The sequence below is a fragment of the Rousettus aegyptiacus genome, unplaced genomic scaffold (assembly GCF_014176215.1).
Source record: "Rousettus aegyptiacus isolate mRouAeg1 unplaced genomic scaffold, mRouAeg1.p scaffold_m13_p_1, whole genome shotgun sequence".
Taxonomy (NCBI): domain Eukaryota; kingdom Metazoa; phylum Chordata; class Mammalia; order Chiroptera; family Pteropodidae; genus Rousettus; species Rousettus aegyptiacus.
In genome coordinates, this window is record NW_023416284.1 from 146,943,862 (window position 1) to 147,232,219 (window position 288,358).

Genomic DNA, 288,358 nt, shown 5'->3' on the forward strand with positions numbered 1-288,358 from the left:
TGAGGAGCCAGGATTTGCTGTCAGGCACTCAGGTTTCATGGCCCATTCTCTTCTTTGCCACTGCACCTGACTGTTTCTTGGGGGATGAAAACTTGTCAGGACTTCACTTCCTTGTGTTTCTCCTCCTTTAGGAAAAAAATATTTTCTTGTTTGCAATATCTGGAAACCTCAGTCCCAATGAATACACTGTGTGTCTCCTCTACATGGTATAATTTCCCATACCCTGAGAGCTGGTTTCTGTAAAGTCAGTTCTGGCTTCCTTTCCTAGAGTGCTAGAGTGATTCCATACACAGAATCATGAGCTGGAGGGCCAGGCCTTCTAGGCAAAGGTGTGTGGGTCTGCTATTCTCAGCAGTATGTATTGATTAAGGAAGAAAGGAAAGGAAGGAAACTGAGTGAAAGCAGAGGAGCAGAAGAAAAGTATGAAAGCTAAAAACATTCTTTAGATGACTTAGAATAATTAAATATAAAAAGGTCATCTTGGAGAGGATCAAAGAGGGTTGCTAGATGGAGTTAGCACTGTGGATGTCTGGGAGTAGGGGACGGCGGGGAGAAAGGAAATCAAGAGCCTTGCCACATTAGGGGGGTTCCTTCCTCTGTTGCTGAGAATGAAGATGGATAGAAGATGAGAGCTTTCTCTAGGTTCAGGGAGGGACATAGTTTGAAGTTCTCAGAGTAAGGATTGTCCCCAGGAGAGGGTGAGCTGGGGTAGAGATGTTTCCAGAAGGATGATACAGGATTGAGGTAATGACATAAGAATTGGGGCTCTAGGGAGGCATGGACTAAGTGTGCTCTGAGAATAGCAAGAGACACTTGGAAGGCTCAGGGAGCAAGAGGGAGCTTCGTGGTTTCACATTCATGGGAGAAAACTTCCAGATCAGGCCTAAATTCTTGACCAGAACTGAGGTCCTCAGATGCTCTCTGATGTGTGTTCAACCATTTTTCTCTCCTGTTTTCTGCCTCTTCTGGGTGGAGACATCCTTGTTGGCTATGGAATGAGAATGAGACCTCAGAGGAGGTGTCTGGCTGGCTCTGGGGTGAGGCAGCTTCAGATAAGAAATGGGTGTGAGGCCAGGCCAGTGGCGCAGGCAGTTGGTAGTCAGTAATTTGGATTGTATCTCTCCTCCTGACTTAGTCTGTGGCTTGTGGGTCATAGCCTGTGGGTGACTAAGTTTCTCAAAACTTGACACAGGGATAATGATGCTTGCTATTTTGTGAGGGGGTATTAATTAGAGTTTGCAAGCCACATGACAATGCAGGGATAAAAGGGGTTAAATATGAAATGTAATCGTGATGTGTAGTAGGCTGTGCCGCTTGCAGGAAAACGTGCCATCTGTGTTGTGATTAGAACTGAAGTAGACAAAATTCATCTTAGAGCATAGACTCTGTGGAGAATATGGATCGCTTTAGAAGCCACGGTGTATTAGAAGCCATAGTGGTCCCAAACTAAAGTCAAGAAGAAAATGTGGATTTACATGTGGGACGTGTGTTCATAGGCTGACTCTTTTCCCTATGGTTTTGTAAACAGTAAAGAAAGCTGATTCTCAAATGTCAAATACTTCAAGTTTTCCTTCAGAGACTTTGCTCCTTTACCAATCAAAGCCCACAGAGATCTTAGCGACAGAAAACGTGGCCCAGGCAAGCACAGCTGGGCAGTGGGTAGGGGATAAGGGATGCCCAGTGAAAGAAACCTCGCACTTTCCCACTCTCCAGAACAGCCATTCTTCAAAAAAAAAAAAAGAATGTGGACTCACTTACTCTGGTTCTCAGAGGCTAGCCGGCAGTGCCACTTCCTGGTCCCTGACCCCATTCCACTGTCCTGGAGCACCCTGGAACAAGAAACCACAGTGTTATGTGCTATGACAGAGCTACGATTGGAGAGCGCTCTCACCTCTCTTCTGCTTTATCTATGCTGGCTGAGATCCTGAGCAGCTTCTGCTGAATTGGTCAAAATGATGTCATATGTGAGGCTAATTTTCTGGAAATGAAAATCAAAGTCTCTTAGAAAAACAAGAATGCCATGTAAAGCACAGAGGAATGCTGCAAACATCATATTGCTGTACATGCGGAGACTTCAGCTGTAGCATGCATGATGGATATCCTGGTTTCTATGTCTTGATGTCAAAAGAGAATGAATAATTAAGAAAAGAATGTCAAAACTGTGAAGTTCTGAAAAGCTTTAGCTTTTCCTAGGATTGTTAAATTAGGCAACAACTGGGCCATCAGGTCAGGGAATTCATGCCTTTATTCAAGAGCTGTTTCGATTTACTGAGTACTTTCTGTGTGCCAAACACTGTTCTGGGTGCTGGAATATAGCAGTGTGCAAACCAGACAGAAATGACTATGCTTATGGATATCATTGGATATCATTCTGGTGGAGAGAAGTCCACAGTGGAAGAAAATGCTTATAGCATCACTGCTTGAATAATTAATTCTGTTTCTGGCTGTCCTATCTCTGTGTGGGATTAGGACTTTCTTCCAATCCCAATCCCACTGCCTCCATCTCTATAAATTAGCAAGGATGAAAATGTCTAAAAAGAGGGGGAATGAGGGTCATTTTTTTAACTTAGAAGCAAGAAGTGGGGGATATTCAAAATATTTAACAATTGATACAGCACAGGGATTGTCCCATTGCAATGGATCCCTGGTCCCTGCCACTCCAGTTTTATTCCTTTAGTTTCTGGATCATGACAAGGTCCAGAGGTTTCAGAGGAGGGACCGAAGTAACTGCACTAGTGGAGGGCTTCGGTGTGGGAGTGCTTGGGCCATTAGCTATTCATCAAGTGGTAAGGAAATATTTTATTACTTTAGCTGCTGGGTGGCTGAATCACACAGATGAATATCAATCCTACTCTAGAAAGAAAATAGGAAAAGGATGTGCCATGTAAGATCTTAGTCAATACTCATTGCGAAAATGTCCAATAGCCAACAGAGCACCTACTGCTAATTTAAATATTTGAATTTAAATGACGACTCACAGCTATTGAGTCTCCATAACCTTATGAGATGATTTTGAAAACAAGGTGGAAGTACAGAATGTCATAAGTGGTAGCTGAGTAGAGCGGGGATGCCAGGGGTAACCAGCCTCTGTGTGAAAAAATGAGCTTTGCTGAAAAGAATCCAACAACCCTGGAATATACTTTGATGTGATGTTTTCTTCTGAATCTCATCTTGCTTGGACAGTACTTGGTTTACACAAGAGTTGGCCAAGGAGGAGGCCACATCCCTTTGGCAGGTAGACTAAGAATACTGTTGGCAAAGAGCCTTTGCCAAGCAAGACTAGTCATGGTTGCCAGGGTGCTAGCAGGTTCCTAACTTGTCGTCATGCTTGGCAACATGCCCTAGCTTTTATTGAAGGCTTATTTGGAGAGCGTGTGATGCCTGAAGGGTTTTGCTGGTTGACGACCTCGAAAACGGTGGAAGAAAGAAAATGAACCAAGATAAACTATTCTCTGTGCATTCTCTCCTTCCTCACAAGTGGAGCTGGCCAAAAAAAAAAAAAAGAAAGAAATTTCTGCAGGAAGCACAATAGCTCCAAAGATGGCTGGATGACTAGAGGCTGCTAACGATAGTTACCCACCCACTTATAAAGAAACATGACCTAATCTTATCGAGTTTGCTAACAAATTGTTTGTATGGTGAAAGAGGGATATAAATCACGCATGCCTTTTGCTAAGAGAAATGCCCCATCTACCGCCCCTGCTGGGTGCCCGCTTTTGTACCACATGAACTGTGGTGACCATAGGGCCCCAGGGAAGCAAATTCACAGGCTGGCCATAATACCATGACATGGCATGCAAACAGAGAGTTGGGCCAATCTAGTTTTGCCTCGTGGGAATGTGACTCATTAATTATTGAGAATCTGGGATGGGGATAGGTGGGTACTGTGGCTGACAATCACTGGGTGGGGTCAGGGTAGGGGTGCTTGGGGCATTCATGGCCATGCAGGTCAGTTGATGGGGGAGGTTGTAAGGAAGCAAACAGGCAACATTGTGTAACTGCTCATTGCTTCGTTCAGTAGTTATGAATGAGCATCTATGCATGCAGCATTCTTGTAGTATTAGGAACATAGCAATGAACAAAGCAGTCACAAATCCTAGCCCTCACAGAGCTGACATTCTGGTGGGAGACACATAAAATAACCAATAGGAATGAGAAATATATGTTAGATAGTGATAAGTGTTGGGGAAGTTCAGAAATAGTGCAAGGAAAAAGTGGAGGGGAAATAGATGAAACGAGACTGGTAAAATTTAGACATCTGATTAACGATGGATGAAAAGGAGTTAATTACACTATTTTTTGAGTATGTTTAAATTTTTTCACAACAAAAATTTAAAAAATTAAAAATAATGCAAGTAAGTTGAATAGGAAGTGTTGGCATGGGGTGGGTGGTGGAAGGCTTCACGGAGAGTAAGATAATTGGGCAAAGACCTAAAAGAAGTGTGTTAAACAGATATATGGGGATGAGCATTCCAGGCTGAGGGAATGGCAAGTGCAAAATCCCTGCAGAAAGAGGGTTCCTGGAGTGTTAAAGTTATCATGGCCAAAGCAGAATGACTGAAAGGGAGGCATTAGGTTGGGGGAGGAAATCATATAGGGTCGGTGGGTAATGGGAAAGATTTTCTCTTTTGCTCTGAGATGGGGAGTCACTGCAGCATTCTGGGCAGAGGAATGACATGATCTGGTATGAGCGTTAGCACATATTGGAACTTTTGGATTAAAGATCCATTAATTAACCCTTGAAGCTAGGACCACCTCTCAGTACTTTCCAGACCTAACTCTATTATAGCTCCTGTTCTTGGATGTCCTTGGAAGTGTATTTCTTTTTCATTCTTCATTTATTCTCACAATGCATCTCCTTCTTTTGATCTAGCTTCAGTGGGATTCTATTCCTGAAACTGAAACAAACCACAGGTATAACCACTTTTTTTCATTATATGGCTGTCACTCTTAGAGAACAAGCGAGGTGTGTAGTTGGAGAATCTGGGGTGTTCTACACCTCAGTTCAGGAGTTGAGAGGACAATATCACAGCTGAGGAGGTGAATAGAGAATACCACAGCTCAGGAGGTGAGGGGAGAATGCCACAACTTGGAAGACAAGAGAGAATGTCGCAGGTCAGGAGATGAGGGGCCAATATGACAGTTTAGAAGGTGAGAGGAGACTACTACAGCTCCAGAGGTGAGGAGACAAGACCACAGTCTATTCAATGTGACACCTCTGATTTCGTAAGCTCTCAGGTGGTCTAAATTTCCATGGTATTTTTATCTGGAAACTTTAAAACAAAGAGTATACTTGAACCAAAAACAAATTTAGATATAGCTATTTATTTTAAAATCTCACGTTATGAGAACTAATAAAATCCAAAGACATTCCCTATGTTCCTCAGGTATCGAAATGTGAACCATGACCTTGAAGCTAAGAGGTCTAACTAACTGAGTAAAGGTGGCCATTAAGAAGAAGAGCTTTTAATTATTATTCTCTGCTGCATTTGATGGATAAATTAGGTGCCTTCCTTTAGGGTCTTATTTTACTTGGCATTTATCATGTCAATAGGTTGAAGAACTACTATCTAAAAATAGCACCTACTGCTGAGTTGGTCAGGTCTCCAGTCCCCAAAGCCAGCTTCCCTCCTCACTCCCACTAAATCTCAAAAAAGCCATTGCTTTCATGTGGATCTTGCCCACAAATAACTCCACCAAAGCCAGGATTCACACATGTAAATATGCTGAAGGTGCCCATGTGACTTCCTCAGATGAGAATGTCACCAAACCAGTTTGCCAGAGAGCTCTCACGCTCTGACTGATGAATGAACAAGTATGAGCTGGACAGCTTCCTCTAATAACATTATTTGCCTGTGGAATCCTTTTGTACTCAGGATGGATGAGCCAAATGCTACATTCTTTTTCTATTATAAAAGTTTTACTAAGATAGGAAAACAAAAAATAGATTTTAAAAAGTCCACTGCACTCTTTTTACCTTGTAATGGGAAATGTGCCAGCTTTGAGGCTAATTAGCATGTAGGTGGCGCTTATTTAAATTGCTCTGTATTTTCCATACATTTATAGTCTGTAATCATTTAATATTTATAAACTACCCCTCTCTCTATAAATTGGCCAATTTTATCAATCTTATTTTACAGAAAATGGTGGGGCAGGCGGAAGAGATGGTCAAATGCTTTCTCACGAATCACATGGTTGCAGGGGTAGAGCCAGAATTAGAATGCACACTGCTCAGTGTTGGCACACGCAGAGCAGCAGCATTCTTGGTGTGGAGCCCACCCTGAAACAACATGGTTAAGCTCTCTTAGAATGTTATCCTAGACAACCCAGCGTGGATTTTGTGCCTTGATCGACATCAAGTCCTTCTCCATAATATGATAGGAGCATGAGGAGAAGAGAACATATCCTTATGGACCTGTTCTAGCTTTTTTTTTTCTTTGACTCAGCCTAAACATCTACACTTAGGAAGGCAAAATTACAAAACAGTCCCCAAAAGTGAGGGCTTCTTTGTCTCAAGGGCATTAGTTCCTACAGGCTATGTGAGTATTGAGAAGGGCACTGGGAGAGGTTATTCTCCTGGTTCTGCAGCAAACTAGCCTGAGGAAGAATGACCTAGAGATTTGGCTCAGATGGACTTTGCCCTTACCCTTCTTTCCATCTGAGAAACATAAATCAGAATAATCTCAGTATGTTACTATGAGCAGAGAAATAATGAGAACTATCAGCCTAGTCATAGTTGCCAAAGCCTTTCCCAAGAAGCAAACTCGTTCTCCAAGGATGATCAGCTGATGACACCATCTATAAATACCTGCTACTCTAATAATGTGTCCCAAACCAAATTAATTTGTTCTGATTTTCCATAAAGGTCACCCCAAGCTTGAACCTTGTGTTCTTCACTGGGGTGTGGTTTGTCAACTCAGAACAGTGACAGAGATCATTTTCTTCTGATTGCCTGTGGGACTATTATAATCATTTCATTTCATTATCAGCTGCTGTACCAAGTAGTCCAAACACTTTTTCGTGGTTAACATAACAGGAGTTTATTTCTTCCTCAGTTCTTGCATGGAAAGTGGCTTTCTCCCATTTGATGATCCTGAGATCCTGATAGGTTTCTCTTATCTTGCTTGATATCCCCTGGGCTTTAGCATTATCTGCATCAAGATCGCAGAAGGGTAAGGAGAATATGAAGACAGTACACCCACTTCTTAAAAGTCTTACCTTAGAAGGACAGATGTCACTTCTGCTTACATCCCCTTGGTGAGAACCAGTCACATGGCTACACTGAGAGGCAAGCAAAGCTGGAAGTGTGGTCCCTGGCCAATTTTCAGCAATAATGTAGTACTATGAAAAGGGGAGTAAACATGTTAATGAACATCTAGCCATCTATGCCCCATTTCTTTCAGTAATGAAATTAATTAATGTAGATTATTTTCTGTGGTACTTTTTAACTTGGTGCCACTTTAGAGCATGTCCCTATTTCCTCTCACACAAAATCTTCAAGTGTCTGTGAAAATGATGCAGCAGGGGCCAATGCCACACACCTATTGTGTGTGAGTCCAGGCCTGCCAGGGCCTTTCCAGAAAGTTGGAAGAAATTCTGTTTGCATGCGACCTAGGTGAGTTTCAGAGAGAGGCAGTGTGTGGCTGAGCTGGGCATAAACATAGGAATCCTTTACCTTGCAACAGTAAACTGGATGAGGAAGGAGCCGCTATGAAGAAGATGGGCTGAAACTTGTAGGTCTGCAGATACTGCACAGGAAGGGTGGGGCTGTTTATATGAGATTGGAGTAGTGGGAGGTACTTAGGGATAGCACTATTGGCATGATTGGGTCTTATTATTATTGAGAATCAAACCTCTTACACAGCTTACTGTTTACACATGACTTTATTATTCTGTCTTCATTATATAATTTAGTTATTCTAGGAAACTCTTGCTCAGGCAATACAACTTAAGATAACTTTATTGATCATTGTAGGAACTTCCTGAAATACCTATTAATTTTTTAAATAAAAAAAAATGATTAAGTGACGTTTTTTACCCTAAGAAGTTTGCCTCAAACTTCTTGCCTTATTTGTCCACCAATCCTAAATTATAATAGCATGATTTTAACTCAGTCCTGATTATGCCCCCATGTTGAAACACCTGCCTTAAACCTTCAAAATTTCAGTAACTGTATCTCCTTAGCCCCTCTCACTCTGAGATGCTTCTAAGACTCAGAGGATCAGTGTTTTCCATTACTGCTATAAACAATAAATTCAGCTTTGACTTATCGATAAGTTGTCTGGCTGATATTTTGCACAGCCAGCATCCCGCAATATCTCCTGGTCTAAAGCATTTGCATTAATTTACAAAGGAGGGGAGAAAGTTGAATTCAATGAAAAAGTGGTTCCATTGGCACCTCTGAGCCACTGAGAAGGCCCAACGGTCTGGTACTTTGGTACTAAAGGTCATTTAAGAGTGGTGGCAGAAAGACCCCAAAGCTGGAATGTGATTGAGAGAAACACTGTGACTCAGAGAAACACTGTGACTCAGAGAAACACAACAAAGTAACTAGAGTTGTTGCAGGATGGCCGGGAGGCAGAAGTCCCTGCAGGGGGCATCTTAAGTGTAAAGAATGGCAGAAAGTAGGAGGAAAGTAAATCCTGTTCGAGAGCACACTCAGGACACCTCAGGGGCCCTTGAATAGGCAGCAATCATGATGTCATGGATAGGGCTCTTAGCCCACATCTTAGTTACTTTTCGCTGTGCTCCCCAAGTATGGGGATGCATAGCTATGCGTGGAAGATTGGCATCTGGAAGACTGCAGTCACAAGACTAGAATTCCTCTGTGAGCTGTCCCCAGATATCTGAACATCCACTACAAAGAGAAAATATGGGTACTGAGTAATACTGAGCAGAAGAATGCCTGTGAGCTGCCCCAAAAATGAACAGAGAGAGGAAGAGTATAGGCCTATGGGCCCTGGACTAGAAGGGAAGAAAAGGAGGCAGGCAAAGGAAGAATATGTTATACCCAAAGCAGGAAGGAGCTGGGATCATAAGAAACAGTCTACCTTTAAAGAAGCTGCCTTCTTCTTGATGAACTGAGATTGTAACTCCGACTATCCTTCCCCACAATTGGACTGTGGACTAACATCTAATTCTAGGCTGAATTAGGGATGGAGAAAAAAAAATGTGGAGTATTTATAATATCAGCAGGGTAAAGATTTGCATTAAATGCCTCTGATAAAAACTTCACTTTCCCTGAGAAAATTATCAGGCTATCAGTCATTCACACTATAAATTAAATTAATAAATCAGCTTATTTTTTCCTGATATTTACTCAAGGAGGGAGAAAATTTGAGTTTGTATGAGGGCTGGAGAGTGCGAGGGGTATAAGGGTGTTGAGGGAAAGAGAGGGAAAGGTTGTACAGAGCTTGGCACACTTCAGAATTAATCAGGTGTGACAGGATGTCATAATGGGGCCCTGAAACCAGAGGAAGTAGTAATGACATTCAGCCTGTGTGTGAGTGGGACAGTCACAGAAGAGAAGGGGACCAAATGATCCTACTTATCAATTTATTTCCCAGTCCAGAAATCCTGCATCTTTAGAGCAGTATTGGCTAGAGTTTATAATCTATATGGTGGAGATATTTGACTAGCACTGACCTGCATGCCTGAAAAATGAATATTTTATTTTAAAGGTAGTTAAAAAAAAAGAAATATTAAGAATAAAACAGAAACCACAAAGTTCTGAGCTTTATATATAAGGACAGCGGCTGCTATTTCCGTAAGTGAAACAGGTTGCTTGCTTGGGGAGTAGAGGCTATTCACTCTCAAATCCAGCTGCTGAGAAGCCTGTTTTGAAGACCAAGAAGTTGGGATTATGTCCTTAGAGGACACTGGGGACATTCAGCCAAGCATTCGGTTAAACAGCTTGAGACCTGGTGAGAACTGTAAACTCTTCTTTTTCCTAGCTTCTCCGCTATAGAACAGAGAAAAATAAAAACAAGGGTCAGAGGGTTATTTCACTTGGAGAAAATCCCAGAGAGGACCAAGTAATTCTTCAAGTGGAGCAGATGTGGCCAGAAAAATGATTGGCTGGAAGAAGTCTGTCTGAGGAGTCTGATGCTTCTTGACAGCTGTCCCGAAAGGCATCCTGGGATTCCTACGCCTTCTGAAAATGACCCATCATCACCTGTGTCATCAGTCTCACTATAGTAAAAATTTATGTATTTAACAGATATAGAATATAGAACATTTGCATTAAGATAACATTTTATCGAACTTGCCTTTTCTATAGAGAAGTATGAGGAGGTACACAAAAGGACAGGCTATAATCTCTCTTTTGATAAAATAAATCAATAAGCCTGTTCATGGTCACAAAATGCAAATATACAGAGAGACATAATCTATGATTTATTTAATCAGTCCTGAGTGATGGACATGTTCTATTATTCCTCTCCCCCTCTTCCTTTTTGTTATTACAAATTTTGCAGCTCATGAATATCCTTGTATCTTGGTGAGCTTTTACTCAAATACCCATGGGTTAAATTCCGAGTTAAAAGTACATGCATAAAAATCATGGTCATAGTTTTCCTGACAACTACTTTGGGTTGAGAAAAACCTAAATATTAATTTTAATTCTCACAACAACCCTGCAAGGTCATTAATGTTATTACAGGGGAGGGTGAACTGAAATTCAGGCAGGAGGAGGCTCCCAACTAGGTAAAAGAACTCAGGTGCAGGAGCTGGAATTCAGTCCCCAGTCCTTCTGACTTAGAACCGACATAGTTATCTAAAGGTTATACACAACATTTAATAGGAGATCATTAAACGAAAAGGATCGTGACCATCTCCTAATCCAAGTCTTTCAATTTCGGGTATGGTAGGGAGAACTTGAGAAGTTCAGTGTCTTACTGAAGGCCATGGATCTAGGATGCGACCCAAGGTCTGTCTCCCAGGAAAGTGACCTTTCAAGTACACTAGAGAGTTTGTATTTCATAGCTACAAAAACCCTTTTCCCAAAGAAGAGCTGTATAAAGTATATAACCTCAGAGTTGCTCTGCTTAATTCAAGGGAAGAGGCCCAGAGCCTGGTTCTTCTTTGTTTTCTACCTTTCTTCTCTCTCTCTCTCTCTCTCTCTCTCTCTCTCTCTCTCTCTCTCTCTCTCTGTCCCTCTCCCTCTCCCTCTCCCTCTCCCTCTCCCTCTCCCTCTCTTTACCTCTACCTCTACCTCTACCCTTACCTCTACCCCTACCTCTACCTCTACCCCCCTCCCTTCTTCCTTTCCTCCATAATTCCCTCCCTCACTCTCCCACTTTGTACTACTGGAAAGTTTAGTTTGAAAACCACCAGGCTACAACACAGCTGCCTTCTCTGTGTTGTTAATCATCTTAACTGTACTGGAAAAACCCAAAAGCTTTGAGCTCTTACTTCAAATGTCCTCCTAGGGCCTTCAGGGACACCCTTAATGCTGCAGGTTGCCTTGGCCTCACCTTCCTGCCAAAAGTCTTGGGGGTGGGCTTCTTAGGGCTTCTTGCTCATTAGACAAACTATTGCAGAACATGTATCTGGGACCCTGGGGTTATAAAAGCCCATTATCATTGGAACTGGAAGTAAAGGGGAAAAGAAGAAGGAAGAAGAAATAATCAAAACATTTTTAAAATATGGGGCAGCACTGGTGGAGAAGTACAGCTTCTAAAAGGACAAGAGTGATAAGCGTCCTTGGGCCGGATGCACCATGAGAAGATGGGTACAAACAGCAGGAGCTATGCATCTATACAGGAAACCAAACAGGAAGTGTGATGTGAATCATCAGAAGTCAGATCATACAGAGAGAAACCATGTGGTTTAGTCAGAGGTGAAGTGCATGTTGCATTGTTTAGGGGCGATGGACGTGAGAAATCATATTGGCTGCATCTAAGATAAAGACGCAGAGCATCTGCCTTTAGGTAAAACTGATATTAATGGATTCTGCTACTGGAGGCAGAACAGTTTAGGAACTGGAAATGAACTTCAGCTTTTGGCAATAAGAGAAGAGTCCATATTAATTCACCAATGATGCAGGGTGTTCTGATTCTGAGGTGCCGTAAAACCCTTCGGCAGGCCATGTAACTTCAGCTCATTTTCTGTCCATTTATCCATCTATTCTGTGTCACTTGCCTCTGTGGGGCCTGGGAAGCAGCTAGCATTTTTATATGTGCTTATAGGTACAGAATCATGGAAGTTACACAAAGAGAAGCAGAGTTGTGTTCAGTGAGATTCGGCTGAAGTGAATGAGGCTGTTTGAACTCTTGGGTCCTTTTGTGGAAGTCCTGAGAGTTGTCTCTCTAAGAGAAGGGGCCTCATAGTTCCACGTCTTCTGTTCTAATTGGTTTCTCCCACATATGTAGGAGGTAAGAGGGAAATGCGGGAGCTTGTTGTTAAGAACTACAATACTGACTGAGAGCTGGAGCACCCAGAACACTGAGGAGAGCCTGGGGCTCCTTTTCACCAAATGGGAATTTTGGAGGCAACAGTGCTTCTTGCTCATGTCAGCTCCCCCTCGATTCTCAGAACTGGCAACTTTTGCAGGCCCATTAATACCAGCTTGTGATGCCAATAAGAGGACATCAAGGTGGCTTTGAAGATGTTCAAATCTTATCCTATGAGGATATTCACAAAGTGCTGCAGGCTGAAATGGAAGAGAGAAAGTGTGGTAGAAGGAGCCCTAGTCTCTAAATATCTGGCTCAAGGGACTCTCTTTCCACTGGCCCTTGGGTTTAACTTTTTGTCTCTTTCCCTTTCTGTTAAACAAAGGGAATAGACTAGAGGATCTCTGAGGCCATTCCCATCAACACTGGCAGCAGGATCCTGTCTCCCAACTGCCTGCCCACATGCAGTATCTCCCCTCCAAGCCACCTCATGTAGTAATTAATACAACAGTAACTGAGTATCTGTTATAGCACTATTCAAGGTGCTTTGCAGATACAAACACGCTCAATCCTCATACAATTCTATGAGGTAGACCCTATTATTTGTACCTTATAGATTTAAGAACTGAGGCACTCAGAAATTATGTAACTAGCTCAGGGTCACACAGCTAGGAAGTGGCCAAGCCAATACAGAAACATCATACTGCCTCAAAAGTGTATGGTCACTCAAAAGTAGGCAAAGGACTTGAATAGATATTTTCCCAAATAAGATCTACATATGGCCAATAAGCACATGAAAAGATGTTCAGTATCACTAATAATTAGGGAAATGCAAATCAAAACCATGAGATATCACTTTATACCTATTAGAATGGCTGTTATATCTATAAAACCAGCAAATAACAAGTGTTGGTGAGGATGTGGAGAAATTGGAATCCTTGTGCTTTGCCAGTAGGAATGTAAAGTGGTGTAGCCCTATGGAAAACAGTTTGGTAGTTTCTCAAAAACTTAAATGTAGAATTACCATGTTGATCCAGCAATTCTACACCTAGGTATATACCCAAGGGACCTGAAAGCAGAGACTCAAAACATATCCTTGTACAGCAATGTTCATAGCAACGTTATTCACAATAGTCAAAAAGTAGAAACAACCCAATTGCCCATTGACAGGAAAATGGGTAAGCAAAATGTGATATATATAGGCAATGGTATATTATTTAGCCTTAAAAAGCTCAGACAGGTGCTACAATATAGAAGAAACTTAAAGACATTATTCTAAGTGAAATAAGTCAGACACAAAAGGACAAATACTGAATCATTCCACTTAAATGCAGTATGTAGAACAGACAAATTCATAGAGACAGAAAGTAGACTAGAAGTTACCAGGGGCTGAGAGAGAAGGAATTGGGGATTTATTGTTTAATGGTCACAGAGTTTCTGTTTGAAATAATGAAAAAATTCTAGAGATGGCTATGTTAATGCTTTTGAATTGTACACTTAAAAATGATTGAAATGGTAAGTTTTATGGTATGTATGTTTACAATCAATTTTAAAAAGTATACAACCAGACTCTTCCCCCAAAGAACACTCATCATGTCACTTCTGCTCTAGCACCATTAGGGGTTCTCCTGTTCCTCTCCAATTCAGTGACAGCACCTCAGCCTGGGACAAGAGTACCTCTGTGGCTCCAGGTGGGCCAGTCTCTTCACAAAAGCCATGCTCACGACTGCTCCCTAGCCCCACGTGCTCCCAGCCTCTGCATGCTGCCCATGTGCAGAAGGGTCTAAGCCCCACTCTTCACCAGGGCTTTGGGCTCTATCTTTTAGGATTTTCCCTAAGGCTTGGAGTCTGTGCCATGACCTTAATGCTGAATTATACATTGTCTTGTGCCAGTGTCTGCATCTGTAACTAGTGTGAATCTAGATTCCACTTTGGATTTGGAGTATAGGACTAAATGCAAAGAAGCGAAAATGCGGCAAACAATAAATAAGTGGTTCATGACTTGCCTTGAAACGATAATACTGCTGACTTTTCTGTCAACTCTGGCCCCTATATCACCTTTGGGATTGGTCTGTGTTGAAAGAATTGCAATTTCCAGTTAGAACTACAGAAAGAACAGATGGACATAATTAGGAGAATTAGGAAAGAAATAATAGGAGTCAGCCAGCGTGAGCTCTGGTTGATTAATAATGGCTTTGATTAGAATATTGCTCTTAGAGCAGCATCTGTAGAAATCTCAGCATCAAGAGAGACCATAATTGCTTACAGTGTTATCAGCTCTATTGTCTCGTCATTTTATTTCTTAGCTGTTTTATATTCTCAGCACAGAACCAGCTGGGAAGGATAACAACCCCGGGGCGTCAGTGGTAGTGGCTAGTTGCAAGTATGGTCTGTATTTAAACCTGGGCTTTTACACAAGTCTTTCTCATTGTACACTTCTCAAATTGATTGATGAGTCACTTGGAAAGAAGCGATTAGTTAAGTAGTCGGGGAGGGGAAGGCATAGCAGCAATAGGGGGAGTGTTCAAAGGTCACAAATTATGCAATATTAAAAAAAAAAAATCTAATTTGAAGCACCTTTAAGGATTTGTTTTCTCCCCCTTTTATACTTCTGTCAACATAGCTGCAGGCCAATGCATACTGACGGTACCTGGCCTGGATGTGACCAGTTTCCTACACCAAAGCCTGCAAGTTGCACCAAGAGAGGCAGTCAGGCCTTTCTGTGCAGCTGAAGTTGGATTGTAATAAACAGCGACCTCTAGTGTGTTCCTTAGGATTTGCATTTGGCTAACAGTACAGAAAGAAAACAGTGGAGAAGGGAGTTCTTATCAAATTCCCAACAAACAAAGGCGAGATAGACCTCTCCTCATGGTTTTCCCTGGTGGAGAAGCTCAAGATTGGTGGCTGAAGATTCATTTGCACGGCTAACCACCATCAGTGCTGGAGATGCTATTCAAAATATTGCTTTTATTTTTTCCTCCAGCAAATTTCCTCTGAAAAGATCACAGGTGTTTGTTTTTAAAAGCCTTCTCATTGCCTTTGGGGCTTAAACCAGAGAGTTCGCTCAGGATAACATCAATTTCTCTGACTGTGCAGTGTGTGAGCACTGGAGAAAGGGTTGAGGACATGAGGATGGGAGAGGGAGCCCAGGCAGTGCCTTCTGGGAGCTGTGGGGAAGGTCAGGAGTTCCCACTCACCCTTCCTCAGTGACAGCAACTCTCAGAGGGTGGCTGGCTCTTTCTTTCTACTTGAGGCTTTTGGTGTTGAATAATTCCTTCCCCTGACCTGGTATTTTCACGAGAGGGAGAAGGTTCTCACCCTGTCTCTGTTCCCACTTGTCTCCTGCCCTTCCCACTCTTCTGAAGCCAGGTTCTGAGTCTCAGCGGTGATGTTTAGGCCAAGTGAGTTCACAGGCTGATGGTGTTCATTCCCTCTGAAGAACAGGGCTAGCTGATAACCTCCAAGCTCTGTCAGAAAGCAGGAGGGGATTTTTCGGTGAAAGGCTAAAATCGCAGTTCCTGACCTATGATTTTGCTGTTTTGTGATGGGAATAGGAGTTTTAGGGTTGGGAATGGAATACATTTTCCTGTAACTTCAACCCATTGAAGGCTGATAGAATCACAGTACGCATTTTCTGTAATAACTGGATTTGCCCTGCTGCCGTCTTTTAACAAAGTTTCAAAGTAGAAATACTGCATAATTTTGCTGCCATTTTTTAAGCTATGAGCTCATCATTGTGCTTGGGCTCTCCAGGTATTGTTAATGCTTTCTCCTTCTTACATTATTAGATCAAGGGCCTAAGCAGGAGCCATCCTTAGTGTTGACAAACCAAAGCCATAGACTCACATCACATGTAGCTATGTGTTTCCCTAACACAGTTACATGCCAGGAGCGGGGAGTGGCTGGTAAGGATGAGCACACAAATGTGGTGACAAGAAGTTGAAGGGAGTGGCGGGAATTACATGACCAGATAGAGCTGGGGAGGTCTCTGGCCTGTATTGGATTGATGCAACAAGTTTTCCCAGATGGTACGGCTGGCCGAACATGTGGTACGGCTTGGGAAGAGGTTTGGAACAAGGGGACAAACAAGTTTGGAAGGCCAAGGGGAGGGACACAATGAAAAGGCTGAGACAGGCAGAGCTCCCTCGTCTTGATTGCAAAGTCTCGACACCTGGTCTCTATCTTTGATGATGGAAAGCTGTTAGAATCCCAGCCCAAGAAAAGTAAAATTAAAATGATAGTTCAATAAAACAATACCGACAGGGGAAGATAATTCTGGCCGAGATGGTGAGGGTGGGCGGAGGAGGATCATAGATTTAGAGAAAAGAAGTCTGAGGAGGAAGTTTTCCACACTGCAAATGACCAGCGTCTGCTCTCAGGCTGTGACAGTACAAAGAGGAAGACAAGTGGAGGAGGCTAAATATCAAGGGAGGAAAGTGGCAGCAGGATTTGCTAATGAACTGGATAAATAAAGTAAAGGCTAACAATAAACCAAAGATTCCTCAGTTCTCTGTCATGAAGTTAATGGTGGCATTGATGAACTGGGTACTCAGGAAGGGCTAGCTTCTTCTGGAAGTCGATGATAAACCAGGTAAGGATTATGTCCCAGAAGCAGAGTCCCTACTGCAGAAAGACTTCTAATTTTCACTGCCCACCTTCTGTAGCACCTCTGCCTCCACCTGGCATGGTTTCAATTCATCCATCACGCTCTTTTACTCAGCAGGTACAGTGTCTATTTCAGGCCTTCTCTCCTCCCTCAAATCTCCAAACTGCCTCTCCTTGTTCATCTCATGCTCTCACCACTTACCTCCCTGAACAGGTTAAGGCTCCCAGAGGAAAGCTACCACGCTATCCCCTGTAGGGATGATTGCAGACACTTTCTCAGATGTTTACATGACCTGCTTCTCATTTTACCTTGCATTTTGCTCAAATATCACCTCCATGGCAAAGCCTTTGCTAGCCACCCTAAGATAACACTCCTGTCTTCATCGATTCCCTTACCCCACTTTATCTTTCCTAATAGCACCTCATTTGCCACCTGATAAATATTTACCTATGCATTCTCTTCTTCTTCCCCACTGGACTGTAAATCTTTAAGGACCCTGTTATGTTTAATACTGAATTACCAGTCCATGCAACAGTGTCAGGCATATAGTAGGTGTTCAGTAAACATTCACTCAGATGTCTCTATATTTAACATTATTGCCGGCTCCTTCCTTCTGAAAATGCTGTCCTTTTGCCAATATTATTTCTTGCCTCTTATCTTTGATCGCAGTTTCTTTCATTTCTCAGTCTCAGGTTCCTAACCTGTATTTTTAATCTTTCTCCACTTTATTATTCACCATGGATGGTATGTATTCTCAGTGTCTTATATCTCACATCTGTGCTCCTGATTTGGCATCTCGGCTGAGTTACGGTCCCATATTTCCAGTTAGCTGGTGGTCATTTTCATTTAGAAGTCTTATTGTCACCTAAAACCCCCAAATCAAGGCTCACTGTCAGAGTCACTATCCCTTCCAATGTCACTATTTTTCATCCACTCAGTTAAGCCTGAAATCTTTCAAGTTCTTTTTACTCCTCTCTTTTTAAAATACTTTCCCAATTTGCACCAAGTCCTGCAGTTTCTTCCTTCAGAATTCATTAATTAAAGAAATATTTATAGCTAAATATATGCAAAACACTGCACTAAACGCTTTGCAGTTGGTTCTATAAAGATTCATATTCTACCCTCAAAGAGTTTTTGCTCTAGACTGGGAGGTAAAACATGTTCAGGAATAATAATTTAGGTATAAAATAATGAGTTACAAATTAGGGTCAAGAGAATGCAAAAGAGGGGAAAATGACTTCCACTTGGATTAGGGAAGACTTCAAGGAAGAAGGACATTTGAGATAGGCCCCAAAAATTAAGTTGTATTTGAACATGCCAACTCAAGGGAGGCCTTTCAGATGGAGAAAAAAGCATAAATAAGATACCAGAAGCAAGATAACTGTGAATGAGGAGGAGGGAAGTGAGAGCTGAGTTGGGATGGAGCCTACAGTATGTGAGGGGAAATACTGGGAAGGAAGGAGGAGAAGTTAGGATGGAGACTTTTTATTTCATTTTGAAGGCATTGGAAAAAGATTTAGGAATACCAAGAGGATAACTAATGCATTAGAGCTGCGTTTAAGGAATTTTAATCTAGTTATAGCCTCAAAAATGAGTTGGAGATAAAAAATGCAAGGCAGGGCATAAGCATTTAGGTTAGAGATCATAGCAGACAAATGTGGGCAGTAGGAGTAGATGTGGAGTTACAGGCACAGGGAGATGGAAGAGATATTGGTGGGTAGAATGAAGAGAATCCACATCTAATTGAACATGAAGAGTAAAGAGGGAATAACAGCAAAATGATACTGAGAATATGAGCCCAAGTGTCTGATCTCCAAGTCAGATATAGGGAAGACCAAGGGGCTCAGATGTGAGAAGGAAAATCATGAGTTTAATTGCAGTCACAGTGAGTTGGACATGCCATTGGAACATCCAGGTGGAGCTTCCCAGGAGGGAATATAACATATGAGTCTGAAACTCATGACAATGATCAGACCTAAAAATAGCAATTTGGAGGCCATTACCAAAGTGAGAGTTAAGGTCAAGAGATTGATCACAATCACTAAGGTATTGTTAAAAAGAGAAGACAAGAAAGTCAAGGATGGTTGATTTGTGAAACACATACATTTATGAGGCAGAAGGAGACAGGCTTCAGAGAAGGAGCATAACAGGAGAGGAAAGTGTTGGAGAAGACACGGAAGGCAGTTTCAGGAAAGAGTTACTAACAGTGTAAAATGCTGCTAAGGTGTGGGAAATGGAGGTTGGGAAGGAGCTGTTGTGTTTATGTGATCTCATGTTCTCCCTTCATTCTAACCTCACTTGTACCCCTGGGTTCATCCTCTTCTAACTTCTGCTCCCTACTCCTAGTTCACCAACAAGGTAATCTCACTTTCATGATGACTTTATTCTATACAGAGGCAGAACAGTGTCGTGGAAACAAAGATAGATCAAAGGGTCAAAAAGCCTAGTTCTCTGGCTCTGCCATTAATTAATCATGGGTGTTTGGGTTAGACACTTAAATTCAAGTCAATCTAAAAGCTCTCTTCCTCTTTAAATTCTCAGATCTCTTTGCAACACATCAAGACCAAAACAATCTTCCCATGGATTTTTGGGGGTCTCTCCAAAACCTGTCTCAGCCTACCTCTCCTACCTTGCCTTCCAGTTCTCTAAAGGAAGCCTGCTCCAGTCAGACTGGTCTCTTCCTGGCCCTGTAACCAGACTGCACTGCCTCCATGCCTTTGTCTGCTTGGCTTTTCTTGCCTGCGTGCCTCCTGATCTCTCCCGAGCTTGTGAAAATCCTCAAATTTCTCCCAGGCCAGCTCAACACTCAGTTTTTCCATGAAATGTTCCCTGACTCCTCAAACTATCACTGATCTTTCTTTCTGCTGAGCTTCTGAGCATCTGCGTGAAACATCTAAATGCCATTTTTATTATTTATAACGATCTGCTGTTGTTTCAAGCACAGTTAGTCTTATTTCTCTTGTAAACTCTTTGGGGAAAATGAACCACATTTTATGTGTCCTTTGTATTTCTCACAATATATTGCTAAGCATGTCACTGAACACCTAATGTGTTCTTTATGTGCATGTGTCAGGGTTCTTCCAAGAAATGGAGCGCGCGCACACACACACACACGAAGAGATTTTAAGAATTGGCTAAGATGATATTGGGGTTCTGGAAAGTCTTAAATCAGTAGAGCAGGAAGGAGCAGAAAGTCCATGTTACAGTCTTGAGGTAGATTTTCTTCTTAGAGTAATCTCAGTTTTTGCTCTTATGCCCTTCAACTGATTGGATGAGACCCACCTGCATTACTGAGGGTCATCTATTTAAAGTCAACTATTGTAGATGTTAATCACATCTGCAAAATGCCTTCACAGAAACACATAGATTAGTGTTCGTTAAATAACTGGGTACTATAGACTACTCAAATTGACACATGAAATGGACCACCATAGAGCACTTGCTAATGGAGTTATGTTGAGGAGTAATTCATTGTACAGGATTCAACAATGTGAAATCTTCAGAATAAGAATAGAGAAGAACAATCGTGAGACCTAGATAAGAAGCAGTGAATCTCCAGGATGTGCAGAGAGTGGAGGCCATGTTGTACTCCTAGGTGAGCTGGTTGGCAAGAAATATATGAATCAGCAGAAACCTGCAGATTCTGGGTATTTAAAGGTTAAGAAAAAGAGAGAAGGAGATTATTGTTAAAAGAAACTGGAAATATCTCTTTGCAAAGAAAGAAGGTGGGGTTAAGCAAGAGATGGGGATTGAGAGAGAAAGAAAAGAGAAAGGGGAGAGAGAAAAAGAGGGAGGGAAAAAAGGAGGGAGTGAGAGAGAGAGAGGAGAGAGATACAGAGTTTTAAAATCTCAAATCACTGTTTGTTGTACCTGGTTAAATGAAACTGAGGTGAATTTAAGTGCTTCAAAATTAGAACTTTGCTTTCTTCTCAAGAAATAGACAGAAACTAATGATAGACTCCGGAAATATGAGAATAAAGTCAATAGCAACCTAAGAAAGGCAAAGCAGATGTCTTTAATGAGGAAAGAGAGTTTTTGATAGATTTTCAGATGACAAAAAAACAAATTTTTATCTAGGAATTGGTTTATTTCAAATAAATCAGTGTAGATAAAACCTTGAAGGAGAGTAAAAAAAACAAACAAAAACCAAAAAATCACACACCCAAACAAATAGAAAAGCCAAATGAAACCACTTACAGCAGAAATCCAGATATTTGCTACAAAACAATTAGTATGAGCATTGCCGAGGCATTTCCGAAATAGATGAACTTCACCATTAGCCTTCTGTGAATTCAAGCAAAGAGGCATCATTATACAAATTACATGCCTGGAGAAGGGGCTTCTGCACTGGGATGAACTTATAAAAAGAACCTTTAAACCAAAGGCAATTTCGCCCATGCGTAATTTGGTCTATTCCCCTTGCTATCATTGAACATATTTATGCTTGAGCAAATTTCTCACCCTTAATGTGATTTCTCCTTTTTCTTAATCCAGTCATGAAGTAATAAAATCCTGTGTTTGAGACAATATGATTTGTTGCCATGGAAACAATTATGATATCATAAATTTATCTTTTCCCATGAAATCAAAGAGAAAAGCAATAATACTAATACTTTGCAGTTTGGTAGTACCATTCATCCAGCAATCACTGATGAGTAAATATCATCAGTCTGCAGATGGGGAAACTGAAGCAGCAAACTCTCATGACTTGGTCTAAAGCTCTTGAATTTTAGACTGTGGCAAGAATGTCCAGATATTTCTAATTCCCACCCAAAGCAGCAGCTAAGGAGCCAAATTCTTTGTCTCCATTACTCTCTTTTTGGATGAAGATGGAGAGTCGGCTCCTCTCCCAGAGCCTGTACTTCACCAACTGTTCCTAATTATAAAGGGTATTTGATGGAACCTAGTTAGATAGAATAAACAAACAAAAAGCCCTTGGCAATTGTTACAGTGGTGAAAACATTTATATACCTGGGAACAGAAAATAGGTTCTGGAAAGTGCATTAAAACTTAAGCACTCATATCCAGCTTCAGCCCTGGCTTGACACCCTCTTCTCCAGGCCCACCTAGCTGCTCTTTCTCTTGGATCTCGGCCACTGGTTAAATTACCTAGAAGCTAATGGTGCTTAAAATCCAGGACCTTTTATATGTACACATCCCTTCCAAGGCTCTGAGAGGGACCCTTGCAATGTGTTCACTTGGACAGACTTTTTAAAAAAATCATCACTCTCACCTCCTCCTGTGTTGTGTGGTGGTGGAATAACCTTTTGGGATCCTGGTAAGGGGAAGTGAGTTAGGGATACATTTGGATTAAGTGGTCTACAGTCAGTTCTGTTTATAGTTAAATTATTGCTAGTCAGTTCTAAGTAGCAGTGACTTCCAGGAATTCTCTTATTGCCCCATGAATGGTAAGAGGCAGGAATGAGCCTCAGGTGCTCGTTGCTGGAATCAGGCATTTGTGGCCCCTTTTCTTCATGGAGACATGTGCAAAATGCAATAATTTATTTTTTATTTTGTGGGGGATGCCCTGGCATTCCTCAGATCACTGGAGACCTAAAATATTTATTGATGTGATGGGTTCCTGAATCTTCACAGGGTTTATCTCCCACCTTCCAGAGTACATGTGGCTTAGTTAGGCCGACAACGTACCAGGTACTTCTTGCTCATTCAATCCAATTAACATCATGTCATTAGTATCCTGGACCAGTGTGATATTCTGTGAGATGTCTAACTAGTCCAGTATTGGTTTTTGACGGAAGGTGGGAGACTTAATATAGTCCTCAGACCAGGTATAAATATACACCGTTATCTATTTCCCAACCTCTTTTGTGATAGGGATGGAAAATCATGCGTTTGCCAGATCGGTGGCTGCATTCCATGTACCCAAGGCCATGTGCATCTGTGTTAGCAAAGATGCCACATCTGGTACAGCAGCTGAAACTGGGCTTGGCTGAGTGGCAGTCATCTACTGCCATCCTTTATGATCTGACTGTTTTCTGCAGGGTCCAGATTAGTGAATGAAATGGAGGTAAGATAGGCTCACCAACCCTGCATCCTTTAGAGTTTTTCCTGCCATTCTCCTGGGAAGCTATTTTGCTTTTGATTTACTATTTTTAACTGAATTTGGGAGGAGTGAAGTTTCAGCTGTTTCCACTTGGCTTTCCCCACAGACCAAGGAATTAATGTGGGTGTATGTGTATCTAATTATATTTGGGGGGACTGCAGAAATAACCACGGATATGTCCAGTGGGCCCACTGTGAGCCAGACCTGAGACAGGCTTCCTCCATTTATTACCTGGGATTCGCGTATCCTCACTCTAACAGGAGGGTCACGTTAACACTTTGAGTCTGCAGTTATCAATGCGAAGTCAGACCTTGTGTTCCACAGACCTCAAAAGTTTTGGGTATTCCCATTTCCTTGGTGTACCCATAGCAAATGGCCACACATGTCTTTGGGGAAGGACTGGAAGAATCATTACTGGATACATTTGCCATGATATTGCAGGGTCCTTGCTCTCAGAGATCCAACCTCTCATTTGATTATTAGGTTCCAGGTTCACAAAACTTGTTCATATTGGGAAACTAGGTAAGTGATCGTGGGTTTTTATTAGGGTAACAGCTATCAGCCTCCTGATCATTCATACTTGATTTCTTTTGATTTCAGATTGAGTGACATCCTTGCTGAGTGCTCATTAATTTTGTTTTAGGAATGTTAACTGTTAATAGAGAAGAATGGGATGCTTCTATAGTCTTAGAGGGTCACAAATCTTTCCTAAAATGTACTAATTTTTTTACTGTGCTTGTTTATAGGATATCTTTGGGACAAAGCCAGATCACATTGATTCTAAGAGTTTTCCTAGGGATCACTTTGACTTAGGCTTCCTGACTAGACTCTATGGAGAGCCAAACCCCCCTGTACATTTCTGTGTCCCCTCCTCCAAAGAAAGCCCTTACTTCATCCTTCTATCCCTGAAGATATCCCTGCTAATGGAGGTCAATGACATAATTTAGTCCTGGTTCTGGAGGTGAAGCTTATGGTGTGAAAGGTAAAAAGTTCAAATACTCTGCCATCTACATAGTAGTTTGTTCACGATCCCATTTTCTCTTTGGGCTTCTTGTCACCTGGTACTATTTCCTGCCCTACAAAACCTAAGCAGAATCAGGTTGGGAGCCTTGGGCAGGTTGCTAAACTCCAGAGCCTGGACTTTATGGAGAAATGCACTCCTTCCCTTTCCACTCTTTCCTGAGGTTTGTCTTTCCTTGGTCCTTCTCACCATTGCAGAACCACAATCACCGTGTCGCTGGGAGAAAGGGTCCAGGAGGCTGGACAATCTGTCTTTGGTCTCAGCTGCTTAGACCGCCTAATATCAAGAATATGAAGTAGTCAGCATCAGCTGTGGGATTCCAAGGGAAGCCATATGTCTAAATTGAATGGGACACAAACTGGTTGCCTGGGGGCACCCACAGCTTACACAATATTTTTAAGAAATAAAAATTAGTTGTCTACCTTTAAAAATTGAGGATTTCATGTGAAATTCTAGATTTTTACTTTCTCCTGAGAAATAAAATGTTCTGTCAGTGTTGCACTCATATTTTTATGGCATACATTGGCAGAAATCAAGTTAACAGTGTCATAGGCTAATTGTATCCCCTACTCCCCTCCAAAACTTCATGTGTTGCGGTGACTGTATTTGGAGATAAGGTTGCTCGAGAAGTAATTAAGTTAAAATGAGGTCATAAGGGTGGGCATTAATCCAATATGACTGGGCTGTTTATAAGAAGAGGAGATTAGGACATGGACAGACACAGAAGAAAGACTGTGTGAGGACACAGCAAAAAGACAGCAAAAAGAGAGGTGTCAGGAGAAACCAAACATGTTAGCTCCTTGATCTTCAACATCTAGCCTCCAGAACTATGAGAAAATACATTTCTGTTGTTTAAGCCACCCAGTCTGTGGTACTTTGTTATGGCAGCCTTAGCAAATGCATACAGAAGGACATGCTCCCATGGTTCCCATCACTCATCTTTCTGGCTCATTTTGGCCATTTCTACCACCTGTCTGATCCTTGTGGAAATTGTTTGTGACTCATGTTTCATTGGAGCAGAGAGAGTGCTTTTTCCTGGTTGAGGAGAAGGGGTCTCCATCTACTTCCTTCACAGTCTTACAGAGTAGAAGTTTGAGAGATTCTGAATTTTAGCCAAATATCTATATATTGCATCCCAAATAACTCTTATAGATATTTAGGATTCATTTATATTCAGAGCGAACTTGGGTAGTATGGTCAAGTTTTATACTTCCTGGACTGCGGGTTTTGGGTCTTCTGACCACATCTGGGATTTAGGAGCCTTAACTGGTAACTCTTAGGAAGCAGAGCATGGAATCAAGGGAGATCCAAAAAGAAGCACTGAGGCAAAATCTGAAATGAGGGCTAAGCAGAGACTCCACATGAAGCATCAATATGAAGAGGCAGGAAAGAGTGCTCCAAAACTCGGTATGAGGCAACGGAATAGAGAATGGAGACACAGGACAGAACAGATACCCTCAGGGTGAAGGAGGAGGGCAGAGTCTGGCCTGCTGCTAAGAGGGAGAAAAGCCTTTAGGTCTTTTGTAGATTTCCTATGGCTTCATCCATGGGATAGATGGGAGCTGTTAGATGTACAGAAGAGAGCCATATTGTCTTGGATTCTGTAAAAGACCCTCTTCTTTGCTTCTTAGTATAACTTGTGAAGTTTCCGAACCTATATTTGGGATGCATAAACCAATTAAAGTGTGTAAAGTTCACAGAGGACAGACATCCTCACTTACCCCCAGCACCCTAAGACCTCACCAGTTCACATGTGCAGGAATAATAGGGAACCAGCACTGTTGATAATAACACATTCCCTCCCATCTCAACCATATTGTTTTTTCCTAGAATACAATATTTTTATTTTAATACCTTCTATGTGAAAAAATAGGGAATTATTTCCTCCTCCTGAGATTTCTGAGGGGAAGTTTTGTTTATATTAGTGGAGGAAAAGCAGGACTTTTGAGCAATATATTGAATAAAAGTGCCTTTGCCCAAGATGGAGCAGACCATGCCAATGGTTTGCCTCATCGCCTATTTCATAAATTTATCAGTGCTCCTGAAGCACAGTTGGCACCATGCTTTTTTTATTTTGACTTTCCACTGTGTATGGAGAGAATAAATCATTTTTGTCCTCTCTGCAACATAACTTTACACACTTAAACACTCCCGGCTCCCCTTAATCTCTTTTCTTATAAATCGAACATAGCTCATCGTATTTGTATTTTCTCATAAGACTTAAGTTTCAAAAATGTTATTGTTCTCATTTTCCTCTGAAACTTCTCTGATTATTCTATACTGATTATGAAATTTGGAACTTGAAGAAGAATATACTTAATATCCCCACTGGGTTCATACTTAGCGAAGGCCAAATCAAGAGTGATAAACGCGTGCCTATTTGACCTTGGAGTAAAGTCCCTGAGCCCCAGCCTAATGCGCCATGGCCTGTTGTTGCAGTGGAAACCTTTGTGGACTTCCAAACCACTTATTACTCATGCGCAGCCAGACTAGCGGTCCCAGCTCTCAGCCTGCCCCATATTTGTTCATAGGGGAAATGCTTTGTTTTTCTTTATTGAGTCTCATTTTATTGATCTGAACCCAATCTCTAGTTTTGACAATGTACATGTTTTATTTACTTCTCTTACACAATAAGCCATTATTTTCAGTGCTCTGATACTTTATCATAAATGTTTTGGTTTGACAAGAATCACATTTTTTGAAAATTCACAAAATAGACTTTCAAACTACAGAGTGAATGTACCAATTATTTTATAATCAATCCCCTGGCCATGTTTATTGTATGAAATGAAGCATTTATTTCATTAAATAAATATTAAGATGTAATCTAAAACTCCTTCCAAAATCACATCTTTCAAGTACATATTAAATGCGCTAAAGAAAAAATTTACTAATTTATTCATACTTTCAATAATTTTGAGATTCTGTTATCTGCAAGAATATAATGGAGGAGACACACCAGCCCGAGTCTTAATGAGCAGGTTCTCCCTCTTAATTGGCAATGAATGACAATAGGGATGGAATCTATATTTTCTCCTCTTTTTAGACACAATTTAAATTTCAAGTACTCAACAAAGATTTATTCTGTAACTGAGCACAGTGGCTTGACTTCTTCTATTAGACAACCTCTATTTCCTCCTCTCTCACATATACTCACCACCAGGATGTTTGCCTCTAATCTTACGTATGAACAGTTTTATTTTGTAACTGGGAGCAGGAAAAGATGAGAGAAATGGAGGAGATAATGCAAATTCTATCCCTCAGCCCCTCCCCCAGCACAAGGAGCAGTTGAGTGCTGAGGTTGGGGGTGAGGAATACATGTCAGGACCTGGTGGAACCATGTACGATGTGGACATAGGCTCAGTTACAAAGCGTGGCCCAGAGGTGGGGGGAGAGCCATTCTCCCAGCCACATTCAGGGTCTCGAGTTGTGCTTCAAAGACTGGACGTGTTGGAACCATTAGAAGATAACACCCTTGACGTGGGGCTTTAGGTTCCTGTGGTAAGTGTGGCCATTTGGGATGCATGGAAGAGGCTAATTATTGCTCATGAAAATTCCTAATAAATGTAGGAAATGAGGGTGTGGCAATTAGCTTGGAGACTTACTGGGTAGTATTTGAGATAAAAATGGAAGATTCCTAGCTACAGCGGTCTGATTCTCAGGGGGATATAACTTTTAGTAAAAGGGCCCAGCTGTTTGACCAGCCTATAAATTTGGAGGTTATAATGATGTCCTTCTGGTATATTTTGTATTACGTTTTTGCAGAGGTGGGGGCGGGGTTAGTGATAGATAAGACAATTAGAAGATAATAGTCATATTGCTCTTTAGAGCACTACCTACTCTTGTATCTAATTTAACAATCTTATTCAACATTCTTTTCTTAGACTGACTATATAAATCTCTTTATTTGGGTGCTCTTTGAATCTGCTCTTGTCTTTCTTCTAGTTTCCTCATTAATAAACTGACTAAAACATTGCCACATACTTAAAAAAAAAAAAAACTTTAAGAATTAAGCTTTTCCATATATCTGATAATGGTAAGTGCTATAGAGAGAAATGAAACCAGGAAGGGAGACAGGGAATGGTGATGGGTGAGAGGAGTTTGTAATACTAAATAGTGTGGTTAGAGAAGGCTTCATGGATAAGGTGTCATTTGAGCAAAACCCTGCAGGAAGTGATGGATCCAGAGGAAGAATGTTTCAAGAAAGGAAAAGGCAAGTGAAGAGGTCCTGTGCCTGGCATTTTCAAAGTATAGCAAGAAGGTCAAGGAAATGTGGGAAGGCCTGTATGGCTGGCAGCGTGAGAGGAGGACGGGAGCAGAGGAGATCAGACAGGTGCTGGGTGGAACGGGTCATGGGGCAGATAGCAGAGGACCTTGTAGACTATCGTAAGCCTTCGGCTTTTACTGAGGGAGGTGGGGAGATTTCCAGCTGAGGAGTGACATGATCTGACTTGTATTTTTAAATGCTCATTCCACGGTCCATAGAAGAGACTATAGGAGGGTGAGAGTGGAAGCAGGGCAGCCAATCAGGAGACACTCAAAATAATCTACTTAAGGCTGGTGGTGTCCAGGACCAAAAAATGAAAATGAGCTAGTCTATATATATTTTGGAGGTAAAGTCAAAAAGATTAAGAGGATGGGCTGTAGGGTAAGGAGTCAAAGATGGCCTGACCGAAGGCTGTGTCTGTGGGGAGAAAGCAGCAGATGGCTTATCCTCTGAGCATGGCTTCTGAACCATTCACTGAGGACAGGCACAATCTACGCCAGCTCTTCCCCATGGACTGAAATTTCGCCTCACACTCTGTGGGAATTTTCCTGAACCCTGAGACAAAGTTAGCAGGTTTATCATGGTTCAAGTTACTCATGGTTCCCTCTTCTTTTATAGACAGTCATCTCTCCTGCTTAGAACAGTTTATAAGAATACCTTTCTCATTCACCTATTTTCAGCATTGTATATTCTTGTAATGTCATGGTGTAGATTTTATTACTATTTTTGTTTTAATTTGTCCTTTTTAAATTGCATTTTCCATATTGTATCACGTGATCTATTCCACATTGTGTATGTTATTGGATATCTTCGAGGTGTCTTCCTGGGCCATGATCCCCTCCTTCTGAGAATTGTTTCCCACAGTCTCAGGGGAAGACCTTGTTTGCTTTGTAATTCTTTGTAGACATCTTGTGTAATCCTTAAGAAAGAAATAACTACTCCCTAATTTTATCAATTGATAAACCTGCATTTTCTTATGTAAATTTTTCCCTGTCGGTGGGATAAAACTTCTTACTAATACCCACAAGAAGATTGTTTCATATCAGTAATTATATATATGTATAAATTACATATCACATGTATAACATACATATGCTTAGTGCTATATTTATGCACATTTACTTGTTTATGTTGTCAAAATTTAAGATAGGGGTACCATGAGTAATTCTCAGTTAGGGTCCCAAAACCTCTCAGTTTTAATTCAAGTTCCCACTCAAGTTCTCTTGAGTTTTTTACTATCACAGGGGAGGTGAGACTCATACCAGAGACCTGAGTTACCTAACCTGGGCTCTGTGATTACTCAATCACAGGGTGATAATATCTCTATCACCTTGCCTCTTAAATTCAAACTCAGGTTTGTTTCTATTATACAGTGATATCTCCTAGGCTATTTGAGCAGGAACCACCAGTCCACCTTGCTGAGTGCTCAGCTGAAAGTGACAGAAACCCAGTTGAAACTGGCTTGAGCACCGAAGTGAATTCATTGGCTCATGTAACTGAAGCGTCGAACAAGCTTCAGGAACGGCTGCACTCAGGCACTTGCCACACTGCATGAGAAGGAATCTGTAATTCTCCATTCGTGGCCTCGGTTTTTCTGTGTGTTCTCAGGCAGGCTCTCCTGACCTCATGAGTCCCAGCAGCTCCAGGCTTACATGCTACCTGCTGGAAACTTCAGAGAAAGGAGAGCCAAGTCTAGTCCCTAAGTCTCACGGGGTTAATTTGCTTCATATTCCCAAACGTGCTCCAACGCCATGGAAAATAGGACACGATACCCTTTGGCTCTATAGAATAGAGTGAAAAAGGGATAGTTCTCCAATAGAAAATTACTTGAAAAGGGTAACTGGATTCCAGACCACCCCACCAGTAGGTGCTCTATTTGAGACTGAAGTTTCCTTTCTGCTCCCTTAAGCTCCATTCTTAGTGGACAAGCATCTCGTATCAGGCCTGAATTACCGGTGCCCACTGAATTCCCAACTCAAGACAGAAGGCGCCTTTTTGAAAGTAAAACAATGAGGTCGTTTCTTAAGAAACTTTAAAAGGAATACTTTCTCCCCCACTCCCTGCTTGAATTTAATCTTTTATATTTCCATCAGAAATAATTTCTAGTGTTCTTTCATCTGCAAATAAGCACTGGTGTTGTCTTTGTCTCCATGTATTATTTATCATTCGATTCATGGCATGTCTCTGTCGATCAGCCTATGCGTGTATGTGCCTGAATTTAAATGAGAACTTATCTATGTGGTCAAAGAACCCTTTTAGGAAATCAACTCCCAGCAAGAAGCCAGGAAGGCAGCAGCCTGGCCTTGTGCTGGGCTGAGAGCAGGAAGCCTGCTTTGAAGCAGTTGAGTCTCTGTGGGGCATGGAGATACTCTCAGCCCTAATATCACCAGGCAAGTGGACATAGAAACATTGAGGACATTTCACAGATCTAATGCAACCTTAAGTCAGCCCAATGAAAAGTTTCTAGATAACATGATGGCAATGATACAGAGTAGATGATTAGCTTGCATCTCATAACTGATGAGAATTCACTGCCCATGCTCCTGCTTTATAATTTATAACTTCCTTCCAAAGGGATGCCTGCAAAAAAAAAAAAAAAAAAAAAAAAAGGTTAAATGCAATTAAATCTCTCCTTTCGATTCTTAAGTGGTTATAGGTTTTCAGTTTATTGGCAGAAATTATAGATGTTGTTTGCAAAAAATAAAAATTCTTCCCTAATTGTATCCAGCCACTGAAAATAACAGTTCTTTCCCCACTGAAGAGCTTCTGTCCCCATGGCAACAGGTGAACTCACAGATATAAGCCAGAGTCACAAATGCCTTAGAGACTTTTTGCTCACTTTGTGGACCCTGGGTTTGGTTTCGTAGGTTCTGGCAGGGAGCCTGCCTCCCTGCACTCCAGCCAGGTCAGCAGCTAAGGCCCTTAGAGCTGCAGACGAAATGCGGAGCAGCCCACACTTTATCATGCTAGATCCCTGAGTGCAGATCTCTTTTAATGACCTTTTAACAAGATTTTATTTAAAGACTTGATGCTTTTCAAAAGAATCACAGGTTGGAAATATTCCTTTAGAATTATAAAAAAGAAATTTTCAGGCAAATCTCCACAAAGGATTTTTTCTTTCTTTCCCCTCCTTTACTTCCCCAAGTATATGAAACAGGTGATTAAAATATGAGGCACAGCAGCGGCCAGACTGAGAAACTAGACTTGAACGTGAATAAATACAGCGTGCGTCATATACACTAAACGCTGCTGCCCCGTGGCACACACGGCGATTCACGCGGGTCATCATGGCCTAATAAACTTGAAGGAATGTCAAAAAAAGATAATTCCCTTTGTAAATCTCATTCAAGGAAACATTTCCACATCAAACAAGTCCTTCAAGTATCGTGTATTGTGTACGTTATTGGACTGGCTGTTCCTATAAACTCTGCCCGAGGCTGTGCTGCATGTGAATCACCACTCCGAAGCTATTCCCTTCCCTTCTTCTTTTTGTTTTCTCTTTTTTCTCCTGTCTCTCTCCTCTTTCATTAGCACTTATTAGAGAATATCTCTTTAGTCTCTAACGTCATGGTGACTTGTGTTCATTCCTAATGCGGAATACCCTCCCCTTTAATTTCACAACATTATGGGATTAACTTGGAGATTTCTGAACCATTCACTTCCAGCTGGGTGTGGAGTTTGTGTTCTCCTCATGGCAACTGAGTTACTTACTAGCTTTTTTTTCTTTTGGGGACCGAATTCACACACAACCTTCACTTTGCCCCACAAACACAACTTTTCTTTGATATAAGATAGGGTCCAACTGGTGTGCTTTCTAGAGCCCCCCTCAGATGTGATAGGGCTTGGTGGTTGGGGTGAAGAGTGCAGACCCCGAAGCCAGACTACTAGGGTTCATGTGGCTCTGCCACTTACAAGCTGTGCTACTTTGCCAAATTATTTAATCTTTCTGTGCCTTTATTTGCAATTCTTTCAAATGGGGACAACATTACTGGCATCATAGAGTTGCTGTGAAAGTTAAATGAGTTAATTGTATGCCTGACACTAACATAATATTGTTTGTCAACTAAATAAATAAATAAATAAATAAATAAATAAATAGATCTTCTAAAAAAATTAATTGAGTTAACCTAGGTAAGGCACTTAAAATAGTGCTTGGCTTTGGGTAAACTGCACATTGTCATTATTCCTCAAGGAGTGATATTTCTGTGGCTTGCATCTTTTGAATATTTTCTAGGAACAAAGTATTGTATTGAGGGTTTCACATACGTTATCATATCTAATGTGCACAAATCCCTGTGGGGTACATACTATTATTACCTTGGTCTTGTCAATGAAGAAACTTGCTATCCTGTGTCACTCAGTTAACCAGTAGCAGAAACCGTTACTACCAGGTTCTTTGTGTTGCACAAGCACCTAAACTAAATTACTGTGCTAGGCTGTACGTATACATTTTTGGTTTTGTTTTGTTCTGCTTTGTTTGGTGTGGGGGAAGATTTGCGTAGGAAAAAGCAACCTTTTCAGTTAGAATTTTTGTCTTGTTAGTACTTCATTTGGATTTGAGAAACTAATTCCTATTCAATAATTATTAGTTCTGTGAAGATCACTTTAAACTAATAAGGATCTAACTGGATCCCCCTCTTGAACATCTTGGTTAGCACACACCTCTCAGATTCTTAGGAGATTATTCATGGCTTGGGAAAAGCTTGGCCAATTCCAGGGATGGATCCGAAGCTCGATAAGGGAAGAGGATTGGCCATGGCTTAACTGAAGCTTAAGAGTCGTTTTCCTCCCTGGAAACACCAGCTCTAATAAATAAATAATAAACTAATAAAACTATTACTTATTAAAACAATAAATAAATATATTTATTAACCTAAGAAAATTTGGAGCTGAAAAAAATTGAGTCCAGGATGCAAATTCTGATGAGAGCAAGAAGGGGCAGAAATCAGAGCCCTCCATGAGGCGAGGCCTGTGCAGCTGAGATTACCTGAGGTTGGCAGACACCTGAGGTTGTCTAGGAGCTTCCTAATAAAGAAGGTGTCAATCAAAAGAGCTATTGAGGATAACTTTAAAATATATATTTATTTTAGTTTAGTTTTTATTATTTTATTATTATTTTATTTTGGTATGTGGAGGATAATGTTAATTTTACAACTTTGTCTAGATCTAGTCTTGGGTAGTCCATTAATATTCTGGAAACCAACAGCTGTTGTCCTCATAAGTCAAATCTCAGCCTCACATGCACCATTTTTTCTTTGGGTGTTGTGTTAAATTTCACCTTGTAAAAATAACTGCCATAATAAAATAAATCATTCTGGGCATATAAACTGTAGGGAAACTGAAGCTGCCTTTTGTTTTTTTCCCTCTTTAACATGCATATTCCAGCTGAGCTGATAACCAAACCCCAGCCTCCTTTGGTAAACTCAGTGGACTGCTCTGTCCAGACACAAATTTATTTACAAGGTTTCTTGTATATAAGGAGCAACCCCTGATCCCACATTTTCTATGACATTTGTGGCTCTGTCTCGATTCACAAAGGAAGCATTCGTTTTCTTTTTCTGATGGAGAATTTTAAAGGATGTCGGCTATTGCCAAAGCACTTCCAGGTGCAGAGCAATGAAGCAGGTTGTTTTCTGGGCACCAAGCATCTTCCCAAGGCTCCATCTTTCTTGGTGAACCATAGGCATCTCCATAGAAGAGGCTCATGCTTCTGCATCCACCTGTGATTCCTGTGAGAATTACATAAAACTGTGTGACTTCACTGGGCCTCACTTTTCTCAATAGTGAAAAGAATCCAACAGAACTCACCACTTCATAGAGCTCTATGAAGATTAAATAATAACACACACAAAGCATCTGGTTCAGAGCTTGTCACAGAGTAAGTAATAAATGATGGTATTTTCTCTCCAGTCTTGTTGGAGCCTGGTCTTGTGTCCTCTTAAGTATCACAGTTATGAAAAGGTAAGAGTATACCCTGGTATCTTCTAGAAACTCATGAGAGAATTTTATGATTTTCCTTAACTAACTCCTTGCAAGCTGGCGTTAATTCACTTGTGCTTCTCTTCATTAAGTAGTACCTCGCATTTTCTCGAACTTAGAATTAAAATCAGAGATTGCAGTCATTTGCACGTGGTTATACAAGGCATAAATAAACTTCCCTGAAAGACTTGGAAACTTGCTGAGTTCAAAGTTAATTAGCTCTCTATCTCCTGAGCGTATGCATAATGGTGCATTGATCCCACCAACTTAGCAACCTTGCTATTTAAAGATCTTTCAGCGTTCAGAGAGGGCCATATAGCAGCACATCTCAAAGGGTCAAGGCACCTCTGTTTTTGCTTGGGGCTTAGTCGAGGGTGTGGTCCACCTGGCCACAGTGATCAAGAGTTCAAATTTCAGGGACAAGCCTTCTATGGGAAGTTTTCAGAACAAAGTGGACCTTAGCAATAGTAAGAAGGACTCAAAAGGTAGACTTTAGATGAAAGAGTCAAGTAAAGTCTTTGGCATCCATCCTACCTTTATTGGACCCTAAAATTCCAATTAGAACAGTTCCAATGGCCATTCTCTCTACTGCTCTGAAGGTTTGGTAGCAAAGGATTCTTTTCAGTAGTGCCGCCAGGGCAAAGCACCTCAAAGAGTTGTCGGTGCATGCTGTCTTCAGGTCCTTCCTCTCATTCTCTGCCAGGGCCTCTCCCATTAGACTTTTGTCCTCATCTCTGCATTTAAACTGCTCTTGTCAAGATTGATGGTGACCTCCATGTTGCTGAAACCAGTGCTCTAACATCTCATTTTACTAAACTCCTCAGTGCATTTGACAGAGTGAATCACTCTCTGCTGTTTCAGAAACCTTCTTTGCTTATGTTTCAGAAGTCTCCTAGTTTTCTTCTGGCCTCTCCAGCTGCTTCTTCTCAGTTTCCTTCACTTACTTCTCTTGATATTGCAGAAGGTTCTAGGCTCAAATTTCGGACATCTTTTTCCCTGAGTTGTCCAGTCTCATGACAGTAAGTACCACCATATGCTATGTACCTCTTCTCTGAAACCCAGACTTGTAGAGAATTGCTAATGTAACATCTCTACTCGACATCTGTGGTGGGCTGAATAGTGGTCCTCAGAACATATTCATGTCCTACTTCCTGTCACTTGTGTATGTTACCCTAAAAGGCAAAGGGAACTTTGCAGACATGATTGTGTTAAGGATCTTGAGATGGGGAGATGATCCGGGTTTATCTGGGTGGGTTCTAAATGCAATCAATGTAACCTTACAAGAGAGGGGCACAGGGAGATTTGACATACAGAAGAGGAAAAGGTGAGGTGACCACAAGGCAGAGGTTGAAATGATGCAACCATAAGCCAAGGAGTGCCAGCAGCCTCCCAACTGGAAGCTTCGATATTTTGATTGCAGCCCAGTGAAACTGATTGTGGATGTCCAGTCTCTAGAACTGTGAGAAAATGAATTTTTGTTGTGTTAAGCCACTAAGTTGGTGATAAGTTGTTATGGCAGCCATAGAAAACAAACCATATCTAATAGGCGCCCCAAACCCTATGCATCCAGAACTGCGTTCTTGAGATTCCTCATAACCTACTCCTCTCATAGCCCTCCCTGTCTCAGAAAAATGAGAATTCGATTCTTCCGGTTCCTCAGGCCAGAAACTCTAGATTATCCCCACATTATTTTATATTTCACATCCCATGTAGTGAATCCTGCTCGCTCTACCTTTAAAATATGTCCAGAATTGCTATCATTGTCACTACCATCCTGGCCAAACCACTGTCACTTCTTGTTTGAATCATGGCAAAAGCTTCTGTTATGTCTCCCTTTGTTCTCTCTTACTACTGACACAGTCTAGAAGAGACCACGCAGCAGCCAGAGAGCCTCCCCATGGCACTGAAAGCAGAAGCCAAAGTTCTGATTATAACTTCAAAGCTGCCTGTGACTTGGTCCCTGTTAACTCCCTCACTTTACCTCCATCTCATACTCCTCACTCTCTCTCATTGCACACCAGCCACACTCGTCTTATTCCTGTTCTTTCAACACTCCTACCTCAGGGCCTTTGCACTTACCGTTTCTTTCCCCTGGAATGCTCTTCTCCCAGGAATGCTCCCAGATATCAAAGACTCACTCCCTCATCTCTTTTAGGTCTTTCAAATGTCACTTTCTCAATGAGATCTTCCTGGTTATGCTATGTAGAATTGTGCCCCCAATATAAATCCTCGCACACATATCCCTGTTTTCATTTTCTCTTTAGTTTTTATAACTATCTGACATAGTATATGTTTTACTTATTAATTATGTTGTATTTTTCCTTTACCAGAATATGAATTTCGTGAAGACATAGACTTTTAAATTTTATCAACCGTCATATCCCCAATGCCTGAAACAGAACCTAACACATAGAAAGTGCTCAATAAATACTGATTGAATGGATTTTCTGATGGTCATTTTGGCCAGGAGAATAGAGCTATTCAGACTCCTTTCCCAAAGAACCTATGCAGCCCATACACATTTTAAATTAAAGTTCACCAAAGACCCTACAGCTTGCAGGAAATTTGTTAAGAAAGAATCCTTTGTTTAAAATGAAAAGAGAATGATAATTCCTGAATTTTCTTTGGCTTCAGCCACTTCCTTATTAGCCGTTTCAATCTTTCATTCATACATATTTTATTTCATTTCAAGTTCTCTTCTGAGTAGTGTAAATTATGAGAAAGCTAGAAATCTTCAGTAGAAACCGATGAAAATCTAGGATCGTTTTGCTTTTAAAGATTCAGTATTAAAAACAATAAAATATTATAAAACAGTTTTCTCTGTAAGGTCACATCTGACCATGTGAGATCCTTACCTCTGCACCTTGCATGGGGAAGGTCAATTAGGGTCAAGTGAATAAAAATAATTGTGAAATGCCCTAGCTCTCATCATCCTCTTGATGAATTCCTGAGTTTTTTTTATGTGTCCATGCTCTACACTGAAGCTAAATCATGAAATGTCCCAGCATAGCAACAAGTTGTAAATTGAACTTAACTATGTCAGAATTTGTGACATTTACTTCCATTACTGCTGCATGGAACACGAACAAACTTTGGCCATTATCAGACCTCATTGGTTTTCTGTGCCAGGTACTGTTTCAAGCACAATAAATTTTAATCAACTCAATCCTCAAAACAACTCCATGAGATAGAGAATGTTACTAACCTCATTTAAAAGAAAATAAAACTGAGGCACAAAGAGATTAATTTGCCAGAGACCACTGTATTAATTTCCCTAGGACCAGTGTAACAAAGTGCTACCAACTGCATGGCTTAGACAATTTATTATCTCATAGTTGTGGCCAGAAAACTGAATCGAGTTGTCAGCAGGCCATGCTCCCTCTGAAGATGCTATGGAAGGGCCTGCTTCAGGCCTCTCTCCTAGCTTTTGGTGGTTCCTTGGCTTGTGGCAGCATAACTCCAGTCTTCACATGGAATTCTCCTTGTGTGTGTCTGTGTCTAAATTTCCTTTTTTAAATAAGGACAGCAGACATATTGGATTAGGGGCCCACCCTACTCTAGTATGACCTCATTTTAACTTAACTAATTGTATCTGCCAACAGCCCTGTTTCTAAATAAGGTCACATTCTCAGGTACTAGGGAGCTAGGACTTCAAAATATAAACTTTAGGAGGACATAAAAACAATTACCCACCAGTTAGTAAGTGGCAGAGCCAGGACTCGAACCCAGTTCTTGCTGTCGACACCACAATGTGCTATGTCCTATGTATGGGCGAGTACAGCAGAAAAGGTGGTGGTGAGAGGAGGGTGGGGTACTGAATACTTGACTATGGTGGTTGCAGTTATTGACACTATATGGTGCTCAGTATTTTTTATTTGTTCTCGTTTTTATGAAAAAAAATTCTAGAATAATAGAACTGTGGCAGATGTTTCACAAGCTGTATGATGGCGTTTCGGTACTACTGACTGTTCTATTATGTTTCTGACAGTCCTGATGGTTCTCGTCTGGGATTTTAGAATGTTACATTGGGACATCATGGAGTAAAGGATGGAGGTGAGTGGGTGTGAGTCCCTCAACCCAAGGACTGGCCTGAAAGCTAATGAATTATTTTTGCATTAATTAATTAGTAAATAATTATCGAGCCCTCCTTTTGTGCTTGGCAGTGTGCTGGGCACAAGAATAGCCTGTGACCATGTCAGACATAAAACCTGCCCTCCTAGAGCTCACAGTCTTGTAGTAGATGAGCAACTATGACGGATGCCGTGGTGTGAGGAGTACAGCCGCAGAGATCCAAGATCAAAAACCATGCAAGAAAGATAGTGGCGAAGAACCAGCTTTTAATATCAGTGAACACCAAGTACAATTTACGAAAAGTCCTGAATATGACAGAAATGAACAAGAACTCATATAAAACAGAATACAGCAGAAAGCAACAAACAAGCAAAAACTCATTGGCACTAACAACAGTATGGTGGTTACCAGAGGGGACAGGGGTGGGATTCAAATCCATGGTGATCGAAGGAGGCTGAGCTTTGGGTAGTAAGCACCACAATGCAACATACAGATGATGTATTATAAAATTGTTCACTTGAAATTTATATAATTTTGTTAATCAATGTCACCCCAATAAAATTTAATTTTTTAAAAAAGTCGTGAATATATTTTCATACCGTAAAAAAACACAATACCATAGATACATGTGTATAGCATTTAGATTGTTTTCCTATTACTATTACTGAGCAATGAAGATAACCAAAAGGGAGTAGAGTGAGAGAAAATCAGAATTAACGAAGTCCCCTTTTGGAAACAAGGCTTTTGGAAGATGTTGCCTTTCTGTGCCCCTTTGATTATGCTTTTCTATGTAAAATCTTTGCGATCTCCACCCCTATCTGACCTATATGACAACTAGTGTCAAAGATGAAGCTGGGAAACAAGCCACTGGACAATTAACAGTTACATAGTCAGCATCAAGAGTCTTGTTTTTTGCTCAAGGCAGGATTCATATTTACTTCAGTTTCAAACTGGAAATTGCACTTTCCATCACAGTCTTCCCTTCCACCATTTTACTACAGGGCACTCTGGCACAGGGCACAGGCGGGTCTAGAAAACATACCTAGGACAGCTGTTACAGCAGAGAGAAGTTGTGAGAGAAGTTAGTACCCAAGTGACAGGGGAAGACCCAGCTGGCAGTCAGTGTGGTGCAGAGCATAAAAGAGGCAAGAAGCAATGACTCGACCTGGCAACAGGTCCAAACAGGTGCCAACCTACAAAGGAGGGGCAGCCAAAACAGGACACCAACAGGAAATGAGAAACCTGAGCACATCAGAACTTAAACACATTGGCAACAAAGTGGTTTCCTGAATAATAGAGATGGAGTCGTGTCTCAGATCCCAATGCATACCATTACCGAAATGGTGTTCAGAGATTTCTGAGTGAGCTGTATGATACGTGCACCTTGCTCTCATTCCAGTGTATTGGTCCAGTCTTTTCCTTGAAAAACGTTCATTCTGGTCTTAAAGTCATCGATTAAAGAACACTTCCAGGTTTCACTGGTTTTGATGGTTGATGGAAGGAATTGACTTACCTAATAATTCAAACCTATTCAGTACCCAGGGCGGGAAAACTCAGAAGGCCACGATCCATCAAGAATAGAATTTAAACAAGTTTATTTCAGTCTGAGTCTGTTACACATTACACCTTCATGACCCTCAGGGAATGTCTGGATTTTTACTTCTCATAGGACCAAGCATTGTACATGACAGTCATTAAATAAATACATTTAAAACATGTTAAATTGAACAACTGTGTTCTGACATTATTAGTAAAACCTGCACTTTTTGACCAGGGTTCACAGGCCCCTGTCTCATCTAGGCCTATAAAGTTACCAAAACCTAAGAATTTGACTATCTAACCACATCCTGTTGTGCTTGGGTACTTACAGCCTTGAACTTGCAAAAGCAGTTAATTCTACTAAAGTCTAAAGTGATAAAAGATTACCCATGATAATGTTGGAAAATTGCCGCCAGAGTAGCGGACCTACTGCTGTTACTGCAGATTAATCAGGGATGAGCTGAAATTACCCTTCCTGAATGTGCAAGAGAGCAGATTCCAAAAGCAGCATTAAGAGAGTCTCAGCATTCCAATTGGAGTTACACCCGATCACTCATCTTGTGAAGCAAGATACTTTGATATGCAAAGTAAATATCCCCGGTTAAAGGACACAGCTATAGATCTAGGTGTAGACTTTGTTTGTAAAAGGGTCAGAGGACTGCACCCTCATAGTGGGAGCTTTTAGCATCATGTGTCTGGGTTGTGAATTTTCAAGTGGTAGGGTGATTATTGTCCTCCAAAAGGCAAAACCAAGAGAACTTGGCTTCACTCTGACTCTGCTACTCCCTCCTTCTTCTTCCTCATTCCCTCCTCTGTTCCATCTAGACCTCAGAACGCACTGTAAGAAAGTGTAGCTTGTGAGGTCAATGACTTCTGGGATATATACATAGGTACTAAAGTCAATACAATCGGACAGAGTGATGGGTTTTGGACTCAATGTATATATCTAAAGGTCTCTACTAGAAATTCTTTCCTTAATACCGACCAAGTGAAGTGCAAACCAACTGATGCAGCTAAGAAGAGTGGGCTCCAAGTAGATCTACCATGACCCAAGTAAATTCTCTCTTGTTATTATGGTTGAATTATTACGGTTTGGCTAGCATACAAAATGGCAGTTACCCCAGGACTGGTCTGAGGGTCAGATAAACATGCCACGGTTTGTGTCAAGAAAGAAGGCAGGAGAAGTGATAGGAGAGAACTCTAAGATGCCCACAGTTCTATCCCAGGGGAATTTGGAGGAGAACGCTGTCTGGAAGCATCCTCCATGGACTAGTACACTCTTCATCTGGAAGACTAAGATTCAAAAACTATCTCATTTTCTACTCACTATACAGGTTTCTACACATTCTATGTCTTGGAAACAGTCAAGATAAGGAAGATATACTAGAAAGAATTTTAGGGTTAGGGAAGCACAAGGAATCATGGCATCTAAGACTTAGTGGTCAGTATGGACTGTCCTCTAGAGAACAGGGATCCAGCAGATGTGTTGGTGAATCTGCTTCCCAAGTCTTTACGTTCTCTGAGGCTGCTGTCCCTGGAGCCATTCTTGGACGGGAGGAGAATTTGGCGATAGCAGTGGCTATTTTCCTCTTTCCTGCATCATTTCTCTGTTACTCTACAATTAGTGTGGAGTGTGCCTATTATCTACCAAGCACTGTTCTTTTTCAGCTCTCCTCCTCTGTTTCCAAGTGATCACAGAGATTCGGGGAGTCAAAAGTCACTGTCTTTAGGAAAGTGTTAGACCTCTTGTCATCCCTAATCTCAGAACAATTTTACAAAGATCTGAATATCGTAGTTGCATTTTGACACAATTTGATACCCAGGCTCCATTGATTTGGAGATAAATATGTCCTGGGTCTGAGATAATATGCTCATTTAAAAATCATTCATTCATGCATGCATTCAACCGATTTGGACACCTACTATGCCACCAGACTTTACAGCTTCTGACCTAACTTCCTCCCTCTTTAGGTTTTTTGTGATATGGCCCCACCCTACCAATCTGATCTTACTTTCTACTCAGATATAACCTGTTTCACTGTGTACACACAAGGGTATCTCACAGTGCACTACAGCGAATCAGCATACATTGTTGATTGTCAGCTAAGTCCGTGTCTGTGATATTTACTGTTGATTCTCATCATACAACACCTTACCAAGGTGAACACCAAGGAGGTAGCCAATAAATATTGGGCTCATTGATTCACCCGTGAAGCCACAATCTTTGAGCATCCACAAGATCATCCATAAGGAGTCTCTTGAGCTGCCTGGTACAACAGAAAAGAAACATTTTGAGGGGCAGAGGAATCTAGGGCAGTTTCTGCTTTGAATTTGGGACTGGAGCTAATTTAAAAGGCTGCCAGAAATCTGGAACCACTTTGTTGGCTGGAAGTTTTTGGTGTAAGCACAAAGAAGAGTGTTTCCTTTTTCTTGAGGCCAGTTTATAACATTCTGGAAATAGTCCTTGGATCCTAAGTGTCTGCTCTCTGTGCTCTAACGCCTTCATTGGTCCCCACATCCTTTTAGTCGGGCTGTCCTCTCCCCCAAACTGAAATCAACCTCAGTACTTTCCTTTAAGTCTTTCCCACCCTCCCACACCCATATGTAGACCAGCATCTTTAATCTCCTTTCTTCTATGTCCTGGAATTCATTACCATCCTTTTCCCTTTCTCCAGAGATGACCTGAAATCTCACCAACATCGAAATTATCCTCCTCCAAAGTATTTAATAAGTGACTCTCTGCATGCAGTGTTGAGCTGGGCAAAGCACCAAGTAAGTGCATGGGAGAAGGTCTGTGCCCCACGGATGTGTAGTCCTTCCATAAACACCAGTGTGGGTGGGATGGTCAGCACTTTTGCTAAGTTAATAAATACTTCTTTCTTTTCCCTTTACTCTTTCTTGTGCATTATTATTTTTTCCTTGTAAAATGGGAATAAAATGACTTGTTTCACAGAGCTGTTTAGAGGAATAAATGAGATAATTTATCCAAAAGTGCTTTGACAACTATAAAGTCTCTTGTGACCTAATAACTCCACCCATGTTGCTTGCTCATATTTCCAGAGGTAGGGGCCATACCTGACTGACCTGCTTGGGAAGCATCCGGAGTGTGGTTATGTTCACAAGGGGCTTTTATTGGAGGCTGTTTCCTTAGGTCAATCATAAAGTGTCAAAAAGACCACTCAGGCAATAAACAAACAAGGGCTATGTGGAGGGTCCTGTGTTGGGCTACCTGGGTTCTGGAATTTTGGGTTTAACAAATATATGTTTGACATAAATTTTAAAAATGGTAGAGAAAAAAATTTGTTTTGAAATGGGAGAAAGAAAACAAAGTCCTTTCCCTTACATATCTGTCGCTGGACAAGCCTCAGTTGAAAGGTTGGCTTTAACTCTGTTTTCATTTCCAGTGGGTATGCTTTGAGTTGGCACACAAATTCAATGTGTGAATGGTGTGGGAGTAGAGAAAGTTGCCTTGCTATTTCTCTTCTTAAAATTAACAGTGGAATCCTTATGAGAGCAGTGTAGGCTCCAGAATGTGCCACACATGGTTCTCTAACTGTATAATTAGGGAGTCCTCCATAATAAAATAGTCCTCATTCTTGCCAAAATTAATACCCCTTCCCTACAACCTTCTCTGGGAGGCAGCTGACTGACACTTGCTTTGAAGGTTTCTTCAAGTCCTAGAATTTCACTGTCAATATAGTATCCATACCCTGGCCAGTTAGGGCTACTCAGGTCAGGTTTACAGATGTGTCTACCTGCTCTGCAGTCCTGTTGCCTTTAGCTTCCTGGCTTTTCTGAATCCACCATAGATTCCTTGCTGATTTGCAATATGTACACACATACTCCCAGGTGAAGCCAGTCCCCGGTAGCTTGCTATTGCCTTCATAGGGAAGAGCCTTTTACACCAACGTGGTTATCGTAGAATCTCAGGCCCTGTACCAGTCCTACTGGATCAGAATTTTCAGTTTAAGAAGATCCTGCAGGTGATTAGTATGCATGTTGAAGTTCGAGAAGCACTGCGTAGACGAGTGAGAGTGTCTCAGAAGGCAGTCTGGATTTCTGTATTGTCATGGCCAACCAACCAACAAGCCAATCAATATCTACATTTCTCTGGAACATCTACCATATTTACTATGATAATCAATACATATAACTACCTGTGGGAGAATCAGATTAATTAAAAAGTGCGGCCCTAGGCTTTCCCAAGTAAAAACTTTCCTCATCATGGTTGCAGGATCGAAGACAATAAATTAGCCCAGAAAGATAATGAAGTGAGAGGTGTGTGATAATTCTCTGGTTCCTGCAAATGCAGAGGTCAAAATCAGCTTAGACTCCTATAGTTACTGATTAAAACTTTGCTTAATATGATATTGGGTGGTCAGTGCTGACAGAAAAGAAAAAAATCTAATTTTGGGATTTAACGATAAACAATTTTGGGTGAAGGTGAGCAGGCATGAAGGTAGGCACTGTATCCTTTTCTGGCTTAAAATCTCTTCGAGAAATCCATCAACTAGAAGCCTATAGTTTTAAAAGGTTATAAACCCATTCCTCAGGGATGTACCAATTACATATGCAAAGTGTTCTTTTCAAGTTCTTAAAGCCATGTTTGACCCTTCATTTTTTCACTATCCCAATGTCCACTATATCTTCAAGGTTATTAATTCTTCCAAAAATGCTTTACCATTCATTTCTTCCCTTTAGCTTCCTGTCCCATCCATGTAATCCAAGCTATTATAGTTTTCGGTTATAACAGTTATTAGACGACTTTCTTATTTCTAAAATATTTCCCTAAGCACATCTTGAAAATTTCTTTAGCTGCACAGAGTTTCCTAAGATGATGTTTATCAAGCCACTTCCCTGCTCCATAACTATGATGCTATTCCGGTTAATGTGCTCTCCTTGGACTTCGAAGCATCTGTGACCCATCCTCATATCATCTGGACAAACTTACCATTTATGTCCCAAATGTTAATCAAGATTTCTTCCTCAATATCCTCTCTCTGAAAAGAGAAAAGTCACTTTATATTTAAGACTTTACAAAGTTTGGGGCCTTTTGTAAAGAGAACCTGTAATATGGCTATTTTCTCAACTATTTTATTTGGAACAAAAATCACTGTTTGGAGAACACATATTAGACTAAAGTCAGTGCTAGTCTGGGATGCTTATTGAGGTTTCCTGTTAGAATTATATTTAAAAAAAAAAACAAGTAAGCAAAGAAATTTAACATGGTTTAGTAATTACTTCTGGGGGTATGATCTCACTTCTCAGATTTTTAAAGTGATTATTTTTTAAAGATTATTTAGAAAAATACAGTAAGAGATTACTTTATGGAGATAGTGAGTATGTAACTACAGGAAGAAGGTTAAAAAAACCCAAAACTGACCTAATGGGACGGAACTGGTAAATGGAGCTTGAATAAAATGTTTAGTAACAACTTTGCACATGGATTTAAGTCATGCTGGATGTCCAGCACCTTAGGTGCCGATAAAGACAGTGTGCTCTGTAAAACTGTGATGGATGACTTAAAATACAACCACAATGGTGACAATGCATATGAAATACATAAGAGATGTTTCAAAAACTGGGTTATAAGAAATGGAAATGGAGAAAAGCAGTGCTTGTATGTTGTGTGAGATATGATTCTAAAAAGGCACGTGTGTTGGATACAGAGATGCGCCGCCCAGATCATCTTTAAGGAAAGACTTGCTGCCTAGAATGTCAGGACCACCGGGGTCTCCCTTGGCTGCAGATAGCTCCCCAGCCCAAGGTCTCACTCTTGGGGCAGCTCTATCTGGTGACCAAGTGAGGAACAGATACAAAGGCCTGGCCACTTGGGCTTCACTTGAGATCACTCTGAGAAGCAACATTGGGTCCTTAGGATTAGCAGAAGCCTTGTCAGGCCTGAATCACAATTTAATGTCTTCCTCTGCCCGGTCCTGCTCCTTCCCCTTCCCTTTCACAAGTCTTAATCTCTAATAAGCATTGTATACTCCAGGCTCCCTCTCAGCACCTGCTTCCTGAGGACCCGCTCTGAGCCAGTGAGGGTACTACATTAATAAATATTACAAACAAACAAACAAACAAAAAACACTGATCGGTTCACATACATTCTTAACACGTTATGTATTCAGGTTGTCTGTGGAAAAAACTTTTCAAAAAATATCTCATTGGGAATATTGAATATCACCTTATGAGCAGATTTTTTAATTTGTATGCACTCAGTATTTCTATCACTATGGTATTCGGGCCGGTCCTCTCACTGTCCCTCATACCCCATCCCCTGCCCCCATATCACATCCCACCCTCCTCTTTTCCACTGTTAGGTTCTGCCCCATGTTGTTTCTTCTGCTTTCCTGCGTATCTATCTAAATCTTACTCATTCTTCAAGGTCTTCAGGGAAGGTATCACTGCCTCCATGAAGACCTCCTTGCCTTAAGTAGTTCTCATTATTTCTTTATTGTTAAGATAAAATTAAATGTTGTTTCAACAATGCAACTCCATTAAGCACAACTATTGTCTAATTGTCAGACACCAAATTCCTGCTTCCTACATGATACAGCACACAGTATAAGGTAGTTACCCATAAAACACTAGTTGGCTGTGTAAAATAAATGCATGATAACATCAATATTGGAAACCTTAGAAAAGTTATCCAGGAAAGTTTAAAATTTAAATTATACCCTGCAGCAGGATGTTCCAAAGCCTATTTCCTGGATCTGTTCTTTAAAGAAAAAAAAAAGCTTTTGTGGTCAAATTTATATGGAAAATTTTGCCTGCAATATCTTCCTATTGGGGATGAGCACGTTGGCCTATTAAATATTAAAAGATCTGAGAAGTCCTGTAATGAATAAATCTAGGTGACTTTATTTAACCTAAACTACTTCAATGAAAACATATTTCTTTTTCATTTAAAATGGTATCGTTTAGCATCCCTGTGAATTTCTGCTGTGTAGGACAGGCTCTGAGAGCCATGCCCTGGCTGATAGCAAGGTCTGTGTCAGCTCTGAGAGCACAGGTAAGCCTAGATGCCAGAGAGATGAGCTCTCCACAGCACATGGGCTGATTGATGGCTGCTCTTCCCAAATCTAATGTGGGGAACATAGCTACACAAGTAGACAGAGTATAACACCACCCCAAGCACAGGAGGCCAGTAGAAGGAGCAATGAGAGGCGGAGCTGGCAGCTAATACCAATGACTCAGTAAAGGCTTTGGGCAGCCAGTCTCAGCTTTGGCTGCACAGTGGAATCACCCGGGGGAGCTTTAAAATGTCCTGACGCCTGGGTCTCACCCCTGGAGATGCTAAAGTCATTGGTCTGAGGTGGATCCTAGGCACTGGAATATTTAAAGCTCCCCTACTGATTCTCATTGCAGCCAAAGTTGAGAGAGAGCCACTGCTTCAGGGAAATGAGAATAGGAATATTTAGAAGAATTTTTTCTTGTATATTCTAGGATTTCTTTACTGAGTATATCTGCTGTACCAGAAATTGCTCTGGGAAACTGTCAGTCACTGCTGTGTAAATAACTGTCTGTATTGCTCGCCTCAGAGCCTAAGCCTCCTACTCCCAATGCGGTCTGAGGACCACCAACATGGATACTTCCCCAGAGCTGGTTAGAAATGCAGAATTTCAGGCCTCATCCAGATCTTGAGCCATGATCCTGTGCAATTTTTATTTATTCGAGAAGCTTTGAGCTAGATATCGTTGCACTGTGAAAAGCAGCTCCACTCAACCTAAAACCTGTGATCTGAAGTAGCTGCATCTTAATTCATCTTAATGTCAAAGGCATAGCTCTCGGGTCAGCAGCCACCCTGGCATCCCACACCTTAGTTCTGCTACCTGGAGGATGACTGCCTATTTCTTGAAGAAGCCTAATTCTATTAGGGTTCCCAAATAGAATTTTTCAAAGACCAATTTGTCAGTATTTTAAGTTAGGCAATCTCAAACTTGTGAAATTCTATCTAGCTGTGTTCTCTCAATGTGGTCAAAGCAGAAAAAAAGCAGAAGTGTATTTTTATTTGTATAGATGACAAATGATGTCAGAAATGTTTCTTTTCCTTCTTTGTTTCGGATTAAATAAAAAATAGGGAGAAATAAGGAAGGTAGGCCCTAAGAGATTAGCCAAGGCATCCAAATGAGTATGAGCCAGCTATAGAATAGTCTGCTATTCTAAGTATTCCTGGAGAGCTAAACTGGATGAATGAAGAGAGAGGCGTTATAAAGAGCTCCTCAAATGCCAGAGGTTAACTCTTAATTGTACAGGGTTGTTTTAGCCCATCTAACTCCACCATCATACATGATCACAACTTGCCCCATCAATGACTATCTTACAGCTTGAGTCTAAGTCTGTAGCTGTGTGCTTGTTACCTTCACAGAAGGATTTACTTGTGAATTTTCCTCACAGTGAAAAACTGATCAAAACAACTTCATATTTTTGTAATGAGCACATGTTCTGGATCATGAGCCCTGCTCTTTCTTTCTCTATTACCAAGCCCACGGAAGGTCTGTCATTCCAGGGTGAACAAGAGTGGCTGGCTCCTTATTCTGCTCTGGTAGACTGCTTGTGCATTGATTCATCAATGAGCTTCCTTATTCATTTGTTCGACAAACACCATCTACTCTTCTCTGGGAATAGTACTAGGCACTGCGTATACATGCTTTTGTCTGTAATTCAGAGAAGAACCCATAGTGGATAAACTGTTGAACTAAAAGTTTCCAGGAAGAACTTTATATTGGAAGGTAAAACTAATTTATTAATCTAAATGATAAGATTGTTATAAGATGTCTGACATCCATTTTACATAGAAGATGAAAATTTGACTTGTGTATAAATTTAGTCATTCTGAAGACAACCTCCTTTTTTCACCCCAGAATACTCGTCAACTCTAAATCTGATACTGGTAACTTTGAAAGCAATGCAGCATTGTCTGGTACCTGCATGCTCCTTCTGAACTCTTCCTTTGCAGGCTGTATCATGGTATAATAATCAGGCCAAACGTGGCCAAGTGGCAGTGCAAGCACCACAGGATTGTGCAAGAATTGATAGAAACCCACCTTAGGGACTGGAGCAGTAGCATTAGTTGATGGTGATACAACAAGAGCCCAGGGAGTAGTTGTGTCACTTAATTATTCAAAGGGATGAAAGGGGAAAGCAAGGTTCTTGGTTACAAACCAAGACCCTCTCCTGGCTAGCTTATGCAGATTCGCTGACGATCTATTGGATAGCTCACAGACTCGACAGGAAGGTTGCGGAGCTAGGCTTGGAAAATGGGAGGCTGGGCAGGGGGAACCTGTGAGGGTCATGTCTTAGGAGCCATTTGTCAGTACATTGCCACTGGTGCTGCCCCCTCCAGAGCCAGTCTTTGGACATCAGTACCACCATCACTGTGACAACCACAGGTCATGTCAGTGGTCTCCTTCCAAAGCTCCAATCAGGTGCATTCGATTAGCTCAGCCCAGGCAACATATCAATACAATAGCTGCCAAGAGACAGAGAAGAGTATCATTTTGGAACCTCCAGATCCTATAGCAGAAGGTAGGTCCTTTCTCTCACCAAGAGACATATTCTAGAAGGTTTATTCCCAAATAAGAGAGGGAGTGGGTGCCGGGCAGCCAAAAAAATGGCAAATGTCCACTAAAGACAGTCACGTCCATCTGAGTTCCACTATCCCATGCCCTTTGCCTGTGGTCAGAGTCTGCAGAAGGTTATGTATTCCTGGCCTTCTGCACAGGAGAGAGGACAATTTAGACCTCCCAACAAAATGATATATGAATTAGAACTCTGCTGGAAACAAGAAACCCAACCCAAATTAGCTTCTGTGAAATGTGAATGTTATTTTCAGAAAATGGGGAGGAGTATGTCTAGTGGAGCCCAAGGACTGATAATTGTCACAACTTTGGCAATGACACAAATCCAGTTACCTGAATGCTGTTCGGATTCTGCCCCTTGATATTGTTATAATTAATAGCAATATCTGTGGTGTACTTACTATGTCCTTGCATTTATTTTTTTACAACAAGTCTATGAAATCTGAAATCACTCCCATTCTACAGAGGAGGAGGCCTGGAGAACCTAGGGCTGTGGCCCATGTCACATAGCTAGTAAGTAAGAGCAGGTATAGACTGGTAGCCTGTACCCATAACTCTCGCCACACTGTTCCCCTGTATCTGTGCAGTTATAAAAAGAGGAGGGATGGAAGCATCCCCACCATTGTCCTCTGTCCTTCAGTTTCACAGACCCTGTTTCACACCTGCTTTCCATCAGCCCAGGGAGAGATCACACTTTCCTGAGTGCCGAGCCCAGTCTCTCAAGGAAACAACTGTGACTGGCCAGGTTGGGTTAAGTGCCAGAGATAGGGTCACTCTGGGTGGCTCCGTCATAACTAAGTAGATAAGATGAGTGAGAGCTGGGGCTTTAGGAGCAGGGCAACTGTTTCCAGAAAATAAGGGTTCCTGGCATTCAAACAATTGTTCACTACAGATTTCAACCTTGCCTCCTGTGTGACTTTTCATTTTTGCCTTACTCTCCGGCAATTTAGAAATAAATTTAATTTTCAGAGGCAGTGACTAACTCACTCCATGTGTCTGGGAACATCTTCTCTGGTCTTTTTTACAGAACAGTTTTCTTCTTTTTATTTTTTTAATCCTTAAATTCTTTTTAACTTTCCTATTTCATGCCGAGCGTGACTTTTTGGTAAGCCATCTTAGAGCCTTCGTGGAAGGGGGCGAGGTATAAATCATAGATTAAAAGAGAAAATGACTACATAGTCATGCTGTCTGACATGGCAGCCCCTAGTCACATACAACTATGTAAATTTAAATTAAATTAATTAAAATTAAAATTCAAAATTCACTTCTTAGCTGCACTAGCCATATTTGAAGCACTTAATAGCAAGCATAACATAGCTCTCAGTTTTGGATTTTTTCCATCATTGCAGAACATTCTACTGGACAATGCTGTTGCAGAGGTTTCCAGCAACGGCAGGGACTGTCTTCTGAAGTAATGAGCTCCCCAAGGGAAGTGGCTTGCAGACCTGGAGTGCCCTCAGACCCCCAAGAGCTGTGAGTTCCAGTTTTCTTTCCCCACCGCTGTGCTTCCGTTGATTACTTTCTGACTTGATTCCATATTCGTTTTCTCAAAGCGAAAATTTACATCACATAAACCTGAGTTATTTCTTTTCTATAGTAGAAGAAGTATACAACTATAATAGAAATTTCTTGGGCTGGAGGGTCATTTGTTGTTCTTGCTTAATTAGAGGTGGGGCTAAAAGAATGTACAAAGTGGAAATGTTGATTAACAAAATGAAATATTTAGATGTGGAAATGCTTCAGGAGCTCAACAGCAGAGACCCCATGATCTCCATGGTGGGGATGCTTCCATCCCTCCTCTTTTTATAACTGTCCAGAAAAGACAGAACATTCTTGACCAAAGCTGCTTTGAATCTTTAGTATGACCTTGTCTCCATTAGAACAGCATTTATTTCCATGCAGTGCCAATCCCAAACCATTTCTGCCACCCCTTGGTTCTGAGGGGGTGGTGAACCTGTCTGAAAGGGTTTCCCTCTGTCACTGTTCACAGTGAATTCTCTCCTGGAGTGGGAGGGGAAATAAGTGCCTCTTGTAGAGGCAGGTAGGTGGTGAGGGAGAGTTTCCCTCCATGGCTGGGCAAATCTTGTGAGAGTGCATGCTGCTCACCATTCCCTGGCTGTGTGCTGAGGAGACAGCAGGGCATTGTGACCCTAGCAGAGAGATGAACTCCAGGTGCAGAATCCTCCAGCTCTCCAACGATTCTCATGCCCCAAGAGTGGTACAGAAATACCAGAGTCTCCAGACCTGAAGGGACCGTGAAGTCTGGGACAATGTGGCCTGTGGGCTGTAGGAACCCAGGTTCCTGACACAAACCAGGATTGAGCAAGTACTCAATAAGGATTATGATTCAATTGCCAGTGAACTCAGTGGAAGGGGGACTTGGAGTCACATTTAACTTGATTTAAAGAATTCCAAAAGTATATGCTATTTCTCTTGTATCCAAGTTTCAAAATGAAAATTATTACTTGCTGCATTTGGATGTACCAAGTTCGGAAATCAAATCCGAGGAGCTGGTGAAGGCAGTGTCTGTATGACTGGGACAGGGCACAAAGGGCCTGCCAGCAGCTGGGACTGAAGAGTTGCTTTCCACTCTCTGAAGTTTTGATATGCGACTCACTGTGGGGAGTACTTTGTGGATGAGCCTCATCAACTGACAGCTCCACTGGGCATGAGAGGGAGCTCCATTTTCTTCAGCCAGGTCAAAGTTAGAATGGCGTGTGATCCTGCAATTGATTCCATTCCATCGCCTGTGGATTTGGCTAAGTGGTAGATTAGTATATATATATTTATTTGAGCTTTTTAAAAATGATTCTTACTTTTCTGAATCCAAGTAGAAACTCTCTTAATTAGACCTCCAGGTAACTGATTGGCCGGTTTAACTAATTCCTCATTTACTTTGTGAAATATATTGGCTGTAATTGACTGAATGTTTATATTCCCTCGAAATTCATATGTTGAAATCCTAGCCCCCAATGTGATGGTAGTAGGGACTCCAGAGAGTGTTCTCACACGTTTTACCACTTGAGAGTACAGCCGAAAGACTGTCTTTGAACGAGGAAGTGGGCCCTCGTTAGAACCTGACCATGACCTCGATCTCACACTTTCATTCTACAGAACCGTGAGAAATAATTTTTTGCTGTTTATAAGCCACTCAGGTTATGGTATTTCTGTTATAGCCACCCAAGCCTGGACACTGATGTCCGTAGCCAACTGAGGGCTGGTGGCTGGAATGACAGGTCCAACTGTTAAGTAGGACCACAGTGTATTGTTTGCTCCTTTCCTAACTATCCATTTCATTTGATTATATTCTTGGAATTACATGATTTGACCACATGTTATTAAAACCAGTGATACGTGAGTACACAAAGAAAACGGAATGTGTCACCAATGAAAATAAAGCTTCATGCTTGAGAAAGGCTCAGTGAAAGAAAGTGGCTTTAAAAAGTGTTAAATTATATTCGATGGTTATCAATCAGTACAGTATCTAGAAGAATTCTCAAATCTAGATGCTTTGCACTGTCTTTAAAGTCTTCTTTCACTAAGGAAACTCAATGAGACAACATAGAGGATGTATTATTACATGTGTGGTTTGCAAAGAAAGGGGACAAAACGGCACGCTAGTTCAAAGAAAAGATATTGGCCACATAAAAGGATTGGGGAGCGAATATACATTTTAAGTTCCCGGTCACAATAAAATGCTTGCTGTATATCTGTATCTTTTGTGTGATTTCCCTTTTTGTCTGAATGGATTATCGCCCTCTACTGGCCATAAAGGAGGAATGCCACCCATGAATCACATGGAGGCCCCACCCACGGTTCTGTTCCAGGGCATCTATTTTCAGTTAGAATGTGCAGATTTCTGGTTTCAGTGCTGACTGGAAATGTAGCCGTGGTTAAATCAGTATAATGAAATTATTTTACGTTCAAAGTATTTTCATCTATTTATATAAGATTGTTTTATAATTGGGCAATGAACATTCTCACACTCCCCCCCCACACACGATTTTATTGCCTTTTAATTACACTCAGTAATATTTCTAAATAGATGTTGATTGAAAAAGCAGGTGGCCTTAAGAACTACAGCAGCGATTTTATGACGCTGCTGTTCACAATGACAATGCGAAATAAAAATGATTCTGACTGTTGAAAGGTCCGGGCTTCCTGTGAATGAAATGATGCGTGCAACAGAGAGCTTTCTTCGTACATCGAGGGACTTCAGAGAAAGGGTAAGCATCTTGAAGGGACCTTCGGGACGCTGCAGGAGACTTGGCGAGATGGCGGCGGGCTCCTCCTACCTCTGCGGCAGCGACACAATCGATAACGCAGGGTCCTGCCGCAGAACTGCGTCTTCTTGCTTCTGCGAGGGCTCGCACCCCGGGAACCGGAAAGCTGGTGCGTGAGCCCATTGCTCCATCTAGAGTCTGTCAGTGTTAATTGCGGGTTAACTCTGGAAAATCAGAAATTGCAATCTAGATTGTACGTGGACAACACCTAGGTCTCCCAGAGTAGATCTAATGTTGAAAGGCAAAGAAAAAGTGAGTGAAACGTTTATTCATTTGTCTGTACAATGAATAATTTTAAGGCTAGAAACTCCGAGCGCCAATCACGCAAAGTAAATAAAAATTATCAAGGACCTGCCAGTCATTTCGTGGATAGTAAAGACTCATCAGTCTCCACTTTCACCAGATTCAGTTCAGTAGCGAAAATCCAGATAAACATATGCCCAGCTAAATCTGAGTTTCAGGTTAACAATGCATAATTGTTTAATCCGAGTATGTCTCATATACACTAAAAAATTTAACTGGGCATCCTATCATTATTATTATCATTATTTTTATTAGCTAAATTTGGCAGTCCTCCATAGAAACACATGATCACAGTACATGTTTTTTGTTTTTGTTTTTTTTTTTTTTGCAAGGCCCAGTGGTGGTGCACAAAGGGCTAGAGGAACTTTGCTGCGGTGCTGGTTAGGAAGGCTTCCCAGGGGAAAGTCACCCATGTGGAGGGTTCTGCCAGGGTTCTCCTGGTAGGACAGCATAAGCTAAGGCAAGAGGCTGGAAGAGCTCACAGCACAGCAGTTCCGTGCTGCTGGAGCAGAGGCATGAGGAGGGAAGGGGTTCCAGGGGAGGCCGCTGCAACACAGAGGGCCTTCCGCCATGCTGCCCAGGAGCTGGATTTTATTCCGTATGCAAGGGGGCGTGAAATAGGGATTTCGAGTAGGAGACTGACATGGTCAGATCTGTGTTTAAGGAAGGTAAATGTGGCAGCAGTGTCAAAGGTGGACTGGAGGGTTAAGAAGCCTGGAGGTGGGAAGACCCGGAGGAGACTGTCCAAGGTCAGCGAGCTTGGATGTGAACTGGTTTCCTCTGGCTCCAAGTCCAGCATACTTGTCATCCTGCCAAGGGGCCTGCCTGTCCATCTCAGTGGTTTATGATTCAAGAATGACATACCACATTATGCATGCTTTTCCTTCCCTGAAAAACGAGCTCCACTCACATTTGGAAATAAGGAAAATACTTCATCCTCCTCTTCTCTCTTTTCTTACTTCTTATGTGGCTGTTCTAAATGCCTGCATCTGATTAACTTGGCCTTCTTTCCCACGCAGGGCTCCCCCTGCAAACCAGACTAACAAGGTCAAGTGACAAAGTGAATTAGATCCCTCCGAGGTATTTGGCCTTGCTTACCTTGGGCCACAGCCTGAATTTTTGATGCCCTGGGAATGAGGGCACCTGTTTCTTTTCAAGGAGACTCTGCCATGAGGCCCATGCAGATGGCAGGGCCGGGTGTTTGAGGTTGTCAGGAGTTGCTCGTACTTGGACCTGGTTCACTAAAAGCTGAACGCGAGACCAAGCAGAACCTGGCAAGTCTTATGACCCTCTTTCTGAAGTGGAGGCATCAATGCCGTCTTAGCTTGCACAGTGCACCATCTCAGAGAATGCACAAGTGTGAGTAAACTAGATTTATGTAGGTTAGTGGAGGAAGAAGAGAAGATACACCTATTCTCTCATGCCTGTATCATGAAAATCGTGTCGAGATCTTGAGGCTAGAGGTTTGTAAAAAAATTGGAGATGCATTTAACGAATACACACACACACACACACACACACATATACAACACTCATTTAACAGAAGATATATATATGTGTATATATATATATATGAAAAAGGTAAGTGAGAATTACAATAATTAATAAAAGAAAATAGGCACAAAAGGATGCAATGGATAAATGTATGCAAAATTATCTTCCCTAAAAGGCAAGATAAAGCGTTCGAACAGCTTCCTTTTTCTGCTTGGAAGATGGAAATGTAGTTATAGGGTGATTTTAAAGGAGTCTTTTGAAATAACCAACAAGTTTTTATTGAACACCTGCCCTGTGAATATCCTTCAGCACTGTTGGGCCTGCGGTAGCCACCAGGCTGGAAGAACCCCTGAATTATCAGAGATCTGTTGTAGGCCCTGCTGGGAGCGGACAGAGAGGCAGAGTTGATGAGACAGAGGTCCCTACCACTGGTTTTGGTTCTGAGGCCTGTGAATTTTCAAGAGAGAGTATACACTAAAGGAGAATGGCAATTCAGTGAGACTTATGGTCTTCTGTAGCAAATATGAATATGACCACAAATTCAGGAGCATAGGAAATATCCATTCCTTCTAATTAAAATAAAAAATTTAATTAATTTTTAAAGTTACAATTAAAATGAGACCTGGCTCTGAATCACCCTTCCCCATCTCTATCTAGAGATAAGTTTATTCTAAGCTATCATTGGTGCATTCCTCACAATACTGCCACCACCACCAAATGAGATGGAACAGCAACCCAGGAGGCCTTGCTGGTGCCTAGAAAAAGGCCCATCCTCTGGTATTCACTCTCCGAGCTTTCTGCCCCTCTCCCTGCATGGTCTGCTTCTGCGCAGGCGCGAAAGGCTTTGCACCTGCAGAGTACCTCGGAAACTTGCCTCTGTGGAACCTTAACACTGGGTCAGTCTCCCGGGAGCCCCATGGCACACTGAGTCCCTCTGGGCTTCGCCGCTGCCATGGGGATGACCCAAGTGTTCGGTCTTCACCCAGTCCAAGGCTTCACTCGCTTCCTCCTCTTCTCGGCTGCCTCAAATTCACTCCCCTCACTCCTCTCCCAGTATCACCTCTTCAGTGAGATCAATCTTCCCTGAAAGACAAGATAAAGCATTCGAGCAGCTTCCTTTTTCTGCTTGGAGGATGGAAATGTAAAAGGCCTCACTAACTTCTTAAAAATGGAGAGGGGAGCAGGAGGAAGAGAAATGTTAAAAATGCAGTGCAAATTAGTATCTCACTAAACCATCCTATGCCGTTTATAGAGAGGCAGCACAGAAAGGGAACTAAATGCTTGAAATCTTGGTTCTCCTTCTTGCTAGCTATGTGGTCTTGCGTCAGTTCCCTCATTAGTAAGACAAAGATGGTAATAACAGTACCTATCTGGGAGTGTTGCTATGAGATTTCAATGAGTCAATACACGTACAGCACTCAGCGCCATATGATGAGGCACCATAGCAGTTATTAACTGCTAACTGCTGTTATTACTATAGCTCTAGTCTCAGTGATGCACATACCGACCCTCCCCATAGCACACCTCGGTGCATCACTGCACCAACGATGTCTGCCTCTTTTCGGGGCTAACAATAGCTCCATCTAATCAGTCAACTAGCGAGGGAAAGAGGAGGGGATGAGGAAGGGAAAACTCATCCTGTGCTAAGTGCATTGACAGAAGGTGTGGGTTCTAATCTCTGTCTGCCCCAAATGCCCAACCCACCCAGAAGAAGGGAACATTCCAGCTGTGATGATGTTCCCGATAGAATGATTTCAGGAATCTTACGAGAAGGGCAGTGGAATGCGCTTTCTGCAGATGGAGCTTGTCGCCATCAGAGGTGCGCATTTTGTCAGGGGAAAGAGCACTGGACCAGCAGTCTTCCCTAGCTCATCAGCTGGCATCATCTCTCAACTCTTAAGTGTCACTTCCTCTCACAGATGTCCTCTCTGCTCCCTAATCTAAATTGGCTCTTACCTGTTATTCTCACAGTTCCTTGTCTTTATTATTAGCCTTTATTCAATTTTTAATTATAGATACTTGGTGTCTTTGTTTAATGTTTTCTTTCCCAGCAGATTACATAGCTCTAGAGGACAGGGATTAAGTGTGTTTTATTGACCGAGCTCAATCACTTAACTCTAATTTTTCAATCTATGAAATGAGGATGGTGATACTACTTTTGCCTATCTCACTGAGCTGTGAAATTAAAAAAAGATAACATATGTGAAACTCCCTTGTAAACCATAAAACATGACGCAAATATTAGTCATGCTCAGTGCCATGTCTATTTGAATGTACATCATAAGCTGAACACTTGGGAAATGAGCTCCTAGAGAGATTAGTGTTCTGTTAAATGAGGCAACAGAGGGAAGCGCTTAGGACAGGATGCACCCTGGTGGCTCTTCCTGTCTAAAGTCGAAGATGGCAGCCCTAACCTCTAAAAATATCATGTTCACTTTGTCCATCCATAGTAGGCTTGTAATGGTCAAACAGGAGCACACCCGTGGCTGGAGATGTCTAAACGTGCAGGACAGTGAGTTACTCGGAGCCCAACAATTCTGTACACTAGAAGAGGCTTTCGGATTAGTTCCCAACTAAGATGTTCCTTTCCTACCACAAGGCAAGGATGGTGAGTATGACTCCTTCCCCTGCCACGTGGCAGAGAGATTGCAGAGGGAGAGAAGCCATTTCTGAAAAATGGCTGTTGTTGCCAGCATCTCACAGAGAGCAATTGGGAGGAGCATGAATCCCCTAAGTTCAAACACTGCACAGATGTGTGCAGTGTCGCATTCAGGACAGGGAGAGGTGGGGCAAGAGGGATGTAGTTAACAGGTACACTAGTCTTGGGGTGAGACTCTTTTGCTTTTGATGGACTAACTAGATAACATGAAACGATTCATCCTCATGGTCAGTACCGTGCCTGAATCACCCAAGCTGGGAACATAAAGATTGAATGGTGTTAAACCACTTGGTTAGATTGGACCAAAACAAACACATTTTCTTCCACTAGACTGTTCTTGAGTTTGTCTATATTTTAGGGAGGCGGGACAAGGAGTTGACACCATAACGTTAATTGACTACTTAGTAAGTTGCATAGAGTTTGTTTGCACATTTTGTGGATTCCCTGGCTCTCCAGGCCGCCAGATGCCCTGTCACTGGCAGAGAGCCCAGTTTCCCCCAGACCCTCAGCACAGGCCAAGCGAGCTTTACTCGCTGTCTCATTATACAGCTGTGATGGCCTTGAATGGAAACAAAGTTGTGCAGTGAGTCCAGGAGAGGTGAGGTAACAGGAAAAGGTAGGATAGGGAACAGGTCAAAGGGAATAGAAATAGGCCCTCAGAGCAGGGTGGGCAGGTGGACCAGACACTGGATCCACAAGAAGACAAAGTTCCATCACAGGTGCATGTCAAGATACATGAACAAAGACCAAGGCTGAGAAGGTAGAATAAGCAAAGGTCACACACGGTGGGGCACAGGAGGAGGTGGGGGCCCACACATGCCAGGGAGGTGAGAATTAGAAGGAGAAGGGGAACAAATCCATAATGAGTTTTTTTTAAAAAAATCTTGATTTGTTAAATGAATGATTGCCAGCAGCATAATTCTTTTATCTTAACCCTCTAAAGACTGGGGTTAACTTTACTCTTAGCTGTCATGCATGAGACCGTGGCCACTTTCTGTCAGTCCAGGTACTGTAGGTGTGTCTGTCCCCTTCTTCCCACCTTCCCCTCTCCCCCATGTTTCCTGTTCCATCTAAATTTTACCAACCATAAACCACTTGGTGTGAAAAAATGTGCTGTAACAGAGGTAAGCACAGAGCATGGGGGTGTCAGAGAGTATCAGAAGCTGGGAAGTCAGGGCAGGCCTTTGGAAACCTGTTGCTTCTGTGAAGGGACAATTTGGAGCAGGATGTGGCTGGGGTGCAGTGGGCAGAGACCAGGCCAGTACTTTGTGCTTGAGGGCTAAGCGAGAGAATAAAGCAGCACAGGCGGGGCCTGGGGTAGGGCAAACACAGAACCACAGGCTGAGGGAGGGGCAGGCATCTAACCTCACCATTTTGCCAAGGGCAGGCTCCATCCGATCTTTAGGAACAGGTTGGAACAGCTCCTTAAAGAGAAGTTGGGCTTGATCTACCCTTCTCAGTCCCGGGAGGAAAGTGTTCACACCCTCACCCCACACTCCACACCGCAAAGGTAAATATGAGGAGTCCATGAAAGGAAGCAGGGGATTGAAACAGATGTGTGAAAGGGAAAGCAGAGTCCGAGACGGTGAGCACCAAGTCAGTGGCGTGGGAGGTGGAGGTGTGAGTTCTTCTGCTGAGGAGACAGAGGGGAGCTTTGTGTGGCGGGCGCTGAGCACACTGGCCTCCCATCTCTGGGTGTGCTGCGGGGCCCTGGGAACATGCAGGCACTCCTCCTTGCCGCTCTTCTCCTTGCTGCTCTGCCACGGGTAAGTTCTCTCTCCTTACTCCTTCCCTTCAGGAGACTGCAGCAGCTCCTATTTCTGTAGGACAAAAATAGAGAAGACGGTGGGGGAAGAGGAGACTGAATTCCTGTGACATTCCTTCATGAGAAATAGGGAGCCATTTTCCTCTCCAAATAAAGTTCTGTTTCAGTTTATTTAGCTTCAGGAAAGAACTGGAAAACATTTCTGCCATTCAGGTAATAGTGCGGAATCTGACTTTTGAACAGCTCCCAAACTTTAATTATATAGATATAAATTGGGGTATGACACGCAGCACGTACTTGGAAAGCGGCAGCCCTGCAGGGCGTGAAGTAAACAGTGCCTGTTCACGTAGGCTCCAGGCCGGGACTCAACTTTCCACAGTCGTGTGCAAAATGTGCAAAGAGCCATTGGAAAAAATGATTGTGGTAACTTCTTTCGGTTAAGCCTGTTCTTTTTTAAAAGAAGCACTTTGGAACAAACATTTATATTTCAAAAACATCCTATGATTTTGTCTTTTCTCGGCCCATGTGTTTCTCTGTTTTCATGAAAATCAGTTTATGGAGACTGAAATATTTCTGCAATGGACCGAAAGGAAGTTTAATTTAATATGAATAATTCATTGCCTTAGTATTTTTAAATAAGATTAAAACAGGGCGATTTATTTGTGGATTTATTTACATGGTGGAGGTAATTGCTTGCACAGAAGACAGAGTTTTTGAAATCTTCCTGTGATGTAGAAAACACAGAGGTGCCAGTAAGTTAACTGTTTAATGGGGTGGTTGGTAAAAGACGTATCTTAGAAAATACAGGATAGAAAATTGTTATACAGACAGAAATTTAAGATTTTAAAATTTAAGATTTTAAAATATAAATTCTTTATATTTAGTCACATATTTGCCCTTTATAGAACTCCTTATTTTTTCTATATTTCTAAATTATTGTCTATTGTAATTTCCCTTCAGACTAAATTTTTTTTTTTTTTTTTTTTTAGAATTTCTTGTGAGACAGGTATGCTAGCGACACTTTCAGTTTTTATTTATCTGGAAATGTCTATAATTTTACCTTCATTTTTGAAAGATAGTTTCACTGGACATAGTATTGTTGTTGTTGTTGTTTTCCCTTTCAGCATTGTCTCGAGCATCTTGTTTTACTTTTCCTCCTCTTCGTCTTCTTCTTTTTTTAAAAATGTTAAATTACAGCAAATTTGAAAGGAAGGTGCAGAGAGTTCCCATGTACCCCTTTCCTCTACACATGCATAGCTTCCTCCATCATCAACATTCCCCACCAGAGTGGTACATTTGTGACAGTTGATGAACCTACATTATTACCCAGAGTTCATAGTTTATATTAGGGTTCGCTTGTGATGTTACCTTTCCAGAATGTCATATGCTTGGAATCCTACAATCTGTAGAAATTTCAGATTGGCTTCTTTTGCTTAGTAATGTGCATTATTTTTTTTTATGGCTTAATAGCTCATTTCTTTTTAGCACCGAATAATGTTCCACTGTCTGGCTGTACCACAGTTTATTTATCCTAAAGAAGGACCTCTTGGTCTCTTTCTTTGGTGAGAAATCAGATCTCATTCTTATTGTTATTCTTTTGTATATAACACTTTCCTTTTCTCAGGTCTCTTTATCATTGGTTTTCAATACTGTTACCTTGTCAACTCGGAGATTATATAGAAATGCTTTAAGATAGGAAAGATAAACAGGTGTCCTCAGGTGGGCAGTTTTGGGAGTGGGCATTTCAGTAAAGAGGGAGCAATATAAAGAAAAGCATGCAGGAGAAAATCGATCTGGTGAGTCTAGTAAACTGCAAAACATCAGAGAAGAGTGCTTGAGAGCTAAGGCAAGAGAAGAAGGCATGAACCAGCACAGCCAGTGCTTTAGATACCATGTACAGAAGTTTGGACTGTATACCACAGATAGTATGTAATAACCAATAGACTTTAAGGAGAGTAGTAAAGGCAGAGATGTTTTTTAAAGAGCTCCCTGCAGCAGTGATGTGGTAGACTTATCTGAGAAGTCATTCTTGAGAGAGGAAGACCAGTTCAAAACCTATTGCAATAGTACTTAGTAGCAATGAAAATGGGGGAAGAGCAACTAGTTCTAGGGATATGAGGACAATATGCAGGATTAGTCAATATGCAGGATTAGGTGAGGGAGAGGATGATGACGTGGATGAATCCTAGCTTCCTTACTCTAAAATTGGGAGAAGTTGTCTGGGGGTGGGGGAGGGGATGGTGAGTTTTGGATGTGAGCTTTTCCTATAGGATATTCTAGTGAAGACATCCAGTAGGCAGTCAACTGTTTGGGTCTAGAGCTCAGTGGAGAAGTCCTAAATGGAGATTTAGTTTTGAAGCTTGTGTAGGATGGAAATTGAAGGCAAGGGGTGGATAAGATATCAAAAGACAATGTGCAGAGTGAGAAAAGCAATACGTTAAGGCCATGAAATTCCAATAAGCTTAAATCTAAGTCAAATTCAGGGTAGCAGGAGCCTGAAAAGGAGATTGAGAAAGTATATTGAAAGACAGAGGTAGAACTGGGAGGGTCTGGTGTAAGGAGAGCCAAGAACAGGGAAATAGAAAACACAGAAGCGGAGAAGGGAGTAGAAATAGTGAGGCTGGAAATAGTGAGTGCCTACTTCTCAGTTTTGCACAGCGGTGGTTACCAGGGACTCCTTGCCAGGGTAGGTGGCCTCTCAGCTAGGCTCATGTTTGTGGAGTCTCTAGGTCTTTCCCTGGCCCCCACCCTCAAGGCAGTTGATTCTTATTTAATCCTTTCTTCTTGGATTAGGACATCTTTGAGGGGACTATTATTGTACTTATCACATGGGATAATAACTACTCCATACTGTTGTTGTGAAGATTAAACGATGAAAACATAAGGTTCTTGGCATATAAACAGTACCATTTTCTTTCATTCAGTAAACATTTATTATAGAAAATAAGACAGACATTAGACAAAGGCATCCAGTAGGCAGTCTTGATGAAGCTCACATTCTTGATGAATGACTCACAAAATAAACAAGTAAAATATATTGGTAATAAAGTAGGCAATAAGAAGGTCTATGCGGAAAGAACCACGGTGCTATTTCATAAAGGGTGGTCAAGAAGGGCCTCACTGATAAATTTGAATACAGACCTAAACAAAGTGAAAGAGTGAGCCATGAAGATATCTGGGAAAGAGCATACAAAGAACAAGGAGGCCAGTGTGGCTGGAGTGAAGCAAGTCTTGGGGTGAGTGGTAGTGAGCAAAGGAAGATAGGGACATGGGGACCTGATGCCGCAGTGGCTTGGAGGATAGTTTGGGTTTTCCATTGAAATGGGAAGCCACCCCTTATGAGCAAGAAGTGGCTCCTGCTCTCTTACAAAATGTTGAGTTTACAATACTGTATTGTTAGCTACAGGCACTATGCTGTGTAGCAGATCTCCAGAACTTATTTATCTTGCATAACTGAAACTTTGCACCCTTTGACCATCATCTCCCCATTTCCTCTATATACTCAGGAGCTGACAACTGCCATTTTACTCCCTGCTTGAGTTTGACTACTTTAAATTCCACATATGATTGAGATTGTACAGTATTTGTCTTTCTATGTGTGCCTTATTTCGCTTAGATAATATCCTCCTAGTCCATAGATAATGATGCAAATGGTAGGATTTCCTTCTCTTTTAAGGCTGAATAAGTACTGCCTTGTATGTATACATCACATTATTTTTTATCTGTTCATCCATGGATGGACACTTAAGTTGTTTACATATCTTGGCTAATGCTGCAACAAACATGGGAATACAGGTACCTCTTCGAGATTCTGACTTCAATTCCTTTGAATAAATATCTAGAAGTAGAATCACTGGATCATGTGGTAGTTCTATTTTTAGTTTATTGAGGAATGTCCATATTGTTTTCCATAACTGCAACAATTTACATTCTCATCAACAATGTACCAGGGTTGTCTTTTCTCTGATATTTATTTATTTATTATTATTTTTTTTTTAGTAAAAGTCATCCTAACAGGTATGAGACGATATCTTGTGGTTTTGATTTGCAATTCCCTGATGATTAGTGATGTTGATCACCTTTTCTCACCCCTGTTGGTCTTTGGTATGTCCTCTTTGTAGAAACATCTTTCAGAGTCTTTTGCCCATTTTTGAATTGGTTTATTATATATTTTTTTGCAATTGACTTGTATGAATTCCAGATATATTTTGGATACTAACCCCTTATTATATAATTGGCAAATATTTTCTCCCATTATGTTAGCTACTCTTACTTTTTTTTTTTTTTTTGCTGTGTAGAAGCTTTTTGAGGAGAATCTTTAAGACATTCAAGTGAAAAAATAATGGTGGCTTGGATAGCTATGGTAGCAGTGGGGGTAAGAAATAATTAGAATAGGTATATTTTGAAGATATAACCAAGAGGATTTACTGATAGTATTGGATATAAAATATGAGAGAAGAGCGAAGAATGACTTGACTCCAAGGTATTTTGAAAAAATTAAAATTGGCATTCGTTCAAATGAGGATGTGTATGGAAGTGTAGATTGAAGGGTAAAATTGGCTGTTTATTTTTGGTCGTGTTAAAGTTGCTACGCCTGTCAAATATGTAAGTGGAGATCCGTTAAGTAGGCAGTGTGCGTCTGAGATCAGAAGAGAGGTCTGGGTGGTAGATACGCGAAACAGTGAGGGAAGATACTTCAGAGGTCTTAACCACAGGGGCACCGATGTTTAGAAGTAAAGAGTATGAGAAGAAACCAGCAAAGGAGATTGAGAAGGAGTCATCAGTGAGAAAGGAATGAGAAAGAGTGACATGTTAGGAGCTGAGTGAAGAAAAGTTTAAGGAGAGAATGACTGTCTCCAATACCGATAGATATTATTATTTAACTCACCACACTGTGTTCTACCAATTTGGGGGAAATCTTCTATTTCTATCAAACCTCTGAAATTAGTTTGAGAAATCATTTCTAACATCACCTTTATTATCAAATGAAGTTCTGCTGCAGGGCACAGGGCACTGAAGGAAGGCCTGGAGAAGTATCAGAAGTGCCTCATCGTAAGCAGTTTTGTCATTGGCCCTGTAAATGCCCTCAGAAGCCCAGCTGCCCTCCTGGAGTGAGCTTGGTGAGGGATGGCTGTGGATGCTGTAAAATCTGTGCCAAGCAACCAGGGGACATCTGCAATGAAGCCGACCTCTGCGACCCACACAAAGGGCTGTATTGTGACTACTCAGCAGACAAGCCTAGGTACGAGACGGGAGTATGTGCATGTAAGTGTCTTTTTCTAGACCTGCTAGAAAAGGTCGAGTCTAGACATGACTTTTTTTTTTTCTGCCACTGTTAACTTGGAATAATCAGCTTATTTTGGCTAAATATGAGGTGAGTTCAGTTTTCATATTAGATTGAAATGGCACTGGCTTTGTCATATTACGAACCATGGGAAATTAGCAGATATTTATATAAGTTCAGAAACCTGTTATTTTTATTGCATAGACACGATCTTGCAGTTCTTAGGTAGCTGCTTTTAATAAAAATAGGAAAATTACCTGTAACTAGTAAATAGTCTGACTTCTTAAAGTGCCATAAAGTAAGAGCTTTTGTTAATATTGTCAAAATCAATCTGAATTCAGCCTTTTCTGTAACTAAAAAATAATCTTGCTTTAATGTAAAGATGTATATCTAGTATTCAGATATATGGCCTTAACCTCAGCCTTCCCAACTAGCCATCAAGAAACTGTACTTTATACTGAAGCAGATTTATAAAAAGAAGGGTAGGAGCACCCCAGATTACAACCAGACCCTCAGCTTTACGGATCTTAGCTATAGAGTCTGATGGAGACCATTTAAACCTAAAACACTTTGATAAAAATTGAGGATACTGATCTACTTAGGATTAAAAAACAAAATTTATAAAGGAAGAGAAATACCCATGTTAGCTGGGCAGTTTAGTCACTCTGTAGAAAAGTCAATGTGGGAAGGCAAATTACTTCTAGAAGTTTGGTTGTGAGTATGGAATGAGAGCACATCTTTGCAGTTGGGCTGCATGGATAGAGCCTTTCAAGTTTGGTAGCCTGATGATCCTGTCAGCACTGTTTTATTATATTGGTTAAGAATGTAGGCTCTTGGTTCAAATTCTGGGCTCTATCTGCTGAGTGACTTTAATCATGTTTTTTAACCTCTCTGTGCCTCATTTACATCGTATGTACTTCCTATCTCATAGAGTTGCTACGGGGATCAAATGAAAATAATGACACAAAACCCAAAACACGTACTATAATATCTGACATACTGTAGACTCTCGAAGATATTAATAACTATTTATGGAAACTCAGGGGAAACAGGACCTATCAAACTCCGGCATTCAGGACACCCCTTTTTCCCGAACAGTGCTAGTCAAGTTATTTTATTAACCTAACAAACACTTAGTGACCAGTGGCTCGGGACATAATGGGGTGGGAAGAAATAGAGGCTCTGTCCTCAGAGTGAAAGTTTGTTGTGTCAGACAGACCTTTGCACAAATAATTTCACATACTATGAGGAGTATTTTAACAGAGCATAGCCATGAGGACGGGGGTGGGGATGATCTATAATGAGTCACAAACTGTGGCTCAGGGGTCAATCATGGCTTGCATCCTGATTTTATAAATAACGTTTTATTGGAACACAGCCAGACCCACATTGTTACATAGAGTTTACCACTGTTTTTACGATTGCAGAATCCAGTGGTGGTGACAGGGACCGAATGATCTGTAAAGGCTAAAATGTTTACTCTTTGGCCCTTTACAGAAAATTTGCTAATCAATGACATAGATATATGGTTTTTAAATTTTTTGGTCTGAAGACATGAGTCTTAGAAATAAATGTTTATGTGACTGTACATATTTAATGAACTAGAAATTTGAAAATATTTGCTAATTCATTAAAAAATGACAAACCCATTGCAAATTAATAAATATATCTATGAAAAATTATTTTCCAAAACAAAGGAAAATTTAGTGAGAAGCGTGGAATGGTTTTACAGTTTTGCAAATATAATGTCTAGCTTACCAAAAGATAGCTATATTCTCACATCTGTTTCTGCTTTTGATCTGCTGCTATATGTTGTTTTGGTTGAAATATACAAAGAGAATCCAGACTCATAGATACATTGTTGGAAAATAAAGGAATAATTTAACAGACTTTTCAGATAATTGTGGATATTCTTTTTTGATATTAAATTAAAATTTGAGAAATGGTTAGTTTCTTAAAAATTATTTGCACCGTGGAATCTAAAACCATATTAATGAACCACATCAGTGTTAAACTCTGTGATATTAAAATACATTGGTCTATTCAAGACCCACTTGTAATGGGTCTTTACTCATGCCTAATTTTGTAATACTATGCTTTGGTCATTCAGAAAATATCAGTTTATAAAAATGGGTTATGTGGATGTTTCAAATGTTGATACACTTAAAATATTTTTTAAAAATTACATTAATGCCAATCTCATCAGAAAAGTCTACATACTGGGTAGCTCTATAGATCTCGGAGGTGAATACAAGTTTCTCAAAATTCTAATTTTTTCTTGAAAGCTTGAATTCTATCATGGCAACAAATATTGCCAGTTGTTTTTCTTGAGGTGACAGGTTCACTTAGTTGACTTTCAAGAAAATGTACACTAAATACCCAAGTCTGTCAGTCATTTCTGTCAGTCATTTCTTCAGGTGAAATTCTCATTAAAAGAGGGGTTAGCTCGGCCCACAATTCAAACAATAGAATAAGTGCTTTTCTTTTCCTCAAGATAACTCTTATACAATAACTACAGTGATGTTCTATGTACACTTCCTATTGGTCACAAAGAATATTTTTAAAAAACCCATGTATTTGATGGCTAAAATGTAATAAAATTAGTAATTTTTACTGTCATCAAGGATTTTTTGTTTTGTTTTGCTTTAAAAAGTACACTTGTGTACAAGTGCACAGCAAGGACAAATATAGTGATTAACTTGTACAGTTTGATTCATATTAAGGTGCCAACGGCAGTTTTAGCCAACCTTGCTTTTCCACCATCAGTGCAAATATCAATACAGTGAAAAAAAGTGTCACATCTTAGTCTTGACTTTGCAGAGTCTCTGAAAGGACCTCAGGCACTGCCAAGGGGTCCACGGGCCACATTTTGAGAACTGCTGATCCATGTTAAGAATGTCCCTCAGAAGTGAAAATTTCCTCCAGTTCTCAACAAAAAATCAGTTACCGTACAGCACTGCAGTTAAACATTATAATTTTTTCTGCCATTCACATATCATAAATTCCTAAGAAAATATCCTAGCCTATTGTTGGACATCTAGGGAAATCTCACCAGCCACCAGCCACCTTTCAGATTTACAATCATTATCTATTTCACTACTGTACTCATAGTGCTTTATTAATTTTACTCTGGAACTGGACCTGTCCTTGGGTTTTAATACTGGAAGTGATGATTTGGGGATGACAGCCTACAATACAATGAAAATGTCTCATTTTCACCTTTTACAGATGGACATTTCAGGTGGGGACTAAGAAATTGAGAACTTTGTAAAGGAGATGGCAATTTCTTCTATGGTTTATAACTGGAGGTCTAGACTATTGGTTATGGCTTTTTTTTTTTTTTTTTTTGGCAATTTTGCTCCTTTTTCCTTTCAGATCTTGTAGCTGTGGGATGTGAGTTGAACAGGGTACATTATCATAATGGCCAAGTGTTTCAGCCCCATCCCCTGTTTAGCTGCCTCTGTGTGAGTGGGGCCATTGGATGCACACCTCTGTTCATACCGAAGCTGGCTGACAGTCACTGCTCTGGAGCTAAAGGTGGAAAGAAGTCTGATCAAGCCAACTGTGGCCTGGGACTGTTAGAGCAACAACTCTCAACAACCTACAAAACAATGCCAGGTGCTTTTAAGCAGAACTATTTTTCATGTGTGACTTTTTTGTGGTTTTACTTCATGTTGCATTTATGTACCACAGGTACTCAGTAAGTACTTTCTGATTGGTGGTCAGTGTGAAATTTAGTTTGAGTGTGCTGTTTTACTAGGTCTTTGCCTCAGGCAGGTCTATTCTAAGTATCTGAAAAGGAAACTATAACGTTTTAGATTTTTCCAGTAAAATATTTTGGTTTTAAAAAGCTCTACTAGGTCAGGAAAACTCTTTTAAAGTCTTACTACCTCTTCTTATTCCCACTCAACCTCTTCTCAGGAAAATCAACCAAATATTGTTCATCTGTATTCTGGAATAACTTTTATTTGTATTGTTACATTATGGGAAGAAGTGTGAACCATCCAGTTCCAAAAGTTTTCAAAGGCAACTTTTCTATATGATAAAAGTAGAAATGGAACCTTACTGATTAAAAATATTTGAAGACATGTTTTGAATTTGTAAATATTATTTCTAAAAATAGAAAACTACCGATATAAAATTATCCTTTAATTATCAACCTCTCTCTAATACACACACACACAGAGGCATTCTTAAATAGGTTACCCAGGTACGTATAGAGTTGGGAACAAGTAGTGAGATTCTTTTTCATCTTGAGCACCTGGCCATTTAGGGTCAGAATATTCATAAACCTTTTATTATGGTCTAAACATCTTATTTCAGTACCAGGATATTTTGAGGACAGAAGTTTCAAAACATGCCAGCAAATAAAGCACAAATGAGGAAGGACTCAAAAGGGGCAAAACTGACATCTGGTTATTATTCACATTTGTGTTTCCATCCAGAAATCAAGAATGCCTTTTTTTTTCTTTAAATTTAGAGCTTAGTGAATGAAAAGTGCCATGGAAATTCAGAATATTTATATATGCTAAAAACTCTTAAGTTCACCTATATTCTGTGAATATTTAATATAAGCAACTATAGTCAGAGAAATGAGTTTTAGATATTTAAAAACTAACTCTATGAAAGAAAGGAACGTCTGTATGGATTCCAATTATGCCAGTTTTTTTGAAAAAAATTAACAAGTCGTAATGAATTTGCATTTACCATATGCAGTTTTTCAGTTAACAGCATGACACTAATACCTTAAACATCCAAAATTATAAGCCAAATTGTTCTTTCTTCAGCATGTACAGAAGAGTCAATTTTCTGCATTAGATCTGAGACACTCAATATTAAGTTGTTATAACCCATGTGTGCACCTCCCTGGTGAAAGAGAGACTAACTTAGAGCAGAAGTTTGCCACAAGCAAAGTCCTTTGGATCAAGTTCAAGTTGGTCTCGTTTGTGGAGTTAGAGGAGTTTCAGTGGATTCACTTGGAACCTGGTTAGATGTATCTGATTGTCATTCTTAGTGGTTAGTGCTTTGCTACAAAAAACAAGAAAATCTCTCAGTGCTCTCTGGTACTTGAGAGTTAGGCCTGGATGTTTCAAAGAAGTATATGTTAAGTCTAACGTCTCTCCTCTGCTTAACTGTGAAACCATATTTATGGGCCCAAACAGGAATTCAGCTTTTAAAATTAAGCACAATGACAAACACACACTTCTTTATGTCTATAGTAATTTACATAGTTAATTCCAGAAGATTTATGGTTGGAATCTAGCTTTTGCTTGGTCAGTATGAAGCATGCAATGATATAATGCCCCCATGATTTTCTCACTGCTCACCAACCACTAAACTTTTACTTTAAAAATCTCTTCTAATTCTCTTGCTTTTTAATGAATGTTAAGCGAATTCCTGAACTGCAGCTCTTGGCTTAACTTTAAGTTGGGTTATTGGTAATACGATAATCTAACCTACTTTTATTTATTGCAGATGTGTGCCAGGCTTTTAATCTGCTTCCTGCATTGAGATCTTTAAACTGTTGTCTACCTTCCAGGTATCTTCATGTTTCTGCTTTCTCTCCTTCAGTTCTACGTGCAATTGCAAGATCCTACTGTAATAATGCTGAAAGCAGTATCAAAATATAATTTTACTCAAGATAGCACATCAAAGACTGATATTTCTTATCAAGAAGGCATTTTGGGGGGTCTTTTTAAAGTTTTAAAATGACATTTTGAAGTTACGTAGCCAGAATTTTGCAATGTTCAACTGCAAACTCACATCACAACCTTATTCCAAAAGCATCCTTTTTAGCATTAAACTTAAGGAAACACTTTGAGACAATAAACCAATATGTAGTTTGTTTAAAATGAGCCAAGGGCCTCCTGCTTCATTCCTAAGCAGAACAAGCTCCCAAGGAGATAGAAGAATTATACCCTCTTTGTATTTTCTTTGTATTCTCATTATTCAGTCCCTTCTCCTCCCTCGTTTTTCCTAAGCAGCAGGCAGTGGAGAGGGCCCCATCCACCCACCCACTTACCCACCCATCCATAGATCTACTTATCCATTCATTCCCTATGTCTTTCTATAAATGATTTGAAATGGCTAGCCAATGGAGGAAATATGGGCCTGCTACCATAGAGAATGTAACAATTAAGCTGAATGAATAAAATAGATTACACATTTGCCATGATTTAGTAAATGATTATTTAGTTTATTGTAACATAATTTTCTAAAAGACTAGATTAAAACAACTGAAGGAAAATAACTGGCCTCATTGATTACCTAATCCTCAAGTATAAATTTTGTATTTTAGATTTTAATATATCAAGAAATTTAACATTACAACCACATCATTCTGATTGATATCCTGAATTCCCTAATCCTACTGATGTTTATTTTAATGTCTGTGGGAAATAATACCAAGCATGAGGCAAGAACCAGAGAAAAGGCAAGTATCCATCAGAACATAAGCTTAAGTTTAGTACTCAGAGGATGGGCTAAGCAGAAAGGACCAAATGGGTACATCTATTCAGTTTTTTAAAGATAATATATTTTTATTCCTCCTAAGAAATTGAACTCTAACACTTGACTGAAAGGTAATTTGCGGAGTAGGAAAAAGAGAGAATGATGAATTAGATATTTTTTTTCCCCCTGAATTACATAAAGGTTCAGTTCTATTAATTATTAGCTTTAAAATAATCTATCTACATGAGTACATCTATATATATACACCTGTACTTTCCCCCTTTATTTTAGCTTATAGGAATCTTCCACTTATTTGGAAAAGAAAATGTCTTGTGCAAGCAACAAAGTGGACTCCCTGCTCCAGAACATGTGGGATGGGAATATCTAATAGGGTAACCAATGAAAATAGCAACTGTCAAATGAGAAAAGAGAAAAGACTGTGTTATATTCAGCCTTGTGACAGTAACATATCAAAGACGGTAAAGGTAAAGTTTAATTAAACTTCATTATAATTCAAGAGACTCCTGAAAAGTTTGCATGTTTTGGAATGATGAATAGTGTTCGGTTCTTATGAAAATAAAATCACCTCATGATAACAATTAAAGTCAAACTATCTCAGAGGAAAGCAGATATTACTCTAACTGCACTTTGTGGGGAAAATTTACCAAGCACAAAGGTAATGTTAACCTGTTGATTCTAGATACTCTATCAGCTTAGTAGTATGGGTCTTGATCAGTCTGAATTGTTGTGGTACTCCACCATCTATACTGTGTTTTAAGAGTAGATCCTTTTCAGATTCTAATTTCTTTTTTCTATACTAATTTTATGTAGTAGAATCAAAGCAATGGACAAAAATTGTTGGTATTAACATAATTATGAGAACAGACATGGACATCAGAGAAGTCCTGATCTTAGTTATATATCATCATCTTGGAGGGGAACCACACCACTTCCAAAATGCTTAGGTAGTAAACTTGCCAAAGGATGATGATAAAATACTTACTCTTAAGACTGTTTGGTGTAACTAGAGCTGGTCCTATTTCTAGAATTACACAGGGTGACTGTCTCAGAGTAATTTTTAGAAATGCTGCAAAACCCTTCTCATCTCCAAGTTATTCTCTATCATATTAGAAGTTAACTCAATTTTTAAGAGATTGATATACTTATTCATTTATCCATCTTCTCAAAACCGTCTGAGCTGTACAAGAAAATTTGCTATTTCATATGTAAATAAACATTTAATAAGACATGACCTTTGAAATTAAAAATAATTCATTTTTTTGCGGAACAAAGTAAAGGACAACACAAATCAGTGGGGAGTGGGCCCTAGAAATGATGGAGCAAGAATAGACCTTGGTGAGGGGATTTTCAAGGTGGAAAAGAAGAGTGCTTGAAGTTACTAAATAACAATTATTAATGTTCTGGAAATGACTTATTTCTGTGTGTTTAAGATTTTCTACTTAGTATCATTTTTCTAAACTATTATAATCAAATTTAAAGAATGACTTCTTGATGATATGTATCTTTTTAGATCCCCAAAGGAAAAACATGCCAACCTACTTTCCAACTCTTCAAAGCTGAAAAATTCATCTTTTCTGGATGTTCAAGCACTCAGAGTTATAAACCGACTTTTTGTGGAATATGCTTGGATAAGAGATGCTGTGTTCCTAATAAGTCTAAAATAATTACCATTCAATTTGATTGCCCAAATGAAGGGTCATTTAAATGGAAGATGCTGTGGATCACATCTTGTGTATGTCAGAAAAACTGCAGAGACCCAGGAGATGTATTCTCTGAGCTGGAGATCCTATAAACCAAGGACATGGGGAAAAGTTAAGGTCAGTCATGTCATTACATAAAAAAGTCAGAATGGTTTTAAAAGGGTGTCAAATCTACTTTACTGCTTAAAACAGTAAGAATGCCCAGCTATTCTCAGATGACTATGTTTAAGGCATTAGGAGCTTTTCAAAAGGTTCTCCTACAAACATATGTAAAATTTGAAAACCTTAAAATTGAACTTACTTTAATAAAATGTAACTTATATAATACACACTTTGTTTCATTTATGTTTTCCATATATAATGGAAAAACTATACAATTCATAAGAAAATATTTTATTCTATAAAATAATTTGGAATACTTTGAAGATATGCAAAAAGCATATTAAAATTTTAAACCTTTATCTGTACTTTGACAATGTAGCCTAGGTTCCATTCAGATGATAATCATTACAGGGTGAGCAAGATTCTACACTAATTCTTAAATAGCAATAAGGTTAAACTGTAAATATATTTATAATTTTCATTGTCCTGTCCTCAATATCAGTTTATTAAGATTTATTTGGGAAGAAGAAAACGGAATTTCATTGGCCACCATTGACATCCTTAATCTAAAAGTTTTTATACCAAGTATTGTAAAAATCTAAATGTCCCAGATAAAGACCAAGAGCAGTATCCTTACTTTGAAAAGTAACAAAAAACATAACACTAAAGAAAGCACACAATAGATTATTTTGGCTTGAAAAGAATTTGTTTCTAAAAATTTCTTCCTGAAATGATAAATCAATATGGATTTGAGATGTAAACTGTGATTAAAGATGAATAATTGTTAAAAATTAAAACTGGAGATTATGGTAACTGAAACACTTTCATTAGACTATTATAGCCATTTACTGCAAAGTTTGGAAAACAATATCAAGCTTTGTAATGTTCTGTTCGCTTGTATAAATGGTGACAAGCAAAATAATAACAAGTAGCATTGTTTAAAAATATGGACATTTATTATTAAAAAATCAACTGGTTTGATAATAAAGCATTATACTTAAAAATAATTTATCACAAATATGTTAAAATAAATGTAAATTGTGATTCTTTTGAGTGCAAACAAGTGGTTATCCAATGAAGAAACAAAACCTCCTTAATAGTTGTAATAAAATCTATCCTTGAAGTTAGTGGATATTACACAGAAATATTTATATTGTGTTCTTCTACGCTATGAACTTATTTTTAAAGAATCAGGTGAATTTAAACAGAATATGAAAACATAAATTATAAATAAATATAAAAATATATCTGTACAAGATTTTTATTGACGATATGATTAGCATTGTATAAATGTCTAAATATGAGATTATAAATAAAGTAAAATGTTGAAGAACTCTGTTCTTGCAACTTTATTTATTTAGGCGAGGCAACCTTTAGTTGACCTCACAGATTGCAAGGACCTTGTCAGCTTACAATCCTTATTTTCTTATTTTTTACACTTACAGCACTTGGTCTTCCTAGGTGGTCTCCCATCCAAGTACAAACGAGGCCCAACCCTGCTTAGCTTCTGAGATCAGAGGGGATCGAGCTTGTTCAGGGCAACAGGGCCATAGACTGTTCTTTCAATTTTAGAAAATGGAGAATTTTCTGAAGACAAATGTCTGAAGTTTAAGTACCAGGACTTTACAATTTCACATAACAAATTATGATTAAATAGAACTACTTTTTCAGACAAAAATACTCCTAATATGAAAAAGACAACGTTGGCTTTCTGAATCACAAAAACTATGAAACAGAAAGGTAAGATGACAAAAAGCAATGTGAAATTAAGAAAAAGTACGAGTATTCTGGGGGATTTTTACATAGCTACGCTTAGTCTAGGTAAATCTTCTACAGGCATGCTTTTCGTGGCATCCAGTCGGTTATATTCCTGTATGAGTGCTGATAAAGATGACAGAGCTTCTGTAAAAGAGCTTTCCTCCATCCCTTCAATTTGTAGATAGTGATGAAGATGAGCCTATTAAAAAAAAAAACAAAACTGAATAATATTGTCTATTTTCTGAAAATTTAATATATACAACTATTCTATAATGTAAATAGTTCACTCGGCTTTACATGGGAAATGAGAACTCGAATCCTATAAACTATTGAGATTTCTCATTTAGATACTCTGAGTAAGCCTCTCCTCTTCAGTTATAATCAGTACAATGAATACAGCAGACAGGATCACCCAGATTTGTAATAGTGTAATTCTTAAGACTACATCTTAAATAGCCAAAGTTAACACACATAGTTACAAAATTGTACTGATAATTACCTTTTTCTTGTAGAGCCTCATGAATCTCTCTCTCAGTTCCATGAAGGTAGGCTTCACACATGTGTTATTTGCTAAAGCTAACAATGAATGGGAATGGCCCACAGGAGGTACTGAGCACAGGCTGGTCTTCCAGCCTTCTTGATTCCATGAGACAAATTGTAGAGAAGGTTTTAATCTGAGATACAAAAACTCAAGGTTAAGAATTAACGTACTAAAAATGTGTGCCATATTATGACAGCCCATTAATTAAACTAGGATGTTACTGATGGCACCATTCTACTTGCTTAGTTTATAATGTAAGTTATCTATTTTTTACTATTAGCAGTGCTGTGGTACAGTCCAACAGTGAACTAAGGGACATTTTGTAGGACATTAGATTGATTATGATGGTGACTCTAAGAACTAGAAACACATTCCTTAACATCAGAAATCTGGGGATAAAAAGAAATAAAGGTATCATAATTTTCCTTACTTTATAATTCAACAGAGTAATTTTCCTAAAAATAGACTGTCAATAAATAGTAAAATATAAACTTAGAAGAAGTGTAATGGTGGTAATAAAACCAATAATTAAATTTTCTGAACATTTTCAGGAAATAAGACATCTCATATATCATTTAGTACTTGTAAATAACAATTCTGTACTATTATTATTTTTATTTTACATGTGAGGAGAATAAGGCTCAGAAAGGCTAAGTAACTTGCTCAAGGCCACACTTTAGTTAAGTAGCAATGCTAGAATTAGAAGAAGGCCATCTTAACTACTATGTTACACTGTCACAAGCAGTACACATAACAAATTATCTTGAAAAATTAAATCAAACCTTTCAATATTTCTGCGAAGATCTGAAATCTGGACATTTCCTCTAACCATGAGGGCACACGCAAGGTACAGACTATGTTTGGGGTCAGCCCGAATTAGCTGGTGATCTTTGCTAAAGGCATCTGAAAACATCTGATCCAACCTAGAACAATGAAAGGCATTGTTTATACAAAATATTACTTCTTTCTTCTATGTAGAACTATAAAATGAAAAGATAGACATCTATAGGTAAACAAACTTCACATACAAATATATTCTAAATCTCGGCTATCATTTTCTCAAAGCAATCTTTTATAGAATATGAGAAATAGGAAATAATATAATTGGTTTTTTTTTTTGTTTTGTTTTTTTTTTTTTGGAAAAGCTTTTGCAATATAGTGATTTCAGGTAGCTATAGCACTGATTTCTGAAACTTGGGTCATTATTTTACTATGTTTATCTACTTCAAATCAAATTAAAAGCCTACACTTAAGATTACCTAATCTCTATAAAATACATCATAAATTAGTTATAATTAAGAGGAAATTATCAAAAGACAATGTTAGGCACTTCTATAAAAAAATAAACTCTGTAGTAGTGTTCCTGAAAAGAAAGACTTTCAAGTGAATGGTCTTTTAACTCTATTCTTTAATCCTTCAGTTAAATAAAAGTAGTGTGACTGACAAAGTTTATATCTAATGATATACAGGCTTGCAGGTCCCTAATAGGGCCCCGGTCTGGGTCTTAAATATCAATTCAATACAAATATGACTAGGTTCCTTCGATAACTCTAGCCAAAACCAAAACCATTCTCATTTGTTTAGAAACTACTAAGAGATTAAAGAGTTTAAAACTATGCTTTTTAATAGCACAGTTTTAAAACAATACATTATTTACTCAAGGATAAATGTGTGCACATGCTGACATGGCAGACTTTGAAATATCAACAATACAGAGAAGCAAAAAGAAAAAAAAAGAAAAACAAAGAATATAAATATAGAAAGAATGTTGTGCCAAGTTCCTTAACAGTTCCTTACAGATTTTCACTAACACAATTAAAAACAAATGATATAAAATATGCCCAGCAGGATTTTTAAAAAGTTTAATTGGCTTTAAAATACGCAGGGTGAAGAACCAAGACCAACATTTTTTCCTCTATGTTGGACTTTAATTAGAATTTCTATCTTTCATTTTTTAAGAATTAACATTAAATACAAAAATGTCTGGATTATCACTATTGTACAATAAATAGTTCTATGTGTCTATGTTAAAGGTGTACACTATACTTCCATACACTAATTTTTAATATGCTGGGCTGATGACAGTGAACTTTAGTGAATAATTATGTTTCATACACTGACCAGGTTGCTTAACTTGTTAAGGTCATCAATATCCCACGCTGAAAAAGAGTCCTGTTAGCATAACTCGTTATTTGCTACTGACTCAAAAAAAGTTAATATCACTGTGACGTTCCTGCAGTGCAGAATTGTTATCTTGCTAAAACTTAAAGCTATTAAAAAAAAAAGTTTTAATCTAGTGTTTATCATTTACATACTTTCCTTTTACAGAGCTTGAATAGAACCCATTCCCTGTGAATGCCAGTGTGACCTTTTCAAGCTCATCATCACTTGAGTATCTTCCAACAACTTTTTTTGTTAAGTAAACTCACGTAAGTTTTATGCTTAAAAATGACACACAGTCTGTTACAAAACAAGGTGTTTTGGATATAATCTATAATAATCTATAATGATCTATAACTGCTACCATACAGAGTGAGATCAAAGAGCCTTCTATGGTGCTAGACTGTGTGATAAGAGCTTTAAAAGATACTCTTATTTAATATGTCTAACAAGCATATGAGGTACGCACTCCAACTTTCATTTGTACAGATGAGAAAAACTAAAAGTACTGACAAATTTGCTATGAGTAAGTGAGACGATCAGGATCCAGACTTAAATATGTCAGACTTCAAAGCCCTTAAATCTTTTCTATTTGCATAAGCTTAAAAACTTAGTTATTAGATTTAATTTCAAATAGTTTAATACTGACTTTTCAAATAATGACTTCTAAATAAAGAAGCCTTCCTATAATGAAAAAACAGCTGTCATCGACTGTATTTTAGCTACTTCTCATATAGAAAATGACATGAAGAAATAACTAGGGTTTAACTTTTCTCTTAAATTTTTTTTTTAAGTAATTCAAGTTCTCAAGTAATTAGAATAAAGTTACTCTTACCTTCGAGGAGGAATATTGACATCGGCCAGTGTATAGAGAGGTGTTAAGCTTGACACAAGATAATGCAGTTGAGGAAAAGGAACTAAGTTCATGCTGATTTCATTAAGGTCCATATTAAGGGATCCTTCAAACCTCGCAGAGCTAAAAAAATCAATACTAAAGCATGAAACACAATTTAATTTTAAAATTATACACTTTAGATATAGCTTGATTCATTTTGCAGGCTTTTTCTTAAATGCTTTCATACCCTGTACTTCAGTATGCTCTTTTTCCTAAATTAGTGAAATTTAGTATCACGAAAACGCTGTGTAAACATAATTAAAATATAACACAACATCTGTAGCAATTCTTATTTCTGGGTTATTTGAAGTGTAACTAACACACTATCACAGTTGTTCACTATATATATAAAGAAATTTTAAAACTCACTTTAGATTGAGTTAAACACATATAGGTCAATAATTATTTCATTATTGTAAACTTAATAAATTCCCCAAGGGTCTGCTTAATACACTCTATCATCTGGAATACAATAATGCCAAAGTAATCTTTTAGATAAAAGTTAAGGAAATATTTTGGACCAGCTAATGAGGAGGTACTGATTAGCTGGTTTAAAAGATTAAGACATTCTACAGCAAAAAAAAAAAAAAAAGTTTATTTTTGTCTAACTGAGTGCTTCTCAACTGTATATTATGGGGAAATATTCTGCTGCTTTGGACTCATAGCAATTAAAATTCTAGTCTATTACTCCAAGGTCTGACAACGCTAGACAAAATAAAAGAAGTTCCTACAACTTAAGAATAACTAAAAAAATGCTACTACGAACATCATCAAAAGCACAGTGTATGAAGTATTTAAAGTATCTTGATGTATACCATCCATAGAATTACCTTGTTAGGTTGAGCAGCAAATTTGCTACAATGTTGTTCATCGCATCAAAGGGCTTCTGCTGCTTTTTAGAAGCCCCAGCACTGGAAGTAATCAGACTCTTTGGCTTTATAGTTGTACCCAACCTTCCAGAATTCACCATGAGGTCAATTTTGCTAATGATGTCAAATAAGGACTTTTAAGGAAAAAATATTGGGAGAGAAGCTATTAAGAGCAGACATAGATGGTATTCTATCAGGAAGGAGAGAAGAGAAAGAAAAACAATTTAAACTTATTTTTTTCTCTTACATGGGAAGACTGAAAAGAATGTTTCAAAAAAAACATGTAAGTATAACACAGGAATAAATATATATGCGATATGTCCATAAACTACAAAGTCATTTCTTACTTGGTTGTCAATGGGCAACACACAGTCTGCATGTTCATTAAGTTCCTTCATTGCCAAGATGCTATTATAAGGTGAAGTTATGACATCATCCTCATCAGAAGGATAAACTGAAGTCACGAATCTGTATACTTCTGGGAACTCATCCTCAAGTACTTTTAAAAGAAATGTGCCAAGTCCAGATCCTGTTCCTAAGGATTAAAATTTTAAAAAAGGAAAACAGCATAAAAGGTTCAGAATATAATTGTGAGAAACTTGGATTTTAAGTTTTTCTAAAAATATATATTAAGAACTTTTAATTTTCAATTGATTCCTGTGATTATATATTAACTAATTTCAGATAAGGAAATGAAAGCAACATGGGTAGTGAGGCTTACGTCCTGAATTCAATTTCTGGCTCTTACTGTGAAGTTGGGAGGGCTTTCTTTTTTTTACTCTTTTGCAAATTTAAGTTATATCTATATCATGCCTAAAGAACTGACTGAAGAGTAAAAATTCAACTAAGACAGTATTCAGGCTACATATGATATAAGGCTACTTAACAAAACCAAAGGTTCTTTACATCTTTTGTGTAGTACTACATGACCTTAATGCTGAAGAACACTATTATGATACAGGGAATTTAAACACTGAGTTAAATTTATTTAAATTTATTTAAAATTAGGCATGACCACCTTGAATTTATGAAACTCTCAAATAGGAAATTTTTTTTTACTATCTATGTAAAAGTAGAAACTCTAGGAATCCCATCAGGTAATTTTCTGACACAGAGTCATATTTACATAAATTCAGAAAATTTTAAGAACTTTAAAGAGATAAAACTAGAATCCTGTAACTTGGTATTTTTCAAACTACAGGTTATTAACCATTAGTGAGCTATGAAACTAATTTATTAGGTTAGAATCAGAATTTTCTTTTCTTAAATGAAACAGCAGAAATACCAATGTGTCACATGTAGCATGGGTAAGGTTTTCTGAATCTTCTATTTCAGTTTATATGTGTTTTGTGCGTGTGTGTGTTGCACAGTGTTAAATTTATTGCTGTTCTGATTTTAAAAATTTTAAAGCCAATGCCCTAATCCATGCAGATAAATATTAAAAGGCTATGTTAAAAATACTAGATGAAAGCGAGGGAGTTTTTTTTTTTGTTTTGTTAATCTTTAATGAGAAGGATTTTGTAAGCATTATACAAAACCAGAGCCATTATGGAAAAGACAGCTTTGATTACCTTAAAAATAAAGCGTATATGTGTATATATACACACACACATATATATACACACACACACACACACATACTATATATATATCCCATAAGCAAACTAAGAAAAAAATCTTCTATACTTATGATGGAGAACTAAATCTCTTTAATGAAGAGGTGTCACAAATCAACAGCCGAAAAAATATGAATGCAATAGAAAAATGGGCAAAGGATATAAATAACCCAAAATAAATCAAATTAAAAATAGATGTGAAGATGCTCAACCTTTCTTCTAATTAAGGAAATGCAATTTAAAACAATATAATTTTGAACATTTTAGATTATGTCTCATAATACTCAGTTGTTGGTATGTGTGAGGGCATAAACCCTTGTAAATTGTAGCTAATAATAAGGATTAGTACAAAATTGTAGGCAGGTATTCAGTAATCAATGAAAATTTAAAATGTATTTTTTAATCTCACTTTCCTTTCTAGGAATATTGCCTACAATCATATTGGCACAATGAACACAGATGTATGTACTAGATATTCAGTGAGGACTCTTTATAATAACTAAACACCATAAACTTAACCTCCATCAATGAGGACTGACTTTAAAAATTATTATCTATTCATACAATCAAATTGCATGAGTCAGGGCTGATATTAAAAGACATTTGGGAAAGATATAAAGTGAAGAAATTACTGAATAATATGTATTGCATGATATCAATTATGTAAAAATATGCATACACACTTTTAATAGGCATAAAAAATATCTGGAAGGATGAAACTGGTAAACTTGATTACCTGTGAGGAGACACTAAGGATTAGATGTGGGAAAGGAGACCTTCATTTTTAACTGTCAGTATTATCTGTTTTTTGCTATTTTCAGTGAATTATTAATAAAAGTATAATCTGAGATTTTGAGTAACAGCGGGATTAAAAAATGTACCATAATGAAGTACAAATTACACTGTTTTTTTTTGGAGACTTACTCAAACATGCAAGTTAATTATACTAATATAAAGAAAATTTGTTTCTTAATTTAATGATTATGATGGTCTTCTAAAGGCATGGTTACACAGTATTATGGTTTTAACTTTAAAACGCTATCGCACTGAATAACAGATATGTATAAAAAATCAATTGTACATGACCTGCTGAAAATAGAATCTTAACCTTAGTTTGGAGAAAAAAATGTGGCAAAGTTTTATTTTAAAATTAGCTAATCCTATTATGAAATTAGCAGATTGTGATCTGTTTCTATTTCATGGAACAGGGAAGCAAAATACTTCACTTGCAAGGTAAAGGCTTCCCTGGGTAAAGAGAGCAATACTGATCACTCAGTCTAGGTCAAGGTGATTATTTACCAAGTGAAGAATGATTTAAAGGAGTTGACTAAAAGAATTTCTTTCACTTATTTCTTTCATTGGACACAAGAAAAGTTAGAAGCTGGTCAGAGAAAGGGTTTTTATATTCTTTTGCAAGCATATCCATAAATATGCCAGAAATATTTACCTCTAGTTAGGATGAGCTTGTGGGACTACACAAGCAAATTCTTAGGAGAAAGTCAGCATTCCCAAAAAGCTCACATATATTAAAATGTAGCTAGAAGCTTTGTAAGAGAAACTAAAGGTAGGAAAACAATTTTCAGATTCTGTTCTATTGACTCTTAAAGTATTTAAAAAAAAAAATGGTAATAGAGAACACACTTTGACATTTAAGATAAAAAGCTGTTAGGTATATATATTTATAAACACACTCTTAATAGTCCTATCTTTATCAAGCATAGGATTGAAAACAAGACTTATGTTTGTAAAATAAATTCCCAGTTGCACTTTCATATTATTATAGGCAAATGAGTAACTTTACCTCCTCCCATGGAATGTATTATAAAAAAGCACTGCAAACAATCACAGTGCTCTGCTGACTTTCTGAGTTTCTCTAAAATTTGTTCTTGATAAAGATTGCCAAAAACTTTGTGACCCACAGCCCTGAAAAAAAGAATACAAAGTAATTAAAACATTACTTTTTAAACTTCATTTCAGTATTTTATTTCTAATCTAAATGAAAAGATTATAGAAAAACTTGAAAAAGATTTTTACTGTATTAAGTAAATTCTACTCTTATTTTGTATCAATAAATCATATTATTGATATCTCAAAGATACTAAGTAGAAAATTTAACAAATAAACAATATCTATAATCCTCAAATATCCTGATAATATAGTTCAGTATCAATGGATATTCAACTATGGTTTTCTAAATTTATCTTCTCTTTTTTTTCTCTTAAGGTGTAATTACAACAAAACAAAATTTTAGTTATGCTTTTTTCTCATCTCCATTTAAAGTAAACTCTGCAGTGAATTTTATATATTAAAAAGCAGAATGTAGTCAACTAGAAAAACATAAAAATTTAAACTAACCTATTTTGGTTTAAAATATGAGTAAAATATTGATCACATCATGTTATTACTAGATGACATGGCACACAGTAGAAAACTGATATTCATAAAACTCTCCAAGCCTCTTTGGCTGCTCAAATTTTCAAGTATTACTATGATATATTAAAAAATAAGCATAATTTCTCCACAATATGCAGAGGTAACTCAAAAGTTACAGAATAAGTTGATAACAATTAGAGAAAAGCCAGCTGGGCAGTCAGGTAGCCTCACTTATTTAGTGACTGGTTCTCCCCAAATAACTCCCCCAGAACACAAGATTCAAATTCATGCTTTAGTAAAATTATACATCACTACACATTATTAACCTGAGGGACTAATTGCAAATAGTTAAAATAAATATTAGATTTCCAAATAATATAGAGCTACTTAGTTTTTAAAGTCTCAATGTAACAAGTTTTAATGATCTGTGCTAGAACTTTTTTCTCATAAAGGAAAAGAGACCATTAAAATTTAAGGGCCAAACACAGCCTGAGCTTGAATGCCAGTGGCATTGGTCTGGCTTGTATCTCTGTATCAATTCTATTAAATCTGACCAATTGGAAAACTTGATAGAGTCAAATAATATAGGTAATAGAACAGTTTATGAAAATACTTAAAATTTTTGTCACTACTATTATGCAAGAATCAATTTACAATGAGGAATACAGTAAGTCAATTTTTCACAATTTATTGTTTTCTTAAAAAAAAAAGAGAGATGCAGAGAAAAGAGAACTCTTCTACACTGTTGGTGGGAATGTGAATTGGTACAGCTTCTATGGAAAACAGTCTGGAGGTTTCTCAAAAAATTAAAAATGGATATATTTTTTGACCCAGCAATTGCACTTCTGGGTATTTATCCAGAGAAAATCAAAACAATAATTCATAAAGATTTATGTATCCCTATGTTCATAACAGCACAATTTACAACAGCCAAGATATGGAAGCAACCTAAATGTCTATCAACAGATTATTAGATAAAGAAGTTATGGTTCATATACACAATGGAATATTACTCAGCAATTAAAAAAAATGAAATCCTACCATTTGCAATGACATGGATGTACCTAGGGGTTATTATGCTGTGTGAAATAAGACAGAGAAAGATAAATAAATGATTACACTTACATGTGGAATCTAAGGAACAAAAAGAACAAACTAATCAAAAACAGACTCATAAATATAGAGGGCAATCCGGTGACAGAGGGGAGGGGATTTGTGGGGCGGGAGAATGGGAAAAAGGGTTAAAGAAGTACAAATCAGTAGTTAACAGATGGTCATAGGGATGGGGAGCATGACATAGGGAATGCAGTTAGCATTAATGTAAATGACTAAGTGGAGAGCCAAAGGAGAGAAAGAGCAATTAGGGGTATTTTTTTTTTTTTTAATTAACTATATAAAGGTATAACCAATGTACTTGAAACTAATAATAAAATAATTTATTTTTTTTTTAAATGAGAAAGAACTAGGTTACAGGTAGTTTTCAAGCATCGTGAAACACCATCATTAATCAAAGGAAAGATGATGGGTTAAAAGGCCTAGAGTTGGATATGGCAAGTTATACAACAGGACCTATTAGAATGAAGAAAAGATTGCTCATTTTTTTCAGATGACATTCCATTTTTATGTCAGCATAGTCTCACCAATTATTCCCTGAGCCAGAAATATCAGTGATGAGCTGCTTGCTATCAAAAACATCTCTCAGAGGTCCCTGCAGAATTTCATTTACTACCCCTTCCTCCATGTCAATCAAGACAGCCTGGAATATAGAAATAAAATTTAATTAGCATATTTTTCTTTAGTCACTCTATAAATGAAAATAACTTGAGCTAAAAGTTGCATTTTTCTTTTTATAATTTAAGCTTAACCAAATCTTTATTTGAATCTTTATTTAGAATCTGGAATAAGAATTAAAAAAAAAAAAAAAAAACTTCACTCTGCTCAAAAGGTAGAATCCAATTAAAAGATGGATTCTAAATGCTTATCCTCTCCAAATTACCAAGTGGGAAAAAAAGTAAATGAATAATACCCACAAATTATTTTCTAACAATTCTTTTATTCATGTGCCTACGTAACTATAAATTTCTTGAGAATAAGGTCTCAGAAATCCAGAAGGTAACCTTAATCAGAAAAAAGTCTCAGTAAATGTAGGGTATATTAATGTATTTGCCTACTAGGAGCAACCATGCTGTTCTTTTTGAATCACAGCTCCAATCTGTCCAAGTCAGTATTCTTACTATTATGTGCAAAGCCAAGGTACTAGGTAGATGTCAAAAATGACAACAGGATCCTTTGTCCCAAGTAACTCACAATCTAATTCATTACCACAACCTTTATTACCATACGAGATAACCTCTATTACTGAGAATAACACCAGAGTATGAAACATAAAACTAACTATGGAAAGAAAAATGGAGAAGACTGGAGAGAAATATAGCAAAATGTAAGCAGGGAGAGCTTGGCAGGAGGATTATATAACTCTCCTACCCGCCCTCCCCCCCCGCCCCCCCCACACACACTCACTGTTTTGTGCTTTATTTTCCATATTTTCTACAGTGAGGAAGAAGAGTGAAAAAGTAAAATAAATCAATAAAGCAAAGTTGAAAAAAAATATCTGAAATAACCTTAGGGTACATATAAAACTATTAACTCTGTGATTCACTGTCACAGAGAAAGTGCTTGGTTTATGGGTTTTAGCTCTTGTGATCACGTAACGCTAAGCACTTACTACACGTGCCACTGTTCTTAGTCCTTATACGTATCACCTCCATTTAATCTGAACAATCATGTGCATAAGTACTATAACTATCCCCACTTTACACAGAGGAAACTGAGGCCTAGAAAAGTTAAATAACTTAGCTATGATCACTCAGCTAGTAAGTAGTAGAGCTGAGATTCGAACCTGGCTAGCCTGGCTATAGAATATCAACTCTTAACTACATGCTCTACTATCTTATTGAAGGAAGATGGTCAAGTTTGATATTTACAGAGTACTGACTCCAGTAGAGCTACAATTTATGTGCATATGAACTTTAAATTCAACTATATAGTCAATTATGATACTGTAAGCTGGCAATTAAAATACTATTATTACACAGCATATTAGGAATATATTTAAAGTATATAGTAGTATATGACACAGTATCAGTATATTATAGAATGATTATAAAATTGTTTTACAAATGCGCTCCTTTATATACAGCAATAAATATACATACACTTTAAACAGACAAGACTATATAGGATTATTTACTGGTAATTTTAGAGATTTTTAAGAATGTTTCCAATAATATGCAATTTTTACCATGTTCCAAAACAGATTTATTGAGATGATTTGTGGAAGAGTAAACTTTTTTTTTTTTCAGTCTGAAGGAAAACCATTTAGTTACTGTCTCCTAAATTGTCAGATTGAACACATTAAGCCATGCCCTCCATTACCTTGCTATCTGGCAAAAGCAGCAGTATGGAGAATATAAACTAATATTCAAGCCCCTCCTGAAGTCAATTCTAATAGTATCATCACTGTCATAGTAACAGCATTAAAACTCTGACATAGTAAATAACTCCTCCAATCTTTCCTTAGTCATATCAGGTCTTTGATTTGTTTTTCCCTTGGAAATTAATTAAAATTAGGAGAAATTATCCTGGGTTCCACACTTAGCCATCCGAGGTCTGGAGTCACAACTGTTCTAAGATTTCATGTTTATTATTTTCTGGTGATAGCCTTCTGGCCTTTGAGCTTTCCCTTAAATATAGGATTTACAAAATTCTGAGTATTTGCTTGTTAACTTCAGATACTGGACATAGTAGAAGGATCCAACCGCCAAGTTATCTTGTGAAGCCTAGACTTTTCAGTGGTGATAGCTAAATAATAAAAAGGCTCCTAAGGAGAAATGGAAGAGTACCTTCTAGGACAAGTCAAAGGCTAGAGAAACACACTGACTCTTTTTCAATAGTGTTTCTTCTACCTTCCACCTTACTCACTGAAACAGTGGTGGGAAAGAGCTCAAATTAAGAGTGGTCTAGAAAACATCAACATTTCTTTTCTCTGAGCAAGATAGGGATGTTAGTGCTCTCTATGGAATGGAGGATGCCAAGTGTTAATTATCCCGACAGCCTACAAGCACATGATCTCTGTCATAAATTTTGTTTTCCAAGGACATCAGAGATCATGAACACAAGGAGATGGTTCCCAAGTACCATAACACTATTGCTCTCCACTCTTTCAGCCACTGCTACAGGTCTGATCCTTACTGTCTCAACTACTTCCATAGCATCTAAGCTGCCTTTCTTTATATCAAAGATTACTGATCAGCAATTAGAAAAAGCAGGTTATTGTAATATCACAGAAGTGCTGTTAGAACAGGATTAAGACTAAATATAGGCTACTGACTTGAAATATTTTTTTTCAGGTCTTCTATGGTTGTGGTATTTATTCACTATAATGTTGCTAAATCCATGCTTTGTATTGGGAGCAAATAAATCTTCCATTATCTTCAAATGAAAAATTAACCCACATTAGTATGTATTTCAGGTTTAGAGTTAAGATTCTTTTGTTATCATTTATCTAGATGTATATATCCCTTAAAACATTTAGAAAAAATGCTAAATTTTTTACTTTAAGCACAAAATATTCCCCCTAAAGTTTCAGGTATGCACAATGTGTGTTGTATTCTCATAACAGTCACAAAAGTATAACTATTTTAAAAACACATACAATCTAAGAATCCAAATGTATATATCTTACTCGTGCTTTTAAAGAACAAATTTTCCCCTTGGAAATACTGCCACCATCACCGACCACTCTGAAAGATAAAAGATAAGAAAAAGTCTTAAACTCTCTCCTGCCTAACAGTGCTATCAGGTAATAAAATTCCATTTATATAACAAAGCTACATAGAGGTCAGTGAGACAGATATAAGGTAACAAAGAAGCTGCCATTCCTAATGGCTTCCCTTGCCTACCTCCCATTAGGCTAAACAAGTGAGGGACTTATCTCCCTGGCTTTCTTGGTAGTGAGCACTGGCCATGGAATCCAGTTCCGGCTAATGAGATGAGAGGATATTTTGGGAAGCTTTTCTGGTAAAAATGACCAGATGTAGTTCATGCCCTTCTTCTGTTTTCCTACCTTGAACATGAATACAGATGATTCCTGGAGGAGGCTGCCATTTTATATTTAAGAAGTAATAAACATGAGGACAAAAAAAGCCTACACATTAAGAATGAAACGATAGACAGTATCTTGATCTTTACTGCACTTCTCCAAACCCATAATATTCAATTTCCTGATTTCTTTGTATGTGAGATAACTAGGTATCTCTATTGCTTAAACCACCATTAATGAGGTTTCCTATTGTATCCAAATTCATATCAACTAATGTACCAGTTTTGTATCATTGAGTATCTAAGGCTGTTCCTAGAATTTCATGTTGAGCCTAGTTACCAAAGTAAATAATCTATGACAAAACTGTATGAGTCAACACAGTTTGCAAGAAAACAGAACACACAAAGGGAAGCTGACCTGAGCAGAATGTTGTAGATCAGGGGTTGGGAAAATCTGACCAGCTACTTGTTCTCTTAAAGTTTTGGAACACGACCATACCCATTTATGTACATACTAGCTATACTCTTCATGCTACAATGGCACAGATGTGACACAGATCTTATGGTTCACAAAACCTAAAATATTTACCACCTGATCCTTTAAGAAAGGTTTGCCAACCCCTGGTATAAGTAAGTTCCTATCATACTCTTAAAAAATGATCATTTCCTCAGATACAGAAATGTATACAAAAATGAGAGACGTAGTCTTATTTCTGAAAGAGTGCTTTGTACTAACTTATGGAACAGATACTACATGTATTGATAGTACATGGAAAGAAGAGCAAGATGCCAAGTCCTTTCTCCCCTTCTTCCCAAACTTGATATTGGGGAAATAAGAATGTCCTCAGGTTAAATTATAAAACAGAGTAGATGAGAGTATAGCTATGTGAAGTCACCTTACTAAGAAAGAATAGCTCCCAGGGTGTCTCAATTATGTAACATTCAATGAAAGAATTGGTCATCCAGAATAGAGGGGATGGGAGTAGGAATTTAGTTAGAAGGGAAGCACCTAAAAGGATTACAAAGGCAAATTTGAGTCTCTTAATACTATTTAGGATAAAGGTTGTTCTAGGTCACAAACAAAAGGGAATCTAGTCTATACGACAGATATCTCCATGTAATGAAGATAAATGATGCCAACCTTAGTCTGATCCCATAGTCATCACACAATCTCTATCACTTAGCTTTTCAGGTAGAATTCCTATAGAAGAGAATGTGCTTTTGAAGAAAAATGAGTATCTAGCCTTCTTGAGTTATAGTTCCTATTGTCAATTACTGACTTTCTGCTTTTTAATTTCCCATTCTCTTTGAGTTTGGTCAATCTGCCTGGATTGGATCCTTTCTCAAGGTGCCAATAGATATCTGAGTTTGCAAGCCTGAAGGTCATACTCTGCAATTCTCCAAGAAGTGGGGACTAATTATTCTTCCCCGGGAGATAACTGCCTCAAATACCCAACCAATTAATTCACACTAGAACTGGAATTTTTATGGAATTACACTAAAAATGTATATACTTTTCAGTTCCCACCCACCACAGTTTAGATTTAAGTATTTTAAAAACATATAAACTTAATGATGTACTATTAAAAGCTTATGAATAGCCCTGAAGGTCAAATTACTTTCAGATATATATAATTACATACGTCCTTTACTAAATAAACAGAAGTAATGTGACAATCGTTCTCCTTTTTAACACATTCTATTTGTAGAGCAAATATGCCTGACCACAAATAACATCAAAGAGATGTAAACAATATATTTTTCTTTTAAAAGTTAGCCATTATTGAATGCATTAACAAGATATCCTCAGAGAAATTTTCAGCATCCCTTTATTGGAACATGATTTCAATGTCAAGTTAAAAGAAGACACACTAAAGGTTCTTTTGGTTCCTTAATATAGTCTTAAAAGAAAACCTGTTGTCTTGCTCTGCAGAATATGAGAATATTAATGATATGAGAACGAGAATATTCAATGATAAAAACAAAAAAGCATGACAACTTCTTTACAGCTCTCAACTGTTTTTACTGCCTTTTGAAGATTCTTTATCTGTTGACATGTAATCATTATGCTATTTGATAGACTTTAATCCCATCTTACCTGGTATCCACATTTCTAAAAAAGCTGCTTATTGCCTCATCATAAATTCCTTTCTAAAAAGAAAAAAAAATTATAGCATTAGATTAAGTTTTGCCTCTTTTCCAAATGAAGTCCTTTCAATTTAATAATCCCACAATACTGCAGTGACTGGTATATGGTTATGATAATCAAGAGCAAGTTATAAAATGCTTAGTCTGACTCTTCCAAACTAGAGAAGGGTAAATGCCCTAAGATCTGATTAGTTCAGAGAAGGATGCTTAAGTCCTCAGTCCGCATAGGCCGGTAGAACAGATGAATCAAAATGAGAGCTTTTTCTGGGTTCTTGGTGATTTTAAAAGCTGACTGGTTAAATTAAAAAGTATAATACCATACATGACACCAATTTTATAGAGTATTTTCACATATACTATCTCATTGCTCTTCGCGAAAACCCTGATAAAGGTGAGACCCTGGAAATTAAGAGAAACTTAAGAGCAAGGTCACCGTCCAATTGTGTATGTAGTCTATTGTGTACCTAACGCCAAAAACGTTTAAAAACCTGTTTGATCTTTACTGAGAAGATCCCATACAACGTATATCGGTCGGATAAAAACTCAATAAAGTAATTCCTGCTTATCTATTGGAAGAGCCTCAGTGACAGGAGAGGGGCTCCTGGAGGGCGGGACCTGCACCTGGTTGACCGCGGCGTGCTCCCTCAACGCCAGGTCCCAAAAGCAGCAGCCAATCTGGTTTCCGCACTGGCCGACTGTGATGAAAGGAAAATAGTATAGACATTAGGCTGAAAACAAGTCCCCTTGGCTCCGAGCCCACCAAGCCCTCACCCTTCTGGCGCAGCTTACCCTGCACGACCACCGACTGAGTCATGCTGCGGTGGGGTCTGCCCTGGACACCGGGAGCCCTGGCAGTCCCTGGTATCCCGCCGGGGCGGCCGTAAGTCACGCCGCTGCCGTAAGTCGCTGCCGTCGTTACTCTCTTCTCTAGGTTCAGGCAAAGATTTTCCATCAGAAGGCCGCACCAGTGTACTTGCGTCTCATCGTTACCATAGCGACTGGGCCTCCGGACCGCAGATCCTCGCTGCCTTGTCAACATCTTTTAGAATCGGCAGCTCCGGAGGCCGGGACAACTGGCGGGTAACTAACTAGGCGTTGGCGTGGGATTTTAAAATATTTTAATGGGCCCTCAGAGGTTTAGTTTTTGCTCACAGTCTCAACTCCCTGGGCGGTGGGTCAAATTCCGTTTATTAAGATTCGTTGGGCCGCTGTGCTAGTACCTTTATCTACCTAGTCCTTTGTTCTAATAGAAAAGGAAGAATGTCAATGAGCACAAAGAAACCTCAGACTAATAGGCGTGGCAGGGTTATAAACTAGGTGGTTATACACTTTGACAAAAATGGCACTTTAGAGACCCAGCCAGTGTTTGTGGAAGCTGTATGCTGCCAACATTAACTTGGATGCTCGCTAGAGCCACGGTCCCCAACCTTTTAGGCATCAGAGACCGGTGCTCCTATGAGAACCTAATGCCTGATGATCTGAAGTGGAGCTGAGGCGGTGAAGATAGCGCTGGGGAATGGCTGCAAAGATGATGACGCTCACCAGTTGCTCACCTCCTGCTGTGAGGCCTGGTTCCTAACAGGCCACCGACCTGTACCCAACTGATGCCCAGGTTGGGGACCCCTGCTCTAGAGGATTCAAAAGAAATTAAGGTGCAAATCCCCAGCTCCAAAAAATTTAGACTCTAATCAAAGATACAGAGACACAAAATACTTATTGTTACTTAAAGTATTGTGCGGTGCTGACTATAAGTGCATTAGGACTCTGTGGATGAGGATGTAAATAAGTAAATAGAGTTCTGATGGAAGAGATGAAATTGAAACTAGGCATTTAATTTATATACAATGTTTAGATGTGAGAAAGGAGGAAAAGATTTAAAAATCAGGCGGTCCTGAAAATTACTTTCTTCTTAAAATTGTCAGACATTAGAAAATACTGTAAACTCTTATTGACCAATTTATACCAGATTTTAATTAGGAACTCAAGAACTTTTGAATTGAAATTAGTATTTTCCACAAAAATTCTGAGGAGCTGCAAGATTCTAGGAGGTCTTTATTAAAAAAGTTAAATCGTATGTGCAAGTAATGTGTGGTAACAGAAACTGCAATGGTTGATCGATTAGAGCACTCAATTGTCCCACCAAAACAAATAAATAGTTCTTACTACATTTTTCTGTTAGCTGGTAAGTTTGTAGCTACAATGGTGGTTCATGGTTCCGAGGCTCTCCTACATTCTATATAGATGTTTTTCACCTTAGTACTTATATCTTTTGTGATTTAATCAATTTTTAAAAAATTTTTATTTTTTAATTTTTTTAATTTTTTTTTTTTTTTTTGCAATTGCTGGATTTTAAGTGCTTATTAGTGAGCATGGAGTCAGTGGTGGAAGTACAGTCAGTTACCTCCAACAGTTTACTTCAAGGCCTGATAATGAAATCCCAGAGTCTGGGGCTTCCAAAATTTTAAAACTTTCGTCCAGTTTGTATGTTTGCATTGGTAAACTATGTGGTTCCAGCTCCTCTGATGTTCTGGCCTCTGCAGGGCTCCACCCCTCATGTAGTGTGGTTCAATCCCAGTCATTATTCTTCAGAGGTCATATATGAGGACAAAGCCAAATTAAGAAAGCCCTAACAAGTCTCATGAGTAACTTCATTCTGAGGGAATAAGACTGAGGCAATTCTGCTTAAGAGTCAAGGTGGAAGCTTACATACCTCCACTTTAGGACCTCAGCAGAAGCAGAAAAACTTTTTAGAGTTTAAAATTTCCAGGAGTCATAAATCTGAACATATCCTGGTGTTGAATACATTCCTAATTAGATGGAATGAGACCTCATTTAAAGATATTCAACAAACTCTCAGAAGAGCCAGCAGAACACAAGCCATCCTGAAAAGTTACACACAGCTCTAGTGGAATCCTCTCTACCTCTTCTGATACAATCAAAATGAAAAAGAAAATATGACTGACTTTTCACACTCTAGCTGTAAGTAGAAGAACGGATTTCAGATAAGTAAAAGTCAAGGAGAATTTCACTATACAATAGCAGAGCAAAGGAAATTAATGGAAGACCAAAACACCTTAAAGGTCTAATGAATAATTAGAAGCATGAAGAAGCAGACTAGGGAGCTGAAATTCAAATTACTGATATAGAGTAGAAGCTTGAAAAAAATCAGAATACTGAAGCAAAGGACAAAGGTATTAAACCTCTTAGAAGACATTACATATGAAAGAGACCAGCATAGTTCAATGTAAGATCAATAAGTACCCCTGAAATAGAGAATACAGCAAATGAAACAAAAAGTCTCCTTACTTATATAAATAAATAAGGAAGAAAAATCTGTAGGTTAAAAAGATATACTCTGTTCCACAGGGAAAATTCTATAGAACAGTCAACATTAAGGTATATATTCTGGTTAAGTTACTCAATTTTCAGAATAAAGAAAGGGTTCTTTGAGTACCCATGCAAGAAACAAAAGTGGGGAATGGAGAAAAAAAAAACAATTAGGCTCCTTTAGACTCATCTATAGCAATTTAGTACTGGAAGATACTGAGAAAATGTTACAGAGTTCTGAGGGGGAATAAAATGTGTTCCAAGAAAATTGTATTCCTATAGCTTTTCAAAGTCGTCATTAAAATATAATTTGAATTTGTAGGTACTTTATCCATTTTTATTCCCACTTGCATAGTGCGTTTCTGAGCCCATCTTTTTTATGTATAACTTGACAAACACAGCCAACCATAACCAACACGGTACTAATGATCTGTCTTCCAATCTCTTTACCTAGCACTCAAGTTCATTAGTAAATCATCTGCCTTCTAGGTTATCACAGCGTTTTCCAAAGGTTTTTCTGATAGATTTGCCACTAAATAATAGATAACTATCCTTTCAGCTTCTGAGAATAATTTCCTTGTCACTTGATGCTTGACTTCTTGCTAGTGACTTATATTTTAGGTTTTTGTTATGGTAGTGCCTCAGTCTGGACCTAAGTCTGTATAAGGATAAACTTTGTTATGCTGTGGTGACAATTAACCTCCAAATCTCAGTGGTGTAAAACAACAACAATTTTTTTTTTTTTTTTTGCACATGATACATCTCCATTGTATGGGGCGTATGGTGGCTATGCTTTATGCCATCCTTGTTCTCACACCTATGTAGCCGAGCTACCACTATTTGGTACATTCCTGGGTTTTGTGGCAGAAAGACAACTCGAGAGGGTCCTGTACTGCATTTAATGGCTGCTGTGTTAGCTCACTAGCCCAAACTAGGTCAGGTAGACTCCAAATAATCATAAGGGGGCTAAGAATTGCAATTTATGAAATACAGAAAGCCAGAAATATTTGATGAACATTTGTAAGTAAATCACGAACATCAGAATGCAGCATCTGTGGTAGGCAGCCTCTAAGATGGCATCAGTGGTCTCTGCCTCCTATTTTGGTGTAATCCTCTCTCCTTGAGTCTGGGCTGGACTTAGTGACCGCTTTCTAATGACCCAAATACAGCCCAGTGGCTACCCTGAGTTGGGGAGACAATGTTGAGAATTCTCGAGGAACAAGGCAGCTAGAATGTGCAGGGCAGAATGCCAGAGAGGAGTGTGTATACAGAGAAAGTTCTGGAGATCTTCACGAGATCCCCATGAGCCTTAAACTGAGTGCTGATCAGTATAAGCATGTATGGAAACTACCCAAGGCTGAGGAAAGAATGACTGGAAAGAAGTGGGCAGACAATTCCTGGAGTTCACAGAGGGCTGGAACTAGTTCACATTCCTAGTATCTAATTTCAAAATTTATAGATATAAGCTAAATTAGTGCTTTGATGAAAATTTATAGACTTAAATGGTTAAGAAGCTAGGTCTACCCTTTCCTTTTAAGAAACTAGAGAAAGAATAGCAAATTAAGCCAAAAGTAAACAGAAAAAAAAAGGAAATATTAAAGATTGAAGTGCAAATAAAATAAATAGAAAACAGAAAATTAATAGAGAAAATCAATGAAACCTAATTATGTCTCCTGAGAGATTAAAATTCTTTTGTGGGCTCCATTGCTCATAAGAAAAAGCCTAAAATCTTTAACTTGGATTTATGTTCTGTCATGGTTTAGCTTCTCCTTATCTGTCTGGCCTGATGTCCTTTTTTATTTTTTTCTTCTGTGGTCGTACTGGTTTTTCAGATCTTCTGCTGTCCTCTCTGCTGGCTGTATGTTTTGCTCAATATTTTATCTTCAGCACTTAACACATGCTTGCCTTATGGTGGATTCTCAGTGATTATTCGTTGTATGAATAATTATAATAATGGATCTGTTTTCTTAGGATATGACCAGTTCAGACATCACTCCTTTTCTGCAGCTCATGAATCAATATCCTGAGGACTGAAAGATCATTATTCTTGGGCTTCTGAGAATTAAGAGAGAGTATTTAGAGATTCTACCATCTTTTCTTTTTTTTCTCACCGTTTATACTTCACTTATTTCTGTGAAGATCTGCTAAAGAGTCAAGTTCATTTTTTTTCTGATATATTACTCTAGTGCTAGAAAGTTTCACCATTAAGACCACTGTCTGGTTTGTTTCATTGTAGCACCTGTACCAAACAAACAAACAAACAAAAAACTTGGCACAACTTGTACCAAATAAACTAGTAAAAAAATGGCAAATTAGAGGAATTTAAAAATAGTTTACATGCAGATACTTTGTTAAAAAGTGAAATCATATCTCAATACTTTGATTTCAAGAATTATGCAAAAAAATGAGAAAACTTGTACTGATTTAATTTTTGTGTACCAGATATTGGCTTTATTACATGTTAGATTTTTTAATTTCTCAAAACAGCTCTATGATGTTGGAATTAGTAGCATTTTATAGACAAACTTTTAGTGATTCGCTCAAAGTCTCAGAGTTAACAATAGTGTTAAAATTCAAATCTAATTCTGATGCCAAAATCCATAATTTTCCCACTGCTGCCTCCACTAAAAAATGTAAACTAGCATTAAACTAGTATTAAAAATTTTTGCCATCCTAAGTATTAAATGCTTGGGTCCTAATGATACATTAGCTAACAATGGGCAGCAATTATTTCAATTTGATGATGTCACAGTCAGTTAAATGATTTCTCTAAATTAAAATTGTGATCAACTATTCACAGATAGCACCTTAGTAAGAAAAAGGTGGCAGAGGTAAGATTTTTGTATAACATTAATTTACTTATGTAAATTGCCAGTTTTCTATAACATAAATCATGTGAAAATGGAGCAGTGGGAACTTAACATAAAATGTAAGTATTAAAAGAGATTTTCATTAAATGTAAAAAATTTTCACTAACATTTAACAGTTCAGCTATGAAAACTGAAAAAAAAATGTTTAGCTGAAGAGTAAAGTTTTGGCTCAAGGGTTAAACTTAAGTATTATATTCAGTGAGGTAACCTGTTGATATAGAAATTGAGAGAAGGAGGGAAGTTCAGAAGATAAACTTCAGCTTGTTGCTGGAGCTATGAATTCTATTCTGTAGCAGGTAGAAAACTGTGTGAAAGAATCTCTGATGTCATAATTTCTGGATGTAACTGGGACATTTGATCATCATTCCTTTGGCAAAGATGTTATGAACAGAGGACACCCTTAGTGTCCAGGGAACAGAATAGAGAGGACAGTACAAGATGTTTTCTTCCTTTCTCAATTGTCATTATTCCTGTCATTTAGGAATTTCAAGGCTCTTTTGAGGAAACAGGAAAGAAGAGGTAATCTAGGCATTAGAGTTTTAAAGAATCCTACACAAGAAAAGCTATAGAGAGATTTGTGAAGGTGTAGTTTGAGGCTGTTAGGGTGGGGTGAGGATATATGTAGATTGGATTTACAATTTGGGTTATTAAAAGAAAGTTTGGAAGATAATGACAGGAAAATGGAATAGAAAGTGAGAAGAATCTCACATAATTTTGTGCAGGTTGATTAGATTATAGGTCTAGAATAAGTATATATTCATTCACAGATTAAAATATTTTATATTGTTGGGGAACAAGGCAGTGAAAAGAAGAATAAAACCTTTAAATAAACTTCAGAAGCTTAAGTTTTAGCTTGTTGTAGAGCTATAAATTGTGACATTTTATTCTTAGCAGATAGGAAACTATGTGAAAGAATCTTCTGATGTCATAATTTCTGGGTGTCACTGGAACATTTGATCATCATTCCTTTGTCAGTTCCAGCCTTCTATGGAAGGTCAGTAGAAGCAATTGATTTATTCACCTCTACAGGAATCAGACGCAGCCTATTTTGGTAAGTCTGTGTCTCTGATCAAGTTAGCTAAAGCTTAATATCTACATAAGACAGATAGTTATACTAAACCATAGATTTGACTATGATTTTATAATTGTCATTGAGCCTGACACGTTTTTTCCTTGATAGTTGACACGGTCTATAAAAACCATTGTATAATAATGATATCCCTAAACTTCAATAATTTAGTTTTGTTATTACTATAATACACATTTAGTTATATGGCCCAGAATATTGAACTAGGCATTCAAAATAGATATAACAATTTTTCACTGTTCCTGTCCATTGTCAAAGACATGCAGATTAACACAAGATAGAGTAATTACTGACCTACTGTGTGCCAGGTGCTGTTCTGGGTGTTAAGGAGTCAGTCAGTGATGACAAAGATAGATGTGGAATCGGTTGGGGGCACAACGATTAAACAACAAAAAAAATTAGTGTACTGGTTCTCAACAAGAGAGAATCCCTTTTATTCCTCTTCTGCACCAGAGAACTGTCAAAACTTTTGGGGAGGGATGCTGTTGGCGTGTGGTGGGTGGAGGCCTTGGATGCTGCAGAATATCCTATTATTTATAGAACAGTCTCCCCTCTTCCCAACAGAAAATTACCTGGCCCCAAAGTCAATAGGGTCATAATTGAGAAATCCTGAATTATAGTGATGATAACTGTTACAAAGCAGAAATAAAGAGTGCTATGAAAACTTATATAATGGGGAATGTTTATGGATGGCTCCTCTGATAAAGTGAAATATACATTCATACATAATGAATGAATTAGCTTTAATAAGCAAAGGGTGGAAGCAGTGGGGTGCAGAAGAGTTCCAAGCAGAAGCACCAGTAGGCAGTAGGAGATTATTTTACATAGCTCTGTGTGTGTGTTTGTATGTATATCATATATATTTCATACATACATTATATTATATATGTGCATATATATTAATGCTTAGTAGCATCTGCTGTTAATATTAGGTAGCCTTTATTGAGCACTACGTGTTAGATACTGCACTTTATATGTATTATCTATTTAATTCTCACTATTACCCTGGAGGTAGATACTATTATTATTCCCAGTTTACCCTTGAGAAACATACTTGTTTAAGTACATTGCCTAAGATCACATAGTCAATCCAACCCTCCCAAGACACTTTCTTAACTAATGCACTGTAGATGGAGAGAGGCAGAGGGGAATGAATGATAACTAGGAATAGAAGGCTGATGTAAAAATCTGCTGTTATTTCAAAGGAAGAAAAGAGCTTAAATAGGCAGAGAAGCAGTGGGAAGTGGGCACAGGCTCAAGCTTGCTGATTGCCACAACCATTTAAAGGCAAACTGAATTTTTTTTTTCACACAGCAGAAATGGACTTTAGTTGTGTTAACCATAAGACATAGCTTACTTTTATTATCTAGTGGCTATTTTGTGTTTGTTCCAAGACAACATTTTATGTAAAGAGGTGTACAATGTAGTATCTATATACTTTTATAGATATTTTAAAATGTAATTTTCAGACTATTTGTATATGCCTATAACAAAATAGTAACATTAAAAATTTCAAACAACTATTTGAAGACAACTCATCTCCTCCTCCATTATTATAACTTTCTAATCTAGGTTTTCAGTGAATTATGCCTTTTCGGTTTGGGACCCAGCCACTGAGGTTTCCAGTGGAAGGAGGAGATTCTTCAGTTGGGCTGGAACCTGGGCTGAGCTCCAGGGCTGCCTGTAATGGGAAAGAGATGTCACCGACCAGGTTAAGTCTCCTTATACTGAAAACTGAGGAAATGTGTAATGGCTGTCATTAATACAAACTTTAGCTGATGTTCAATATTAGCAAGATAAAAGCCCAGAAACATCGCTATCGTTAATTAGCATTAACAAATATTGGTGTTAGTAAATTAATATGAACAGATCCTAGGTTTTCTTAGCATAGTCTGCATTTTGTACCTGTATGTATTAATGATAGACCAAGTCTTTCCTTTTTTTTTTTTTTTTGGTAGATTTTAGTTTTCTTGTCGATACTCTCAAGATTAGATAATATTTGAATAAACAACCAAACATTTAGTACTATTATGTGCTGGGCATAAGGCTACAAATATGATGAGGACTCAGGCTTCAGGTTTAGTGTGACTTTGGCTTTGATTCAAACTTTGGCAGAAAATTCAATTATAAAATCGAAGAAAACTATAGTAGAGTTTGTTTCACTTTTCTGCTATTTACCATAGCAAAACATCAAATACTGCATTGCTAGGTTTCTTATGGCTTGGAAATTTTTAGAACAGTGATTTAAGATTAATAAGTTAGGTACTTTAAAAATCAGTTATTTAAGGATGGAATAGGCTACTTCGGGAAGTACCAAGCACTTATCTTTAGACACATTTAAGGTTGGGTAATGGTTAGATAGTTATTTGATGGGAATGTTGGAAAGAAAATTCAAGCACTAGGTGTATTTTTGAACTAGATACCATTTCAGGGCTCTTTTAAACCTGAGATTTTTATCAACGCTTGAACAGCATGTGGCATAGTATGTTCGGTTTTATATTATTACACAAATATTTTAGTTTTTAAATCAACTGAAGTGATTTTAAGTTGCACGTATGTACGAATTGCCATAGCATTATCACACATTTACAACTATGCACCACTCCACCATCTTTGCCATTTAACATTACTGCATACCTTTTAAAATGAATATCTGGGAGGTTTATCTTTGTATTTATGAATTTCCTGTGACCACAATTTTTTTGCAATGTAAGTCTAAAATGTCTGTCTCATCAATGCTACTGTGTTAAAATTACTTTGCGACATTCAAAGATTTTCAAATGATTTAAAACAGTTGAATATGCACTCACACTTTGGTGCTCTGAAAAAATTTCCTTTTTAGTCTCTAACTACATGTTGTGTGCTCTTTTATTCAGGCAACTCCGAAGATGCCCTGGAAGTCATTGCCTGACAATAACTGATGTTCCCATCACTGTCTATGCAACAATGCGAAAACCACCTGCACAAAGCAGCAAGGAAATGCATCCTAAATAGGATCATTAAGTCTTTTGTAGAGGTTTGACTAGGTCAAGGGTAATGGGGCAGTATCATCTTATGATCTGGTAAACAAATAAAAGTGGTGGCACCTTTGGATGATGACAACAGTTGAAATATTTACTTTGAGTAGGAAAAAAGAAATGTAGTCTATAGAATGTACAGTGATAAGCCATCATTTATTTTTGATAGATAAGATAGAATGGTATTTCACAATTAGACATTACCTTAGAGATCATCTTGCTCACAGTGGATCATTAATATCAATTATTCGAGATGCTTAATCCACCTTGATTATCAATCAGGAAGGGCCCATTCTAAATGCTTAATGTGTTTTAGATCAGTTTCCTTTGTTTATATTTGGGTTGCTGCTTAGCTGAACCCTTTCCCTTGAATCCTGAGCCAGTTTCTGGCCTGATATCTTTCGATAATGTTCTGCCCAAGAATAATTAGATGGAGTAAGAAATGGAGCGCAGTTCAAGACTAAAAAAGTTTTTAGTCCATGGTTAATCTGCAAAGCATATAAAGTGCTTGCATATGGGAGTTCAGGTTATTGGTTAACTTTATTTTAAAAAGGTCAAGACTATGATTCTAACCCTGTTTTCCAGGAAAAATGATGGCCAGTCATTACATTGTACCTCAAGTTCCAGCCAGTCATCGTGAATTTGTCTATACTTGGTATTGAGAAACTTCAGATGCATCTTTTTGTTTGATTAGATTTAAGGATCAGTTTTGAAGTCTAGGCCAGCTATGTTTTCTTTTTCTTCTTGTGATAGGTCCTTCAAAAAAGCCTGCTTTCTTTTCCTTTTGATGGTTGCCACCATCCAGCCCATGAAATTATATTCTTTAAAAGACTGACTCTAATGTCAGATACAGTTCCTCCAGTTTCTTGTCTACCTTGCTGCTCCTAAAGGTATACATATAAACCTTTTTAAATGAAAGGCTTATTAGTTTATAATTACATGGATATAGATGCATGTGTGCTACATGAGGTGAAAAAGAAAAACTGCCAGGGATTTATAAATGGAAAAATTCTGAGAGTTTTATATATATATATATATATCATATATAATATATGCTATATATAATATATATAGTATATGTAATATATATCATATGTATAAACTGGAAAATCCTCACAGTGCTAGGAAGTATTGAAATTCCAATAAGCCAGAGTGGAAAGACCTTGTTAAACATGTGGGGCAATGAATAGAAAGACCTCAGGAAAGTCATGCCTTAGCAGGAGGTCCAAACTAGCACTAGACTAAAAGCTAATGAAGCTTAAAAATCATAGAATCAGGGTGGTCCCTAAGTAACTTAATTATCTGCCAACTACAAATACTCCTTAAAGGAAGAGAACAGGAAATTGCCCAAAGCTGAGAAAAGAATAACAGGACAGGAGAAAAGAGTGATGAAAAATTTCTCAGAGCTCATACAAGGCTGGGAGTAATTTGCATTTTAACCATAGTGGAAAGATCTTTTAATACATGGAAGACTGAGTAGAGTCCTTAGCAAGATACTATTTCAATGGGAGTGGCTGTGGGGTGCAGGGATAGGAATCGCTTTAGACTGAAAGTGGCACTGGACCTGCACTAACAGAGCTTAAGGGCAGAGCGTGAAAGGATCAAACTGATTCCAAGTAACTGAACTGCATCCAAGGAGGGGAAAAAAAACCCCTCGAAATATAAAGAACTACAATAAAGTTCAGCACCAAAAATGTAAAATTCACAATGATCAGTATCCAATCAAAAAATTACCATGCATGCAAAATTAGAAGGAATATACAATCATAGTCAAAAGAATTAGTCAATAGACACAGACTCAGAAAGACAGATAATAGCATTAGCAGACAAGCTATCACAAATATTTCAGTAGTCCATGAAAGCGTAATTATTATGAAGAGAGAAATGGAAGGTATAAAAAGAACCCAAGTTGAACTTCTAGAGATAAAAAGTAACAATATCTGAAATGAAAATATGAACTGGGATTAAGAACAGATTAGATAGGGAAGAAAAGAATAATGAACTTGAAGATATATAAATTATCCAAAATGAAATATAAATTTAAAGAGCTAGAAAAACATAAATTTTATATTTCAACATACATGTAAGTGGCTTTCCAGAAGGACGCGGGAGGAAGATAGAAAAATATTTGAAGAAATCATGGCCAAATTTTTCCATATTTAATGAAAACTATATACTCACAGATCCAAGAAGCTTAACTAACTCCAAGGAGAAGAAATATGGAGAAAACAAAATAAAAAAGCTATATACTTAAATTGTCTGAAAACCATGGCCAACTTGACAGACTTGACAGAGAAAAATGACACATTCAGATGAATAAAAATAAGAACGAGAGCACCTTTTAATAAAAAATGTTCAAACAAGAGGGCAATGATCTCTTTAAAGTATCATTCAAAAATCATGAAAGAAAAGACTTTTCAGCCAAAATAAAATGTTGAGAGACTTCATCACTAGCAGATCTACAGTATCAGAGATGTTAAAAGAAGTTTTTCCAGCAAAAGCAGTTGATGCCAGATGAAAATTTGGATCTGCACAAAGAAATATCACACAAAAATGGAAAATACGTGGATAAATATAAAAGCTTTTTTCTCATTTTTAAATATTTATTTAACAGGTAACTAAAACAAAAATAATTTATTTAGAAGTATAATATATGATAACAATAAAAAGACAAGAGTAGGAAAACGGAAGTTTCTAAATGTCTTGGACTATTCATTAACTGACATGATAGTATTTGAACATAGATTGTGACAAGGTAAATAGGTAAAATGTAAACTTTATATTATCTCTGAAAACAAACATAATAACAACTAATACACTAATATTGGTGTTTTATATATTATACAATGGAGTTATATATTTTTAAATGTATAATAAATAATATTTATGGAATAATAGGTATGGAGTAAATGGCACTCAATCCAGAAGAAATCATAAAAAGAGGAAAAAAGGAACAAATAGATTTAAGCCAAATCATCAATTTTTTCATGAATTGCGAAAGGTATGAACACTTCAGTTAAAAGGCAGAGATTGTCAAATTGCCTAGAAAAGAAGATGCTATCCATATGAACCTACTTTAAATATTAAGACAGAAAAAAGTATAAAAGGATCAAAGTTGATATACCATGTAAACATTAATCAAAAGAAAGTTGGAGTAGCTATAATAGTAATAGACAAAATTTTGGAGCAAGGAATGCTACTAGGATGAGGAGAGACATTTCATAAAAATAAAGTGGTTATAACAATCTTAAATAATCATGCAGAGCTTCAATGTACATGAATCAAAACCAATGAAGTTGAAAAGAGAAATAACTCCACATTTACAGTTGGAGATTTCAACATCTTTCAACAACTGGTAGAAAACAACGGTACAGCAGAATACCGTATATATTCTTTTCAAGGATACTTTTCAAGTACACATGGAAAATTCTCCAAGAATAGATCATGCATAGGGGAACAACCCAAGTCTCAATAAATTGAAAAGCAGGCTAAGTATGCAGAGTGTGCAAAGTATATTCCACAACAGAATTAAATTGTAAAACAATAACAAAAAAATAGCTGGAGACTACAATATCAGGACACCAAATAATGCACTTCCAAATAACCCATGAATAACAGAAGAAATTAGAAAATATCTTGAGCTGATTGAAAATGAGAACACAACATATCGAAATGCATGGGGTGCAGTTTAATAGTGCTTAGAAGAAAACATTAATTTTTTTTATTAGAAAAAAGAATCCTAAGCTTTCAATTTAAGAAAGCAGGAATGATGAACAACCCAAAATAAGCAGAAAGAGTGAAAATAAGACCAGAAATTAATAAAATAAAAGATAGATAAATAGAGAAAAATCAATGAAAGTAAAAGCTGGTTCTTCCAAAAGCTCAATAAAATTAATAAACCTTTAGACAGAACTATCAGGAAAAGCAAAAACAAAAACACAAATTACTGATATCAGGAATGAGAGGGACATTACTACAGATTGTAAAGACAAAAGGATAAACGAGTTTTTTTAACAGTATAAATTATTTAGTCTTCTAAAGCCACTGCCTTAGATAAATGCCTTCCCACATTCCTTACATTCCTAGATAGGAGCTTTCTGTAAGGGAGGACTATAAACAAGTCTTAGGGCAACCCTAAAGCATCCGGCATCGGCATCCGTGTTTTTATAATCTTCCTCCAGGTTGACATCAGCTCATTAATCAGCTGCCTTTAGACATGATTATTTGAAAACCTGTTGAGGTGGTCGATTTAGCTCATTGCTTGTAAACTCACTATGATCTGGCTAGGCTAGTGGGGGACATAATGCCAACTATCATTACACTTTAGAAATTCCTCGAGGGACTCAATGTTGCTTCTGGCTGGTAGTGTCATGCTACATTCCTCATACGTGTGCTTCTCTGGCATATCATGTCAGCTTTCGTCTCAGTTTCACCTAGCCTCTGCCTGTATCATCCCGCCCCCAGCAGAGTCCTTTGGGAATGATGTCCTCTGGTATTGTGAAGTTTGTAAACTGAGTGGCTTTATCCATGGTAGCCAATCTTTCCTACCTTTCGGGACTTTTCAGGACTTGGGAGGTTACCAAAGACTTGAGAGAGTGCTTCTTGTTTCACTGACGGCCGGTGCCATTTCTTCTCCTCTCCGTCTCCCCACATCCTCAGGCAAATCAGAGATCCCTGGGGCTTAGGGGAACCCAAGTGGAGAAGTCAATATCAGTTTTTCTTTCTTCAGACTACGAGGCCTTACAATTGATTGCCTTGGGAGGTGAGGTGAGGGGTAACTTTTATGAACTCTGTGCTTTCTTGAAATTCACTCAACAAATATCTGTTGAGCATCTTACAACAACACATCATAGAATAACACAGACAGAAATTTGTGGAGCTTACATTCTAGATGGTGCCTCCTGGTGCCTTTCTAGTCTCTTTATATAGATTGTGTGTGCATATGAGGGAGCATACATGTGTGACGTGTTGGGGGCATTACATGATATATTTATTACTGGTTGTGCTGAAATGGTTTCTCTGAGTCAATCCGAAAGGAGGATTAGCTCCATACCTCAAAGTTTGGTGAACTTAAAATGCGGTGCATTTACTGTTTTATGGTACCAGCTATAGGCTTTAGTTGCCAATTTATGGAAACAGAGAAGGCTACTTGACACCCTGTTACATACAAGGATATCGGGGAGCAGAGGATAAATATATCCCAGTAACTTCTGAAATACCTCCACCCCAACCCTACCAACTCTGGGCTGAGAAATGAGGTGGTTTGTACTAGGCAAGGGGAAGATGGATATATTCTCCTAGGTCTACAGAAAGGGAAATGCTAAGTTTTGTTATTTTTATTTATTTTTTTTTATTGTATGTCTATGTACATGGTAAGCACTTAAAACCATACTTTCAGATAGTTTCATTTTGACTTCAGCTTCACTTCTAAGTGCTTAATTCTTTCCATGTTTCCTCAATTCAAAATTTCAAGAGAAAATATCCAGTTGTTTGGTTTCATTTTTTCATACCACCGGATAGTGGAATGTTGCTTCACTGGGATGCTACAGGATGGTGCTTTCGTCCAATCAGGTGTGGCCACGAGAGGTGGGACGCAGGTCCAAATATGGCTGCTCCTTCCAACTGGAGTTATGAGAGGACTCTTCCATTTTGAAAGGGCTTTGAACTGGCAGGGACCATGAGAACAACTGGTCAAAATTACTGTGAGCACCCACCCATATTTTCCTATATGAAATCCTGATATCCTATGTTTAACTAAAAGAGAAAAAATTCTACTTTTTTCTTCCTAGACAGAAGTTGATAGAAGATGAGGTCCTATCTAAGAACTGAATTAAGTTCTTAAAAATGGTAAATTCAAAGTTTCGGGTCATTATGTGGTTGTTAAGAGACACATGTTTCAGTAGATTCTCATTTGCCAAGCATAAGAATGTGAAATACCAACTCTGCCAAGTGACTTCATAAATCATGGCAAAGGTAGAAGAATTTTTGTGGTCTTACTCTTTGTGTATGTGAGTCTGTGTGCATGCCTGTTGGAGCTATTGGAGGTCCAGACAAGGTCTGCAGCTTGGCTGATTTAGTTTACTTTGTGCTACTGCTGAGAATGAGGCCCTCCAGGGTGCCTCAGGAAGCTCTTCTGGAAAAGAAAATGGTAGACTATTTCAGAACCACTTCTTTCTTCTTGGGTCTGATGAAGGGAATATTGTGATGGTTTATATTTTAAGCACTTGTTCAATCTGTGCCAGTTAAAGCTCTTGGATTCAGAATTTTTAGCCCAGAAGTAAAATATGGCTCTCAGGTTTTTGTTCAGTCAGTTTGGTACTTTTCTTTGTAGTTGCTATTGCTTTAATTAGTTACCAACTGGAAAATCAGGCAATTTTGAAGAATCTCACCCCACCAAATTTCACATTTCCAGCTTCTTTTGGAAATTCTGGCCTTTCAAGAATATTGTTCTTTCATAGTGACAATCTGCTGAGTGGAACACCTGCTACACTTCTGAATGAGTCACGGCAAGTGCCCTCTTGATTTTCTCTGACTCCACCAGCTTTGCTCCTTGATGCTACCTCTCTGACTCTGTAGGCATTTGGGTTTGTGATCCCAGCTTTTGAGACCAGCTGAGAGTTGGTGTGAAGGCAGACAGTCCTCTGGAGTCAGAAAGCGAAGGAATAATCATGCTGCTCCTCCTTCGAATCCTGGCTCTTCAGTCTAGCTGAATGACAGCAGACAAGTTGCTGCAAATGCTATCTCGTAGAATTAGTGTAATGATCAAATATAATTAACTATAGTTTATCGTGGAGGCTAGTACTTAGTAAGTCCTCTATGAATTGATATTAGCTATTTCATTGATATCACCAACATTATTATTAATCTACCTGAAATAGGAGGGTAGCAGGGGAATATATGGTTACATATATAATATTTTCAAGGTAAGAGATTATTTTATTCCCTAGTAATTCCTCAAAATATTTTCATCCCTCCCCTTGCCCCCAAAGTTATTCTGTTTACATATCTTTAATCCTATTGATAAGAGGGCCTATTTTCTCTCATTTTGCCTTTAAGTTTGATTATCATATATAATTCTTTTATTTTAGTTTCTGTATTTTAATATTCCACTAGTTATTCAAGCCTATTTTTCTTTTTCTAGACTTTATTAATATAGATACCTAAAAAAAGATTATAAATTTTTAGAAATAAGACATTGTGTTGCAGATATGTGAAGAAAAAACTTTTAATAAAAGGACTTTTATACTTTTAAATTGAATTTATTATTTTGTTCTACTCTCTCTGCTGTAATATCCTCCATAATTACAGTGACAATATCCCCCAGGAGTCTCCCCTCATGTACAATTTTATTTTTATTTTAAAAAAATAAGGAAAAAAGTAGTTTGTTTAATTCCTCTTTTCTTATATAAAAAAATTGAATTATACTTTAATTTTTCTAATAATTTGTTAGAAATTCACTTTATTAAACCTTGATAATGCTATAAACCAAAAATATTCTTGTTATACCGAAACAAATCAGTTATCTAATTTTAGGTTTTATGGAAATTGGTAATCTTTTTCAGGATAAGAAAAAGTATACCAAAGATATTTTGGTACAGATTGAAGGTTATCTTCCATAAAAAAACAAAAGATGAATCTGAGACTCTAGCTACACTTTAAAAATGTGTGCCAGTGTTTATTTAGAATCCCTTCCATTTTATTAGAAACAGGAACAGTAATTTCACCAGCAGGAAGCAATACAATACAAGTAAGTTTAACGTTCCTTCGATTGTTGTACATTGCCGACATTTTGGATCCAAAGTAAGAATCCAAATGAGAAGTAATAAACATCCAGTCCCTGATGATTCATTTAAATCCTGCTCAACTAGCTAAAAGCTTCCATGGGGAGGAGGCGTTGCTGTTTCTCCTGGTTGGCTTTGTTTCTTTCAGTGCTCTAAAGAACATTTGTACTGAGGCAGCTTTGCTGTTGTGTCAGGCGGCTGGACAGGAGTTGATGCTCACAGCGCCACTGACCAGGGCTGCTTTATTGAAGCTCACTGGGCGTCCATCAATCACAAAGTGTCTGATGCAGCCTGTGAAGGGTCTGCTGGGAGCCAAGCGTGGTGTCAGGAGGGACTCTGAATAAAGAAAGGAATCAAAGATTGCAACTGAGGCATTCTAATCCCGGATATTATTTCATGGTAAAAATGTACACACAGTAAGTGCTGACATCATCAAGAATTTACATGTCAAAAATGAAATATAGTAATTTTCACACATAATCAAGAACATAATCTGCTTTTGAAGTAATATGAACATCTGGTAATTTTAAAGTTTTGCCGTATTTTCCATGATCAAATTTCTAAGTATATTTTAGCTCTTTTCTAAGGCTGAAATTTGCCCCTTGCATGTAAAGCCTCAGCAGGGAATTGTTTTTTGGAATTAATTTAACTTGGGCTTCACTTATTTTGTGTGTTTTGCTGAGAAGTGGGGAAGAGATTTTAGCTTCTACACTATATTTGGACTTGGTTAATGTTTCTGTTCAATTAAAATCATTATTGTTCACCCTTAAGCCTCCATATTTTTGCCAAGCTCATAAAATATAATGAGAAAATAATGAATTCAAATAAACCAAATTTAAATTTTTCTGAGCTCAGGGTTTAAGAACTATAAATAGGATAATGATAACGAGCCTAGTCTTCGTGTGGGCAAAGGTGCCCTAAGGTATGCCAGGAGAACTTTCTTCCCTTATCTTAATTAGAGATCTAGAAGAAGCCTTATGCTTATTAATTTTACAGACACAATTAAATGTGTTGGGGCGAAAGAAGCAATATTATTTAAAGTAATTTAGAGAGCTTAGAAATATCATGAAATTAAAATCCATTTAGTCAAAGATTATTATTATATACAAATAGCTATGTGAGCAGTAGCAGATAAAAGATGGAAAACACTTAGTAACTCAGGAAGGAACATAAAACTGCACAGTAAATTAAACATCATCAAGCTGCTGTAATAAGTTTTCTAAGCAATGTAGATTAAGAATATGCAGAAGCTTTGTACTAAAAATAAGTCATGGAAATAGCATTTCATATTTACAATGATAATTACAAAGTTTTAGATTTGGAAGGGGCCTGAAAGATTAATTCCCTTTGTCTCTAGATTAGTATGGCTGTATATATATTCTTCAAGGCTGCTTGGTGTACTTCGTGATCAGAATAAAAATGAGTGAACAGGAAAGACTATCAGGATAGACCCATCTATTTCTCCTGCCTATTTTGGAGACTAGTTTTAGAATGGATTTTGAGTCTGCCCAGGCTTACCACCTTTTAGTTCATGGGGGTTTTCATCTAGAAGAAATAATTCATATAGAAATTATGATCTACATAATTCACCACACAATTTATTGTAGGTAATAAGAATAAAAGTACCCTAGAACTCTAAGGTAATTAATTAATAAAATCAACACATGATTTTAATAGTGAACATTCCTCAGGTTGAAAGCTTGATTGTATATAGAATAACGTAGGATTTTCATTAGAGAAATAAACATTCAGCTCTCTCTCTCTGTGGATTATACTAGCTTAAAAAAACTCTTTGACTTCTAATTTTGATTTTTAAATTATACAGTAAAGTTGACTTTTTTTGGTGTATAATTCATTGAATTTTAATGCATTAACTTTTCATTGATAGAAATAATGTCACCAGGGTTCCACGTGGTGTAAGAGAACTGGTTGGGATTCCAAGAGAATTTAGTGAATACAGAGGTTTTATTTGTGCCTAATTTCCTTTAGTTATTCTTTTCATGCCCCGGTTTCTGATGTGATTTTGGTGAAATTAATCTTAACAGCTCAAAATGATGTAATTAATGAAATTCAACTTATATTATAATTGCTTTTGTTCTAGGTATGTTGGCATGATTCCTAGATGGAATTAAAAGTTGCATTGGTGCAGTGGGGTGGTGGTTAGGCCCACCCTGGCCTGTTAGTTCCTGTGTGCTGGCTCATTAGCTAAAATTTGCTGTTAATTATATGTCTCAGGCAGGCTGAATTTGGCTTCAGGTGCATCTTGCCCACCCCATCTGTGAAGATTAACAACTCTTGTAGTGAAAGATGATGGCAATATGTAAGCTGAGATCAGACTCTAAAAACAAACAAAAATCAGAGAGACAAATATTTGTTTGCATGATAATGTAAGCACTTTGGGTACAAAGTAAAGAGCAAATATAACTTCTATGAGGGAGGGCCATGCTTGTTTCATCTGTCTCATGGAGGCTTAATAGACACTCAATAAATGTTTGCTGTGTGTTGAATGAAGTCATGTTTACCGGCAGCAAGGAGTGTACTATTTATTTTCAACAACATTCTGTGGTAAGTGCTACAACTGGCATGCATAGCACATTCTAGGGAGAGAGGGGAATGTGTGTACACGTAGAAGTCTGAGCTAAAGGTCAATAGGGAGTTAAGTTGGGGGAGGAGTGAGAAAAGTTCCTTGCAAAGGTTCTGGTAGGGGAAAGGAAGAACATTTTCCAGAAATTGAGGCCCTATGAGCTTATGCAAAGGCTTGGAGCAAAGAGAGCATCACTGAACATTCAGGAAACTGCAGCTCTCAGAGGTGTGGAGAGACCCCAGCGGCAGGGGCAAGGAGGAGGCAGATGATCAAGGACCTTGCATGCTATACTGAATTCGATCCTATAGACCTTTGGGAAATTTGAAATATTTTAAACTATGTTGTGATTTCTAGGAAGAAAACAATGCAGAAATGTAAGAAATGATGTGATACATCTTCTACACAATACCTTCATGAAGTGCAGTGGTGGCCTTTGACAGAATCCCTGTCATAACAGAAGCCAGGAGCAGGAGGAGAGGACCCGAAGATGGAGATGGGAATAGATATGGGAAATAAAGGAGAGGAAGGGTTGTTTTGGGGGTGTCTCAAATGTTTCTTTGATCAGGGAGTTACTGTCATTGTCAATACTAGTGTTTGAAAAATTCACATTTTACAAAACAGAGGAGAGTTTAATTACTTCTATATTGGGAGTACTGGCAGTCTGATGCATAGTTTTACCTATGTTTTCGTGTTCTCGTAAAGCATTATTTACCTTTACATGGGTCAGTCTAAAATAAACTAATTAGAAGGCAAGGAAAAATCATGTTATTTTCTTCTTAAAATCCCCACAAAATTCCAGATGTAAACGCTTGGTTATATCCTCCTTAAATTCTTCTCTCCAGCTATAACATTCAATTATTCCAAGTTAGTGAAATGTGAGAAAACAAACATCCAACATAAGGTCATGGTCCCTGCTTCTGAGGTTTAAAATAACTGTGTGCGGGGGAGGCCCACATGTGTCCCCTCTCACCATCCTGAATTATACACCATTCTTGGCAGATGGCAGCAGAGATGTTAGTGATGATGTGTACAGAATTGCAGGTGGGAACTTCTCTGAGGGAATGTCACTATGTAGGAACAACAGAACTTATGGTCTGCAGCTGTTGTCACAATTCAGAGTAATCCTAGACAGAACTATGTATTCTTTTCTACTAAAGAAGGGCAGCAATTATCAGCAAACATTTGGTCTTCTAAAGTTCTCAGATCTTTGGGCAATATTAGTAAATGAGTTTTCTTGGTGTTAGAGATAATACAGAACGTGCATTTCACTGTGTGTATGTCAGGAGACTATATAAAAGGAAGAGAGAAAAATAAGCAAATATAGCAGAGGAAGAGCGATATCTATTGTTTAGAATGTTGGGGTCTAGTTCTGAGGTGTTACTTTGTCATGATCTCTGTATGAGGAGTCGATATTGTTAGCATACTTATTCCTGTGAAAGAACATTGTATATAAGATCATTAGAGTTATTAGGTGAATTGTGAAAACACATGGCTCAATTCTTAATACTATAATAACGGTGATGAGAAATCACTTTTTTTTTTTTTTAAATTTGGAAACATCCTTTTAAAACAACTCTTACCCGGAACGCCTCCGACAAACACAGGCTCCCTGTGATCAACTGGTTTTGGATTCAAGGGTCCAACCACATGGTTCACTTCAGAGTCTACGTCCAACTGAACCACATTTGAATCTCTAATAACTAAAATACAAGGAAAAGACTGGTCATAAATGACACTGGAGTGATTAATTTTCACATAAAAAGGACTAATTTATCACAGCAATAGCTTCTATTTATTCCAGAATAAACCCCACACTTTCTTCTATATCATTGAAAACATTAATGTCCAACTAAGCAATCACTGTGACATTTTCCTTTGAAAGGAAGAATATTTAAGATACTCTTTTCATATAAATATTTAAGAATATTTAAGATACTGTCACATTTTTTGCTCCAAAAGTTATGCATTATTTAAATAGCTCTCCAAGACTATTTTGGCAGCATTCAAATATATGTGGATTCAATAGACACATTTTAGTACAGTAATATTAGATTGTCTCCTCTTGGCTACTTTTAGACTCATCCATTACCTACTCCATCATATACTTTACAGCCTATGTTCTGCCAAGCCATCATCCCCTAGGTGGGTGTGGAGATTTATTTTATAAAGCAAGCCAGGACTCTGAGCTCTTCTCACCTGTAATTCTGTGCCATCTACCATCACAGAGACCCTGCTTGGGTGTGACTGAGGTGGAAAAGTCTCTAATGCCATTGTTGACTTTCACTACGACCTGCAAAAGATGGGGTTATATTATATAATTTAATTTCAAGCCTCACCATCGTGCTAAAACTGAATTTCTTAAATAATTCACTACAGAGAAGCAATACTTTTAACAAACATCCACACATAATTAGTTTAGCAATTTGAACACAAGGGGTCACTCTTCAGTTGCCTATAAAAATAGTTTAACATGAATGCTCCTGAGAGAGACAACAAAGTAAGACAGAGGAGAGATGAGGGAGAGAAACAGTAAGATAACAGAATGAGTTCCTCTAATGTTTAAAGACTTTATACAAAGCAGTTAAGATAGTGGTGACGAGTATGGGCTTTGGAGCCAAATTGCCTGTGTTCATATGCCAGCAGCCAGACTTACTCCTTGCCTCTGTTTGTTTTCTAATTTGTAAAACAAGGGTGACAATAATATTACCTACCTGGCAGAGCCATTGGGGGATAAATAAGTTAATCCATATGAAACATTTAGAATAATATCTTACCTTATATAGTAAGCACCATACAAGGCTTGTTCAATTATTTTATGGTTTAATAGAATACCGGAACTCAAAAATCAGTTAAGTTAGAAATAACAATGCAAATATGCTGCTTTTTTCCTCAATATTTATTTGAATATTCTCATGAATGTTTTTTAGTAATATTATTTTAGGATAAAATTGGTGTTTAATTATAAGATTTTAAAAAGTTTGTACCAGTTGAAAAAATGTGTGTGTGTGTGTGTGTATAAATACACTCATATACACATCTAGTATACATATATTATAGATAGAATGATACATATTTTAGTGTTTGTTGGTTTTGATAGTTGGATATGTTCATTGCCTCCATTTGTTGTAAAGTTCTATTTTTGTTGTTAAAACCCTTTAGTGATATTGTTATTGTTGATTATTTACTTACTTTAGCAATGCCACATTTTTTTTTGTGGCTCTTTGCTATAATCAAATCAATTTCCAATATATAACTCCAAATCTAAATATTACCTGCATTTAAATTTTATAGCTTCCCTGTCTCCCTGTCCTCCAGTCAGGAAAGATTGATGAAATAATTCTATAAAATAAACCTGCTTCAAATCTAGAATCCAAGGTCAGAGGAGACAGACTGTTAAAACAATTTCAAACACAGTACCTGCCCATTTTTCATGTGAACATTTAGGTACTCCCCATTGACACTGTGGCCATGAACAAGGATTCCGGAACTGCTCCTGGGACGGACTTCAAATGCAATCTCAAACTTCAGTCCAATATTGAAAGACTCATCTGGGGAGAGAAATACTACTAGCTCTCAAGAACAACAACCTAAATTTTGTAACAATGGTGCGATTTTTTAATTATATATTTTTGTACTGTTTTTGAAAGTTTGACACATTTCTAACAGATAAGTAGAAAGTGGCATTTTCCATGTCAAACACACTGTGGAAAGCTCTGTGGGGGACTGAGATAACCGGCACTCGGGCCTGCGGTGGGGACGGCATGCTGAAAATATGCTACGGCTGTGTGAACTCAGGGGAGAAGAAATTGATTTCAACCAGCAGGACCACTTAACATTTCCAAAGTGAGAAGGAGGAAAAAGCACAGGTACAGAGAGAGGCCAGGCCGTTGGGGGCCAGTGTGGCCGGATGGTCCCTCGCGAAGGGAGAAGGCGGCACGGTGAGTAGGGAAGGCTCTAGTGAGCAAGTACGGAAGTCAGACTTTATTCTGAGTTTATTCTGAATTTACTGAACAATGGAGTTGACTTGATGAGATCTGTGTTGTAAAATAATTCTTAAACAACATCAACAAAAAAGATAACTGATGCCAGTGCTGCAGAGCACTTCAGAAGAAAGAGAAAGAACAGCAGAAGCAGTTAGGAGCCGCTATTGCAGTGACGTACAAATTGTGTGTGTTGCTATATCTTTTTTTGAGTTCTTATCACTGAAATTCCATGTTTTTGAGTTCTTATCACTGAAATTCAATGAAGGTCTGAAAAATGTGAGTGTAGGTGTTTTAGTAGGAAAAAAGAAAAGGAAAGCAAAATCAGGAGCTAGACAAAGGGAGGAAATATTATCTCTGGTTATTCTATTGGACATGGTGGTGGTTTAAGAAGGTTTACTTGGCTGCACTGAAATGTCTTTATTTAGGGGATTACAAAGTACTTAAGTGCCTTGAGGGCAGCAGACAGTGGAATATTTTATACCTTTTCCTTATCTTTCCCAGCACCTACCCTGGTGCTTTCCTCACACCTAATGTTTGCTCTAATGTTTGTTGGAATGTGCCAGATGGTGATTGTGTGTAGTCTGTTAGGATTTTATTTATCTTTAGAGCTATTATGTTCCATCACTTGGCATAGGGACTGCCACACTGGATGCATACAATAAAAACTTACTGAATGAGTGAGAGAGTAATCGTTAAGGAGAATCAAAATCCAGAAATAAAATTTCTGAAGGTTAGTGTTGTCTGCTGGTGTTGCAGGGCGAGTGAAGGAAATGGAACTTCCTTTAGAAGGGATAATGAATGCTATGAGGAGCAGAGAGAGACGTAGAGCGCAAGGCGGCCAAGAGCCAACATGGACCAGACTATGGAGCAGCACAGGAACTTCTGAAAGAGCCAAGATGGTCCACAGTCAGAGGTTTGGCAGCTGTAGAGAAGCTCTGGCAGGGGAAAGAAAACAGGGATGGACACGTGTGTCTGGTTTGGAGTAGTTAGAAGGGTGAAAGGTGGTCCTTGTGGGAAAAGGCTGTTTTTTAAGGCTGAGTGAGTTTGGCATTTTGAAGTTTTAACTCTGGGTCCAATTTCCCCTTTAGCCACCTCTAGGAAAGAAGTATTTCATGAATCAGTTTTCAACATAAGTCATTGTTACCTAGAACCACATATCCCCCTTCTGTTGAAAAATATGTTCCTGTTTCCATTGGACCTTCAAAACAAGGAGTCACACTGAATGTCTGAGAGGCAGAGGTGATGGAGGCCCCGTTGAGCTGGAGATTGCTGAGACAGCCACTGAAACTGTAGACTGAGTTTATCTGTGAGAAGAAGACATTTCTTAAAATCCATTTTCTCAACACTCACAGATGCAGATGCATCAAAGGGAAACAAAATGAAGAGATTTGAGTCTTGAGAGAAACCAAGTAATTCCTTATTTATCTTAGCTATCTGAATGATCACTAGTTTTCCAGGTAGTTGCTTTTTAATTAGTTCTTTGAAGCTAGAATTTTGTATTTGATAATGTCAGCCTATAGTCATTAAGCTATGAAAATTTTCACATCTACCATGACAAAATAAACTGCAACTGTGGTTTTCAAATTGAATATTAGCAGTATCCTAGTTTATTTTCATCAAGAATGACAGCTCTGCCCAAGATCACCTAATGCTAATGAGAGCTAGCGAAGTTCTTAACTGTTAAATCTACCACGGTCAAACAGCAGAAAGCTCGCATTTCTGGCTCCATTAGCTATTTTTGTGGCTGAACATTTATCATACCACAGGATGTATAACTTGGGCCACTTCACACTGCTTTAGAAATCTTTAAGAGGTTGTAATGGAATTGGGACTACTTACTAAAATCTAATTAAAAATGAACCCTTCTTTCCCCTTTTTGTTTTATCCACATATATGTTTGGGGCTCAGAAACGTATTGACTCTTTGCATTAAAGTCAGATCTATATATTAAAAATAATTTAGTCAATAATACATTCTCTTATCACTAAATATTTTTTAAATGTGCAATGTTTTAAATTTTTAAATTATAAAAATAACATGTTTCTTACCATACCCTCGCTTCTCCTCAGAGATAACTACATTTCCTTAACATGTACAAATTGTGTCTGTATGTGTAAGAAACAAAAATGAGATCATAGTTTATAATAGCCTGAAAGTTTTTTTCACTTAATAATATAGAATGAAATGACATGCTTTTATGGGGGAGTATTTTGTATACCAAAAGTTTGGATACTCACTGAACAAATAAGCATTTCCTTGAGACATAACTTTCATGACAATGTCTACTTCAGAAACTTTTTTCATCTTACCTCTACTTTCGAATCAAAAGATTACTCCTGACTTTGTAATGCCACTGGGTGGCCAGATATCCCGTAGGACAATACTCACTTTCATATCTCATCTCCAGCCAAACTACAGTTTCATTCTTGCCACTTTCCTAATCATCAAATGAAGGCTGGATTAAATAATCTTCTAGCTCTAAAGGTCAATGGCTCTACTTGGTCATGCCTGGCTTACCTGGACATTTTTCACAGCTCTTCCAGGAGCCACACCTCCCAAATAAATAGGACCCTTGATTTTCCAGGTAGCTCTAGTAGGAGGAAGACTTTCTTCTAGGACTCGAAGACCATCAATTACCAGTCGGCCGCTGCTCTTTTCCCGAACGAATATCACCTGGACAAAGAGAAGGCAAATAGCCCATCTCAAGTATATCCCACGATTAGGAGAGAGGCTGTGTTGCCACTCCTCTCAACTTTCCTATTGCAGTACTGTGGGAGACCTGCAGAAGTTCTTTAGAAAAAGTGGTCCCTTCTCTGAAGGTCAGGAGTTTGTCTCTCCCTTTAAAGCCTGATTTAAAGCTATAGGCTTAATTTCTCAATACAGCTTGTATTTAGCGGAGTTCTCTACGAAGTTCTTCCCCGTTGGCCAGCCCACACGCTCTCTCCTAAATTTATTGTAATCTATTTTAAGGCAGCTTAGATTGCTTACTCTTTCCATTACCTACATCCTGATTTGCTTCAGTATTTAGGTAATTCTCTCTGTTGTAGCCTGTCTTCCTAACAGGTATACTCTTCACTTTGTATCCTCTAGAGCCTAGCCTAAAAAAACACTCAGCGATTGTTGAAAATTTGCAACATTATAGGCAGTAGGAAAAAATAGTCATGTGAAAAATCTTTAGAAACCAAAGTTCGGTTATGTTGCCTATTGATTCTTTGGTTAAAATAATTACACTAAAATAAAGTTGATCTGTCAAAAAAATTACACTCAGCTTATATCTCTTTTAATAAAGTGTGCTTCAAGATTTTTATAAGAAATTAATAAAAGTTTTTGAAATTGAACTCAGCATATAGGGACAGAATTTTAAGATAGATGTTTCTAAAGAAAACAATAGTGGGACATTAGTGTCAGTCCATTTGCCAGTGGTGGATATTCGCATATAATAATATTCTTTGCCTTCAACTTACATCATGCCACAATCCATCATTGTATTTCTCTTGGCTTCTAATCTTCAATTTCTTGTGGCCAACATTAAACATGAAAACCAAGCGGCCGTGGGCTAAGAACAGAGTCATGAAGTCATTCTCTTCTTGATCCGAGACATAGAAAATCATCCCATGGGAGGAACGAGTTTTCAGACGAATAGAAAATTGTGATCTGGTAAATGAAAAGAGAAAGCTTACTACCTGTAAAATGAGACTGAAGGTGATCTCCGAGTTCCCAAATACAAGGTAAAGAAGAATAAATAAGTAGCCATTCTATCTCATCCCGAGTAGTATTACTTCTAATGATCCCTAAGTATTATTAATAAATATTGGGTAAGCACTGCTAGTTTTAAAATGTAAATCTCTCTCCACATTTTTATACAACAGGGATATAGTCCACAATTAAAGAAGTGTTGTTTCAGTTAAGAATCATATCATGTCTTGCCTGGAAAATATGGTTGTTTTTAGTTTAGTAAAAATCTATATGTTAAAGGAACTTATTTATGTGAACAAAATACTAGTGTGTAATTATGGAAATGAGTAGAAATGATATGATATGTGTACTATGTAAAATACAAATTCATTTTTTTCCCCAGTAAAAATTAATAGATGGATATCACATGTTAAAAAAAAAATGTTACCAGTATGTGTAGAAATTAAAACGTCCTAGAAATTTAGATCCAGGCCATAGATAATATGCATTTATTAGACTAACTTCTAATTTGATTAACTCTAAATTCTTCCTGAAAAATACAAAATACTGATCTTGGCTATTAGGCAAATAGCAACTTAAAAGGCATTAGGGGTTCTTACTAAATACACTGCCTATATGAGTGCTTGAAAGAACTATGTAAGACCTATGTAAGAATATTTGGGTGCTAACACTTTAAAAGAAATCTTCAATAATACTAAATTTATGAAATACTGGGAAGAGGTGAGCGGCTTTAGACATAAAGATATACGTGTATTTGTATTTTCAGACTCTCATTAATCTTCTAGCATTTCCATTTATAATATGAAAGGGAGAGAAAGGGTGATATAAAGTTTGGATAAGTCATTTGAAATTTGCCCCTCTTCCTCTTTTTTGATTGTCTTTTTTTTTTTTTTTTTAAATAAAACAGCAAAGTCCTAAGAGAATGCTCTCTACTTTTGGGAAGAATGTCATAGAGAATGTAATTTATATGAATCTCATACTATTTAGTATTTGTTTTGATAATAAAAGAATATAATTAAGGTGGCACAGAGGGAAAAAATCATGGGAAAAAAGCTGATATATGGCAAATAAGGATGAAGCCCAGCCACAGTGTTAAGTTTCTAGAAGGATGATGTGATACTTTACTTTTCACCAAAATCTCCATTTAAGTGTTCAAATTCTTGGCGGCTGTTGGCTGTTCCTCCGTACTGATAGGCGTGCTCTATTGCCCTAGGGCTGTTGGAAAGGCGACAGTGAGAGTCTCTTGGAGCATTCCTCTCTAGGAATTTCAGGCCAACAGGATCCCATGAAGGTGCATCTTTACTTTTCTCTCCCTATATGCATGGAAAGTAAGTCATATTAAGGAATAAGAGTGACATACTAGTATCAAAAATTCATTTGTTACTTCCTTATAAAAAATTATAATATTAAAATAATTTAGCGTGTGTTCTTTGTGCATTGCCCATTAATGAAATAGTTGCTTATACTTACCACCACGGGCAAATGACAGCAGCATAGTATGTTAACAGATTCGAAATTCTAGTCTATGACAGTAAAGCATAAACTGAAGCTATAGAGATAACTACCCTATTATTTAAATTAAATGTACATCTTAACCAATGGTGAAAAGTTGGCAATAAAATAACCCTGAGAGACCCAATCAGTAAAATCTACATATTATAGGTGACAATATCATTTTAACACACATATTATTATTTACACATGCTGTGTAAAAAGTTAACATACTTAGCAACATCTTCAAAATATTTAAAAATGTGTTTAGTGATAATATGTATAGCAAACTTCTATGTGAAAGGATACAGAGTAATTTTTAAAGATTATCTTGTGCTATTAAAATTGTACTGCTGATTTTAAAATTTAGAGTCGTAAAACTATAGGATACTATTTAATAGTTATTTAGTCTCAATTTCTGAAGCAAAAGTAAATGCAAATAAACCTGATCATTCAGTCATTTATTCATTTATTCAAGGAAATGTTTATTGTATACTTCATTGGTGGAAGTGAAGTTGGGAAAGAAATCAATGTTTCTGTAAGTCTTCCATGGGCAGTATGTGGTGGGGAACAGAAAGGTGAGAGAAAAATGGTTTTTGTATTTTAAGAAACTGAAAATCTGTTTGAAGGACTAGGCATATAAACAGCAAATTGGAGGACAGGTTGGTATCAGGTAAAAGGGACCTTAGATGACTTGCTAGAGAATGGGGTTTTGTTTTTTAGGTGATGAAGAGCCACACAGGTTTTAAAAGCAGGAAGTGGCATGATATGACCCACTTAGAAAGAAAGCTTGCAATAAAGGAAGGACAGATAGGGGAGGAAATGTTTGGTAGTAGGGAGAAGTGGAGAACACAGCAAGAGTCTGGACGAAATACAGAATTAAATAGGAGAAAAAATCCTGGTTCAGGATTATTGAATGAACACATATCTTTAGTTTTCACTCCTCCCTAATTCCCACTGAAAGATTAGAACTAAACACATAAAAATATATCTACAGTAAAATAAATCCTCCTGGAAATCTCAGAGGGTTCCTACTAGTAGATCGAAGCAGTATGGGATTTCCAGAAGTTATAATACAGATTGGAACAGATTGTCACTAAAACTCAATCTCATATGGGCAAAAGACAAGACATCAAAATAAAAAATAAAAAAAATCCACGATTCAAGCTCGCAGGCAACAGCTCTTACATCGTGTTCTGGAAGTGGAGACTCTCACAGTAGTAGTTGGATTAAAGAGCGTGAGGTGATGCTCAGAGAATCATCCATTCTAAAGGAAAGCGTACCTGGTTCTACTGTCCCCTCTTCTTTTCCTCACATAGTCGTCAGGACTTAGAACCTGATTCACTGCTACAGAAGCAAGGTTTCTTTCTTGGATGGAGGAAATACACCTAGTTACCAGTTTTTTGTTTTTGTTTTGTTTTTGTTTTTGTTTTGGCCCAGGCCCTCATCTATAAATAATGCCCATAGTTTCAAGCCATGGGTGGGCAGAATGGGCTGGAGTGGTGCTTCAGGAAGACTCTTTTCCTCTCACATGTCTTAGGAAACTTTACCACATTCCATGCTGTACTCCAGCCTTAGTGGAGTACCATGCCTTATAATGACAGCCATGGAACCTTTCTTTCATTGAAGAACACAGGAAATGCTTTGCATGGGGCCCAGAGGGTGTGGGATAAGAGACTGGTGAAGGCTTGGGGGCTCTCTCCAATTCTAGCTATTCCTCATTCTCTCCATTCCTATGGAAAAGATTTCACTCTTTCTCACTCAGTGCATCCACTTAGCTATGGGAAGAGCGCAACAGTGCAATAGGCTACAGGGGCTCAGCGAAGCACAGGATCATTGGACTATGGTGGTCTCAATTTATCAGCGCTGCCTTTCTCTGCTTCAATGCAGTAACACATGGACAAGGATTTGTTTCTCATCTGCTGCAAAAATAAACACTGATATCTTTATATATGGCAACTAAATACTCAAAATCCTCTGTGGGTATATGCTCCAAATAATAATAAGAGATTATAACTTAATCAATTACTTCACTATCAGATAACATAGAAACTCAGTTTACTATGCTAAATTGGGTATGTGTGTGGGGATTCTCTCTGAACTCCATTAGATTTTGCTTTTACCAGTGTAAATTTTTTTCTCCTGAGGGTCTTTTAGCTGCAACCCAGGTGGTAATACAATTTTAATTTAGCTAGATTCTTTTGTTTCAGATAACAGCCAAACTGGTTAAGCCACTTAAGAAAAAGAGGTCAATGTGTTATACATATATAGGACTATCTTAAGAACACAATCCAAGAGAAGACAATATAATGGGGTCCTACCAAGGGCAAGACTCGGGAATTGGAACGCTAGGAAGAATCAAGGCACTCCTTTTCTGGACATTCTGGTATTAGCTTTGTTTTCTTCTCAGAATATCTATTTTCATTCTTCTTCTCTACAGGACAGCTTTCTGCCTTTTTCTCTCTCTGCAAAGCAGCTTTCTTTCTCTGTGCATAATTAATGTAGCGCTCTTAGGTTTACATGTTTTACCAGCCCAGAGTAGTGTCTCTGGGTTCCCAGGAGATAATCTGATGGGCCACTTAATTGACATGATCTACCCAAGTCCAGTCATCTACATCCAGGTAGATGAGGTCACATATCTAAAATATTGGCTTTGCTCAGAGAAGGGAGGGTTGGCCAGATACCACAGAATCGTGTTCATTATAATATATAAAATGTTCATTATCACATTAAACACAAAATGAGAAACTACTCTTCTCAATTAAAATATAAAAATTTTGGAAAAATTTCAGGCTGGAACATTGGTGGTAAGACAGGTATTCTTATATACTCATGAGGGAATATAAATCAGTGTTACCTTTTTGGAAAGTAATTTGCTTCGACCCAGTAATTCTACCTCTAGAAATACATTCTAAAGATTTATTCAGCAATATGATCAAAGATTAATATGCTATGATCTTAATCTGTAAAAGGAGAAAATTGGAAACAACTGAAAGCTTATTAATGGTTAAGTAAATGATAATAAATGAATAAAAAGGGATATTAAGAAGTATTGTGAAAACGAATTACATAAGCTCAAATTGCTATGATTCATCCTTGATAAAAATTTAAACCAGAGGCCACAAGTTTTTCTTGATAGCTTTTTAAGAAGCTATAGACACAAGGGTAAATGTAAGAGATTAGCAAACACTGACATTTTAATTACCCAGAAAATATAAGTGACATCTATAGTGACTCTATATCTTATTATAAAGTTGGGTTTCTAAAACTTTTTACCAGAAAGGCTAAGAGGTCTCCTATATAATATTGAAAAGTTTGTGTTAATAGTTCCAAGGGCTGTTAATTATAACCTTGAGACTGAGCATCTAGGAAACTGCATTTGACAGACAGCTTCATACAGAAAACTGTATTCATTTAAAAGAGTAAGCTGTGTTTGCTTTAGGAAATTGATCTTTCTTATCAGCCTATGATATTAATCTGCTTGCTGTCTATGAGCCACTGACCAGTGCCCGAGTACCAGCCAAAAAATTCTCAGGACAAATCTTTTAGTATCATTATATGAAAATGACAGTAAGAGACCATCAGAATTTCAATGTCCTCTGAAAACTCCTTCATAAAAATCAATAAAGTTATGTCTCTGCATGAATCACTTTTAAAAGTCTTCTATGTGAAATTCAGGAAGAGATCCTAGAAAACATCTAAGATTTGATTATACACGAACAAAATTATTTTATTAAAATTGATAAAGGTTAAGTTTCATGAAGATTCTAAAAAGTGGTCCACATAAGCTGACATATATAGTGAAGTGCTCAAGATAAAAACCATCAGAAGGGAGAAGCTGGTGAAGATGCTTCTTTCTGCTGATGGTTCGGAAGCCAGCCATGGAGGGAAATCAGTTCTTCTCCTGAAAAAGATGCTCGACTTCATTAGCGTTCAAGAACATGCAAACTAAAACCACAATGGATGCCATATTTGTCCATTAAATTGGCTACATTATAAAGATTTGACCATATCCAGTGTTAGCAATTGTGGGGGACAATAGGTTCTTTCGAATGTTATTTGTGAAAGTGTAAATTAGTATTGCCTCAAAATTGAAAAAGCACATTCCCTTAATTTAAGCAATTCCACTTTTAGGAATCAATCCTTCAAAAACACTCGCGAGGCTTTATACAGATATAACAGCTGAATGTTTACTGAACGTTTACTCTATGCAAGGTACTGTGCTAAGAACATTTCATACATTAACTCGTTTAGTCTTTATAACAATCCTATGATGCAGATAGCTAAGTATTTATTGAACACAAATTGTGTGCATTATTCTAGGCTCTTAGGATACTTCAGTGAACAAAACAAAGAAGCTTGCATTCTTTCAGAGGAGACAATGAATAATAAACATGACACATAAAATAAATGATAAATTAAAATGTGATAAGTGCTATGGTAAAAAGAACGACCAGAAAGAGACAAAGATCAGTAGTACTTAGAAGGCAGGAGGCAGGCCATGGTGTAAAATAAAGGGTTAAGGGAGGTTTCATTGAGTAGATGAGAGGCAGGCAATCCTGGAAGGAGGAGTTGTCTGTGCAGATATTTGGGGAAAGAGTTGTCCAGGCAGAAGGAGAGCTGAAGTAAGCATCTTAAGGCTGGAGTCACAAGGCCTGTCCTAAGAAGAGCCAGGAGATCAGCATGGGGAGAAGAGCGAGTGAGGGAAAGGGGCCTGGATAATACAGGGCCTCTTATGACATTGTAGGGACTTGGGCTTTTATTCAGAGTGTAGTGGAGGGCCACTTTGAGCAAAGAAGTGACCTGATCTGGAGCTCGTGCTGTGAAGAGACTCTTGGGGAACCAGGTAGAAGCAGGAAGGCCTGTTAGGAGTCTATTGTAATTCAGACGGGCGATGATAGTAGCTTAGATCAGGGAAGGAGCACCTGAGTACATGGTTAAAATTGAACCCAAAAAGGTAGGAGGTGAGGGGTGGGGAAGATTAGACAGAAAGAATAAGAGAGAATTTGATGATGGAGCAGCTCTGGTTGATGCCACAGATCAACTGTACATGTGAGTGGTTGAAGTGAAGGTCAAGGAAAGAGGGGAAAACAAGGAAAGGATCAGGAACTTTAATAATTTCCATGATTATGACAAAAGTCTGAGGTTGTCATACAAAAGCAAATGATCCTAGAGAATAATAATAGTACTAAATAATATGGCATATGCAAACTGTTACTTATGGAGCGGTTTTAACCATTCTGTTGAAAAGTAGTTGGATGTATAAATAAAATCTGACTCAAACTATTTCGTGAGAAACAAGAATTGATGCAACGAAGCTGATAAGCTGGAATATCTGATACTCTAAGTATCCTACTTTTCATATGTACACAGTTGTAAACAAAATTCTGTAAAGCATCAGTGTCAAGAGTTGTGTGCATGGAAAATAAGGCAATTGAGAAGCTAGTACAGCATTATATTTTACCTTTTTATTCTGACTCGTTTTAGGCTTTGAGGAATTTTTTCCTTTTTTGTGAAGGAGAAACAATGGCGAAGACTCAATGGGACACTCATAAAGAGAAGTGTGGACCTTTTCGGAATACCGCTGAAAATCTTCGACCTCCACATCTCTATCCACCCTATGTTTGCAACAAATGAAAAAAAGCTTTAAAAATATTGCTCATGATGAAAACTTTGAAGTTAAAGAACTTTGGCAATTAACATTTTGTGTGTGTGCATGCTATGGATCTTTATCCATCAACCACTGTCTTAATCAGAATCCTTTAAATGATCATTTAATCAAATAATTAATAACTTTGTGGCTGGTACCAGCACATTCTGACAGATGAACATTTCCCTTGCCACACTTCAGGCGATTGGGATCCCCTCTGTATTACTTAATCTTTATTAAATTTCTCCCTTTCCTGTTCTTGTACTCAGGGAGCCCTCATTGTCTCTGTTAAGAATGTAGATTAATGGTTTTGTTTAAAGTCGTGCATTAAATTAAGAGCACTTTCTTAAACCTCTTAACAAGGATTTGGTTATTTTACTCTGTACTATGTCATTAATAAGAATACAGAAATAAGAGCATCTAATAGTTGTAGCTTGCTGTATGCCAGGTGCTTGATGCGCATTATCTCACCTAATCCTTATAACAAGACTAACAGGCAGGCACTATTATTTTCTGCATTTTGCAAGTGGAGAAATGAAGGCTTACTTAGCCAAGGTTATACAGAAATTAAAGGGCAAAAAATACAAACCCAAGTTTGTTAGTTGCTCAAGAACATGAAAGCTTTTAATTATCACACCTAATGCCTCTGATACTTTCATAGTTTTCAGTTTTAATAATGTAAATATTTTCATTGTTGATCTTATCTTCTTTATCAGTCATGTAGATTTATAAAAAATGAAAATATTATACCTGGTAAAGTAGGCATTACTTATACAGCCGGTAAAATTAGCATACTGGGGACTGATGGGTGAGCCACCAAAGTAAAACTTCTTTTCATCTGCCTGTGCCTGTTCCGATTTCCCTTTGGTAGGATTCTTACTCCCGAGTCTGCTTTTATCTACTATCAGTTCATATCTGCAAAGGAAAAAGCTTCTTTACACACTACATGGTTAACATTTTACCTAGAGTTCCATTCTAGGTTGCAGGTTTCCTCATTTAATTGAAATGAGTCATCTGGTAAATGAAAAGACAATGAGTTGCCAGACTCTTTATGAAGCCTAGAATAAAATGGTTGGATATTTCTGTATACAGAAAAGACTCTTCCAACCATAATTGTAATTTCAACCCATAAAAGCAAGAAGATGACTAGTCATCAGTATTTGTTTTGTTGCTGTCATTTGGTTTTAGGGGTTTTTAAAAAAAACAGAATAGACTTTATGGTGATCATTTAAGCACATCTATGGGAGTCCGTTTTCATTGCAAAGGACGATAAATGGTTTTAATCATGATTAGAAACAGAGTCTAGAAAAAGCCCTGTTCATGTTTTCTTTTGATGAGAGGGCTCCACAAAAGTGGACATAGAAGAGCAGCAGTCTACAACAGAGGTTCATTTCTTATCCCAGAAAGCTTTCTTATTTTGGAAAAGAAAATCAGTATTATGTATTTTAAAGATAAAGTTAGAGATTTTAAAATGTGGCATAAATATAGTGTTCTCAATTGTCTAATTTAAAATCTAAACAAACCAGTATTTGCTGAGTTCCTTCTATGTGCAAAACAGAAGGAACTCCACTGCACTCCACTGAGTTAGTACTATGTATAAGCACTCCCTCAAGGAGATTGTAGCTTATGATTTTACTTTATATTCTTGTTAAGTAATTTTATAGTTAACTTATTTTGCATGTCTTGAGAATTAATAGCAATTTAAAAAAAATAAGGTAGATAATTCCTTCCACCATTTTTTTAAACACTGAAAAAGTAATAGGCTATCCTATTCTTCATAGTGGTCATTTGACAGAATTGTACCCTACAAATAAAGCCATCTGATGGAAAGACTATATAGTGAGGAGCTGTACCTCGCGGGTGAGACAGAGGTAATGATGAAGTGGGACAGCCCGTCATTATACTGCTTATCTGCCGACTGCACCTTGATTCCCTTTACATCCATGACCACAGTGCCATTATCCAGCGAAATGGAGAACACGTCTGACTAAAATGCAAGCACAGTTTTGAAGTAGGAAGTCCAGGTAAAAGGATACGAGACAGACACATTTTTAACATTTGCTTAATGATATTGCTTAGAGAAACACCCCGTATTCAGGGAGTTTGCTTGCAACAAAATTTCTATGAATGACAACAAAAACAAAATATTTGATTGCTTGTATTTGTGTTGCCTATAAAACTGTACACATTTCAATAAAAATGGAATCCCTTATATTTAGAACTGAAAATTTCAGTTGATTTTGTCATGTTGAGAGTTGTCCTAGTGTCAGTCACTTTCCTACCTCAGGCATTTCTACTCCACCACATCCTACTTTTAATCCCTTTTAAAAGTACATGTTTGAATCTTTTGGGGGATGTAGCTGGATGACTAGAAAAAAGTCAATTTGCTACTTTGGTTTTTTTAAAATGTATCACTTTTCATTTATAGAGGCAGAAAAGAAATAAAAGAAAGCAGAAGTTAATGTCTTTTTTTGAATTTGCTCATTGTTTGTCTCAAAACATTGGCAAAATGATAATATTCCTTCTCCTCCTTTATATGGGCATCAAACTCTACTATTACCTCAGCACAAAACTACTTTTTGTGGACCAAAAGTGTTATTTAATTAACCATGGTAATCTGAAGCAGGTTAGGTGACAGAGGTCCTATGAAGTGCAGAGGTCCTATAAAGTGGGTAAATTCTCACAGATACTACTGATTTAAATTAAACTCATTATTAATGTGACAGATAGAAGGTAATAAGTATGAAAAGTGAAAACTGCTCTCATAAATTATATTACGACCTGGTCTATCAGTTGTATGTATTGGTGATGACCTTTTCAGAGATAAATCGGTTGAATTTTAAGGTCACTGAATCTCTATAGACTCTTTTTATTCTTGAAATAAGATATCTTTATAAGCCGAGCTCAAGTGTTCTGCAGCAAATGCAAGAACAGAGATGTTCTTTTTTACTATTTTATAAATTAAATCACACAAATATTTCTTCTTAATATACACACAGCGGTTCTTAATTTTTTTGTGCCATTAACTCCTTTGGCAGTTTGGTGACACATATGGACTCCTTCATAAAATGATATTTTAGTATGTATAAAACAAAATGCTAGAAACACAAAAGAAAGCAATTACATTGAAATACAGTTTCAAAATATTAAAATAATAAACCTGTAATATAGTAATACATGTACTTTTCTATTAAGGCATTATATAACAAAGTCTAGTAGCAGATCTAAAACCTGTTATTTAGAAGTAGCAATGAGCAAAAATGTTATTTTGAGATATCTGTGACAGCTGTAATGTAAAATGAAAAATACTTGTGATTTATGTTAATCACAAAGTTATAGGTACTGCTAATATTATTGTGATTTGTTGTAGGCATTCACAACTGAAGAAAATACTAAATTTTAGTTAGAGAAAATAAAGATGTAATTTTTCTCCACTCAAGTCTACAGACCTCTTGAATTCTTTTCATGAACCTGAGGGGGGAGGTATAAATCCCAGGTTAAGAACCCCTGATATACGATATACATAATGTTTTATAAAGTGCATGAAATGAGGCATTCTGTGTATGTATATATGAGTCAAAATTAATGTGAATAAAAAATAAAAATCACTTTTTATGTGCTTAAAAGTATTTTTAATAGACAAAACACCAAGAAGTTTCCTCAGGGAAAAACAATACTTACCCCTGAAGCATAATAAAATAGTAACCCATTTGGTTGAAATGTTTGGAAATTAAAACCTCCTTCAAAGCCATCAAAGAAAGATATTTTCTGAGTCGAAGCAATGAAACTCTGTCCATTGAAATACGCTCTGCGAGATATCTATGTGCCAAAAAAAGAGTGAATTTAGCATTTGTGATAATTAACAGATGCTTAAATGTGAATTTCTCAAATACTGAAGGCCTTAATTGCTAGTTCTATATTAATAGTTTTTAAAAAACTTTTGGTTTATATAGGAATTCAGCCATGTTAGCCTTCCTTCTGTGTGCCTAAGAACAGCTGGGGTTTCCGCTTTCCCAGTTCCTCCACCCTGAGTGAGTGACAATGCTCTCATAGCCTCTCCAGGCTCTGGAAGACCCACCTGAGAAAAACTGAGGCAACTGGACAAGTCGCTTTCTAGCTTAATGACTCTTCTTTCTGCTGTACCTCAGATTATAGAGAAGCCGAAAAGAGCTTTTCTAGCTTTTGAGAAGGGTAAGTTTTGTGTCTATTTATTAAAATGCATTCGATTGACTACTACTTACAAGATAGTCTTCTGGGCATCCATAACCAACTCCCAGGGTTTCTGTCTGCTCTAACAAATTGAAATCTTTCTTTTGGAACTGGAAGCCCTTCATGCATCCTCTGAAGTTGATATCTAGGGGAAGGTGTGCTCTTAGTGTCCTGTAAAAGAAAAGTAGTCACTGATTCAGCCATGATGATGACGTGACCTGGCATATGTCGGCTATTCAGTTTAATTTTATTTATAATCATTTATAATGGACACACTTTAAGGTAAAAAATAGTCAACTTTTGGCAATTTCACATGGTTTAAGCAATAAAATTAAACTGAGAAGAGTCAAGTTATTTCCTTATGTCACAACTGGTAAATTAGAAGGTGAACCCAGTTTTCATTCTACCACTAGTCCACATGGGTCATAAACTTATCTTCTTGTTTTTATTTGTAATGCACTGTAATCAACTAAGGCTAAAGTGAATGTTGGGCCTTTAGATCAATAGGAAAGTAAGAAATCCTTTAAGATCTGGAATGGCATTTTGCTTAGTATTATAACCCTAGTACTTATTATCATGCCTAATTTTTAGGAAGTGCCCAATAAAATGTTATTGGATATATCGAATGAATATAAAGTTAGTTACAATCAAATCACAACAGCTTCAATGTATTTTAGATGAATACTAGCCAAAGTAAGGGTAAGAGTTCCCCCATATTCTGTTCCAAGAAGATCATACCCAAAGGGCTGTGCAGATTGACAGATTGGGGTGCATATAATGGCACCCATAGTGGATAAGGGTCCAATGTGGCATCGTTGAAAGACCTGAAAAGGCTATTTACTTTGGAAAGGAAGCTTGGAGAGCCATTTTAAAATATGAAGCATTGTAACATTGAAGGGGGATGGCAGTAGTTGTGATTCAATATAAGAAAAAATTTTATAAAAATTGAAGTAATTAAAAATTGATTTTTTTTTTTTTGTCTGTAGAGGTAACCATAGACACATCGCTATATTTATTCAAAAAGAGGTGTGAAGGCTAATGGAGAGCAAGGATTCTGTAGTGGATGCGAGGTTGAACTCTATCAGCAATTCTCAACCCTGGTTATACAGTAAAATTGCTTGATTGGGGAAGGTTTCTTTCTTTCTTTTTTTCCCCCCATTTCTTTCTCCTTCTTTTTCTTCTCCTCCTTCTGCTTTTTAATATTATGGTGTGGCCTTATCCCAGAGCATTGAGAATTTAAGGTACATGGGCATGCGCGATGGTGTTTATAAAACTCTCCAGGTTATTTTAATGAGACCCAGGATTGAGAACCACTGGATCGGAATATGCTAAAGTTGTCTCAGTCTTAAAGGTCTCTGATGCTAAGACTTGATTGTAATAAGAGACAGCCAAATTTTTATGTATCAGAATAATGTTTCTCTATATTTAATTCACAACCTCTTGTATAAACTTAAAATTTCTACCCTCAGATGCTATTTGAGAATTCGAATAAGTTTAAATTAAGATTAAAACAAAAATGAAGGGACATAATTAAAGAAACCTGTGGATCACATCTGGTAGACGTTAATTTAAGGGAGTCAAGAGCACTAGTTGCAGAGGGCCCCAAGGTACATGACTGTGTTCGTGCGTCTGTGCACATGGGCCTAAGCAGCAAGTGGGGGTGTCTAAACCTTTTACTAGACGTCTCCTGGGTGAATACTTAGTCCAGTATTTAGTTAGTAATAAACAATCACTTAACAAAGAAAACTTACCTGGAATGTAAGATTTCTGAGGGAGCTCCTCCAATGTATATGTCTGTGAAAGGTATTTTCATCTTTTCATTATCCATGCTCTTGACATGTCGTCGGTCGACTACCAAAATCATTTTCTTATCATTGTGGTAAATAATTGAGATCTGGGAGAAATAATATAAAGTAAGTCTTCACTGTTTAACGATCAACTTTCTGAAGACTACTGTATATTTTAATTATTCTGGTTAAAATACCTCTTCTTGTGTTTGTACACAAAATAGGAAATAAATATTCCTTTCTTACTCACAGCCATGAAAACCTTTACTGATATAAGCAGAAGTCCACATTTCCTGGAGAAGGATTTCCGTGTGGAGAAGGGGTGAGCCCAAGAACAATTTTGTCACGAGACCAATTGCTTTCTTTGGCTACTTTGTGGGGATTCGGAAAAGACCTAAAAACAGGTACCTTCTGGACCTCAGACTGCATATTACCAAGTATTATTTTTTTGGTGACATAGTAAGAAACTTTAATAAATCTGTGAACATGATAGTCAGAGAAATGGTTAAACTAATCTCTTATTGTAAATCATTCTCATGAAGGCTATGGACTTTTAACTGAAAAAAGAACTGTAGCCTCTTATTCTCTACCTTTTGGTTCAGCTTCAAAGATATTATGCCTTTTATACATTTTATTAAATTGTAGATTTAAAGTATTTGTTAATAAAAATAGAAGTATATTATCAGTATGCTTCACATCTATTTCAAGACCAAAGAGCATTCTTTATGAGTTCTTGTTATAAGGAATCTGTTAGTATTTTCTAAGTTCTGGATAAATGGCTTAAAAGAAAATCCTCTCTTTATTCTACTCTTTTTACATTTAGTAGGGCTCAAAGGATGAGCAAATAAATGACTGTGTATCTATACTGGCATTTTCAACAAATATATATAGAAGGATTCTATAGGAGTCCCATTGTAGTGAAAGTTTGGAGCATAGCAGGCGCCTCTTGGTTATTAAAGCAACTGAAATGAATCTTTCAGTGACTCTTTTTTCAGAAAGGTCAGTATGACTAAAGCATCCATTCTTTTAAAGCAAATGTTATCCTGGAGTTAAGTAGATGAGTGCCCTTCAGTTGGTCTTCAGATGTGAAGTGTTCAATTTAATTACTTTCTCATCTGTCTCGTTTGAATATCTGATTAGATCAATAGATCTAAGTACAAACAAAACAAAAATACCCAAACTGCAATGATTTGTACCTCGTGGTATTTTGCATCATTAATTTGAGCTTTCTTCAATGTGTCTTCGAGATGCACAGGGCCATTGCTAAATCCAAAGTCGTAAAACACGTGTAGGTAACCACTGCGCATTTCCAGACTGAAAAACATACTCTGCAGAGAGAAGAAGGTTGTAAGATGTGAGTGTTCGCTATTATGGAAGTGCAGATTTAGCTGAATTTGAGAAATAACACTGTATTCTGTATTATTGAAATTGAAGACTAAGGAGTCTTATGAAATTTGTATATAAAATAGAAATCACAACTATATCCACATCAGCAGTTATGTCTTATATTAATGTACTAAAGTATTAATATTTATACACTATTTAAAACAACTATCTTCTATTATTTATTATGTACTTTATGAGAGTTAAAATTTAAATTTACCTTATTGACCTTTCTAAAATCTTGGAAACAGAGTAATATAGGCCATACTTTTTCAACTGCCTTTTCTTTGGCAACTTTTGAAGGTTATAACAGGCCGATAGATGTGATTGGATTCTATTTTGAGGAAAATTGGTAATATTGAAAACTAATTCTAAGGTATGCTAAAAAGAGCCTGAAAAAGTATGAGAAAATATGGATATGAGAAAAAGAAGGCCATTTCTGCATTATTTTGAAACACTAGATTTATGTAAATAAACATGAAATTATTATGTACTTGGACCATATGGTGTTTGAGAAACAGAGTAATTCTGTAACAGTCAAGTAATTTGCTGGTCAGCCTTGCTTCTTTCAGAAGGTGGTTCAAGATACAAGAATGAAATGGACTTTAAAAATATGGTATCATAGTAAAGTCTCTATTTTACAGAAAGCGATCTCCTGAGTGGAGTTTGCACACTTCTGAGAATGTAGAAAGCAATCAACTGGGGGATAGAAACAAAATATTTCAACTTCTGTTTTCACTCATTCAAAAACTCCAAAATAGAGAGAGAAACGAACTTTTCATATTTAAGACATGGATTGATCTTGAGCCTTCATTTGTCCTTTGGATGGATTTTCATGGGATTCACATGTTATGTGAGGCTTCAAGAGTGGAATTCTTGAATACTGACAGTGTGGTGCCACTCACCTATTTCTTGCATTTAGCCAACTGCAATTTATTGCAGTTTATGTGTGCCCGGTTACATGGATTTATGGGTGAGATGACTTAAATAGAATATTTACAGTGATTTTCTATTGAGATGCAGTGATGTGACAATATTTTGAAAACCATAGATGTTTATAGATTACATCCTGCAAATTATTAAAATGCTATCAAGTTTAAAGAGAACTACATATTTTTCTTTATAAAATAAGTTATTCTAAATTTGTTGACCTTTATTCATGATGATAAATGTCTTTCAGCAGCATGAAACCTACTAGTTATTTTTAAAAAATTTTTTACAAATTTATTTTAATTACTTTCAAGTATACAGTACATTGGTTAGACATCTATATAGTTTGTAAAATAGTCTGCCCCCGTCCCAATTGCTCCCTCCCTCCCCTGACTCCCCACCTAGCCAACATATTCATTCTAACTGCATTCCCTATGCCGTGCTCCCCATTCCCACGTCCATCCATCAGCTATTAATATGTACTTCTTTAACCCTTCACCCCATTCTCCCAGCCTCCCAAACTCCCCTCCTCTCTGTCCATCATGAAAATTTTCTACTATATTTGTGAGTCTGCTTTTGATTAGTTTGTTCTTTTTATTCCTTAGATTATGCATATAAGTGAAATCATATAGTGTTTATCTTTCTCTGTCTGACTTAAATACCTTCTAGGTCTATCCAGTTATTTTTAAAAACCATACCTGATCTGTTGTTTTAAAGTAGGGGTATTATAACAATGAATGAGAAAGTTAAGGTTTTTTTTTTTTTTTTTTTTTATGAAGAAAGTTGTACATTGGAGAGATGATTTTTTAAAAAAATATGTTTGGAAATTTTTATATTGTTAAGTGAATTTGTTGATAACACAATGTAAATGTGCTACCTATAAAAATATTTCAAATAAAGATTTTCAATGGTCTTGAATGCTTTTGTTAAAGTTAACAAAATGACACAATGTTTGATTAGCTTGCAAGAACTGACATCAAGAAAGATGGAAATGTATCAGCCAAACTTTAAAAATAATTTTTGTCAATTGGTGAATGAGATTAAAAAATAGTATCATGATTTAGTAAGCATAGCCAGTGATACTTTCTTACATTTTTATTTTTATGAGGTATATTATTAGTTATGACTGCCAATAAAACTTAGTGTTGAAATAAACTTGACTTTGGACAAGACTTTTGAATCACCATAACACAAAGAGTTTAATGAGACTTTCAAAATACTTAAACATATTTACTTACATTGTTTTCACTAACATTGCTATTAATAATAACTTCTGTAACATTAACAAATAAAAATTTTATTTCATTTCATCTTTATTTTAAAATGACATTTATTTTTATTCAATATTATCTTATATAAATTATTTTATTCCTAGGTTTGAATATTATATCCATATATGATATATGTATACCATTTTTTTTTAAATTTAAGCTAAAAGACTTTTATTTATTTATTTTTATGGTGACATTAATTAATGAAATCCAATAAATTTCAGCTGTACACTTTAACATTAAGGCATATATATATTTACAGTGCATTCACCTCCTATGGTGAGATTTCTTTCTGTCACCACATATTTGACCCCCTTTACCCCATCTACCTGCCCCCTCCCCACTCGCCCCTACCCTCTGGTAACCACTAGTCTATTGTCCATGTCCATGTCCATGAGTTCCTGTTTGCCCTGTTCATTGTTGCTTTTAGGTTTGTATCGCACATATAAGTGATATCATGTGATGTATATCATTAATAAATAAATGTACATATGTGCTATGTATATGCATGCATATATAGTAAACATGCAAATGTTTTTTTACTGATTAGGACATGTGATTTAAAAAGTCGGTGTAAGATTTTGGCACTGATTTTCCTCAAAGTTCCTTTAGTTTATTAAAGAGAGGATATTTAATGTATATTTAAAAATGCAGTGCAGGGAAATGCATTTTGGATTGCTTTACTCATTGCTGATGTCATTTCTCTGAAGAAAAAAATCCAGCTTTGCTTTCTAAACTAAAACTTCAATTTGATGGCATGACATACTCAACTTGGGAAGGTCGTTAGAAACATGCATAGCAGAAATGAAAGGAAATAAAGAAGATGTAAGACTTTTATTTTTACTCACTCCATTGACCATCAAAAGCACAAGCCCATTGTCAGCGGGCGTTCGTACTTCTATGTCAAAACGAGTCACCTGACCAAATTTCCCTCTCCTGGTGATATCCCTCACCACAGCATAACTAGAGCCATCGAAGAAATAGCTGGCAGCCCGGCTCTGAGTGAAGGCCAGTTTATCTCTGAAATAAAAATGCAAGGATTATATGAACATTACAGTTTGTGTTACATTTTTCAAGTGAGGCCCTTTTAATCCATTCTCATCTTGTTTGGATCTTACAGCATTTAAATGAAGTCCCCATGTCTGCATGGTAGATGTTAAGTATTTACAGGTGAGTTAAATGAATTGATTTTAATGGATTTCTTCTCTACCTGTGTGCTAAAACAACAGAAGTCTCTAGTGAAACCCCAGTCTCTAGAAGCCTAAATCAAAGTTGCAAACGAGTTAACACTTTTTATAAGTGTATGTGCTCATCTGTGAGCTCATCTACAGAAGAACCGAGAACATTTTTGCAAGCATGACTATTAAGTAGTTTCAAAACCACCCCTCCACCCCACCTCCCCCACCAAAAAAATTGAGAACCTGAATGTTGACCCACACTTGTTTCACCTGTGGCTCTCGCATGGCTATCAAAGTTTTTAGTACCCTTACCACTTGCTTACCTGGCACAGGGCACCGATTTGGAGGGATCCATATTGTAGATGTACTTAAAGTTATACAAGCTGATTACATCATTATTCAAAGTGGCCAATTCCAGGCAGCCAACAAAGCCAGGCAGGTTTAGGCTGGCGGGGGGCTGTGCAACAAAGTGAAGGCAATTGTCCCATGATCACATTGCATCGGGATGACACAGACAGGCAGTGAAACAAAAAGCACATCCATAGGACCTATCCATAGGTATAAATATCTTTCTAGGCCTGAGTTTGTGTCTACTTTATGCTAAATCATTTAGACAAACCATGACTTTTCAGTTGTGCATATCTTAGCAGACAATGTGGGATTTACTGAGCATATACTATATACCAATCAGGACAGCAAATTCATGACAAAAACTAATGCTTACATCAGCTCTGTGAGGTAGATATTTTTCTTCTTAAATCAAAAGAGGAAAAGTAATTCTCAGAGAGATTAAACAATGTGCTGCCTATAACCAGTAAGGAATAGTCTAGGAGTTGAAATTCTAGATAAACTCCTTATCTACTTGGGCTTTCTTTCATCTGCCTTTCATCGGGTCTAATACTTCCTCCCCTAGATCCCGCCTGCACCCTTATCCCAGGTATTTTATTTCATGTCTATATTAGCTAAGATAACTGAGTTTTTGAAACTGTCATCTTTGAATCTGAAGACTAGCTACAAACCCACAAGGTACAGACACTCCTGCAGATTGAAATAAATTGATATTCAAGTGTTAGCTATAGCTTGAAAGCATTTGACACTATGAAAATATGGGTAGCAGAGTCCAGATTTATATGTGAGATTTACAAATTCTGGTTCAGAATTCTACCACCCACTGAGCTAACCTCTTTCTTAAAATATCAAGGTTTCTATCCCACCTCCAAATCATTGTAGGTATTATGGATTTTTAAAAAACAGTCATGGTAGGTTTGCAATATGTCAAAACATAGCTGGATAGCTTACCTTGAAGTTGGAAGGCACTCCACCAACATAAAACACAATGTCCTCGGGGTCCAGATCCAGTAAGGAGTCATCTCCCGCAAATTCCCCCTTTTTAATAAACTTCTCCTCTGCGGTGCTACTGAGACTTGGGACTGTTAAAAACACCTTGCCATGTTTTCCTACCCTGTTGAGATAAAGAATGTTTTCATTCTTTATTAGCTAGATAATTTATAGAAAAAATATTTTTAATGTCAAAATGTTAATGTTCCCTTGCCACAGAATTAGTGATTTTTTTCATATTTATAAGCATTTATTGAATGTCAACAATCGATGAGAAAAGGAGAAAAGACATTCCATCTCAGAATTAATTCAGAGATCAGCCAGGTAAAAAGATGTAATAATCAGATTGCTGTTTAGAAATAATGGCTATTTTTTCCTAAGTTTTTGTTTTCCACCAAAGTATTTGCAAAGCAATACAGGAATAATGGAAGAAAAAGAAGGAGGAATAGAGGGAAGAAAATGCTATTTACAACGTCCACAGGAAGACTGTGTGTGTGTATGTGTGTGTGTGTGCATCCAATAGATTTATTATAAAATGTGCACATAAGTCCTGTGTCACAGATTCACTTTACCTTTCAATCTTGACAATGCTGAAGTAAGCAGGCCAGGAACTGACAGGCTTGGAGTCCAGGGGAATCTCTACATCCTTAGTTCCCAAATTATAAACATATACCAGGTTATCATTTTTGATTGCAAGACCCATGTATTCTTTTTTGGCCTGAAATGTCAAGAAGTCGCTTAAATAAAATTCAAATGAAGAATATCATCTTTTGTTTTCATTTCTTTAAAAGACAATCCGCTATCCCAATGGTTGGCTGTACGTCTGGCCTGAATTGTTACCAAAGTTCCTGTTAGACTGGGCAGTGCTTCTTTCTTTCCAGCCTCTCTGCGGCCGCATCAGTCTGCTGCCGCCCTGGGCTTGTCTAATTGCAGCTGGACGAGGAGGCAAGCAATCGCAGGCTTGTGGACATTTGATGGTTGCCAAGAGTGTGCTAACTTTGTTTAGCTAACCCAAGGACATAACACAGCATGCCAATACTGATTGTTATGCATCTTCAAACACAATTTGGCATCAAACGTAATAGGCCTCTGTATTCTAAAGGTCTTGAAATGATGCATTCAGACTCCTCAATGTTAGCAGTGTGAGGCTGATATGAGGCAAGCCCAGAAATATCCCACACAGAAAAGGAATTACTTGTTTTTAAACCACTACTTTAGTCTTGGCACTAAAATGATCTATACCTTTTGAGTTATCAGAATGGGAATTTTGTCGTTGGCATAGGTAACTTTGTTTTAAGACAACAGAAAAGCATCCATCATTCCCTTTAATATTATTCCATTTTAAAACCGCATGCTCTTACGTTTTTGCTTCCAAGGTACAGGATAAACTGATCTGCAGGCCCAGCCAGTTCTGACTGTTTCACAGAAGGAGGTTTCATGTACAGGCTCAGGGACGTGAAGGTCTTTAAGTCATCCACACTGGTTTTGGGGTGCACTTCAACTGCCGACTGACCATCAAACATCATGGACACTTGGATCTGGAGTTACAAAATTATTCCATTAAAAGTAATCTGTAGAAAATGGTACAGTGCTTTCCCATGGTTCTCAATGGGCTTCCCTCATTCCTGATGGGGGTCTCTCAGCTTTACTCTTTTCATGCCTTTTATTACTTATGTCCTTACTTTGCTGGAGAGAGGATTTAAAACAGATTATCATATAATAGTTTAAATTTAAAGTGGGGTAAAAAAAAAAAAGCAAAAGAAAGAAAAGATAGCAAAGTAGGTTCAAGAATGAGGAAAAATATAAATTCCACAATAAACTACATACTTGGTTGGGGTGAAGTAAACATCTTGAAGGGATACCTAATCAGCTGTGTAAGTCACAAGCCCTATTAAATAAACAACAGATTGATCAGAAATATAACTAATCTTGGGTATTAATACAGCTAGGAATTTCTCCTCAGGGTCTTCAAAAGAGGAAAATGAGATGATGCTGTGAGCAACATCCTTGACCACATCTGGGCAGTTGGGAGGGGTCTAGATCCAGCTTTGAGGTCTTAGACAGGGTCTTGAAATCTGGCGCTGCCACTTACTAGCTATATAACCATGAGCAAGTCACTTAATCTGCAGTTTCCTCATCTTTGAAATGAGGACAATAAATTTCTTATGAGAGTGAAATAAGATGATAACTATAAAGTATGTTCCAGTGCCTGCCTCTATCATTATAATTGTAAGGGTGAGTTCATAAAGATGTTTCTTACAATGATTCACAGAAAGGTACCACAACAAAGCACTGTTCAGTAGAGGCCTAATATGATATACTAAATGGGTCTGATCTGGGGTGATTTTCAGAGTATTCAGAAGTGGATGGACTGTATATCTATGCTATTTATGCAAATGTTTATGAACGATTAGATGTACTTACATCAACTAATTAATCTTGATTTGCTTAATACTAATGGTGAGTGAGCTCAGGATTATATTCCCAGGTGCCTAAAGTGCAGCTGTCCTATGTTGCCAGTTGAGTGAACATCATTACATCTTAATAAACAACCAAGCAGATGTGGGATTACCATAAAAACTGAAGTCAGAGAAAGAGGCATATCTGCACAGAAAGATTCTCACTTTGAGCACTCTAGCAGGCTCAAAAAACATTGATAAGATTCTCTTTAGAAAATGGTTTTAGATGATCAGAACCCCCAAATTCTACTCCATATGAATAAAATTACCAGAAAGCACTCACAAAAACCTAGTTTTGGAAAGGCCATTTGTTGAGATTAAACCTTTTTTGGACCATTCTCCAAGAATCTAAAAAAGTTAATTTCTGATATGAGATCAATTATCCTGTATCATTATCTCCTTCATCACAAAATAATTGATTTCCAACTCTTTTTTTCTGTCAGTAATTGGGGCCAATAATCTATTCAAGCCAATTTAGTTGTAAAAAACTGCTGCTGGTCTATAAATCAATATAAAACAAATTGAAAAGGGCAAGAACAAGCCCTGTCTTGCCACACTGAAAATGTTAATTGTTATGTCAGGATCTGTTGCTACCACTGGCACTAGTCATGGTGTTGCTGCATTGCTTCTGTATAAGCATCTCAGAATAGAGCCTTTACTGAGATATTCACTGTAGCTGGTATGTGAATCCTCAGTTAAACCTGTGGAGGAGTCAGTAAAAGCTTCGTATCATCTATGCTGTACCAGAGGATCCTTTGAAGATGTAGATGTGCAAGATTATTCCATATACTAACTGCATTAAACCAGCTGTTAAAATAATGAATAATAATAATAGCAATGACGATAAATCCAGTCCTTTATTGTGGTTGGCTTTACTTGATTTCTTTTGCTATGTGAGCTTTGTTGAATAAGTTAACTTTCTGATCCTTAATCCTGGCTACACAATAGATCACTAGAGAGTTTTAAGAAAATACAGGTGCTAAGCCCTTTCTCCAGAGAATCTGAAATATTGCCTTGAGCTTGGGACTAGAAAAGGGTTTAGTTTTCAAAGTTCCTCAGGTAATTCTGACAAACAGAGGGAGCTGAGAACTACTAAACTGAAAAACAGAGTAGAAAGGCTCCCGGCTCCAGAGGCTGCTTGAAGAGTTGGACCTCAGTGTCATATTCTCATCATCACTAAGTGACTGATGATGACGCCTTTCATCAATTACCTTGCTGGCAACGCTTCTGGTCTGAGCAATGAGCTCTCGGATCCTCCGGATGCTGGCGGAAACGTTGCTGGCGGGCCTCTTCTGTTCTACTGTTCGAAGCTGATCCAGGAGCTGAGGGACAACCTCTGTCAAATTTCTTACTGCAGTTAATAAAAATTAATCACTTAAGTAAATATCTCAACCTTAAGTACATTTCGGGAATCAGGTGAAGAGACAACAAATACATGGTTACTTCTGTTAGAACTATAAGGTCATTTTTAATCCTGTAAAATTAACCGTGAATCCCAAAACATAGTCGGTTCCTATTTTGTGGCACTTAAAATACACATTGATCTATAAATTGTGTGCAGAGCAAGCTTACTTATAATGTACATGTCTAACGGGCCGGATCCACAACAAATACACAGATGTTCCTTTCACCACACAAGAAAGGTTCTGTTTGCATTTTTCATATAACTTGTATAACAAGGGGGAAAAAAATGCTGGGTAAAAGGAGGTAAAGACATTGTTCTCCAGGACACTCGCACATGACACTACAGTGGTCCTGGCATAGGCAGAATGGAGCAAGTGGGGTAGCACCCGAAGAGTGGCAGTCATGCCAAGGTGACAGTGGGCAGCCATGGGCTATGCGCTCAAAGGTGATGATACAAGCAGATCATACTGACTTTTTAGGTTATTATTATTAATTTTTTGGATGTATAACGTACATATAGAAAAGAGTACAAATCATAAAGATACAGCTTGATGAGAGAAACTCCAAACACAGAGAATGGCATAACTCTCTCCAAAGTCTCACGGCTGGCAGTGGTACTTAATGTGTGAGCCCCAGACCAATGGCATTAGCTTCACCAGGGAACTCGTTAGAAATGCAAGTTTTTGTCGCCCCATCCCAAACCTACCCAATCAGGAACTCTGAGAGTGGGGCCCAAATGATTCTGATGTGCATTAGTGTCTGTGAACCAGTGGACTAGAGAATAAATATCTTTTGGGTAAGCATCAACATATTTCATTTTCATTGCTATAAATTTGTATTCAAGTTGATCAACAAACTGTTCTTAGAAGCTTCAGTTATGTTTGGCCATATTTAGTACTTGGTAATAACCTGCTTTTTTGGGATAAAGATAAAGCAATGCTGTTTAGTAAAAGCGATTCCGTTTAGTAAATTTTTTTCCTTAAGGCAAACCAGTATTTTGTTAAGATTATTTAATTTAACATGTGATTGATCTTCTTCCCCAAAGGATCAATCAGTCTTACATTATAAAAACAAGTGCTACCATTATTTCACAGAGAAAAATTGTAACAACCAATCTATCTAGTGTTTATGTAAGATATGTATATATTTCATATATATACATACATGTTGATAGAGGAATTGAGCAAGTTTTTCTACCCTTCTAAACTAACTTTTACATTATTCCAATCTGAAACTCAAATGAACAAAATTGCTTCTTAACAAAAGGTATGTAGAATTTAATGGCTAGTCCCTTACCTGGATGAAAATTGCAAAATCTCTAAGTGATACCTGCATCTCTGGCTGAGTCCACTGCAGTGTTGTAAGCAGAAGAGTCAAAATTTTGGAGATTCTGTGACCAGTTGGTTAGATTGTTAGCCATTGGGGCGGTAGCCTGTTGGACTGCCACTGTCGTCTTGTTTGCTTCCTCGGTGATGAGCTTGGATTGACCCAGGCGCTGGTGAGCATCACCTTCACATAGAGCACAAGGACACTCACTTTGCAGAGAAGCAGGACATTGTTGGGAACATTAACATCCATTTAATCACTGGGTGAAGTAGATCTTAGATTTTTGGCTTTTATGCCAAATTAAAACCTTTAAATATATGTTAATTATGATGTGAGTTAGGTGCATAAGGATATTGTAAATAGTATTAAGAAAGCTTGAAGGACTAAATCTCATTAAAATCATGTAGCTCAAGCCAACTGTAATTGAAAAATAAAAAAATATTAAAAAACACATAGCTCATTTAAAATATTTCCAAATTAGAGTTAAATTAAAAAAAAATTAGTATTTCTTCAGGTCACAGACCTGTTGAAAAAGACACAGAAAATGCATGAGATTTTAACTCATAAAATGTTTGTGTCTGAAATTTGTTGTAAATATCACTTTCTTCTATATGGAACACCTCTTGGCATAGAAATGATGCTCTAGTATAGAAGAAAATTGGTAAGAAAAGGTATTTTTGAATAAGAAAAGCAAATTTCAAAAGAGCATATTTGGTGAAATTCTATTTTTATTAAAATGTTAGATAATCAAAATAAAAATAAGTTTGCAACAAAATTTTTTTCCTAGGTAATGAAATTATAAAATAGTTTTCTTCTCTTGTTCTTTCTTCTTAGCTACATATTTTAAATTTTTCTATAATGGTCATGTATTATTTCTGCAATAAAAACAAAAATCACTCAAGTAAGGTTGAAGCTTCAATTTTTTTTAAGTGGAGAAACATTTAATTCGACCTCATACTCTGAACACTGATGAAAGTAGTGTTGAATCCCGGGTCTGCTTATTTTTGGAGCTGTGCCTTTCGTAGCAAGTTCTCTAACCTTGAAAAGCCTCAGGATTCATATCAGTCTAAAGGCAACGGTAATACTTTCCCACATGAGATAATGTTTGTAAAACACAACCCAGTGCCTAGCATGTGGTAGCTCTGAGGATGCTGACAAAGGGAGGACAGCCTCCTGGCCAGGTCTTTGGAATGCTATAGCACTGGAGCTGGATTTGCTCCTTTATAGTAAAACACTCACATCCAGCAGTCGTGTTTTAACTTTTACTATGCCAGGCAAGTAACATCTGCTTCCAAGCACATCTTTCTAAAATACCAGTGTAGTCCAGGATTAGGCAAGATGAGTACTCTTGTTTCTCTATTTGGCTCGTTTGCACTATAAGAATGACGTGGCATGTAACAGAGGACAGAAGTTGACAGTTGAGGCCAGAGAAACCCAACAACCAAATTAGAGCATATTTGTTAACAAAGAAGATGTTCACAAGAAAGCAGGTTACCAAATAGTACATATAAGCAACATGATCCATTAATACAACACACACAGAGGATTGGAGGAAAATGCTCTAATATTTAATGGTTATCCCTAGGAGGTATGATTATAGCTTTTATAAATACTTTTTAGGATTTTTTTGGTGTGTGTGTGTGTGTGTGTGAGAGAGAGAGAGAGAGAGAAAGAGAGAGAGAGAGAGAGAGAGAAAGAGAAACAGTTTCTTTTGCCATGAGAAAACAGTATTTATTTACAAAAAGATTGAACAAGCAGATGAAGCATAAGTTCTGTCTGTAACCCTTACCTCTCTCTGTGGCTTGAAGTTGCTTAAAGGCATCATTCAATCTGTTCTCCAGGGAACTCTTCCTTGCTAGGGCTCCATCCACACGCCTGCGGGTGTCAGCCACTGCCTCATCGTTGCCTGTGGAGAAGAAGCCAAAAAAAGTACCAGTGGGGATAGGAAGCCATGAAAACAAAACAAAACAAAAACTCTATTTCAACAAGGAAAATTCCAATTTGTACCAGAGAGACATCTGTAATATTCTGAATATGATATCAGCATAGAGCACTAATTCTGGAAAGTGGCATTTCAATTAAGAGATACAGGATTTCAGAAAACTTGCATTGCTGCTTGGGAGTGATTTAGGGTGCCATAAAGTGACTCTTAAAAGTATGTGTAGAGGTAATGGCTAATATCTTTGATTGGAAAATGTAGCATTGCCGGGACTAACGACACTTAGCAGCACAATTGATAAAGAACTGAAAAGATCCATTTATATTTATGGGGATGACTGATTATATAAGAATAATTCTTTTTTCTTAATTGTTTCAATAAAATTGTAATTGATATATAAATTACATTTAAAAAAGGGCACACTTTGTAAGCACACAGCCTGATGAATTTTCATGAACTGAGCACAAAATATAAGCAGTACCCAGATCAAGAAAGTAGAGTATTATTAGCACTCTCACAGTTTCTTGTGACTTCTGTAATTACCCAAAGATAACCACTATTCTGAATTCTAACTCTGTCTGTCAATTGTGTCTGTTTTTAAACTTTATTTAAAAGAAATAATACACCATTATATTTTTTATATCTTTTGTATCTCTGTTTTAATTTCTGTAGAGTTGTAAGTTGTTTAAGTCTTCTATCTTTGTTTTTTTTTTTATTGTTCAAGATTGTACTGGCTATTCTTGGCCCCTCTCCTGCCCCATTTCCACAGATATTCTAGATTCATCTTGTATATGTACATACAGTTCTGGTACTTTAATTGGTATTATATCGAATCAATAGATAAACTTGGCAGAATTGTAATTTTTACAAATTTGAGCCTTCCTTTTAATAAATATAGTTTTTATTTACTCTTCTTTACATCTAAATTCCAATTTTGATCTCCATTTATTTAGAATTTCCTTGATTTCTTTCAAGGAATATATTATAGTTTTATGTGTAGAGATCTTGGCATTTTCATCAGATTTATTTCCAGGCATTTTATGCTACTGTAAGTGATGTTATTTTTAAAAAGTTAATTTCTAATTGTTATACATAGAATTAAACTAGATTTTTATGCATCGAATTGATATATTATCTTATTATTATTTATTAGATTATAGAAGCTTCCATCTACTCCTAGTGCTATGAGTGTTTTTTTTAAACTTGAATGGGTATTGAGTTTTGTTAGATAATTTTCCTGCATGTAATGAGATGACTGTATGAATTTTCCTCTATATTCTGTAAATGTGATAAATTATTGTTAATGTTTTAAAAATTAAACTCCTTGAAATCCTGGAATAAACTTAACTTAGTCATATATTACCATTTTTATGTATGCTAGATTTGATTTGCTAATATCTTGATTAGAATTGTCAAATTTCTTTATGAAAAAATTTGGCTTATAATTTCCCTTTTTATATGATGTCCTTATCAGTTTTAGTATGTAAAATTTGGCTTCATAGAGCAAGCTAGAGAGCATGTCCTCTTTTTCTACTCTCTGGAAGAATTTATTATAGGAGTGGTGTTATTGTTTAAAAGATTGGAAGAATTCACTGATGAAGCCATCTGAACCTTGAGATTTCTTTGTGAAAAGGGTTTCATTACTGATTAAATTTATTATACATATGTTTGTACATATAGCTCTATCAGATTTTCTATTTGTTCTTATATCAGTTATTTATTTATTTGTTTGTTTGTTTATTATTATTCTTTATGCCACAGCACCTGGTCTTTGTAGGTGGTCTCCCATCCAAGTACTAACCAGACCCAACCTTGCTTAGCTTCTGAGATCAGACATCAGGCTTGTTCATGATGGCATGGCTGTAGACTATGGACTATGGCTCTACTGGGGCATGAACCCAGGTCCTTTTGAGTGTAAAGCAGATGTGCTAACTGCTACACTATGGAACCATGTCCTTGTATCAGTTTTTGATAGTCTTTTTCTCACAAAAAATATTCTTAAAAGTATGCTTGTGCATAATCCCTAAACTGGAATTATCTTGGAGCAAACCCCAACAAGTTATGATGTAATAACTTGTCATCTGAAATGAAGGATCAGCTTTCCCAAGTATTCTGGGTTCATGTTTTGTTTACTCCTAAAGCATCAGGAAATTTATGTTTCTTGACAAACAGAAAAATAATTTTTTCACTTCTTATCATACTCTTCTTGTTCTCTCTGATAGGCTTGTAAATATATACACTCCCGTGGTGTACCTTCTCTCTTCTATTGTATAGTCTTGGTGTGCTTGGGTTATTGTCCAGTTATCTTTTTCCCCCACAAGTCTATAATGGGTATACAATAGGTAATGCTTATTTGATTCTGTCACCAAGCACAATGTAACTAAACCACAAGCACTTCTTTCTTGTTTCCTCTGGGTAATGCCCAAGAATTTCCCAGAATTTAAGGAGGGACTTAAACATACTTTGCAGTTGTATTGCATTCTCGCTCTATCTTTTAGCTTCAAATTTGAATACCATGATACAAAAAAATCTTTTTAGCTCTTTCTTTTGGGTCCCATGACTGCAAAAATCTCTGGCTAATATACTGAAAAAGAATATATTTAACTTTATATTTGGAGCTCCTGATAAAAATAGGAGAAAGAAAATCTATTTTGGGCTGGATGTTTATAAGAAGAGATGTTTCATAAAAAGTGTGTTCTATTTAGAACTTCTTACATAAACATTTTTTTTTCATTTTACAAATGAGTTCAATAGAAGATTCCTTTAAATAGCAGCTTCCTGAGTTATATTATAAGTTGCTAACTATTTGATGCAGACAATGAAGAAAAGAAAAGCTGAGAAATAAAGATGATTGATCATTGAAACTGAATTAATAGCAATCTAAAATAATAATGTAACCCAGTAGATAAATATAGTTCAATTTAAGAATCTGAATTTATATCACAAACACATGCATTGTTTAAAGGGAGGCAAGTGCTGAGCCACACGGTCCTAAATCCCCTTCAGTGTCCCTTTTATAATAAATACATGAAGGGATTTCACCAAACAAGATGATGAACTTGGTGACCAAATCTATAAAATATTTAAAGAGACCAATGCGGAGGTTCATCTGCAAGTAAAATGTAAAACTTTGAAGAGATATCACTTCTAAAATAGAAAAAAAATTTTTCATGAGTTTCAATAACTTGATAGTGACAGGACTGAGAAAGCACCTTGCAAATCATCAAGGAGAATAAAATATTTAGGTCACTGAGTTATGAAGATCTGCATATTCTGATCTTCATATCACATAAAACAAAAGAAATACATAGATATGTCAACATTTATTTAAAAATATTTTACTATTAATCTAATTCTTTACTGCTATTACTCTAATTCTTTTCTAAGAGAGTGTTCAAGACTGGATTTAAAAATTACTTAAATCAAGAAACTTAATTACATTTTTTATTGCCTTTGTTTACCCAGACAACATAAAATAATAGCTGCTTTACGGTAATTATATAGTTAAATATTCTACATATGAAAAACAAGTGTATTTATTTTCTATATTTTTCTTTGTAAAAATAAAAGCACAGTTAGACTTGAGATTAATTGCTTTGATGAAATTATGTGAAGTTTTTAGGTTCAATATTGGCCTTTGTTTTTAGGTGGTAGTTGGAAGTTAGCTAGATAATGGATTTCCAGTCTCATTAGTCAATGCTTGAATACCTTAAGAATGAGTTCATTTCTTCAGAAATGAATAATGTTTGGTAAAATTGTTAGTCAATTCAATTGTTTTAAAGAGTAACTCACAAGATTCCAAATTGACTAAAATGATCTCACTTTTATTTTCTCCTTCCTCTCTCACTCTTGGAGGTATTACTTTAGCAGATGCAAACATGAGCCTTCAGAAATGCTTCCTCCCATATGATCACCAGGCTTGTCCTAAATACAGTGAACTCGAAGAACATAAACTACAAGAAAGTGCAAATAACTAGACTGCTTTGCAGTGCCCTGTCCTCCTGACTCTCTAAGTGATGACCTGTTCCTGTGGGTAAAATTTTGAACAGCCTTCTGAATTTTACAAGAAAGGGTAAATTAGGTGCAATGTAGTTTTAGTGTTGTGTATTTTATGAGATTATCTCTTCAAAAATTGATATTTATTGTTTCTATTAATTAGCCTATTTGATTACCAAGAATATAAAGCATACTATGTGGAAGTTTTTTTTAAAACCATAACTTATTTTAAAATACTAATCTTTACTTTTTTATGCCTTGACTCTGAGCAGGAACTATTAATGTATTATTAGGTTAAATATTCTTTATTCTTAAATCCTAGAATTTTGAAATCTCTGTCTAAATGCAGAAATACTGTACAAAAGGAGGGAAGCAGCAGTAAATCAGAAGGAAGATGAGAAAGTTAAGGTACTTACTGGAATCTGCTCTTGTTTGCAGTTCTCTTGCTTGATTGAGGAGGTTCTCACTTTCATCTTTATGGTAAATGATTTGAGTATCGATGCCACTCACAGCCTACAAAGGAATTGGGTGGAGGGAGTAAAAATGAGAGTGCAAGAAATTTTCGTGGTTTTAGGATTTAAGAGACACAGTTTATCTGCTAAATACCAAGCAAAATTCATACAGCTTTATTTTCATAGCTCAAAATCTAAGTCAAAGGTAAACATGAAACAATAATGTCCTAGACATTTTCGAGATAAATGTGTTTTGAGGAAAATTCAGTGAACCAATAATAGTGCCTGGCCAAGTTCTCGCCAAAGTGCTTGTCATATGCAGAAATCGTCAGTAAACAATTTCTGAGTTGAAAAAAATCAAAAGGTAAAAGAGACTAAGGAATACAAATTGTCAGTTATAAAACTAACCATGGGGATGTAAAGTACAGCATAGGGAATATAGTCAACGATATTACAGCAATTATGTATGTTGTCAGATGGGTACTAGACTCTTGGGGTGATCACTTCGTAAGGTATATAAATGTCTAATCCTGTGTTATACACCTGAAACTAATATAATATTGCATAATAAGTGTAATTGGAAAATAAACTTAAAAAAGAAAAAAATCTGAATACATGCCTAAAGCATATTCTCTATCACTGAGAATAGTCTTAGATATGTCTTATTCAGGGACTGTGGCATGAAAACCCTGGCCAGTGAACTGGCATTTGCTGTCTGAGGAAGGGCACACCTTGAACAACCTGCCCTGCTAAAACATTCATCACATATATAAATGGTCTTTTCTTAGTTCTCCTGCTCTTTCTGCCATTCGTATTACATTGGAAGAGATGACATGAGAAAACCGAAAAGTCATAAGCTGGGAAAAGGTAACATGTAAATGATCTTTGAAATAAAGGAATACTCACATCGTATATTCGGTCAGTGATGTTCAAAGCCAATTCTGCCGTTTCATTGGCTTCATTAACATAATTGGCTATATTTTCATAGACATTCGAAGCATCCAAAGCCTTCTGGACTAGCCCATTCATATCTGAACTGTGTAAATTCCTGTTAATGAACAAACATTATTACTTTTTCTTCTTACCTCCTTAGGAAATAGGGCCATTCTTAGGGCTTGATTTGAATATTTCCTTCCTGTTATTCAAAGTCACCTGGCTTGACAAGGTTTTCCTAAGCTGACTTTCCTTTGCATTCCTCTGCCTTTGGTACCCCCCCAAGATTACCCTGTTTTGGACCCATGACAACTGCCTGCTTGGCAGTGGCCACAGGAAAAGAAAATGATGATTTAAAAACAACATTCTGCAATTCTTCAAGTGAGAATTTATGTGGCTGTGGTCAGGTACAGGAATGAAGCCAATCATCCCCATCTACTACTTAACCAGATCAGTATTGTTAGACCCTTTCCATAAAAGAAACCAAGAATCTCAGAGAGGGTGCATAACCTCAGCATGGTTAGGTCCAGGGCACACTTTATTAAGGTTTTTCTCATTCTTGAGACAAATAGTTTTCCCCCTATAATATAAATACCAACTCCCCACCCCTGCTTCTGCAGATTATTCTGAATCCTTTGTCTCAGTTTTATTCATGCCAGAACACTGCTTGTTGTAGAGCAGCATTTAGAGAAGGTATGTGTTGAGATCCCAATCAGTGGGATGCAGTTATTACAATGACAAAAGAAGGATGAAGAGAGCCTGAGGATGGACTTCAAGAATAATACTCTATGAATACAGCATATTATCCAAAGCAGTGTTTTATCTGAGCTCCATTTTATTGGCTTGATCAGAAGCACATTTCTTGGGAGCATGACAGTTGGTAGATATAACACCATCTCACACCAAAACTACATGTGACCTCTTACTCTCTTCTCAGGAGATTTAGAAGAAAATTGGAAAATTTTGGCGATCCGAAATAAAAAGATTATTTAAATATTGAATAGACATTACAATTGATTCCTATTTTATTCTTGACCTTTATCTATCCTTATTTCTAATTGCCAGATTTATAGTATTTCTCTATAATCATCTCATTATTTATCTATTATTTCAGGGTCATGAATTCAATTCCGATTTTTCAGTACATTTCAATTAATGTTAATTTAGTGCCCAAGGGGTACACGACTCTCTTCTAAATGGTAGGAGAAAAATCGTCCATTGATTTTTCTCTTAATAGGTGTTAAAATCAATTAGTTCCTGCTGGGCACTGTGGAGTGTCCAGAGTATTTACCAGAAGTCAGCTGCACCGCCAACTTCCAACCACTCGGGTGTGGAAAACTAATGCTACCCATGGAATTAATAGGTGGTGATGGTAGATTTAGACATTGCAGAGGAATCTGATATACTTGATAATATTTTGTGCAGCAGTTATACCCTTAAACAAAATGCATTAGGTCATCCTATTAATAATTGTGAAACAGAATCCCCTTTCCCTGAACTGACGGATTTTTAAAAATCTAAAAACTGTCTCCCTAAAGTAATTGCAATAAACAATGTTTGGCTCTCAGACTGACCATCATCAACAAACAAATAAATGAGCAAACCTAATCCTCAGACCAAGCTATTAACATTGTATCCCAGTAGCTCTGGGATTTAGAATTGAATAAAAATCAGTTATTCAGCCTGTGCAGAGATGTGCATTTCTAAAACCAGAATATTACCTGCTCAGTTCTTCAGCCTCTTGTTGAAGGTTCTGTGCATGGTCAACAGCTTCTTGGACTAAGTCATGATTGAGGTTACTCAGGTTGGCTAGCTTTCCCTGCAGTTCACTTCTGGCTCCATCTATTTCTGCGTAAATTCCTGATGTGTTCTTAAGAAAACATTTTTTTTAATGAATTGAATTTAGAAGAACTTAAAACATTTTCCCCAAAGAATATCAAAAGATAATCTTTATTCTTCCTTATTATGAAGTTCAGTAAATTTCAGGCCAGGTCTACATGAGCCTACAATACTATAAGTATATATTTATCTATTTCTGCTGAATCTTCAACTCCTTCTCTACTGATTGCTTCCCTAGCATTTAGACATGCTCTGCTGTTTCTGATCTGAAAACTAAACTAAACTTAACCTAAGCTAGCCTGTATGACACTGTTCTCTCCCAGTCTCCTATTTCATTGGCCAGGATGAAGACTTTAAAAGCTGCTATTCCTTAGGGTTTGACTCAGTCCCTTCCTCCCTGAGTGATCTAACTTCCTCCCCGGAGCCCAGTCTTTTAGTCTTCTAATTCATTCTGCCATCCATCAGGAATTGTGATCTTCCAATTAAGCACATCTGGTTGTGTTGTTTCCCTTCTCAAAACCAGCTATTATTTTGCAGGAACAAATCCAATTCCTTAGCATGTCTTCATCAATTGACTCCTCCTCTCTAACCAATTTCATCATTTATCACCACTCCTCATCCACTACATCCCAGGGTCCAACCTTGACTAACTGATCATTGTTTTAATGCTCCATAATTTTTCTGGCCCCTGTGTCCTTGCACACATTATTTTCCCTGTCTGGGGAATACCTTTCCTTTCTTTTCTGTCTGATCTATCTGGAAAATTTCTACTCATCTTTCCAAATGTAGCTCTAATATCACTTGTTCTGTGAAGCCCTCCTTAACAACTCTAGAGTGAGTTTAGTATGGATATATAACACACACACATATACATATATTTGTATGTATATGTGTATGTGTGTATGTATATCTATCATCTCTCTCTCTCTCTCTCTCTCTCTCTATATATATATATATAAATTATATATATATATAATTTATCCACATACCTCATTACTATAATCCTTTTACTTGAATATTACACTCACCAAATTACACAATCTTGGGAGACAAAAACTATGTTTATTTTGATATTCCCAGAATGTTGCACAGTCCCTGGCATATAGGGTTTATTTTTATGGAGACAGTATTAAACCTCTAGCCATTTGGTTGGTCATCTTGGAAATAATACTTTGAAAAAAATATTTTTAATTGTATAAGCAGAAAAAAAATACCATGGACTTTCCACCTTTACCTATTAATTTATTCAACAAATATTTATTGTATGACTACTATGTAGGAGTGAAAAATATTTTGAATAAAATACAACAGGTATTTCCAACAGGTTGGAAAGTGATTAAAGGTAAGAGGACCACTTAGATTGAATGGTCACAAGGACACTAGCAATTTGAAGAGTTTGGGACAGCAAGTGCAAAGATCTTGGGGCAGGAAAAGGTATGGTGTGTTGGAAAAATAGAGAAGACTTGAGATGTAACAATCTGGAGTGCAGTGAGTGAGGGAGAGGGTAGGGTATGAGGCCAGAGCCAGGTCACTTAGGGAGTCTCATGGGCCACAGTAAAGTGAGCTTGTTTCTTATAAGTGTTAATGGAGATTTTATGTGGGAGAAATAATGTGATCTGTTTATGTTTTTGATGGATTATTCTGCTATTGCATGGGAAATGATTATTGAAAGGCAGAAGTAGAAGCAAATAGATCAGTAGGAGGCTCTTATGGCAGCTCACATTGGGGATGAGGTGACTTAGATTAAGTAGTAGCAACAGAGAAGAAGGTAGTGATAAGAAATCAGGATTCATTCTGGAGATGGGGCCAACAGGTCTCACTGAAATGGGGGTGAGGAGAAAGGAGAAATCAAGAATGACTGCAGAATTTTGATTTGAGCTATTGGGTTGTGCCATGTACTGAGGTGGGGGAGACTAGGGAAGGACCAGATTTCATTCAGAATGTGTTAAATTCGACATGTCTATTATACATAAAAGTGGTAGATGAAACTGATTTTCCTACAAACCAGGCTGAGTTCTTGCTTGAAAACATTGAGTAAGCATTTGGATCTAAAGTTTGGAACTCAGTTGAGGTATCATAGTCAAAGGTAAAAATGTGGAATCATGCATATAATTACTCTTTAAAGTCATGGGATTCAATGGGATCAACTAGGGAGAAAGTATAAATAGGAAGGAAGGCCCAGGACTGAGCACTGAGCTTTTCATTATCAAGAGCAGGGTTCAACCCAGCTCAGTGCCAAGTATGGCCCAAAGCCTATTTTTATATAGCTAAGAATATTTTTATATGGCTAAGAATATTTTTATATTTTTAAAGTTATATAAAAAAAACCTAACAAACAAAAAACAAAAAGAATAAGGGAGAGCAGTTGTGTGTGGCCTGCAGAGCCTAAATATTTACCACAGAGAGGATGTACAGTGGTGAAGCCAGTAAAGGAGGCTGAGAAAAAATGGCCAATGAGGTGAGAGAAGAACCAAGTGAATGGGCTATTGGAGGAGCCAGGACAGGAGCCCCGAGTGTTTAAATGAGAGATGGTTAGCAATGCGAGGCTGAGAATGTTGAGGAGAAAGATGCTACATTGAGGTCACTGGTGACTAGGACAAACACAGTTTCAGTGGGACATGGATTTCCATTTGGAGTAGGTTGAGTACCGTAGACAGTGTGGAGATAAGGGGGTGGAAACAATGACTGTAAATTACTTAGATATTTTGCCATGAAGCCGAGCAGAGTAATGAAACAGAAATTAGAGAAGATGTAAGCAAGGTCTTTTTTCTTTTTTAAATTTTAAAAGATAGGAGATATTAGAGCATATCTGTATGTGAGTTGTAACAATCCAGTAAAGAGTAAGAACTGGGTGAAAGAGAAGACAGAAGGCATGCTTTTTGGAGCCATACCCGGCTACTGTGTTTTCAAGGTGAGGAAGAATAAAATTCAGAGCATGGGTAGAGGGATTGGACCATGACAGGAAAAGAGACACTTCTTTATTTACTATAGGAAGGAAGGTAGAAGTCTAGATACGGATGCAGGTAAGCGGGTAGATTTGGGAACAAAAGATGAGGGGATTTGTCTTTGTTTCTATTTTTTTTTTCAATGAAGCATGAAGCAAATATCATCCATGCTGACAGAACAGGAAGTAAGTTTCCCATCAGCCATGTTGGCTGCACTGGTGTTGCCATGATGCTGGAGGTACTTGGGTTCCCTGGGGATATGAAGTTAGAATTCTCAGGTGAGTACAGTAGGAGCATAGGTGAATATGGAAATGAGAGGTGGTTGCAAAGAATAATTACATTGATTATTTTAGCTGCTTAATGAGGCAGGAGAGGGTATGGGAGGAATAAGATAAATAAAGTGGAAGAGGGCTCCATGTGGTCTGAGATAAGTAAGTGAGATAAGAGTTGTTGCTCAGGGAGAAAGATGCTTGAAGCTGGGATTTGGGATGAGATACTGTTTTTGATGATAAAACCTGGGTATGGCCATCAGAGGGGGATAAAAGAGATGGACTGGAGGAAAAGCATGTTGGACAGGAGTTCAAAGAACTGGAGGTCTGAGAGCTGGTGGGCTCAGCCATCTAGATTTTGGCGTCACCAAGGATAGTGTTGGGAGTAGGGATGGAGAGAAAGACAGGAGCCTGGTGCTGAAATAGCTAAAGAATGGCATGGTGACCAGGTGACTTTAAAATGACACCCTTTCAAAGATAATAAAAATGAACTAAGGGTACTTTAGTGATGTTTGGATCACTGCATTTTATTGGAAAATTTCTACTTTAAAAAGTATAACTCTTTTGGATTTTGATTGCCAGTTTCATTAAACACACGACTTATGTGTAAAGAGTGAGTAGGATGGACCTAGAGCTGTACTTTCAAGAGAACTTTCGGTGATGATATCTGTGCTGTCCAATGTAGGAGGCACTAGCCACATGTGGCGATAGGGAGCACCTGAACTATGGCTAATGTGATGGAAGAATTAACAATTTAATTTTATTTCATTTCAAGTCATTTAAATTTAAATTTAACAGCTGTACATGGCTAGTGGCCACCATACAATGAAAAAAAACTAAAAAATTCAGTCACCTGGTCTTATTTTTATAATACCAGCTACCTTGATAGAATTGAATTGGATTTGATTATCCTTCTGTGACACTGAGCTGCTGTTCTAATGTGCTATCAATGCAAACCCGAAAAAGTCACATGGGTTCTTACCTTTATTATATCATCAAGGTCCATAAGAGTCAGACGAGGAGTTGTCAAAGAGTCTAAAGACGTCCTCAGGGAGGTGTTCACCTTTTCCACGTGTCCCCTTACTTTGTCATGTTGTTTCTTCAAAAAGGAACAAGGGAGAGACAAAGAGGTGGCTTTAGAGAAAGTATCAGGGAGAGTGGTCAGTATTGATTCACTATCTTTGCATCAAGAAAGATCTGGGTTTCCAGCCCAGGCCCACCACCTGACGGCTGTGTGCCTCTGGGGAATCCTGCCCACCAGATGCTCAATTTTCTCATTTATGATGTAGAAATAATAAAAGTAAGCAATTTGGGAGCTTCAAAACACTTAGCTATGATTCTTTATTATAATGTCATCATCTCAGAGGGATAACACTTCAGAGAGGGCCTTTGACTCTTCATGAATGTAAAGTGGGACTATGGATACAGGAATGTTGGTTTTATATTTGCAATAATAAGAAAATGAATTAATTAAAAAAAAATTTTTACCATGTGCAACCTTGGGATACAAATAGCTCATCTGGACAGAAATAATGCATACATAAAATAATCTTAATATCCTTTTCAAAATTTAAAATGGTCCTGTCATCAAAGTGCAAAATTGTGATCTTGTTTCCTTCCACTCTGAGCTCATTATGTTAGATGCTCAGGAGTTTTGAAGAGAGAAATTGTCCTAGTTGCTAATATATTTTTTGATGAATGCTTTAATTCATACCTTCAGTTTTGGGTTCTAGAGGCAAGGATGTTATGATTCTGAAGAAATATTATGGAGCTTTAAATGAGTTCAAGAGTTTGAGAGCAGCATAGAATAAAACAGTAAGAGGAAAAAGTAAAAGACTCATGTTATCATCTGAGTGAAAAATGAGTTGAAGTTACTTGAGAAATAGTAATTTAAATTGGAGTTGAAATCTATAAGTTATGATATAATCTAGGATATCATAGAAATAATTATAAAAGCCTAGATATAAAAGGACATACATTAAGACTTTCTAAGCTCATCTTAATGTCTTTCTTACTTCCTGAAGTCTTTCCTGATTTAGTGGAAAGGAAGATGGAACCCATCTTCTCCAAATACATTGCTACAGGGAAAGGGAAAGGTCTAGGGACAGAAAAGCATCCTATTTGAATATCCTCTTAATGCAAGAATATTAAAAAAACAATTTCCCCTCAATATCCATCAAGGTTAATACTAAATGACTACCTGAGATTAATTATTCTTATCTCCACAAGGAAAAGTAGTTATCTAGCTCTGCACTATTTTAAAGTTTATAAGGAAGGGAGGTGAAAAAGTTTGGTTATTATTTAGCTCTCTCAAAACAGTTTTCTTTTTCCAGAGTCTGAGACCCCAGACTCTGACCCTATCTGGAAGCCCCTGAATCTGGGTCGCCTTAAGGGAACACTGGTAACACCTTGAAGTCACAGCCAAACTTCAAAGCTGCGTGTTAACAGCACTGCACGATAAGGTCGTTTGCAGTAGGTGGAAAATAATAGGCTTCAAGTTAAAGGTTTCCCCCACTTATCATATATTACATTAGAAGAATGAATAAAATTAGCTTTGAAACAAATAAAGATATTCCCACAGGAAGATGGTCAACTTGACCGAAAAGTTTTGGAAACTGATAATTATGAAGATGGCATAATTAGCACCATTCTGTATGCTTCAGTATCTATTTCACATAAGCAAAAAAAAAAAAAAAAAAAAAAAAAAAAAAAAGTTTCCTGATCCTTAAAAAAAAAAAAAAAAATGATAGAAACAGTCTTAGGAAGGCACAGCTTTGGCTTATAAGAATCTCTACACAGTGCTTTTAAAGAAATGCAAATTAAAACCACAATGAGATACTACCTCATACATGTAAGAATGGCTATTATTAGCAAGACAGGTATTAACAAGTGTTGGAGAGGTCATGGATAAAAAGGAATCCTCATATACTGCTGGTGGAAATGTAAATTGGTGCAGCCACTATAGAAAACAGTATGGAGTTTCCTCAAAAAATTAAGAATAGAACCACTGTATGACCCAGCAATCCCTCTTCTGAGTATCTACCCAAAAAACTTGAAAACATTTATTCATAAAGATATATGTACCCCTATGTTCACTGCAGCATTATTTGTGGTGGCCAAGACATGGAAATAAACAAAGAGGCCTGTGATGAATGACTGAATAAGATGTGGTACATATAAACAATGGAATATGACTCAGTCATAAGAAAAGATAAAACACTACCATCCGCAACAACATGGATAGATCTTGAGACTATCATGCTAAGTTTGAAATAAGTCAGACAGAAAAAGTCAAGAACCATATGATTTCACTCATATGTGGGATATAAAATGAAAAGCAACAAGTGAATTATCAAGACAAACAAAAACTCAGTATGGTGGTTGCCAGAGGGAAAGGGGGTGAGGGTAGGGTAGAAAAAAGTAAAGGGGGTCAAATATATGGTTATGGAAGGAGACTTGACCTTGGGTGGTAAACACACAATATACAAATGATATAAAATCACACACTTGAAACCAACATAATTTTATTGACCAATGTCACCCCAATAAATTCAATAAAATTTTTTAAAAGTATTTAACCTACTTTTGACATATAGAATCCTATATTCATTTGATAAAGATTTTTATTATTCTGTTACCCTTTGGGGTTGGGAGCAGAATAGTGAAAGAAATATGTAATTATTAGTTGTATAGCTACTATTGGAACACGTCAAAATGATTAAACTAGGTGCTTATTTTTGTTTTGTATAAAGATTGGAATTTTGGTGTTGTTCTTTTCTAAGGCATGCTGTAGGTCTAACAGTAAAATGTAAAATTAAAATACTTAAATCAAGTTGGGGAGACAGATTCATTAGCAGATGGTCACAGACAGAAGGGGATGAGCACAAAGCATACTATGGGATTGCTGGAGAGGAGAACTTGCTAATCAGGAACGGTGAGGTAGGCCTCCTGGAGGAGGTGATACCTGGGGTCATCCAGGTGAAGGAGAAAAGAAGTCTGCTTTTCAGGCAGATGGGAATGCTAGTAGTGTGAGGCTGAGGAGGCCAGCAGGGGCCCATCAGAGAGGGTCCCCCATGCCCTGGGAAACAGCATAGATGATCCTATATGACAGTGTCTTTCAAATGTTTTTAACCATGACCCACAGTAAAAACAACAACAACAACAAAAAACGTATTTTATGTTGCAATACAGTACTCACACATAACTAAACCAAAAATGTGATGAAATCATACCTTCCTATAGGTGATGTACTTTGATATTTTCAATTCTATTTTACTCCTTTTTTACTTTTTCTTTTTTTAAAAAAAATGCCAGTTACAACCCTCAAAACTTATTTTATAATTCACTAAATGATTGACAAGCTATAGTGTCAAAGGCTCTGCTATAGGTTACAAGGAGAAAGTAAAGACTTTTACTATGAGCAAAAGGTAAATGTCAGTTATTTATGTGGGCCACTCTGGCAGGGTAGTGAGGGTGGGTTGGAAGGGATCAAGAACAGAAGAGAGGAGAAGGCTATTTTGGTTGAAAAATGAAGGCCCAAACCAGGGGTTGTAGAGAAATAGAAAAGAGGAAAGAGAGCTACAAATATTCCAATAGTAAAATTGGCAGGATCCTGTGATCGACTAAATGTGGGGGTGGGCAAGAGGGAAAAATTCAGGTATAAGGTCGAGTCTCAGTAACTCTCTTGAAATCTGCTTGAAGAAATTATTTTTGTTATACTTCTAAACTGTTGTGTAACATAAGTATGCATTTGTTTACCAAAGAATGCTATCCTGAACATTATTCTTCTAAAAAATATTGACTAAGGAATTGACTCTATTAGAAAGTGATAAGTGTAATTCAACCTTACTTAGGACATTTTACAATGACTTACTGAGATGTAGAAATGTAGCGTAGAGAGCCTAGTTTAAGTTGGTTTTGCAAACAATAAAAATAACTAACTAAATTAATGTATTGGCTCATAGTTATTTCTTATTTTTTCACTCTAATATTTATCAATATATCCAAAGATGCATCTGACTTCCTATCACATGACCATTCTTGCTCAAAGCAGACATATATGAACACCAGCAGTTCTCAGCGCTCTAGGTGTGGGCATGCACAAATCTTGGCTCCATAGGGATGACTGACTGACTACCTTTGCAAGCTATGGACATGTCTGGGATTTTCCTCACCTGTTTGTATTTGTATGACCTTGGCCTGAATTAGACTCCCTATCTCTGCAGCTGCTAACCAGCCAGGCTGGTGAGATTTATTTATTATGCCTTTCCAAAAATTACACATATCCTTTCAGGAACATGGTTTGGGGTTCTTTTGGTGTTTTAGTGCTCTCAGAATAAAAAAAGGCGGGCATAGGAATAGTGTAATGCTTATTCATTTGCAGAAGCAACACATCCACACATGCGGTCACAAACACTAAGAACAACTGCATTCTTATTAATGCAAAAGCTAAACAATTCTAATGGTTTCGACTTGATTTTGGGTGCACACGTTTACACTGCCAAATTACAGTGGCAAAAATGTACACGTACTTAAAAAATATGAATATTTAAAAGTTGTATATTAACTGTCCCTTCTTGGTATAACTTAAATGCATAAAGCGCGTTTCCAGTTACAGTGTCTACTGTACCTTGTGGTCCCGCCGCCTGGCTGCCGTGGCTCTGTTCATGTCTTCCGCATCCCTGACATGGTCAAGGGCCTGGTCAAGTGATTCCTGGAGGTCTGACAACTTAGCATTGTAATCGTCCAGCTGCTCCAGGACAACAGGAAACAGAGAGCGAGTATCATTGTATAGTCTCTGCCAGCTCTCAGCCTGGCTCAACACTGGGAAGAAACAGACACAGAAACTCAGTCTGGACTTCTCCCATCTCTTCCCATTCCATCAGCATTTAGCAGAGATGCAAACTTGTCCAGCTATGCCTTTTTTAGCAATAGAGATTTGAGCTGTTGTTCACAAACAATAGCCTATGTTTTATATTTGAAGTAAAAAAAAAAAAAATACTATTTTGTAGGGCTTCAGAACTCCTGATGGCAGTCAGCCAAAAGAAGAACTTGATTAACTTTTTCATTGAGATTATGTTTTATGTGGAAACCATATCATTATACTATGCTGATTATTAGCCAAATTATTATTACTAATTTTACCATATAAAGAGGATTTAAATATATTATAGTTTTATTATTAAAAATAACCAAAATGATATTGTCTGATACTGACAAATAATGTCCGCAACTATTCATTGTCTATATTCTCCCCAGGCCACTGTTTTTAGTTAGGTTCTTTTAGGTCAAACCGAAATTATTAATTTGGGTGGAAAGATTTAAATGGCAATGATACTTTCTTAAACTTTGTATATGTCTTAGTTGTCTGATCAAAGTTACATACATTGTGCCTTAATTCTGTATTTCCTCCAGGGAATACCAGTCTGTCTTGTTGAGATTTTGTATTTTTTTACTTCACATGAGCAAAAGATACAAGTTAATGGCTGAGTAAAGGAAGTGATTGAAAATGCATTCACCAGGTGGAAGGCAGCTAGGTAGATGTAGTTGGCTCCACTTCCCCAAGGCAGTGTTGTTAAATTCTAAAATAGTCAAGCAGCATGGAAGCATTAGGCTGTGATGTTAGTGCTCCAGACTTCCTGACTGCTGGCCTCATTCTGACTCAGAAATAGGGCTAGAGATTATTCTTTGGTTCTTACTGACTTTATATGTTTGTTATTATAATATGCCTTTAAGTCAAGAATATTCCTCTTTTAGAATATTCACATTAATTCTTAGCAGAAACTGATAGTGACAATTACAAGAAAATGATCTATGGGAGGTGTTCCTAACTTTTTTTGCGTTACGGGCCCTTTTTTAAATCTAGTAAAACCTTCAGACCCTTTTATTATAATGTGTTTAAAATGCAAAGAATAATATATATAAAATTAAAAAGGAGACCAGTATATTAAAAACAAATTGGCAATATATATGTTATTTATTAGAGAATTAAACAATAAGACTTAAAGACGAGACTGATTATTATAATTTCAAATTATTGATGAACTTAATGTTTTGAGATAACAGCAACAGCTAAAATATGATATGCAAACCTATGGCTTCTTTTGTTGATTGTGTAGATTAAAATGACCATAAATGCTTTGCAGCTCTTCCCATCGACAGTGAAGTCTATTTCCTCATGCCTTGAATCAGGGCTGGTCTTGACCAAGACAATGGACATGACATTGTTGAGTTCTAAGGCTGAGATTTGAGAAACCTTACACTTTCCATTCCTGCACTCTTGAAAGGCAGCCACAAATGAACAAACCTTGGCTAGTTTCCTTGAGAGTAAGACACGGAGGGAGAGGCCAAACCATCTCAGCTAAGGCCTCAGACATGTGAGTGAGCTCAACCATGCCACATGGAGCAGAGATGAGCTGTCTGGGTTGAGTCCAGTACAGATTACCAACCAATAAAATCATGAGCAAAAAAAAAAATTGTTATCATTTTAAATAAATATGTTTAGGTGGATTGTTAGATAGTAATTGATAGCTGATACAGGGACCAACTCAGGGGTTTGCTAACACTACTGTGAGTTGATGTCTATAGGCATCATTAAAGGAAATGTTAACTTTCCACTGAGGTTAAAAGTCATTGAAAATCATTCATGGACCTCAGAACATCAATGTTGTTGGGCTTGTAGCTTTACTGGCTTCTCAATATAATTTCCTTTACTGTAGTTATGGGACTTCGTTCCCGTGAACCTTCTACCCCCTGTTTTATACGTTTTCACCAAGCTAAGTCCTTATTTCTTCTGCTCAGGAGTAAAAGTTTTACATATTCCTGTGGAATCTCAGCTGTTTCAAAAGCTCAAGGTTGGGCCTGGATCTAAAATCTTGGTCATATAGTCAAATTATGCTGAATGATTCCCCGAAGCCACATATAAGTTCTATATATCTCTGAATACTGGGAATTGGTTGCTTTGACCAAATGTTGCCCTGTGACTTGGTGTCTGCTTCTCGACCCACAAAGAAAACAGACATGTGCTGGGCTCTTTGAGTTGAATATACCTACATTCTTGGGCTTCATCTGCCTCCTCATCCACGAGCTCTCGTTGAATGAGGAATGGTTGACGGCGTCTAATCGCCTCAAGCATCTTCTGGGCCAACTCCAGCTTCTCAGAGATTTCCTCAGAACTAAGTTCCTGCTCCTTCCCATAATAGAGCATCTTGTCGTTGATCTCTAAAAGTACAAAAATGATAAGAGAAGATAGCAGAGAGAGGTGACTGGGCATTTTACAGTGATGCCACTGAAAACGTGGGTGAGTGAGGGCAAAGGGCAGGGCTGCTCCTAAAATAGAAAGAAAGACTCCCTGAAAGACAGCATACTGATATTCACACTGCAAATACTGATGCCGGCATCTGAGTTTATCGTCTATTCCAGAGAGAAGTGAAACCTGACAAAATCACTCTTCTTTGCTTTCCATTTGGTGTCTTCAGAATGGGATTGGGATTGACACAAGCCTGCCCTGATTTTAACTGTGTCTGGTTTGTACAGTGATTCAAAAACATTATTTTTTAAGGCAAACAAATCTGAGGTCTTTGATCAAACTTTTATATAAAATTCACAACTTGGAGAAAATGTTCTGAAGTATCTCCTGTCATATGCAAGATGCACTGGAGACAGTAATTATATTTTAGCCAAGAATTTACCGAAGCTCTAGGCCAAAATGAGTGTATATCCATAGCTGTTCGAGTGAGACTTTCAAATTATTCTACAGACTAGATACAAAGATTTTTAAGTTTTTTTCTCATTAATATATACAATTTTTTGCAATTGCTATTTGCCTTCTATAGTATGACTGCTTGTGAAGATTGTGCCGTTTTGACTATGGGTCATTTTCATCCCATGGTAATAAGTGAAATGGAGAATTTTAGGGTTGGAGAGACTGCTGAGGCTCAGGGGGATTCAATGAGTTGTATAAATACTAGTAGAGCTGAGTAGTTCTCTGATTCCCTTTTTTTACTACAAATGATCAGATAAAAGTTATGTAATTGTCACCATGGCCTATGACAGCTATGGGAGGAAGAATTTTATCTTCCTGGCATAAATGAAATTGTGTGTCTGTGGTTTACTATGATCTATGCAGTTGGCCAGACAAGATGGGTAAACAAACACTGGAGTCACGTAAATCATACCAAATAAGGGTTTGTATTTTATGTAGCTAATAGCTTGAAGGTCACCAGCAGTTATTTTAGAAATGGTTGGGAATAAGGAATGACAAGCTATTGATGTCGTTCCCCAATTGTGAAAGAAAGGAGATAAATGAGGGAAGAGGTTTTTAATGCTATAAATAAGTTATAGGGACACCAAGACTAGCTAAAAAATCCTACAAACTTATGAAGAAATTAAACATTTGCTTTTCAAGTAAAGTCTAAAATACTAACTTTTGAAATAAACTTAACATAGATTTTTATTTCCCTTAGAACTAGCACTTGCAAGACTAAATTCTTTGACATTTTGATGCAAATATTATATCTAAAGTTTTGGTCTGTTTTATTTTAGCCATGTCTGGTATTGATTAGAAAAAGTAAATGTAGACAATAACATTTTTGCCTTTGGTCTTCGGAGACTGTTCATACATACATTATTACAAAAAGGTAAAAACTAATGGAAATTATTGTTTTCCATACATGGTTTTTGCATCCCCCCCCCATCTTTTCCTTTACTTAAAGTCTTAAATAAGAGAGTTTAGATTCTTTTCTAATGAAACACTTTAGAATCCAAATTTGGGTTACAACAGAAAAATGAATTATTTTCTCTGAATGGTTTACTAGGGTTCTGGCTTTATTTGCCGCCTAGAGGGATATTTATTTCTTAATTAAATGAGGTAGCTAACCTAAGTTCAATCTTACTTTTTAAATAAATCAATAGTAACTCTAAATGTTATAGGAAAAAAATATTTTATTGGTAGATGCAAAAGTGTACAATAATGAGGATGGGAGTGGGAAGTGTTTCAAATGTATGTCATTTGTTTTTATTGTGCATTATAGGTGCCAAAGGAAATATAGCAAATGATTAATCTTGGTCTGGTATATCTCCTTTCTAGAATATACTCCCTATACCCCAGCATGATATAAAGCTCCCACTGTGGGCCCTTATACTGGCATTGTGCCCTAAGATGCACTTGGTACTGTGATCCAGCTCTTAATATATAGGATAATAAGTACTATGGAAAGACACACATACTGTATCTTAGCATATTGTAACCTAAGGAATTTATCTTTAAACAAACAAAATGGCCTGTTTTCTGCTGTTAAATGAAGGTTTGTTTTCAACGTGCTATTAAGATAGATTTTAGAATGCAGCCTACACTTACTTACCAGAGGTTGGAGCACAAATAAGTAAACCTTCAAGGAGGAAGGTAAAATCAGTCACAATGCTTTATGGCAAAGAAATCTCACCCCGCCCCGCCCCCCCCACTCCGCCCCCGGCGTTTCTTTTCTTCTGGACTGGGGGCCAGAGCAAGTTGCCTGCCTGTGTCTTGGGAAAGAGCATCATGGAAGAATTCAGGATGATTTGGATCAGTGGAAAGTTCACTGCCACTCTAAACTAAATGCAGTGTTTTCATTGCAAATAATTGAGAAAAACATGCTTTCTATTTAACTCAAATTTTAGAGACACCATGGCATGCAGTATTCTATGCTAGAAAGATATTTTGGCATTCCACTTCTATGAAAGGCCTGGAAAGGGAGTGTTCCTGTACATTTATTCTTGAAAGTCAACAGATCATAAGTAGAGATGAGTGCTCAGAAATCCCAGATAAACAAACTTGAAATGTCAACTTTATATAAGTTCAAACCTATAACACTCTCAGGACAGTTCCGGCACATCGTAAGCGCTAACAGTAGCTATTAGTTTTTACTGTTGTTAATAACAGGAATGTTCCCTTGACAGTAAGCCGAACCAGAAGAGAATATATTTACCTTGGATTTTATCCCTCATGTCGTGGGCTTGCTCTACAAGCTGAGTTGCATGGTTAATAGTGTCCATGCTTTCCTTCTGAACCAGCTGGCTCTTTCTTGAGGCTTGACTTTCCTATAAATAATCCACATAAACACCAGATTAAATTTATGAGAAGGGAATGTTGTATATGTGTATGTGGGCATAATGTAGTCCATAAACATAAATTTCCCTGGCATGTGAAAGTTCTATAACATATAAAATCATCCCAGAAACCATGCATGAAGGCTGATGTGATGACCAGCTTTAGGATTACAGAAAGCTATAAAATCAGATGCCATTCCTATGCCATCAGTCACAGTTCAATCCAACCAACTGCCTTGCACAGGTAATTTACAGTTTGAATTTTTACTGTATCTCAAGATGCCAGACTAGGAAATTATCCATGTCTGCTGATCAGTTTGACATTATGCTGACTAATGATCTTAAAGCTTCGAAGGGAAAATCATTGAGAAAGTAGGCAGATCTTGAAAAGCCACATGTGTCGGGTAGCTCCTGGGAGGTCCAACCACTGCTGTAACCGAATTACCACTGGGATTGAAAGGATTATGCTCACTGGGCTAAATGCTGTTTCCAGTGTTGCACTCCAGATTTCCATCAACATCGATGTCACTTATGTACAAATAAGCGCTGAAAGCAGAGTTGGCTCAGAGTGAATAGAGCTCTTTTCCGAGAAGCTGACGCCGTCCTCTCAACTTGGGAGCTTCTGTTTCAGCGCACCCGTGTAGTGTATGTCCACATGAAGTCCCAATTCAAATGTGGCTTCCGAAGAAAGAATGTGTGTGGGAACATGTGCATGTGTGTATTTCTCTCTGTGTGTAAGAACAGAAGCAGATCTAAGAAATGGTTCAGGGCCAGGACACTGGCCTGTATACATGGCATGGGGGATGTGTACTTCCTTTTGGCATTAGAAAGACTGACTCCTGAGTTATATTTTAGAGGAGAACTTCTTCAGTCTGGTATTTGGTAGATGCCTACTTGCCTCATCTGATGCTTTTTCTGGTTCAGCTCTGTCACAAAGTGCTGCAGTACCCAAGCGAACTGCGAGGCAATTTGCCCCACAGAGTGCTGGTTCACCACTGCAGTTTTCCTAGGAGAGGGGCATGGCTGTTTCAAGCTTCGCTCTTTTCATCCAATGTTCTGAGAGATTTTGCCTGGAATGTTTGTATATTTCCCAGGCATAACCCAAGCAAGTGGCCCTTAGTCAAGGAAGAGAATGCAGAAATGGTATCATAGCAAACACAAGCCCCAGAGGCTTTCTATTGGGCAAGTCTGAAATCCTCTCCATATAGAGTTCCCTGTGCAGCAGTAATGCAGCCATCAGTCCCCTTCCCTAAGCAGTGGGGTCTCTGAATGGACATTGCATTTCGAATCATTGTAATCCTTTGTCCAATTTCTGTCTTCCTCTTGGCTTGTTCTAATGCTTTCCAGAAACACAAAATTTGCAATTATTTTAAAATATGATGATGCATAAAATAAGATGAATCTTATTACTGATGTCAACCCTTTCTGCTTTAAAAAACTATGGACACATCATTTAAAACACTAAAGAAATTTAACAAGTTGATTTTTGAACTAGTGTAAATTGTCATATTTGCAAAGCACAACACATGTTTTTGACTTTGGCTTCACCGTTCAAGGGAAATATTATTGTTATTATTGAGTTCATTTAACTTATTTTTCGATATGGAAACTGAATTGAAGCAATGAAAGACAACTGGAGGTATCTCTAAGAAAACCTCTTCTTTTTGACAAACACTAGAGGGCGCTTCTTTATATTTAACAAAGACAGTGGCAAAGGGGAACATTCATTCCATTCAATAGCAAAATTACTGGCTAAAATCTGTAGTAATACCTTATGTGACTGCTTTATTTTTTCTGTAACTTTGCTTATGGAAATAAACTAATGATATGGGCACAGAGTGAAACCTTGCTTTATGAAAAGCCGAAATAAAAAAATTGTTTCTCAACTATATACCAGTTGATGGTTTATATTACAAATGGAGTAATTGTTTACTCACCTAAACAGTGAATTCTCCTCAAACGTATTTGATATAAAAAGTGGCAAGATTTTTTTTTTGTAGTACAGTGCATAAAGAATAATGTACCTAGAATACTAATTTTTAAAAAATCAATCAGATTAAGTAAGGATGATTATCAATATCTAGGGCAATCGTACATTTTACTGTTTAAACTGGGACACTTTTGAAAGTGAAAGAAAGAACTTTTAATAATCACTCTGGGAGACAAGCACAAATAGGGACAGTCTCAGACAAATCATAGTAGGAATATTAGTGTCTTATTTCAGAATCTGAACAGTGATATGGATTTACCTACTTCCTAAATATTAACAACTTCGAAATAACTTTCCAGCCCTGATCTCTCCTCTGAGCTACAGACTCAAATCTCTAACCGCCCGCTGGGCATCTGGATACCTCATCCTTAAGATATCCAGAGTAATCAATTCTATGTTTTCACTCTTAGTCATCTATTTCTCCAAGCCAGAGTTTTCCTCCTTGTTATTCCTCATATACAATTGGTTCTCAAATTGTTTTTATTCCACTCGCCACCTGGCTTTCTTCCTATTCCCCAGTACCACAATCTCAGTTGACCCCTGTTCATTATAGAGTCTTTTCAAATGAAGACAAGGTAGGAATCAACCACTCTTGTCTAGAACACTGTGTCAGTCTCCTAACCGGTGTTCCTATCTTCAGAGTCTTTACCCACCAATCAACCATCCCTACTGAGGAGGAATGTTGCTGAAATTTAAATCTAATCAATTCATTGTTCTAGGTAAACGCTTCAATGTCTTCCAAAGTCCACAGGATGAAATCCACATGTTCCTGGCATAGCAGTCAAGGTTCTTCATGATCTGGCCTCTAAGAACTTCTTCAACGTTATTTCCCACTCCTTGCCTTACAATTAATCTTCCGTAAGGCCAAGGCCAAAATTCTTCTAGTCACAAGAACATATCATGTTGTTTCACATCTTTCTGCTCTGTGGTAGAAAGTAGCTTGAAAGTACATGATAAACTCCTAGTCATTCTTCAGTGCAAAGGTCAATGCTATTCTTCTCTGAAAAGCCTACCCTGCTGAAAGAATTAATCATTTCTTCCTTAGAGTTATCTTCCTCTAACCTGTACCATACCTCTATTATTGAATGCCATGTTATAATTTTTTTATATGTATGTTTTCCTTACTAGACTGTGAGTTCCTTGAGAGCAGGGGTCTTATTATATTCATTCAGTACCCCTAGCACCCAGCACAATAGCTGTAATATATCAGGTCTTAAGTACTTTTTATTTTTGGCTCTGCTTTTTTGTCTCAGGATGAGAAATGAGGTTCAGGTGCTTTTGATGTGTGGGGGCAAAGTATTTTCCTTCCAGTCTTAAAGATCTCTTTGCATGCGTTTATACGGAGGAGGCTTTTGCTGTGGCTGAAGGAGTAGTGGGGAGATGGAAAAGATGCAGATGTGGAGGGGATAACGTAGTTCCTTCCTGAGCCAGCTTTGGAGACTGAGCTCTGTGGTTTGATGCTCTGCAATGTATCTTCTTCAAGCACCAGATGGCAAGGAGCAATGGGGGCCCTCACCCTGAGACTGGGTGAGGGCCCCCATTTTCACTTTTGCTTATAGCCTAGAACCACTCTGACTTTATTATTATTATTATTATTTATGCCTATAGCACCTGGTCTTCCTAGGTGGTCTCCCATCCAAGCACTAACCAGGCCCAACCCTGCTTAGCTTCCAAGATCAGACATCGGGCTTGTTCAGGGTGTCATGGACCGTGGCTCCACTGGGGTGCAAACCTAGGACCTTCTGCGTGTAAAGCAGATGTGCTAACCGCTACACTGTGGAACCACGTCACACTCTGACTTTGGGAACATGGGAGAGAGGGGTCTTGCCATAGTCCTTGGCACTTTTATTACAGATATGATCAGTAGTCATAAAAGAGAAGCCCCTTTGAATAGTGACTATGAACACAAATGCATAAGTATCCTATAGAGGTTCTTAGAAATAGAAGATGGGAAAGGGCTATAAAATTTCATGAAAGGAAATGGAGGGCTTAGATATGGAGGTTGGGACAAAATAAATAACTTCAAATTAATGTAAATTGTGAGATTTGGGTCACTTGAGATTCATGTGACAGATAATTTGCATACAAAGGTATTTTCAAGTTCAAGAAGCAATAGTACTGTAATTTTTATCCTTGTGGGAAACTACAATAAAACCCTTCACTCTATTTAAGGCCAAACATTAGTTACTTTTTGATAGAAGGCTTTCTAAGACAAAGATTTTCTTAAATCCTTCTAAGAATCAATCATAGACTTTTCTAGACCAAGGGCTAGAAGGATGTTTGATAAGTCCTCAAGGCCAGCTCTGAACATTTATTTTGAAAATTTTCAACAGGTTCTTGCAACATCACAACTGTTGTCATAGTCAGAAGAACGTTATTTTCAGTAAGAATCAATGGAAACACCTGGGTGAATGTTTTGACAGCTTTATCATCAAACTCCTGCTTTCGGTGTGTTCTTGTTGCCCAGGAGTCTTTTCTACTGGTATATTACTTTCGAGCTTGCATTATTTTCTCCCTATGAAAGCCCGCATTTAACTTATATCAAAAAGGGGAAAACTGTACAACAAAATGATCAGTAACTCTGTGTCTGAGCTATGAGAGAAACTAATCTTAGTGAAAACATTTCTTCAAGAATTGAGACACTTTTGGCAAGTTCCAACCATGACACTGAAATGAAATAACAATGAGGGTTTTTTTTTTTTTTTTACAAAGATTTCTTTCTTGGTTTCTCCTTTGAAACTTAAGAAATTTCACTGCTCATCAAATGCTTGTGGTTGGATTACTATGCGCCAGTATGAAGACACAATTTTCATATGCATTTCAAAGTAGCTGAATCTTTCAAGGGTGCAATTAGAGTAATTTACAGTTTTAGAAGCTTAATCTCTTAAAAGTTTAAGAGCTCCAAGGTCAAAAGAGATTATCAGTTATTTTAACCTTTATTTATGTAGAAAATGAGAATTGTTTTTGAAAAGAATTTCAGTTTATAATGTCAAACACCAGTATTGGAAAGCAGAAATTCCAGAGTACTTTAAGAAGCACTGGTGGAGCACAACCAGGAAAAAAACATGTGTTAAACATTTTGATATCTTAAATATGGCGCCTTGTGGCTTAGTTCTATATATTTTTATTAGTACAGAAGCTGTATATTTTCCCATTAGATTCTTGGTGAGTGTATTTAATAGTCTCTCATATTGACTCTGCTTGAGTTTTAATATATTTAGTTAATTTGTGAGTGTTTTTACAAGTTGTTTTTCCCTCCACAATTTTTTTAGTCTAGCTGACTTTTTAATTTCAGTTGTTTTCCAGAGTATTTGAAATTTTATCTTGTCATATCTATTATTTCTTTTTATTATAATTCCTTATATTGTATTTAAGTGTATTGTTATTTCCTTTCACAGTTTAATAATTACTTAGTTCTGTTTTCTTGTGAATTTGAAATTCAAACTCAAAGTCTTTAATCCATCTGGAATTTTATTTTAGTATATGGTATAAGGTGAGGGTCAAAAGTAATTTTTTTCTGCCAAACTGCAAAATTGCTTTCTCAGCACAATTCTTATTCTTTCCTTTTATTATTTAATGCATCCTTAGTAAACATAAGTTTTATATTCTACATAATAAAGCTTATTTCTGGATACTCTATAGCTCTTAGTCATAAAATGCTAAGGCAAACAGCTGGATGACTATCCTAATTGAAACATGTATCAGCCATATTAAACAGCAGCAAGCACAATGAAAATTACTTATATATTCAGTTTTTCAAGGAAACCAATCAAATGGGAAGAAACAGTAGAGACTGAGTATATATATATTTTTTCTGTAGGTCTTCCCTTGATTTATTTTAAGGTAATTGGGTCACTGTATTTTTTCGGTGCTATATTAAGCCTCAGTTGTTTGTGATTAGGTAGGTTCATACCAGCTAAGTCCTTTCTCTGAAGGCACTTCCAGAAACTGAATACATACCCTTTCAGCTAATTCGTCCACATCAGAAAGAAGACTTTTCATTGTATCCTCAGCATTGTTGATTTGTATCTTTCTCAGGACATACTGGTTTTCTCTTTCTGATAATTTTGTCTGTGAAAAAAATGTTTTGAAAATAATCAGTAGATGTGCACACTAGATTCATAAAAATATATGAAAAACTCTTCCAGTGTAAGAGGACTCAGAGTTGAATGTTAGCCTTTGTTCCCAAAATAGTGGGGTCCTCAGGCTGCTGCAGGCTACTGTGAAGATTGGGGTCTGTATGAGGTTTCCAAGGGCCCTGGGGGCTAAAATTATGTTTGTTTAGGTATAAGGAGAGCAATTCTCTTTATTTCAGACCATCTGTCCCTTTTTCAGTTTTGAGGAGTTTGGTCCAAATGCGACTTTACTTGGATTACTCTGCAGTAAACTCTCCAATCTTGGCTCTTTCTGTCAGCTATAATTGTACCTATCTTGAAATTGTGATATTGGAGAAAGAGGATTTGAGTAGTATCAAGAGGTCTGACTCTGGGTGACTCCTCTGAGAATTAGTGCCTTAATGTGTTCAAACAGGTGAGTTTGGATAAGAATGATTTCTAAGTTTGGAATAGAATGCTCACAAATTCCTTCTGGCTCTACAATTTCTTAATTTCTGTTTGATTTTTCACTTTGCATATTTGTCCAATTGCTGATGATATCATTTGTACCTCCAAAAAGTAGAGTAATGAGCACTTACTATGCTAGGTATTGTTCTAACTGCTCTACATAAATCACTGAATTCTTTTAACAACTGATGAGATGGTGCAATAATTATCCTCAATTCTAGATGAGGAAACTGAGAATAAAGAGGTTAAATAGCTTACCCAAGAAATCTGAATTCAAAGTGTGTCTTCTTAACTATTATGTTAAATTGATTAAGTAAAAAAAAAAAAAAAAAGTGGGCTGGTATTAATTCTCTTGTCTTATCAGGTAATTATTATTGTTTTAAAATATATCTGTTGGTTGTGATAAAAACCCATGATTTAGAGGGGAGGAAAACAACACATCTTAAAAGTTTGGATATACAAGCACTAGTATAATGTACTATTTTGAGTGTTGCTGCCTTATCCTTGTTTATTAGAGATTAATTACTAGACCTTTGAGGAAAAACAGAGCGTGTGGGTATGTTGTATGCTTAAGTGTGTGTATGAGCGTGGAAAAATGAGAAAAAAAATATGACAGTGAGAAGGAAACAGGGCATGTGGGTATGTTTGTGCTTAAGTGTGTGTATGAGCATGGAAAAATGAGAAAAAAAGTATGACAGTGCGGAGGAAAGGTAAAGGCAGGAGAGAGAGAGAGGAAGCAGAGACAATGAGACAGAGATAGTAAGACAGAGACAGAGACATAGTTTGTAGAGAAACTACTCGAAACATTGCAAATTGAGGCTAGTAAGTTTGTGATAATTACTTGAATAACCTATGTACACCTTCACCAAAGAACTAAGTGTTTCACTTCCTCCAATAGTTTTGTACATAGATATTAGTTTTTTAGTCATTTTATTTTCCATATTACATTCTTCTGTAGATGGCAGCTCTGGGTTTAGGCTGAAGTTCACAGTTACAATTAACCTTTCATAATTTCCTAAGTCTAACAGTCTAGGGACTGACATACCAAAAGGGATAGAATTTACTAGAAGCGACCTGTGAAACCAGAATGAAAGCATGTAGAAAGTATAATGTTCCTGCATACTTTGAGGAGGTAGATGGTGGAGTTGAGTTCATTCACGTGCCTATGAGCCGCGGCACCGGATGACACGCTCAGCAGACCAGATTTGCTTTCCTCAATGGAGAGGGCCGCTAACCGCAGGTCGTCAGTCAGATCCCAGATGCACTTATCACAGCCTGGAGGTAAAATGAGCATGTTGTTTCTTCAAACTCAAAGTCAGGAATCATGCTGCTTAAAGTAGATTGTTATGTGTACTCCCTTAGGTAATACTATTTTTATTTTTGTTCTTTGACGACTTGTTTTGGGTCATAGAATTAGTTTTTACTCTTAAAGTGGAAGACTGCCTAAGATGAGCCAAACTATACACAAGGCACCATCCCCACTTAAAACATAACAAAAACAAACAACACTTGCTACAGGGAAAGTATGTTAAGATGAACACTAGGCACTGAATTGAGAAAGAAAGGAAGTGCAAAGGGCAAACCATCTGAAATGGTGGGTAAGGAGCAACCTTGTCCACTTTTCTTTGGTGGTGGATGGCCCCCTGGGATGACTCTCTTCATGTTAGGTTTTGGGCTTTTACTTGGTGCCCACTGGTGGCGACGACTATTTGCTGGCACTCCTTTTTTCCTGTTAGCTTTCCTCATCTCAAGTCAAGCTGTAGCACCTCACCTTCACCTCACCCTAGGAGTGTCTCAGTACTTCCCCATGGCCTGATCTCCTGTCTAAATGAACACGTCAGCAGGAGGAGGTCTGTAAGACATCACTGTGAATATTGCTCCCTGATATCCGATGAACCTGGACACGTGGTAAGGGTAGGTCACAGTTTCTCACTGCTCCCTGAACTTCACATTTGAGTTCCATTGACCATTGTTATCACCCCTCAAGGACTCAGTGCCCTCCTGGGGCACACTTACAAAGAAACACTTTGGAATTTTCCTTTTCTCAGTCTCTTTCCCTCAGACTTGTGCTCTCTTCTAGAGAACTAACAAATGGAGACAAAGTGTTAATGGTTGTTAATATGTTAATTAGTTAAGTTTAACATGATTTTACTCACATACCCTCTCAAAAGAATGACTTCCCAGCCTACACATCAGGCTGATGGGGAAGATGCCTAGGGCCAGACAGGCATCTCCATGTCCTTAAAGTGACCTTTCTTAGGGGACCAACTACACCATCAGTGTGTAAACTCTGCTCATGCCTCACATTCTGTGCCACCTTATAAGACGTGATTCATTGGTAATATTAATATCTTGCGCTTGGAGAGACCGAGGAGTAAGATATGATACTTTTTTTTTGGGGGGGGGGGGATGCCTAAAGTTAAAATAGTCTTTAAACCACTCTACTTAAAAGTAAATATTAGTTACTTTCTTGATGGAAGCCTTTCTAAGGCAAAGCTTTCCTTAACCTATTTCCAGTTTAGAAGAAAAAAAAAAATCCGGCTCACCACCAGCATGAATTTAATTTTACATAAACATGCTCTTTGAAGCTGAAGCAAATCTGACTGGTTTTCAATGTGGAAATAAAAAAACTGTTCTTGGAGTTATTTCTAAACAGAACTCGTCTCTAATCCTAATGTAACAGAAATGTATATATAAATCAGATTCATCAAATGAATCTCTGGCTAATAACTGTTTGAGAACGATGTTAACATCACGTGTAGGAATGCTGTTTTCTAGGACCTGACATTTTCAGTGACTGAGAATTACTATATTTTGTAAATGGAAATACCACTACTGAAAAAACATGATGCTGTAAATAGAATGATGTCATTTGTCTTCAAAGACTATTGATATACTAGGGCGATGACAAAATAATAACAAAAACCAGATAATTTGGGGCAAACTCTAGGGCTAAGTTTTGGGAATATAATCCATGAGTTATCTTGGGGTAAATGCTACAGCGGCAAGAGCTGCCAGTAAGTATTCTCGGGGCAAATGGGAAGAGGGTTAAATCCCTCTAAGAATCCATCATAGACTATTCTAGACTTGAAAATTCAGTAAGAATTTTCAGCAGGTCCTTGCACCATCAGGACTGCTCATGATGTGCTTGAAAGTAGTGACAGAGAAATTCTGAAAATAATGATGGTAGCTCCTTTTCATAAGGCCACAATATTTTATTTCTGATGTCACTTAAGCTTTGGAGTGACTTGGGAAAAGCCACTTCAAGCTCTTGGTATCTCAGTTTCTCCTGTGTTGTAAAGCTTTGTCTGTATATCATATTGTATGAGGACCTGAAGAGAAAAATAAGCTAAAATGAACTCAGTCATTGGAAATTGCGTTTCTGAACCTGCTTTTACCCACTAGGCAAGATGCTAACCTTAAAGACTTGATAAAATAAGTTTTATAAAATAGAGGTGTTTAACTGTAAATCACGTATTTGCCAATTGGAATCAAGTAGACCACTGAAGATCTTTTGTTTAGGGTTCATTTGGTTGAGGCACAGAGTTAAAGTAAGGCAAGGAAGGAACTCAGGCAGTTTCTAGAGAGGGTATTGTATAGCTCTTCTTAATCTCACACCTGCAGCACATTAGAGAAAGTGGGGTTAGTCAATCATGTACTGTTATTTTTACTTATGGTTGGGCAGTCCATGCCTGTAGGGGGTTCAAAACCTTCTTCTAAGCATTTTCCGGTTACGCTGTCACATGGGCCTCCTCCACAATTGCACACTGTGAGAAACAAAAACAAGAGATTAGGAATTTGTTTCTTAATACTTAAAACACGGCAATGTTCTCATGGTTTCTAGAAATATTAGTTATCAGTATATAATTCCTCAGCAGGGATTAATTATATTCTTCCTTAGGACCCTATGGAATCTGTGACATAGAGATTATGCTCCTCACCCAGTTAAGCCCCAGCCAAGTGAGATTTTCAAAGGTGACCCTCAGACAAAAGTGAATTTAAAGTTACTATCTACCCCTGGTAAGTTTGGGATGCACATTCCTGAGAATGTACGTTGCCCTGGAAAAGTGACAAAGGGGCACTTGTAATATTTCCCCAAGAGAAATATATCTAAATTCAGCACACATGTTGGCCAGGTAGCTGTCATACAATTTACACTACTGTACCTGCACAGTTCTTGGCGATCCTGGCATCGCCATAGTAGCCAGGGGCGCAGCGTTCACACTTGAATCCAGTAGTGTTGCGTAAGCAATTCCTACACTGGCCAGTGACCTCATCACAATCTTCAAAGATCAGGTTGGGATCTGAATTTCCACTGCAGTCACATTTCTTACAGGTGTTTCCAATCAGCAAGGGGTTTCCATAGTAACCAGGAGCACATCTGAAGGGGAATCACATGTTAAAAATTTAGCATCGTTTTCCTCCCTTTTTATCTTCTTTCCAGTCTAGCAAAAATTATAGTGAATATTTGTGGATTTTCTCTTCAGAATTCATTCACATTTCCCATCTTTCTATATAAGACTAGACTTAGTTTTTAAGGAACTACCCCTCCCATTTTGTTATAGCTCATTCAATTTGGCAAGACCTTCAGATGCAGGAGTGGCTGGATATGACTAGTGCATGGGCATTTTTCGTCCTACCAATCAATGGAGTGCAGGGCTAGCACATGATGGGTGATGACAGGTATGCTAAACGTACTACAATGAGATGCACCACTAGGGCACAGCTAAGAATTGTCCTGGCCAAAATGTTACTAAAATCTTTGTTGAGAAACATTGGTATAAATCACCATCTGCCTTGAATTTTTTAGATAACTTAAACCTGAGGCAATTAGTGCCTGGCATTATCCTGGCCAAAATAGATTGACTTAGGGGTGATTTAATCTGAGTTTAGCTCAGGGTCCTTGTTTGAAGGTTATAGGAAAGCATTCTCTCTGCAGGTTAATGAAAAGGCAGGTAGTGCTATTGGTTCTGGCAGCCATCTTGTGACTGAGGGAAAGCAGTGTGGAGACAATGCAGAGGGTAGAGCTGAGATAAACTAAAGATAAACAGAGTCAGAGCCCATATGGCCATTCTTCTGGACATTTTCGATATGTGAACCTACAGAGGCTAGGCACCTAACTGCAATTGTTGTGGGAGCAGAGTTGGTGCCTATGGTCATGCTGGCTGGACCCCTAATGAGATAGTCTAGCCTAGTTGCAGAGCGGAGACTGAAATCCATTTTATTTTTGCTAGCCTTGAGAAGCTGTGCATTCTGAGTGGGGCTACCTCTGCACAGAAGAAGAAATTCCTTTCTCTGTTTTTCCCAAGGGTGCCCTGTGGGCCATCAGTGGCCCTGCTATGAGTGGTGGGACCACAGGCCTCTTCTATGGGTGCAGCTGCTGCTCGGTTTCTGTCAACTGTTGCCAGGTTGCAGCCCTGCATGAATAAAGGAACTGTGTTGCCAGATCTTCCTATTTTTTAAAGAAAGAAGTTAAACTTTGGATTTTATGTGAAATCTCAAACTTTTAAAGTTTGGTTCAAACTTTGTAAGAATACTATAAGAGCCAAACTACACATGTTCACTGGCTGGCCGTGGCCTTGTCGCTGCTGTAGATACTAAGTTAGTGTCAAAGACTGGTTAACTGGAGCCGAAGATGCTTTGAGAGTGGCTGGAGAGAATGTGCAATCACAGAATCATGGGATTGAAGGGTAGGCATAAGAATTAATTCTGACATGAGAGAGAAAAAGAAAGAGCCAGTGAAGGTTTTTGAGTGTGATGAAAGTGGTGGAAAGGAAGCCAGTGTTGCTTCAGAGTATAGGATGGACTGCAGGCTGGAACAGGAAGACCAGGGTAGAGTGTGGAGGGCCTGGGCGAGGGAATGGAAAAGAAGGGAGGACTTACCAAGGAAGTCAATAAGACCTGGCCCGTAGAAATAAGACACTGCATTTTTAAAAGCTTCTATTGAAAGTAATAAAATCATGATTCGGAACATTTGAAAAATAGAGAAATGAAAAAAGCCACACTTGTAATCCCAAGACCTTAACAAAAGCATTTGTTCAACATTTTGCATATAATCTTTCAGCCTTTATCCTTATATCCCAGTTTTTTGCTGTAGTTGTAATGATGGTGTATGTTCAATATTTACACACTTGACTTGACTTGTATCTCATAGCTTTGCTTAGGTGAGTTTGTTTAGTTACCACAGACACCTGGGAGGTAGGCCACCCACACCTGGCATTCCGAAGTTGAGAGGCCACTTTGGTTTTCCAGGCTCATAGAGCTAGGATGTCATAGCACAAGACCTGGACCTTCTGACTCTCATGTTCTTTTCTTCACTCCACCCTGGATGACACTGCTGCTATAAGTGAATAAGTGAATTCTTTCAACAGAGGGACAATTTATGTATACATTATGTGAGGTGTAGAGAGACAAGAGGAGGAAAAACACGCGGCATATGCACTGAAAGAACAGGAAATGAACTAAGCATAATTATGCATGAACTCTAGGATTTGAAGTCTATGATAAAGACAAGAGCGAATTTAAGTGCCACATAATCTACAAAGAGACACCCCTCAGGAGGACACATTTAATGAATTTTGTTATTCATACCCATGTCTTTGCACCTATGATTTACTGGCTCTCTGGTTCCCAAGGCGGCATAAATCATTTCTCTATGGAACACGTGGCTGGATTGAATTTCTAACCTTTGCCGCAGCTCACCAAACAGAGAATATTAGATTCTTTGGCTCATTAACATGGACTCAGACCTGCCACCTCAATGTGTGGCTGGAAATCCTGAGGTCCAGGTGTGAAGGGACTTGCCCAAGCTTGCATAAGCCAGATGCCAGCTACTTTCTTTTCTCTGCCTAATTTCGCTGTATTTGATCTTCATAGGTTGCCCCCGGGTCTTCCACAAGAGAAAAACCAAATTCTCTATTCTGTAAGTCAGAATCTCAATCACAGTGGAAACCTCCTTTGAATTATTTCGAGTTTTGAGAACACCTTTTGGTGGTAGCTTCAGAGGCAACTCTGAATCCACAGTTCAAACTTAAACTCTACAGATTTTATAGAATGAGCACGTGAAGGTTTATTAACTCATAGCCCTCATAGCCCCCTACTTTTATAGATTAAGAAACTAGAGCATGGAGAAACTAAATGATTTGTTTATGCTACAGGCCTCAAACCTCTTATGGGACTCCAAGGTTAATGCTCTTTCCACTCCACAAGTCTGGCATTAGTGGATTAAGTAATTAATCAATTAATGGTTATAGTAGTTGAATAATTAAGTGCACCCAATTCCTGCCCTCAAAAAGGAAATGAAAAAGGATATAAAAGGACCACTAGTTGAATTTAGAGTCAGAACTGGAGCTCTGGTACCCAGTAGCTTGGTCTTATTTTTTTTCCTTCCATAATCTCATTTCTAGCTTTATTAGTGATTTGATTCACATGGGGGAAATAGAATTTAAAAATTTATAGTGTAAATAAAAGAATCTTGGCATATGAACTTTGTTGTTTCATTTAGTGATCATACTATTTGGGCAAAATGGAAACAAAAAGATGTTTTACATAAATCAGACTAAATTTTTTACAAATAATCATTGTTTTGGGAAATTTTGAAGCTTTCCCCCTCTCCTCTGCTTTTTGTCCTCTGCTTCTTCTCTCAGGGCCATACAACTCTCAGTGAATGCCTTCATCAAGGATGTCAAAACCCCCAGGTGGCACAGAAGCCTTTCTCTATAGCTGTCATTGGAATTAAATTATAAAAAAGTACAGATCGCATAATAGTTACCATATAATTGCTCTCTACTCTCTAGGAAAGACAGGGAAATAAGGTTTAGAAAATGGAAGTAACTCATTCAAGGTCATAGGGCAAGAATCCAGAAGTGGGGCAAGGCAGAGATTAGGAAGTTATGAGAAGAATTCTGTACAGATGACAGGGCTAATAGCTTAAATTTGAAAAATTTTGTGCCTGCAGAAAGAATCGAACTAAATCTCTGAATCATAATAAGCCTCAATAAACGTTAGCTTTCTCTTTTTCCTCTCTTTATTCTTCTTTTCTATCATCAATGCCATCATCAAAATTGTTACCACTGTCATCGTCATCATCTCTGATGATAATATGTTCTGCCTTTCCTGTTGGAGTTGTAAGGTTCCCTTGGATTTGCTTTAATTTGCCATATTCTTCTCTCCTGATCCTTAAGCAACAAGATCCACATGATAAATTCTCCTACGGACTTAGCATGTCTCTAACTCTACTGCAAAATTGAATGGATGAAGGTGTATTATTAAAGTTGCCATGGGAGACTATGTGAAATACTGAGGCATTGAGATCATACATATTTATGAAATGAAAACATTGGATTAAACAATGGTAGTTTTGAGTTTTGATTTCAGGTTTACCACTAACCAATTGTGTGACCTTAGATTAAACCCCCTCATGGCTCCAAGTCTCAGGCTCTGCATCTTTAAAATTTACTACTTAGGAGGAGACAAAAGGTCACAATGGGATAAGACTTGAAAAACTCCTGTCTATAAGGTTATGCATTTTATAATTATTTAGTTCAGAAAATAACTTTTATTTACAACCTCTATTTAGCCAGCGGGCGACTTGACTCACTAAATTGTGGGTCATTCTTTTTCATTTTCCTGGCATAGGTTGGAAAGTGAGGGGTCAAACGGCGGGAGAAATGCCTGACTTGTCACTACATGGTGCCTTTTAAAAAGAACATTAAAAATGCTGCTGTTCATTCTGGTCCAGAAGGCAGAGCAGGTAAATGCTGTGCTTGCCTCCTCTCATGACTACAACATTACAATTAACCTACAGAACAACCATCATTGGGAGTAGCCTGAAGTCTAGCTGAACAGAAGTCCTACAACTGGGGATATGCAGAAGAGGTTACTTTGAGACTGGGAGGAGGGACAGAGACATGGAACGGGCTGGTCCCCATACCTGCCTGTGGTGGTTGAGAATCAAGAAGGATATCTTGGAGGAGTGAGGGGTCTAGACCCCACACTAGGCTCCTTGACCCAGGGTTCCAGTGCTAGGAAGAGAAGTCCCTAAAACTTCTGGCTGTGAAAACTAGCAGAGATTGTGGCCGAATGTGACAGAGAGTGGCTGAAGTCACAGATGTTCCTCTTAAGGGGCCCACACTTGGACTCACTTGCTTTGAGCTCCAGCACTAGGGCAGCTGCTCAAAAAGTACCAGGGACAGATGAGGAGGAACTGGGTTGTTTGGTTTCAGGGCGTAGGCTAAAGGTGCAACTTTTTCCCAAGAGAAGTGCAGGCAGAATCTATTGTTTCTTTTTTGATCCCTCTCCCAGCATGGTATGCAGATGCAGGTGACCCCCTTATCTGAGTTTCCATCAACCTGGCTAACAGTTGTCTCCCCTCCTTCCCCTTCCCCTTGTGACTCCCTGAGACCTCGCTCCACCCAACTTGTGGGTGCACCCAAGCCACCTCCAGTAGCTTTTCCATACAAATGGCCTGTCTCGGCTCAAGTTGCAGAATTTCCTAAAATTTCTCAAAGGTTCACAAAACCCAAAAAAGCAGCATCTGGCCTTAGCATACCCTGTACTCCTTACTGAGCAGCCCAAAGCCCAGCACTAGTGGCAGAGCTGGCCTTGGTTTGTGGCTTGGCCTCTTGAGGCACCTCTAAGCCCAGCATTGATGGTGGCCATCTGCAGATTTCTTGGTGCCTCTTGCCAGGTGATCCTGAGTAGGGCATAGGCTACGGCTGAACTTGGCTTGCAGTGGGGCCTCTCCTGGGAGGTCCTGGTGCTGACCCAGCAGCCATCATCTGACTGAGCCAGAGTACCAACTGGGGCAGCATCCTCCAACGACACACCCAAAGGGCAAACTGAGCAAGCACCAGAGCCCTGCTAAAGTGAATTCTGCTCTGTAGGTCAGACCCTGCGCAATAGCTCCTCTATAGTAGTCACTGGTCAGTCCTCACAACCAATCAGCCTGAGGGTCAGCCAAGGTTCAACTACAACAAAAGGGCACACATGACTCATACAAATGACACAGCTGGAGCACCCAGTTCAGGTGATGAGGGAGACTGAACCACTGAGCCCCACAGGACACCTACTACATAAGGCCACTCTAGTAAGGCCAGAAGACATAGCGGCCCTACCTAATACATAGAAACAAACACAGTGGGCAGCTAGAATGAGGAGAAAGAGAAGCATGCCCCAAATGGAAGAATAAAACAAAGCTCCAGAAAAGGAACTCAACCAAATGGAGCAATGTACCATGCACCAAGTTCAAAACACTGGTTATAAGAATGCTCAATGAACTTAGGAGAAAAATAAACGATCTCAGTGAGGACTTTAACAAATAGATAGAAAACATAAAAATGGAGATAGAAAACATAAAAAAGAACCAGTCAGAAATGAAAAATACAATAACTGAAATGAAGAATATCTTAGGAAGGATCAACAGTAGATTAAACAAACAGAGGATTGAATCAGCAGTTTGGACAATAAGGTAGCAGAAAACACCCAATCTGAACAACAACAAGAAAAAAGAACAATAGTTTAAGAGGCCTCTAGGACAATATCAAGTATACCAATATGTACTTCATAGGGCTACCAGAAAGAGAAGAGAGAAACCAAGAATTAAAAACCTATTTCAAGAAATAATGACCGAAAACTTCCCTATCTAGTGAAGGAAATAGACATACAAGCCCAGGAAGCATAGAGTCCCAAACAAGATGAACCCAAAGAGGCCCACACCAAGACACGTCAAAATTAAAATGCCAAAGGTTAAAGACAAAGAGAGACTCTTAAAAGCATCGAGAAAAAAGCAATTAGTTACCTACAATGAAGCTCCCGTAAGACTGTCAGCTGATTTCACAAGAGAAACTATGCAGGCCAGAAGGGATTGACATGAAATATTCAAAGCGATGAAAAGCAAGGACCTATTACTAAGATGACTCTACCCAGCAAAGCTATTATTCAGAAGCTAAAGACAGATAAAGACCTTCTCAGACAAGATAAAGCTAAAAGAGTCCATCAACATCAAACCAGTATTACAAGAAATGTTAAAGGGACTTCTTTAAGAAGAATAAGAAAAAATAAATAAATAAATAAATAAATAATGAATATGGCAATAGCTACATATCTATGAATAATTGCTTTGAATATGAATGGACTGAATGCTCCAATTAAAAGATAGGGTGACCGAATGGATAAGAAAACAGCACCCTTATATATGCTGCTTACAAGAGACTCACTTCAGATCAAAAGGTATTTTATGAAAATGGAAACAAACAAACAAAAAGGCTAGGGTGGCAATTCTTGCACCAGACAAAATAGGGAGCCTCACTCTGTCTCTCTACTAATTATGCTAATGGTTCTCAATGATGGAGAGAAAGAAGAGTGTTATCCAAAAATATCCAGAGAGTCTTAAAAATATACATACTCATTTCTTCTTTCCCTGTCCATTTATCCTGAGATGTGGCCCTGGCTTGGACCCCATAGGGAACGAATTGTTATATCTATATACTGAGGCATGGGATTTTCAAAAGCTCCTCCCACATACACACAGAGTTCTGAAATTCTATACTCATCTTGCTCCTCTTAAGCATCCACTTCAAGACCAACTGACTGGGAAGCTGGCAGAGCTGATGAGTGCAAGAAACAGAAAGTTTCCTTAGACCCCCACAGAAAATAGTAAATTTTATTAGCCTACCTTTCACAGTTAGGTCCAGCATAGTTTTCTTTACAAACACACCGAACGGCTCCATTTTTCCTATAGCAGGATTCTGCAAAACTAGAATTGTAAGAGAATATTAGAAGCCAATTCTATACATCACTGAAGAGACCATCTTAACTTTTAATTATATTGTCTCTACCTTTGTCCCCCTCAAGTATGGGTGTGATCATTTGTTTTATTTAAATTAAATTCTCTTCCTTTCAGTAAAGTTTAGACCAGCAGGCTCAGGCAGCAAATGCCAGTCAATTTGTGAAACCATTTCCCAGGTCCACTTTACTTATTTTTCCATAGAGGTATTTTATTATTTTTAACTTGAAGCAGCAGGAACTTCCAGGCTTCCAGGACATCAGACACACAGACACACACACACACACACACACACACACACACATCCGAAGCCAGAAATAATCAAATTTTTACCTGCAATGTTAGATATATATGAGAATGTCTTATTTTCACTACTTTCTGTGTGTACATTTGAAAGCCCCTCCTTTTCTTTGCACTAGATCTCTTCCACTTTTCATGAACCAATAAACTATATACCTCAATAGAACCTTAATTTCTTTCATGTAAATCTTGAAGATTGGGAACAAAGGAAGCAGGACAGGCTCAACTGATCAAAGTGAAAAAATAAGTACTCAAGCCAGAAACAGGACCCACAGTAAAAGAATTCTAGTCTGTGGAACCCCCTCTCTTGATGGTTCTTCTTCTTCTCCTTCTTCTTCTCCTTTTTTAAAAAATTTTACACAATAAAAATTAAGACATAAAACAGCCAATGTCACCATAATAAAAAAAAATAATTAAGAAAATTAGGACATAAAACAGAAAAGTAATAAAAATATTAGTTCAGCAGAATAAATAACCATCTTAATTATTAAGGCAGGGAAAGTGGAATATTATCTTCCATGTGTTTGGAAAATTCCACATTGACTCATGAATCCATCCATATGAGGTGGGTGTGAAGACTTTTTAAATTAGTTTTGGCTTAGGTACTATACAATCAATAGAGCGTGACCTGTTGTTCTCACATTTCTGCATGTATCAGCAATTTTACCCTAAAGGTCTTCAGAGGAAAGCAAATGGATATGTTCGCTTTGTTTGAAGATGTTTATAAGATCAGTCAGAAAACAATACGTGCTTCTCAGTGAAAGACAATACCCACAATTTATTTTCTCTAACAGTTTGATTAAAAATATTCCAATGAAATAATACTTCTTTGGTTTTTACTCTTTATTTTGCTTGTTTTTCTTCTAAAGGAACACTGTCAGTTAAGAGTCCGAAACATGCACAAACCCTCATGCATGTTTCTTTGAGGATGTTTCACCCAGCAGCCTGTTCGCGGCTTGAAGGACTGAAACACCTGCTAGTGTCTGAAGTTGTCTGCCTTGAGCTAATGTCCTGCTGTCTCAAACAGATGACATTTTCCTTAATTGGAGTGATTACCATAGCTACTAGTAGACATGGAGAATGTCTGGCCAACCCCAAAATAAATAAATGAATTCTGTGTAAATGGTCTCTGGGAATAGCTACGTGACCATTGGTCTTTGTCGTGGGAGACTTAGAGGCAGTACCAGCCACTAAGGGTTTGTTTTTTGTTTTTCCTCAGCATTATTTATATTTTTCTTAGGGTAAAGTCTGTTTTTGGCTAAGGAAATGAAAATACTGGGTCTTTCTCAGCTCAGATTAACAGACAGGGCACCCTCTCTAAGGGGAAGGGAGACTTTTGCTTTTGGAAAACCCTCAGAGAACTTAAAGAAAAATAGACTTAGCACTGTTTGTTTGCTAAGCTCTTTCATTAGAAAACATTATTTCCTTGCTTTTTAATGTGGCTATTGTAACCAGAAATCCAAACCTTGGGTCTGTAGGCTCAAATAGCAGATCGCTCAAAGTTTAATTCAGACTCCATACTTGGTGCTTTTCTGAGTTCAAATAAAAGTCTTCTAGTTTAATTTTTATAGAAAGTAGCAATATAAATGAAAAAAAAAGCTGAAAGAGGCAATAGTGTATTTGATTTTTGATGAGATATTTGATTAATGTTTGAGATCAGTTAACTAAGTCAATAACAAGGACAGATCAAAGGCTAGAACTTTATAGGATCAGGCAAATTTGTCCTGTTCTATGACCAGACTACCTCATCATCCCTCACCCCACCCTCTTTTATCACCAGTTTTCCTCCCTAAGGGATTCTGACATTTGTCACTACAGAAAAAGTAGGTTTCTCATGCCCTTTCCAATTCCCCTACATTCTCACATAATGTTCTTATAGGTAGTGTATTTTTGCTTTTGTGTTAATTTTCATCAGGGTTTTCAACCTCACTTCTTTTCTACAGAGACTTCAGTTTTCCTCTGTATGAACATGCACCTAACTGCAGAGCACATTTTCTAAGACCTCCGATTGTTCTTTTGAACCTGGATCTACTCACACCACAGAGAGAAAGAACATGGGTAGAAATGGTGATCCTTGGTGCCTGTGGAAACTGTTTCCTCTTTCAAGGCAGGAAGCTTATTACCCAATTGTTCTGTTTCTGTTTCAATTACTTGAAAACATTAATAGCTTTCAGAATAATTTCTTAGTCATCTGAAATATTGAATAATCTGGTTCAAAAGGTAAAAGGTCATTTGCTTTAGGAGCTTCATAATACTACTGTATTTTGACCAATCTTAAAGAAAGCAGGAGTTTTTGACTGTTTTATTCACTGCAGTGATCAGTGATTGGTATATGAATAACACATAAGTGCTTGCTAAATATTTGTTGATTGTATGTTAACAAGACTTCTCAGTCCATAGAAAGGAGGTTCTGAAGTCTCTTATCTCAAGACATTAATGTCAGATAATTTAGATAAGAAAGTTTTATCATATGAATGAGGCAAAAAGTACAAAAGTTTAGACAATACAATAGAAAGCAGTTGGGACTGCCTTTCTAATTCATCTGTTAGTTTCTAAAGAAACTGCAGTTCAAAGTTTATAATCCTGTTTAGAGCAGATGATGCTATTTACCTTCTTTGTTTATAGGGAAAAGAATGAAACTCGTTATTAGGAAGTTAGAGGTAGACAAATATAACAAAGTAACTATAGAAAGCGGAACACTAAACCTTTCATCAGATGGTTAAGACTAATGTTTGAGAGCAGAATATTAATGAACAATGAAAGAATACACCTAGATAAGGCAAAGGAAGCTCAGAAATCAGGACACACTTGAGTGGAAATAACAGAACATTTAATGTTTGATTTTTCTGCTCTCACTCTCAATACCACCAATTTTGCACATTATTAATACCATTGGACATGAAAAATGACAAAGCAAAAACTGAGGCAGTTTAATGATTTCTAAAGAAAGATGAGGCTATAAAACATCTGACTTCTTCACTGACTGTCAGACCCATCAGAGGATTTGAATAAATCACAAGCTATTAGGTGAAATGTTGGTCGATATTGCTGTTCAATTAAGGAAAAAAAATAAGGGGACATTTGGTGGTCATTTTTTTTTTCTCTTTATAAGAAAGTGTGTGTGTGTGGTAGATATTCAGGTCTTATTTTTAGTTATTTTATATGCATTAATTTAAGTTTTACAACGGCTATCAACTAAATGTTATAGCCAAACATTTAGAACAGTGCCTGACATAGAGTAAGTAAAATATGTGTTAGAAAAAATATAAAATATGTTTTTACTAAAGCCAATATTTATCATATATCTTTCTATGTGTAAGGTACCAACCTAAATGCTCCAGAAATATTATCCCAGTCCAAATCTATGAGGCAGATCCTTATACCAGCTTTGATTTACTGAACAACAACAACAGCAACAAACAGCAAACTAAAAACCAAAACAAAACAAAAACTCAGATCCAGAGCAAGTAAAGGAATCAATGGATAGAGACAAGATTGGAATCTAGTCTCCTTGACCGCAAATGGAAAGTGAGACCACGTCTGAGATCACACCGATATTATGTGCCAAAACACTTTTATTATTCTTTCCAATTGTGGTATAATAAAAAAATATATGTTTTTTGTTTGTTTGTTTCTAATCCTGGCACAGAGCTCTTAAAACCTTTGCAATTTCTTGAGTGACAAGATGGTCTTTTGTTATTCATAATGAGTCCCTTTGAATCAAACCTGAGTTAATGCTAATGAAGTGACTCTGGATGGACCCCTAGGAAGCATCTGGATGGAAGCTGGTCTGCCAGTAGAATCGAATCAACTACATGATTAGAGGGTTGGGACTTTCAAACCATCCCCTTCCCCCATCTCATGGGGGCAGAGGAGGGGACTGAAGATTGAGTTCAATGACCAGTGATTTAATCAATAATGACTATGTAACGAAGCTTTGATAAATCTCTTTAACAGCAGGGTTTGAGGAGCTTCCGGGTTGGTGAACACATTGATTTTCTGAGAGGGTAGTACACCTGGAGAGCAAGCGCGTAGAAGCTCTGCTCTGTCTAATCTCCACATCCCCACCATGCTCTATGCATCTTTTCCATTTTGCTGTTCCTGAATCGTATCCTTTACAATAAAACCAATAGCTTTTCTGATTTCTGTGAGTCATTCTAGAGAACCTGAGGGGGTTGAGGAAATTCACGAATTTGTAGTTAGCTGGGAAGAAATGTGAAAAGCCTGAAGACCTCATTTATGACTGGCTACTGAAGTGGGACTGAGCATTTAGCATATGGGGTCTACACTAAAACTGGATACCTAATGGCAGAATTAAGTCGATTGTAAGACACACAGTTGGTGCTAGATAATTTGGAGTGCTGGTTGAAATTTGGAAAACCGGACACTACTACATCACTTTAATTCTACATCTGTCATTTTCAAGCCAATAAAATGGCTAGTCACGACTTGATTACTGGATTTGTACATATTAATATCTGAGAAGAATTCCATTATTTCAATGAAAATGTGTATCTACTCTCTTTAATTTCTCACTCAGGTCAAAACATAGTCAGAATTGAAAATTAATTTTCTTGAAAATCTTCTATGAGATGATCAGTCTAGTTGGGTACAATGTATAGGGAAATGTCTACTCTGTGAGAGTCAGAAGAAACACTACTACCGAAAATAAAGGATTATGATGAATCTGTTGGCATTACTGGTTGTGATCTCTAGGTCAAGAGATAGGCAAGAAAAGATGAGATTAGCTTTGCTTATAAAACTTGGGAGACTTTACTGACCTTATTATGCACCCGATATTTCGAGAACAGAGTAATCACCTGTACTGCAAGTGTGTAAACTTTTCTAAAATTATATTTAGGCTAAAGACCTTTCTTATATATTTTCCAGTCTCATCTCAACATAAAGGACTCAGTTTTTGACTATAGAAAAACCTTAGAACTATGAATAGGGCCAAATTAAAAAAAAAAAAGTGAAGTGGAGAGAGGCAGTAGAAAAAAACCATCTTCCTTAAGACTTACTTGGTCACGTGGGGCAGAGGACAGGGGCATGGCTGGCAGAACTGGGGTGGTCCCCTGATGGAATCTCCAATATAACCATCTACGCATTTATCACAGTGCTCTCCTGTCGTGTTCCGCTGGCAGTGCTATAAGATAAAAAATAAGAAAATTGACAAGAACACAAAATAAGTTTTATAGACAGTAAATCTGGGAACCAGAAATACCTCTAACAAAGAAGTTGTCCGGCTTGACAGAATAGATGGTGTGGATGGGTAGCGGTCAGCAAAAAAGGGATACGTTGGCCCCAGTAAATGCTAGAAAGTGTGGACAATGATACATGACTTCATCTTGGACTTCTGTGTGCACTAGCAGCATGGAACTCTCTTTAGAATTTGTATATCAAGAGGATTATTCATCAGTTAGTTATTTCAATTCAGAATGATAATCAGAATGATCAAACACTAGATGTTGAAGAAGCATCAACTTACTGACTTGGAATAACTATTAAATAAAAAAAATAAAAATCTCCCTGGTGCTTCCCCATGACAATGGGGACAATTTAGGGTTTATGAACTTGGAAGAACAAAATGTGTCATACTGAAGTATAAGTGGAGCGGGAGGTAGAAAAAGAATATTTTGATAATGGGTTGGTATCTTGGATGGTGACATATAAGAAATAGTAAGTTGGTTTATTTTGTATAATTTCTCCATTTGTTGTGCGGATAATTTTAAAAAGGGCAAAAAAAAGAAAGGTTGATTCTTCTGCCTGGAATGCCTACTCATCATTTAAGATCTTTGCCAGGTCTCTAAACTTCCAAGAATTATTCCCTGATGCTCCTCACCTTCCACTGCCCTGCATTGTACTGTTATCATCTGCTCCCAGCCTGTCTTTCACCACTGTACTGCCATCAAGACAAATGGAGTAAGTATTCATAGCTCTTTGTCTATCTGATGGATTAATTTTTGACTCTTACTCCATAAGAGTCAATGATGCCAGTCCACTGGTAGTTTTCTCCAGCTGAACTGGACTGGATTGCACAAGGCAATGCTATCAACACTATATTTTCAACTTTACTTTCACCAGAGTATAAAGGCTGAATAGGGTTTTTGGTGAAAAATTATACTGTTAGAATTAGAAAGCCCTTGAAGAAGCACCCTCCTGTATGAGCAATTCCCTTAGTAAGACCTATGCACAAAAGCTTCAATAGAACAATTTTTTTTCCCAAACAGTGCTCTGTGGAGGAAGCCTGGGGAAGGCAAGATGGAACAGCAGTAAACTAAACTTTGAGATCTTTGGTCTTTATGTTCTATATGGAAGTTCAAAATAAAATAATAGTGAAGCCCTCCTCTAAACATTTTACATCGATTAACTAATTTAATTCTCACAATAATTCTAAGGTACGTTAATATTTTTCTCCAACAGAATTCAGTTCATACTGCCTGACAGATAAGTGAGAAACTCTGAAAAATAAAGTCTGATGTGCAGAGTACAGGATGTTAACATAGTTCTCTCATGGTTCTTAATACTGTGACTTGTGCTAAGTTAACCATCAGTAAATATTTTTTGGGAAAAATAGTAAAAGAAAAAGTGAAAAAGGGTATAAATTAGTCAATTAGTGACTGGAGCAAATAAAGAAAATTAACCCAACACCAGCTAAAAGCTGGTGGCAATCTCTCATCGCAAGGGAAACCAATGAGCCTTGCCCAGCTACCAGTAATCTAAGCCATAAGCAATTTGGCAGGGCTACTTGTAGACTGAAGTCAAATTTGTCTGAGTCCTTGTTGGACAGACGAAGCCCATCTGTGCAGGCCATTCTTTGTGTCTGAAGTAGCCATTAAGCTGCAAAAAATGAGCTAATTCTCAATTCTGTCCCCTTATGGCTCAACAGATGCTTTGGATTTCTTGTCAGGGCTTAATTCTGCCATGGCAGCCATGAGCAGCAATTACCCTCAAGGGCAAAGCCACCAAATCTCTCTGACCTCTAAATGCTCAGAGTGCAAACGCTGACTTTCCTCATCTGCCTCCTTTTAAAGAGTTTGTTATGAAATCCTCTAAAAGATGCTGATGTGAAGTCTGGGAGATGGGCAGAGAGATGCTGGAGGCAGGGACGAGCTCTTCCATTTTCTAACTGGTCAACTTTGCAGAAGTCCCTTGACATTTCTGGGTCTCTATTCCCTATCTGTAAAATGAGGATCTAGACCAGATGGCCTGTAAGTTTTCCTCTAGCTCTGAAAATCTATTACTCTGTGACTGTAAATATCTTTTTACCTTCAATGTTCTGCCATTTAAAAACAGAAAACAAAAATGACAACAATCAATGAGTATGTTGTTGTAGGGGAACAGTTTATTTTTAAATATATCTGACAACTTGAAAATGAACAAAACTTTCTGAATCTTTGGCCAGTGATTAAGAAAGCTGCATCTAGACAATCTATTGCAGGTAAGTTTTTAGGAATGACATTTGGGCACCAGCTATGTCTCCTTCACATGAGAAATGACTCTCACTGACTTGGCCACAGCTCCTGCATAATTTAGGAAGAAGGCCTGAAAAAATCAGGTTAGGCTTTCTGTGGTTTGTCACAGCCTTTATGCAAGACTATCTATCAAGATTGTGGTGCTCAAAGTATGACGGGGTGGGAGAAAACTATTTTCATAACAATACTAAGATTTAATTTTTCTTTTGCACTCTCATTTTCTCATGTGTGTAAGGTAGAGTTCTCTTGAGGCTACATGATATGAGATATCAGCACAGATTGATGCACAGATATGAGATCCAGTTGCCTTCTATTAAGCCAGACATTATATGTATTTTCAATTCGTAAAATATGTTTGTTTTATAAAAACATAAATGTTAACATGCAATATATTTATTATTATTATTTTCAAATGAATTAATAGAAAAATATTACAAAAACATTTTTGGTTTCTAGTGCAGAAAATATGGATAGATCTTCAGTGTGTACATGAATACCCTGGGCATCCTGTAAAAATGCAGATTTTAATTGAGGATAGCTGGGTTTATTACTTGATTGCCTGCATTTCTAACAAGCTTCCAAGTATAGCCAATGCTGCTGGTCTAGCCTATACTTTGAGAAGCAAGGGTCTAGAAAGAAACACCTCACATAGGAAACACTGCTTGCTAGTTACCTAGCATTGGACCTGAGCCCGAGTCTCTAGCATAACAGACAGTAAATTTTACTTAAAAAAAGAGTAATCCAAGTGTTTCATAAATTATAAAATTAAAGGTTTTTGCATTTAAGCTAGTTATTTTATTTACCAATTCGTTCATTCACTTAATGAATCTAGATTAAACTTATATCATAAAAATCAGCTGTGACCATTACTAAAATAAAGAGCCAGTTCCTGCCTTTCAGTAGCCCACAGACTTGTGAAGGAAACAGAGATAAACAAAGAATAACATACCACATTGGCGTTCTGACTGAGGAATGCATAAAGTACATTCCTACTGTGGAACAGAGAGGAGAAAGAGGACTAAAAAGTTTTAGCTCTTGCTGAAAAAACGGGAAAAGCTTAATGGAGGCAGTGACATTTGAACTAGGCCTTGAGCGATGAGCAAGAACTTCCATGTAGAGAACAGGGGAACACAAGTTCAGACACAGAGTGTGAGAGTACAGAGTGAGTTTAGGTGGCAGTGAGAAGATCAGTGGGGCTGGGGTAGAAACTCCTGAACAATTTTAGAAAGGCAGATAACTTGATTAGGTTGTGTTTTTGAAAGATGTCTCTATTGCTAGTGAGGAAGACATATTAGGGAAAGAACCTGAAGCAGATATTCCTACCACCTTGTCTGCTTCTACATGTTTCTTCCCCTTCATTCCTTTGTCATGTCTCCTTCTGAAGCTTTCTTTGACAGTCTGCCATGTCCATCAGAGTTGCTGGCCTTCGAGGCCCTAGGTGACCCAGCTGAGAATCTTGCCTAATGTGTTCCAGTTCTGGTAAGATGTAAGGTGGCTTTTTGGAAGGACACCCAATGCATGTTGGATTTCATTAGTTAAGCCACTTTCACTCAGCCACCATTCTGCATTTGAAAAGTTAGCATTCCTCTCGTGAAGAAATCTCTAAGTTTTTTTGATATATCTAAAATGGTAACATAAGTTGGTCTGCTTTACATTTTATTGTCAAATGACTTAGTTCCTTAAAATCAGTCTGTAAAATATAAGGTCAAATTGAAATTGGACATCGGAATGGAGGAAGAATTAGAAACGGTTGGGGAAGGATAAGGCAAAGGAATCATAAGCCTTTAAAATAAAAGCAAAGTGAAACAAAGTGAGATAATAAAGGCCTCTTAGTTTTGGTTGCTTATGGAAGAAGGGAGATGTGGGTTAGGCCAGGTGAACAGTAATAACTGATTGAAACTCTGCAAAGAAGTGTTTGTGTGGAGCTGCTCCTTCTTTTCTGGCTCCCTGAGAACCAGGAATGAGCTGAGGCTGCAGGGAAGAAGTTAAGAAACTGGCCTTGCTTGACCAAATGGTTGGAATACAGATGGGAAAGGAAATAGAAAATTATGAGTTTGACATCATAGACCATATATTTGCTAACAAAATGGCAGCATATTTTCTATATTGACAAGCCTCTTCTGCTCCCTCACTTGCATTTAATTAAATACCAATTATATATTTTTCGTCTTTCTAAATTATATTTATAAGAATATATGTTTAGCCCTGGGGGATAAGACTTTGGGTAATTTTTATTGAATTTCATGTGTAGTATATATATGCTTTGTTATTTTGTTTGTGTTTTTTACATTAAACATATATTACTTTAATTAGGGGAAGGAAAAGTATTTCCCTTCAGGTAGGGGGGCGGGGGTGGAACCACGATTAAGATGAATACAATGGTTATTTCTTCTCTCTCTGTCTTCAAACAAAGCAACTGTAGGAAGATTGGCAACTTCTGCGAGTGCGCATGTAAATGTTTACACTGTAGCCAAATCCCATATTTTATTAGAATTTTATATACCCCAGGAACTATGAAATTACATGATGACTGTACCCTTTAGAAGCTTGCATCTAGGCAGAAAAAAAACATGATAGCTTCTATTCTGACAATGGCATTGTCAGCAAGAGTGGCTTTGTCATAGTTCTCCGTAGCACTAAGGAGAGGGACTTATTGCCCTTTAATTTATTTCAGTTTTCCATCTTACTGACTAACAGCAGCTGATAGGCTTGCCAGTCCCTATTGACTTATATTTTAATAAACTAAACAACAACGAACCTTTAATTGGTCAAACTATCAGAGCTGTACATTATTAGTTCAAATTCATCCATGGGATTTTCTTTTCAAATGTCACTGGGATTAAAATAACAGGAAACCGGAGATGGAAGCATTAGAAAGGGGTAGATTTTGGCAGCTGCATGTGCCTACCCTGCTACAGAGGACATCCTGAATGTAATGGTTATTTAAGAAGATGGGGGAAGGGGAAAACAGAAATTCCAGGACTAAACAAACATCACAAAGAGAGCAACCTTTAGTGGTTGCCACTGAATTCTCTCTGTCTCTAGAAAAATGGCAATCACTAGGTTTAAAATAAATGAAAACGTTCTAATTTGCATCCTAATGTAAACCATGAGTAAAATAACACCTCGTGTACACACCTTGCAGACCACTTATAATCAAAATTATCTGCTTAATAAGAATAATTATGCTTACTTTGGGGTAAATAGGTATATTTAATTAAGTATTGTAGTACTTCATGCAGAAAAACTTGAAGTTTTGGAAAGCCTCTCTTGCTTCACAGGAACCTAAGAGCATAATTTTCCTACTATGTAGTATAGCTCATGAAGAAAAACATGATCTTAGGGCATAAGCCTTTAAAAATGTCTCCTCTGACTTCTACTGAAGTTACTTTTAGTAAACGTTTCAATTCCCATTTTCACTAAGTTGTCAATCCTTCCCGTGAAAATGGGAAATACGTATGTAGCGGGTTGATTTTGCTAGAAAGCTTCTAAGTCTCCTTCATAAGTCTCTATCATGTTTCACTGAAGAACAGTCTATTGAATTCTTTTCAGTTAAGGGGGAAAAAAATGTCTTCTGGGGGCTTAAACACAGAATTACAAAGATCACAAGGCCAGAGTTTCATTTTTATTAGTGATTTGGTTCAAACCTTTTTTTTTTCTTTTAACAAATTTTGATCTATAGACCTGACTATATTAAGTTGTAAAACAGGCTATGAAACAACTGTTTTATTCTCCCAGGTTATGTGGAGCGAAGCCAAACATATGGCAAACTATACTATTACAGAAGAATTTGGACGGATGATTTTCTCCTATGTGTACTATTTTCAATCTCTCATTGGCCCACAGCAGGAAGCCAGCTGCGAGGGTGGTGAAGCAGTTACCTCCAGGAGGACATGCACATTCAGACACATGCCTTGGTGGCCACTTACAATTATAAGTAGTTTATATGAGGTGTTTTACAGGGAAAGGTAAAGTGTAAAAAAGAGCTTGATTAGCCATTTTGTTCCTAGGTAGCTCGGACGTCCAGGAAGAATATTTAATTCCCACCCAAGATGCAAAGGACCAACGAAACATGTGAGAAGTGAGAAGTGCCCGCGACCTACCACACAGAATCCAGACCCGTCCATGCACTCGTTGGAATTCCCATTACAGTCACAGGGCAAACATTCTCCTGACTGGGAGAGAAAGAATCCGGCGCCACATTTCTGAAACAGACACAACAAAGGCATTTTCATTATTGAAAAGATCAATTTTGGTTAATATTTTCTGAGAAGCATAAGAGGAGATGATTATTAAACTATCTCAATATTTCTTTACAAAACATACTAAAATATTTATACTACCTTTCGGTGACAGGTGACATATAACCATTATTTTTGTTATATATATTTTTTCCCCTTCTTTCACCTTTCAGGAAAACACAAATAAATACCTTTAACACTGTCCCATTACTACAAGGAAGAATAGAAAGGTTTTATGTGACAGTAAAAAAGAAGAAATTTTCTAATGTTCTCTTCCAAAAACAAAACAAAACAAAACAAAACAGAAAACAAAACCATGACTATTAGAGTGAAGAACTGCATCATGCTCCCTATAAATAAAAACTTATGGCTTCAGAAATTATTGACTATGTAATAACAACTTAGAGCTGTGTCTTTCATTAACTTGGGCCATTAAAAAATTCTGTCTTTTCAGATCTTAAAAATTTAAAAGGCAGGTCCTGTGTGGGTACCGTTCATGTGTTTCATTTATGCTTCATAACTCTGTGAAGAACACATTATTTTCTTTCATCCTAGTGATGAAATCATTAGACCCAGAGGTGCTAAGTGGGTCATGTCAATGTCAAACCATCTTACAGTGCATCAGTCCTCCAGCACAGCAATGAATTCCCCACCCCAAATGTCACTAGTGCTTCAGCTGAGAAACTTTGTGAGATTGTTCCTAGTTTAAGTGATTGGTTTATAGGTATGTATTTTATGTTTCCTGAGAATATCTCAATGATATAAGGCAGAAATGGCCTTAAAGGCCTGGAAGTCCACTCCCGGTACACCAGACAGATTTATATCTAAAGAATTCCAGACAGATAAGAATCTGAGTTGTTTCCATCAAATCTAAAGAGTAGATTTCACATCACATCCTCCTCCCCCTCCAAACTGACCCATTGTAGTTTGTACTGTTTTGGCTACCAGGTAACTTTTCATTATGTCTGGCTGAAGCCCCTTTGACTGCTGTGCAAAAGCATTTCCTTTTCCTTTTTTCTCTGTATGGAAAAAAAAAAAAAAACAAAAACAAAAAACCACTAGACATCATTCACAGTATAAAACATCACAGATTTGGATCCTAAAACTAAAATCTAATATATTCCATTTGGCTAAAGTTTAATAGAGGATTATGACATTTGTCCATAAAGAAAAGTCAAAGAAATCCCATTTTACTAAGTGAGAGAGAGAAGGGTGAGAGAGAACCAATTTATAATTTATAATGGAGAGTGTGTGGTTAACAGTAAGCCGTTTTCCCAGCTTCCACTCAGCAACAAAAGAGAGAAAAAAGTGCTAAAATTGCAGCAGAAAACGTTTAATTTAAACCAACTAATTTCAGGTTTTTGACTTTTGATTCAAAAGATTAAAAATACATCTTTTTATTGTGATGCAGTGTGTGTGTGTGTGTATATATATATGTATACATACACGTGCGTGTGTGTATACCTTTTTCCTGAGTTAAATATACATCTCAGAAAAAAGATCCACAAAACAATAATTACCCTTACTATGTGCCACGTATCTTAAACTTCTTCAATTTACTCTATTATATTTAAAAATATATACCAGTCATAAGACATAAAATTGACTTGATGATGCATGAATCTGTTTCTGCCTGCAGTTTGACAAGAGGAAGGTTTTAATTTTAAGAGGCGTGGATAAGAGTAGTAAGGGGTTTAGTAGTAGTCATCTCAGTAGCCTCGAAAAGAGTTGTCTCTAAGCTCTCTAAACGACTATTTTACAGACATCTGGGGACCTTCCGATTCATTAATTCTGATGATAAAGTCAAAGAATCTCTATTTTTTCTAAGATAAATATTGTATTTTAAAAAATTTACTTATTTTAATTAATTCTTTTGCCTCTAGCTTTATTGAGATATAATTGGCATATAACACTGAGTAAGTTTCAGGTGTACAATATGTTGATTTAATACACATATATAATGCGAAATGATTACCGCTGCAGCATTAACTAACATCTCCATCATGTGACATTATGACATTTCTTTTTTGTGGTGAGAACATTTAAGATTTAATCTCTTAGCAACTTTCAAGTATATAATATAGTATTATTAATTATAATCATGGTGTTGTACATTAGATACCCAGAACTTGTTCATCTTATAACTGAAAATTTATACCCTTTGATCAACCTCTCTACATTTCCTTCACTCCCAGGCTCTGTAGCCACCATTCTGGTTTTTATGAGTTCTAATGAGTGGAGCAGAGTTTGGAGGTGTATTTGCATACTGTGGTGGCAGGAAGTCTGGTAGTGACCCCTGGAAACAGTACATTAGACGATATACTTGTACCATCATCTATAATAAAGACCTTCCTATGGCCCAAGGAATTAAGTTTCTGTAAAAGTGTTTTAAACTGATATCACTTCAAGTCTTTTAGGCATTTCCTGCAGCTTTCTTCTGAAGAAGACAAAGAAAATTAAGATTTTCCCTGAATATGGTGGTGGTTAATCCCTTATATCCCTGAGGTCCTGGCTAAATTAGAGGACTCGTTTTTTAAAAACAAAAATAAAATTGTCACAACATAGAAAAAACAAACAAAAAACAATAAAAAAATAGTAAAATTTGTATTTTAAAATAGCTTTAGATTAACATAAAATTACAAAGGATTTGTATTTTTAAAAGTCCCCAAACATTTCAATATGCAGCTGAGTTTGGACGGATTACTTTGAAGCATCATTCACAGTGCCTTGTACGTGTTAATTGCTCAATGAATGCTTGTATTTTAATGGTTTGGATGAGGATATGAAAGCTAAGGCATATGTGCTATTGAAACCATTGGTTTACACTGCTAGTCCACCCACTGCTTTCTATTAGTGCTGGATCTGGTCTCCTATCTTTCTCAGCACAGTCCAGGCAGTCGCTGCCTAGACTGGATGGTATGCAAGATGAAATCTTTATGTTAGGCCAGGTTTAGAAGGAGATTTAACTTAGAGAATCTGTCAGCCTACAGTTCCAACCTTGTTTGAAGGATGACTTGCCTCTGGTCTCTTATACTATGGGAGACAGGAAGAAAAAGGGAGGCAGAGATAAGGTTATGGGGAGCAGTCATTTAGCCCCCTGCTGAGAACGTGAGGTTGGGAAACCTGGATAACTCCTTTCCTGCTGGGTTTTGTACACCTGAGAGGATTATTGTTTCAAATTCAACTATCCAGAAGAGAGGCATCATTTAAAAATTCACATACCACGTAGGCTAGCAGAAGCCCTGGGCAAGGGAAGATTATGATGCCATTAGTAGAGCCCATGAACTTGGATACCTTGGACCTTGTTGGGAGAGGAAGAAACTTTCCTCTATCCATCTAGTTTATTTTGGCTGGTTTAATAATCAAATTAATATGAGACAGATTAATGGGAAAAAATAACTGAATTTCATTACAAACATGTATGGAAACCTCACATATGTGAGTGAGTCAGAGACCCTGTGTACATGAGAGGTACAGAGACAGAAAGGGAAAATGAGGTATATATGACATTGTGAGCTAAGGATGAGTGAAGTAAGGCACCTTTGGCCTTTAGAGGGAAGGAAAGCCATGCGCAGGATAATAACAACAGATGCTCAGTAATTAGAAGTTCACCTGCCCTACAGATAGCTCATAAAACATTATTTCTGGTGATAACTCTTATTATGGGCAAAGTTCTTAATTTAAATTCCGTAAGGGAGAAGTAAAATTTCATCATGGGCTTGCAGTGTCTTGTCTTTGAGTCAAAAGAATTTATGTGCTGAAGTGTCACATTTTGGGGAGGCCTGTCCTGAACCCCTACCACCTTGTGTTGTAGAGAACATTCCTTGGTTAATTGTTAAGGAGTTTGAGAAAGTTTGAGTATCCTCAAGGAAGAATGATTTAAGGTGTTTTTTTAAGTGTAGAAACATTTCTCACTTTTTCCCCCATAAAGTTCTGTTAGTTTTTACTGTCTCTTTTTGAAATTCTATAGAAACTTGAAAAATTGACCTATGTTGCATTATTAAAAAGTGTATATTTTCAAGAATAAAAGCAGGGACCTTTTTTTTAGTGTTCCCGCTGGTTAACAATTTCTTCCCTAAATAATTCTAAGATCTACGCTTGTTAGAGGGCTGCAGAAGCTAAATAGTTTTCCCACAAATTATTAAAATAGTGTCTGTCTGCTTTCTATTGGAATAGGCACCAGAATTTATTAAACAAAGATGGTGTTTGTGTATACATTTGCGTATGTGAGCAAGAGAAGGAGTCTTACAATCAATTTTTCAGTGCCACACTGAATCCTCTTGGGCACATGGGAAGACGGACCAACAGCAGACAACTGTACAAACACATGGGAGGCTGATCTCAGAGAGAGCTCAGAGGATTTGTACCTTCTGGCATGGTGCTATGCTGTTTAAAAATGATGATAATAATAATGTGGATAATAATGATGAGGATGACAATTATAATTTAGTTCCACTTATTGAAGGTCTATGTACTAAGTATTGTGATACTTTATCCACGTTATGATATTTTCTCTTCGTAACAACTCTGTGAATTAGATATAACAACTTGCATTTTAGAAATGAACAAACCGAGGTTCAGAGAAAATTAGGAATGTATCCAATGTTACACAGCTTTGTAAGAGGTTTCGACTAATCCAAATATTATTTTTTCTTTTACTATGATATGCTGGACCTCACAAATAGATAGATAGAGAAGCAAAGTTTAATTAATTGAATATAAAATATACCATGTTTAAGTCACTGCATTGGTCATGTTGTAGAGTTCTCTTATTTTACCTTACAAGAGCCCTATGAGGTAGGTTCTATTACCTTCATTGTATAGATGAGTCTGTGGCTTACAGAAATTTGTTACTCAGACTGAGTAACACAGATAAGAAGTGGTGGACTCAGCATTTAGATTCTTTGTTTGACTCTCAAATTGGAGTTCTTAACCATCTGGTGTACCATTATTACATATTAACCAAACCCTTCTTGTTGGGCATTTAGGTTATTTCCAAATTTTTGCTCTTACAAACATTCCAAAGCAGGCAGAAATGGATAAAAAATGTCAAATTCCTCCTTTAAACCCCAGGGGAAAAAAAAATTTTAAATGGATAGATACATGCTTAAAAATACATAAAGTCATTCATATATGAAACACTTGAACAGGAATATTTTAAACTATTTCAGCCAAATTGTCATTTTAATCAGTTAATTACTTGCCCTTAAATCATTTGTAGACCTTTTACAGCTCTCCATTATTAAGTCTCTCTATTATTACAACTTGCCTCCTGTACTAACACTAAGATTAGATTAATCAGTAACATTTACTTCTGCTTCGAAAAATGAGTAAAAGTTTCTATTTGCTTACTTTGTTATGATTAGTGTGATGTCTGGCTCGGAGTAAAAATCAATGTATATGTAACTTGATTAAGTTTGTATTTTATAGGAACTAGAATTAGATGGAACTTTAATGTAGTATAACCCACATGCCAATTACATTCAAAGGAACTGGGAATGACAATATATGCTGATATCATTGCAAAAGGCATTATATCCAGAGGTTCATCACATAATCATAACTATAATGAAGTAAGATTGTTTTTTAACAAAAAGGTAACACTTATACAGCTGATTAATCATTTTTGTCCTCATTTGAAGAATTCATCCTGAGAACACTAGACTTAAACTAATGGTATTGACATTCTATAGAAAACTTTTAAATTTTCTTAAAATTCTTAAATCATGTCCAGTATGCATCCTTTAGGTGAGGTAAACTTCTTAAAGTCAGTTAGTGTTATTAAATAAAGTGAGTATTGAGCTAACTAATACCAGTTTAGGATGAAAATTTTCCCCAGAAGCTGACTATGTTTTCCAAATACTGTTACAGAGGAGCTATTTAATTGGCCACAAGCCACTACTTTTGCATGGATATTAAATTTCTGAGAGTTTCAGAATTTCTGTTAAAAATACTGATTGACTAATTTAATAGCATTCCTTAGAAATCCACGGTCCCCAAACATCCATTAGAACGAAATAGCCAAAAACTGACAATGGCAAAAATTTACTGGATTTAGGAGAAGCCTGACATTCTCACCTAAGGTTATGAGACATTTTGAGACCTCTGAGTAGGTATTCATATCTCAGAAAAAATCAGACCCTAATCTCCAGCTTCAACAAACAATGAATTAAAATAAAATTCCATTACAAAGTAAACACTCTATAGCACTGAGGCCTATTCTAATAGGATTTGACCTATAATTAGAATAGATATTTGCACTGTATCTTCAACCAAGGATCTACAAACATTTTACAAATATTGGCTCCTATTGCTTTCTGAATTAACATCTAGAATTTTCATTCATCAACTTTTGCTTTAATTTACTGAGGCTTGATGTGGAAAGCATTAAAAAAACAAAAACTCTATGAATTCATTCACTTGTGTCCAGAATCATTGCTACCTTCTAAATTAATATTCTTTGAATTTAACAGCTCACAGTCAATTATCTTTGTTTTCCAGCTTAGGTTTTCGTTTTCATGTGTACATAACAAATCCACTCTTCTTTTGTTTCCAGGCAGCAATGATTTTAGCTTTAGTTTTAGTGAATTCCATTTTTTGTTTTAGTAAATAAATCAGCTTAAAATTTAGTCACTTTAATATTGCCTATTAGGCTCACTTAGGAGCTAGAGCTGTGTGCCTTTGCTTTGTGTCTATGGGTCTTGCACAATGCTGACATCCACCCGCTTAAAACTGAGCAGACTCAAGAATCAGATATTATTCAGGGACCTTCAGTGGGACCAATAGCTCAATTTAATCTATTCAAAAATATCAATTGAGCCTTTGCTGGAGAGGAGCGACTTCTGAGAATATATGAATTTATTACATAGGTAGGCAGCTCATAAGCTATTTTTTTCTGTATCTATAAAAAGAAAAGAAAAAGTGTCTGGGATGCAAAACAGTCCTGAATTAAGCTATTAATAACTTTTGGCTCTATATTTTTTCACATAGGGCTTAACAAGTCCTGATTGTTACATACAAAACTGTACTCGAAGTGTCAAAATTACTTAAATGCATTATGCAGCGTGCTCCAGTTAGTAAGAAATGGGTTTCTTGATTGGTTTTACTTGACTATGGAGGGAATTACCCATGTATCCTCCTTTAATTCTTGGGTCTCCTTAAAATCTTGCTTGCACAACTGAAATTCCCTGCATTTCAAAAGGCGAAGTTAATTTTTAGATTTCGATAGTAATTTCATCATAGCCTGATTGGGAAAGTGGTTTCAGCATTCCTCAGAAGTTTATTCAGTTCAAAGGTATTCCTTCTTAGGACTGGCAATAGTAAAAAGCTAGACCATAAGCTAAATACAAACACGGGTGCTGATTTCTCCTACTTGGCTCTTGGAGCTCCCTTCATGTTATTGCTTAGGATTCCTGTCCGCCATGCCTTGGCTAGCTTGGAAAACACTCCGGCTCTCAATTTAATTGCCAAATGAGATAGAGACAATGATTCATGTCCCAAGGAATTTTGAGGAGTACAGAGCTGTCTTGACCACGGTTAAACCAGATCCGTCCATTTTGGAGAGTGGAGAGGTATTTATCATGGCATTTACATTATATTTATGTGGACGTTCTTCAGCACTCTGAGCTTTCTGCATATTCTCTTGGGGGCAGAAACCAGTGCTCCACCCAACGATCTCAAAATACTGTTATCAAACCCTGCTCTTGATCAAAGGCTTATTTGGAATTTAGATACCAAAAGACTGTGATAAAGTACTTACTACACTTGCTAATAAATAGCTTTCTCTAGTTGTATAACAACCAAAAGGCTCAATCAAACAAGAAAGTTTAGAGTTCTAAAGCCATAAAGATTTTCCTTCTAACATTTCCTAAAATGTTGGATTTGGGGATGACACATCCATGAATACAGATGAAAATTTAAAAAATTTCTCCTCAAAAAGTTACTTAAGACACATAAGTTGCTCATTTATAGTAGCAATTACACTCATATAACGTAATGGAGCTTTCGTGGTGCCTTTTTTTTTTTTTTAAAAACTCTCCTGCTAACATCTGGTTTTCTGCTCTGGATCCTCCTCACATCGCCTCATGTAGCTTGTTCTTTTTCACTCCTTGCCTTCCAAGCTATGGTTACACAACACAGCCTCTGCCAGATTTTTTTTTTCTTTTTTTTATATCTGAAAACTGACTCAGTTTTATTTAATTTACTAGTGCAACTGCCATGGACACATTTCCAAGAAAGGAAGAGATGCGGACCACAAAGGCTAGCTGTAACAATGCGTAAAAAGAAGTGACATCAGAGCTACAGGCATTTAGGGGATTTTGATATGACTCCTTAACCACTTAGAGCAGGAATCAATGTTGTCAAATGACAGACATCTCTGTCATTTCCACCTGGGTTTTTATGAATAATAATAGCTAATATTTATTGACAGACACCAGCCACTGAGCTGAGTGCTTTTTATAGACATTACAATTTGATCATTATCTTTTAATGGCTCACGGTTGTGCAATTGTCTGCCAAAATTACCTTTTCTTTTTACAAGAAGTTGTGAGGTTTAATTGTCAATATACTGACAATGGCTTCTTTTTTGAGTGTGCTCAGGAAAGGCAGCAATGCTTCCTTGGGTGGACTGTCTGGTGGGGTGTTTCATCAGTTTCTATTAGTAAATGAACTTGCTTCTGTCTTGTGAAACCCGCATGTACTTCAGTGCTACACTCACCTGGACCACTCAAGACACAAAGCAGAAAGTGAGTGACAGAACATGGCTTTCTTTCCTTATGCCCTCCTCCAGGGGTTTATTATGCATCACTGAAGAAATGCCATCGTGAATTAGTAGGAAGGGAGAAATGCATCCCAAACCACTACTGTACCCATTTATTCTCAGGAGATAATCTTCCTTCTTCTTTCAATAAGAAAATAGAGGTCAATGGGTGGAAAATCTTACACTATCTCTCTTCTCAAAATTCACCTTTATCTTGACTCATCCTAATGTCCTCTGTCCATCTCAGAGAAGGTAGCAAAGACTAGCCCTCTACCTGTGCTTTGAGAACTACACACCTGTGGCCTGCAGACCCTGTTGCATCACCTAGCCTCCCTACTTCACATACCATCCACCTCTTTACACCCACAGGGGTGACTAGAGGCAGAGTTCAATTAGATGTTGAGTCTTGTGTTAGATGAACCTTGACTTTGTCCTCTGGGCTCAGATTCTAAGAACATCTTCCAACAGCTCTGCTTGCCCTTCATTTTTTTCCTTTTGCCCAGCCAAGCTTCTTGAGCAAGAACTCAATCACATTGGCTCTGCTTTCTTCATGCCAATCTGTGCCTCTATCCACTGTCTGGCTTCTGCATCCACTGTGCCACTGAAACTGACAAACTGTTGGGTGACATCTTCATCTTTGGCTTTTCCAATATTACTTGTTCTCATTTCAGTACTTAACAGTGTTGAATTCCCGCCATAAAATTCTCTCTTCTCTTGGTTTCCAGGACAAATCTCACTTAGGATTTTTTTTTTCTGCTTATTTTTCTCAGTATTTTTGGGGGGTGGAGGGCAGAAGACAAGGTTGCTCTTCTTCCTCTGTCATCCCTCCATTGTTGTTCTCCAAGATAACTTCCTTATTCCCTTTTTCCTATCTGCACATTTTGTGTATATAATTTCTGATGTCGACCTCTCCCATAGTGACTCTCAAATCTCTCTACATATCCCTGATCTCACTCTTTTATGCCACACTCTTGTTTCCATTGCCTGTTAGTTTAGTTAGACAGGTCCATCTTCAGTTCTATAGGCACAAGGAGTTAAATATGTCCCACAACGACCTTATTATAGTCTCTCCCTAATCTGTTTTTCTCATTATGTCATATCTTAGTTAATGATAAAAATTATAGAAAATAAAAGGAAATAGTAATAGATTAGTGTTTCTAAATTATATTAATGTATTTTGCATTAATGGAGTTTTGGGAAATGCTTCTGTAAGAGTGAACCCTGCAAGGATCAGAGAATGGTTTCCACATAGAATGGCACACAATTTAAGTACTCAAGTTTTGTGTCTTCCTTTTTACAATCACAGCGCTATCATTGCTTATTTCAAATCTATGGTTTAAATTCAGGTAGATGAAGTACCACAGAGGGTAGAGTTTTAAGTTAGAAATGATCTTACACAATTCTGAACTGTTATAAATTTACTCTCTAAACTAATACCTCTATCTGTGCTGGCACAGACTGTGAGCCTATAAGTTTGCTGAATTAATTTCTGTGTAGAATACAATCTTTATTAAAGGTTAAGTAACTGGATGTGCTAATTTGAAGCTGACATATTTGTTATATTATTAAAATTCGACAGTAACCACAGCAGCTGCTTAGAACTTAGGTGACTAGATTTTTTAGGGAAGAGAATTTTGTCACTGACATTGTTCAGAATCGCTGGTACAGGGTGATAATAAAAAGCAGACTAAGGTTTAGTAAATTTTATTATTGTTTTTAAATTTTCTACACACAATGCGTTCCTGGGTTAGACTGTTCATAGCTCCTGTCACCCTTTGTACATTGGTACCTCATAGAGTTTACATTCAACCTTTGAGATATTTATCAAGATAATTTTTTCTCTTTGTTCCCAATACCACAGTTTAGTTCAGAATCATGGTGTTTTGCTTCTGGATATTTCTAATTACCTCCACTCTACTATCGTAGTCATCAGATTTTCTCCCAGTCCAATTCTCATTACCGAAATTAAAAAGAAAAACCTTATCATACTACTTTTCTGCTTCGAACCTCCCCTTGGCTTTTTATTCATTGCCTATACGAGTAAACAGCTTTTCTCGCATGATATACAAGGCTTCTCTTTTATAATCCAACTCCTACCTATTTCTTTAGGGTCAACCTCTGCTCCCTCTTCTCCAATTAAAACACCTATTCTCTCCTCACCCTCTCACCCAGATATGTCATTCTCTTGGCCATGTTGGCTTTGGACACATTGTCACAGAGGCTTAGGGAGACTTTCTCCCCTCAAACATCTATGAATCATTTCCTTAGTCTCAGATTTTGCTGTGCACCCTCTGTGCACACATGTTACTTTGCACATATTTCATTAGAGCACATAGAACATGCTGTTATAATTTTTAATTTATACTCCTACCTCTCTGAAGTCACTGTGAACAACTTGAGAACACAGATAGTATCTTATTCATCTTTGTATCGTCATTACCTGTAAGAGTGATTAGCAAATAGCTAATAGATACTGAAAGTATGTTAGTTGAAAAAATAGATTTGAATCTGTAAGAGTGAGCAAGTGAGGGCAAATCATGTAAAAACTTTGGAGAGCAATTTAGCAAATCTCACAAGTGAAGCTCTCCAATCATGAGTGAACCTGTTAAATATAATATTAAAAAAAGAGTCAGCTGCGGAATTGAAACAATATAATATTTACATTACATTCAAAAACATGCAAAATAAACTATGCAATACATTGTATAGGAATACATGTATACAAAGAGAAGTATAAAGAAATGAATGGGAATCTAAGAAATCAGGCAGTTTAAAGGTAAAGAAGAGGAATGAGGTTGAAGAACAGTATATGACCTTCAATTATATTGGCATTATTTTATTTCTTAAGCTAATGGAGGGAATAAAATATTTATGAAAGAAAGAAAGAAAGAAAGAAAGAAAGAAAGAAAGAAAGAAAGAAAGAAAAGAAAGAAAAACAAAAGAAAGAAAAACAAAAGATCCCACTTAGGTTGTCTGGCTATTAGATTTCCACATCTGGACCTGGTGGTATCTCTAAAACACCATCTATAGGAAGTGACTAATGTGATCTTGACAATAGATTCAGATGCTTATGTATAATTTCCTTAACTTCCTTGTTATTCACTTTATATACCATTATTATACACAGCTCAGTAGTAAGTATAACATTCCTTATTTAATTTGTTCGTCCTTTGTTTTTAATCTCACAGCTAGCAGCAACCTCATCCTGTGTGAAAGCCTTTCACATGTCTGTATCTGTCTCAGTTAAGGCATATATCAGGCTACTTGTCCAACCTGGGGGACTTTTGGGGTGCTTATTTATTCTAGTTGGGACTTACTAACTTAAGGCAGAGGTAAAAGATTCTCAAAATAGTGCACAATATTCTCATTTCCCATTGCCCGAGAAACTAAAATGTTAAAATCCAAGTGAGAGGGTTAACGGGCTGGTTTTCTGTTCTAAGAAGGGAATTGGGGTCCAAACTCAGAGAATCCTGTCTCCTCAGAGACAAGATAGCTATTAGTAGGAGCCCCAACCATCTCTGGTTAGATTGGCAGAACATGGTAGAGGGACCCACCAGCTCAGATTAACGGTTGCCCTCTCCAGCCAGTCTGCAGCTTAAAAGGGGGAGTAGGGAAACATTGTACAATGGTCCAAACCAAATGAAGCCAAATTGTGGAATTTAGTAATTTGTTCTTACAGTTTTCTAAATATTTTTGGTATAATCTCTTTTCTATTATTTTCCTACATGAAAGCAAATTAATTTGTAAATTGAAACAGCTGGTTGCAACAGATGCTTTTGGAGTTTCCCCACAGAAAGGAAATGGAAAAAGCCATGAATTTCGAAAGAGGGGGTGTTATTGGCATAGTCAATTAGTCAGTCAGGGGCCTAGCAGGAAACAGAATTCACTTTGGAGGGCTCGAATGAGAATGAAGATAGAGAATGTATGGATGGTTTGCAGAAGCTTGGGCAGGTTAAGGCAGCAAGAAATGGAGAAGCAATGTGAGCAAAGGCCTATTACCTATGGGGCCCAAAAAGCAAAGAAAGCATGCTACATTAACTCAGGGAGAGGCCAGAGCTGTGAAGGAGAGGCCACCATGGGAACTAAAGTCTTGGGGAGGTTACGGATTTTGCCCAAGAGACAGTGCTGAGGCAGAAAGACAATAGGACAGAACTGTCGCCTCTCTACCTTCTCTTCCTTTCTGGCTCAGCCAGGGAGCCTGAGTGCTGCAGTCTGCAGGGGTCGGCCTCTAAAAGCAGAGCAAGGAAGGTAGGCAGGCAGGCAGAGCTAGAATCTTGGGGGAATAAACAGGGGTGGGTGCAGAGCAACCAGCACACCCTCATTCCCAGGGGTGTGGCAGGAGAGTAACTCAAGTACTATTAGGAAACAACTGACCTTCCAGTTCTTTATCTGAGGACTAGTCGAATGGTCCAGCAGATATGTGAAATGACAACTGATTGACTTTCTTTCTCAGATAGTCCTAAGCTAAAGCCTCTTTCAAATAATCAAGTTGCTCATATAAAAATGTTAAATTGCCAATTAGAATTGCCCTGAAACAGAAGCAAAGTCAACTTTTGTTAGAAAATTATTAAAGATGATACCAGACATTACTGTGGTTGTGTGAATTGTGCTAAGCTAGGCCAAGTTTAAGATTATTTATATCCTGCTTCTTTTGAATCACACCTTCCTTGTGGCCCTAATTCTTACTATCTTTGTTGGTGGAGAGCAGTGCATCTCCTTCATGGTTTCTGTCTCAGGGAGCCCTGAACTTCAGCCTTCCTCAGGTGCAAGACTCTGAAAACAGCAGGCAAAACCATAACCGTACTCATTATCTCCTCTAACAACCTCAACTCGATTTTGCATTTCATTTAAATTTAATCAGCTCTTGGGAGATAAGTATTCTTCGTTGGAGTGAAAAGATCTTTTTAGCTGTAATTATTCTGAACATTAATTTAGTGGTGACAACAGAATTTTAAGTGGTTCCTTTAGGGGCCATAGTCAGGACAAAGCATGGATAAAATTGCCTCTTACAAGATATATTTTTGGAATAGCTAATAAGGGACTGAAAAGAGCTAACAAATTGAATTCTAGCCATTTGGGGATTGAAATTTCAAGATCAAAAGATGGATTTCACTTCACATATTTGGACTCTGGTCATAATTTATAATAATCTGAGAAAAGTGACATATTGTTTAGTTGAAGCAGCATATTTTCAGGGAATCCAAATAGATAAGAGTTTGTATCCAAAGGTGAGATCCCTTTCAAAGTTTCTCAATACAATGCAGTAAATTAATTGTTAAATCAAGGAAATTAAGAGCATTTGATACATGGAGGAAATTGCCTTCCAAATGTGTTCTCTCTTTTTTTTTTTTTTTTTTTGCTTCTAATAGTTTATAAATCTTCTCCCTTATCTCCTGCCCCAGTAACACATGCATACCTTTAGATAATTTTTTCTTTAAAATTTGTATCCAAAATTGTCAACATATGATGAAAATCTAGTCTTTGGCATTTTAAAGAAATGCACATGTGTATCCATGCTCAAGTACCCATTTGTCAACTATGCATCTGGCAGCCAGATATTCAGTAAATATTTGTTGAGTGAATGAATCAATTTCTCCTCCAGATATGTTTGGATTTAGGATATCCCCAGCTTATAGCCTTCCCTGATTTATCTCCTATGTTCTTTGACGGAAAGTACTACAATCTGTTCTTTACAGCAGCCATAATTCCCTAGAGTTACATCCTTTGGAGACATATGGAGCAGTGGAAAACATAAGATCATCTGGATTCTGGTTCTAGCTCTACCACTGGGTGACCTTACCCAGGTTATTTAACTCTAGGTCTCAGTTGCCCTTTCTGAAAAAAACAGTAGTGATCACTGCATTATCTTCTATTGTGCATTTAAAGTCCAATAAAAGAGCATAGCGGGGGTTCAGTAACTATTAGATTTTTCCCTTCCTTTTGGATGTATATGTGCTAGAGTTATCTGTTTTAAATGGTAGGTCTTTAGTGAGCTATAACTCTTTCTTTATGGCACACAGCTCAGCAATGACACCTGGTTCATTGTCTTTTTTCTTCAGAAGACTTAACTCCACGAGAACAGAATCTGGATTTGTCTGATTTGTCACTGTATCCTCAGCGCCTTGCATAGCAGGTGCTTAATGAATATGTATTGAATGTATCTTGGCATTACAGAATCACAGGATGCCAGAGCTGACAAGGATCTTAGTGGTTACCTCATCTAACCCCTCATTTTAAATTTGGGAAAACTGAGACCTAGAGAAGTAAGGGGCTTATTGAAAGTCGTTTATATACAGCAAGTTAATACCACCCTTAGTGTTCCTTCTGCTAACTACACTTTTTGATGATGATGAAGAAGAAAAATCCTGTTGAAAATTGTGGGGGTTGTGCTATAACTCACGTCTTTTCTGGGGCTGCAAATAGCTTCATACTGTTTACTTCTGCCTTTCTTAGGCACGTCTGGGATAAAAATCAACTGCTCATGGTTCTCAGATTTATCAATAATCTCATTAAAGTTATTTCATTAGCACCATCTCCCTTCTTTCACAGATAAGTGCTATGATTATCAAAAAGTCCTAATACAACTCCCCAGGTATGGGGATAAGGGAATGGAAATGGGGTGGAGTGAAGAAGTGGGGGTGGATAAAACAGGGGGAAACACTTTTAAGCCTTGCTCAGGTTTGCTTTGTGTGTGGCTAATCTGAGAAAGGAAACATTGCCCCTCAGCCTTTCCTCCATAATTACTTGATTTGGCATATGGCAATTATTCTTAATTTAAATATAATAATTTACAGCTGGTGTTTCAATTTTTTACCAGCTTCTATGTTTGCATATAGAAATGGACTGCAAAGCAAATAATGTAATTACTCATTAGAGAAGGCGACCCTCGTTGGAAGCTGGTCATGTGATGTCTAGCTGTGTTTCTGATACCTCCCCTGTTCCATTGAAGGGTCTGACAATGGGTCTTGGAAAAGGACGCCCCTTTGTGTAATACACACCAGCATGTGTGCAGGTGTTTCCTCTTATGAATCAGAAGCAGATGTCTGTCTGGTTAGGCAGAATGTATGACAGCCTGACACATATCTGGTCCCACCTAACAGAAAAATATGACCCATTAATTATACTAATAAAGTACCATCACTACAATTTTGACTTAGCCATGAAACTAACACCTTCATCCATCAACACTGAGGGAAGCCAGATCCCACAGATGGGCTCAAAACAAGTTTGTGTGTTGACCTTCCATGCTACTATTGATGTATTTTATGAGACTAATTTTACGAGACAAAAAACAATGAGACTCTACTCCAAGTGTTCTTATTTGTAAAATGTGGGCAGTAGAATTCATTAAGGAAATATTTTACATCTTTACTGTGCGTTAAGCATCTAAAAGGGTCAGAAGAGTGAATCTTTAGGCCAAGATCAAAGTACTTCAGAATGATAGTCTGTTCAAGGACTCTGATGACAGAGCCATTTCAAATAGTTCATAAACAAATGTATCAAACACCAATTCCTTACAGAAAGCAAAGCAAATGAATTATCACCCTGAATATTTAGCTCCTTAATTTAAGGAACTAACTAAAAGAAAACAGACAAACCAAAAAAAACACCAAACACTTTCCCAACAAATGGTAAATCTCTACTAACAAAACTTTAACTACGATACCATGAATTGTTCATAAGCTACTTCTATTCTTTTTAAAATGAACATGAATGAAATTCAAAATTGGCACAGAGTTTCCATCCTTTATATGTTATTTGGGATTATTTCCTGTGATTTTTCTCCTTAACTTTCCTCCCTTAAGATTTCATATTGTGATTCAGATAAAATACTCTTTAATTTAAATCTTTATTTCATTCAGTTTTACATTTATAAATGGCATAAATAATCTGCACATTTCTTTTTAGTAAAATTCTGGAGCCTAGGTTCAGAATCACTTTATAATCTAATATTACCTGTTTATGGCTTTTAAATTCTGTACTCAGATAATTGTTGTGATCCAGATAGTTATTCTGTAGAGTGTTTATAAAAGTAAAGGTAAAGTACACAAACTAAAGTGAAAAGAGAATGACTGCAAAGGAGGTGGCAATTCCGAGGGTGCTGCACATCAATTCTATACACTGCTGTTTAATGACAACAAAAAGATACACATTTGTGAAAGGAAATGGATAGGGAAGGCTGAGACTGTTTGATTTAACGTAATTCTGTTATCTGCCATTTGAGGGGGGAAAATTGTGCTGCCTTTAAAACAATACTCTAGTTACAGATGTTTCCAGACCCCTCTCTGATCCAAGGAAACAAAATACCATTCAGCAACAAGCCCAGATTTAGAGATGGGGCTTGTTCCAATATAAACATTTCTTAGCTAGACCTTCTCCATGAAAGTGCATAGTCAATCTTTCCATATACAGTGGGAAAGACAAAGCTTTTAGCTTAAAAGGCATTCTCACCCGCAGTGCAGAGCTCCTGGAACGAATAGCTTAGGAACACCATGGTTCACTATTGATGACAAGCCAAATGAGGATTCGTTCATCAGATTTTAGGACAGAATAATGTCCGAATGTACACATGTTACAAACAATACTCAGTACTATTTTGGCTTTTGGTATTTGGTATGGTCACATATTCATTCTGGTTCTCTGTTTCATGGGCCACTGTTTACCTGGAGTGCAGTTTAGGGCATGACACAAAGCAGGCATTCAACAAATAACTGAGGAATGCATAAATTATTATTTTTTTGAGCACGTATTATACTGAAGGCATTTGGCCAGGCAATTGGAGGAATCGGAAGATGTCTCTTGGACACTGTGGGCCTCCGACAGTTTAGTGGGGGCATTTAAGTTGCATAATTAACTTACTGTGTAGTATGTGGTAGAGAGGCACAGAAAAATGCTGAGAGTGTGAAGGGTAGATGACTTTTAACATAGGTAGGGGTCAAGAATGGTTCTTCGGCGGGGGGGTGGGGGGTGGCATTTTTGCAGGGTCTTCTGGAAGGAGGAAAGCTGAAGCTGAAAGGCTGGAAAGCATAGGGCATATTTTTAGTCACTCATAAGTTAGAGTGGTTCAAACATATTCCTTCTGTTGTTTAATTGCTTAAAGCAGACATTCTTTACTCCTAATAATCTACTGCAATAAAGGCACCAGATGGATCTAATTTTTCCTACTTTCTTTGGAAAGATTAGTTTAAATCAGCAATGAAACTTGTGTGACATCTTCAGCAACCTTCTGGCTTGCAATGTACCCACTCTCTCTCTACACTTTGTAGACAATATTAGAGATATGCCTTAATCTCTGAAGTAAATGTTAGGTATGCCTAGAAGCTTCATTAATTCTTTGTGGTCACCAGGATTCACGAGTGACTGTCATGTGGCTTAAAAAAGTTAGAAATTTTGGAATCGATGATAATTTCCAAGTTATTACTTGTGCACAGAAAGAATATTATTCTAATATAAAAAGAATATTTTAATTTTAGTCTCTCTTATTTTGCTGTGTAATATATTTTGCCCAAAGTGAGATGAGCAAAATAATGATGGTGGAAATACTTGGTTTTGTAGTTCTCTGAGTAGCTACAAGTTTGATTTAATTGACTCAGAACCTATCAAGAATTAAAGCAAAAACCTGGTGTGCTTGGTTTTCAACACTCTACCATCAACACTCCAGTAACTGAGCAGATGAAATAGAGCAAAAAACTATATCCATTTAAAGCTTCAACTACTATTTTAGTATTTTTTTTTAATTTGTAAATTTCCTAGATGATTTGAACCATGCTCAAAGTAAATCCAAGCTGACTCATGACTTTGAGGAGAAATCATAGTTTATAAATGAACAAGAGATTATATTAGCAGATTTAGAAAAAAGAGATTATAATAAAAGGAAAATCAAAACTGTTAAAATAATCCGAGATGAAGCTATAATGTCTTAAAACTAAAAAAAGGTCAAATACTTGTTAATGTTCAAAATAACCAAATAGAAGAGCAGACAAAAAAAATTTCTACCAAAAAAGAAAAAACCCAAAATGCTTATTTCCACTGAACATTTTGATATAGTGCAGGTCCAAAAACACAGGCTATAAGAAAAATGTGCTTCATCTGCCAAAATAATCACAAATACTCTTTGAGAGTAAAAGGACCCAGCCCTTCAATAAAACCCAGAGATTTTAAGTACCTTACAAAGAGTGTTATCATTCCCTCATAGAGATTATTACTCTGATCTACAAAGCAAATTCTATCAGCTTATATCCTGTATTACTCTCACCATACTGAGAAACCTCCTCACATCAGGGACTAGGAGAGAGAACGAGGATGTTGCTGCATGTCATTTTGAAAATGAACCTTTCTTTGAGTGAGCAACAGATTAGAGCAGTCTGTTTGCTTTCCAAAGACCTTCCTTTTTTGCTGACCACAAGGGACTGCCCTCCTCCCCCACCTCCTCCTGCCTAAACCCTTATTTCTTATCCTCTATTAGACTTGGGGCACATCTAAGCAGATGTTATTCATGGGGCAGTCCCTGGATTTCATTAATTGTAGTTTTACTGGGAATTGGCAGACTTTCTTGAGAAACAAGCATTATGTATTTCCTTGCTATTAGAAGAGCTGAGTGATAGCTCTGAAATCAGCAGTGAAAAAGCTCCACAAATAAAATGGAGATGCTGAAACTGAGAATTATAAGGCTGGTTGGGAAGCTTTCAGTGCGGTACAACTGCCAGAGCAGACCACTTTGGTGCTATCACACATTTCATTTTCTTCATTAATTTCTCATATTGCGATTGCTCTGCTACATGATAGGAAAGTTTCTTGGATTCTTGAAGTCGTGAGGAAACCTGAAAAATGACTATGTGTAGGGGGAATAGCAGACATGATGTGATTGGGGAATTTTAAAAATTAGTTCTTCAATTGTTTTAAAACCAAAAGCGTTGTTCACTTTTGAAGTGGATCTTTTTCCTTTCTTCCTTTTAAGATCCCAGAGGTGTGTGTTTATTTTTATATAACTATCAGAACACTCTAGCCAGAAATTCTAAGGTCTTATTGCGCTTGAATGAAAACTTTCTAAGTATAGGTACTGAAAGCATAGTTTAAGGGATCAATAGCCACATGGGCCCCAAACGAAAATCTTTGGAATGAAAAAAATATATGAATGATGTGATTATAAATTAAATTCAAAATTGGGATAAATATATTGACCAAAAGGCCAAGAGAATTTCCATTATGTTAGAAGTTAAATTAGTTAGGACTCAAGCACAGATGATGACATAAGACATAACAAGAAGGTAAACATGGATACGCTCTTGTCTCATCCAACTTAATGTCCCAACACACAGATTACCAGGTGTTTCTCGCCCCTATTATTTGTGCTGGTAATGGCATCCATGGTATGTGATGCAGAAGGCAAGAAGACTGTTTCAAAAGCCTGGAAACTCGGTTCTGGTTCCAGCTCTAAAAACCTGCTGCAGGACCTTGAGGAAGTGACTAAACTTCCAGCTCCAGTTTCCTTCTCTTTCAATGGCATTAGTGATATGATGATTTTTAGGTCCTTCCCATACTAACATTCTGGAATTCTGTAAAATTTCCTGTTGTGTCAATAAGGTTACATGCTATGAGACTTTGGGAAAATGATTTAACATCCCCATGTTTTCATAAATTATATTAACAACCATCTGGTTTGTAAGATGGTTGTAGGGAATAAAGGAGGAAATATGTAGGACTACATTTTATAAACTATGAAAGCTTTATAACTATTAACGTTATTTTTCAACTAAGTTCGTAGTCATTGGAAATTTCAATATTTGGCGGTTATGAATAACATTTGTCCAATATCAATAGCTTTTTAAAAGCTGAATGCTTCAAGCTATGGGTAGAGAGATAAAGGAAGCTTTCTTAATCCAACAAAAGATCAATTCTCTCTTGGTGTTCTGCAATATGTCATAAAGCAAAACAAAACAAGCTGCAGCTTGCCTTTATGACACTGTGAAACACTTAAGGTGCTAATTTTTTTTATTCAAATGAAACGGTAAAGATAAAATACGGTTTTAATATTCATTTTTTTTTCTTTTAATAGACATAAAATTCATAGTGGAAGCATTTTGGCCTTTGGAGATAAAGAACGATAGATAGGTGTAATAGTGTGTTGAGAGAGGGGAGAGAAAGAATAGCAACTATCTCTTCAGCTCAGGGTGCAGGTAAGAAACTGTGTTTAGGTTTTAGGATGAGAAGATGTTTATGATGATGGAGTAATTGATTTAGAACCAAGAAAAATGCTCTGGTTGAAGGAAATAGAGCTCCGGCTTCCTCACCCCAATAAGAACCAAGCAAACACTTGACCAAAAAATATCAGCTCTCTTCACACCCTAATCTCTTCCCCAAATTCCTCCGTTGTTTTTCTCAGCACTCCCAGGTAATAACTGAGACAAAAGTGGAATTTCCTAATTTCCTAGGAAAGGGCCAAAAATATCAGACAGGGAACAGGAAGCATAAAAATAGCTCTCAAGAGAGGACCAATTGTTTAGAGATTGCTAGCTCATGTTTACAGCTGCTGCAGAGATATCAGAGCATCAGCAGCTCCGTGCCATCAGCACCATGTACTGACCCTGAGGCAGGTGTGTGTACTCCGAAGAAAATGCTTCAAAGGCACTTAATTTGAACAAGATTTTGAAAAACATTTTGAAGATCTGTCATTGCTTAGAATATCAACCCAGGATCTCCCAGCTTAATGGTTCTCAAACATTTTAGAGCTAAGATATCTTATTTTCTCCCCAGTGAAATGTCATATGAAATTCATCTATAAAACAAATTTTTTTAAAAAAGAGAAGCTCTGGTAGAAGGAAGCAGAGCTCCAACTTCCCGCTGCTCAGCCTCCCTCATCCCCAATTTTACCTGAGGCATTTCCATGAAGCCTCAGCTTAAAAGACACTGATTTAGTAGGCCTTAAGTTAAAAGGTTTCTGAAGAGATTCCACCACCCCCCTCCCGCCCCATAATGTAATACATGTCTACAAACACCAGTAGCACCTTTAACTCTCCATTATATTTGCTCTCCAAACATATGGCGAGTCTTCTTGATGGAATCTCCACAACGACTTCAGTACCTGTTCTCTCCTTTTCAGACCATGGCCACTATCCAAATTAAGACCCCTTTCTCCTAAACAATTACTAAAGCACGATGGAGGTTAGTCTGACTCTAGGCTCTGCTGCCTACTGCCTAATCCATCTAATAGCCTATTTCCAGATTAACGCGGAGTTTCTTTTCTTCTCTGAAATCTTCAATGGCTCCCTGTTATCTATTTCCACCACTGAGACCACATGCCTTTCTAGGAGAAATTCTATGTCTTTTCTTTACTCATCTACTCTCCTCAGCTTAAATTTTCTTCGATCTTAAAGATTCAACTCAAATGTCACACCTCTCCCATGAAATCACTTGCGAATATCCTACTAGGAGGGAAATATCTTTCTAAACCCTCTAAAAGTTTTTATAACATATTAATTTAGTTACATTACGCTATTGGTGTACTTGTTTTATCTCTTTTACTCTGTTGTATTCATCTTTGTAGAATACATAGCATTTGCCTTTAAAAAAGGTAGTAGGTACCTTTTTATACATTTTATTTTAATTTTTAATTAATTAATAAAGTTTTTTTTTATGGTGACATTGGTTAACGAAATCCAGTAAATTTCCACTGCATATTTTAACAGTAAGGCGCATATATATTTACATTGTATGTTCACCTCCCATAGTTAGATTTTTTTCTGTCACCACTCTACCATATGATCCAGCAGTCCCTTTACTGGGTATTTACCCTAAAGACTTGAAAACTCATATCCAAAAAGATATTTGCACACCGATGTTCATAGCAGCATTATTCACAGTGGCCAGGACATGGAAGCAACCAAAGTATCCTATGATAGATGATTGGATAAAGAAGCTGTGGTACGTATATGCAATGGAGTATTACTTAACCATAAGAAGAGGTGAAATACTGCCATTTGTGACAACATGAATGGACCTTGACATAATCGTGCTAAGCAAAATAAGCTACTCAGAAAAAGTTGAAAATCACATGATATCACTTACATGTGGGATATAAACCTAAAAGCAACAAACAGGACAAGCAAACTGAGACTCATGGACATAGACCTCATAGACTAGTGGTTACCAGAGGGTAGGGGAGTGGGGGAAGGGGAGAGGTAGGTGGGGTAAAAGGGATCAAGTAGGTACCTTTTTTAAAGTAAGAGAATGTATTGACGCTGATCAATCAAATGTCCCTGTGACAATATAGGACTTGATGTACTATTTTCCTATTTTACTAAATGAAAAGCTAAATTTTTGTGTTCATTTTGCTTTTAGTTGAAGTTAATACAGAGGGATAACACTGATTATCTTACTTTATCTGAAGCTCTCTTTTGCAGTTACAAATTACTTTGCCTCATTAAAAAATGAGTAATTGCTTCATAACATCTGGTAGGTGTTATAGACTCAATTACGTCCCTTCCTCCCCACCCCCCCCCAAAAAAAATTTATATGTTAAGGCTCTAATGTCCAGTGTGAGTGTATTTGGAGACAGGACCCATAAGGAGGTAATAAAGGCTAAGAGAGTTCATAAGGGTAAGGTCTTATGCTAATATAACTGGTGCCTTTATAAAAGAGGAAGAGATACCAGGGCTCTCTTTACAGAAGAAAGATCATGTGAGGACTCAGAGACATGGCCATCTATAAGCCAGGAGGAGAGCGTTACCAGAAACCAACCCTGACATCATCTTGATCTTGGACTTCTAGCTTCCAGAACTATGAGAGAATAAATTCTGTCATTTAAGCCGCCTAGTCTGAGGTATTTTGTTATGGTAGCCCTAGTAAACTAATACAGTGGGCAAAATACTGCAAAACACGAGGCTAGAGGAATAGGAGGAATTGTAGATTATTGGACATAAAAATTTGGGGGACCACTACTATACTACATTCCCCTGTCCTAGGTTAACAATGGATTTCACAAGTGGTACTGCTACCAAAGCTAATCTCCTAGTCCAGGAGGGCAGAGACCACCGGGCTCTGATCCACATGGAACTGTCAGTGCCTTGCATGGTGCCTCTCAGCAATTGACTCTTAATCATTATGTGCTGAATGAATAACTCACTTATTACCGAAGCGTGACATAAGTTATCTTGGACATATTTTATATACCGCTTAAAAATTTCTAAGAAGGCAGTTAATAGCCTGTTTCTTCTAGGCCTGATGAATTCTTTCTGTTGCTAAACTCTTTTTCTTTTTATATTGTCATTTATAGAAAAATTTTTTAAGTGTAAACTGTTTAAAAACCTTCACTCAGTTTTTCTATGATTGACATACTTTGTTTAATCATTTCTCCTGAGGTCCTGCTGCTACTACATTTCAAGTTCTTTCCTTATCCTTCTATCAAGTTCTTTTAAGTAGTAAGTCCCTAAAGTAAACTCAGAATTCCACTGAAATGACTAATGCTTAGCATAAATTTAAATGTTCTTTTTAGACTCATCGACTGCTATGACCACTCTGGAATTCCTGGATGACACTGGGGACTCTAGTAGCTGAGCTATTCTGAGGCACTCTGAGATTTAAAAACAAATGTTAGAGGGTCATCATCGGACAAAGATTAAGAGCTTAGAGCCACATATCTTAAACTGTGACTTCAGGTAAGTTACTCAACTTCTATATGACTCAGTTTCCTCATCTGTAAAATGGTGCTAATAGCAGTGCCTTCCTCATTGTTATGAGGAGCGAACGAGTTAATAGTACACATACAGTGCTTAGAACTATGCCTAAGACACAGCATCAAGGACACAGTGCTTATCAAGGGCTTGGGAATTAAAGCTAAAAGGATCGTCAAAATCATTTAGTTAGCTATCCTGAATGGGTTCCAGAATAGATGTCCTTTAAGGCTGTTATAAAATAGCCAGGGGCCCTCCCAGGGCTGGAGCCGAATCAAGGAGACCCGGAGTCTGCCAGGAGAATGCAGTGCCTCCTCTGACGCAGGAGGAGGCACAGACCTTGACTTCAGAGCACTTTTCTGCGGACCTCAATCCTTCTAGAAAAGTACCAGCTAGAGGACTAGCCTGGAGTATTTTCATTGTGGGGAACTAGCTCTTTCATATCTCTTAACATTATCTTTCTAGTCTAGGACACAGACCACATTCCTCACTCCCAGAAGACACATTAGCGTGAATTAGAAAGCCCTCCTTGTTAGCAAGAGAAACATTACACAATCCCACTATTTCCTGAGGAGTTTGAGAGACACACCTATTTTCAAGCAGATTCTACAAATAAATTCTTCCTCTGCCTCCCCTCAAGGACACAGTCTCCACAAGTCCTATTTCTAAACCACAGGTCCTGGGCAATAGGTGAAAGTAGAAAACCTTCCCTATCATTTCATGTTTTCCTTTAAAATCCCATCCTGAGCACTTACTACTACGACAGGCCGGGAAGTGACACTTCCTTCTCAGCTCCTTCAGATGCCTCAAAGCAGCAGTTTGCTTTGAAGCTCCTTCTGTCTCCTTCTCTTCCCTTCACTTCCTTTCTTTATTTTAAAGTATAAAATTTCATACCAAGGGCTAGTACCTGCAAGGCCCCTCACTAGCCTCACACAGCTATGATTTGGCTTTATATTTTAGGCCTCCGTGTAATTACAGTATACCAAAAAATCCTCCCTTTTCTGGAATCTCATGTTCTCCTAAGTCCATTAAAATTCAAGCCCAGCTTCATTTTAGAGGCTTCTCATACTGCGAACAGCCTGGGGATTTGGCGAATATGCAGATTCCGATTCAGGAGTGGGACCTGAGAGTCTGCACTGCGCCCAGTGCTGCCAGCGCTGCTATCCTCAGGGATACCATGACTTAGACTTAGACCGCTCTATCCGACAGCCAGCAATAGTCAGGGCATTCACACCCCAGGGCAGACTCCTTCACATGTGACAATCCTGATCACTTGAAAGGTCCTTAAATATTTGCTTCCAAACGTTGCGTTCTGCCCAATGTAGAGCCAAGCATCAAGTTAGGCTTCCTCTTTACCTTATCGTGAAAACTCAGTTGACAGCTGTAATGCGTATACTATAATGCAGCGATTTAGTTGATGTTTATAATAAATCAATAATCTGTCATCGGCTTTCCCTTCCTTTCCGCACTGAGTCAAAACACATTCTCCTCTCTGGACCCCTTGACACGTGCCACTTAACTGTTATGAGACACATTGACGTGAGTCTTTTTTTAGTAGTTCTCCATGTCCCTCACCTCTTCCACTGTCATTCTTCCTGTTTCTCTCTGCGGACCTTCATGGTTAGACTCATCCTTGAGAGTCTGGAAAAGGCAGATGGCAGTACCCAGGACCTTTGGTGTGGGAAACCATTGACATTCATTGGATACGCTTAGGTGCCTATAGCTAATGCTGTCTGGGAAGCCTCCTTGGGGTGTCACCTTGAAAAGGCTTATGTCTATGGCTGGGTCAGTGCTCTGGTCTGTAAATAATCCTCAACCCTGCAGCTGGAGTTGTAAGAAAGCAAGAAAAAGGACTCCGTTAAAGTGTTCCTACCCTAGCCGCTCCACCAGATCAGGACCCTGTGTTTTCCTCAGGCTCTGAACTCCTAAATCTTATTGGGGTTCTAACTAGGACAGCAGCTGTGACTTGAGTGAGTCTGTTCTTAAGCCAGTTTTCCTTTAGTTAGTATAAATTTTGTTCTATTAGACAATTATAGAACTTTGTTGCTAGAAGTAACCTTGTTTTATGTTTTATTCTTTTTAATCTGTAGAAATTGAGGCCCCAGGAGGTAAAGGGAATTATTAAATTTCCTTTAACTGATAGTGTTGATCTAGTTGTTAGTGGCATGGTCAAGAACCAGAATAGTTAGTTCCAGACTTGCAGTCTAGTGCTTGTCCCACTTCGCTTAATTCTGTGAAACTCTCCTACTGATAAATCAGTTTAAGGATAAATAGAAACAATAAGGAGTAAAGTAGATAATAGCATATTCGAATACTTTTTTCTTAATATATATACACATATGTGTGTGTATATATATATTATATATATATATAATATATATATATATATATAATCTCCAGTTTAAAGCTAAGGATGATTAAGTTCATTGAAACAATCTGAAAGAACGTAAGGCTAGAGGTCAGAACACATTGTTCTTGGCACTGCTGCTAATGAGCTTTGTGTTCTTGAGTGAAGAACCCCCAACTCCTCCTGAGACTCAGTTTCCTCACCTACAAGATGACAGGGTTGAATCTCTAAACTCCCTTTCTAGATCTAACATTCTATGATCCCTTCGATTTTATGGTTCACACTGCTAGGTATAGTAAAGTTATATATCCAGTAATAACCACCCACTGGCTCTGCATTCAAACAGGTCCCCTTTTATGCTGAATTCTGTGCTGCAGTAGAGGCTTCAGGGCTTGTCTCTTATGAATGGAATTTCAGGGTGTCTATTGGCATTGATCATGACAGATAATGATTCCAAGGGAACAAAACAGAATGAGGCAATTATTCATGTACCACAAACACTGGCCCATCTCCAGGCATTCAGACTCTGTTCAGTCTCCAAAATCACAGGCATTTAGCACATCACCTGTGACCTGGAGATTGACAGAATCACAGATGACAGAAGCACTCGACTGCCCCCAGGACTCATGTCATATCAGCAGGAAGGGAGATTACATTTTGGGCACTCCTCGCTTGTCAAATTGTATCACTGTTGGTCAAAGGGAAACACACACATTATGTTGTAAAGATTGAAAGTCACCATGGAATAACTCTGCTGTGAAAGAAGAAGTCAGCTACAATTTTAAACTCGAGACCCTGAATATGTGTTCTGGTTCTTGCTGTGCTTTTCGATGGTTCTACAGCCCTAGCATCTCACAGTATAAGGCTCACTAGACATTTCTCTTGCCTTCTGATGGAGTCTGTATTATGCATTCTTTTGGTTACAGAGCTGCTTAGTTTAGCATGCCATGCCGCAATTCACTTTGTAAAGAGACAACAGTACTGTATGTAATAGTCACGTTTAAGGTGAGTTTTAGTAAAAACACGTTTGATCTCCGGACTCTCTGATTTCCTTTAAAGTAATCATGCCACTCCAGTTAATGGAAGACATAATTTCAAAATAAATATTCATACACAAAATCTGTACTATGCTCAAGGGTCCTTTTAGCTGTAGTATAAAACATGGATTAGTGGTCTAGTCTGCAAGAGACTTGTGCTGATGAAGCTGTTAATGTTATGGGGTTTCTCCAACTCACCAGTTCTCATGTGGTCATGAATGAAGATACTTTGCTCCATTCAGGTAAACACTAGATCTCCAGCTTCCACCAAAATATAACACATAAACTAAGAAAGTCCTGGAAGTGAAGAGAGGATCGTATTGCTTATTACTTAAAGTACATGTGACTATCCCTCTCTGTTTTTCTTTTTAAACAGAATTTTTTTTTATATATTTTTTCTTTATGCAGAGGATTTGGGCTTGTACATGAACATTTTCCCACTACCATTCAGCCTTGGAATGCTGTTTTCCCCAAGTTTCTCATGATAAAAAGACTCAGATTCAGAGCCGAACTGCTGGCAGCTGAATTTCATTAAGACTTTGATGGGAAACTTGTTGGAATTACAAACATCTGTGGTTTAAACTTCCCTTTAGTAAACCAATTCCCAGAACTTAACTTTACCACACTAGAAGCAAAAATGAGAAACAATTGAAAAAAAGAATACTGCATTTTGACAAACATTAGAGTAGATATTTAAATATTCTTCTATGTGGTCACTGTATAGAGATGAGCTAGCAGATTTACTTGTTTTAAAAAACAAGTAATTGTTTGGAAATGCTAAGTTTTGGAACTCAAGGCATGTATTGGCAATCTGATTTTAATGGTTTCCAATAAAATATCTCAATACTATGTCTCACCATCATTATATGTATATGGTTACTTTGAGCAAGAAAAAACCCTCAAGGAGAAGAGTGTTAGGGGCATTATATATGTCAAGAAACTGTGACAAGTCAGATTTGAGAATTTAATTGTGAAAGAAAAAAATGTTTATAGTCTTTGCTATGTCAAAGATGCTATTTTTTTTTAATTGTTGTTTTTTATTTAGCTTTCTTAGAAAAACTTATTTCTCTTAACTGCTCGGATCATCTTATTGCTGGGGGGAGGCTATATTTAAAGAACCATTAGGGATACAATGATTATAAGAACTAAACTACAGTCTCCTTATCCAATGTTGGCTAATCAGCAAGTTTGTAAGCAAAAGTTGAAAATAATTAAATTTATAGAATAAGTAAAAATTTAGATTAAAAAAAGAGACTGATTTTTAATTGCGGATAGATAAGAATAGATAGTGGAAGAAAAAGGGAGAGAAGGGAAGGACAGAAGAGAGAGAACTGAGGGCAGACTTTGGGTTAGGCGGCTTATATTACTTCCCTTAAATTTCACAACAATCTTGCAAGACAAATACATTTTTGTTCTTTTTACAATCAAACAAATGGAGCCTCTGAAGGATGAACAAATCTGCCGAAAGTCAAACAGCTCGAAAGCAGTAGATCTGGATTCATAGCACATCTATCTGGCTAGACGCCCACATTGCGCCTTTGAAGAAAGGTAAATTTCAAATGTTTTAAAGCAGAGATTGCAAAATTCATCCCTCAGGCTAATTTGGACCATCAAATGTACTTCTCACAGGGCATTTTTAAAAAATTGAGTCAGCAATTTCACTTAGGAATCCAGATTCTGACTTTTCTTGGAAAACAAAGCAAAACAAAACAGAAAACCTGGCAGCACGCAGAGATGGCTGTCCCTCTGGAAGAGGCACCCCTTCCTCTCCTATTGCTTTGGCCCTGTCACCCATAGGTTGTGTTTCTTTTACTGACCAGTCATTTTTTTGCTTGGCTTTTATAAGAATGTAAGTTTTAAAACTTTGTCTGTACTGTATGATCAACAATTCCACTTCTGGCTGCATATCCAAAAGGACTGAAAGCAAGGACTCGAACAGGTATGTGTAAGCCAGTGTTCAGAGCAGCACTATTCTCAGTAGCCAAAAGATGGGAACAACTCAAAAGCCTTGAAAATAAATGAATGAAATTTGGACACATGCTAAAACATAGATGAAACGAAGATATTATGCTAAGCGAAATAAGGAACAAATAGGACAAATATTGGCATAAAAGGACAAATATTGTAGATTCCACTTACATGAGATACCTAGAACAGTCAAATTTATAGAGACAGAAAGTGAAATGATGGTTGCCAGGACCTGGGGAAAGGGGATAAACGGAAGTTATTATTTAAAGAGTTTTGAGTTTCCGTTTGGGAAGATGAAAAAGTTTTAGAGACTGATGGTAGTGATAGTTGTATAACAATGTGAATATACCCAATTGCACTTAAGAATGATTAAAATGGTAAATTTTATGTTATGCATATTTTACCGCAATTAAAAAAAAAACTTCTTTTGGTTAAGAGAACTCTGGAACTATGGTAAATAGTATTCATTATTTTCCAGCAATTTTATAATAAATTCTGTAAGATAGTCCATATATTGGTATAGGTGGTTTTGTTTCAAATTCCTATCTATTAATCTAAATTAGAAGCTTCTAAGGTAGATCATAGTATCATGTAGAAGAAACATGTTAGAACATGATTATAAAAGGAGACTAGGCTACAAGAAAATTCTATAGTTAAAAAAAAGAAAAAGAAAGAAAGATAAACATCTGTCAGGGAGATTCAGTGATGTGCTGGGAAAAGAGAATGAAATTTGGAAACCTTGGGCAAGGTGCTTACCATCTCCATCAATTTCCTCATCTATAAAATGGGTATACTTTTCACTATAATACATGTAGGTTCAGGGGACATAGTGGAAGTCAATAAGTGTTAAGTGGTTTTCCCATTTGCATCATAGTTTAAAAGTAATTAATGGACTAGACAGGAAGGAAAGTTATCCCAATCTTTGGTAATCCTAAGATTTTATGTGACTTATGCTACCCATCTAGCAAGTGTGGCATGGCTTTTTATTAATCTTCGTTTTTAAGAAATTACCAAAACTTTGACTAAAATTATTCTGTCTGTTGATTTTATTTACCTAATTACCTTTTTCTAGAGACTCCTGAACAGTAGAATTCATTTCTAAATTCCTCAGTAGCTAGGGTGCTGGGGTAAATCCTCTATGCCTCAGTTTCCAGGTTTGCAAAATGAGGAAATAACTATATCAGTCTCATTGAGTTGTCATGAGGGCTAAAGGAAATAACTCATGGAAAATGCTTAGACTAGTGTCTGGCACATGGTAAATAATGAGTGTTAGTTATAAGGCATGTTATTATTATTACTACTAATACTCCTAAATTCTGGTCCTTCTAAAATAATGTTTCCAGGAAACTTTTTGGCGTTTGATGAGTAGGTGATCGTGCCTTCCTAGTCTAGCTCAAAAGCAATATTTTTTCCACATTATCCCCATGGCACTTAGCTTATAGCTATTCTTAAAGAACATTGATTCATTCTGCGTTATATAGTGGCTATGCATATATTTTTCTTTCTTAGATTGTTTACTCCTTGAAGATACGGATCTCACTCTGCCTTCTTTCTGTCCTCCCGGCACCTACTTTATTGCGGTAAGGCTCCAAACCTGCTCATTGGATCAATATTAAGTGAATGAAATAATAACTGCATGTGTGAGTTCAAATTACATAATTGCTCTGTTGAACAGCAGTATAGAATGATGGCCTAGGCCAATGACTGGAAATTACATAATTGCTCTGTTGAACAGCAGTATAGAATGATGGCCTAGGCCAGTGACTGGATTCTACATGGTCTTTTTTTTGAAGTAAGGGGCCAAAATATGCAAAAGGAAAGCAGATAGTGAGAGTGATTTAAACTGTCATTCAACAAACATTCTGCAATCCTTCAGTGGCTGGGTGACTGGCTATGTGCTGGAGTGTGGGCTCACATATCAATAGTAAAAGTAATCTAGAGGAAAAGTCCCTAAGAACTAGTGGAGTTCATAGTTCATAGTGCTTTTTTTCTTTTTCTTAAGTGAGTAGGTTTGTCCAGTGTGGGTACATTGGATCATGCTGCTTATGGGGCACTGATTTTCTTGAAGGAAAGCCAACAACAACAGCAACACCCAGTCAAGTTACCAGGAGATAAATCCCAGTTTTTTCCTCTCAGGGAAGTTTGCTCAATATTGTCAAGTATCTACTTTCTTTTCTCAATTATCTGCCAAAGGCAATAACAACACTGTGGCCCCCGACCAACCATCCCCCACACCCGCAACCCCTGTCCTTCCAGCAGAGACCCCTCCACTCTCCCTCTGAGTCTGTGTGTGGCTTCTTTCCAACCACATGCAGTATCCACTTCTAGCCTGGTGTTCATGACCTTGTTTAACTCTTGCTTCTTTCTCAAAGATCAGAATGTCACTCCTCCTAAGGATACTCTGATACCGTCTCCTTGGGGGCAGTTCCCATCTCCATCCCTGCACCCATCCAGTTCTTTTGGCATCCATCTAGTCAAGAAAGACTTTTGCCTAGTTTTACTTGCTATCGTGATTATGGCAAAATGAAGGCTTTCTTTCTTTAAATACGAAATATCAGAATACCAAGTATACTTTTTAAAACCTCCTAGTCTCCACTTTGCCCACCCCCACTGAGAATCACTGCTCTCACCATAAACTCAGCAATAGTAAACTCATTAAATTGCTTGTAAAAAAGCAGAAGGTGGGAACATCCTCCCAATGAGCACAGAGTTACCCATGGGTGCTCCTCTTTTCAAAATTTTTTTGTCCTAGCGGGACCTGGGGCTTATTCTACAATAAAAGAAAAGGACTTCCTTCTCCATCAGCCAGCACTCTCCAACCTTTTATTCAGTACATGTATTTGTTCCCTTAACTCACACTATGCCCCATAGCATGCTGAAGTCTGTGTCACAAACCACGGACCCAGAGGTGCAGAGGACACAAGCCTTGCTTGGGAGCCTTAAGAAGGCCTTCAGCCACGTGCCTCCGGCTGCTGCATGCCTGCCCTAGTACTTTATCTTTTTCTCTTTGAAAAAGAATTGGGGGATAACCATTCATTTAAATACAATTCAAATAAAGTAAATGCATTTTTAGAATATCCTCCTATCCACATATCCCAATCTTCCAAGAATAATGTATTATATGTGTCTGTGTTTTCTTTCTCTCTGTGTAGATATAAATACAATCTCCTGAAGCAATTCAGTAGAGTGGTTGTACTATGTTGTTAAATCTCCGGAAAGTATTTGGTTTAAAGTCTCCTTATGGGCTATAAAGAGCATGGGAAACCTGATGGTGGGGTGTTGGGATCGCCGTGGGACCGCAGGCTCACTGGAGGCATTATATGAAACTATGCAGTGGGAACATAATTACTCCAATTCCACCCTTTCTACACCATATACTTTGACCTTCCTGGAATGACTAATAGCTTCTTTCTGTTTTCCTAAACCAAAGGCCTCAACTGGTATTCTGAATCTATGAGACTCTGTCAGTATTACAGATTAAACTCATGCAGAACATTCGTTCTAGCTGGTAGGGTATAGACAAACAGAGATATAGTAATATTAAGTAAAATAGCACCATAAAAATAAAGTCCTGAGAAATATTTCCAAATAAGGGTTTCTTTTAATTCTGTCATCCATGTATTTTCTAATAACAGCACTTAGGATGTATAAAGCAGTTAACTATACTATGTCTGGCACTGTGTTAAGCATTCTATATATTTTATCTAATTTCATCACAATAGACTATGAAATATGAAGTCATCATCAATAACTTCTTTAAGCTTCAGTTTATTTATTTGCCACTTGTGTTTCTGTAATTTGCCCAAAGTAAGGGACAGGTAAGTCGAAATTTGAACTTGGGATCATCAGGCTACAAAGCCCACAAGTGAACACTTTGCTATGCTGCCTTCCTACTATTTCACTGAACATATGGGTACATAAGAAATTGCTCAAGGTCTTAACAATAAATTTAAGGTTCTCTAAAAATCAAATAATTATTTTTTTGCGTTCTGTAGGATGAGAGTTACAAAAAGTACTGTATGCTTGTCTCTTTAGAATTAGCAAACAAAAATACAGGATGCCCAGATAAAATTGATTTCAGATAAGCAGTAAATAATTTTTTAGTTTAAATATATACCATGTAATAATTGAGACATAACTAAAAATTTATTTGCTGTTTCTCTAAAAGTCAAATTTAATTGAGCATCATGTATTTTTTCCAGCAACATTACTCCACGTCAAGCATTTCATTCAGGGACTTTCCATGCTAAAAGCAACAGGTGGAGATAATGGTTACCAGGGTGAATTTCAAGCCTGCAGAGAAGCGATGCCTTCCCACTATGTTGAGTCTCTCCTGGGCCCCATGTCTGAGTGCGAAGGTGACCAGAAGTCTTTCCCATAGAGTTACATTTTGCACCACAGTGGGAAGTTGGTATACTCTGGTCCTACTCACCCACCCCACTTTGGGGAACATGGGTAGAGCTCACTCCTGGAGAAGGATCATTTCATGCACCTTATTTTATTAGTAATAATTAATAACTACAGTTACACTAACAATTAGTAGAATAGCAATAATCTAGACTTCTGTGCTGTTAGAAATGGTGTCAATCCATTTAACTACTTTGATTCTATAGTTGCAGTAACCACAGCCAAAGGGTGCGTGTGTGTCTGTCTGTGTGTGTGTGTGTGCGCACACGTGCGCGTGTTGACAGGTCAATTGCTCTTTCCTTTCCCATGAACTTCGGTGACTTTGTTTTCCTCCTACTTAGCATCTCCCACACCCTGGACATGCTGCTGTCTGCCTCGCCTCGGAGGCTCTTAAATCACTTACTCTGGATTCATCCTCTTTTACCTAATTTCCACATTCTGCTTATGCTTTCCACATAAAAGCTATTGTAAGGTATTCAAATAGCAGCTCTTTGAATAAACGTATCATCAATAGTATATCCTGATCGTTTTCACTTTGGGGTTTTCATTGTAATTCTTGTTTCTGAAATATAATGGCTCATGTCCATTTAAGGTAACTGTTCTGCAGTTTTCTAACAGCTTCTTAAGTGACCCACCACCCTTACCCACCCCCTCACTCTCCACTGTTACAGAGGACCTTCTGTTTAATTTGTGACAAAAAGATTGGTCCTGCAGTATTTTTCTCACTGTCCTACCATCACAGAGGCGCAAGGAGCCAGCGACAGGACACATGCATTACGAGCTGCGGCTTGACAAAAATAACTCTACTGGGACATACAAGTGGCACATTCATAGATGCGCTACTGAAACTCCAGGTGACAGTCTAGGACACTGACTCAGAGTACACAGGACACATGCGCTTTTGTTTTTGAACAGTGACATGTTCCAAAGCCTCACCTCTGAACTCACACAACATCCAAATCCAATTTACAAAGTAAAACTCTTTATTTCGAGTTTCTGAACTGACCTGACCCAGGTGAAACTCAAGGCGGACGGGGGAGGGAAAGAGAGGGACACGAATGTGGCACACACAGTGCGCGGGGCGCAGGTGCCCCAGCGGGGTGACAATGGCAGGGACACTGTACCTCTGCAGTAGGTGGCAGCCTTCCGGGAGCCACGCGGGCCTCGCTCGTTTCAGGCGGGTCTTGTCTGCCGATCGCTGAGCTCCCTTCAATGTCAAAAGGAAAAGTGTTGTCGTTCCCGGACGCTGCGAGGGAGCAGGCAGCGCCCCAGAGGAGCCACAGAGGCAGGACTGAGCACCAGGCTGAGCTCAAAGCCATCTCTTCGCTGACATCCAGCTGAGCTCTTCCAGGGGCTCAGCAACTGTTTGTCCTCGTCTGGCCCCCCGAGGTGCGGCTTACTTTTCTTTCTCTGCGTCTGCAGTATCCAGATGTGGGAACTCAAGGCGGCCCAAGGAGCAACTTAGTTAAAAAAAAGGGAGAGTGAGAGAGTAAGCGAGCATTTCAATTTCTTTCTTTCTCTCTCTCTCTCTCTCTCTCTCTCTCTCTCTCTCTCTCTCTCTCTCTCTCTCTCTCTCTCTCCTCCCTCTTCCTCCCTCCCTCCCTCTCTCGCTTTCTCATCACCGCCCCCCCACCCCCGCCCAGCAGAAGCTCTGGCTAAAGAACACACAGATGTATGTATGTAGAAGCTGAACATCAGAAGCCAGACTGAATTGGGCAAGTCCCGCCAGCGCCTGTCACCTCCTGTCCCCGGGAAGTCGGGACTGAGGGCTGTGCAGCCCTGGTGTCCTTCCCAAACCCATTCTCACCACTCCCTTTTTACCTTCCACTTCCAGGCCCTCCCACTCTAAGTTGGCCTTTCAGACACCAAGGTCGGGCTTTCCCTTGAGGCCTCTCCTCCCCTCTCAGTTTGGAGCTCCTCCAACGAGCCCGGATGAATATTCAGCTTTTGTGATTGCTTCCTCACATCTTTTATTTATTTAGCCAAGGTGCCCGAATGTTTTATCTACATTTATATAGGTCTTTTATGTGGCTCCTGCTGGTTTGCAGGAAAGTGGGTGGAAAAGGGATTCGGGAGGTAGGAGCCAGAGGTAGATGATCTCAGATGGCAGAGAGGAAAGGCACTCACTTTTTTCAACAAGGTTTCTCATTTTTTAGAAAATGGGCTACTGCACTCTTTATGCTATATCTTCTGAGACTGGCCGGCTACCCCTCTTCCTCCTGGTGTCCTCACCCAGAGGGCTTGAGAGAAGAATATCTTTCACTGCAGCACTGGAAAATGACTTCATTACTCAAATGCATGAACTTTTATTTACAAAGAACATTTTGTTTTCATCCTAAAGAGGTGCTTTGTAAGGAGCCCAGAACAAGGCTTACAGTGTATGAGCCTGTCAAATATACTGCCCACAGCCCCGACCTCTTCCTCTTGGCCTGTAATCTACTATATCTGCTAGAGTCTTGTAACCTTTCCAAGACTGTGGAGAGAAATTGGGCTACAATTATGCCAGGGTACCCCAATGGATAGGTCAGTGGCCACTACAGCTGATAGGTATCTCTGCTTACATTGGCTTCATATTGGAGCTTTAAACATTCCTACCACACCCAACATGGCTTAAAAAGGTTTAAATGAGACAACCATAAAATGACACTCAAGTAAGTTTCTAGGTGTTTGAAATCACTCACAATTATGCAATAAAGCAATTTCATAAAACCTAATCATTAGCTCTATTTTATAGGACAATAGTCATTTTATTTAAGGATAAATGAAAAAATACATATATTTATTTTGTACCAACCATATATTAGAGACTTTGTATACGTTATTTGTAATCTTCACAGAGAATTGTTGTAAAATAAGACTATTATTTCTTTTTCACAGAAGAAGAGAGGGAAGTTCTTAGGAACTAGGACATTTGCCCAAGGTCACACAGCTGGAAGAAAGCTGAGCTGAGGTTTGAACCCGGGCCTCACAGATTTCCAAACTATGTTTCACATTTATACTGCTTGAAACTCACAAAACAAAGACCATGAATTCAGAGGAAGAGATGGCACACCCATTTTTGAATATCTTCTAATTGACCCCAAATTTACATAAATTATCTCATTTAATTTCGTCTTCACTATAATCCTAGGAGATAGGTATTGTTATACACATTTGGTAAGTGGTAAAAGTACAAGAGAACCCAGGTAAATCTGTTGCTAAGGTCACTTGTTTTAAACCAACAAATCATACGATTCCAAAGTGCCAAAACTGGAAGAAGCAAAAAGTTTCATATTACTCAAAATATTTGTCATGTTCTCATTTTAAGTTATAAAAATAGTATTGCAATGATTCAGTTAGCTAAATTATGATCATTTCCTTCCATATAAACTGATTAACCCACTAAATGAAGTGAAAGACCTTAAAAATATATGTTTGGTTAAGCTGTGTCAATTTAAGAAATGTCCAAACCTGTAGAGAATGTTCGAATTTATTTGAATCAAACCGATGACAATTGTTGGGAAGTAAAATCTGAACAGACTGAGAAAATGCTCAGGAGAATGGCAATCTTGCAGTTTATTTTATACATTAGAATTAAAGGAGGAGGAGTAAAGAGGGTTACGTGAAATTCATTGGTGGTAGATTAAGGAGGCGGAAGAAAGCATGGGGAAATATCTGGGATTGGATAAAAAGTAAAATGGGGAGACACATACTTCTTTTACATTAGCGAGTACAGGATGGTTAATAATTAACATTTATAGCACATAGAGATGATACTAGAGGAACAAGATAATAATGAGGGATTCTGTGGTCTTGCGCTCTGATGTAGCAGATGTGCCCTGAGGGCTCTGGGAAAGATTACTTTGACATTTCAAAGCTATGTTATCTTAGAAGCAAAATGACAATAGATACATTCACTCAAGGTAATGATTGACCTTAGTCAAGGAAGCTCCAGGCCTATGATGTGACTACCTGCCATGACCTGCTTTTAGTTAGAAACTTTAATGTTCAGATTATACTACCTGGTTAGTTTCAGCCTCTGAATGTGTAAGGCCCACCATGCTGGCCTTCCCTGGGCTTCTCAGGTTTAGTATGTTGCCCTTTTTGTCCTCAATTGGTTCTTTGAGAAACTTACCTTGGGAGAAAAGAAGACCAGATTATCCTCCCCCACATTCCCTTTAAAAAAACTTTAAGTGATAAAAATGATAATAATAATAATAAATGTATACCTCATTGTCTGATTTCAGATTTAGACCTCTTTGGTACACAAAAAATGTCCACATTTGTTTTTTGAAAGATTATATCCTGTTCTTCATTAACTGTCAATTAATAACACGCTTTTTAATCTGACTGAGGGTCTCCTCTACCTGCTTACCTACCAGATGGCGTTCAGGTTCTATGAGAGGCTTGGGCAATGTGGGTAGGGGTGTCTTTGTCCAAGACCTGTGGACTTTTTATTTTTTATTAAATATATGCTTCCAACTCTTCTTCCTCATCTTCTTTCTGCAGATCCTATTAATATGTATATATTTATATATATATATATATATATTTTGTTGCTGTTGTTGCAAAACAGCATAACACACAGGAACATGGGTTTTGTATGAAATAGTAAATCTTAGATCTACCTACAGAAGTTCTGGGACCTCGACACATAATTTAGCTTCTCCGAATGTTAGTTTCCTCATCATAAAATTGGGGTACTTCATTTACTGAGTTATTATGAATAGTAAATGAAATAATATAAAGCATTAACACATGTTGGTATATAGTCAGTGATCAAAATGTACTATTTAACTACGTTTAATGTCTTTAAAAAAGGGCAGAATGACTATTTTTAAAGAAGAAAAATAGCCATGTTTTTTTTTTTTAATCTCGTGATTAAAAAAAAAAAAACCGAGGTAACCTTTCTTTTGCTGAGAATAGCCATTTATATTTTTGGCTGATACGTGGGCCTTCCTGTGTTAACCATGAATGAGGCAGTCACAGATCATAGAGTAATAGGGCAGAGAAGAGAGAAGAGAGAAGAGTACATGGCTGACTATTTATAGCACAGAGCCACCCTCAAATCATCAAAGGCCTGAGTGTGGGAAGATTTTATTCTTGCTAAAACTACAACAGAGAAGCATCTCCAGCGTGGCTGCTTTCTTATCACAACTCTCTCTCTCTTTCCTGAGATTGGGGCCAGGCAAACATCAACTTCTTTCATGTCCATTATCTCCTTTGGGACTTTCACCTACCCCATGATCGAAATAGTCTACTCCATCACCCCCATTATACAGAAGAGGGTATCAATGTTTAGAGAGGCTAAAAGTTAAATGATGAGGATACTAAGCCAGTTTGGGCAATACGAGGGCCCTACATCTTCCAACTCCCAAAACAGTGCTTTCCCTACTAGATTAAGCTATTTTTGGTTTTGGCAGCAGCGGATTTGGTGATTTGGAGTCTTTATCAAAAGGAGCTTCTGGAATTCCCTTCTGAGTTCCTTGTGCTGTTATCAACAGATAAATATCAGGGCTGCCCATTGCCGTCAGCACTCGGTTGTTGGGCCTGGCCACTGTATCCCGGGATCTAGTGAGGGTGTTGTTAATGCATTCCGTCTGCCCTTCTGTAAATAGAAAGTCGCGTCAGATGCTATTTTGGATTTTTAGGTGCTAATCTTGGACATAATTAGACAGAAGATTGTTGAGGGTCCTGTGTACTAGTGACAACAATTTTATGATGAGATTGGTCACAGAAGCAAATGAGAGCTATCCTCTGCCATGAGGTCTCTAATTAAGTGGCAGGAAGGTAAGGTGGAAAGCATGTCTCTTTCTGCTCACACTCCTCTTTTCTCAGGCAGAGTTTCTCCTCTCTGAGTGACTCTGGCTGCAGTTCAGGCTGTCTGAGGAGGAACAACAGTATGGGTGCTAGGTAAAAATGGGGACCTTCTAAAAGTCATCCTTCCTCCCATTAATGTCCTCAGACTTTTGCTCAGGATGTGGATGGCTATCGATGCTTCTTCTGACTATGACACTTGTCACAGCCTCATTTGGTTTTTAACATGCATGCTCTGCATTTTGTCCATCTATCCATCCATCCATCCATTTATTTATTAATCAATTCTTAGTGAGCATAGTATGGCATATTAGATGCTGAGTGTAAAATAACAAAATCATGATCTTAACTTTCGAGGAGTTAAGAGTCTGGTGGCGCAGACTCTAAATATACCCTGTAAAGAATGCTAAGTGATTAACAGGCGTCCAAAAGGAAAGTCCAGGCATGATGCTACAAAAAAAAAAAAGGTTCAGAACAAACCCTTTACCTGGACTCAGTTAGGGGGAGTCAGGGAAGGCTCCAGAAGAAGGGGACAACTGTGCTGTGTCCTATCTGATGGGAGGAAGGAAGGATGGTGCTCCAAAAGGGAACCACCTATACAGAGGGACAAATGCATCAGAGACATGATGCCACAGGAGGGGTGAGGGAGCCATGTGACTCTCAAATGCTTTCTGAGCTTCCCTGTTCACAGGGCACAGTCACTGCCTTCAGGCCTGAGTGACAGAGCCTGTGTGAGAGAACAGGCTTCCCAGCCTCCTACTGGTCTCTCAGTGCTGCCCTCCAGTCCAGGCCCCTATGCAAAAAAAGGATCCTCCCAAAATGCATACTGGGGTTCTATTCACAAAAATATTTACATTCTAAACAAAAGCCTGAGAAAACTAATGGAAGGAGGAACAATTTTTTAAAATTAAAACAAATTTTAAAAAATTGTGTTGTGGTTAGAACACTTAACATGAGATGTACCTTCTTAACTGGTCTCGAAGTGTACAATCAGGCATTATTATCTACAGGTACAATGTACAGTGAAGAATGACTTTTAGGAGGCCCCCATTCATAGCCTGAAGATCTAGCCTGAAGTTCTAGCCTGCAGTTTGTAGCTTGACCTTCTGCCAGAGTTGTTCATAGAGGAGAAAGTTGGCTGAGAGGAGAGGAGTGTGAGCAGAAAAAGAGACTGCCTCCTCCACCTTACCTTCCTGCCGTTTGATTATCATTTAGATAATGGGATAATTACTTCATCGGGCTAACGGGAAATAAATGATTGATGCTTCTTGGTAATGTGAACAACAGAGAACAGAGGTGTCAACATCCATTAGCTCAGTGACAGGATCAATATAAAACAGGAGCTCCTGGAACTTGATAATGATATGATACAATCAAGGAGAATTCGACAACATTCAAGAGGGGAAGAAACTGGCTTTTGTGTCCCCAAACCCACCACACCCCTAGTACTACAGAGGGAAGAGAAGATTCTTTGACAGAAGGGTTAAAAGAAGGACTACTGTCACCATGGTGGGAATATAAGGAGGATGGAAGGTTAAAATATATTTGTGTAGGTGACTGCAGAAACTAGTCTATAAGATTCTAGCTCAAAAGCTCCATAACCTAGCTCTGCATTTCTTGCATTACCATCTAGAAAATGCACACTGGACATGCTCACTTTAGGAAATCCGCATTAAAAAAATTTTTAAAGTAAGGAGAGCTTAACAATAATAATGCCTCAATTTTGTACCGAGCTTTATGGTTTGGAATTGAAGTACATATAGTTATTGCTCCTCTAACAAGTGAGAAACTTATCCAGTTCTTAAAGTTCAAATGTACAGATTCAGACCTGCAGAAGAAAGATTCTCAAGTCACTGACTACCACAGCTTTTAGGTGGCCTGTAGCCCCTGAATATTTCACACTATAAATAGGATTTACTATGCATCATGCATTTCAAATGTCTACTTGGCAAGCAGCACTCTTCCAGACTTTGGGAATACAGCAAAGAAAAAATCGGATGAAAATTTCTGCCTCCATTGTTTACATTCTAATTGAGGCGAAGGTAGAAAAGAGATGTAGAATAAATAGTCAAGCAAGAGAAATATATATTATGTTGAATGGTAAATGTTTGGAGAAAAATAAAGAAGGGTAAAGGGGATAAGATAATAAAGCCTGCAGAGAGTGAATGATGCTTACTTAGTTGAAGAGGCTAGAATAAAGTGATGTGCATAACATATTTTTTATTTAATAAAAATATAATCTTTCCCATTAAATTAGCTCCTAAGGTGTGTATATACATATGTAAAAACAATTATGATATTTGAGATTGTAATACATGCAGTTTCTTACTAAAAAATTAATCCATACACATAGGTTCTCACCTTTAAATACAGTCAGATTTCTCTATGGAAATTTCTAGACTAATTCTCACCCTGACATTGCTGGGACCTAGAGATGTTGATGAAGACTAGTGAACTTTAAAAGAGCTCTTGGTAACTACTCTTATTTTTCATGGAGTATTCATACCTTCTCCACATAGTACCTGTGCTAGTGTCTCTAAGGGGTGGGGGCCATATGAATCAGATCTAAATGAATCAGTAGAATTTCATTCCATGCTGGAGGATATTTATAGGGTCAGTGTTGGTCACATGGCTAATACTGGCCAATTAAATGGAAAAAGAAGTTTGCTAGAGTCTTTCGGGAAGAGGCTTTCTTGTGCTTTGGAGAGAGCTTCTGGAACTCGGCAGCTCTTTTCTCTTGTATGTGGAAGAGAGACATTTTTGCTCTGGGAGTCATTGGCAGTTCCAAGGGAGCTGCCTTTAGGAGACACTAACCTCAGGAAAACAGCGAGAGAAAGAACATGGATCCTGGAAGATGCTGTTTAGCTGTGGAATCAAACTGACCTCTGAACTTGCCACTTTCATGGGCCAAGAAATACCTTTTATTGTCAATTTAACTTAGGTTTTCTGTTATTAACAACCAAAAAAATTCAAGAATAGTAAGAATTTGAGAAACGTGATTTCAAAAGAGACTGCAATGAGTGTATCACTGAGAAAAGAAGCAGATGGTTTATAGGGCAAGGATATTAGTCCTCTGGAAGAAGTCACTAGTAAACAAAACCTATATATAAAATATATTTATTTTCCATACATTTGTCATTTATTAAATGACGTTTATTAAAATGAAAATTAAATATAGCTTGTTTTTAAACCCCAGTCTATAGATTCGGACCCTGTGTATCTCTCAGTTTTTCTCACTTACCCATTGTGTAATCTTGGGAAGTTATTCTCAAAGCTTCAGCTACCACATCTGTAAAATGGGGAATGTACCTGCCTCAGAGTTTTTTTTGTGAGGGTAAAATAAAATAATGCATACAAATTTCCCAGGATAATGCCTGGCACATAGTGAACCCTCAATAAACTTTAGGTGTTATTATTATTACTACTAATATTTATATTATAGCTGTTTTTATAAACCTAATGTGCTCCAGAGAGAACTAGAAGACTAAGAGATAGGTTGATGATTATAAAGTTAATAAAATTCTCTATTATCTATAGTGTCATCCAATAAGTATTTCTCAATTTTCTTTAAGTCATTTTAGTATTCAGAGCTATAACTTAATTATGAATTCTTTATTATCAATGTAGTATTTCTTAACATTTGTTAACATTTCTCATGGAGGCTGCTACCCATGGAGGCTGATTATGGTATCATCATCAACTATCAACTAGCCCTTTCTTACAGGTCTCATTTTTTATTTCCTTGTATCATTTTATTTTATTATTTTATTTTATTTTATTTTATTTTATTTTTTATTAAAAATTATTTGTTCACCACCTAAAGTTAAATTTATTTCTATCACCAAATATTTGGCCCCTTTTACCCTTACCTATCTCCTCCTTCCCCTACTTTTCCTCTGGTAACCACTAATCTGCTGTCTGTGTTCATGAGTCACTGTTTGTGCTTTCAGTTTTAATAATAAACAAGTACAGTAAAGTTTCTGGGTACAAAATCAATGTTCAGAAATCCACAGCATTCTTATACTCTAATAATGAATCTTCAGAAAAAGAAATGAAAAATGAAATTTCTTTTTCAATTGCAACAAACAGAATAAAATACCTAGGAATAAACCTAATGAAATATGTGAAGAACCTATACACTTACACTGAAAACCATGACTATTAAAAGAAATTGAAGACAACAAAAAGAAATGGAAAGATATCCTATGTTCTTGGATTGGAAGAATCAACATTGTTAGAATGATCTTATTACCTAAAGCATTATACAGATTTAATTCAATCCCCATCAAAATTCCAATGACATTTTTAAAAGAAATAGAGCAAAAAATCATCAGATTTGTGTGGAATTACAAAAGACCCCGAATAGCCAAAGCAATCCTGAGAAAAAAGAATGAGGCCAGAGGTTTCACTCTGCCTGACTTCAAATTACACTACAAAGTGACAGTAATTAAAACAGTGTGGTACTGGCAAACAAACAAACAAAAACAAACAAACAATAAAACTGGACACACATATCAATGGAACAGAATAAAAGTTTAGAAATAAATCCTTGCATGTGTGGGAAAATAATTTCAGCAAAGCAGCCAAAACCATACAATAGAGAAAGAAAAACATCTTCAATAAATGGTGCTGGGAAAACTGGAAAGCCATATGCAAAAGAATGAAGCTAGACTGTTTATCAGTGTACAGCAAAATTAACTCAAAATGGATTAAAGACCTGAATATAAGACCTGAAACAATAAATTGCATAGGAGAAAACATAGGTACGAAACTCACAGACCTTAGATTTAGAGATAATTTTACGAATTTGACCTTACAGGTCCTGTCTTAATCCTTAGCACCATACAGATAACTCATGGCTCTAACTAATCCATCCTTAATTACTTGGCTCTTTCAGTCCAAAGTGATTTTAATATGAATTATGTCCTTAGGTGACTCAGTTCTCTATTTGAATTTTCATTTGTAGACTTAGCTATAGTAAAACTTGCTAGGAATAAGTACCTAGGAGTAGGAATAGGGGATTAGACCATAATTTAGGGACAACTTCCTGTCTAATATTCTCAGGCGCTCAAATTCAAACTCTATAGTTATTAAAGGTTCTTAGAATTTTACATTTTTCTTAATTTTTCATCTCTTTGAGTATGCAAAATGCTGTCACCTACACTGTCCCAGTTAATTCTCCTCACAATTCTGTGGGGCGAGCATCATCATCCAAGTTGAGGCTGAGAGAGATGGAAATATCCGTGACTACCAGGCCATGACCCAAAGGCTGATCTTCAAGTTCTCAGCTTGGCATGACTTATTCTCATTATACATGCCTTGTGAAATCATTGGTCTGTAGCATTTAATGTGTATAATCCAAATTAAGTCACAGTCGAGCAGCAAGGATATAAAAAGAACAGTGTTCAAGATTGCTGTTCATCAGTCTGTTGATGGGCACTTAGGTTGCTTCCATATATTGGCTATTGTAAGTAATACTGTAATGAACATAGTATCTATTGATAGGCAAATGGATAAAGGAGAAGTGGTAGAATATTACTCAGCCATAAAAAAAGAATGAAATCTTGACATTTGTGAAAACATAGATGGACATAGAGAGTATTATGCCAAGTGAATAAGTCACACAAAGGAAGACAAATAACATACGTTTTCACTTCTATATTGAACCTAAAAAACAAAATAAATGAACAAAGCAGAAACGAACTCATAGATAAAGAGAAATTGCTGGTCGCCAAATGGGTGGGGGCTTAGAGGATGGTTGTAAAAGGTGAAAGAGATTAAGAAGTATAAATTACCAATTATAAAAATAGTCACAGGGATGTTAAGTATAGCATCAGGAATATAGTCAATAATATTGTAATAATTATGTATGATGTCAGGTGCTAGTACCCACTAGACTTATTGGGGTGAACACTTTGCAAGTTATATAAATGTCTAATCACTATGTTGTGCACCTGAAACTAACATAATACTGTAAATCAACTATGAATGGAAAATAAACTTATTAAAAATGTAATTAAAAAACATTGTTGTCCATCAGATTTTGAAAAACAGTTCACTTATTATTCTTAAATTAATATTTATTAGAAAACAAAAATTGATTAGGTGACAAAAATTGATTATGGATGAAGAGGAGAAAAGGAGCATGTTTGGAAGGAGACACATTTCATTTAACATCTGAATAAAAATGAGAGCTTTTTCTCTCTCTTTATTAATTAGGATATCTGATCGCAAACAAGTTAAGAACTGGGCTTGCCATGGTTCATGCTTATATTTAAGAAAAGAGACATATGTTAATGTGATTATGTACCAAAGACCTTGAAATAAGCATTTCTTCTAGCTGGCTGCTAAAGATGAACCTATGACATTTCTGTGCTTAATTGAACTGGAGGACTTTTGGGAAAAGTCTACTGTGATTTTTAACCTGGTGTTATGACAAGTGATGACCATCAACTCCACGGAGGGCTTCAGAAAAAACACAGGGCAGAGAAAAGGCCCTGGACTGGAGCTGGACATGTGTTTTCACCCTAGGACTTTCCCTTGCTACCCACAACATTGAGCTAGTCTTGTAAGCATTCTGGCCTTCATATTTTCCCTCTGTAAAATGAAAAACGAGACAAGATGAGCCTGGGGTCCCATTCTGCTTCAAGACTCTCATTTTCTAGGAAAGAGAGAATCCTCAGACACTCTGATTATTCAGTCCCTGGCCAGGAGCAAATGGAACACTGAGAAACCAACACGAAGAGGACTAGTCTATGGCCTTTCCTGTTGAGATAATTGATCCTGAAGCTATATTTTAAGTGCCTCGAGAAAATTGGACAAATCGAATGCAACAAAGAGAAAATAAATTGAGTTATTATTTTAAACTCTGCCAGATACAGAACTGTAGTCAAGAAAAAAATAAATAACAATGCCGCTGGAGACCACAAAAGGAAAAGAATTTGGAAATACGTCTCTCCTGTCCTTAATTCACCCTCCCATTACACAGCCCTTCACTGGCTCTTCCTAGAACAATAGGCTATCAAATCTTGTAGTGCTGGAGATGAAAAAAGACCAGGCAAATGTCGCAGAACACTGCAACAGGAAGTTGTGACTCTACTGGCAAAAAGTGTGCTAATTCTCAGCCATTAGGTCACCTGAAGGGCTCTTCAAAAAAAATTTATTGAGTTACAATGTTCAGTGAAGTTGAATTCCATTTCTTTCTTTTAGTTCCTGTTTTTTCTTAGCTGTGAATTATTTTATCCTTTCTCTTTGTGAAGATGATAAAAAGTATAAATACGATTGGTAAAAAGCAAAAGGGCAAACTATGACAAAATGTATGTGAAGTTCACAAACCCAAGGCCAGTGTAGACACATGCCTGTCTGACCTGTGTAAAAAAAGGAGCATCTTCTTATGTGAAAGACGCCGAGGAACATGGAGAATTAGTATTATGAAACCTGGGCTGTAAATTTCTTCTTTACTCATGGATTTTATGGAATCTACTACTTAGACTAATTAGAACTCAGTCTTTCATGAAAAATATTCTTATTTAACCCAATAAAACAGCCATGAATCTGAGACCATCAAGTAGCTTTGAATAGCACATACATATGACCAAAACAAGGCACAGGCAAACTCAACCTTTCTAATATACATGTGGATAAACTGTAAGAGGAAAATAAAAATTTTTTCCTTTAAAACATTTTATTAGATTTATTGTGGTGATATTGGTTAATAAAAGGAAAAGAAATTTTAAAATAAACAAAAAGCAAAAAAGCCAGCAGCATTAAAACACAAAGCAATCACAGAGAGATCAGAAGAACATTGTTTGTGCCTTCTGACTCCCCCATTCCTTTTAATAACTTAAACAGTTGCCTTTGATCCCTGCTTGGAACAATGGACAATACCATATGCTGTGGTCTGCCCTGACAATTTCATTACAGCATCGTGGCTTGACATCATGGCCTCGCAACGATCTGGGAGAAGTCAGTTGCATCTGGGCAGAAGGCACAATATCAGCAGGGTATCCAACAGGCTGGTCAAGTGGCTTACCCTCTATTCTAGAAACATTGCCAGGATGTTTAACCTTAATCAGCCACTGTTTTAATGAATTGCTGAGACTCTAGTTAAACCTGCTCAAAGCAATAGGTCAGGATCCACCCAGAGGATTCTGGGAACCAGCAGACGTTTTGATTCACTGATGCGATTTTATGATTTATTAAGCCAATGGGTACTGCTTTTATAATTGGAGCAACACCTCCATCTGCCTACTTAGTCAAAACATTAGTATAGCTATGATTCTTTAGATGAAAGTGGAGCAACCAAGTGGCCTCTCACTCATTTGAATCACTCAGTCTAAAGGCCAATCTGTCAGTCATCAATGCAAGTTTCCCGTTTTGCTGCCATTTTCCCAAGGTCAGAATTTTTCTCATTAGCTAACAAGTTCCAGGTCCTCATTTTGTTTATTTATTGTTACGAAATACTCTTTTCCTTCTAAGATTCATCACTGTCTCCCTTTACCAGCTTTCCCATTCTCCCCCCACTTCTCCTTTCCTCTGCTCTGGCTCATAGGGTACCTGGCGTTGACATCGAATGCCGCGGTGTAGTGCAGATTCTATACCACAAGTCCTTCCTGTTAACCTTTTCAGTGTCCTCAGAGATGCCTGACAATCCATTTATTCATCCGTTTAGCACTTTTTGCATAGTTTTAGAGGCTGTTGTACTAGACTGGCACATCACTCAAAAACTATGTGTTCTTCGGCAAGGCCTTTTATAAAGAGGGTGGTGGGACTGGAGGGTCTCCAAGGTCTATCCAGCTCTAAAATGGAATCCATGTTCTGAACCTTGTCTGCCTTCCTCAGGCGGCAGTCTGTCACCTCTGCCCTCATTCTCATGGATGACATTAACTCCTACTTTGTTGAGACACATGATTGGGTTCCCTAGTTTTTCTCCTTTCATGTAACTTCACCATCATTTACTACTATCTTTGAGAAAGAGGGGGCTTGATGCTCGCCAAGGATAACCCATAGTACTGCACTCTTTTCCCCTTATTCCCAGTGAAATCATTAGTTGATATTTGAAAAGAGAAAAAAAAAATCATGCATGTAAAAATTTAAGACTAGAGAAGTAATTAAAATTTAAATCTATGTACCTTTCTTCCTCCACTTCCCATCTGATTCTCCTCCCCAAAGATAACTACTCTAATTTGCTCAGTATTCTTTCAGAATTTTTTTCTATGCATATACACATATATACATATATTTTAACACATATATGCATATATAAAATGCATGTGATTTTTTTTCATATACATATTATTCTGTAGTGTGCCTTTAAAACCCATCCCATGACTATTTATTGAGCACCTACTGTGGGTCAAGTTCTATGCTAAGGCATGTGTACTCAAGGGTAAGAAAACAGACATGGTTTTTGACTTAGTAGAGCTTACAATGCACTGAAAGAATATTTTGAGTTTTATTCTATTTCAGTGTATAGGTATTTTGCTTATTGTTTCTAACAGCTGTATGGTATTCAGATCATTTTTAAATTTTTGATATTGTTACACTGTTCTCTAAAAAGACTTATCAACTTATCTTCCACTAATAGCAACCAGACTCTTGACCTCAGTCTCCAGCCTCTTTGAAATTTTATCATCTATCTCCCTTTTTACTCGCATTTGTAATCACTTCCTTTGAATATTTAAAAAAAAAAAAACAGATAATTCTACATCTGAAAAATGTAAAATATTCCTTTTGTGCGGCCATTTCCAAGTTATCGATCTATCTCTTTCATTTCCTCATCACTGACATATAAAGTCAGTCCTCCTGGCTATAACTTCCTCTGTACTCCCTCAATTCTTAAATCTCAGTTCTTAAACCTTCTCATAAATTTTATGTCCTTACCATGATGTCACGACGCTCTCTGAAAGGCACCTCAAATCTCTACATTCAATGATCTTATCTCAGGTCTCAGTCTTTTAAACCTCTGGGTAGCATTTTTTCCCTTATCAAGACTCTCTCCTCTCTGGCCTCGACGGAAGATAGGAAACATAGAAAGGAAATGAGCTGACGAGGGAAGGAGGTGGGTCAGATGGTGAACTTTTATAATAAACTCCTTGATCGTCAAACAGTTAAAATAATTCAAATGTTTTCTCTTTATGAGGACAGACATATTATATTTCCGAGAACAGAAATATAAAGATTAACAGATGCAAACAAAATTAGAATTTAAAGTAGTAAGGCAATAGCTATTTCCAAATCTGTGCTCCCCAGCAGGCTGACTTGATGAGGCCAGAGGCTGGCTCCATTTCCCCTACAGCACATTGGAAGCCCCCAACATCCATTCTGGGTGTGACCTTGACCCTGAAACCCAGGCCATTTTAATGTGTTCTGCATATGCTCCTCTGCAAAGCATGCTGGAGATAAAGAAGGATATGATGAGCCAGAGTAAGTTTAATTAGCACATGCCTGGCAATATTTTTTCCTTCTGAGGATTAACTGTGCTTTTCTGGTTTGGGATGAACTTGAATTCAAGTATTTAAAAGCGTATTATTTTCTGAATATATTTTTAGATTAGTTTTTAGAATCAGCATATTATACAATAATCTAAGACACAGACATTTTGCATTGTCCAAGGCAGAGAAGATTAGTTGTCTTTTTACCTCTCTTTACAGTTTATGAGAGATAAGTTATGGCAGCCCTAGACCTAGACCTCTGGAGGGAAATGTTCCTTCTAAAATAAAGAGGAAAAGGACAGCAGGATAAAGAGAATTATAAAGTCTTGGTCTTGTCTCTTTCGCATCCCCACCCTGTGCGGCTCTAGCCCTTGGGGAGGCTGAAAGAACAAGGCCCTGGACTCAAGGAGATTCAGCCTGAAGCTCAGCAGCTGCTTTTCTTGTACAGCACATTTGACTTGCACAATTTGGGACTAAAGTTATATCTTTTCCCTCTCCACCCAGATGAAATCATTTCCTTTTACCATCCTGCGACTTAGTTCTTATGGAATTGAGGAGTTAGGGTTATACAAGAGAAAGGGAGGGAAGGGCAAGGAAGGAACGGCTGGCTTATAAACATGTCAGGCTTTCATACATGAACTTGAAAGAAAGCTCACACTCGCAGAAAGACAATGATGCTTAAAGGCCTGACCTGGTCACGTTGATGAGTACACTTTTCCCCTCTTTGCTGAGCCAGACCCTGGAAATGTACCGTGTCATTCCCTGAAAGGAACCCTTGTTAATTTGTTATATTTTGCTTTTTTTCTTTTTAGAGATTATTAGGGCTTTAAAATATTAAAATCTTGTTAGGAGTCAACAGGCAATTTTCAAAGTCAGATTAAATCATGGGGTGGAGAAAATACTCCCTAATCCTGATAAACAAGCAAAAATGGAAAATGGCAAGGTTTGCCTGTTTTCCATAGCAAATGAAATTTGAAAAATAGCTTGAAGAATACATCCAAACTCTCTCTGTTCCCTAAAAATGGCACAGCAATCTCTTTAGATTCTTTAATGAGTACATGCACTAACATATGTTGTCAGCTGTCTTAATAAAAGGATATTTTCATAATACATTGTTATTTCTTCAAGCTACATTCAATAGTCTTGGCTGCCAGATGACAAGGGAGAAATTAAAACAAGACACTTTTAGGGCAGAGGGCAACAACTCAAGAACTGTTGGGGGTAGGAGGAAGGGAAACAGGGAGAAAAAAAGTAGTTTAAAATTTGCTGGTCCCCTGCTTGTCTTATTTAGTTTTGAAATGGGCGGGAAATAGACAAAATGTAGGAGTTTGGGGAAGAGCAATTGCCTCAATGTTGGCAGTGATTTGGAGGATATTTTTATTTATTTTCATATTGAATGCTCCATTAACCAAAGTTGAGTGATCATGGACTGATGGCAAAATAGAAAGACCCTGTTACTCTCAGGCTATCCTTAAGAACTACCAGGGTTCCTGCTATTCAAAGGGCTGGCGTCTCTGAGAGTTACCTTCTGAAAAGGGCAGTCATAAGTGGAATGGATTTGGCTTAACATGTTTAATAAGGACATGGTAGAATCTCTTCAGTATTGTATTAAAACTCTGGCCTCTTCCAACACACACACACACACACACACACACACACACACACACACACACACCGTAACTCAATTCTGGTTAAGCGAGAATTTTGTTTTTCATTTTGTCACATAAAGTGGCAAAGATGAGTGGCTTGAAAAATTGACCAGCGGGGCCTTTTTGATGTCTTCTTCTATAGCCTTCAAAGGAAGGATATGCAAACTGCTGACAGAGAAAAAGATAATTGGTTGAGAATATAAATTCTTAGCTGTGCTAACTACATGTTCAAGGATTATTATTCATTTGGCTTTGTGTTTATCCATGTCAACATGGTTTAGATGGTAAATTAGGTGAGGATAGGAACAGTGACCATATGTCCTAGATTTTCTAAGAGAGCCCTGATTTCAGATGTTCTGCTCTGTGATCTCCTGAAATAGCCTCAAATTTATCTGCCCCAGCTATGCTGTCTACATTGCCTCATGTTCAGAAAGGTTCTAAAGCTTTGTGGTGATAGTAGTTGCGAGTCCTAACTTGTAACCCATCAGTGGTGACTTCTAGGTCTGAGTCTCCCATTGCAGAATTGCTCCCATGAATTGTCACCAGAGGTAGGAGAAAATGACTTCATAGTATCGGGGATAATTTTTTTTTTTTTTTTAAATAGTGAGCCTGAAGAGTTTTGCTTGATAAAGTGAAATTTACTCCAGTGTTGATGATAACTGTAAGAATGACTTATTTTCAGGAAGTGATCTGCAGCTCATAAATTTTGCCAAAACATGAATAAAATTAATATATCCCTAAGTGAATTTAAACTCATTTTGGAACAGCGAAGTTCCCCAGTGAAATGAGACTTGCCCTTTTTTAAAAAAAAAAAAAAAGTTATAATTTGAAAATAAAATTTTCTTTTCTCTTCAGTTTTCTTGATAACGTTTTTAGCAGTTCAACTGAAGATTTGTCTCCTTTTTGCTGCTGTGGAGTGCTGCACAATTGTAGCGATTTAAAGTGGTTCGATTTGATCCTCAGTTTTAATCCCCACGGCCCCCTCCCAAACACACACTGCTGGAAGGGCAGCTTCTCTAGTCACTGAGTCAGAGAGCAGAATGACATCTGCTGCAGACACTCAGCAGTACAGCTGACATGTATTTGAAAAGTGAAGTGTTAGTGTCATTTGGGGAGCAGAGTAATTTCCTTTACCAGAGATGAACACTCGGATTAAATGAGAGCACTGAGCTCCCATAAAAGTTAGGATCTGAAATAAGTGCCCGAAGTAAATCTCTTGACCCTGAAGTTGAGGCAGACCCCTCCTGGGCAGGGTCAGAAGCTTAAACAAACAAACAAACAAACGAAAAAAGCCCCGCTGTTAACAGAGTTTAATGCAGTGAGAGCTATTTCTAATTCCATCTTCAAAAGCCCTTTTGGTTGCAATTAGCCTTTACTGTTTGCTTAAGAAAAATGACTTCACTCATTCACAGCCATTGATCCTTACTTATTGGTGTTACTTTATTAGAGAAAGTAATATAATTAGAGCATTTGAATATTTGGTGTTTATCTTTATTCCTTTCCCTTCCTGCTCTAGCTTCCCAAAGGTCTTAAACATTTTTTGAACAAGATGTCATTTTGTTGTTAGCCTTTAAACATGCTCTTTTCTCTTTTAGAAAAACTTTATCCTTCCATCTGCTTCTCTTTGCCTGGCTAATTCTTATTTATCCTTCAAGTCTTAAGTTATATCTACTGACTCTGTAGCTGGGTGGGGAGCTCCGTGAACCCCTGTGCTTATCCACCCACTTGTCACACTTTCACCTGCCAAGACCCTCCACTATCTCACCAATTCTCTCCAGTGCCTGGTATATATGAGGTACTCAATTAATATATGTTGGTTGAATGAATAAATGAAGAGCGGATGAATGAACAATTAAGTAAATCACTTTGCAATTTGTGGAAGTGCATCAGGAGCATTTGGAGTACTTGATAAAAACGCACATTCTCAGGTTCTAACTGCAGAAATTTGTCATAAAACATAATGATTTACTTGGAAACCTACAAGTAACTCATTACTACCAGAGCTTAAAATATGAGACAGAAAGTGAAAATAGATGAGGTTTGAGGACTAGGCAAGGTGCAAGGTCTGGAGAGCCTGCCATTTAGATTGGGTTTTATCTGCAGTAGAGGTTATGGGAGCCAGCAAAGGGCTTTAAGTATGATTAGATGTCTGGTGTCTATGTATAAATTAGATTCAATGCTGGTTCTTGATGTTGGTTGCATATTAGAATTATCTTGGTAATTTTAGCAAATATGTAATGATGCCTGGGTCTACCTACCCCGAGAGATTTAGATTTAATTGGTCTGAGGTATGCCCTGAGCTTTGGGATTGTTTTAAAGCTTCCAAGGTGATTCTAATGTAAAGTTAATACTGAGAGCTACCAAACACAAGAGAAAATTTGTCCATATAATTTGGTTATCAATTAACTCTTTTGTGACATCTCTTATAGTTGTGTGCTGAGGAAAAGCAAATTAAAAACTACAATGAGATATCCCTACATACCTACCAGAATGGCTAAAATAAAAAAAAAAATAATAGAAAACCTAAATACTAGAGAGCACACTTGATCTCTCCTACATAGCTGTTGGGAACGTATGGCAATTTCTTACAAAGCTAACTATGTAGCTGGTATTTGTACTCCTGAGCATTTATCCAGAGAAATGGACGCTTAGGTTGACAAAAAATCTTGTACATGAATGTTCATAGCAACTTTCATCATAATAGCCCCAAACTGTAAATGACTCAAATGTCCTTTAATGGATGAATGATTTAACAGAATCTGCTACTTCCATGTCATGAAATACCACTCAGCAATAAAAGAGAACAAATAATTGACACTTACAATCGACACATCATGCCCTTGGACAGATCTCAAGGGCACTATGCTTAATGAAAAAAAAATCAGTCTCAAAAGGTTGCATACTATAAGAAATTATACAAATTCTTGAAATTACAAAACAATAGAAATAGGGAATAGATTAGCAGTTGCCAGAGGATAAGGATGGGATGGTTTAACCTGAAGGAGTTTCTTCACAATGATAGAATAGTTCTCTTGTGGCGTTTACACACATATATACAGGGGATTACATTGTACAGAAGTCTATGCACATACAAGTGCACACATACACAAATGAGTAAAAAGTAAAAAGTGACAGGTCGAAAGTGGTAAAAACTGGATACAGTCTGTAGTTGGCAGGATGTCAGTTCCCTGGTTTTGATGTTGTACTGCAGTCATGTGAAATGGCACCGTGGAAGTTGGGTAAGGGGTTCATAGCATCCCACGTACTATTTTTGCAACTTTCCATTTGTCTATCATTATTTCAAAATTTAAAAAAGTATCTAGTCGTGTATTGTTATTTATCAGATGTATTATCTAAAATTTGATACATTTATATTTTAATTCCTTAGCTCTATTAGAGATTTAGGTATAATGATAGTGTCTTATTTTGTCCTAATTTAAGTCAATGTAATTCAATTTAATGCAGTTAAACTCAATTCATTTCAATAAACATTTGAGAGCCTACTAGAGACAAAATTAATTAGGTTTAATCTTCTCACCTTTAATATTATATTATCCATCCAGGCTAGCCCAGTGACATGTACATAGTAAGATTTTAAAAATGGTATCATTTGGCTGGTCTTACTAATCTTTTTATGTAGATGTGTGATAGGTCCCTTATTTATATAAGTGTTGCATTTTATTTACTTTGTTTTCTCTGCAAATATAAAGCAGAGTTGTAAGGAAAATACATTTTCAAAGTTAATTTGTGTTATTTAAAATTTGAAGCCACAAGGACTGATGAAAATATGTATATGCTCCATAAATTTATTTCAGGTTTTAAGTTATAAATATGTATACTATTTTACACCAAAAGACAATATATATTTGTATTCTTACCTTGAAATCAGCACAAAACAGCTTAGGCTGCCAAACAATATTCTTGATTTTTTTTTTTTTAAATAATCACCAAGCTTAAATTTGTAGGGAAGAGGGCAATTTTCTTAATGTTTTCTACTTGGTTCCACTTTCCCAGACAGCAATTAGAAGCTAAATATCATTTCAGTAAATGAGAAATTCTTGTTTTGATGTACTGATTGGCTTTATTGCACAAGAAGTTTAATTGGGAGGCTTCTCTAGCTTATCTGTGTAATGATGAACAGCTGCAATAGATTGTGCTCCCCAGACCCCCACATCGTTTTGACCAAACAGCACCCAAACATTAAACTGCACTGTCAACCCTGGTTGTAGTTGTTCTGTGTAAGCATCTGAGGAAACCAGAGGCAAACAAAAAGCCTGAGAGGAAATGTTCAAATTAACAGTGGTTGCCTCCTGCCTCCCTGGACCATGGCAACTATAGCATTTGACTACTGGAGTTCCAAACTGCATCTTTATCCCACATGTATAAGGGGACCACCCATGATAAAAAGGTATTTGCCTAATACAAAGGCAGGTTTTTGTATCCCCAACATAAGAATAACATTGCTGATTTCAGGGGCAAAGAGAAAGTGTGACTCTGACTGCTTTGAAGGGCTTATAAAGTGCTTTGATTTTCTTATAATATCTTTAATAACAGCTAATATGCTTGAGCACTCATTATGGGCCAAACATAGCACTAAGTGTTTCACATATACCATTCGTTAATTTACTCCGTAATGCTAGGATAGAATTATTATATGTATGTTAGAGATGGTGTCTAGAGCACTTATGATGCTTGTCTACGGTCACAAAGCCAACAGGTGTTTGAGCCTGGACTGGATCAGATCCAGGTCGATGCTTCCCCAGAGACTCACCTCTTACCCTAACAGGCAGGTTAACAGAGTATACGCAGGGAACTCATTGAGATAAGGTTGCCTGGTAGAATGGTTACTAGGGAAGTAGATATTTTCTAGTTAGTTACCGATTGGCCAGGTCACCAAGTGGATAACCAGTACTCTCTGGCTAGCTCCATGCATATTTGGGATGACCTTCTTTCTACTATGTGGTGTTGTGATGGTGCAGTGTTTGTTAGGGAGATAAATTTTTCAGTTAAAGTGACTTGCTTAAAATGATCCCATTTACCTCTCATCTTTTTTCATGACAACAAGGAAGTAAAATAATAGGTTAAGACGGCAGGTTTGGAATCAGATATACCCAGGTTCAAATCCCAGGATAGGCACTTACTGACACTTAGATACACATTTTGGTCAAGTCACTTACTTTCCCTGAGCCTCAGTTTCCTCATCTGTAAAATTTGAGTAACAATGATAAACCTTTTTGGATATTCCTGGCACTATGGAAGTGTGCAAATGTTAGTCATAAATAATTGTCAATAACAACAATTCAACTCCACTCATTTCTAATCCATTATGCCCATTCTTCCCACAACTTGGAATTCTTTTTTTCTTCACTAATCCCTGAGCTTCCTAAGGCTCAACATCTACTATTTAGTAACCAGGAAGACCACAAGTGTGTAGTTCTGTGTAGTTTCAAAACTTACATTTTCTGAATGCTAGTTGCTAAGTACTGTACTAACCACCACTTTCTTAATTTTTCTTTCCCGGATATATTATTTAGCACCTGTGTAAACCTAGGCAGCTGTGCTCAGCTATGTATAAATGTTTGCTTATATGCTTCTGTTACATTTATTTATGTAATTCTGTGTACAGTCAGTTGCTCTATTAAATTATAAACTCCCTAGGGCCCAGGACCATACTTTCTTTTTCTGCAACGGGTCTGAGTGTTCTTCCACGAATAGATTGCAGGAAGGCTGAAACTTCAACATGTAGTACTGCTTTAGTAAGACATTAATGACAAGTTTCCAAACATTATGTTCTAATCTGAGGAATTATTTCTTAAAGAAATGTCAGCAATAGCCAGCATTCTATAGCCATATCAACTTGGGGGCCTTTTCACATTAAAAAAAATTAAAACAAGTCTACAATTTGAGAAAAAAGTCAACAATAAAAAAAGGGGAGGTTTAGTATTTGTAGCACTCAAGAAAACTTTATACCACATTTCCTTTGATCAGTGAAGTAACTGATACATTGGATTAAGAAAATATCAATTCAGGTACGATAGTCATAATAATAATAACAGCTGCGCTTTTAGAGTACTTAGTAAGTGCTGGGTGCCTTGCTAGGAGCTTGGTTTGTCTTCTCTCATTCAATCTTCCCAGCATTCCAATGAGTACAAGGAAATTAAGGTTAAGAAACGTTTACCCATTGTCCAGGATGCAGCTGAAAAGTGGTGGAGCCAGGCCATGTTAATCACTAAGCTATACTGCCTCCTTCAAAAGAAGAGTTTTACAGAGAAATTGTAAAGATAATTCCAACATTTTTCTTTTCCTTCTACAAGACTACTACCTCTTTATGCCCTCCACCAGAGAGAAAGGAAATTCTATTAATATATTCATGATTCAGTTTGCTTAGTGTGGATAAATAATGACAACTGCATGGGTTATGGGTGATTTGCAAGGAAAATTTAGGAGGAAAAAAAAGAAAACTCTCTCTCTAGTTGTTTGCTTTCATATGCTCTTGCTCTCCAATGGCCCGGCTCTCAGATCACTGCCTGCTGGTGACATCCCTCAAGAGAGTCATGTCCTGTCAGAGAAAAGCCATTAGGGAACTTGCCTCATAGCCTTTCAAGGGGAAAGACAGGAAACATCTTTTGCTTTCTTTCTCTTTTACTCCTTTTCTCCCCTCAGCTCTATTATTTTGGAATAAGTAACAGCTAACTTCACCCAGGCGTTTGGTAACTTGAGCCCTCCCAGAAAACTGTCTGAGAAAGCTGGCTCTAAACACACACACCACATGCAGCTGCTTGGGGCCCTGATGCCTGGCAGCCTCACAACTCCCCGCCTGCTTCTCCCGGTTCTCAGGACCCAGGAATTACAGAGCTAGCCTCTGGGCCTGCACGTAAAGCATGCGTTAATAATAAAAACATCAAGCTGGTCTCTTCCAACTTTCTGTGAGTCTCTCAGGCTTGAGCTGTGGGGGATCCAAAAACCTCCCGGTGGAGTCAGGACTATGCTGTGGTTGCTTCACAGAGAATTCTTACATTTTGTTCTGTTTTACAACAAGAAAACTGAGAGAGTTTCCAAGTTACAGCAACATGCTATATTCTATCCTATGACGATGGAGGGCAGAGGGGTATATATAAGGATGGTAATGATAATTAAGTGTTGGACTTCTCAAATCCCTGGGTTCTGACAGGGCTTCTGCTGCATTCATAATTCACAGTTCTGTGTTCTGGTTCTTAAAAATGGCCTCTCAAATTATATAATCTCCAGGCCACTTAAAACCTGGATCTACTCCCCTGGTGAAGTGATTTTTTTTTTTTGAGCACTAGTTCAATATTATATTTGACCAAGAAATTCAAGCGCTTGAAGATTAAATATGAGAAAGCTAGTGCAAATAATATGAGCAATTAACATTTCCTGAGACTACATGTATTAGGCATTGTTTTAAGAATTTTCTTATATTAATTCCTTCGGTGTTTACAAGGACCCTTGGCAGTAAGGCCTATTACTAGCCCATTTTTAGGATGTGTATATCGACATTAAAGAACACCCTAGGGGTCAAACTAGTAAGTGACAAAGACTGGGTTTGAGGCCAGGCACTCCAAACCGAGAGCCTGCATTGTTAGGCACTGTACTATGCTGTGTGAACTGAGAGTTTCTATTTCATCTCTGGTCTGTCAATGTCTTTGTTCTTTGTTTTTGGTTGGTGAATTTCTCTTTGCTTTAGTCTCCCCATCGGAAGATTTTATCTCTCTGCTTTTCAGAATGTGGATGGATTTATACATGTTTAATATAGAAAATTGGAATAAAAGAATCTGCAAAATGTACTCTGACCAAAATCCAGAGAAGGCAGGTTGGCAATAAAACTGGGTTGGCACTCAAGGCTCTATTTCTCAGCCCTTATCATGAAGGCTCTTCTACAGAATATACTTCCATTATAATAAGTATAGGGTACAGCATACTATAATATAGTATGGGACAGTATAAGTAATGTACTGAGTACAGAATATAGAGTACAATTTCTGTATGTATTTAGTCAAAGTTGGATTTAAACCTGTGTTCTTATCTTAATTTTGTAAATTAAAAAAACAATCTTTTTATTTTAATTGTAAATAATTGTATCTTTGTTCACATCAAAAGAAGTTTCAGGTTGTAATCCCAAAGGAAATAGTTCACTTCTTTCAGTCACATTATTATTATTTTTAAAAGAGCTATTCAATAAATACACAGCTCATTTTTAGTTCATATTATTTATATTTTCAGTACATTCTTCTATAAAATAAACAAGTTGAAATTGTTTATTTATACAAATCTAAAATATTTAGTCCCACATGGAACAAAATGTAGATTTTTCTTTTGAGGCTTAGATGTTTCTCACAGTATGATAGTGGTTAACTGGAGTTCCATCCATACTCCAGATCCTTACATATCTGAAACCTTCAGGAAACACATTGTATTATTGTTCTTAAACTACTTGAGCATTGTAGATTGTCTGAGTTAAAAAAAAACATATCATTGGTAAAAAGCACGAAGTTGTGTAATTATGGTTTTCTTCAAGTAATCACAGGATTTTTACGTTGATCTAATTGTATATGGCAACAGTTCTCCCAAACACCGTTTAAAATAAATGATCTTTATTATTTCTTTTTGCATTCTCCATGTGTAAACTGTGAAGGCTCACAATATTTTACATCAACTCTGCCCTCACTTAACCCACACTAAGAACTTCCACTTTCTTCATATTTTGCAATAATTCCTCATTGGGCCTTTGGGCTATTAAGGTGACTTAAAAGGCAAGAAACATAACTGGCCCAGTTAGACTTCTGGGAGCCTTTTCACCTCCAACCCTCTGGGCCTTCAGTCTTCCCCATCTTAATGAGGAGAAAAAGAAAGGAAACAATAACTCGTGGACCTTAACTTCTTCTCAAAATGCCACACTGTTTCTGCTTTTATTTACCCTTCACATTCTTGGAAGGGGAGTTGATGAAACTTCAACATCTTTGTCTCTTACAGTCCTTGGTCACCTCATCTTTTGTAACTGCAGCACTGACATGGCTGAATACTCCATTCTCTGAATTCTTCATATGTTTTACTTTCTTTCCAAACAGCACTCACATTTGGTTGTCTTTTTAGCTCTTGGACCATTTTTGCTCCTCTTCTGTCTCCTTTGCAGATTCTTTTTCCTCTGCTCATATCTTAAATATTATTTAAATTTACAATTGCATTTGTTATTCTTTTCTTCAGCTCTGCAAACCGCCTTGAGTCATTTCACTCAATTTCTTGGCATGAACTTTGACATTATTTTTTCTTTTTCTACAAATTTTGCCTCCTACTTGATCCTCTTGTCTGAATACTGGACACACATTTCTTTAAACCACTTCCGCTGGAAGACCTGAAGCACCTTAAACTCAACATGTCCAAAAATAAAACTTACTTTCTTTCACTAAAACCTATCTTTTACTTTGTGTTCTATATGGACATTGGTAAATGTCATCACTGTTGATGGATCCATTTCATCTTAAAATGTCAGAGCTCTCCAACTCCTCCCTTTACCTCACTCCTATATCCAATTATTCACCCAAATCCTTGCATTTCTATCTTGAAATGCCTCTCAACTCTGTCTTCTCTTCTTTATTGTTACTCTCAACATGTCACCTCTCAACCTAGATAATTTTATCTGCCTAACTAGTGCTTCTTGTTGTACTATCTCCCTCCTTCCTTCCACCTCTGCTGTATTCTCTCCATGCCACCAGAGTGGTCTTTTTAAACATGAATCTTATCATAAGATGCCTCTGTTTATAATCCTATAGTGGTTCTTGTGTTATTGTTGAGTCATAGTATTGGGATGAGTCATATTTTCTTCTTTTTGCTTGTTCTTATTTCCTACACTAGTAAAACAAGGCAAAAATATTATTGAAGAACAAACTGATGGGTAAAAAGGAGCTTTGGAAACTAGTGTTTTTACTAGATACAATAAATCTTTAAAAAAACTCAACAACTATAAATAAACACTGTACTCCATTTGGTAACTGCATTCCTTGCAGGATTATGGGTGAGCAATTGTGAAACTACAAGTACACAAGGATGAAATGAATATGTAAGTAAACCATAGATAACAGGAGCCAGGTTTCTCACTGTCAGGGACAGAAGCTACAAATAAGCTAGTGGTGTAGGACTGGCGTCAAAAACATCAATACCAGATAGATATAAAAATAATTATAGATATGTGTATATACATGGCCTATATATTTGTATATATTTCCTGTCCTTTGAGAAGGCCTAGAAGCACTAAAGTCCCAGCAGCAACAAGCACACTCAGTTGTCATTTTCCAACACAAGGAACCAAAGCTCCTTGGAGAAAAGTCTAATTCTAGTCCTGGGTCAGGAAAAATTCAAAATGAACTTGAAGCCCTTGTAGTACCAGAAGAAAAAAAAAAGGAAATGCATTAAAAAAATTAATGGAACATGTCAAAAGGACATAGGAGCCAACTTGATGAAGCTTTAAATGACCAAAATTGGGACAATTTGAGCAATAAAAAACAATAGAATTGAATTATAATTCAAAAAATTTTTTTTATTAGTTCCACACTAATATAAATAACTGGTTGAATAGATAGATAGATAGATAGATAGATAGATAGATAGATAGATAGAAGAGGCAAATCTGTCTTACAGAAGAATTTCAAATAATATATGTAGATATTTCTTCTCTCTCTGTGAGCTAGAGCTTAATTTTCCTCTCCTTCAGTATTGGCTGGACTTAGTAACTCTTTTCTAACAAATTGTCATTAGAAGAGAGGAGTTGTCCTTGCACAGTGGGAGAACCTAGCAAACAGCAGCTTTAACAACATGATCAAGGTTGACATCACCAGTAATAAGCGATTTTGACATCACATCCTGGACAGTATGTGTTGAGTGGGGCATGCCACCTCTGGGATATTCTTCCCCCAAATCGTGAGAACATATTAGATGAACTGAAACTGAGGGACCTTCTACAGCATATCTGGCTAGTACTCTTCAAATGTGTCCAGGTTATGAAAAACAAGAAAGACTAAGAAACTTTCACAGATTACAGAAGACTAAGGAGACATGATGACTAAATGCAAGGTGGTCTCCTGGATTAAATCTTGGAACAGATAAAGGATATTAGTTGAAAAACTAGTGAAATCTGGACGAAGTCTGTAGTTTAATTAATGGTGACACAGCAATGTTAATTTCCTAGAATTGACAAATGTCCCATATGTAAAATGTTAGGATTAGGGGAAGCTGGGAGCAAGGTGTATGGGAACTCTGTGCTATTTTAGCAAATTTTCTATAAATCAGATATTATTCTGAAAGAAAAACTTTAAAAAAAGAAAGGAAAAGAAAAAAAGAAAAAATCATGGTTTCCCACTGTCTGTGGAACGCTTATCAACTTGTTTTGAAAAACTCATCTGGAAGTTTTTCAATTTACATGCCTGGGCCCAACATGTGAGAGCTGATTCAATAGAACTATTGTCAAGTCATGGAAGCTGCATAATTGTGGCACAGGGGATCTTCACACATTCCAAGTGCTGCAAAACTAGTTGTCTATAGGACAAATAGAGCCTGCCTATGACATTTCCCCTCATTAGACTTTTAAGTTTTTTTTAGTAAACAACTACTCAGAGAGCATAGCCAGAATTGCCTTTTACAATTATAATTAAGAATATATTCATTAATTAGACATAAGAAATATAACTAGTAGATTGAGTAGCTTTTCATACAAAGAATTGCATGAAACCCGAGTATTTTATTTCTAAATGTAGTATATTGTAAGTTTGTTACTTGACAACCATGAGCCCAAAAGCTTATTAAATATTTATGGACCAGGGGATTATTTCCATATCTTCATTTTGCATTTTATTTGCTTCGAAGTGAAAATTTACAGAGAATTTTTTTCCAGCAGGATTTTCATATGGTTGTGCTCTACTTGCAAGCTTCTTGTGAAACGGAAACACTCCAGATATTTCGATAAATAGAAAAAAAAAAAAAACAGTTGATCACATGTGGGAGAAAGTTTAAAAAAATATGGTAAAAAAAATTCTAAAATAATATTGAAATCAGAGAGACCATGTAAATTAAATCTTAAGTATGTGTGCATGTCTCTGTGAGGGTATGGGTACGTCGAGCCTTTTACTAAGGTCCATGAATAGCTAGAGATTCATGTAAAAGTGTCAGGGGTTTCCTGGGTTCTCTAAAACTGAAGAAAAAAAATATATATGTAGGTTTTTCTGAGGATTCTCAATGAGGACAGTGAGCCGAAAGGAACTAAGAAACACTAAGCATGGCTAGTCTTTAGAGAAACAATGGCATGCTTTTATATGAACCACATTACATTTTCAAATCAAAGAAATGAAAAATGAATGCACTGCTAATATAGAGCATAATTTTACCCGAGAGATGGTTGAGAAAGTCTTAGAATTCAATGAACACTCTCAGAAAGGATGACCAAGACCGAATTGTCAATTTAAGAATAGGTCGTTCACTCACCAATGTTTACAAAGCCCGTATTACGTGCCAGGTACAGTTCTAGGGCTTCGGAGTACATTGCTGACAAAACGGACAAACATCTGTCTCTCACGGAGTTTACTTTTAAGTAAGGAAGACAGACAATAAAGAATAAACAAAATAAGTAAATTATGTGGCACATTAGAGAGCGAGATAAATGCTGTAAGAAAGAGAAAAAAACAGAGCAGGATAAGGGAAGGTTAAAATTGCCAATTGAGGGTGAAGAACGGTTGCATATTAAATAAGGTGAGAGGTGAAATTTGCTCAAAGATTCAAAGGTGGGGAGGGAATTAGCCAAGTGGCTCCTGGAGAAGAGCATTCTAAGCAGAGGGAATAGTTAGAGCAAAGATCATGTTTGGGGAGTAATTTGTGGAGTTTTTTTGTTGTCTGTTCAGGTGGTAGACCACACATAAAATCTTAATACATTTAAGAAAGAAGAAAGCATATGCGACATATTATCTCACAACAGTGCAACAAAGAATTAACAAGAATAAAATAGTTTTTATTTAAAAAAAAAAAACAAACAAACAATGCATGCACTTAGAAATTTAAAGCACTCTTTCAAACAACTCTTGGTTTAACAAGAGTATCAAACCCAATTACAAACTAGGCAAAAATTAATGACAAGAAAAACACTGTGTATTGAAATCTTTGTGACATAGTCAATATGCTAACCAGAAGTAGTAAACTGAATTCAAAACCTCTCCAGTTCTCCTATGCAGAAGTGACGGCATTGACTGGGAAGTAATGAACCCTGAAAATTTTGCTAGGAACATGCAAACAAATCTAATGTAGCTGAAGAAATTGAAACTCTAAATTCTGCTTTGCCAGTAGAAGCAGCTTTTCCTCTGACAGAGGAAGCTAGGCTACTACAGCAGGGAGAGCCCGCAGTGGTCTCCCTTGAGGCAGTTGCTTGCAGGGAAATGCTTTAGATTGTAGGGCTTCACGCTGAGAAATAACAGAGTTACTCTGCCTGTTGTGTTGCAAAAGACGCTAGGTGGCAACAGTTGATATCAGAAGACTATTTAAAAGGCTATTATAGTAATTCAGATGAGAGAGGGACCCTTCTGGGAGCAGTGGAGCTGATAAGTGGTCAGAGTCTTGGTATATTATAAAAGTAAAGCCAGCACTATTTGCTGACTGATTGGATGGTGGATGTGGAGGAAATAGAAGAGCCAAGGATGACTCCAAGTTTTTTTTTTTTTTTTTTTTTTTTTTTATCTACAGAGAATGGAAGGATGGAGTTGCCTCTGCCTCTGAATGAGATAAAAAAGGCTGCAGGGGGAACAGGTTTTGGGACAAGGACAGGAGTCCAGTTTTGGATCTGTTGAATTAGAGATGTTACATATCCTAGTGAAGATATGGAGGAGGCAGTTACCAATATGGGGAGAGAGGTTTGCATTGGAGATCTGTATTTGGGAGTCATCAGTATATAAAAAATGAGCAAGTCATGGGACTTAATGAGATTGCCAAAGAAGCGAGGGTAGATGGAGGAGAGAGGAGGCCAGGGACTAAGCTTGGGACTCTCCAACTCTGTCTTCAGGGAAAAGTAGAAGAACTAATCAGAGAAATTGGGAGCGAGTGACTAGTGAGAGGGAAAGAAAACGGAGTGTGTCAACCTGGAAACCATGTAAAGAAACTGCATTAAAGAGGAGTGAGTCATCAACCTTGTCACACACTGACGGGACAGACAAATAGGATTGACCATTGGATTTAGTAATCAGGAAATTACTGATGACTTCATCAAGAACAGTTTCAGTGGAGGGATGAGAGCAAAAGCTTCATTGAGTGAATTCAAGACACAACAGATGAGAGCATCCAGAGACAGCAATTTTCTGTGAAGGAGAGCACAGGAAAGGGAGTGGTAGAGAAAGTGGGCTCATGACAGTTGTTTTATTTTTCTTTCTAAGATGGGACAAACAATAATATGTTTGAATTCTGATAGAAATGATCCAATGGACAGTGAATAATTAAAGAAATGATCCAATGGACAGTGAATAATTAATGGTGTAACAGATAGATAAAAGAACTAGTGAGTTGACATCCTCATTTAGGCGAGACGAATGGGATCTAGTATACAGAGAGAGGGCCTGACACTTAGAATGGAAATTTCATTTGTGGAATAGGTAGGAACACAGATAATGTGGGTAGATATTTCGGCAGAAGCTTGTGGAAATGTTCTAATCACTTCTATTTTCTCAGTGAAGTGAGAATAAGGTCAGCAGCTGAAAGCAAGTATAGTCCAAAAATATTATGAAGATATAAATATGTCAAAGAAACTCATTACTTTTGAGCTCCTTCTGTTAAGCAGTGTTTATTTGCCAGCGTTTTACTTGAATGGAATCGATAGAGGCAAGAGTTCAAGTTGAGAAATGCCGTAACAATGTGTACAAAGAACAGCTGCCATAGGCAACGCATGTCCAGCTGTTTGATGTATGACTCAAAAGTGGTATTCTTCCAAAACTGGGTATGCATGGAGGGAAGTTGCAGGGCTTCAATCCCTTGGAGAATGTCCTGAAAGGAGGGTAACCCATGGCAACTACACAAACTGCTCCCAGATGACTCACCAGAGAAGTTAGGAGTGGAAATCCAGTGGAAATAGTACAGACAGATTTATCTTGACTCCAGAGGTCCAGCTCCACCTAAGTTGAAGTGTCTTTCCTCTTCTGCATCCTGTAAGTTTCCTGAAGCAAACATTCAGGCTCAGCCCCATGTTTCTTCCTATTTAGCTATCAGGTCCGTTTAGGTGTGCAAAATCACTCAGTTCTCACTGCCTTTAAAATCTGATGATTTTTTCTCCTGGTGTCTCCTGAGATGCCTCATAGCAGTGTGCCTTTGTGTACGCCCTAACTGAGGGAGCAGCACTAGGCAGGGGGCTTCCTGACACAGCAGTAGCACTTTTAAACAGAGGAACACATTAGGAAATCCAATTCGGTCATTTAATAATTCATTCATCTGTTTAGAACTCTGGAATTTATGAGGTACCTCACTTATAAAGGCATTCTGAGAAAAGAGAATATTAAGAAATAGTGAAAAAAAAAGAAGAAGGTGGTAGCTCTCTACTTTTATCTCTTCTCTATCTTGGATAGTCACCTACAGAGAAAATTAACTTACTTTGTTAACACATTATAAGTGTGTGTGTGTGTGTGTGTGCGCGCGCGTGCGCGTGCGCGCACACGCATATGAGTCTGTGATGAAAATCTGGGCAGACCCTATGACCTTTCACTCACCCTTCTATAATAGACAGTTCTACAACTTGTTAAGTCACAGACCTGGAGTTCGACTCTTTAAAAGTCCAGTCCAAGGTATTAATGAACACTTTGATCTCCATTCAAGATTAAGTCTTTTCTCATCCCTCCCTGACTGGAGACCTGTGGTTAAAGGTCAGGCTTCCATTCTCTCGGGCAACTCTCCTGCTCCCAGGCTGGCTGAGCCCTCCAGGGTGGAAGGGGGAGGAGCGGAGAATATAGAGGCAGCAGTGCATGCTAGGCACTGGCTCCCAAGAGCTAATTCTTAAATATCAAGAAAATTATGAGCTGGTTGTTAAACTGTTGGTAGCTTAAAATCAGTTATGGCGGGTATATTCACACCATAGAAATGGACAAATGCTATAAACCAGGACTCTCCTCCCCTCTGGACAGCTGTTTCACCAACACACTATTGGGTTAGGGAATGGAGAATTTGCCCTGGCCTTTGGTGGCTTTGAGCTTCTCTAGATGTGTCAGACAGTTCACCTCTCTTCTTCTGACCCTCAAGTTCTTCAGAGACTTCCATTATCTGATACCTCTTATGTGATGAGCAGTGCATGCTGTCCTGTGGCAGGCCACTCAAAATCCTTAACGAGCTCCTGATTTTAGATGATCGCCCCACAGACTCTTGTTGTTGGGGGTCCTTTTGTGCTCCAGACAGGATCCTTTTTGGTATCATCCCAGAACAGCATTCTTAGTATATTAGTTTTCTAATGCTGCATTAAAAAATTACCAGAAACTTAGCGACTTGAAACAGCATACGTTTATTATCTCTGTTGCTATGGGTCAGGAGCCTGCAATTGACTTAGCTGGGTCTTCTGCTCAGAATCTTACAAAGCTGCAGTCAAAGTGTCAGATGGACTGCATTCCCTCCTGCAGCTCAGGGTCCTCTTCCAAACTCATGTGTTTATTGGCAGAATTCAGTTCTGAATGGTTATAGGATCGAGGTCCCTGTTTTCTTGCTGGCCACCAACCAGGGACTGCTCTTAGCTCTTAGACGCCTCTGGCAGTTTTTTACCATGTGTCCCTATGACAAGGCCTTTGACAACATGGCAGCTACTCTTTCAAAGGCAAGAGATTCTCTCTATCCAGTTTGCAAAAAAGGGAGACTTACGAAATGTGATATAGTGGTGGGAGGAATGACTACCCCATCATTTTTGCCTAGTCGAAGTAGTGACATCCCATTTCTTTGCCACACCAAGTAATTTCATCAAGGGAGTGACATCCACTCACTTTCCCCATGTTCTATTAGCTAGAAGTAAGGCACAGGTTCTGCCCACATTATGAGAGGGGATTGTTCAGGACTGTGACACACTGTAGGTCACCTTAGGTTGTGCCTACCACACCTTCCATAGGTTCTATTCCTGATCCCTGAGTTTCGCAGACTTTTGACCCACTGTGAGAGAGAGGTATAATTTCTTCCCAATACAGACTCAGCTTTCTCTCTGTCTTGCTACCAAAGTGGCCCACTGGCTCCTCTTTCCTTTAGGATTTCCTAAGGGAAAGTTAGAGACATGTCTTCTGTGTTTCACTGCAGGAAACACATATGAATCCCTCTGATGGCCACTTTGAAGCCCATTGTCTTTGGACTTGAAGCGAAGAAAGTTGAAACTAACATTACGTCCCTGTCCTTTGGGTTGGCACAGCATAAGTTTCTACAAGAATTCTTCTCAAATCTTTCCTCTTCATATTCTGACTTCTTTTTGTAAATTTAATCTTGTTGATGGACTCCAGTGTCAGGTAGAAACTTCGACTTCCATAATAGGAAACCAATAGCTTACTACGTAAAACGCATAAACTAAGAATAGCAGCACATGTGTGTTATTTTAAAATGTGGGTAAATATTAGAAGAAGTAGCTAAAAGAATGAGAAGTGGGTACCATTGGAAAGCAGGACTGGGTATGGGTAAGGGTGAGGCAGGTTACTGCTATTTTTCTTTATAACTTTTGTAGCAGTAATTAATTTTTTAGACTGTCTACCTGTATGATTTGTATTTTAAAGAAGATATGCTCAGAGTCACTATGAAAGGTCTTTGTCCTTTCATATGTTGTTGGAGGACTAAACAGAGGAATTTTTATTATTTAGTTTGCTCACTTGCTAAGTGAGCACAGCAATGCTTTAAATTTTTATAGATAAAAACTCTTGATAAAATGTTTTGAGATCCTCTAAGGAAAAACGCTTAAAAATATTAGTGGTGATGAGCCAATTTGCCATCATTAAACCTTCTAATAGTTGAATCGAATATCCTTTGTCTAAGTTATTTCTATACCAAAATTTTGGTCAATCTGAGATGATTCGATCTCAGCTGAAAATGTACTTGCTGACCATAAGCTACTCTGATGCCTTGTATTAAATATGCCTTGTATTTAAAATTTAAAGTTGAACTGTTGATTGCATATTTGACATTACTAGAAGTCAATGCTCGCTTCTGTGGAATACATTCTGTCCAATATGCCCACTAATCTTCCTCATTAATATCCTAGGCATATTAATATATAGATATATTGAACACATAAACCATGCAGAATAGGTAATCAAAAGCAAGTGCTGAAGTGCTGAAAGCAGCATTCAAAGCTGGGAACCAACTAGCCAGGGTAGCATGATGCCGCCTGTGTCAGTGATCATGAGGATTAGCCAAAGTCACAGCAGGGACAGTCCCTGTAATCAGCAGCTAGAACTATCAATGTCTAGGCTCGAGACGCCTGGTGCTCAAGGATCTCTCTTTAGCTGCACCTTCAACATTTGGAAGGCAAATTAGAGAGCAAAGCAACTCTTCCTATCAAACTTAATTCTTTATCTATTGCAAACAGACCTGTGCCATTTTGGAAATACACCACTCTGAAGTTATTTTTGGTAGATAACGGGAGATTCCAATACTTCATACAGGTGAAGTTTAGCTTTTATCTCACCACCCTGACATACAGTGATGAGAGAAATTCTCAAAGAAAATTTTGAGTCACATAGAGACACTTACTGACATTTGTTACTCAGCAGGGCTGGGACAGCTTACACTACTTTTCAAGGCTGGGGAGGTCCTAGCTCTCTGTCTTTAGGCGAAGCAACTACTTGTTACTTGGAAGGATAGTTGAGGCAGACACACTGATTTCCTGGAGGCAAATCCTGTTACTCTGAGACTTGACATCAGGCTAACAGAAGTCTTCAGACCATCCTGCAGAATACACGACAGCGGGTGTAGGCCGCAGGGTCAAGTTAAGTCCCGTTTATTTATTTAGACACTATTTTTATTTTTATTTTTTTGGTGACTGTAAACATTTTTTCAATTACAGTTGACATATAATATCACATTAGTTTCAGGTATACAACGTAGTAATTAGACCTTTATATAACTTATAAAGTGATCACTCCAGTAAATCCAGTACCGTATAACACTTTATATAGTTATTATAATGCTATTGACTATATTCCTGATGCTGTAGTTTACATCCCTGCGACTATTTCTATTATTTATTTATTTATTTAACCCTTCATTCCTTTATTTATTTATTTATTTATTTATTTATTTATTTATTTATTTATTTATTTTTCTCATGACTATTTTTATAACTGGCAATTGTACTTCTTAATCCCTTCCCCTTATTGTAGGGTGAGAAAACTATTTTCTTTTAGCTCTTCCATATATCTAGAGTACCAGTAATGTAGTCACTGAGAGACCATTTCTAATATTATTTATGCTAATTTCCTAAGCATGCGGTGTGGATAGAGGGAAGGAAACCCGACGATTTGTGCCAGCCTCCCCTGGAGTGTGGGCCTCCAATTAACTACTAACTAGCTTACTAACTATCCCTGGGGTGGGAATTTCTGCTTAGGACAACAGCCTACTCCTAAGGTGTCACTTAAACTAACACATGTTGTTCATGCTGAATTATTTTAAAGAAAAAAACAGACACCATAACAGTGCCCATTAGTTGGATTACATATGGTCACATTTTCTCCTAAGTATCTGTTCTCCTGGAGCAGGCAAGCACATATTTGAAAACAAAATATTTGAGGGAATAATATTACATTAATCTCTCACACTAGAATCTGATGTTTCAGCTGTGGACTAAGGGGGGACGTAAATTTTGTTGTTTCACTTCATTCCTTTTTCATTTCTGAAATAAACTTGGCAAACAGACTATAGTCTTCTGGTCATTCCAAACCACTGGAAACTCTTCATCTTTTCTCAGAGTCATCAGCAGAAAATTGATGTCTTATATGTGGTATTAGTTCAGATATAATGCCATCTTTCAAGTAAGAGGCATGTTCTTTATTTCATGGCTCTGTACTCCAAAGTTAGCCCTAAAGGAAGAAATTAGTGTCTCTCTCTCTCTCTCTCTCATCTCTGTCTCCCTCTCTTCCAACTGCCTGCCTTCTCTCTTCTGTTTCCAGCATTTTAAAAACCCCTTCCAATAAGACAATTGATTGTTTGGTTCTTTTCATTAAACAGGACTGAGCTACTTCTACAAAGAAAGTTAAATTACCATTATTCGTGGTCATGAGGAAGATCTTCTAGCAACAATGACTTCTGTTATTTCTGCCATACATTTTAAATGTCACAAATTTACAAGTTACCCCTTGGCTAAAAATATTGCATCTGGGTAGCACTGCCCCTCTGCTGAGCCCTTTCTTGTGCCTTTGTTTCTTTTCATGAGGTGTCTTGCATCATTAGTTCCTGTGGGCAGGCACTCATACACTCAGCTTGCCTTTGGACATTTATTTATCCTTTCATTCATCCATTAAATATTTACTGAGCACCTCTTGTCAAGGGGAAGAGGATACATATATAAGTGAAGAAAATGCATCATTTAACCAGAGTGAGATACTTAATGATGGCTCTTTCAAAGTAATGCTTGAACATTTCTCTGGGGCTCCCTCCCCTACAAAATTGAGCATCTGGAGAATGGCATGTCAACTTCACTTCAAAATGCCATGGCTTAAGACCATAAACCTAAAGTTGAATTGACCTTACCCTCCATTCCTCCTTTCCTTCCTTCTTTCTTCCTTTCTTTCTTCCTTTTTTAAAAAATCTAGATTGGAAACTGGACTGACAGTTCAATTAAGTGAAGCAAGCAAGGATTTTCCAGCTGGTGTCAATTCAAAATGAATTACATCAAGAAAAGGGAAAGCAGACTTTCCATCTGGAAAGGACAAAAGATCTTGAATCTGGGCAGCATAGGTCAGTGCAATAATAAGGATGGATAGCAAGTCAAGAATTTGGCCAAACCACCGTATCTCTCCATTGTGCCTTTAGAAAACATGAATAGAAAATATCTCTGGCTCTTAGAGAGGTTATATTGAGTAATGAAGTATAACCCTTGCAGAGAGCCAAGCACAGAGCAGGTGTTCAGGAAACACTTGCTCACTGAAGTCATATTTAACCTGAATTGCTTCTAAAGCACCTTCATCTGACCCAGCAGTATTTATGGACCAGATTCTGGGCAGAGCCATGCACTGGGTTTCTTAGTGTAGTGTCTCCATATGGGCAAATCTTCCAATTCTCAGTAAAATGAAAGATTGTATAAATATTCAGTAACTTGAAGATTTAAGTATGTAACCGCTCAGTGTCCTACCTCTAAACATGTCTCTGAATGATCTTGGTTTGTTCCTTGGAGATGAATCAAATGCTTTAGCTAATGGTGAAACATTCTCTCGCCCTTTGCTTGCATAGACCTGGCTTAACTTAAAAATAAATGTTTAGTTAAGATGATATCCAGCTTGACCATTCTGAAGGCACAGGAAGGTGACTTTAGTGTAATTGTCCATGGCTATAAGTCGGAATGTCTTCAAGTAGGTGGACATGTGTTTCCAAAGAAAGTTCTTCCTCATGGACTGGTTGCTTGTTCAACAAGTCGACATCTGTGGAATAGTAGGTCAATGGACAACAGGAAGTGAATTTTACTTTTCCCTTTAAACCAGCATAACACACTGAGATACTTGTAAATGATGAGTGAGTTAGGTTCAGCATTCAGTATGTGGATAATCACATCAATTTGTAAAAGAGCACATAGAGATGTTCACTGGGATACTGATGGCTGAGCTTACAAAATATAGCCGTTTCTTTTCATTTTCCTGCAGTCGGCTAACTCAAAAGCTTTCAAGTTATGAATAGGTAAGTTGATTTATCAAGAACCAGTGGAAGGAAGGAGGTGTTGGTATTTAAATCTCATCTCTTATTTGATATTGAGCAAACTAATTTTTTTTATTTTGTAACAGTGCAACATCAGGGTCTGAATGTGATTTTTCCTGTTGTCCCAGGATCATTAGAAAGACCCAAAGCTGAGAATGTACTCCAAATTCTAGGCCCTGAGAAGTTCAGTATTAGTAGCAGTTGTGTCCTTGCAGGGCTCTCTTAGAAGGACTCTTCCAGAGGTCCTAGCATTACCACTCTGCTATCCCTCCTACTCCTCTGATATAAGAAAATTGAGAAGAAAAGCATTTTTGAGGGGTGAAGTGCTCACTTCCGCTGTTCATCTCCTCTGTTAAAGTCAAGAGAAGGAGGTCCCAGAGAACCATTCATGAACATGGAGGGTGGCTAATAAAAGGCAGAATAATACTTTGTTTTCTGGTTGAATGTCTACTTAGTTAACAGAACTGATGAACTAATTCTGAGCCATAAGACTGTGTGTATGTGTGTGTGTGCGTGTGCGTGTGTTTACAGATGTATATGTATATGCGCTTACATGCTAGAGAAGAGACTGTTGGGTGGAGAGGTCACTATGATTTCTCATCCTCCAAATAACATGTGCCTCTTTTCAAAAGATACTGAGATAGCTCCCATATGATGTACCTATTGTAGGTCTAAGAATTGGCCAAGGAAGTTAGAGTTTGGGAACAACTGTATTTAGAGGACTCCCCCAGTGAGGGAGAAAAGAATGTGACACCACTATGCCAGCTGGAGTCAGCCAGGGATGAGGGCCCATTGTGTAAGAAACTGCCAGTGTCTAGAGTTGCAACTTGGAGGGAGCATGTTGGTAAGAGCGGAGCACGTCGGAGCCACAAACAAGCAGGGATGGTGGGTAAGGGGACGTATACAAACTCACTCTATCCTACCCCAACTCTAAATGAGATATTACAGAGAAGAGAGGGGAATGGGGAAGGCATCTGCTAAAGACCATGCCCTGGCTTGGGTAAGAGAGAAGAATATGATGAATTGGACATAACATTAAATTTTAATCAAATAAAGTGACTAAAAACCATGGAGTAGGGCTAAGGTGTTTGTTGTTGTTGGAGTGTGTGTGTGTAGGATCTTGGTCTAGCATAGTTGTGTACTATTATTGAAAGAAAATAAAATGATTTTATATTCATAGTCTAATGAGTTAGGACTTCAATACCCTCCCCTTGACTTCTAATCCACTGTTCTTCTTTCTATATGGTGCTATTGTCTAGATGTTATCTCTCTCATAATCTAATATTATTCAGAGCATATTAAATATTTGATTCTAACTCTCCTATACCTCGGTTATCCAACCCCTGGGATTTGAGTCATATCCTACCTTTTTCTCAGAAGTCTTTCTTAACAACTCAGGGCTATTTTCTATTCTATCTTTTTTTCCATTGCCCTCTACCATTTTGGCATTCTCTGGAATCCATCCTTGCTTTTCATTCCTGTTGATCATACCCTAGCTCAGGATCTCATCAAATCTTATCTCTGAAGGGTTTCTACATATTTATTGCCTAAGGACAACTGGATGAACATCCCATGTGTTCAGCAAGCCATGTGCTCTAAAACAGGGCAACGGGAGCCTAATGGAGTATGTTTTTCTAAACTGCACAAGTCTCTGTTAGCTCACCAGGTGTGTACCCATGGAGTCCTGAATGCTCAGAGGGAGTATCTTTTTCAGAGTTGCATCAAGGTGACCCTGTACTTTTTAACCATCCCTCTCCTCACCATAAGTTTCTTCTGACTTTGAATTAATTTGTTCATAGCTGACAGATCATTTTTTTTTTAAACTCGAGAATATCTTTTTTTTTTGTAGATAAAAGTCACCCTCAAAGTCACCACCAATAGCATATACATCAGAAACTATAGAAGAGCTGAGAAGAGACACAGCCTGGGTAGGCAGTGAAATGAAAAGCTTCCTAACACAGTGATTGTCCAATTTTAATGTGTATACAAATCACTACTGGATTCATTAAAATGCAGATTATGATTCAGAAGGTTTAGGTGGGACATGAGATTCTGCATTTCTAAAGATTGTTTAGGTGTTGCTGATGACATTAGTACAAGGACTAAGTAGCAAGCAAACCTCATTAAATCTCACAAAGATCCCGATGAGGTTTTATTTTTAACCCTATTCATGAATGAGGAAATTAATGGTCAGACGGATTAAATAATTTGTTCACGGTCGCATATATCTTATAAGGAGAGGAACAGGAATTCAAATTCAGGTCTGCCTGATTCAAGATCTCTTTTTAACCAGTATAGTATATTCCTTCTAGCCGGACTAGATAGAAGAGAATAGATTAAAGGAAGGAATTTCATTTAGGAAGTAATACATACAACCTTGGAAGTAAATCGGCTTTGATCTTCTCAGTCAAGTGTGTGAGGAGGTCACTTGCTTGTGAAAATGGAGCCTGGGGACATGGGAATGAAGGTTTATGGGGATTTTGGAGGGTCTGGGGTGACTGTGGTGGGCTATGTGCTCGGCAAAAGGAATAAAAGGGCATTCTGCAGAAGGGAAGGCCTAGGTCAAGTTGAGTAGGTTGAATTTGGCAAAGTACTAACTCAGTGGCTCCCAAATGCTACATTTGAGTCACCTATGCAACTTTTAAGACTTTCGGAGCTGAGGGAATATCCCAAACCAATTAAGTCACAATCTCTGGGTCTGGGACATAAGCATCAATATTTTTTAAAGCTGCCCAAATAAGTCCACAGTACAGATAATTTTGGAAACCACTGTTATAGACGATTTGCTTCTAACACTAAAAGAGCAAAGTCTTTAATTATTTATAGAGAGTCTAAAGAGTACTAAATAATGGTCTTGGGTTTTGGCATAGTTCAAGGTTTGGCACACTTGTTCTGTAGAGAGCCAGATAATAAATAAAATAGTTTAGGCTTTGTAAGACAAGAGACAAAATCGAGGATATCATGTAAGTGCTTATATAGTAAAGAAGAAATGTTCACAACACTTCTATTAATGAAATGTAAAGCTTTATAGACACTGAACTTTGAATTTTACATAATTTCTGCCTTGTAAAATATTTCTTTTGATTTTTTTTTCAACCATTTAAAGATGTGAAAATCCATCTTAGCTTGTGTGCCATACAAAAACAGGGAGTGAGCTTAATTCGGCCCCTGAGTTGAAGGGTTAACATTTGCTGACTCCTGGAATAATTAATTATGTACCTTGAAGAAGTTAAGAAAGTCACCAAGTGTATGTTTTAAATGAAAATATGTTAGTCTTCAAAAGAGGAAAGACATTATTACTTGACGACCAGTAAAACTGGATTTGAAAAACCATTGTACTTTCTTTCTAAAGACAAGGTGTAAATCAAATGACAACGTTTTGAGGCAAAGCCTGCCTTTACTCATATTTTTTTGTAATAAATTAAAATTAGCTGGCTAAAAATATGGACCAAGTACACAGCCTACCACCTTGAGTAGTGTGCTTTATAAATTATTCAAAATACTTTAATTTAAAAAAGATCTTATTAAAAATTAAACAGGATTTTAATTTAATTTTAAAACATCTTGGTGTTTAACCAGATTTCAGTTCTCCTTAGGCCCTGACTTTAGTTAGAGTCGTGGTTGCAAAGTACATCCTACTCTCGTTTTTCTATTTTGTGTGCTTGGGCACAGGGATTATAGGTCAAAATTTGCAATTTTAGAGAAATACTGTGTCATCAGGTGAATACTCTGAAATACATTAGAAAGATCATAGAAATCACTCTGCTGTCTTGAGGCATTTTATAACTAGATCATCCCAGGTTACTGTAATAATAACTTCAAATAAAGTTTATCATTGGCAAAAAGCACAGAAAAATATTTAAAGAAAGAAAGGACCTGAAGGTGTAAATATCGGTTTTGTGATTTATTTACAAATGCATAGTTGTTTTTCTTCTCCCTTGTGCATGAAAATGTTCAACTGTTAGCAGAAATTACCAGAAAATAGAAAGCTCCTCCATTTGCAGTTTGTCTGCCTTGATAATTTGCCAGGCGTTGAAGGGCGCCCTCTGCCGTTAAGTTATATTTATTACTGTAAAATTTGATTTATATTGTGTTGTGCCTTTCCTTGAACCTACTCAGGTTTTTAATGTGTCTGTTATGATGTACATTTCACATAACAAAGAAAACATAAAATCCACGATGCCAGCTGGTATGGTTACTAATCTGTCGATTCTACCCTTTTTGAACTATGCCATAGTGTGGAAACATCTGGCAGTTTCCAATTACTGTGTGAGAGTGGGGTTTTGACCTCTATTTCACTTTCAAATGGGTCTCTTCGGCAGAATAACTCGGCTTTCTGGGTTAATTTCACTATCGACACCCTTTACAGTGCATCATATGAGGCTTTAAACCTAATGCTTTAGAAGGTAATTGCGCAGTCGTCAGAGGAAACTGCAGTCTCTCTGCTCCTTTAATCGCCTTTGTCATTTTTCTCCGATCCATTAACTGTGAATGCTCCTTGAATCTTACTTCTTGGGCTTTTAGTACTTTTTTTTTTTTTTTAATTTACATTTGTTGCATCTGAGGGCTCATCTATTCTCACAATCCTAGTTATGATGTCTAAACGAATAACCTCTTAAGCGGCGTCATCTCCAGCGCCCTGGAGAGGAGCAGAGAGCGAATGTTTTATTGGGTGCCTGCTACATGAAGGTAGTGTCATAAAAAATATAATATATAAAATATACACATAAAAATAGATGTACAAATGTATTTCTTTGCCTCACTTCACTCTTTGGCACCAGTCTATCTCCATTCCCTGGGTCTCAACTCTTGAGAAGTAGTTTTTCAGAATCTGTGATTCTGAATTTACCCTTGTACTTTTCTATCCCCACAACCATCATAAAGACCTCATCAGTTCACATCTGGACGATGGTTAGCGCATTTTAACTCTTCTTTCTAGCCTCCAGCATCCTTTCCTGCTATTTGCTCTGCAGAGTCTCATCACACCATCCTTCCTAAAGAGCACTTCTCTAATAATTTCTCTCTCCTTTGAAAATACTGGCAATGGTTTTCCATTTCTTAAAAGTTCAGTTTCAAATGTTTCTCCTTCATAATCTAGGCCCTTCACATATGGACTTTACCTCTTCAGCCTAATATCCTGCTCCTAACAAGGCTATTCCTACAGAACAGCCTCCTCATTGCCTCCCTTTCTTCCTTAGATAAATCCTTACATTCCTACCTGAGTGCTTTCTCATTACCTTTCTGTCTGAAATGTTTTTTCTCTCTACTTGCCAAAATCCAACTCCTGTTTAAAATACTAATATTTCCATGAAATCTTCTGTAATATTCAGCCAAAATTGATACGATCCTTTCTCACCTACCTTTTGGTAATTATTATTAGTTCCATGCATTATAGTATTTTATTGTACTTAATCTGATGCCATTGTGTATTGTCTTGGGAACTTGTTGTTGTTTCTTTAACATATCTGTGTTACTCACAAGATTATATATTTCTAAAGGTAAAAATATAGTCTGGTATTTCGCACTGAAATACAACACCAGGCTTAGTCAATTACTTAAACTCTCTGAAATTCATTTTCTTCCTTTGTAAAGTAGAGATAATGATACCTCTCTACCTATTTCATTTTGGCATTTGAGGCTAAAATGAAATAATGTGGAGAAATGATTCAAAGCTTTCAAACTCATTGGTTACCACTAATGATGATGCATAATTTCCTCCCTCCCTCTACCCAAGATATCACCCAATATAGGGTCATGGAATTTCTTTCTAATGATCACCAAAGAGGGTCACAGCCATCACTGGGAAAAGGACACTATCTCTATATCTCTATGAAAGCATATCAGATCTGCCAGAGTAAAAGATTGAGGTCAGTCTTCTCAACTCAGCTCTTTATTTCTCCAATCCGTGGACTTCTATAGTGTCTATTTTCATTCATACAAAGGCTCTTGAAATATTAGTCTATATTTACTGTTTGTACTCTAACAATCTAGTGCCAAAATTCACAAGTATACAGGAATTACTCTCTATACACTATCAAACACATTCTAATTGTTTGATCAAATAGCCATTCTTTAGTCTTCATCCTCCTCGACTTCTCTATAGCATTAGATTCCATTAAGCAGAGTTGTAAAATAAAGTTTGAAGTAGGAAAGAAATGTTTCAGTGAATAAGATTGCAAAGGAAAAGACAGATTTTACTACATTATAATCAAATACATTTCTACATCAATAACTTCATAGACAACAAATAGAGGGCAAATAAAAACTTTGAAAATATTTGCTATGTATTTGACAATCATGTTATTATTCCTCGTATTTAAAACTCTTAAAAACATGAAGAAGAATAAACACCATAATAAGAAAATGAGCAAATGTCACAAATATATAAATTACAGAAAATATAAATATAACACATATAATATAATGTTAAGCTTCACTAATAATCAAAATCAGAGGCCAGATTTAGATCTCATCTTTTTCCTCTTATAATGTTTTAGAAATATATTAAACTTCTTTCAGTCAGGTCCCATAAAAAATTCTGATTAACCTGCCTGAATGGTGGGCCGTCCTCGCTACGCTTGCTTGAGGGAGTTGGTTGAGCACAAGCTTTCTTTTTTTCAGGAGCGTAATGAGGCAGGTGCACCTTAATACCAATCCTAAAGATAGCATTAGCTTGCAAAGGCATGTTTACATCAATTTATGCTGTTAATAAAGTGTAGCTTCAGTCTCTTATCTAATGAACAGAATCTAGGAAAGACAACAAATTGTGTCAGGTCTCGTTGAAAGAGTGAGTGATGGGTTGTTTAGGAAGATGAAGAACGAACTGAATTCGTTTCTACCTAGCATGACTTTGTGTCAGCATTGTAGCTTTGTATTTTTGATTAGGTTATGGATCTTCCCAGGGCTGCATTAGATGCCAGCCAATGGGCCATGTTGCTAAGAACTTTCTTACTGCCTTGAACCATCTTTGTTCCCCTCACAAATTATGTGATGCCATCTATGTGAAATGTGCAGAACAGGCAAATCCATAGAGACAGAAAGCAAGTTGGTGATTATCTATGACCAAGGGGGCTAGGGAAAAATGGGGAGTGGCAGCTAATGGGTGTGGGGTTTCTCTTCTGGGAGATGAAAATGTTCTAAAACCGATTGTTGTAATAGTTGCACAACCTTGTGAGTATACTAAAAAATACTGTGCACTTCAAATGGGTAAAATGTATGGTATGTATGTGAATTATATCTCAAAAATTAATTTCAAAAGTACTGCATGACATAAGTCATCATAACAGTTTGTCCTGTACCACAGCCATCATGTTGTACCAATGTTTTTCAGATTCCATCTCTAAGCTAGAGACAATAGTGCACTATAAATTTCTTCTGAACTCTTATATCAAAAGAGTTTCTTAGGTAAGGTTTTCACAAATGAATCTCATCAGGTTAGTTTTGTTACAACAAATTATAGGAAAACTCTTTGAACGTTACCGTCTGTGACCTGACCATGGAGTAGTAAACACCTGCCGATAAACTCCTCCAGGTCAGCTTCTCATCTGGTTAGTTTACACTTATTGTCATCTGACTAGGTTTGTTCAATCACTAGTAAATAACATCAAAGAGTACTCGTCCTAATTTCTCTAAAATAAATTACTACGGTTCCAGGAAGAAATCTGTATGACCAGGATTTTGCTCTTAGACCCTATTTTGTTTGTGGGTTCCTAACTTCGGCAAAAGTTATTATCCCAAAAAAACTAAACAATCTGGCCCATAGAAATTTTCTCACCAGGTTGTAATATATTTTTATCTTCTCTCAATACTTTGCAAAATCTGTAAGAATAAGCAGCTGCATTTTATGTAATTGTGTATCTTGTGGGTTTCGCACATAGTCGGGGCTCAGCAAGTATTTTATTGAATGATGAATCAACAAATGAATGCAGAAACAAGATGAGCAGAAATATCGGCATTTACTTGATACATGGGCCACAAAGACAGCTGCTCTCATTTAGGTGAGTATTACTCAGGAGCATTGATGTTTTTAGTATTTACAAGTTACTTTCGAGGGCTGCTCACAGCTCACAGCAAGTAGAAATTTGTAATCAATTTGAATTTCACAGGATTGGACAAAGGCAGGAATGCGAGAGCAAATATCTTAGAATGAGCCTAACTGGCTGCCTGTCAATGGTGTTTTAAGTTGGCATGCAAGCATCTATTTAGCCACTCATTGAGGAAAGACAGGAAAAATAATTAGCTGCAGTTGTATTCTGATTTTGGAGATTCTAGAAGGCTTCCAGAAGTATCCCTTGAGAAATATCAACGGTCTATACTACCAAAAGTGATTTAAAAATTATTGTAAGTAAATGTAAAATTGGGATTGTGATAGGATTAGGTAGATTAGCAGACAACTACCTAGACAAGCTGCTCTGAGACAGTGAGCAGACCCCTTCCGCCCTAGCAAGCCCTAGCAACCCGCAGTGTGTGCTGTGGTCTCATTAGAAGCCACAGCTGCTTCAGGGCATCCCATTTATTTGGGCTTGTACAGCTGCGTCACATGCCCTGAAGCCATCATCCATCTTCTTTTGTGCCAGCTCCAGTCCTCCGCCACCACTCAAAGGGGGTGGGTGAAACTTGGTTCAAATAAGAAAAATGAAAAGGGCTAAATCCCAAAGGCGGACGTGTCTGGTGGCAAAAGGGCAGTGAGTGGTGAGTGCATGGGGGGTGGGGGAGAGGATTGTAAATTGGCACAGTTCACAGTGTGACCCCTGCCTCTTTCCAAATTTTTCACACCTCAGACCACAGGATAATAATGTCTGAGGATTCCTTCCTCTTTAGTTTCCCTCCTTAAGAAAGAATAAAACTGTGTTTTTTCCTTTATTTTCTGCCTGGCCATTTCTAGATAAGATCAGTGCCCTCTTGACGTTTGTAGAGCAGACCCTGACAGGCTGATGACTTTTCAGGTTTTCCTTTCCACGTTTACACTCACTTATGGAAAGAAACTGGTGGGGGGCGGGGCTGGGGACTGGAGCTAACATCCTGAGTCAGATTGTACATGCTGATCTAGTAACTTACTTATGTTCTGGCATTTTGAAGAATTTGAGTTTCTTCACCACTAACTATTTTAAACACCTAAATTTTACTGGAATATGTGTGAAACAGCCTCATTTTTTTTATAATAACATTTAAAAATTTTTTTGTTTTATTATCGGTTTCAAGTATACAGTACATTGGTTAGACATTTTTGTAGTTTACGAAATGATCCCTCTGATTGCTCTTTCTCTCCCATGGTTCTACACCTAGCCATTACAGTACTGCTGGCTTCATTCCTTTCTTATTCAAAGCTTCTTCTCACTGAACAGGGAAGCTCAAGGAACTAGCTGGAAAGCAGGACTTGTTGGATGAGAGAGAAACAGAGAGTGTAGCCATCTGTCTGCCTCATTCTCTGATGTAAGCCAAGACACAGTTCAATCAGCTGAAGTGCCCATTAGCTAATCAAGAACTTAAACTGAGCGTTCCAAAGAGTTGAAGCACAGACAAGACTGGGGAGGGACCTGCTCTTATTAATTCGTCGCTAACAAATATCAGTTATCTTTCTAAAGACTGGGAATACTAATAGAAGTGAGATTAATTTTTTGCCCTTGAGGCAGTCATGGTGTATTGAGGAAGACAGACAGAAATCAACAACAGCGCTAGGTGTTGCATCAGAGGCGAGCCGTGCACGTTAGAAGAGCGTGGGGGGAGCTGGGAGGACCTCACACTCCAGATCCAAGAGACTGAGAAAGGAGAGGCCGGCAAGTTCAGGAAGCCCTCACCACCATCTGGTGGTTAAAAAGCAAATAAAACATCTTTAACTTAAACCTTAGTTAGCACTTGGAGATGTTGCAGACTTGATATCCTTGAGTCTCACATTGAATGTGTTCTCAGAGATGAAGTTTTCCCTGCTGATTCAGAGGAAGCCAGCTATGAGCCCCCTGACAGCTTTTGATCTGGGAAATAATCCCTGTTTGTTTTCCCTGTAACCACAGAGAATCTAAGTAAAGTCTTGTCGTAACAACAGTGACAGCAGTAGCAATTCTTTTGAATACTGCCTGCATTTCATGTTCTCTGTTAGGATTTTTGCCTTTAATTTTTATTTTTAAAAAACCTTATAAAACACTATTATTGTAGCTATTTCGAAAGAAAAAATAGAGATATAGAAAGATTAACTTAATTTAGTCACTCAGTCAATTTTGGAGCAGGGGTTTTACTCTATGATAATATGAGACTTTAAAAATTCCTGCTTTCAGTTATATTAAACCTGCAAATTTAGTCTAATTTATCAGTGCCTGCAAATGCTTCCTGAATGATGCCTCTAGTTGGCTTCTAAAATGCTTTAAAGTGCTTATTTAACAATTTTTAAGAGTAGGAGTCGTTAAACGGTTTTAAAGAAGGGAAGCAACAAACACAAAGAAGAGTTTATTTCCAGCTTGATGAGAGTAGGGTATAAGAGCAAGCTTAGATTCTTACTGTGACTCTTGCTGCAAAATGCTTTAGCCCCTTGGACTACAGTTTCTTTCTTTTGAAATGAAAAGAGATAACTTAAATAACCTTAAACCTCTCTTCCAGTTTGCAGATTCTTTTATTTTGGGTGAGGAGATGTGATGTTGTTTGTCACTGATGTGAACCAAGGGGGGACTTTGCTACATCAGAGCGATCGTCTGAACTGGACACACGCTTGACTATGACGGGGAGAAGTTCCTTCTGAGGACCACACTACAATATTATTTTGAATCTAGAATTATACACATCCATTTTTCCTTGGGATGTGAGGAGGTTAGTGTGTCCTTCTTGGTTTAACTCTAAGAATCTGATTTAAAAGTTCATTTCCTTCCACCCGGGAGCAGTGTTTGTAGGTAAAGCTTCCAAACTGCAAAATACTTCAACTCTCTAGGACACGATAATTTAACTTTTGGCTAAGTCTTGAATGTGGCATTAAAAATGTGGAATAGGGAGAAAAGACCTCACCAACAACAAGTATAAGGAACTCATTTTATATCTGCTCCAAACAGCATAGATGAGAACCTTAATGGTTTTCGCCAGTCGTCCTCCTTCTTGATTACTACACCCCTTCACTGCTTCTGCACAAAACCGAATCCTCTGCTCCCATGCTGAACATATTAAACACTCCGGATGAAAAGCCATGACACCTGGCAGAGCAGAGGCACTGCAAACGATTGGTCTCTCGTCTTAGCTGGGTCCTCAGAAGCTTCTGTCAACGCTCTTACTTGTTCAGAGTTGTCTCCCTCTCTAGCTCCCTGACGGATGTCCCACACACTCACCGGGTTCCTTCTGGTGCCTTTTTAGTGCCCTCTTTCTCTGTCTCAGCAGATGACTTTGCTATTTCTACACTGCAGATATTCAGATCCCAGGTAAGACCTCCATCAGCCACTACCTAGGTACCTACATGCTTTCCTTTGTCCATACTCGCGTGGGTTCCCATTATCTTCTTGTCTCAAAAAATGGCTTGCTTCTTCCTCAAAGTCAAGTCCTCTAGGCTACTGACCCAAGTCATGACTCCCAGACCACCCAGAACTCTTCGGCATCTCGTTCCTACAGTCATTGCCCCAAATCTCCGGTCTCTCTAACCTCTCCCTCTCCATAGCGTCCTAAATAAGTAAACTGGCTTTGAGGCTATTTCTCTCTCCAGACAGCATCAAGTCTCTCTCCTCTTCTTTGAAAATTTTAAAATTTCAAAGAAGTGGGCTAGATTCCTAACTCTGCTTTCCTAACTCATACAGGTGTCCGGCTTTGTCTTCACTAGTCCTTAACTGCTCTCACTAAAATCACCAAAATTGCCAAGATGCTATTGACCTTTTTTAGTCCTCACCTTCCTGGATTGTCTGTGCATTGCACTTGGTAAAGCTCATCGCTCCCTTTTCCTTAAAATCCTGTATAATCATTTCTCCAACACTGTGTCCTCCCAGTGCACTTTATCCCAATCGGGTTATGCTTCTCTCCCGCGTGAGCTTTCCGCCCTCTACCAGCAATTACAAGTTTGTTGAAGGCAGGATTGGGCGATAATTAAGAGTGAGGGTTTTTTAGTTAGATGGTCTCTTAGTATTTGTGCTTCTATAGATTCCTAACCCTTCTAGGCCCCAGTTTTCTCATCTTTTAAAATGAGAATAATAATATTTCACCTTGTTATAAGGATTAAATCAAATAATATATATAAAGTACTTAGCATGGGTTTTTCATTTCAAAGAAAATTTAATTATTATAACTAATTTAATTATAGAAAGAACCATACCAAGATGAAATAGTCAGTTTCCAACTTGCAGTAGCAGTTCACCAATATCCCATCATGCTTTAGGTTTTTCCAACTATAAATGTTTTAGGAACTACAGATGCTACCTTACTTAACAATGGTTTGACTTACAATTTTTTGACTGTATAGTGGTGTGAAAGTGATATGCATTCAGTAGAAACCATAGTTTAAATTTCGAATTTTATTTATTTCCTGGCCTGTGATATGCAATATGATGCTCTTTTGTGACACTGGGCAGTGGGAGCCGGGCCCAGCTCCCTGTCAGCCATGCAAGATTGAAGATAAAGAACTGATGCTGAACGGTGTACTGTGTTGCCAGCTTTTTTGGATACTGTGTTGTGTTGCAGCATCCCGTCATGTCTACACAGCGCTCATCTGTGTCACTTGTTTCTGGTGAAAAGCAGAGAAAGGCAATTACTCTTGCGATTAAACTCAAGATAATTGCCCAACTGTAGGTGTTCCGAGCACATTTAAGGTAAGCTGGGCTGAGCTGTAATGTCCACTAAGATATGATAAATACATTTCCAACTTAAAATACTTTCAGCTTATGATCAGTTTATCAGGATATAATCCCATAGTAAATTGAGGAGCATCTGTATATGAAAAATGAAAGAATGTGCTTTTCTGAATTTGTCATGACAGGGCCAATTCAAATTTTTAGTCTTGGAGAAACATTTAGCAGGATTTCAGAGCATGAAAGACTGTTTTAAAATAACTGGATGTCTAGATTTGATGAATAGCAGAGATTTACATATATATACATATATATATATATATATATATATATATATATAAAAGTGTTACAACTAAAAAGAGTATTCAAAACCACATAAAATCTCAAAAGCATTTGAGTTTTTGGAATTGCCCACAGAATTTTTTGTTTAACTTATCCCTATAATTAAAGCAAGCCATTATTAGATTAAAAAATAAGTTCAAACTTTATTTCTAATAAGTTAATACAGTTACCAGAGATTTATTGGTTTCTATATACAAATGTGCTAATTATACATACCAGAATCAATTTAGGATGATTTCAAATCTATGGGTGGAGCCTATCATAAATTAGAGCAAATCACCCCTCAAATGCTCTTCAAATTAAGATACTTGTGTAACAGAAAAATCGTATAGTTGCATGCGACTTGATATATTTTTTTATTTTGCTATTCTAGAAAATTAATCTTTTATAATGTTAAGATATTATTTAGTAAAGTTTTTATTCACTAAATAGTGAGTATTTTGGTTTCTAAGTTCTTTGGTCTGAACATAAAACCAATCAGATTAGGCAAAGTAGTCCATGTTTTAAATGCTGTGCATATTTTAGACTCTCTGGGTAACTAGCTGTCTTGACTTGCCTGGAACTGTCCTGGTTCTGGCCCTGAAAATTCCTTGTCCTGAGAAATTTTTTAGTCCCAGGCAACAAGGACAATTGGCCACCCAAGGTTTGGCCAGATCCACCAGGTGACCTTACCAGAATCTTCTTATTTCAAATGACAAAAAAACCAACAACAACAAAGACAAAAAAAAAAAAACCCTGTCCTTTCAATTAATGTGTCCTTATTAGAAACAGTTCCAGACATCGATTTCATGTTGCAAGGAGCTCAGCCAGGTTTACTCATGTGCTTTATTTCATGTTTTTTTTTTCTTACAACCTGAGACTGAATGTTAAAAGTAAACATGCTCGGATCAAAATTGATCAAGTTGGGTCTAAGTTTTGAGCATCAGATGTGTGAACAGATTTCATGTCTATATATCGAGAACACTTTCATCTTTACTATCCACTCAAGACTTAGAAATAAGACTTATGATTAAACACTGAGGGCTTCTTAGCATCTGGTAATATTGGACCATAGTAATATGAGAGTAGATCCAACTGTGGCTTTTTATGGGAAAATTAGTCTCATTTCGGTTTATTTCACTTATAGCTTATTGACTCACTGAGAGGTACATCTATTACTTCCCCTGTAGGAGGAGACTAAAAATTGCATCAGTTTCTGGGATATCCCAGCTCAAGGAGACAAAATGAAAACTAGCAGCAACTGGCAGGGCCATTTAGTGACTGCCCCTGGCTGTCTCTGTTTCTTGGTGCAATTTAAGGTGGATGAATGGTTCACCCTGGGCTCCAGGCCAACTAACTGGCCCTGGGGAAAATCATTCTCACACCCACGCTTGATGCACACACACCCTTCAACTCTCTTTCCTGCCCTGCAGCCCCCAAATGAAATCCTTACACTCAAGGAGGCAGCAGGTTCTTTCATTACTGTCTCTGGGCTACAAGAATCAAAGAGCAAAATGGATGTTTTCCTGAGAACTGGCACTGAACAGAAGGACGGAAACGACTATTCCAATTCAAGCATGTTTTAATCTCTGGAGAAGTGGAGACCGGGGAGGGGCAAAATTGGCTGAAGAATCAGTGGGAAAGTCATAAATTTTGTCTCTTATCCCAGCAACGAAAATTCTTTACAGTGCCGCCCACTCCTTTTTCTCTTTTATACGAGTTTGGATAATGAACAATCATTTTCTAAATTCTCAAGTTCAAAAATCTCTCAGTAAAGGAAGAAAAAGGAGTTTTTAAGTAATCCCAATGAATCATTTTAAAACATGCTCGGAAATGTCAAGATTCACACACATTCATGAATATACTGTCCTAACCTAATCTAAAGAATCTGGTACTAAAACGAATCAACAATTCTCTACCTGTTCTCTTTAGTACTTTAAATATTTAAAAAGGTCAAATCATTTTTTTTTATATTTCTTTTAAAGAATTGTCTGTCATTTAAAGACATAGTGAACAGTAAACACTCTTGTGGTCTACTTTGAAAAATGATCACCTCGTTCGAGCTGAATCTAGTCATGAGGACACAGTACAGAAGGGGAAAGATTGTACAAGTCAGGTGATGTAGACTGACCAAAATGTCAGGGTCCTGAAAAACTTTTTTTTAAAAAAGATGTTTTTGGTGATGGTGAATAAAGGAGATTTAAGAGATATGAAAAGAAAGTAGAATGTAGACCCTTACACTTTGATTCATTCATTCTTTAGGGCCACATGCTAAAGTATTTGGAGGCACAATGTTGTCTGGATGTCTCCAACTTATTTTATTTTTAAATCAGCAAAGATAGAGAGAAGAAGAAAGAGAGAGAGAATGCGAGATAAAAAAAAAAAAGGCAAATGTTAAACAAACAAACAAACTCTATGCTAAGTATTGATCTGGAACTCATATTGGAAAAATTCCCTTTTTCTTGTAGTTCAACACCAGACAAGTTCACAAGTGTGCCATTAGACCTCAGAGTGTAAATCTGCCTATTCTGATATCTTCTAAATGTCTGTCTTTAGTCTGGCTTCCACTCAAGTTTTAGCTAACAGGAAGAGCTTTACGCTCTGAAAAGGTATGTCAGAACAGAAGTATTTCTTACAGATGTCCTTTGTAGAAATATTCCAAATTCGTTTCTCTCAATTAATTTTTCAATCAATTTCTACACCCACTTCATTATATTTTTAATTTAATTTGCAAATAAAATGGCATTTGCGTTTTCTTGAGTAACTTTGTCCTTTCAATTACCTCTCATTTCCATTTCTAGAATTTCAATTATGTTATGATACGTGCCACAATAATTGCATTGTAAAAAGTCATGAACCATGATAATAGGGAGGCTATTCATAAAAATTTCCCTCATTGTCTATTCACACTAAGGCTCTGATTCATAAATTTGAAAGAAAAATTGCATGACTATGTGAGCTAGTGGAGAATCTTTGTGTTTTAATAGGTCAAATAGCCCAGGGGACTCGGCGTGTTCACATGTGGTGGTTTTTGAACATGGTTTTAAAGCAAGGCTTCGGGGCTTCTTACTTTAAAAATATCAAAAGTAGTTGGATATAAATTCACTTAAAAAAAAAAAAAGAATCCTCAGTCACAAATTTTATCATTCTGCTCTTTTGTTAGGTCATCATTTTTAAGCATCTGACAGTCAGCGCATGATCCACAAAGACTGATTCCAGGAGCCCATTGGCAAGATGGATAACTTCAAAGTTTTGCCTCAATTTTTTGATACCTTTGAAAGACTCTCATTTCTGTTCATTATTCAGTCTTTTATCACTTGTACTTGAAATATCAATATTTCCCCCCTGAAGCATTCTTCAATTCAATTCATTTCACTTGGAACTTTAATAATACATGATGGACACTGTGCTATACTTGCAGTGGGGAGATGGAGGCATAAAATGTGCCCTCTTGGTTTCTAAGGAGAATATGCCTCAGCAGGGAATAGAAGGCACGCATACACATTATTCATAGGGCATGGTATATTGCATGTGGGAATTATATACAAAGTGTTGTCCTGGCTGCTTTACTCCTTATTCAAGCATTATTGAAGGCTTCTTTCTTCCTCGTGATTCAAATGCTTTTTGTCCCCTTACACCAAGAGTAGCGCAACAACACACTAAAATTCTGATGAGTTGTTACCAGCTTAGAGTGAATTTCTTGAGCCAATTCCATGACAT

The 288,358-nt window shown here is 37.6% G+C and overlaps 4 protein-coding genes across 16 annotated transcripts; 2 read left to right on the forward strand and 2 right to left on the reverse strand.

The window, feature by feature from the left end:
* The first annotated feature begins 53,679 nt into the window (after positions 1-53,679).
* Positions 53,680-74,773, forward strand: CCN6 (cellular communication network factor 6). 3 transcript variants are annotated; one of them, XR_004950913.1, is made up of 6 exons: positions 53,680-53,749; positions 65,019-65,292; positions 68,687-68,929; positions 70,787-70,850; positions 72,053-72,246; positions 73,293-74,773. XR_004950913.1 is itself a non-coding variant. In XM_036221030.1 (5 exons), exons 1-5 carry the CDS (start codon positions 53,696-53,698, stop codon positions 72,057-72,059), a joined length of 642 nt encoding a protein of 213 aa, XP_036076923.1. In that variant the 5' UTR covers positions 53,680-53,695; the 3' UTR covers positions 72,060-73,001. The 3 variants fall into 3 exon arrangements, 2 of the variants coding, with proteins under 2 accessions (XP_036076923.1, XP_036076920.1); XM_036221030.1 differs by lacking the exon at positions 73,293-74,773 and having other exon boundaries at positions 72,053-73,001; XM_036221027.1 differs by lacking the exons at positions 53,680-53,749; positions 70,787-70,850 and adding an exon at positions 59,651-60,028 and having other exon boundaries at positions 73,293-73,624.
* A 248-nt stretch (positions 74,774-75,021) lies between these two features.
* On the reverse strand, positions 75,022-92,091 carry TUBE1 (tubulin epsilon 1). Of its 5 annotated transcripts, none has more exons than XM_036221044.1 (12): positions 91,834-92,091; positions 91,666-91,739; positions 90,995-91,047; positions 88,541-88,598; positions 85,437-85,552; positions 83,225-83,346; positions 80,155-80,342; positions 79,769-79,941; positions 78,879-79,034; positions 76,666-76,806; positions 75,842-76,016; positions 75,022-75,541 (listed from the first exon to the last, which is right to left on the reverse strand). In XM_036221044.1, exons 1-12 carry the CDS (start codon positions 92,081-92,083, stop codon positions 75,383-75,385), a joined length of 1,665 nt encoding a protein of 554 aa, XP_036076937.1. In that variant the 5' UTR covers positions 92,084-92,091; the 3' UTR covers positions 75,022-75,382. The 5 variants fall into 5 exon arrangements, with proteins under 5 accessions (XP_036076937.1, XP_015992466.2, XP_036076942.1 ...); XM_016136980.2 differs by having other exon boundaries at positions 78,879-79,019; positions 91,834-91,948; XM_036221049.1 differs by lacking the exons at positions 91,666-91,739; positions 91,834-92,091 and adding an exon at positions 91,533-91,641.
* FAM229B (family with sequence similarity 229 member B) lies at positions 91,990-101,430 on the forward strand. 4 transcript variants are annotated; one of them, XR_001595896.2, is made up of 4 exons: positions 91,990-92,124; positions 98,133-98,292; positions 99,901-100,039; positions 101,205-101,430. XR_001595896.2 is itself a non-coding variant. In XM_016136981.2 (4 exons), the coding sequence occupies exons 3-4, from the start codon at positions 99,915-99,917 to the stop codon at positions 101,320-101,322; spliced, it is 243 nt and encodes an 80-aa protein (XP_015992467.1). In that variant the 5' UTR covers positions 92,012-92,124; positions 98,217-98,292; positions 99,901-99,914; the 3' UTR covers positions 101,323-101,430. The 4 variants fall into 4 exon arrangements, 3 of the variants coding, with proteins under 3 accessions (XP_015992467.1, XP_015992469.1, XP_036076952.1); XM_016136981.2 differs by having other exon boundaries at positions 92,012-92,124; positions 98,217-98,292; XM_016136983.2 differs by lacking the exon at positions 98,133-98,292 and having other exon boundaries at positions 92,047-92,124.
* A 7,345-nt stretch (positions 101,431-108,775) lies between these two features.
* On the reverse strand, positions 108,776-233,739 carry LAMA4 (laminin subunit alpha 4). Of its 4 annotated transcripts, none has more exons than XM_016136979.2 (39): positions 233,483-233,739; positions 232,939-233,274; positions 197,489-197,590; positions 190,932-191,056; positions 185,500-185,580; positions 177,992-178,206; positions 177,518-177,592; positions 174,949-175,100; positions 173,224-173,334; positions 167,153-167,264; positions 164,241-164,408; positions 161,818-162,011; positions 157,171-157,287; positions 152,857-153,005; positions 151,109-151,250; positions 150,167-150,263; positions 145,605-145,721; positions 143,819-143,998; positions 142,297-142,436; positions 139,988-140,164; positions 139,199-139,344; positions 138,588-138,750; positions 137,612-137,745; positions 136,959-137,130; positions 133,723-133,854; positions 132,491-132,633; positions 130,772-130,910; positions 130,212-130,349; positions 128,384-128,517; positions 127,281-127,445; positions 126,345-126,498; positions 120,515-120,702; positions 119,158-119,347; positions 118,211-118,366; positions 116,838-116,997; positions 115,128-115,258; positions 113,907-114,000; positions 113,291-113,410; positions 108,776-109,462 (listed from the first exon to the last, which is right to left on the reverse strand). In XM_016136979.2, the coding sequence occupies exons 2-39, from the start codon at positions 233,131-233,133 to the stop codon at positions 109,317-109,319; spliced, it is 5,454 nt and encodes a 1,817-aa protein (XP_015992465.2). In that variant the 5' UTR covers positions 233,134-233,274; positions 233,483-233,739; the 3' UTR covers positions 108,776-109,316. The 4 variants fall into 4 exon arrangements, with proteins under 4 accessions (XP_015992465.2, XP_015992464.2, XP_015992463.2 ...); XM_016136978.2 differs by having other exon boundaries at positions 108,995-109,462; positions 177,497-177,592; positions 233,636-233,651; XM_016136977.2 differs by having other exon boundaries at positions 108,995-109,462; positions 177,497-177,592; positions 233,554-233,622.
* Between the last annotated feature and the right edge of the window lie 54,619 nt (positions 233,740-288,358).

Coding starts and splice junctions, on each gene's coding strand:
- CCN6 (XM_036221027.1), top strand. CDS start 59,981: ATGCAGGCACTCCTCCTTGCCGCTCTTCTCCTTGCTGCTCTGCCACGG. Junction 60,029..65,018: donor TCCTTGCTGCTCTGCCACGG/GTAAGTTCTCTC, acceptor TATCAAATGAAG/TTCTGCTGCAGGGCACAGGG. Junction 72,247..73,292: donor ACATATCAAAGACGGTAAAG/GTAAAGTTTAAT, acceptor GTATCTTTTTAG/ATCCCCAAAGGAAAAACATG.
- TUBE1 (XM_036221044.1), bottom strand. CDS start 92,083: ATGTTGACAAGGCAGCGAGGATCTGCGGTCCGGAGGCCCAGTCGCTAT. Junction 88,599..90,994: donor TTTAGAAATGTGGATACCAG/GTAAGATGGGAT, acceptor TTTATCTTTCAG/AGTGGTCGGTGATGGTGGCA. Junction 79,942..80,154: donor TGTTGCCCATTGACAACCAA/GTAAGAAATGAC, acceptor TTTCCTTAAAAG/TCCTTATTTGACATCATTAG.
- FAM229B (XM_016136981.2), top strand. CDS start 99,915: ATGCCTTTTCGGTTTGGGACCCAGCCACTGAGGTTTCCAGTGGAAGGA. Junction 100,040..101,204: donor AAAGAGATGTCACCGACCAG/GTTAAGTCTCCT, acceptor TCTTTTATTCAG/GCAACTCCGAAGATGCCCTG.
- LAMA4 (XM_016136978.2), bottom strand. CDS start 233,133: ATGGCTTTGAGCTCAGCCTGGTGCTCAGTCCTGCCTCTGTGGCTCCTC. Junction 151,251..152,856: donor GAGGCTGAAGAACTGAGCAG/GTAATATTCTGG, acceptor GTTCATTAACAG/GAATTTACACAGTTCAGATA. Junction 128,518..130,211: donor TATTTTATTATGCTTCAGGG/GTAAGTATTGTT, acceptor CTTGCATTTTAG/TCAGACGTGTTCTCCATTTC.